General features: G+C 37.2%; 6 protein-coding genes, 1 long non-coding RNA gene and 2 pseudogenes across 26 annotated transcripts; 6 read left to right on the forward strand and 3 right to left on the reverse strand.

Annotated features, from left to right (window-relative positions):
- Positions 1 to 9,066: 9,066 nt before the first annotated feature.
- On the reverse strand, positions 9,067 to 16,361 carry LOC113043438 (uncharacterized). The gene is made up of 16 exons (XM_026202828.1): positions 16,058 to 16,361; positions 15,581 to 15,709; positions 15,286 to 15,408; positions 14,962 to 15,114; positions 14,689 to 14,868; positions 14,433 to 14,610; positions 12,520 to 12,636; positions 12,172 to 12,357; positions 11,944 to 12,081; positions 11,499 to 11,630; positions 10,999 to 11,397; positions 10,653 to 10,868; positions 10,415 to 10,558; positions 9,841 to 10,143; positions 9,607 to 9,747; positions 9,067 to 9,291 (listed from the first exon to the last, which is right to left on the reverse strand). Exons 1-16 carry the CDS (start codon positions 16,256 to 16,258, stop codon positions 9,191 to 9,193), a joined length of 2,841 nt encoding a protein of 946 aa, XP_026058613.1. The 5' UTR covers positions 16,259 to 16,361; the 3' UTR covers positions 9,067 to 9,190.
- A 4,174-nt stretch (positions 16,362 to 20,535) lies between these two features.
- On the forward strand, positions 20,536 to 41,938 carry LOC113043440 (WASP like actin nucleation promoting factor). Of its 2 annotated transcripts, XM_026202834.1 has the most exons (11): positions 20,537 to 20,946; positions 26,579 to 26,713; positions 26,803 to 26,889; positions 27,085 to 27,181; positions 29,603 to 29,626; positions 33,433 to 33,607; positions 34,434 to 34,476; positions 36,645 to 36,798; positions 38,612 to 39,129; positions 40,360 to 40,465; positions 40,823 to 41,938. In XM_026202834.1, the coding sequence occupies exons 1-11, from the start codon at positions 20,842 to 20,844 to the stop codon at positions 40,882 to 40,884; spliced, it is 1,506 nt and encodes a 501-aa protein (XP_026058619.1). In that variant the 5' UTR covers positions 20,537 to 20,841; the 3' UTR covers positions 40,885 to 41,938. The 2 variants fall into 2 exon arrangements, with proteins under 2 accessions (XP_026058620.1, XP_026058619.1); XM_026202835.1 differs by lacking the exon at positions 29,603 to 29,626 and having other exon boundaries at positions 20,536 to 20,946.
- A 229-nt stretch (positions 41,939 to 42,167) lies between these two features.
- On the reverse strand, positions 42,168 to 44,145 carry LOC113043442 (leiomodin-2-like; annotated as a pseudogene).
- On the reverse strand, positions 43,289 to 50,077 carry LOC113043439 (ankyrin repeat and SOCS box protein 15-like). 5 transcript variants are annotated; one of them, XM_026202833.1, is made up of 10 exons: positions 49,997 to 50,077; positions 49,434 to 49,538; positions 49,293 to 49,330; positions 49,022 to 49,153; positions 48,452 to 48,610; positions 48,143 to 48,322; positions 47,860 to 48,031; positions 47,103 to 47,631; positions 46,375 to 46,528; positions 43,289 to 46,274 (listed from the first exon to the last, which is right to left on the reverse strand). In XM_026202833.1, the coding sequence occupies exons 2-10, from the start codon at positions 49,532 to 49,534 to the stop codon at positions 46,102 to 46,104; spliced, it is 1,638 nt and encodes a 545-aa protein (XP_026058618.1). In that variant the 5' UTR covers positions 49,535 to 49,538; positions 49,997 to 50,077; the 3' UTR covers positions 43,289 to 46,101. The 5 variants fall into 5 exon arrangements, with proteins under 5 accessions (XP_026058618.1, XP_026058616.1, XP_026058615.1 ...); XM_026202831.1 differs by having other exon boundaries at positions 47,103 to 47,643; XM_026202830.1 differs by having other exon boundaries at positions 48,452 to 48,625.
- Positions 50,078 to 55,739: 5,662 nt separating this feature from the next.
- LOC113042851 (IQ and ubiquitin-like domain-containing protein) lies at positions 55,740 to 58,730 on the forward strand (annotated as a pseudogene).
- A 5,285-nt stretch (positions 58,731 to 64,015) lies between these two features.
- On the forward strand, positions 64,016 to 70,640 carry LOC113043443 (solute carrier family 13 member 1-like). The gene is made up of 15 exons (XM_026202836.1): positions 64,016 to 64,284; positions 64,636 to 64,764; positions 64,880 to 65,016; positions 65,119 to 65,306; positions 65,411 to 65,450; positions 65,537 to 65,597; positions 65,688 to 65,842; positions 65,980 to 66,099; positions 66,587 to 66,682; positions 67,464 to 67,565; positions 67,696 to 67,790; positions 67,898 to 67,992; positions 68,791 to 68,952; positions 69,391 to 69,528; positions 69,650 to 70,640. The coding sequence occupies exons 1-15, from the start codon at positions 64,186 to 64,188 to the stop codon at positions 69,782 to 69,784; spliced, it is 1,752 nt and encodes a 583-aa protein (XP_026058621.1). The 5' UTR covers positions 64,016 to 64,185; the 3' UTR covers positions 69,785 to 70,640.
- A 1,533-nt stretch (positions 70,641 to 72,173) lies between these two features.
- Positions 72,174 to 195,898, forward strand: cadps2 (Ca++-dependent secretion activator 2). 15 transcript variants are annotated; one of them, XM_026202838.1, is made up of 31 exons: positions 72,176 to 72,882; positions 92,460 to 92,573; positions 117,106 to 117,438; positions 129,824 to 129,904; positions 130,878 to 131,108; positions 131,365 to 131,486; positions 138,896 to 139,007; positions 139,428 to 139,567; positions 143,393 to 143,459; positions 144,051 to 144,159; positions 145,029 to 145,235; positions 148,077 to 148,213; positions 160,103 to 160,290; positions 167,933 to 168,034; positions 169,572 to 169,635; positions 169,744 to 169,867; positions 171,164 to 171,264; positions 172,112 to 172,120; positions 175,261 to 175,417; positions 177,377 to 177,518; positions 179,023 to 179,127; positions 180,885 to 180,914; positions 183,111 to 183,266; positions 183,350 to 183,497; positions 185,447 to 185,461; positions 187,165 to 187,239; positions 187,463 to 187,546; positions 187,663 to 187,695; positions 192,137 to 192,244; positions 194,693 to 194,797; positions 195,059 to 195,898. In XM_026202838.1, exons 1-31 carry the CDS (start codon positions 72,577 to 72,579, stop codon positions 195,227 to 195,229), a joined length of 3,876 nt encoding a protein of 1,291 aa, XP_026058623.1. In that variant the 5' UTR covers positions 72,176 to 72,576; the 3' UTR covers positions 195,230 to 195,898. The 15 variants fall into 15 exon arrangements, with proteins under 15 accessions (XP_026058629.1, XP_026058632.1, XP_026058633.1 ...); XM_026202839.1 differs by having other exon boundaries at positions 187,168 to 187,239; XM_026202844.1 differs by lacking the exon at positions 187,663 to 187,695 and having other exon boundaries at positions 72,174 to 72,882.
- A 2,642-nt stretch (positions 195,899 to 198,540) lies between these two features.
- On the forward strand, positions 198,541 to 201,800 carry LOC113043446 (fez family zinc finger protein 1-like). The gene is made up of 4 exons (XM_026202853.1): positions 198,541 to 199,773; positions 199,853 to 199,987; positions 200,718 to 200,850; positions 201,041 to 201,800. Exons 1-4 carry the CDS (start codon positions 199,018 to 199,020, stop codon positions 201,298 to 201,300), a joined length of 1,284 nt encoding a protein of 427 aa, XP_026058638.1. The 5' UTR covers positions 198,541 to 199,017; the 3' UTR covers positions 201,301 to 201,800.
- A 4,869-nt stretch (positions 201,801 to 206,669) lies between these two features.
- On the forward strand, positions 206,670 to 211,632 carry LOC113043448 (uncharacterized). Its single transcript, XR_003275734.1, has 3 exons — positions 206,670 to 206,862; positions 208,676 to 208,816; positions 210,366 to 211,632. It is a non-coding gene; the product is annotated as an uncharacterized LOC113043448 (long non-coding RNA).
- The last annotated feature ends 33,725 nt before the right edge of the window (positions 211,633 to 245,357 follow it).

Raw genomic sequence — 245,357 nt, forward strand, 5'->3', positions numbered from 1 at the left:
AATGTATAATAATTATATTGTAACAAGGACAGAAACTAAAGTGTAACTAAAACTTTAAGTATATGATTCTTGTACCATTCTTTTACATCTCGTACCAATTTTTCCCCATTCCTCCATGCAGAGTTACAATATATTGATATACACAACATAATTGCATGAAAATTGCTCTAAAGATTTGCTCAAAGGAGCAGTTTTACCCAACTTTGTTGACAATATTTAGATTTATAGGGCCTATATAGACCCTTAAATAGAGCCTTGGATGTTTGGAAACTGTTTTATAATTTTGGTTTGGATAACATGGGAAATCACATTAAATGACAAGTCATAAAGTTTTCATATCACTACTTCAATAATTTACAGCCATTTTGGTATTCTTAATCTTATTTTCCCTCCTCTCTTGATTTGACATTTGAAAATGTCATGTGTATCACATTAAAATTCCTTGCTAATCTCCGTCAAATTCCTCTCACGGTTACAAGTGTGATTGTGTACACTCAGGGGGCCTCGTAAATGAAAGCAGTCCTCAACGTGCCTGTTTCGGCCTATTTATTTTTCAAATAATTGTTTAGATCAAGTTATGTTCACAGAGAAAATCAAGACAAAGAAAACAATCATATCAATTCACCATCTGAAGGGTTTCTTCTTCTCAGATACTTTTTAATGGATAACATCTCTTCCTCGTGGGTTTGTGGGAGTCTTGTTAGATAAAATAAAAGAGATGATGTAGCTTATGTGGAAGATCTGCATTTCCTCTTCCAGTGAGATGGTAGTGAAACTTGTCCATTTTAACCAAGAGCAACAACGTGGTGAAGTCACCAAGTCTTTTCCTAAACCACAACCAACTACAGTGCCCGACCACAAAAAAGACCCCCCCAAAACCCGTCTGAGACATACTGGCACTGCTTTCTCCTCAGACAGACAGTGCTCAAGGGACATGAGAACCAACTGCCTTTTCTTTCTCTTCTTTACAAAATGGACTGATTGAATCCAGATGGCAATGGAGCTGCACATCATGTTGCAGCATTGAACTTGTTTGCCTTTTTATTCATTTAAACTGGAAAGAAAGTTTATAGGGTTTTGAAAAATGTGGGGGGGAAATGATATATAAGTTTTGTGCTTTATCCATTTTTTAATCCATTCTGAAATTATCCAACAACTGAAACCGATTTATGCCTCCAGAGTAAAAAAACAAAAAGCAATGTAATTCCTCTTAACTTGACTCTATATCAAAACATTTTGAATGCTTCTCGTGTAGCTTTATATCACAAAATCTGACCCAAAATCACTACTTCATTTCTCGCAATTGAAATTTTATGCACTATACTGTAACTTTATATCTCACAATGTAACTTATAAATCACTTTTAACTTTCACAATGTTCACTGCTTTTTTTTCACAGTTGTAATATTAAAACTCCTGTTATATTTGAATATATATTTAACTTCATCTCATAATTATAAAAATAAAACTAAAAATCACATTTATGTCCCAAAATGACTGTCAAGTTCTTGTCATACCTGTATTTAATAATCGCTACTTCATTTTTCACAACTGCAGTAACATACCTCTCAACTGTAACTTTATAACTTACAATGTAACTTTGCCTTAAAATTTAAATGGTGAATTTATTGGCCAAAAATTGACTTTATATTTAAAAATGTTTAGATTTGAGATTTTATAGCTCATAATAATATTTTTTTAAAAATCAGGTAACCTCCAAAACATAACATGAATCTTGAAATTTAACTTCATTTCACATTTATGATTTTGTTTCAGATAATTCTGATATTACACAGTTTTTTTTTACTTTATATCTCACAATTTTTACATCTTGTAATAACTATTTCTCATAATCACTTTATTTTCAGCAGTTGCAATATTAAACCTCAGAAAGTTTACTTTATATCTCACAATTGTATTTTTGTCTTATAATTATTTTATATACCACAAAGTGGCTTTATAGCTCAAATTTTAAATGTTTCTCATAATTGTGCCTTTATGTCTCAAAATCTGACTTGTTTCGTAATTACTATCGCACAATTGTTTCTTTATTTCTCAATTGCTATATTATACCTGCAAACTTGTATATTAAAATGTAATTTTATGTCTCACAGTTATTATTGTGACTTTATATCTCACAACTGGACTATAAATCTCAGAAATCTCACAACTTCAACCCTTCTTTACAATAGTGATTTTATTTCTCACAACTGAGACTTTATTTGTCACATTGTGACTTAATATGTGGCACAATGTGTGTTTCTTATAAATACTTTTATTACTCCAAAGCATTCCAAAGTAACCCTTTTCAGTATGAACAGTGCATGCAAAACCTCTTCTCCCTCATACTCTATGATCAAACCAGAACATTTACTTCATATTGTAACCAGCATGCAGCTGGAATAAATACAGTGGTCAGCTGCAATCAGAAGGCCTCATGCTGCAAACCTCCGAATCTTGTGTTCCCTAACTTGAAAAGTAATCTGGAAAAAATACATGTAGACCCAGGCCTCTGCTAAACCTATAAGCTTAGAAACATCAAGCTGCATCTGATAATTGGGAAAAGACTGTAACTGCATTGAGATTTTCCAAGATTATTCTCGTAAAGTTTGCAACCGAATAGTCTTGACGGTAACAAACCCTGGCGTTCCTCTAAACATGAGCTTTTGCGTGAAATGCAGTGTTTAAATGTCACAATACTTTCCAAAACATTTTACAATGGCCTGTGTGGCCTATGAATTTGATATTTCAGAGCCTGTTTGGTGCTGGCACTGGCTTGGTTGATGTGGAATTTGTTACATGGAGGTAAGAATGCCGTTTCGACTGTCTTGCTTTGCAAGGAACAGAAGAAGTGAGTCAGCAATCAGTATTTTACCTGCTGCAGTCTGTATATGGAAATATATGCTTTTATAACTGCTGTTGGTCCAATATACCTTATGAAAAAAGGGCTAATAGGCCAAGTCCAACATCAACATCTTCAAGCAAGGTATTATCTAAATTTGGCATTACTTATTATTTCTTAATTTATTGCAATTGCAATTATAACTATAACTTTATATCTTGCCATTCACATTTGTGAATTTGTTTCTCATAATTGTGATTTCATGTCCCACAATGTAACTTATCTCAAAATTTGACTTACTGTATCTGATAATGACTATATTGCAGTTTTAAACCTCCTAACTGTAACTTTATATCTTGCAATGTATCTTTATATTTAACTATTCTGAAATTATCATAATTGTTGTTTTATATCTCAAAATTTGACTTCTCATAATGACTATCTCTTTATTTCTCACAATTATAATACCTCAAAACATCTCATGTTACGAATGTAACCATGGTTCCCAGAGTAGGGAACGAGACACTGCGTCCTCAAGGGGTATCTATGAGGAACATCTCGTCATGACCGGTGTCTGAAGCATACATTGAAAAAACACCAACGAGTTGGCTGGCAACAGCCTCTGACGTCACTAACGGCGCGACTATAAACAGGCACCGGGAGAACACGTCATCCTCTTCTTCGTCTTCACTGACTGTTCTGTTTGAAGCATGCATCTGAAAGAACTGGTGAGATAGATCTTTCTCTGTCTATCATGGCGACTACTAGCAAGCATTTAGACAATGTGTGCATCCGTGTCTGCATTATTTGACACCATCTTTGCGTCATTTGTTTGGGTGAAGAGCACGCACACGATCTCGAGGCGGCAATCTGCGTGCATTGTGAGCGTTTTTTCTCAATGAAAAAGCTTCGCTCTCGTTCGTCTCTTTTTCCGAGGAAAAAAAGTGAAAAAAAGTCAGCCATCTGCTTCCCGTGGTTCAGGACCTGCCACTGCTGAGGCACAGAGGAGAATGAGCTCCTGAGAATTTCAGATGGATCTGTCTGAATGGTTTAGAGAGGGACTTTTGCCCTCGTAAAGGCGGCGGACGAGAGAGAGCCTCGGGAGGATGATGTTATATCTTTAACACTTTCTGATACTGAGGTTAGTGCTCTGCTGGGTTTAAAAAAGTGGTAAAAAAGTTACATTTTCTCCACAAGACATTGCAAAGAAGTTTATTTTGGACCCTCTCTGTAGCGCACTTGTATCTTTGTGCTGCAAACATGTTCCCATGAGTCATGTCTGAATGACCTGCAAAGTCACATAGATATTTATAGTGCTTTATGTGCTTTGTCCGGAAAAAGTACGTCAGTGAGAGTTTATGTGCTGTCGCTCTACGGTTGGACGGTTCCCATGAAGCAGGTTGTCCTCACAATGAATACACTGGTGTTGCTGAGGGAAGCAGCTACTGAAAGCTTCTCGATTTCGTCCTCCAAGAACATGTCTCTAGTCCAGTCCTAATTAGGAGGAACCTGCTCTACACATACACTCTTTACCACCAAAAAGCTCTTTTCACTTGCTTTGAAAATTGTATTATTTCCGGTCTGTTTCCTTGAGTTTTAATGGCTATTTATTGCACAAAAAATAAGTATCAGATTTAATTTCTGCTTTGTGGCTTTATTCTATTCACTGAGTTTTGAAAACTTCCTTGAAAACTTGATAAAGACAGATTCTTGTCTTTGATTTGGATAAGCACTTCACGCTAACCTCTGGAGTCTGTTTTCAAAGACGAGATTTTCCTCAGCAGCTGCTGGTTCCAGCACTGCTCAGAACATCCAGTGTAATTATCTTGTCTTTGTATTGAATATCCAGCTGAGGCGTTTTGTTTTGTTGTGCTATATGTGTTCAGAGATATCACACTTATCAGGGTTTGCTGTGTGGTTGTTGAGTGGCAATGGTATTGGTGCACTCTTGCTTGGTTAATTGATTTGGCTCCTCCTCATCAAGCTCCCAGATTATCATTCCAAAGCAGTCTGTGGTGCTCCAGGACTACAATAATTCTGAGAGATTTGTGGCATTATTGTAATTAAATGGTTTGGCTTTTGGTGTTTTTGGACTTGATGTTCGTTTATAAGGCCTGATTATATGGTTCAATGATGTATAAGAGTGTCAATTTTAAAGAAAGTGGGAAAAAATCTAGTTTGAAAGATGTCAAGTTGTTTGAAATGTAGTCTTTGTATAAAAAACATTTAAATTGAATGACTGATAAAAAGAAATATAATGAATTGTTAATTTATAGACATAAAAGGTTTTGGGGAAGTGCACAATGGCACCACACAAAATGTTACAATCTGAATTAACCTTGTCTTGGAATAGAGTTTTATTGACCCTGCGGTTTTATGCATGTGTCTGCATGTTGATAGCCTATTGTAGTTAACTAATACTAAAACCATTTAACAAATATTTTAGCTAGTTGCCAGGTTTCTCATTTTCAGTTAGTTTAATTTAATGTTTAAAAATAACTCAAACTGAAATAATAATAAAAAGAAACTATAAAGACATTTAATGAAAAACTAATAAAATGACAAAAATACTCAAACTTTCAAATTAAAACAGAAATGTAAAGTATACAAAATAAAAAATAAATAATAATAATAAAAAATATTGAAAATATCATATTTTCTCAGTGATACTACAAGAACACTGGCACATTGGCAGACAAATGATTTTCAACTGTTAATAAGCAGCAAATCACTTTTGTTTGTTTGTTTAATAAATATATTTATATATATAACATTATGACAAATAACCTTATTCTTAATAAGAAACCATTGTTTAATGTTTTTAATTAGGCTTTTTCTGTAATATATCAGAACAGTTTTACCACCTGACATTTCTGAAATCATGCCTCCCCCAAAAATTATTTAAAAAAATAACAATATTTTTTTACATGATCATCATACATTTGTAAAAATAAGGGTTCTTAAAATCATGCTTTTCACAGTGATGCTAGAAAATAACTTATTTTTTTTCATTCCTCAAACAGGCTTTTTAAAAAAAAAATTCTTAAAATATAATTTTTTCTTAGTCTGAAGAACAAAGCAGGACAGCTCTAAGGAGAGTCCTAATTGTTTCACACTTCTTCCATTAAGGGTAACAGAGACTGCATGCTTCTGTGACCCTTCAATAAAGCAGAATTTTTTTCTGAACCCTTCCAGTGGTTTGATGCAAACCTGTTTCTGAGCTCTACAGGCAGTTATTTTGACCCTCAGGCTTTGTCTTTGCTCTGATATTCATTATTATCTGTTAGACCTTTTATTAAGACATGTTTGCCTTTCCAAATCATGCCCATTCAAGGGAATTTGCCACAGGTTAACTTCACTCAAAGCGTAGTACCATCTACAAGCAAAATGAATACTCCTGGGCTAAATTTTAACTGTTCCAGATGAATACTTATGCAATATATGAATACTTATGCAATGGAATCATTTTTATATTTTAAATACATTTGCAAAGATGTTAAAAAACAGTTTTCTTTTTTTTTTGCTTTACCATTATATGGTGTATGGAGTGCAGATTGATGTGGAAAAAAAGTGATTTAAAGCAGTTTAAAATAAAGCAGGAACATAACAAAACGTGCAAAAAATGAATACTTTTGCAAGGCACACACACACACACACACACACACACACACACACACACACACACACACACACACACACACACACACACACACACACACACACACACACACACACACACACACACATATATATATATATATATAAAACATCCAGACCCCCCCCCCCCCTCAAAAAAAGCGCCTCATATCATTCGTCTAGCCTATAGGCGTCTGTCCTATACAAGCAAAATGTACTGAGAATATGCTGAGCACAGCACCGAGAAAAACACTTGATATTCGTTCTTGTATTTAAACAGTTGTGAAAACACAGTCGTCCTTCTTCCGGGAATGCAATCTGATTGGTGTTCTGGAGAGTAAATCCACTGCAGTTGACAGTTTCTGTAATGTCAGGTGGATTAACGGTTCAGACACAAACGTTTAGACTACATGACAGGTTGAGAGCCCGTATCTCTGGCACTTACACAGGACCACCTGCCAGTTTCTTCCTTTCTTTATTTCACACTTTAAAACACATACCCATTTCATTTCAAATACAATGTTACTTTTTTTCTTTGAAAGGACTTGTTTTGGCATTTCTGAATGTTCAGTGTTGCATTCCTGTCTGTATTTATGTGACTTTGTTACCCACACTGGAGGAAGTCCCCCTTTTCTGCTTGCAAAACATGAAAATGGCATACTTCAACAGTATTTGGACACCACAGACAGATCAAGGACTATGATTAGTTTGCATATTCTTATATAACAGTAGCAGGGGGAGAGCTGCGCTCAGTCAGCAAAGCACAAATACCGTTTGAGGAGGTGTACGGTTACCATAGTATATCCGTAGTCTTACTGTGCATTTAAGAGCTGTGCAGGGAATATATACGTTTGGCCTAGACAATAACCTCCAGGTTTGGCTCCAATCGTGAGCTTGGCCTTCCTCCCGAAGTCTTCGGCCCACCCTGATAGTTTGGAGGCCTGTTCCACAGCTTTATGTCTTGGAAGGGGCAAAAATTGTGATGGCAGAAGATCAGAGATTAATAAAAATAACATGTTTCAGTACATTACTTGATAGAATACAGGAGATTTAAAGGGATAGACCACAAAAAAGAAGCTATTTCATCATATATTTGATTTCTCTTGTAGAACACAAAATGAGATATTTAGTAGAATGTGCACGATGCTCAACTGACCCTTTGCAAGGAATTTGATTGACAGGCAATCTGACCAATCATAACATCAAATGCGCCATTTTGTCCGACGAACAAACCAGGCAAGAGAGAGTAGATTAATGCCCATGGACTCGAACTTGAAAAACTGTGTGTATTGACGTGTGTCCGCTGCTGAAATGTTCATTCATGTTTATTTCATGCTATAAGAGTAAGAGTTGAATGGTTCACATGCCATTTGAAAAACACATTAAAATATATTTGTTTGAATAAAAAAAAAAAAAAAAAGACAACTTTGAAAGCTGAGATTTTGTTTCATACCAAAAGTAACCTGCTCGGTCTTGTCTGTCGACGTGTTATCAGTGTCCTCTAAAACTGATCAGATAAAATAAAATTAACAGTCATATACAGTAAACACTGATTCAGAGTATCAAAACTAATTGCATATAATAATTCTTAAATATCACTGGAAATACACGGGCCTAGAAATGTGATATTCAGTATTAGTTTTATCTTTATAATTATTTTGGTTGTGAAGAACATCCTGACCCAGAGTAGCTTTAACATCCTGCTGGAATAAAACCTTCACTCTCCATCAGTACAGCATCATTCAGACTGTAGCACTTCTTTGACATAGTGTGGTCAGGTCATTAAACAACACTTTATATTGTGTCAAAAAAGCAAGTTTAGGCATTTCATTACACTTAAAACTGTCTGGGCCGGTGCATTGGTGAAAACTGGCCACAATTCAACCCCCTGTTCATGTCACTACTGGGTTTTTGCTGTTTATTGTGAATTATTACCTTACCATTTAAAAGAAAATGTGGACATGAAACACTGATTCGAATAATAGTTTATTTTATTTGCAGAGATGTATACCTCAGTTATACAGTGTAGTACCGGACAGCAGACATTATTTAGAAACACACATGAATATTACAAACACACCGATTTAAATCAAGTATTCCAAAGAGCAACTGTAATACATAAAAATCAATAATGCTTTTTATATCCTCACTGTAGCGGTTTGTAAACATTTGTAAACAGGTTTCAAATTGCACAATCAACCATTCAAGGGCAATATTGATCTAAACGTATAATAATTATACAACTGTTAATAATGTTAGCTCATCTCACAACGAAGCCCTGAAACTGAATCGCAATTCAGTTTGAAGGAATTTCAATATCAGTGGCTTTTGGAGAATGAACGAAGCTTCAGGTTTTTCATTCAACTATTATATTCCATTGATTCGTAATTTTCTTCTGATGTTAAAAGGGTTTAGTTGGTATACCTCTGGTGTATATATATATATATATATATATATATATATATATATATATATATATATATATATATATAATCTTTATTAAACATATACAGTAGTTTCATTTAATGTCATGGCCATTGGTTTAAATTCCAGGGACATTTTAAATTTAATAAATAAATAAATGTACATTTAGGAATGTAAATCTATATTTTTATTGAGACAAAACACAAAACAAAACAACAACACCTTATAATAGATACAACTGCACGCCAGGTTTGACCATCTCCACCAGGACGAGTCAATTTTTCTCAGCTAAAATAAATGTGAACTGTTTTTGTCGTCCAGAAACCTAAACCTGAGCTTGAGCTCCTGAAGCAGCTTCGACTTTGCAGTTTCCCAGCTGTCTTCCCATCCTAGAAATCAAACAACCAACTGTAATATTTAATATTACACACAAATATTTCCACCTTGACAGAAGAGCTGTTTACTCTGATTATTATAAATTGTTTTTGAATTATACTGCCATTATAAAAGTCTGGTGTCAGTAATTTTTTTTTTTAAGTTATGATTTATCTTTTGCAAGACTTGCAGAAACATTCCAAAATCTCACTGACCCCAAACCTTTGAACAGTACAATGCATTATTCCTACATGTATTTATAAATAACATGAAACCTTTATGATGTTGTGTGTGTGTGTGTGTGTGTGTGTGTGTGTGTGTAAGCTCACCGGGACTGCAGCAGGTTAACGGAGCAGAGAAAGTAGCCTTTGCTCCAAGCGCCTCTTCGGTGTCCTCAAACACTGGCTGTTGCAGATTCTGCTTTATGAACCACTCGTCTACAGAGTTCCTCAAAGACGCGCTGTCTGCTTCTGTAAGAGGTTCAGAATGACAATCATTAAATGCTCGTTTTCTAATAATGGACATTAAGGAAGACGAACTGGTTGGTGTTCAGTGGCTCTGACCTGTCTTTACCCCCAGCAGACCCAGTATGCGTCCACTGAGATGTTTTTTAGCTGCTCTCTTCGTGCTTTGACAGATGCACTTCAGCGTGTAGTCACAGAAAGACAGCTGGACAGAAGCCCGTGTCTCAGACTTCAGGTCAATGACGGGCTCTCTCTGACCGGCCCTGTTCAGCATGAGGCTCAGCTGATTCTGAACATCTTCAGGACTATCAGCTCCAGGGAGGGAAGGATAACCAAAGAGAGGTGACAGTAGATGTAAGGCTTTCAGGAGAGCACTTAACTTGGCTTCATCCTCTGAAGATCCTAAAAAAAGGCTGTATTATATTTGAACACAATGGCATTTCTGCATGCTTTTTGTTACACTTCTGTTCCCAGTTAAAGAATATATTGTTTTGAGAAGCATTATGAAATGAAAACAAATGAATAGGATTTATTTTTTTCGTCCTTTAAACACTACAAATAAATTGGTATTAAAATGTTTTAATGCAATGCATTACATTTACATTTAATGCATCCTTGCTGAATAAAAGTATCAAAATCCCCCTTTTTTTTGTCTTCAGATGCTCATACCAACCTTGTCCGTCAAACTTCACAGCATAAGTTATGTTCTTTAGTGAGCAGTGAAATGGCTTTTCAGATTCTTCAATTTCTTCCTGAGGAAGAGGAAGAGACCTACTAGTAAAGTGCTGCTTCACTAGTGCAATGCACATCTTTTCATCTGGAATTAGAGTTTGAGAAAAAAAAGCATTAGTTCAGGAAAATACACCGGTTGGTATATTTTTATATGAATGCATAAATGCACAAATATATACCTGAGCTAGGATCCAAAATTTCCAACGCACGGCCGAATAACAAATAGGCTTTTCGAGTGGCTTCTCTCTTAGAGTCGTAACCTTGTTGTTTGTTTACACAAATATAGTTTTCCAGGTTGACGGTCGCAGTACATTTGAAATTCGGATCATATTTTATGTTCTCCACGTTCACTTGTGGCGGCTTGAGATTATATACATTAAACAGCTCATTGATTTCTGTAAAATACATAAATAGATGAGACCAGAGTTGCAACAAGTACCTTGAAGTGTCACTTTATTTTTTAGCGCCCCCTACTGGTGTTTTTCTGAAATAGCACACCCTCTTTCTTCCTACACGCTCCATTACCTGGACCATCAATCCTGGGCTTTTTCCTCGGTAAGGCTGGAGAGCTGGAGTCTGGAGGGTCCGGCTGCACTTGAACGGGAACAAAGACTGACTTTTGGCCTGATGTGGAGATGCTTTTAGACTCTGAATGAGGTTTCTCTTCGGCCTCACTGATAGAGACTGTAGAAGTTATCAGGTCCGAGCTGATGTCGATGGACATGGGTTCTCCACTGACCTCTGGTTTATCATCGGTGACGTAAACCGGATTTTTTAGACGCAGTGTCTCTAGTCGCTCCTTCAGAACCCCTTTGAAGTTCTTCTCGGCCTCTGATATTGGAGGACAGTTGAGGATCCGGGACAGATGCTGCAGAGCGACTTTAGCTGCCTGTTGCTCCGCCGGTTTCCTCTTGGTAGAACCATCTAAGAAACGCAAATGTCAGCAAACAATAGCTCGGAAATCCTCACAATGCTTTTCTGAAAGGAAGATCAATTATGTTTAATGGAAGACTTAATGCAGTTACCTTTGTCACAAAAAGTAAAAGGTCCGACAAGTTTGAGCTTGCAGATGGTTGTGCTGTCATCAAAGCCTTCTTCTGGTTTTGGGAAGCCATTAGTGTCGAAATATTCCATCATCACTGACCTGTACGTCTGATCTGTTGAAGCAAGAAAGAAAAACTGGTTTATTGAGCTATTCAGTAAAATCAAATAATACATAACATTTAATTAAAACATGTTATTTGAGTCCTGATGTGTTGAAAGTGGCAATAAAGATGCATTTTAGAAAGCATTCTTGCCCATTAAATGGTTAACACTGCACATTTATTGCACAAACCTGAAATGGATTTATTACATGCAAACATGTTTGTATGTATTTTACAGTAATTCAATACAATACGTAAATTGTGCTTATTTTATTAAACTAAGCATTATTTTAAGGCTTAAAATTGCTTAATATTTGTACTTTACCTTTTACTGGAGCACTAATGCAAAAGCTTTCCCATAAAAGCTTATAAGCTGCTTCAATCGCTTCTTCCTTTGTAGAGCATCTATCAGACTCGACTTCTCGACTGAGATCCACAGTCACTCTACCAAAGAAAGTGATTCCTGAAATGTCAAAATATAAAATGTCCTGTATCATACGCTTATCTCAGTGCACTTTTAATTCAACAGTGCAAATGATTAGTCATATTTCACCTGAGGAAGATGAAGAGGAGGCCTCAGGGTGCATGACTGAGCTTGACGGTTCATCTGTGCTTTCTTGCTGTGATTTCAGCTGCTGGAGGGCAATGAAAGCGACCTCCTGATGGGCGGCCTTTTTTTCGTTAAACACCCTTTCGCCAATGAAACGTTGTCCATTTACTGTCACTTTACCTCTGTAACCTGTGAGAAGCATGTGAACTTTATGTGATTAGCTGTTGAATCAAACCTGAACGAGGGAATGTCATACACTTTTCCTGTATGTCTAAACAAATACACGTTCTATTTGTTTCAAAAGGACTTTCATGCCATTTATATTAATCTTACGGAAGATGAATTTGTTACCTTGGGCTTCTTGATCCTCTGTAAAAACAGGAAATTTTTCCTCCGGCCATTTCTTTGCCTGACAATATTCGTAAAGATGGTTTTTGTATCTAAGCGGGTTGCCGGGAAACACTGGATCTGTGGATGAAGAAACACTGGTATGAGACAATCTGAATATAGTTGCACTCGTGTGAACTGACTCAAAAGGAGTTAAACTAGTGTAGTCTAGCTTATTAAATTGTTCTCTGTATTAAAAGCATTACAAAAGGCTACTTAAAGGGTCACTCCACCCCAAAATGTTAATTTTGTCATTAATCACTTTACCTCCATGTCGTTCTAAACCCGTAAAAGATTTGTTCATCTTCGGAACACAATTTAAGATATCTTGGATGAAAACCGTGAGTCTTGTGACTGCCAAGTAAGTTACACTGTCAAAGTCCAGAAAAGTATGAAAAGCATAGTCAGTATAGTCCATCTGCCATCAGTGGTTCAATCATAACGTTATGAAGCCACGAGAATACTTTTTGTACGCGAATAAAACAAAAATAACAACTTTATTCAACAGTTCCTTTGTCAACAGTCTCCTCTGTGTCTCTCACATCACTCAAACTGCCTTCGCTCTTCTGTGTCAGCCGTGCCACAAGGATGCGCTGTTTTCTTTCAAATTCGCTATTTTTTGTTTTATTTGCGTACAAAAAGTATTCTCGTCACTTCATAACGTTACGTTTGAACCACTGATGACAGATGGAGTATTCTAACGATGCTTTTGATACTTTTCTGGACTTTGACAATTTGTGTAATTTACTTGGCAGTCTGTGGGACAGTCACAAGCATCCTGGTTTTTACCCAAAACATCTTTAATTGTGTATTGAAGATGAGCGAAGCTTTTACGGGTTTGGAACGACATGTAGGTAAGTGTGCATTCACACTGACGCCGTCAAGAGCGTCAAAAATCGCTCTGGCCGCACGACTAACAACGCTGCAGATTAGATTATTCCGATATCGTTACTGCACATCAGCAACTCACAAGGAACATGAACAATCTCAGACACCTTGGACCACGTATCATTTTTATTTTATTTTTTTATGTCCCTGTACGCAAACAGGGACACATCATAGATTATTGCAAGCCCGCCACAGCAATAATCAACCTGTCCTCTATTTTGCTTGGGAACTATTGTGGTCGGGGCTCACATTAAAAATGAATGACTTCAGGCCACTTTGACGCTCTTGGCGATGGCAGTGTGAACACAGTAAGTGATTGACAAAATTTTCATTTTGGGATGGAGTATGCCTTTAAGTGTATTGAAAAACTTTTTAAAAAATTCACTTTTTAATTTTATAACATTAAAAGCTTTACTGTAAAGCATATTTTTAAATTATCATGTTTTAATTGTCATACCTTAAAGAAGTCCACTTAATTTGAGGTGCTGATATTTTTAATAGATTAGAACTTTATAACACTGCAACTTCATTATAACAAATGTCAAATTAAAAATGTATTTAAATATATGGCATACGAGTTAAACACTATTTTGATTGTGTTAACTTAAATACATTTTCATTTACAGGTGCTGGTCATATAATTAAAATATAATTATATGAATTATATGATTATGATTAATTATATGACCAGCACCTGTAATTGCAAAAGACAATTAGGTGTCTGATTCCATGATAGTACATTCAGTTCACACTTAAGTATATTCTTTTAAAGTATAATACATTATATTTATAGTAAGCACTATTTTTAGGAATTGACCTCCTCTTAATTTAATCATAATTTCATGTTTTTCAGTTTGTGATTTTCAAGGGATTCAATGTGTGGTTAAACTTTCTCTGCGAGTTCCCTTTTGACCCACAGAACACGTTAGAAGCTAAATCTAAATATTGCTAACCTAACATAAATACTTAAGGTAGTATTTTTTTCTCACCATGTGTCACTTTCTCCAGTGTGTCCACTCTTCCTGTCAGCTGGCTGATCTGCTCCTCGTGTTGATCTACTTTTTCCTGCATCTCTTTAAGTTTGTCCACTTCAGGACCCAGGTTCTCCAGGAGATCTTTGTTTTGGTCCAGGAAGTCCAGGAGGCTCTTCATGTCCTGAGGTTTCTCCTTAACATGAAGTCATGTTTTAGAACAGACATGATGCAGTTCACACAGTTCAGTGTTGAGAGTTTCTACTGTACTTACATTGGCATTTTCATCTCTGTTGCCCTCCAGGCGTGAGATAAAGTCTTCAATCCTATCTTTCATGGCCTGCTGCTCCCGGTCCAGAACATTCTGCCGGTCTTTCACGGTCTGGAGATCTTCCTGTTGGCCATCAACCTCACACGGGCCTTGATTGAAATTCTTGTCCAAGATGTTGTAAAACTACACAGGAATTCGAAAAACATATACATAACACATTTCTACCAAAGAGCAACATTATCCTAATAATAATAAAAGGAAGCATTTTCCATCCACCCGTGTTATCTCCTTTTCCACGTCTCTCATTTCGGGGACATGAGGTTCAAGCTCCTTGGCCAGCTGCAGGAGTGTTTTGTGATGCTTCTTCATATCCTCATTGCTCACTTTGAAGTCAGGTGAATGCATTACATTGTTCCGTACAGTTATTACCTGAATTGTAGATTAAAAACGCGTGTAAACCATGTTATCCAGCACAACATGAGAGTGGACACATGCTAGAACTCGAAACTTTAGAGACGCGTGTAAAAGCTCTGAATGATGTAATGTACATAAATCTATTTTGCAGGGAAATTTAGGTAATTTCCTCCTCGGTATACTTACGTCTCTCACACGCTGTCCTGGGATGTTCTTGAAATGTTTGCAGAAGTTAATTAAGTTTAGGAGGGCAGAAATATCAAACTGGTCAAACTTGCGATGTTTCGTCTGCCCACGTGGCATATGTGCCTGTCAGAAGAAATATGAGAGACATGCCGTCAACAGTGTTGAAGAATGTAATGCACGTAGATTTCTGTTCACTGAAACCAAACATCTAAATATAACTCTCCCCATACGCAACAGGACGCTTTGACAGACAGACAGCAGCACTCCATGCTTATTAAAGATAAAAGCAACTTACTTTGGCAACTTCCCACTTATCTGTGGGCCATAGATGAGGCTGACAGTTGTCCCAGTACATCCGATTATCATTCCCATTATGATTGGCAGAGATTTCTTTCTTCCAGTATTCACACAACCTGCAGAGATGCTTCAGAAAGAAGAAAAACACAGTTTGAGAGACTCTCCCAGAAACTTTAATTGACATTCTTTTGCACTTTTTGGTGTATTGCCATTTTTCAATTTGTGTTGATACACATTTATATTTAATATGGCAATGGTATTACTATTATTCAAAATTACATTCATTCATTACATTACATTCAAGATTACACGGTATTTTTATACATTGTCTAAATATCTTCATTTTACAAATACTGAGTGTAGTCTAATACAAAGGGATCATTTAAAAATATTTTTTATTTATTTAATTTCTTTATTTTATAACTAAAGAAGTCTATTTATATATTGTTTGATTGACGTTACAATTATATTTTACCTTATTTGCACGGTCGCACTTTCGCGGACAGGTCTGTCTATTGAGCTGAGGTTTGTTTCGAAGAGAGTTGTGATAGGTTTCGGTTTCCTTTTCGATGAAGCCCCGAATACGGCTCCTCAGGATGTAAAGACTCTCCGTTGTTTTCAGCCAGTTTTTGTAGTTTTCGTCACTAAAGCGAGTGTAAGATTGTGTGCTGCTCATGATAGCTGATTAAAATCGCAGGGGTCGATCGCTCTTTCGTTAAAGCAGAGCTGCGCTGTGATGTGCCTCCATTGTCCTCAGCAGGTCAGCTGACTCCGGGGGTTGCCAGATACTCTAAAAATCAACATCGTGCATTATTAAAGGGGAGTTAATAACGAATTTGTTGATATTCTAATGGTAACCGCAGTAAAATACGTTAGTATTATATATATGTAAAAAAAAAAATTCTCTCCCATTATTTATGTTTCCAGCGTTAAAATTATATGTCCCAGACCCAGAACTGATCTAAAATTATATTACAAATATTTAATATGAATATTCATTATTACGTTTGTAACCCTAATTATTATCTAAAGAGAGTTACTATTCATTAATCCATTAATTCTTTCTAAAGTTAGTGTTGGCCTACTTGTTTGCAGTTGTGTCAGTGAAAAGACAGTAAATGAAATATGAGACGTGATATTACAAATAAACAAGGAAAAGTCAAGGTAAATGTCACTTGCAAACGAACACAGGAATATGCTTGTATGCAACACTTATCATTGAGGCTATATATAATTTAAGAAAGGAGCGAGAGTTCATAAAGAAACATAAAAGAGCTGTAAGTCCATAGCGCCATCTAGTGGAGATCAGAATGAACTTTTATTGACAGAAATGTGTCTGATAAAAGACGGAATGTTCAAGTACACAGAAAAAAAAAATATATATATATATATATATATATATATATATATATATATATATATATATAATATGTGTGTGTGTGTACCTACTTAACCATGTTTTGGGGACAAATATGTACACAGAAGACAGCTGAACCTGACAAAATCTCCAAAAACCTCCCTTTGGAGACGTCCTCATTTGTAAAACGGGTGTAAAAATAAAGTAAACAAATATAAATATATATTTTTTTAAATTGTAGAAATGCAGAAAGTTTTCTCTAAGAAGATGGTTTAGGGTTGGTGTATAGGGTGATAGAAAATACAGTTTGTACAGTATAAAAACCATTATGCCTATGGAATGAGAACCAGAAGGGCATAGGTGACATGCTGGGTTAAATGGACCCATATACATACACATATAGGGACAATTTAAAATTTTGTGCTTAATGCACTCTACTTGTAAGAAAATAGTGCTGAATTCTAATTCTAATTCTGAATTCTAATTCTAATTCTAATTCTAATTCTAACTAAAGGTATACTCAGAGCCATATAGAGCCATATAGAGCCTCTCTATATGGCTCTGGGTATACTTAAGTATATTTGATTGTGCTAAGATGAAAATATTTCAAGCATACTTCAGGGACACTTGTTATTTAAATACTAATATTATTCAAAGATCATACAATCCTCATCGACAATGACATTAAAACACAGTTTAGGATTAATTCAATTAGTCCAAATGAAGTTTACATATAATTTGTATATCACTACGTCTTGAGAAACATGTCTGTAAAAATGTTAATAGATTTGAATTAGTATGGAAATAAATGTATTTTATATATATTACTTTTTTACTATGGGTGTTATCATGGCAGTAAGTTGCTGTTTAGCCACGAGAGAGAGAATGCAGAGAAGGGGCAGACACACAGAGACAAAGGAGATGACTGGGGAAAAGATACAAGAAAATGTTGACAATATTTTTTTTTACATTATTTGGAGTACTACTTGTGCACAATGCAAATTTTATTGATGAGGATTGTATGACCTTTGAATAATATCAATCTTTAAATATAAGATATTTAAAGTGCACCTAAATTACACTTATAGTTTCACTTTAGCACAATCAAATATACTTCAGTATATCTTTAGTCAGACTTCAGCACTACTTTCTTACAATTAAAGTGCATTAAGTACAAAATTAGTTGTTTCAATTTAGCAAACTTTAAGTATACCAGTTAAGTGATATGTGAATGTAAATGTATTTGTAGTATAGCATGAAATAAATGTATTTCAGATACATTTTTGTATATTTATTTTTTACTAGGGATGTCATCTGTAAAGGCTTTTCAGATTGCTAAGTGGCTGAGATCACTATTTCAGTTAAATTAACTATATTCAATTTAATAATGTGATGTAAGGGCTTTTTATGTGATATTTCATTTGATCACAATTTAGCACAATATTTCTTTTAAACTCATTAATGTACATTTTGATCACATTGTCAGCAGATGTGCCCATGTTTGTATACACAAATTGGTTAAAACAGTGGTGCCAAAGTATCCTGTCATCCACGTGACATCCATTTTTATCACAGAAGATTGAAATCAGTATACAAAATCAGATCAAGCTATGGAAATTGTTTTGTTTTTGCCCTCCTGTAAAGTTGCTGAAATACCACTTACGCCTTTCTGCTTCCCACCTATATATATAACAGACAGTTCAATCATTTTATATATCTAAGATGCTGTAATCTTCAAAGATAGTGTTCTCTTGTATTCTCATGTGTCTTGGACTGCTAAAGTTCTCCTCTTGTCTCAGTATGTGTTGAACAAGCAGTAGCAGAGTTTAACGGGAGGCCAGGTGTCCCCTGGCAGGGCTCCGCTTTCAAACACGATCCTCCATCTGTCTCTTTTTTGCCTCTCCTATCTTCATTCGTTCATCAGTAGGGAAGAACAAGGTGAACTCTGTCCCTGATGCTTTTACATAAGACTGGACGATTAATAATCAGGCATTCTAAATAGGCTAAAAGTATAGCTGTGAAAAGCTTATTTAATAACAATAATCTTAATTGTCTGATGGTAATACAATTGAGGTTTTCATTTCTGGGCTGTGGGCTCCAAAAGTTTTTTGGCTCTATGGGTTGAAGTGTTAGCTCTTAGTAATCTTGCCTTCTTAGTAATTACACTGGGTTATTGTGAAGTTTTTTGCTCTGTAATAACAGTGTAGAATGTGCTGAATCTCTATGGAAAACTGAGGTCATCATTATCTCAGGAGAAAAGACTGTCTAAACATGCAGCAGCCACACAGATATGCCAGTTGTGTGATCACTGTTATCCTCCGAATAGAATATAACTGGTGGTTTCGATAAGTGGCAAAAATGTTAAAATTACTGTTTATAGTGTGGACTGAGGAAAGCCAGACTTTCACCTCATAAAAGATCTCAGGTTGGCACAACTTCCAGGAGCTGGTGATGGGGTTTATTTATTTATACAAATGGTCAAGAATTCTAAAGAATATAACATCCCATACTAGCAGAGATAAATACTAGTAGAGATTCCATACTTGTTAAATTATTCAATATATTATAGATCAAAATTGCATGCTCGCCAAATGTAAGGGCTTTGACAATTATTTTTGGAAAAAATTTGTAAAATAATGTATTTTTGCACACACACACACACACATACACATGAAAATATGTCTGTGTGTGTAGTATATCAAAGCATATAAAATATATCAGTATATCAAATAGTCTTATATTATAATCAGTATTGATATGATGGGATTATAGTGTGTGCAAAAAAAAGTTTTTTATATATTATTTAAAGTCTAAAAAACATTGTTTTAATATTCTTCTATTTTGATAAATTCTTAATTTTTATTCTTATGTTTATATATATATAAATATATATATATATATATATATATATATATATATATATATATATATATATATATATATACAATCGTCTATTTTTCTTAATAATTAATTTTAATGTAAGATCAATATTGCTTAAAAAGCATCTTTTTAAAAACCAATAAATAACATACATAAATAAAATTACAACATTATAAGTTTTATCCTTCCACTGGAAAATATAGTCCCTTATGAAACACTGCTATGTAACAAAACTAATGATCCGCTATACTCTGCGCATATAATGAACAGGTGTTTCTCGTCATACCTAATTCTATATTATGGATTTTAGACTGTATATTTACCATTCAGAAGCCTGAATAGAAATTATCCGCTTTATTAAACAACAACATAGTTATCATTTCTTTAAAACTGAGCATTTAGATGCGTCAAATACTGTAATCAATGACGGCGCTGTGCTCCACCCCCTGCCTCAGAGGCCCCGCCCATCCCGTGCGCATCCCGTTCTCATTCTGCAGAGGCAAGGGAAAACAGGGATAGACCATGCCGAAAAACAAGGGGGGAGGATGTAGTTATTACGTACCACTGTTTTAATTAATATTCACCCACGTTTAGATATTAAAACTCAATGTATGTCATTTTATTTCAAGGTTTTTGTAACTAAACAATAACAAATGGCCTAACCAAAAAACCAACACCTTGCACCGACCGAATTCCGTTCCACCCTTTCCCAAACTGTTCCTTGAATTCTACCGTCCTCCTGCCATGTTGGATTGAAGGAGCGTTATTGCTTTAAGAGTTCGCAATGAAAGTTTATATTATGCGGTCTGTCAAAAGTGAACCAATTAAAGAATAAATAAGCCACGGGAGTAAACGAGTCGCATCTGCATCGCGCGCGCATTGAGGACAACACTACATCGGCTTTACTTGCATGCGGAGCTCCTTACGGGATGAACGGAGCGCAGGCCATGTTGATCTGTGATTGCACATAAAATCATCTAATACGAGACAAACGCTCAAGTTCATCCGCTTCGTCCGTCAACATGAGCGGCCACCCGCCCCAGAGGAGGGTGGCAAACGTGGGCTCTATCCTCCTGACCCCGCAGGAGAACGAGTGTCTGTTCAACTACCTGGGCAGGAAATGCATCGTAAGTTGTGTTTACTCTCACGGCCGACCTGTAGTCTTCACTACACATGCAAACCATATTGCTTTTCAAATATTCAGTGATGTGACGCAGACCAACGGCGGTAGCTTCTGGCGAGGACAGTTATGTTTTAACGCGTGTGTGATGTCCATCAACATCCTCCTCACTGTCAAGGGAATGAGACTCTGTGATTGAAATCACATGATGTAGTAGCCTAACTGTTGTGAGGTATCTAACGTTATATGACTTTGAGTTGGGAATTAAATATTCCTTCTGATTTTAGAGTAAATTGCAATAGGCCTTCTGCTTGAGTGAATGCTGGTTCGACAAAACCTAGTGAGCTGCCTACAAAGACAGCATCATAAGTGCAGTCTGAGTCAGCTAATTGATGCACGTGCAGATGATGCCCAGATATGCTGTCTATGTAGGCAGCTCACTTGCTACTGTCTCAGATGACCCTCAAACTCCACCAGATGTGTCGGTGAACTATCTATCTATCTATCTATCTATCTATCTATCTATCTATCTATCTATCTATCTATCTATCTCTCTATCTATCTATCTATCTATCTCTCTATCTATCTATCTATCTCTCTCTCTCTCTCTCTCTCTCTCTCTATTGCTATGTCTAATTGCATGTCTTTCTATCAGTTATTCTGTGTTTGAATCTATCTACCTCTATCTATTTCTATATCTGTGTCTTATCTGCAAATGTTTAATCTGCTATGATAACTGTATGTAACTGGATTTAGTTCAAATTACAGCACGACCTTTGTTTCTGAGTTCAGTGTCAAGTAGCTAGTTCTCAATTTCGGCTCAAAGTGTTAATACGTTTAATTATATTTAATAACCTGCAGCCATTTCTGGAAAACGTCAAATTTGCAGTAAAAGGAGACTTTGTTAGTTGTCCATGCTAAACGAAAGCTCTATTCTACAGATCTGGTTATTATATCTTATTTGGCTAAATTGTCAGAAGTAAAGATATTTGGTTTTTACGCTATTTATTTGTGATGGTCTTGTCCATCCTACTTGAGGACCCATAGTTATAGTATCTGGACGCTTGCAAATGTTTGAGAATTCAACATTTAACAAAATAAAACCAAATGATATATTTATGAAGTTATTTAATAAAGTTATGCAGTACTTTGGGATCACAACATTTTACAGAGAGAAGTTTCAAAGCTGATAAAACTGTGCATACATTAATGAATTTAAAAGGATAGTTCACCCCAAAAATAAAAAATCACCCCTTGATTTACTCATCCTCAAGCCTTGCTACTTGTATATGATTTTCTTCTTTCAGACGAGTACTTTCAGAGTTAGCTATATTAAAAATCTCTTGGCTCCTCAAAAGCTTTATAGTGGTACCAAATGGTGGTTGAGATTTTGAAGCCCAAAAAAAGTGCATCCATCCATTATTAAAAAGTGCTCCACGTGGCTCCTGGGGTTAATAAAGGCCTTCTGAAGTGATTGAGTTTGTGTAAGGAAGCATTTGTTAGAAAAGTGTCTTCATTTTTCCAAAATTCCTCAAGTGACGAGGCACGTCATGTATTTGGTTCTTAGTAGATTTTTGATCCATGTACAAGATGTTTTTTTTTTTTTTTTGGATCGTTATTCAATTGGATTGTTCAAAAAAAAAAAAAAAAATTAACGAAGTTTTTTTTTTTTTTTTTGACCTATAGAAATGGATGAGGAAGGAATAAGCTTGGCCAAGAAACATCTAGTGTTTCATTTATACATTTTGCAGGAAATCAGATTCAAAAAAATATGGCATTGTTTCCCATCAGACCTACTTAAGTTGCTCGTCCACGTCTAGGTGGAAGTGGGATGAGCGCGAGCGGTGTCAGTCCAGGAACGGCAGCCAAGAGCCGGGCCATAAAGTGGGCTTTCACAGGGAAAGACTAAATATGAGATACGTCGTTGGGGCCAAGATCCAGCAGTCATGGGTTCATTCATCACTGTGTCCCGAACCGGCACCGAAAAACTGAGGGTAGAGGGTGGACGGAATCCAAATGGCACAATAGTGAGAGAGATGGAGAGAAGGGAAAAGATAGGGGTTGGGGGTGGGTTGTGCGTGATCAGCAGTCTTTGAGGACAGGAAGTGAACTGATCTGCCTCCTTTCCATGGAGATTTGAGCTTTAATGAATAGAGCTGCTGAGCCAGTGCTGATCCAGAATCAGGTTCCCAAGCAAACCAAACCAAAGACATGATCCATGTGAAATGTTCATCTTTAATGCGTACTTATGTTCTTGGTGAAGACTTTAGCAGACAGGAATGCTGTAAAAACCTGGCGGATATCCATGAGATGTTGCGTTCAGTGTTTGTTGAGTGCGATTAAACCCAGCCAATCGATCAAAACTATAGGTTAACATGTGAGAACGTTTGGCTGCTTTGAATGCAATGAGTGTACATTGTTTATATCATATGGAAACTAGACTGTTTCTTGAATTTCTGAACTCTGAATACAGTAGTTGAAGGTTCAGCGATGTCCTTGAATCACTCGGCCCACCAAGACCGAACGCGTGCTCGTACTCAAATGCTGAATGTGCAGTCTAGAGCACGAGGAAGCAGTTTTTCATCCGAAGAAATGAAGGGAAGCCTTGTTTCATTGATGCTGCTGTTACTGACGTGGCAGGATCGCAATGAGAGGAATAGTTAACCAGAGTTCTCTTTTTCTGCCTTCCTCTGAATGAAAGTAATTGTGCATTTAGGTTTATTCATTCAAATATTTGCACATGCTGTTGTTAGATGTCGATGTTTTTTGGATTAGTTTTCAGAAGAATGTATTGCTTGAATGGACTTCACTGATGGATGTCTTATTTCTTTAGATAAGCAGGGTGTTTTAATTGGATTATTAAAAGTCAAAGTTTATGAAATGTTTGATATATTTAGACTTTCTATAATTTGTTAATCATTGACGTATTTTTTTTAATCCGATAACTTTGGATAATCAATTCAAATGTTTAATCGTTCGATCATTTACTTGCTATTAAGAGCGTAATTTCTTCAGTTGTTAAATTGTATTCGTTAGAATGCCTTTGAGAAACATTTACCGTTTAATACAGTTACTTTTATTATGTTTCATTGTAAAAGTAAGTTTTCAAAATGAAAAAAAAATTCAAGTTTATCAAATGTTTGATCCATTGGAATATATAATCTCTAAATTTATGAAGTATTTCTTTTAATCGGATTTTTTTTGTCAAATATGTTTCTGAACTATCGAGTAAAGTTGAAGTAATTACAAATTGTACAGTTAATTTTTCTTAATTATTTTAACAATTAAAAATCTGCTCGTTTCAGTTGATCATTGGTTGATTTGTTTTTCTGTTAATCAGTTGATTAGAGATTCTGATTACTGTTTAATTTGTAGATGTATTTCTCCAATGATTCAGTGTGGTTGCAGTCCTGCAGACAGGTGGTTTCTTGAGTTATTGCTCAGTGAAAACACTAGGTCTGTATTGATCAGAGACTTCATTCAAATATTTGTGGTAGTGTTGAATGCTAAAGTGTGCAGTAAACCACAGGACGGGGTTTCCTTGGTCTCCTGTAATTGCTCAGCATTAGCTTGTATGTGTGTGAATGTGTGTGTTACTTGTCCATGGAAAATATTTCATCTTCTGTGAGATCTTGGCTGTCCTCCCTATGACAGTATTGCCAAGACACTGGCCTATTTTTCCCTTCGGTAACCCGTGTCCTGAAAAAGTGTTCGAAATGCTGCTTTCAGTCATGTGCATGGAACGCAGACACTCTTCGAGTAAGAGTCCCTATGGAGAAAGAATAAAAAGCCCCATCAAGTGTGTCTCCAAGTACTTTTCTGCAGTTTATATTACAGCAGTATTTGATATCTGCAGTGGCCGGTGTGTGCAGCGTGCAACATCATGCAGTACTCATACACTGATTTCTGTGCATTTTTTGGTCATGTTTACAGTTTCTGCATGAAATTTAGATGCAGATCTGTCCAGAATGCAACCCTGCTACTGTAAATACAGGTGATGAGAATAACTACATAAGAGTATGCACATGTGCCAGTGTTGGTGCATTGCATTGTTATTTTTATTCTTAACATATTGTTTTATATTTATTTATTTTTACATTTTAGGATTGAAAAATTTGGTTTGGTTCAGATTTTCCATCACATTTCGCAATTATTAATTCTTTATAGTGTTTCTTTATTATCAATGTGTGTTTGTATTATACTTCTACTAAAGTTTGTAGGATTTCACATTTATTTAAATGCTTTGATAGATCAAGTTAATCAAAGGAAAAATTCATCTGAAACGAAAATGTGTAAAAAAAAAATCATTAGCAGGCCATCCGAGATATAGATGAGTTTGTTTCTTCATCAGAACAGATTTGGAGAAATTTAGCATTAGGCTACATCACTTGCTCACCAATGTATCCTCTGCAAGTGAATGGGTGCCGTCAGAATGAGAGTCCAAAGAGCTGAAAATCATCACAATAATCCACAAGAACCCTTCAGTTCATCAACTGAAGGGTAACTATTATGCCCCTTTTTACAAGATTTAATATTGGTCTTGGGTGTCCCCAGAATGTGTCTGTGAAGTTTCAGCTCAAAAGACACAACAGATCATTTATTATAAAAGCTGGAAAGTGTCATTTTTGGGGGTGTCCTCAGCAGCTCAGATGTTGGGAGAAAATGAAGACACTTATGTTCAGTCTTACATCCAAACAAAGAGCACCGGGATAGCTTACGGGACATTATTGAAGTTACAGCTGCTTCATGCAGGACAGCGCACAACTGCTGAGGGCGGAGACTGTAGCAATGCAGGGCTGTCAATCAACCCCTGTGGTCCCTGTGTCAATCACACTGCATGAGAATCCAAACAGCAGGCCTGACTTGGTTTAAAGGGGATTGAGAAATGAGTGGGTGGATTGTTATCATTGTAGCGTGGCTGTTCACACACTGCCAACACACACCTATGTCCCATGTAAAAAAACACAATTCTATAATCCAAAAAATGATTCCTCCAGTGAAAAATGTCCTCTCACATCAATATCCAGCAACATATTTGTTTTGGACTGTTTCTGCTTACAAACAGTACTTGATCTGTCCATAATTCTCTCTTGATTTAAACAAAATGACTTTTCCAGTGGATAAAGGAATGTCATGGATGGAGGGGTAACACTTTATTTTACAGTCCTGTTGTTCATGTACATACCTATACATGTATTATTATAGAAATTACAATAACTAGGTAATAGCTAACTGCTAATCCTAAACCTAGCCCTACCCCATGTAGTTACCTTATAGCACCAGCAAAGTGCAACTGGTAGAGGACTGATTTGAAGTTAAAAACATCTTAATAATGGTTTAGATTTTAAAACCATACAGCTTTTCACTTCACAAGACAATAGATTTACTGGAGTCATTTGGATTACTGGATTATTGTAATATTTTATCAGCTGTTTGGACTCTCAATCTGGCGGCACCCATTCACTTCAGTGGCTCCATTGATGAGCAAGTGATGTAATGCTAAATTTCTTCAAAACTCATCTACACCTCGGATGGGCTGAGGGAAGAGTACATTTTCAGCAAATGACTGAAAATGTGTTTTTGTTTACTCTTAATTTTAGGTTGTTTCATGAAGTTCACGATTGTTTTGGTTTTTGCAGACCTTGTGCTCAGCGGTGGTCCAGGTGTACGGGGCGGACAGGAGCTCGTCCTGGATCAAGAGGTGCTGTGGTGTGGCCTGTTTGGTCAAAGACAACCCTCAGAGGTCTTATTTTATCCGTGTCTTTGATATCAGGGTGAGCTCTCTGAGATCAAATAAACAGCAAAGATATCAGATCTTAGACCTTATAATAATAAAAAAAATGGTCTTTCTCATTTTTTGCAGGATGGAAAAACAAAGTTTGAGCAGGAGCTCTACAATAATTTCAAAATCAGTAGTTTGAGATCCTACTTCATTACCTTCGCCGGAGATGTGAGTGTTTTTTTTTCTTCATATTTCACGTTGTTGACCATTAGCGAGAAAGCAAACAGAGAGAACTAGGAAGAGATGTTCTGTGTAAAAGTTTGTTTGGCGAGTCACTTTCTTGTCGTTCTTGTAAAACTGCTTTTAGCATTAGTGCGGATGTGATTGGGCTTTTTTGGTCATATGGTGTGTTTTGCTCTTTAGTCTTGTCAGATGGGCCTCAACTTTGCCAGTGAAGAGGAAGCCAAACGATTTCGGAGCGCACTCAACGAACTGCTCAACAGACGACAGAGGAAAACTGGTAAATGTGCTGCTTTTAATTACTTTCCTTTTCTTTGAAGGGATGATAGTTCACCAAAAATAAAAATGATGGCATTATTCATTTACTCACCCATATGTTGTTCTAAATCTAATCCACATGACTTCCTTTTTTGATCTCGATTCAGTTTTATTTTTGGATGAACTCCCTATCAACTGATAAGCTTTACATTCAGTAGTAATCAAAAAATATGTCTAAATTAGTGTCTTATTAGTGTCTAAAACATATCCTCCCAAATCTGTGTTTCTCATTATAGTTCACCCAACAATGAGAATTATAGTTATCTTCATATGCTGTTTAATTCAATTGGTTCTGGTTTGGATTCTGATATACCTATAAATACAGACACAGTGCATGAATATAAACTTTTATATTGATAAATGTAAATATGAGTATAAACTAGAGGTCGACCAATTGATTTGTAATGCTGATTAATCTGCGCTGATTAATCTGCACTGATAGTTGATTACAAAGACTATCAGTTATCGGCAAAAATCCATACCTTTAGTACGGGTCAATTTTTATACCATAGAAATCTCATAATTCTTGTCACTAGTGTCAATATCATAAAAAGTAATACTAGCCTAAAAAAAGTGAGAAATGGGTCAAAAAGAGATTTTCTCTCTTTTGTTGTTGGATTAACATGAATGACGGCCAGCAGGAATATTAGACTGCTGTCACTTTAAGAGCTGCCCGGATCCAATATACTGTTACACACCTGTTTTCTATGTCTCTGTCTTGATTACAAAATGTAAATTAAAAAGGATTATATCTTTCAGTATAATGAAAGTTTATGAGAACTGCAGTTAACTAGCTTTAAGATGACTAGAAAAAATGATGATGACTTGTGATTTTATAATAGTTTTGTGTGAGGAACAGACTAAAATATTAATTGTTATTAGTTCAAATCTGTCCACGCAGTCCAGCTCCTGACATTTCATCAGAGAATCCGACATCCCAGTTCACGAAACCATTCTGACTGGTTCAGTTTTTGGATCCAACTCAATTAACTCACTATAAACCTACATTTTAGTTTGTCTGCGACACAAATAAATGGTATGACTTTGAAGATGAATTTAAAAAAAATCATTCATTGTAATGTCATGGAAAAGCGCAACCAAAAAGTTTTTTTAAATATCTCCTTTTGTGTCCCACAAAAGAAAAAGCAAGTCATATGAGTTCATAATGACATGCGGATGAGTTTGTCATTTTTGGGTGAACTTTTCCTTCAACACACTCACTTTTTCTCGTTAACCTGTTATTTCCTGTTGCCGGCTGCTCATTAGTTATGTTCATCTCTCCCCATCTTTCCTACTGTTCCTCTCCATCTGTGGTTGTAATCTCTGTCGTAGTTTAGCAAGTGTGCTGGTTTTCTCTCCATAGCTTGTGTCGTAAAACCTGCACAGTGGCCCTTTTCTCCTCATGTCCCTCTTGTAAACGCAGCAGTCTCTCTCCTCACTTCCTGGCTGGGTTCCAGTACTTCCTGCTCTGTTTTGCATGCTGGGCTTTGAAGTTTAGGCTTCTCTCTGCACTAACTGATTTTTAAAGAGGCCCTGGTGCCTTATACGCCTCCTATGTCTGCCTTGCCTGCCCTCTCTTTACATTTAATGTGGTTGAATTCCGAACAAACATGTTTCATCACTTCTCAGTTGGATTACATTTACGCACAGCGAATTGTTTGCAAACTCTAATGAATCAAATAATAAAAAATAAAAAAAAAATATTAAATAGAGCAAGCCTTCATAGCGTAACGTAAACAGCAAAGATAGCAAGTTTTTTAAAATGAAAACAAAAAGAAATGTAAAATCAAAGTTGCTGTCGGTGACAGGAATTGTTTATTTTTTTCACGCGAATACCAACGTATTCACCGTCTGTGATTTTCTTTTATTTTACTTTAGTGTGAAAACCAAATCTGCCATAATTTCCTCAGTATTCGCGTCATATTTGCCAAGCGCTGCCATGCACAAATGCGACCACCTCAAATAATTAGCACAATCTTAACAAATTTTTCGCAAATACGACTATTTTGGACACGGTCTAAAGCCCTGGTTTTCACAGTAGCAGATTAGAGAAACACTTCACCTTTAAGTTCAAGGTTATATGAACTTATGAACGAACCACAAATGTTGGTGCTAAAAATGTGACGATAAACCTAGGGCTGCCAATTAATAAAGTAAACCCTAAATAAAACTTAATTTATGGAAGTTAGTGTTTTGAGAAAGGGCGAAGAGCTCAGGGCACCTCTGTTTTCCATCTTGTTCCCTAACCTTTCCAAAACTAAAGTAATTTAACCATTCCCTTCTCCTCTGGGTGACCTGCTAACTGTCTCCCTCTCTGTTACTGACCTCACTAGTCTTTTAATTCGGCCTCCACATTTTAACAGTCTTAATTTTGTTTTTGCAGAGAAAAGGCGTGACCCACCAAATGGTATGTGTCCTGGTACTTACATTCACTTATGAATTTACTCCTAATGTAATCAGAGCTCATCGGTTTGCTTGTTTTTGTTGTTGTTTTAAATTCCCTTTTTGACAGAATTATGCTGAAATGCGCACACACGCACATAATGTATCTTCCACAGAAATCAAAACAGATTCTTGAATGAGTGTCGTCAGGCATGAGCGTGATTCACACAAACACAGATCCACATTGTAGATGACCTAGATGAGAGTAGTGTCCAACCGCTGACTGGAAGCCTGAGGTCAGTCTGTGCGCTGGGTGCCGTGTGTATGCCACATGGATCATTCCATGCCACTGCGACTCGCTCCCATTCTGTTACATCACAGAGACCATGTTTCCTCACTTATGTAGTTTATAGGTTTTCTCATGGAGGTTTATGGCACTGGTCTGAGTGAGTGAGTGACGTGACATACAGCCAACTATGGTGACCCATACTCTGAATTCGTACTCTGTGTGTGTGCACTTTGGATGGGTTAAATGCAGAGTATTGAATACACACACACACTGTGAACACACACCCAGAGCAGTGGGCAGCCATTTATTTTGCGGCACCTGGGGAGCAGTTGGGGGTTCGATGCCTTGCTCAAGGGGACCCCAGTCATGGTATTGCTGGCCTGAGACTCGAACCCACAACCCTAGGGTTAGGAGTCAAACTCTCTAACCACTGGGCCAAGACTTCCCACATATATATTTTTGATGTCCCTTAGAAGCTGTAGTTGCAAGTTACTAAATGATCTTGTTAGATTTGTCAGTATCCTGCAGTAGGATATGTGTGATGCTATTTGCAGGCCTATAGTTTTTTTTTTTTTTTTGAAGAATGCTATAGGAAATATCAAACCAAATTAGGTGTTTGTTTATATATTAATTTGAGTATTTGGGGCAGGGCATAAATTATTAATAATTGTTAGTAATTATCTATTTTTTTATATTTTGTAATTTCAAAAATGCATAAAATATAAGTAATAAAATAATATAATAAAAAGTATAATTCATTAAAAATGTGGGCACCCATGCTCCATCAAATATTTGGTTAATTTTCCCAAAAGGTAAAAGACTGTAGATTTAAAATGCTATTGTAAGTTTGATTTCCTGTTGTAATTAAAGGTAAATTGTAATTTTTGCAAGTATAATCCTGAACACTCACTACGTCTGCCATTGGTTGACTAAACAGATAGCCCCGCCCCAAACTCACACCATTGGTTCAGTCAGTGTTGTTTGGTAGCAGTGTTTGTTTTTGATAGCACCACACTATTTACATTTACTTTCCAAGGGATTCAGCCTTTTTTGTTTTCGCATTACCAGCCAATCCGATTCATCTCCAGTCTGAAATGTTATTATCTGTGAAGTCAACATATTTGTTCTAGATTTGATACGGCAGCTCCGGAGGCCAGTTCCATTTTATTCCTCCTCCAATCTGTTCACATTCATAATTTCTAGCTGTTGTTCCAAGCATATTGCGCCCCTGCTTGACTACACAATGAAGAATGAAGTCATTCAAATCAGATTTCTGCGAAGCGTTGTACCATCAAAAAGCAGTTGTAATCTTTCTCCAGCACATTTCCTTCCCCTGAGCTTCCTCATTATTGATATCTGACAGAGTGAGCTCTGATATAGTTTGCTGTTGATGAGTAGAGATGCTAATCACCGATTCGCTGTGAAACATCTGTCAGTCGAAGCCAAGAACACCCTTGTGTATTAGAAAAAGCGTGGCTTTGCCTGCAGTTGAAGACTTGTAATGCTTACAGCTAATTTCACAGATTGAACTGGATCAACAGTTCCTTATGTAATATTCTGCATTGGTAATTCTGGATCTGGTGGACGGTTAGATCACAAAACTCTCTCAACTGGTTTAAAGAGCATCTCTGGAGGCTGCTTAGATTGCTATGTAGCTTCTCGCTACGGTGATATTAGCTAGCTACCGTAGCTTCACACTTTAATGCCGGGCCACAGATGAGATGATGTTCTTCACGACCTTCCTGTCCGAGTGTTTCGAGGCCAGGTGGTAGATCGGTGCTGTCTGGGGATGAACTGAACACGTCTTGACCTCAGCCTCACTTTAACACACTGCTGAAGCTCAGGGGTCGATGGACCCTCAATCTCTACAGAGGACGTCCTCTCGGGTCACGGTGGAGGTCACAGGAAGCTCCTGGCTCTCGCCCGAGGTACAGTAGGGCTTTAACAGCTCTTCTGTGGCTCCTCACGGTTCTAGTGAAGAAGTGAGCGTGTGCTTCTGAACTGAGACGTGGATGTGAGTGAAACATCTCTTGGGGACTTTGGAAATCTGACGTCAGAAGCTTGTAGTGTGAAGATCTTTTGTTTTCACTTTGTGTTACAAAGTTCTGAGAGGGGTCTTTCTTATTTAATTGTTTTTTTTTTTTATGCTTTTGGCACAAATAATTATTAGACTACATAAACAGAATTATTATTATTACTGTAGTCTTTTGGATTGTAGCTTTTGAGATACAGTTGAAAGGGATAAGGTGTTTTAAATGATTTTTAATTTTTAATTAATTTTATTATTTTTATATATTTAAATTCCATAAAAATCTATATAATATATTTGACAGTTTTTTTAAATTAGTTTTATTCATTAATATGGCACAAAATGCATTTTTATTATTATTATTAAACATTTTATGCATTTTTGATACATAAACCGATTAAGACAAATCTAAATATAATGACAAACATAATAACAATGATAATAATTATATTAGTTTTTTTTACTCCGTGAACAAAACTATTTTTATTGTATAATTTTAGAATTATAATATTGAAACCTTTTATTTATACAGTGTTATTTATACTTATTTTATGCAGTTTACATGTACATTTTGATACATTAACAGGATTATTAATCTTTTGATTTAATAATCATAATGTTTAAACATTTTATTCATAAATATTTGCTAAAAAGATTAAGAAAGATTAAGAAAAAATAATTATATTAATCAATTTTAATTATACATTTTCTTGCAGAAACTGAATAATACTATTAATAAAATTATACATCTTATAAAAAAAGGAATGCCATTATATTTTTATTATAAACATTATTATTATTATTATTATAATGCTTAATATACCTAAGGCAGTTTTTTTTTTTACAAGTAAAATTGTTATTATTTAACTGTAATGATACATAGAATTGTTAATATCATTAATAATATTATTCTTTTTTTTTTTTAAGTGTAAAATATAAACTCGTAAGTAGTAAAAAGTGAATAATTAACTTTTCCTTCTTCTTCAACACAGCAATTTAAAGGTGTTACAGTGGTTCATTTATTATTATTATTATCTGTGGATTCCGATCATGACTCTGGGCTTCACACTGAACTCTCTGACTGTCTTGAAAGCAGCTGCTAGCTAATGCTTGTGGTTTGGGGAAAGTTTGACACACAGCCTGTTGTTCAGCAGGGCTCCTTTCTATGAAAGCTGCTTTCTATCGCCCACATTTTGTTGTGATGAGAATCATTATGATGGGGCATATGTGTTTGGCTTGTGGCCGTGCTGGTCAATGCTATATTTGCATAATGCAGTCATGTTTATTTAAATGAAACCTAGCTCACGAAAGGTAGCTGAAATGAATACATACTAACTGAATATTTAAAACAGACATTTATTTTCAATCTTGCTTTAAAATGATCATGTGTGCGATTGATTCCTCTTAGCTTGCGCGGGACAGAATCAGCTGTTGTTGAGACGACTGCTGTCACTCTCACAGGGACGTGTGTGCGACAGCTCAGAGATTCTCTCATGTTTTGTCATGTGCCCAGGACCCTCTCTCCTGATGGCAACGGTGGACATCAAGAACCCCGAGATCAACAACAAACTCAATGTGTCCCACATCAATAACATGGTGCACAGTGGCCTTAACAAGAAGGAGAAGAAGGTCAAGGGCAAGAGGAAGAAGTTAACCAAGGCTGACATCGGGACGCCAAGCAACTTCCAGTGAGTCTTTAACTACAGCAGTTGCTGTACTTCCTGTGTTGGCAGGAAGTGACATCAGTAATGCATAATAAAAATGCAGTCATGTTGCTTCTTGGTTTTTTCATTTTTGTTCTCCTGTCGTTTTCTGTCCATATGCCCAAAAACAATCATTAACTTGAAATTTGTAGTGGTGTTTATTAGTTATGCTTTTAACCCTTTTTCCACAAAGAAAATGCTAATGTTAATAAATTGGACGAAAACTTACACTTGTTAACTTGTTTTTTCACATTTGATATAACAACCTACCAAAAAACTATTTAGAATTTTTGTTATTATTATTATTATTATATATGATTATTTTTTTTATTTTTTTTTATTTTTATTATTATTATTATTTTTTTTTTTTTTTTTTTTTTTTTGCAGTATTGATAATGAATATTGTCAACTTTATTTTATTTTATTTTTTTTACTAATTGATCTGGGCTTATGCCAATGTTATTTGAGAGATTTGTATAGTAAAAAAAAGAAATGTCAGTAAATTAAAATTTTTTATTACTATTAATTGTATCCTTGACTTATGCACCTTAGTTTTTAAGTGAGCATTGCACAAAATGATCCCCAAATATGTTTCCCCACTTTAAACTGAGGCACATAAGCTCAGATCAGCGTGACCTGGAGCCAGTCAGTTCCTAGAGAAATCTAGACTGATCTAGACAAAAAGACTGATTGATTTACAATATAACACACTGAGAGATTTACAAAGAAAGGTTACGTTTTCACCCTTTCCTCATGTTGTATTTGTTGTTGTTTATGCCAGTCTGACTGTGCTTAACGCTATATTTTCCAGGCACATCGGTCATGTAGGATGGGATCCGAACACAGGTTTCGATGTAAGTACACAACAACGACTGGCTCTGTCACACTCGTACGCTCTCCCAGACATATTGAAGAATCTCTGATAGGGAAACAATGCTGACCTGTGTAGTAATGGCATGATGAAATGCCTCAATAGCCTTGTGTTCATGCAGGCTGAAGCATCTGACGCCCACAGCACTACCCAGACTGCATCTGTCTGTCTGTGTATTTGCACTGTGTGCATTTTAAATGGGTTTGTTATGGAAAGATATTACAAAACTGCTGCCTATTTATGAAGCAATAAGAAATTCAAGCTACTGGTGCAATGAAATGAGATGCTGTTGCTGTTAACTAACTGGAAAAATGTGCAAATGCTCTGAAGGTTTGCATTATGCATGCAGCTGGAATGTTAAGCATGACATAATGGATGGATGTAGCTGAGATGGTTACCATTAGCAGTTTGTCCACAAGGTGGCAGGATTGTGCTGTATTTGAGAACAGCATGAATGCTGGGAAATCATGTCTAGTGCTTGCGAGGCAGAATTGCCTTGTAACACTTTCTGTGAAGCCCATATTTATAATACATTATAAGGGTATGAATGCATAATGCTTTATTAAATATGTTCTAATTCATTAACGTATTATAATAGTTACTTACCTGTGGTTATGGTTTTGTTGATACTTTATTTGAGCTTTTAAGAGCTTGGTGATTTGGAACACACAGCGAATAGTTGCAATGGATTATATTTCTGATAGTTATAATCTATTGTAAGTCTCATAACTTCCCATCTTTCTTGTGCTACTTTAACATAAAGCAATCAAAGACCGCTTCTAAGTATATAAATAATAAGAATAATATAGATTTTTTTCTCACACAGCCATAAGATCAGATGTTTAATATGACACATTTGCTTTTTTATTGTGTTATGAGTTTGATTATTTTAATGGTTCCCTTTAGACAGCTGTTGAGAAGTAACTCTGCAACTATGTCAACAAGAAGTTATTGGAGTATTATTAATATTACATAATTACAGTATAACATTCATTGTAATGCCTTAGGTTTGCCCATATAATATATTATAAATATGAGCTTCATAGAAAGTGTTACCAGAATTTCTCTCAAGATTTTAATCATCATTATCTTATCTTAAAAATAAAAGTCACCATTAACTTGCACTTAAAATGCCACTGACTTTTACTTATTTTCGTTTTACTTAATTATTAAAATAATATATAATTTACATTTTGGTAATTGGATCAAGTTTAAAAAAATACTGACTTATTTTTTACTTATTAGTTTTATTTTATTTAAATTTTAGATAAGTTTTTAGTTATCTATATAAAATTAATATAATAAAAAAAAGTGAATCTAATTTATTTTAGACTTCTTTTTATTTTTTATAATCGTTATACTTTTAAAGAAATGTAAGATAAAAATGTGAAAATAACTATGAACTTGGTGTATTTACTAATTTTGTGTTAATTTATTTTAGCCTTAATCTTTCAGATTTTTCATCTTTCTAAACCTCATACCTTCAAAAATAAGATTGAAGTTTGAAAACTGTTAAAGAAATAGTTGACCCAAAAATGAAATTGCCATTATTTACCTAATTTCCTAACCTTTATGGGTTTCTTCCCTCTGTTGAGCACGAAAAAAGATATTTTGAAGAATGTCAGTAACCGGTAGCCATTGACTTCCATAGAATGGAGAATTTTTTTTTTTTAAATACCATGGAAGTCAATGGCTACCGTCAACATTATTCAAAATGTCGTCTTTTATCTCACACTTCAGCATTCAAAAACTAACCTGCAGTGATAATCATATTTGCATAATGAGTTGTGATTCGCTCCTACATCTGTTTGCATACTGGACTGTGATTGGGCCTTTTGATTTTGCACCAATTTACTCATTATCATTAATGTGTATATATAATCTCTCTTCTTTCTTCTTCTATCTATATTTAGTTGTGCTTACTAAGGCAAGCATCACTATTACTATTGCTCATACTTAAGGTTGGTGATCTGAACAAACCCCTAACCATAAATAGAACATTTCGGCAAAAAATGTGCACAACGTTTCTGCTACGGGAATGACACGGGCCAAAAAATCTAGTTTTGCTAAACTTTCTCAATTTTCTTTTGTTGCCTTGCAAGCACTTGTATTTCATTAAAGGATTCTAGTGAATAAGTTTTTATTTTGCAGTTGAATAATTTGGACCCGGAGCTGAAGAACCTGTTTGACATGTGTGGCATCTCTGAGGCCCAGCTCAAAGACAAGGAGACGTCGAAGGTCATCTACGACTTCATTGAGAAGAAGGGCGGCGTAGAGGCTGTGAAGAATGAGCTGAGGAGACAAGGTGAGACTGATCGCTGTCATCTGTGGCCTCATCATATTCATCTGTCTGTCCACCAACCAACCATTTCAGGCCTGAATCAACAAAAATAGCCCAAAACTTCTCCAAGCTAGTTATTTTTGAGTACTTTTTCTGTCTTCTGTGAAAACAAAGTGTTGCATGAAACAGCAAAGCCAATATGTCGTTTCATGACATTAAAATAATGTGGCTGTGATGCATTCCTCTAAGGATTTTATACAGAAGTTGGGTGCATATATTAGCATTTTGTATTTGATCAATATATGTGGTTTTCCTTCAGGTCCTCCCAGGTGGTGCGGTAGGTGGAATGTGTGTGTTTCGTTCTGAGTGAAACCTGCTTAGATTTGCATGTGCTAGAGGTCTGATTCTCTGCATATTGGCATGAGATCTTACCTATATCTAATGTATCTTTATAGAATAGCATTTACATATGGATATGGAACATATGGATATGGAACATATGGATATGGAACATATGGATATGTTCCATGATTCTTCGTGTGGCATTTGTTTACTTATGTTCATCTAAAAAATAGAAAAAAAACATTTGTTGCTGATTGGTGTGGTGCAAAATTTCATTTTTTCCCTCTAGTTTTAAAGACCCCATGAAATTGACTCTGGGGAGAACACTAGACTAAATTTAGCTAACGTTACTGCTCCTTTAGTTTATAAATGGAATCTGGGTAGCTATTTTTAATTGAAAATATGTTATAAATTGTTGTTGTTATAATTAAATATCATGTATTTCAGTAATTTATTGTACTTAGTTATTATCATCATTTTTTATTATTGTTATTTTTATTGTTTATGGAATTAAATGATTACTTTTCACATAAGAGAAAATGTGTTTCACGTACATCTGCTAAAAGTGATTTTTCCTCAGTTAGAATTCCACTCGCATACAGATGCTTCAGAGCTGATGGACAGGAATTTAAAACTCCAATTTTAGTTTCATGGAGTCTTTAAATTATACTAATGATGCCTTCTCCTGGAAAGTTCGTATTTATGAGGTAGGAAGTCATCATTATGATGTGAGATGCGTTCATGTGAGGGCTGGGCGGTTTGGCCAAAAAATGATCGTGAAAATATCAGTCGATTCGAAATGTCAAATCTTTATTTTTTTTTTCAAAACAGATTTTTGTTCCAAAGTGATAGCTGCTGAAACCAGATAGTTTAAGTATTTTTTTTTCGTTCATTTTTTTTATATCATCGGTCTTCCTTGAACCATTATATTCCACACCCATGTGTTCCTGTGGCTCAGTGGTAGAGCGTTGTGTTAGCAGCGCAGGTTGTGGGTTCGATTCCCAGGGAACACGTTAGGTAAAATCTGTTAGCCTATATGCACTGTAAGTTAATTTGGATAAAAGTGTCTGCTAAATGCATACATTTGTTTTTATTTTGGTTTAATATAGTACCTCAATACCATGGTAAAAATATAACTTTATGGTTTTTAGTTATCTTAGTTAATAAAAACCTTCTGAATTGAAGCAGTGTGTTTGTGTAAAAGAAATATCAAAATGTAACAACTTCATAAACCGAAATCTCTAGCTTCCGCTAACCGTCCTATGTAAGTACGTGTGAAAGTGTCATTCCAGCAGATGACGTAGGCGTAGCGCAAGCTTCGGTGAGAAGTGACGAATGCCATATTTTCTCACTGAAACACTTCTAGATGAGAAACTGAAAGTTCAAAGATTCCCACTCATGATTAAGGCTTTGTGGCATTCAGCTCAGAAATATGGAGAGGCTGCATATTTATTTATTTATTTTAACCCTAACAAATCTGTTTCTACTCTTTCAGCACCCCCGCCTCCACCCTCCCGGGGCGGCCCACCACCCCCACCCCCTCCTCACACTTCTGGACCCCCACCTCCACCACCCCCAGTGCGGGGACGAGGAGCCCCACCACCCCCTCCACCTTCAAGGGCCCCCACAACTGCACCCCCTCCGCCGCCTCCATCCCGGCCTAGCATGGGAGCACCTCCACCACCACCACCTCCCAGCAGAGGGCATCCACCTCCCCCTCCACCTGCCCCCGCCTCCATGCCACCTCCCCCGCCACCACCACCTCCATCCGGAGGAGCCGCCCCGCCTCCACCTCCTCCTCCACCGCCTCCTCCTGGACCTCCTCCACCCCCTGATATGGACGGAGGTCACAGCGAATCAACGCCCTCGCCCTTGGGCGGGAAGTCAGCTCTGCTGGAGCAAATCAAGGAGGGCGCTCAGTTAAAGAAAGTGGAGCAGAACAACAGGCCAGTGTCGTCCACAGGACGGGACGCGCTACTCGACCAGATCCGACAGGGCATCCAGCTCAAAACGGTGAGGACTGTAGATGCTAACACATCCTGATGTGTCCCAGACAGCTGCTCACCTGTCACTGTCAGTCATCCAGTGTGTTAAAGGTTTTAAACTGCCAGTTACATGTTCATGTAGCAAATCAGACCTATATATGTTTTTACACGGTTTTATTTTATTTTTAGGTTTATAATTTCATTTTATTTTATATGCGTTTATATATAAATAGATGTGTGTGTGTATATGTGAAACAGTGCTGGTCGCAGCAATATCTTATGCAAAAACACTGTAATACTTTTTGTATAATATAATAAAAAAAAAACAATTATATAATTTTTTATTAATAAAAAATTATTGTATGATATTTGGATGATCATATATATGACCCTGGACTACAAAACCAGTCCGAAGGGTAATTATTATTTTTTTGTTTAAATTGAGATTTATACATTATTTTAAAGCTGAATAAATTAGCTTGTTATGATTTGACAATATTTGGCCGAGATACAACTAATCGAAAAATAGAAAAAATCGATATATTGTGAAAATCACCTTTTAAAGTTGTCCAAATTATCTCCTTCGCATTGAATATTACTAATCAAAAATTACATTTTTGATATAATTATGGTAAGAAATTAACTAAATATCTACACAAAACACGATCTTTACTTAATTATTAAATAATAATAATTTTGACCCATGCAATGTATTTTTGGCTTTTTGACCCATGTTTTTTTTTTGCTACCTATGACTTGTTTTGTACTTCAGAATATATATATAAAATGTATGTTTCACAAGGGACACCTTATGCTCACCAAGGATGGATTTATTTGATCAAAAATACATTACCAAAAAAAAAAAATGGTAATACTGAAAAATATTACTACAATTAATTTGAATGTACGATATTTTAAAATGTAATTTATTTCTGTTATGCAAAGCTGAATTTACAGCAGCCGTCGCATGAAATGTTTCATTTATCCATGTTAAAAACCGTTGTGCTGCTTTATATATATATATAATAGAAAGTTCAAAAGAACAGCATTTATTTAAAATAGACCTCTTTTGTGATGATTTTAATGTTTATAAAAAAATATCAAATTACTGTCGATTTTGATCAATTTAAATGCATCCTTGAATTAAATTATAAAAAAATAAAAAAAACAAGTGTGAGTCCTCAAATACTTTCAGAACTTGTTGTAGGAGGCATTATCTTGGTCTGATTGTCTGACAGCTTTCCTCTTGGATGTTCAGGTATCAGATAATGACTCAGGACCACCCACCCCTGCTCAGTCAGCAGGCATTGTCGGAGCTCTGATGGAGGTGATGCAGAAGAGGAGCAAAGCCATCCACTCCTCGGGTAAGTGCTTGTTTCAGGCTCTCAAAGGTTTGTTCAAAACAGGCCACTCAACTGCTGTTGATCCAGATAAATTGAGTTTGCATACTAAAATATGCTCCATTACGTTTTTAAGATGACATGGCATGTCAAGCCCAATTTAAAAGATTATTTTTGTGATGTGACAGATTATGACTCTTTTCCTCTTCATTCTCAAATCGCAACATTCCCATTTAAATCAATGTTTTTCTGACGTAGATTAATGCTAGTGTCAAGGGCATTATTTCATACTCTAATATCCTTTGAGTTTGTGCGTTAATGGTATTGTCAGTAAATTATGAAATATTTATGGAGGTTATGCATTTTTTTTTTGGTCCTCAGATGAAGATGAGGATGATGAGGATGATGAAGACTTTGAGGATGATGACGAATGGGATGATTAATCCCGCAACACTAACCCCAACCAGTAGACTAAGTGATACTAAATTCTCATTTCCCAAAATTTTACTCCCATTCTGTTTTTTTTTTTTTAAATCGCTGTATATTTTTGTTGCCTTTTTTTGTTTGTTTTTTTTAAATACTCTGTGCAATACCCCTCATGTAATCTGTAAAGTATTGTCATTTATCCTCTGTAAAATAATCTCCTGGAATAACCATGTGATGTTTTATGCCAGGATTCATGATTTGTTGACCTGAATGTTTTTGCTCCCCTGTGAGTGGGGAAAGGGAGATGGACGGGACGCTCGATGTCCTTATTGTTGATTAATGATTTAGATAACACTATTTTCATACCCTACTTTTCTGTACCTTCGATTTTCTTATTCAAATCCTAGTTTAGCATTCTTAGATTTGGTAAGAGGTTCTCCTATCAGAATATGTATGTCCCCTGTATTGTTTCCCTTGTAAATGTACACCAGGCTGATATATTGAGGCTATATATATTTTTGCACGGATAACAAAGACATTTCACTACAGGATGAGAACACATTGGCTGAACACGTTAAATATGATTTCTGTGGTAATCACGATCAGCGTCACACTACATTGCACATCACAGAGTAGACCGTTCGGAGTTTTTGATTTCACTTTATTAACAAGAAAATAATATACGGTAGATTCCAACCGGAAAAATCGTGAGTACAGCTTGCTCCTAAATGTGAAAACCCATCCATTCACAAATACAGAATTTCATTCATGTCAAGAAAAAAAAAACACACACACACACATACAATTCAAACTTCCATTTGTTAGATGCTTTTGCAGGTCAACGCTTGACTGATGACTACATTTAAGGCGATGGAAAAAACATCAACAGCAAACTTTGTGTACAATTAATGCTGGTTTAACAGTATTGTCTGTCTGAACGGATTTTGCTCTCCTTGTCCTGTAAGGATAGTGCTGAAAAAAATGTATAATTGATATCAAATCTTACATGAGGGTTGGAATGTGGAATGAAAACACTAAATTCTATACTTAAATAAATGGTATTATTTACAAACCTGAGATATGGTGCTTTTCTTTTTAGTAACCTGCATTATTTGAAATGCATGTATATTTTAACTTGTAGCTTTACCAACTTGTGTAGATACTGCTTGCATGCCTGTGCATCTTTGATGGCTAAAATTACTGGATCAAACCGGATCAAACTCTGTTAGTTGCATGACCAATACTTTGGATTGAAGTATGGCAGTCAGCTTTAAAAGTAAATCAACTATTCTCTTCTTGTATTTAATTTCTCTCATATTATGTAAGTTAAAAAAGCAGTTGTTGAAGCTACTCGTTGAGCAAAATATTTTGTTGGTGGAAGGAAGTTACAAAAGCACTTGTGTTTGAATAGGTGTATAAATAATGCATTTCAGATTCAATGCCAGATAAGGGAACAAAAGTTTTAATTTCTGTTGTTTGTTTTACAGTTTCATTATATATGAGCCGTTTTATACATCAGGAACGATGGTTATTAATGACCTGCAAAAAAAAAAGAAGGTAACGCTAGTCAATGTAATGTTAAAACTGCCACATATACTGTTTATTGTATGTAGTGTGCATGGCAGAAGCATTAAGTAAAAGCCACAAAGGATACTAATGTCTCAAGATCAAAACCGGAATGTCCACCCACATAGTTGTATGCATGTCAGGTATGAAACGGCATGAGCTTGAGTAAAAAAAAATGTTTTGCATCATCTATCCCTTTAAAATTTGTATTTACTTCTACTGAGAACTTGAAATTTTTAATGCTTTTTGAAGCCCTCAAATAAGAGCATGTTTTCACTCTTGGCAAGTACAACTTAGCGACATCATTGTTAGTGCGTCAAAACTCAAATTACCATCTATTTAATTTGAACTAGAATTTATGCGTTTTCCACTGGATAATGATTTCATGGTAACTTCAGTGTTCTCTATCAAAACAACCACTGAATGAATAATTTGGTTCTTGGTATAAAAAGGTAATTATTGCTTAAAGTCTCTAATCGATTTCCAGGAGACCTGATTTGGCAGGGTTGGTGTTTTTCAAACCCCTGGTTCAGAAGTTCCTGTCTTGTACAGTAATATTGTTTGAGTGAATTACAAATTTGTGCAGTTTTTAAGTCTTAGGTACTTTGCCTTGGACAAATTCTAAATGTCTTGCCCTTCGTAGTGTACCAGTGCTGCTTCTACAAATAGCTGCCAGTAGATCATCACACTTTGACCCCTTGGTGCCTCCCAGACTCTTTCTTTTATCTTCTCTTCTCAAAGGTACTGGTTTTTAATTTTGAAAAATGTTATGGTATGTTTGTCCCCTGAGTTTGTGTCCTTTATTTGCATTAGCCTCAAAACATTCTATTGCTGTTTCTTCTTGTTGCCTGACGATTTTTTTTTTTTTTTTTTTTTAGTTGGAACATTGTTCACAACATTTGGTTGACTGTGAGGATGTTTTAGTAAATGAGAACAGACCAATGGCTGCTCCCCTTGTGTAGCATCTTTTTCTGTTGAAATCTGGAACTGAAGGGACTGTGTATTTTCCACAGTGTCACATGTCTTAGATTGCTCCTCACTTCTTTCTAGATCATCTTGTTCTTTCCTTTGTTGCAGCCGCATTAGCCTCTGGCAGTCCTGGTTGGGGGTTAAAATACCAGTTGCGCTCATCCTTGGACCAGGTAAGTGAAAGTGGTAACCCAGTTTCAACAGGGTGGTGTTGTCCATTAGCAATTTCACCATTTCTATGATGGTGATTTTCACAGATGTGCCTCTGGTTGTGGAATCAGAGCTCCACTAGTGTTGTGTTGTAGTGAGGTGACCCAATCAAAGCCAGAATAGCTTTGCCTGAAATGAAGTTGGAATCAACATAATCTACTTGATCATCTGCGTGGGTGTTGGCAAGGCTGAAAACCTCAACGTCAAGTGTTGCTAATAAATGCATCCGTAAATCTCACCAAAACCTCTTGGAATATGTTCTCAATGTTGTTTAGGTTGACTTCACTCAAAGAGTTGTTGTTACTCAAGAGGTTTTCCAAGATCTTAACAACGTCAGTGGGGTTGGGGTCCTCTTGCAATCTAATCTGGACAAGCTCACAAAATTAGAATTGCTTGACCTTGCTTCTTTCTCCCCATCACCTCGTTCAGAGCCCCCAGTTTTGTTGCTCTCCCTCCTCTTCATTATCCTCAGGCTCTTCACTGCCACATTCCTCTTCACTCTTATCTGTCTGGCACTCACCCATGCTGTCCTGTGTGTCACAATAGAAAGGAAAGCAAGGTTGAGCTCTGGCATACCTCAAGCAATGATGCTTAATTAAGAAAGATATCACCAGCTGAGACAACTGAGACACCAGATGAGCAATAACTGTTCTGTTGAAGCAATGTTGCAGTCTTTGGAACTCTTTTTGAAGAAATAAAAATGTAATTTGATAGTGTTATTTTGTATAAAATTAGGAACTTCTCATGAATTTCAATGTTGCTAGCTAAGCTAACCAAAGCTATCCATAACTTATGGGTAAAAATCTTCAAGCCCTCCAGGTGCTGTGTTTGACATCCTTAATTGTACCCTCAAATAAAGTACATCCAATACTTATGCTACATTCCATTTGTACTGGAAATTCTGAGTTGCCAGTAGGAATTAACTCCCAGTACTTCAGCAGAGCCTCTCGGCTAAAAGTGCCTGTTGGCTGCTTGGCCATCTGGTCCTCTAGCCTTAGCCTAGTGGGTATGTTCATATCGGGTTCGATTACAGCCATAACCTTTTTCCAGATCTTGGATTTCCTTATTAGTCAGGGAGGCCAGAAGTTAATCTACATCGATGTCCTCATACTTGCCAAGCTGTTTATGGTACCCAAAGTTGCTCATACTTGTAACACCATGTCTCCTTTGTGAGTATAAGTTTTAATGCTGCCTCGATACTTGAAAGTGGGATTAGTGGAGGCTTCTGGACGTGTAAGATACACGGTTAGTCATTAGGAAGCTGGTGGAGGAACTTAAGTGGAGGAGGGTGCAGGACAGAGTATCTGCATATGATGTAGTGTTGAGACTTGTCAGCAGCTGTTGGCCAAAAATGACATAAGAAACTGCCCCTTAGGGATACCACTAAAACTAAACTAATTTGTATCAAGTTGGAAGATTCAAGATGCATTAAGAATCTCATGTAACACTGTTTAACCCCTATCAATGCCAACGGTTTTGAAGTTAATAAGTAGATACAAGTAGAGTGACCAAATAGATTGGATTTATTAAACTGCTACCTTTTATGCTTAGCTTGTCCTCTAAAGCAGCTGTGAAGATACCAGAAAACCTCTGGAGCTCTAGAATTGATATTACATATTTGTGCAGTAACTACTTTTACCAGATTCTTTTCAAATACACTTATTGTTGGAAAGTTACTCGCATGTGTGTATAACCTAGCGAACAGTACTCAAACATTACACTGTCATGATATGCTCAGACTTTTTCAAAAGCTATCCATCTGTAACCATCTCTATCAAATTAAATTATCAGATGTACTTGAAAAGGCTCAGATAAGTATACAGTAAACTATAAATGCGTCTAATGTTTCTGAGAGTTTATCACAAGGTTAGGTGGTGAGTTTCTGATAATGCATAAGTCAAAGGTTTCTGCCTGACAGATTGCAGAATATGCTTGATGATGTAAACAGGGCATAAAGCTATAAATAAAGTAGATATGACCTGCTTTAGTTACTTCAACTGTGACGGTGCAGATCATTCTATAACCACAGTTTAGAAGCACCGAGGTGTGTGATGCAATCTTACGTGCATTTTAATAAACACAATAAATACCCCTTGTCTGTGTTGTGCATGTGCTGTATTAAAAGTTAAAATGGAAAACAAATGGAAAATCTTTATTTTACACTAGTAGGTGGTACTTGATGGAAAGCAGTCTGACGTCATAGAACAGGCATCAACATTTTTATTTTTTATCTGATTAAACCATGTTTTTGTCAGCCAGAACATTATTTTATTGCACTAATGGCACCAAGACATTGCTTTGGAGGCAAAGTCCTTTGGAAGTGATGCAAAATTCACATAGTAATGTTCAATGTGAAGTGTTAAAAACACTTAACATTCACACTTTAAGTGTTTTGAACTCATGACGGAAAAATAGCGAAAGCTCTGTTCATGTCAACCTGATGTTAATTTGAATAAAACTCAAAGTGCTTTCTCCTTAACTTTTAGCCATCACTCCTGATACAGGATTCGTCCATACAAATCATGCTCTTTGTACATCAAGTAGCTTTTCAGTCCTGGTGGGAAAGGAGCTGAGTTTATGAACTTTGGATCACCCAGCCTTAGTGGAGTCATCTCTCTCCTGATGGCAAGTCTGCATTGGTGTTGCAGTGAACGAGGATTCCCTGAGAAAGGTTTTTTGTGTTATGTTATCTTATCCAATTACATCCTTATTTTTGTAAGTATAGCTTAAGTGTTCATGCTAGAATTGTTTATGCTACTCACCCAATATTTCTGCAATTTCAGTCCACTCTTTATGCTTCTTTAGAACCATTTTCAGCTTGGAGCAGATAATAACATGATTGACGTAGTCGAGGAGAACCTGCACAGCTCTTCCAGAGAACTGCACTAGCCAAGAGACGCTGATGAAATCACAAAACTACATGCAACAGATGATAAGAACAGAAGTAAAGATACATATACCACACATATATAAAAAAAAAAACACATTTCATTCAGAGTTTAGTAAGCTTAGAATCCATTAGCTCTGTTCCAAAATCTAGTGAGTAACCTTGCTATCTACTGCTTACGATTTTTAACATTTTACTGTTAGCATTTTGCTAAGCTAATGCTACAGCATTTTAGCAAAGAAGTGCAAAGATTGGGTGAAATTTGGAACACTACATAGCAACTGACTGACTTAAAATTGAGCTGGAGACTCTACTCGTGTTTGATTTCAGTAGCGTGTCCTATTAGCATGTTGCTAAGATAAAGCTGTCAAAGTAGAATAAAGTCAGTTAAATTGAATAAAAATACAAATATTGGGTAAAAATTCTAATGTTGGTTGGATACTTTTAAGTACTGAATGATTTCTACATGAATACATTTATCTTGTTTTGTTCGCCATCTTGGGTTTATTATTAATGGAGTTATACATTGGAGAACAAACATCTAGAATGTGTATATATTGACAACTTACTATGTTTTGGGACAGACATTTTGGGTGAACTTACTGGAACCTTCTCACTGGTATGTTCTGAGGAACAACCCCATGTTGAGTCATGAGGACAACAGAAGCATTTCTCTGCATCATAACCACCATTTAACAGCAGTCGCATCATCATCTCATCCCTCAGGCAGTATTGTAAGGCAGTGGGAAACACTGTGTCGTTGACTTCTGTGAAGTAACAGTTCACATCTGCTTGGCTAGCCAGGAGAATCCTGACAATCTCATAACGCCCAGTTCTCACCGCCACTAGGAGGCAGTGCAGGGGATCCATGTCCGTTTTGGCTCCTGCGTTTAACAGCAACTGGACGCCAGTCACATCTCCATTGGAGACCGCAAAGTGCAAAGCAGTCTTCCGCATATCTCCATATTTCTCCGAAACATTTGTGTCAAGAAGAGCGTTGACGTCGAAACCTCTGTCCACCAGGAGTTCCATGCATCGGACATGGCCTCCATCTGCAGCTGTATGAATTGGGCTCTGGCCTGAGAGACGGAGGGCTTTCCTTGTGGTTACTGGGATTAACATTCTTAAGGCGCTGTAAAGAGAACTAGATTTAAACATTTAAAAGAGTGGGACTAGTTACTCCATAACCTTCAATGCAAATATTAGGATTTCGAGGTGAATTCCATTAGATCTGTAGTTTGAAAAGGCAAATCTTGCAAGGCTAATACTGTCGATTTCCAATTCCAAAGTCCAGTTTAATTTTAGCTATAATTCAGAGTGACGAAACTAGCAAAGGTTTAGCATATTTCGTAAAACTTACAGGTAATTCCCTTTGTACGCTGCCCAGTGGATGGGAAGCTGTAAGGAAAGATTAGCGATGTTGGGATCAGCTCCATGTTGAAGTAAAAGTTCAATGCAAACAGGATTGCCAGAGCCAGCAGTATCATATAGCACACTGTCTCCATTTGGCGCTTGAGCATTTACATCGCCACCTGTTGGTGTGGAGGACATCATGGTTTAGTGTTAGTTTAATATAAATATGTAAATGTCTAATGTGAATCTGTATAAAAAAAATTTTTGGAACATTAGTTAAATAGTATTACCATAGTGAATAAGGATGTCCAGTGCCTCTGCTTGTCCATACTCTGCTGCAATCCCCATGGGCGTCACTCCATTCTCTTCCGTCTCCGACACGTTCCCTCCATGTTGCAGCAGCAGTGTAAGAATGTCAGTGCAGCCCACCTTGGCCGCCTCATGAATGGCAGTCCACTTTTTAGGGCAGGCTTGATTCACAAATGCCCCCCATGATATAAGTGTAAAGGCGATTTCAAATGAGTCTGTTCTTACAGCTCAAAAACAGAACACAAGAACTTATTACGAAGGCACTAAAGACAATTTCAAATGAGACCTACCCAGTAATAAAGGAGATTCATTTTTGCTGTTTATTCTGTTGGGTGAAGCTCCGTGCTCAAGCAGAGTCCTAACAATCTCCACCAGCCCAGCTTGAGTCGCCAATATCAATGGCGTCTCTCCATCTGCGGTTTCCTCCTCTAAACTCATCCTGTAGGAACCTTTTCTACCAACCACTGAGTGTTGTATGAATATATAAGACTTGAAACTTGAACTTAACACAGTTCATTTTAGCCATTTTGTTTTGTTCGTTTGGAAAATAAACGAGCGACTGTTCTTTTTAATGAGTCGCTGAATCATTCACTCAACCAATTTGTTCAAAAACCATTTTAATTCAGGAACTTAAACGAGTTACTTTTATCAGTCATTGACTCATTTATGTAAATGATTTTTTTCTGTTTCAATGCATTCAGTGTATTGCTCCGTGGCAATGGTTGATTCTGCTCTGACTTTGTTTGGGAATATTCTAACTGTAGGAGCAAAATAGGTCAAAGTGTCTTGCAATATTGTGTCCAAAATGTATGTTACTCAGAATTTATTTATTATTATTATTTTTTTTTTAAATAGCTCACCATAAAGTACCATCTCCAGCACCTGCACAGATTGCTGGACAGCAGCTCTATGAATTGGGTACCACCCCTTGCTATCCACCTCAGTGAATGCGGCAGGATAGTCCGACAGCTCCTGCAGAGCAAAGAGGTCACCTGTGGGGCCAGATGAAATTACCTTACATTTAGCTAATTATCATCATTGAACAACTTGGTTCAATAAAATAAAATGTGTATTTTTTTTTCTTTAACCTAATTGTTTTACTGCAAACCTAAAATCTCCTGGGAATTTTACCTCGGAAAATTGCATCCAAGATCTTTTGATGTTCCACACTGGATTTATATGCAGGATAGAAAAAGTGGATGTAAAGATTACTAAGATATGTTTGCCTTATTTCAAGATTCCAAAAAGTAACTTCTTATGTGAACATCGTACCTTCCGAGAGAGGCGATGTCTTTAAATGACTCTTGAATGCTCAGTTGGACTGCAGCATCAAAAAGGTCACCATCCTCTTCTAGGTCACCTGATGGATCCATTTTCCTGGAGGTTAATAAAACCTTTTATATGAACACGTGGCGAGCAATAACATGATTTTATTGACATTGTTTGTGATATGCGTTATAAAAGTCATCTTTGATGTCAAGTGTACTGTTTTAACCAAAACCAGATTCTCAGAATAGTTTATTAATATGAGACTTTAGTCATATAACAGAAAGGTTGAAGTGACCACTCAGTTTCTATAAAGACACTTCTGCTGTAGTTAAGAGGAATTCACTTCGCCTGTCTTTCACAGAAGTAGCCGTTTTCACAGAAACACTTACATTTTTACAGTCCTCACAGCTGAACAAGCAGATTTCAACGTAAGCACTGCTGAAAACTGACTTTGCATTAGTTTTAAGGAAATGCTGAACTAGAGCATGCACAACCGACACTTTGTCCACAACTTCCAGTGAATCATTCACACTTCACCGAACGGTAAACAAAGGCTCTAGTCTCACCTTGTGAAGTGCAGTTCCAGTGAAATCACGCGTCTCTCACTGCTGTGCTTTAGCTACTATCAGTCTGAACTTGAGTGCCCCCCCACCCCTTTCCAATGCTCAAAACAGCAACAGACATGCATCTAAATTTGGCGTTCACCTGCTCTGGTCTTTGCCATGCACATCATTAAAGTCAACTGACCACATAATCACTTGATTTTTTTTAATGTGCATTAAAATACATATTTTTACACAGCTAACAAATAAGCATTTGTTATTTGAATTAATAATTTCCAAATTTACCATTGTTTTCACGATAATACAGTACATCAAATAGCAATTACTGCAATACCACCAATTGTCAAGCTTTTTTTTTATAACCTTCTATAAATGTAATTGACCCATACAGTGTGCAGCTACTGATATACTGTGTACAGTGCAGGCATAACGTTGCAGCTGGGGAAATCCCAGAGTCGTTGCATTATACTGTAGCCACCATGTGTTCAGTGAATAACTAGAGAAGACAATCTTGGAAAGTCAAATGCTTCAATTGTCTTAATGTTTAATCTTTTACAAGTATTGGGCAATGTGTTGGATTTCGGCCTACATGGTCAGAAAGGAATGAATAAAAGAATAAAAGGTTGGACTTTACAAGGTTGGATTCTGAAATCATAACTACGAATGTGAGCATAAATACAAATTTGAGTTCAAATTAACAACATGTTTATAAAAATGTTAGGTTTGGTGATTATGAGTGAAGGGTTTAAAAATGTATTTAAAAATGGAGATGAAAGAGTGGGATAATAGACAATGACAAAAATAGAGCTTTGTTCTGACTCTAAACGCATCTAGAAGGAGCTGAAACAGAATAAATGAAAATAAACTGTGGTAATAGCACACTGGCACTATCAAACTGACACATGAATGAAAGTACATTTTATATAATATCCAAGACCATTGCAAAATCATTTTAATCACTGTACTATATAGGATTCGCCATATTGCATGAATACAATTAGCATTATAAAATGTTATTTTTGTTCTAAAACTTAATCCAAACAGTACGAATTTGGTATATAAACAGTTATTGTGTAAAAAAATATATATATATATATATTGTTACATTAATAATTTATATAACTGACAATAATGTACAGTACATAACACAATATGTACCATTCAGTGAAAGAAAATTCAGACAAAATAAAACTTAATTTCATTATGTTTGTACTGATTAATTCAGATCATATTCCTTGTAGAGCAGGTCATTTTTAACCGGAGGTGGAAAAGTATCCATTATAATGGTCTTTTAATGGTCATATGTTTTCTGATTTCCAGATGACAGAGGTGCTTCAGGGATCATGGGCTGTCTGGAGCAAATTCGAAAGCTATTAGTCTATTAGCTATTATTTATTCCCTGAGACTAGAGAAGCATCGATCTGTTGCTAGAGAACAGGTACTCTCTTTACATATGCACTTGGTCATTTTGAGACTGAGCTGTAGTTTGCAGAAGTTTCTTCACTTGACCCAGAATGAGACTTCCAAATGTCATAAAAAGACTGGCTGAAAAGATAAATAATTACATGTGAACCCAGTGAACTCACTCTAGATGGTGTATATCTCTTCCCACTCCTTTTGTTTCTCCAGGATGGATCTCAGACGCGAGCAGAAGGGGATGCAATTTTTTTGGAATCTATTACTAAATAAATAAATGTTTGATTAAAGTATCTTTATTCTGTTCCAAAAGTGGGCTGCAACCATAGACTGTATGGCAGCAACCAGTGATTGCTATATTAAACGAAAAGAGACGAGCTACAGCCACCTGATGTGGGAAACAGTATCGCAAAAGTAACATAATCCATTACTTTCCATAAAAAATAACATAAGTTATTACTTATTTGGGGAGTAACTCGTTATTGTAATGCATTACTTAATTTTGAAATAGTTATTTGATTATAAGACCCTAACCGAAAGTTGTTTATTTCTAATATTGAGGTGGTGCTTGAGGTATTTTGAGTGACGGTGACCAGTAAAAATGCAACAAAGATTTAATTTTATGCAAGTGAGCAGGGACACAGTGACTGCCGACAGGACGAAGGACACTGGAAAAGACATTGTTCATGTCATGCTACTAAGATGCCAAAATATATTATAAAAATGTAAGATATTTTTGATGTAATCCGAGAGCTTTCTGACCCTGCATTGACGGCAACACAACTGACAGGCTCAAGGCCCAGAAAGGTACTGAGGACATTGTTAAAATAGTCCATGTGACAGCAGTGGTTCAAGCTTAATTTTATGAAGTTACGAGTCTGTCTATGCTGCGCGTTTTCGGATTTCATCCAAAATATCTTAATTTGTGTTCTGAAGATGAACGAAGGTCTTGCGGGTTTGGAACGACATGAGGGTGAGTAATGACAATTTTCATTTCTGGGGGGTGAACTGTTCCTTTAGTTAAAGAGCTATCTTTGACCCTGTTTACATGGTATTAAAAAAATGCATTTTTTTGTTAGTCTGATTACGCATGGACAACATTAAATACATGGGTAAACACGGTCAGAATCTACTTCGAAAATCTATTCGAACATCCACATCAGATCATTTCCTCTGCCTACTGATGTAATTCTTAAAAATTACGAGATGTGTTGTTGAAGAGGGCCAATCAGACAGGGTTTAAAGTACGCGTGGAAGTTGGAAGTTGCTTCCAACTTTATTTCAGTATGGTGATGAATTTCCAACTGAAATGGAAAATCGAGAGCAAACTTTGTTCTCGTCCCCTCATCTCTAGCTCACAGCAAACAAACAGTTGAAGAGCGTGGTTAAGCATTTTCTCCCCAATTTGATGTCAAATGGTTGAAAGTAGACAAAAGAGACATTAAAACTGCAGGTGTAAACTGGAATTATGAAGATCTGTTGTACTGGTGATTCGATCAACCAAAATACGTCTTAAAAACCAGGTGTAAACAAGGCCATTCTGTACATTTTCCAGTACTGAATAAAATAGTATATCTACAGTCAGTATAATCAAGTATATTTGCTAGAACCTGTGATCTTCAATTGCATTTTAACTTGGCATAGTGCATTCTGGGACTCATGACGCTTCCTTGGAAATGATCTATGTATGATGCTTCCTTAGTTTATGTATGCATGTCCTTCCAAGAAAAACCTCATCCTGAAATGGGAATTGTGGTGACAATGGAAACGTTTGCCTACATCATATCCATTATTAAGAAGTAATCCCATCATCTCCTCATCCTTCAGGTAGTATTTTAAGGCTGGGAAACAATGTGTCTTTGACCTCTGTGAAGTGACAGTTCACATCTGCTTCGAGTGTCCAAGATAATCAAGGTCTTCATGATTACAGGCAAGTATGTTGGGAAAAGTTGGAGCTAAACTCTGCAGGATGTTAGCCCTTCAGCACCAAGTTTAGGAATCCTAAGGGATCTTCAGAAGGGTCCTGAGGTTCTTCAGGGGGTTCAGCGAGTGTGGCAATCTGAGGAACCTCAAGTATCTTCATGTTTATGGTGATAGAACAGACACAATATATTTGAAGGCATTGATCCTTTACCTGTCTGGACTGCTGCCATTAGTTTCAAATGCTCATCACCGATGAAGCTTCAAGAATATAAATGATGAAAGTTTCCATGAAATAGTCTGGAAAACGTACATATGAAAATAATCAATTTATCAGTCAGATGTTATGTGAACATACCTGTTTTTCAATATTGCAAATGCTTCACAATAAGACTCTTCAGTGCTCATCTTGAATGAGATAATCTGTGAATTCATACTCATCTCGTCCCACTTAACATGCCTATCTAAAATTGTCTCAAATCAAGAAGCATCAGTGACTGAAGCTACTGGAGCTAAGTTCAACAAAATGAGTTCCATTAACCTTTCAGTAAGCATAACTGCAGGCTCACCTGTGTGACTCATCAAGGTCAATTTTCTAACCATCAAGTTACATTCGCTTTTATATCTGACCGTGACCTAATTACTTTGCCAGTGAAATGCCAAGCAATAAATGCCATTCCATTAGATACAGATTGTTTCTATTGTAGTCAGTCACTTTTAGGCAACACACACCTGAATAAAATGTTGTCATACTCTGGAAAGTGATATCACATGAGAGAATTCACTTTTCTATCATTTATTCAATGAAATGCCCTAAAATACCCTAATCTTAATCTAATTAGCATGCTGCAGCATTGTTTGTTTTTCATTATTACTGAGGCATATCAGACACAGCAGGGGACAGGATCAAGTGATTTTTCAGTTGGGAAGTCATAATTCATTTCAGTGAAACGATTCAATAAACTGGTTCGAAAACAAGTGTAAATTATTTGGTCATTTTTTTATGTTTATTGTTAGGTTGGTTGTACGTTACAAATGTTTTATTAAATTATAGGTGTTATTGTTAATTTTGTTAATATGCAATGTTAAAATGTTATTTTTGGACAAGGTAGGTCTACCAGTAGGCTACCATGTTTTTTGAATGTATATTACCGTAGTAGGCTACCACAATAATTCTTTGTAGAACCCATTAAATACCACAGTACAGGGATTATACTACTAATAAGTACGAATATATGAAGGTCAATTTTTAAGGGTAATTAACCAATTAACCATCTTTACAGTTTGTAAATGACAAGAATGCAAAAGCTTTGCTAATCGGTTCGACTGAATCTTTAAAAAGAATCGGCTCAAGAGAATGACTCATTCGCGAATCGGACAGCTCTGTTTACCATAGCAGACATCAAATAATTTCAAGTCAGTGTACACCTAAATAAAACGTTAATTAAAAATGTTGCCATCAAATCTCCTGTAAAAATATCAGATGTAATCGTGTTATTATTGATCTGTTTGTATTAAGCGCTCAGCTGTGAGAAATTTGCCATGTCAGATCCGGAGAGTGAAACTGAGTCCTGAAGCCACTGCGCCACGGAGCAAAGCATGTTATGAAGAATTCATTCAGACGGAGACTGAAGTTCATGAAGACAACGATGATGCTGATGAATCCACGCACGAAATCAAAGTGGACGTCTGTACAGCCACAGACGTGCTTTTACAAGAAGAAAACCTCGCGGAATCAAATAAAGACCAATACGATATATTCCAACAAGGAAGTGAATCTAACCAGACGCTTTCATCCAGTGATGAAGCTCTACAGCAACTGGGGAAACATAATCTAGCCCAGTAATAGAAACTGAAAATATAAAATACTGTGGTATTACCCCGGTTGTTTTGTGCATGGTTTCTTGACAATATCATGTTATCTAGCATCATGTTTGAGTTATGCACTTAATTAAAAAAAAAATTGGTATGCAAGTTACCATGTTAGTACCCTAGTATTCCTTGACATGGCTGGGAGCAGGGTTATAATCGGTAACTAAAATTATTTAAAACATCTTGTTGGTTCTTTTAAAGCAGAAAAGTGTAAATATGACGTAAAAGAATAGGCTACATATGTGACTATTTTAAATAAATGCAAATACATAAAATAAAGAAACAGAAATACTATATATATATATATATATATATATATATATATATATATATATATATATATAATAACTGAAAAACACTAAATGAACTGAAATAACTGAAATTTGAAAAAGAAATGTTAACACAATCTATAATGCTATATGAACGATACCAAAATAAGTACCAAGTAAATTTGAGGGTATAGTATTGTAATCATTCACGACTATAGTTTAAAATAATAATAAATAAAAGGTATTACAATTAATTCCTTTAATATTCCATGGTACCATCTAATCGTTTTTGTAAAAAAAATATATATATATATTCACCACATTCTGTTTTCCATTTAATATTTTGTATATTTGCATGTGGGTTTCTTGTTCCTCCAGTTAAGATCCTGCTGATGCCTGAGAGGCACATGATTACTGTGGCCTTCACATTGCCCTCACAATCCTGGATCTGAAAAAACCCTTCAGCCTCAGAGCTGAGGGTCCCATCAGACAACATACAAATCACTCGCGATGGTGACACAAAACATACTCGAAAGTGTCCTTCACAGGACAAATCGTGGACAAGAAAATCTGACATTTCTGAGAATAAAAGAATACACGCATACCGTAGAGGTGAGTTCAGGTAAATCAGGACAGTTTTTGTCATTAAGATGTCTTGGGAAAAATGCCCCAAATATTATAACGTATAATGTTGGTAATTATCAATATTGATTCTTAGTTATTCATTTTTTGAAAAAAGGGTGGATGATGACCTGACGCTGATGGACATTGGCGTGCAGCCTCATGGAATGGTCCAATTTGAGATGAGCTCGCTAGACCCAGAGACCAATCAAACCACAGCAGGAGTACAACATGCCCCATGTCATCACTGTCAGGCTACAAACAAGGTTACAGCTGACTAGCGTATCATGAGGATAGACAAGCCTTTGTGACAAGTCTCTTGCTTGAAGACACAGACTCGTATCAGGACGTGGTGGTGGAGATCGACAGAGCCACTTCAGGGAAGGAGTCTCTGGGAGGATACCATCATAATGTGACCAAGGCGGAGCATCATCATGCTGCTGTCCAGACGATGCCTAAGAAGAGACCTGACGAGGATGTTGAGATGTTCAGCAGGGATACACAGGTGTGCACGCGCACACAGGCCCTGGTTTGCGCTCTTCAAACTACTGGTATTTGTGCCGTTATTTAACGCTCAAAAAACATGTCTTAAACTATTTTACTCGAGAGTGTGTGGTAAAAGCGAGAGGATTTTGGCCTCGCATATTAATTTATTTGGAATGGCATGAATAACACATCATCAGCCCAGAGACTTACATCACTGCAGGAGAATATCACGGCAAGAGACTGAGAGCTGTTCGTGTGTCTGCAGGGTTGAGAGGAAATTGTGTTCATTCTGGGCTTTCGCCGTTCATTACAAATGCTTGTATGTGTGTTTATTTTCCTCAGGTCATTACACTCCAGTCATATGTCAGGCGCTGGCTAGCCAAGTGTTTCACAGACAGCTTGAGACAGGCTAAAAAGAAAGCATCTGGCATGGCTAGAAAAGGAAAAGGGAAGGAAGAAAGAGGAGAAAGAGCAGCAGATCAGAGATGAATATCACCGCAGGATGAAGGCAGACTTTGATCTGCTTTATAATGGCTTGAGAAGTGAGTAAGTAAGTGTTTGTGGAGTAACTAACTATAGGTAGCAATGCTACTAACTTAAAGGTGACAAGTACATTTTCTACACCAATAAACTTACTGCAGGAACTGAAAAATAATGACTTTATTTTAATAACAGGTCTTCCTGAAAATCTGTGAACCACAGTCCTCAAATGACTTGTATTTGACTCTGCACATAAAGCTGTATTTTATCTTTGAAAAAAAAAAACTGTCAGCTTTAACTACAATTTTAAGTAGGATGTCAATAGATTAGCTGCTCTCATAATAGCTTTTGCAAGCTACTGCTTTTTTGGACTTATTATATGTTTGCGTGCAGCTCAATAGGTGGGTTCAGTCGGTTCATGCAAATGAACTGGATATAATAAATTATTGACTCATCCATTTCAGTCCCTTCACAGACTGACCTCTTTTTCTGAAGTAAAATATATTTTAAATATTGTAGACCGTCATTATACAGTAGTTTGGGACTTAGTTTTTATTTATCTTACTGACTAAACTTTTGAACTTATTGTTTTTGGAATTAATATACCTGTGAAATCCAGTGGCAAATTAAATAAGATAATCTGATATTTATATATTTTTACATTGCTTCGCTGTAGATGACTACATTACAGTTGGTATGATATATTTAGTGAGATGGAGACATGTATGTATTGTAATGTGTGCAGTGATTTGGATATAAGTCAGTATGATGGTTCTCATTCTTTATCTGTGTGTGTCAGAATGGAGGTAGAGGAAGTGGAACACATCAATGTCACTTTATCTGGTGCGGAGAGAAAGGCAGCGCTGTGCGCTCTACTGGAGCAAGAGTCCCAGTTCATCTCCTCCATAGAACAGCACAGAATGTCTGCAGGCATGAGGAACCAGGATAAGGCCATACAAGCCTTCCTCCACAAGGTGTCTTATCTATGCTAATCGGCTGTCTCGGCATGAGCATGCACTATTGCTTAGACAGAAACCTTTGCTTGTTCACAGTGCATAAAAGAGAAATTCTAAGATTAAATTCTGCATTAAAACATCTCAAATGGATTTAAAATGGATTTCAATTTTTATAAATGATAAATCTGCATGGCAGGAGATTGATTTGATTTAGAATTTTGAAGATTGCTGATACATAACTCTTCTCCATTGTGTCCTTCACCTAATGTTGCTCGAGTAGAAATGCCAGTGTAATAAAATACAGTGAACGTCACTTTTATGACAAGGAGCTAATGATAACTAACTGATAATATGCTAGATCAAAAGTCAGAACAGACTTTATGTATTATGTTACCTCCTCTTTAGCAGTGGTTTTTGCATTTAAGTAAACAAAAATGTCCTTGAAATGTATTAATGAATTTAATACATTTAATATTAATATATGAATTTATAAATTAATTGCATAGGTGCATTCTCTATATTATTCTATATATTATTGGGAAGGTGCCACAGATGGACACAAAGTTAACCGTCAGAGGCGAGGAGCTGTGAGACATGTACAGGAGCATCACCCAGGCTCAGTTCACAAAGGACGAACATCTAGATGTGCTTCTCACTTTCAAACACATCCTAACAGTCGGTTCCAAATTTATAGTCCAAACCAAGGTCAAAATGTAAACTCTTTTCTAGAAGCATGTACAGGTGCATCTCAATAAATTATAATGTCGTGGAAAAGTTCATTTATTTCAGTAATTCAACTCAAATTGTGAAACTTGTGTATTAAATGCAGTGCACACAGACTGAAGTAGTTTTAAGTCTTTGGTTCTTTTAATTGTGATGATTTTGGCCCAGATTTCTTTTACAGTGGTCTCCAGCTCATCTGCATTTTTTGGTCTCTTGTTTCTCATCTTCCTCTTGACAATAGCCAATAGACTGGGGTTCAGATCTGGTGAGTTTGCTGGCCAGTCAAGCACACCAACACCATGGTCATTTAACCAACTTTTGGTGCTTTTGGCAGTGTGGGCAGGTGCCAATCTCCTGCTGGAAAATGAAATCAACATCTTCAAAAAGCTGGTCAGCAGAAGGAAGCATGAAGTGCTCCAAGATTTCTTGGTAAATGGGTGCAATGGACCAACACCAGCAGATATAATTGCATCCCAAATCATCACAGACTGTGGAAACTTAACACTGGACTTGAATTGGACTCTAATTAGCTGTTTTGACTACAACACTGAGCTTAACTTCACCCTATACATCAAAATGTGAGTGTGATGTGAGCTGTTAGGTCTGTAAACAACTTCCAGTTGTAAAGACACTTCAAAACAACAAGTTCTGGTTGGTCATCTCACTCTTTGAAACCAACTCCATTATTTACCCTGCTCTCCACAAGTGCCTCGGGATCCTGCGGATCTGAGAAAAGAACATCTGTTTGTGTCTTGGCTGTAATGAGTATCAGTCATCCACTGACTTTGCTTTAAAGACAAATGCATCTTCGGTTGGCCTCTGTTGCTGCAGTATTAAATTTAGACAATGAGGCTCGCCCGAGAGAGGACTTCTCTCTGTACAAGAACATTCTCATGTGCTTGCATGTATCTGAGGCCAAGTGCAGCCCAGAAGCCAAAATCACTTTCCTACTGCAGGTAACGTTTATTCATTCATTATTCATTTCAAGCGTATGGAAAGAGCCATGTCAGTTTTCGCAAAACCTGCCTTTTTTTCTGCACTTGTGACACGTCACATGAAGTGATTCTATATAAACAAATGATACACGTCTTTAAGGGATAGTAAACCACAAAATGAAAATTATTTCATAAATTACTCACCCTCATGTTATTCCAAACTCGTAAGACCTCCGTTCATCTTCAGAACACAAATATACAGTATTTTTGATAAAATCCGAGATCTTTCTGACTCTCCATAGACAGCAACACAACTGACACGTTCAAGGCCCAGAAAGATAGTAAAGACATCATTAAAATAGTCCATGTGACATCAGTGGTTCAAACATGCATTCTCGATATTCTCGAATGTGCATCAAAGTCTGACGGGGAGAGAAGAAATAGTTAAATTAAGTTTTGTTTTTTTGCAAAAAAATGATTGATACTATTGGTCTTGTGATTTTAACATGGCTGCCACCACCAGGATGGACCACGTTAAAGTAGAATAAAATTACTTTTTCTATGTGTTTTGAACAATCTGTCTTTGAGATGTAACTCTATATAACAGTAATACAGCAATATTGTAGTTATATCTTTTTTTACATGTGAAAGCAGCAACAAACAAGAAAAAGAAAAAAACTTTTTTTGAGTCATCGAAAAACTACAGTTGTCTGTTCAATTTAATGCTAGTCTACATTATTTAAACATATCAGTCAAATGTGCTATACATTTTTTGGTGGAGAACTTGGGAATAAAATCGCATAGTCCATCTTTAAGAGGAATAGAACACCAAGTTCTTGCTGTGTTCAAGACATCCCTGTCCTCATCTGTGGTACCTGGTGGATGTGCTGTGGGGGACTCAGTCTGCTTTGAGCGGCTGGAAAGACCTTCATGATTTACTGCTGGTCCAGTGGGAGAAGCATTTGGACTGGAGCCCATGGAACTGCATCCTACTTATAAAGGACGAGGTGGCTGCACATCTCCAACTGGAGAACATCAAGAAGCTCTTGAATGGTTTACTTTACATTGAAATAAATGATTAACCTCAAATATTCAAGCAATATATAATCTAAGTACCAAGTATCAAGAGCTACAGAATAAAATGGCAGAATAAAAAACTTTTGCAGAATAATGTAATATACAGTATGACCAGGCTTTAGTCAACAAATATAAAGGATTACATCTAGCAGAACTTCAAGATCATGTATATCAACTGTACACCTCGCAAATCTAATTTCTAGAGATGGTGTTTACATGTAATGCATTTACAGAACACATTTGTCTCTCCCACACTTGAAAGCACCACCATTCGTTCCACCTCACAAATGTCTGCTGTTAAAAGTATTTTGCTTATCGATGCTTTGTTTTCCATTCTTTAGATTCATTCATTAATGCTAATTACTTATTATTTGGCAGTAATTGAGAAAGAAGTTTTAATTTTATTTTCAACTTCATTGGTATTTTCTAAAATAATAATTGGTAAAAAGAGCATCATAACTACAATCCGGTGAAAAATGCGGCATTACCATGTTATGAGTCTTGAGTACATAGTAAGCTGCATAAAAAAAAAATAGAGATTAGACCGACAAAAAAGTAGATTATCCCTCCGTGATTGCTGCATATAAGAGTGCATTACAAAGTTATTTCCAGGAACACTTCGGGAGCCTGAAAAGCACAAGTTGAAGAGGTTTTAATTAGACCTTTGCAAATGACATATAGCCTAGATCTAATCAGGAGGTGAGCGATCTACGATCTGAAATTATAGGAAAAGGTCAGGAACCTCCTCCTGTGTCTCCTTTCGAACAAATGGGAACGAAACCACCAGCACCACAGGACTCCATTAGGTAAGTTTATAAGCTGTGCTTAATAAAATGGGTTTTATTAGAGATTTGGCTTATCATCATGTTCCTTGGCACAGGCCCTATCACTGTCATTCGGTGATCCCGTAAGAAACAATTAATGACACTTAGTTGAACTTCAAAAATATACTGAACATGATAACAAAAAAGCAGCTAATAGGACGGAGGGCATTTGAAAAACAAGTTATGTTACAAAGGATTAAAAGTTAATTTATTAGGTTTTAATGGTAGTAGAGATGTACATGCTTTTTGTTGAATATAAGAGGAACTTCAGCATTTTTATATCTGAATTTAATAAAAAAAGTGTTTGTGGGTTCCAGGGTCTTTAAAAACGGTAATCACTGCTACTGTAATCCTTTAAATCGTTTTCTGAAATGAAGGTGTTATGAAATACATGGTTATTGTTTGATCTTACTGTTTGTATATGAATAAAGTAGGTCAAAGGTAAGTCAAGATTTTCTCCATTATTGTTCCCACCAGTATTGTGCAATCTTTTGTAATCTTTGGACACTGGAAAATGCTTTGATGTTTATAATGCCCGTATTGATAACTAATTTGTGGAGTTTTATGTAATCTCTGATAGAGCTGTTCAGTTTGTTCCTTGAGGGAACTTGAGGATTGCGATTAATGTGTAATAGAGCAGACAGGTTGAAGCGAGTGTTCTGTCCAAGTTATCCAATGATATTTCAAGGAAACACCATTCTGCAATTCAAATCCTTGGTAATCCTGGCTGTGGAATGATGTTTGTAAAGGGAGGTCATGAAGATATAACTTCAACAGCATCAACTAACCACAGCGCCTTCAGACAGATTTGACATTACAGCCGGTCATAGGCCAGCTCTTTGGGACTTTTTCCATTGGATTCACTCATTTTCCATTGCCTCCTTTTATGATTCACAAAGTTATGGAAGCCTCTTCTGTCTCAGGAAAAAACAGAAGTCACTAGTGAGATACAGATATAAATCAAAAATAGGAAAAAATTAAAAAAAATAAAATAAGAAAAGTAACGATAGTAAGCAATACATTTGTATGTATGGGATAAAGTCACAGGTTTTAAATATAAAGTAGAAATTACAATAAATAAATTAACAGTTTTGTCTAATATATAACGAAGTAAGGTCTAATATTTACTGTAGAAACAATTACAGAAAAAAAATAAAGATGTTTTGAATTAAATAATTATGTGATGTAAAGTTGCAGTAACAATACAGTTAAAATTATGAAATATCAATTTGCAGTTACATTACTGTAGAGTAGTGACAATGTTTTACTATAGTAGATAATACAAGAATTTGTCAGCGCAAAAATGTAAGTCTCAGCTGTGGGATATAAAGTTGCAATTTTAAAATGCAAAGGGACGATTATAAGAAATAATAAAAAAAAAAGTGTTTGGAATTAAATAACAATTGTGATTGCTGTGATTACAAGAGAGTTGCAAATACAAGATATACATTTATAATTATAAACAAAAAAATGGCAGTTGTGGGATGAAATCACTAAGAACTAAATGAGCAATTATGAGAAATAAAGTCACACAAACAAAAATGTCAGAATTGTTTAGAATTGAATATGATGCAAGGTTGTGTAAAAATCATTAGGATATTAAATAAATATAATGTTCTATGAAGCTATTTTGTACATTTTCTACCATAAATGTATTAAAACTTAATTTTTGTTTAGTAATATGCATTACTAAGAACTTAATTTGGACAACTTTAAAGGTGATTGTCTAAGTATCTTTTTAGCACCCTTAGATTCCAGATTTTCAAAATAAATCTTTTTATCTTGGCCAAATATTGTCTTATCATAAGAAATAATACATCAGTGTAATGATTATTTATTCAGCCTTCAGATGATGTGTAAATATCTGACTGTTTTTGTGCTCCTGAGTCACAATTAAGAAAAAAAAAATTGCAGTTGCCAAATTTAAAGTCGCAAATTAAAAATTCAGCATCAAAATTGCGAGATATACCAATTTTTCTTTATTTTGTTTTTCTGCAAGCCTTAAATGGACTTCCATACAAACTTGGGGGCATTACAGTGAAAACATGAAATAATAGTAATTTTTTTGTTTGTTTTCCTTTTTTCCTTTCACATTTCCATAAATATTTCTCGGATCAAATTTTTTGGAAACTAGCTTCAGCACGGATTATCGCCTGCTGTGTGATTTCTGAGAGTTTGTGTTTATGAAGTCTCCCAGGTTGTTGTTTAACAGACCCCTGTGCGGTGCCAGATTAGGGCCCAATAAGGGAAACAGCGATGACGTTAGCTTTTAGGAGAAAAAGGTATGAATTCCAGGTCATTGTCTGTGGAAATGTCTCGTGTCAGTGAGTTTGTTTATGGTGCTCTTGGTTTTATAACCTTGTATGCAAATTTGTTGTTAACTTTTGTCATAAAATGTAAAAAGAATTGGTTAGAAGGGACTTGTATGAGGTATGACTGGTGGGAGTCTAATCTTAAAGATTAATCTCCATGGCCATAAGGCTTTATGACATGCCCGAAATGGACCAGTAACAGTGGATGCGGATGGCACCAGGGCAAAGATTAATCAGCTGCACATTATTTAAAGGCCATCATAAGACAAAGTCCCAGAGTTGACTCTGTTTCAGCCACAGGATGAGGCAGCTTAGATGTTCTTGGAGCTCCTTGAAACCCCTAATCATCTTCATCACACCACTGGCTTTGATACCACTACCACTGCTCATCAGAAAAAAGGTCAGATATTCTATATGGAGCTCTGAATGAAAATAATGTGAAAATGTATTTTCGTTAAGAGTAAAACGAATGTAGTGAAATAAGAGTAAAGTCTTTTCTTTTTGACTATCTAAAATAATTGTACAGTATATTTTCTGAAATACTTGCACATATTTATTGCCTTTGAAATGTCTTTAACAATTATTTTGTCTTTTGCTCTCACTTTATTTTTTTAAAATACATGTTGATAAGCATATTTATGGCCAAGACAGAGACATTATTTCCAAGAAAAAATGAAAAAGATGCTGATTTCAGTTTCTTTAGTCCTTTTTTTGTGTTACTGGATAACAACACTGATATCATTTTCACTAGGAAGCAGAATGTGCATATATCCTAATAGTAATGGCTGTATACTGGATGACGGAGGTCTTGCCTCTGTCTGTGACAGCACTTCTCCCAGCGGTGCTTTTCCCTCTTTTTGGGATCATGAAGTCCTCACAGGTATAATTTCCAGAACTGGTCATTCTACTCTTGGAAATCAATCCTATGGAAATCTGACTGCAGTATTTCTGGACTTCTAAAGTTGGATAGCTACTGACCGACAGTCTTTCTTCAGGTTGCATCTGTATATTTCAAAGACTTCCACTTGTTGCTTCTTGGTGTCATCTGTTTAGCAACATCCATTGAGAAATGGGGTCTTCATCGGAGAATTGCCCTCAGATTGGTGACTGGACTTGGAGTCAATCCTGGCATGTAAGACTGATTTTATTTTTATTAAGATTTATGATGTGTTGTGATGAATCATAGGATGGACCGAATTAAATCTGCTTGTTTACTCTGAAATGTGTTTCACAGGTTGATGCTCGGGTTCATGGTTGGCTGTGCTTTCCTCTCGATGTGGCTGAGCAACACCTCAACTGTGGCGATGGTAATGCCAATCGTGGAGGCAGTGATCCAGCAGGTTTTGAATGCAAGTGAAGAGGCCAGCAAAGACCACAAGGGGGCGTTAAATGGCATCTCCAACCCTGCTCTTCAGCTTGAAGGTAAGCTTGGTACAGCTTTCATTTAACATAAGCAATAAATAATCATTTTAACTTTTAACAATTTAGAGCTGTGCAGCATTCAATTATTAAACATATTTTTTCAGATATTGAGGCCCAGCATGACCAATCTGAGAAGATAAAAAGGTGAACATATATCAAATTTACCAAAAGGTAACTGATTGAACACTATTGATTTTTAAGACTGACTGAGATTTTGTGTGCACTTACAGCATCGAAGCAGGGATTACAGAGCCAGATCAGACAGCTCCGGAAGAACCAGAAACTGTAAAGGTCAGTAAAACATGCACGGTCTCACATTAAAAAGCACAAAATGCTTCTCCTTGCCTTTCCGATAAAATGGGATTTCTCAATATTTGTTAGGCGCCTCCACCATATAATGGAAAGTACAGGACCCGTGAAGATCACATGATGTGCAAAGGCTTGTGTCTTTGCATTGCTTACTCCTCCTCCATTGGGGGGCTGACCACATTATCAGGAACATCCACAAACCTCATTTTTGCTGAATACATCTATCAGTGAGTTTACAACTTGTCTTCAAACAAAGTGTGGAACTAATTGAATATATACTGTTTCTCATTATTTATGCCACTGCATATTAAATAGTTTGGTCGGTCTATCCATCTAAACTGTGCTTTTTGTTATATTTCCTCAGGTACTACCCAGATTGCACCGTCATTAATTTTGGGAACTGGTTCGTGCTTTGTCTTCCCATCTGCATAATTATGCTGATTTTGTCATGGATATTCCTGCACTGGATGTACCTCGGATCCAAGTGAGTGATTGAGATGTCTTCTATTCAATAAGTCATTCACTGACCCCTCTCTGTTCCTCATTTTTACTTTTCGTCTTTGGCTTTCATTTAAATTCATCATTTCAAATCACGCTTCCATTTGCATTTTTCCCACCTCACCACCGCAGCTTCCTCTACATGTCCTCAATCTTCTTCATCCTGCTCTGTCTCGCTCAATCACAAGCTCCCATTCTCATCGCTCTAGTATAATCCTGTTTTATCAAGCAGCCCTCTTCATCTCACGCCGAGATTTTCTTCTTTCCCTGATGAAGAATCACTCACAGAACATGGACACCTGACGTTGTGACAAGAGATGTGATTGTTCTCATGCGTAGTTAGAATGTATTTTTGACATATGCCGGTGTTTCAATCAGTTTGTCTGCTCATCAAAATTAATTACATGTGTGCATTGGCATGACAGTGATTGAACTGAACAATAAAAGTATATCTGCTTTTCATCCATCCCTAGCTTTCGTGCCAGTCTGTGCTCCAGACAGCGATCCGAAAGGGAAAAACACACTGCCAAAGTGCTCCGGGATCAGTACAACTCACTAGGGCCCATAAGGTTGGAATTCTTCTTTTAATTTAAAAGATCTTAAAGCTCTTAAAAATATGAACTGTAGTTATTTTTTTTTTCTGTTGGTCTGAATCCATTCCTCAAACCAATAGCATGATCTTGGTGTAGGGGTTCCTTTTTTTTTTTTTTTTTTTTTTTTTTACAGTCCATGTGAACCGGAAGTTGCTGCCAACATTATTTTAATATTGTGATAAATTACCAACAGAAATGGAATATTACATAGAGGGCAACGATTTATTTTTTTTATTTCATGCAGAATAACATGCATTATGTGTTAACATGTCAAAGTGTGCCATTTTGGCAAGATTAAAAGTATTTCAAGACCTAATCATGACATTATTTTGATTATTATTATTATCAAAGTTTATTTTTACTTACAGCTGGAATACACTAAACTACTTTTTAATTGGAAAAGATTTTTAAAACAATAGGCAAGCCGGCTTCGAAAGAGGTGCAGAGAAAAACTGGCATCATACACTAAAGACTGTGGATCATTTATAAAATAATTTTTAAACACTTGCAAAACTTTTTGCATAAATATGCCCCTGATTGCTTGGAGAAGCATTACAAATAGAAACGATAAGTATTCTAAATTCAGTTACTGTAAAAATATCAAACATGTTTTACCTGTATATCCTCTGACTGGACAGAGCAACTAGTATTGACAGTAAATTAGGGCAAACGTGTATAGTGTATTCCAGTGTTTAGGGGAATGAGATGCATTAATTTCTGATAATTTCTCTGTAACACTGTTTCTCTACTTATCCAGCTGGCAGGAGATTATCACCACGATCATCTTCATTCTGATGGCAATTTTGTGGTTTACAAGAAACCCAGGTTTCATGCCTGGCTGGTCATCATTGTTTCCAGAGTGAGTGTATTCACATTTATCAACTTCTTTTGATGTTGTTATACTACTGCACTACAGAGAGAGTCAACATTCTATTCAATAATTGCCTTTATACTTCTTATTTATCCTTTGTGTTTTGTTATTTCTTCAGTTACCCAGGATACGCTACGGATGCCACTGTAGCGCTGTTGCTGGGTTTCATATTCTTCATCATCCCTGGACACAAACCAAATGCAGAGCGCTATGGTACGGCTTACTCATTTCCTTTGTGCACACTTGAAACCCTTGCACATGATTAGAGCCTCACTATCTGCAATTTTGTTGTTGATTAACATTGTTGATCCATGTAACAGAGGCCTTGATAACGTGGAAGGACTTCCAGGCCTGTATGCCATGGGAGATCAGTCTGCTTGTGGGTGGTGGTTTCGCTTTGGCTGAAGGCACAAAGGTAGGATCATGATTTAATGGAAACCCAACTATATCTGTAAGAGAAGAAAGGACAGAAATGAATAGAAAAGTACAAGGCCACATTAATAGATGAATCAATCAATTTTCCGTTTTACATGCCTGGATTCAATTAAACAGGCCAGTCTAATTCACTAGTGGCTTTAGACAGGCCTGGACAGCTCAATTGCACCCTTTACTCATAATCTTAAACGTTAATTTCCTTTTAAAAGAAATAAATGAAAAGACGGATCCCATCAAAGCCTTGTAACAGCGTGCAGCCCATTAACGTTGCGCAGAGAACAACAATTCCACTGTGTCACTCTCTGTCTGCTTTGACATTCCATTCAAGCTAATTACATGCCTCCATTATAAGACTGGCACTGAAGCACATCATTTCAGCACAACAAATGGCTCCTTCCTCATGTCAGTTGCAAGGGCTGGAAACAAGAGTGTCTACTTCTTAATATTCTCCTGGTGTAGGTAGGCTGGGGTGGGGTCTTATCATCAAGGCTCCAGCCCTGTTTAGACCCAGACACCCAAATGTCATGGCAAGTCCAGTCTTTAAAACCTTCAAAGCAGAAAGGGAGACTACTGTGCCGCTTTCTCCATATGCAACATCAGGCTATTAAGATGCTGTATCTTGACAAACAGCTAAATTACGACTCCGGTCTCTGTTGACAAGCAGACAAAGATAAATTTGTACATTTCTGAAAGTGGGTTTGTTTGGGTTCATGAATAACTTGTCAGGACACTTACCCTCTGTCTTTCTGATGTTTTTTCTTTATTTTTCACCCAACAGATTTCTGGTTTATCGACTTGGGTTGCTGAATTGATGACACCCTTGGGAAGTCTTCCTCCTTTAGCCACTGTCACCATCGCCTGCCTTATTGTCACCTCTATCACAGAGGTGGCCAGCAATGCTGCCACGACGACAATCTTTTTGCCCATACTGGCCCCCTTGGTATGTGTAATTTCAATACGCACCTTATTGCCAAAAGTATTGGGACACCCCATTCTGATGAACAGGTTTGAGTACTTCAGTAATTTCCAAGACTACAAATCTTAATGTTTAAGCATATAATGATATTTTAGGGAATTGTGTGCACACTGACTGAATCCTTAGTTTATTTTTTAACCTTGCCTTATACGCAGAGGCACTGTCATGTTAGAATAGAAAAGAGTCCTGTTCAAACAGTTTTTATAAAATAAGAAGCACACAGTTCGCTAGAATATCATTATATGCTGAAACATTTATATTTATTCTCATGGAAATTATTGAAGTAGTCAAACCTGTCCATTAGAAAGGGGGTGTACCAATACTTTTGGCAATAAAGTGTATGAAGAATAATACTTATACGTCATTTTTTGGGCTGTTCTCATCACAAATTATCTTTATTAGGCTGAGGCAATTGGAGTCAACCCTCTGTACATGCTGATTCCTACGGCCCTATGTGTGTCCTTTTCATTCCTGCTTCCGGTTTCTAATCCTCCAAATGCCATTGTCTTCACATATGGTCACCTAACAAGCATGGACATGGTGAGTCCCTATGATTTTGTTCCTTTGGAAGTCAATTCACATGGACATTTCATAAAATGTCAATGGTAAATCTTATATTGTATAGTAACTGAGCTTTGTATGGTTTTCCTTGTCACTATAGGTAAAGGCAGGTCTGGGCTTAAATGTTATAGGTGTTCTTACAGTCTTATTAGCTCTTACGACATGGGCAACACCTCTTCTCAACCTGGACACCTACCCGGACTGGGCACCGGTTGTAAACAGCACTGGAGTATGACATTTATTACAAATATGGACATTTAGTTTTCAATTTACATGGGACCCCTTAATGTTGGCTGAAGTGTTGACAGTGGAAAGCCCACAATCCACATATATTACTTATTTGGATCACTCGGGAAGGATTGTATGACCAGCTTCGATTAGGCAATATAACAGAACATGTTATATACAAACATGTTTGGTGTACAATTCAATAGTGAAGTTTTTATACAAATTGTATTATATTAAATATATTTCTTTAGCTTTAAGCAGAGTTTGCATGACAGGTTTAGTCCCGTCAGTTAACATAGCACTTAATGTTTTATAGAGTTTATTGTTGTATATTTTTGTTATATGCTAGCCTTTAAATATGTAAAACAAATTTCAACCATGGTTGACAATAAAGATGTATTGTATATACAGATAAGTGAACTGTATGAGCAGAATGTCGAAATTACATTGTGAACAAAGGAGATCTAAAGAGTAAATAACAGACACAATTTTCACGAAAATACACAGTCTAACTTTCAACATTGGTCACAAACCCGCACATAACAGTAGCTAAAAATAATAAATATTGGTTTTAGGCGCGTTACTCAGCTGTTTGTCTTGCAAAAAGTGAGCATTTCTAGCCAATGCTCCTATTGAGCTTAAAAGGCATCAGTCATTTTATATTTTGAATGGAAACTCAATGACAAATTTGGTTGACATCCATTCTTCATTCTGTACAGTATATGCTTAATGTAAAATATTTCTTGTTACGACTAAAACTGTGAGATGGTTACTTTTTGTCTTGTGTGTTCTTTGTGTGTTCCACTGTTTTTGCAAGAATAAAAAAAAAAACATTTAATAAACATCTGGAACCATTTACAGTCTTCATGTTTTAGTGTGAATTCATACTGATTTGCAATCTGTATCGAGTGGATTGTCTCACGTCTAATCACTGAATCTCAAACTTGAATGTTTTGACAAATAGTGTGTCAGACTTATTAAAGAGATTTAAGAGGCAGATTTACTTTGATGAAATGAGGTTACAGAGAAAATTGTCATCTATTTCTGTAATGCACCTACACAGAAAAATGGCTCTGAAAGTATATCTGTCCTAATAATATTTTTTCCTATTTTAATTAGGGCAAAAGATCGCCAAACAAAATGGTATAATAATTCAAATATATGAGACTTTTAAAGCTGATGTAAAACAAAAGAGGCTCTAATATGCCATTTAAATGAGCTTGGGCTAATATTTGTTCTCCAAAGGGAGGCGGTGATAAGAACTAATTCTGTAAACCACCCACGTTATGAAATTTCATGCTCGGATCCTGCAGCCATTGTGATTCAAGGTCACTGTTCAGTTGTGTCTGAGGTAATGACAGGCTGTCTGAAGGGTCTAACCTGATTATGTATTATTTAATACTTCTTATATACTGAATGATTGTGCAAGGACTGATGAGTTTAACAATCAGGCAATAGCTTTTCTGCAAGCCTTATTGTGAGTCACTGCAGTCATTCATGGGTGCACAGGTCAGCAAGCTGAATATGAACAGTGGTTTTCTTTTATTGTTCAAATATTTTTTTACATAAATACATTTCTACAACTTTGCCACTGGGTAAGGTACCTTTTTACTGTTGTGACCTCTGGTTATGATTGAGGCAATCGCCCTCTAGTGACAGTCAAAGTGAACTCTTAATTTATTTGCAGACCTTACATATGCTTGTTGATATCTCCAGTAAAAGAACATTTACTCTCCTTTTAGTGGAGATATTTTTCTGTTCTTCAGAAGAGCATTTCGACAAAAATGGTTGTTGATTCTCATTTTGCTCTCATATTTTAATTGGAGTACATGATTTTGGTTTGGTGGTTGAATACTCCGTGGTCTAAAGGTTAAAAAAAAAAAATTATTATTATTATTATCTATGACTGAAAATGAGCTTGTGGGGGATAAATGGCTTGTAATGCTACTACTAAGCTACTACTAAATATTGTAGAAATGTAATTTTCTGTAAAGTTGCTTTGTAATGATTTGTATCGTAAAAAGCGCTATACAAATAAACTTGAATTTAATTTAATTAATGGATTTTAATGTTTTGCACTCTGCTGTTGATCATTCAGTTGATGGAATATTTAAAAACAGACTGAATATTAAACGCTCATTTGTAGGAAATATAGGCTATGTCTGATTAGGGTTTAATATATCTTAACTTTGCACGGCAAGAACTTTTTGTGCATTATATACTAACTCAACATGTGTATTTTATAAATGCACATAAAAATATACTTTTTTCTTTTAAATCACCATTTTTTGTTTTTATCTTTTCTATCCACACTGCCTGCCAAGGGTCTTTGGTATATAATTGTCTTGTATAGTGCATTGCTTATCTATGTTGCATTGATTGCCATTGGATTTTGATAATAAAAATGAATAGATGCAGAGTTGAATGTAAAACAATGAACACGAAAACAATAGTTTCAAGTTGCATCGGTATCTACAGACTGCACCTTTAAGAAGGGAACCTCCCACGTGTTGCATGTTGTCCATGCCACAGGTTACCTACCTGTCTCGCATAACTCTCCACTAACCTCCTCGCTCACGCTCTTTTCACAAGAGAGAAATAAAGAATGTTGCTCAGTCCAACCTTCTCCGAATCGCTCTCGGATTGACTCCGCCCTCAAAAGTCTCGCGACTGACACATTTGACATTCTCTCAGAAAAAAAACCCCTCCGCTTTTGTGGTCGAGGTAGTCAGAAACCTCTCGGGTTTTCTCCTCTTTTCCCAGAGCTGCGAGGAGAGTGTCGCCTCTTGAGTGTCGACTATGCTGGACCCGTCCTCCAGCGATGAATCTGAGGGCGAACTACCACCTGAGGACGAACTACCCGTTAAACCCGGGAAACCTGTTAAAAAGAGTCCCAAATCTGAAAAGACTTCGGACACACCGCGAACCCAAACCAAGGAACCGGTCCCATCTCCCGCCGATGTGGACAAAATCGAGCAGGAGAGACTTAAGAAAGAAGAAGCCGAGAGGAAAATTAAACTACAAATGTATGTGTTTGTGTTGAGATGTATCGCGTATCCGTTTAACGCCAAACAGCCTACAGATATGGCTCGCCGTCAGCAGAAGGTGAGTGAGTGACCGTTAAACCACAGTTTGGAATATTTCGCGCTTTAAATTAACCCGCGCGTGCGGCGCTCACCTCAATCCCAACCTGTTCACTGAGGTAAACTTTTGTCTTTTACACCCAACGTATTGGCCAGGGGCTCAGTGTTTAGGTTCAGTAGTTGCAAAGAGTACTTTTTACAGGTTTTAAAGAAGATTTGAAACACTTCTTTCTTGCGCATCCCACTTTTAAATGTTTGTTTACTGTACTCATACAGTACCTGCGCTACCTATCAACTATTATCAAGCTAAATTATTTATGTATTGATAAAATAGTGCAAGTAAAGGTTAGCAATGCTATCACACTTATTTTTTTTAGTTATTATGATCAAATGTTTTGGTTTTGTTTTGCAAGAGAGACTTCTAACATTAAATCTTTTAAGACATAATAACATCAAATTGTTAGGCTATATATTTATATTATCCTATTTATATTATTATCTATGTTATCCTAACAGCATAAATAACATTGCATACAAATATGTGAATTATTTATGATATGAGAAAAAAATCAATTAAAATAGCTTTTCTCAATCCAGTTCTTCAGATAAAAATGTGCTACACTGTGCTGCATGTCAGAAAAGGATATTAAAAGAACAGCAGGATGTGTGACCAAGAAAATAAATGTATTGCTTTATGACATCCATTCATATTTAACCTTGCATATTATATGCATCGTGTTTAAAATGTGTACAAAATGGTTTTGTTGCCCTGAGTTATCATAGTGGAACATCACTGTGAATGTACAAAAATATAATTTGTATTATTTCAGGCCCTGTTTGGCGTTGTCAGACTACCACACTGGTAGAACTCTTTGGACAACATCTAGGCACCTATTTGAAAGGGCAGTCCTTTTAAGAACTTGCAACTTCATGCAAGAACTGTATAGATTGTCAACAATTCCCTTAGTAACCTCATCAGGAGGGAAATGCTTTGAGGTGCTTGAAACATATTTTGAACTTCTGTGTGAGTACACAATATTTGAGGCACCTTCAGAAGGGTGCCTAGAGGCTCTCAAGAGGGTTCTGCCAGTGTGGCAGACTGAGGAACCCCAAATGCTGCTTCAAGTCTTTTCATTTTTATGGTTAATGTTGCACCATCTTGCCTCAGGGTAATAACACACTTGTATTCACTTCACAAGTTCTTTCAGATGAGATGGATAATATTAAATGGATGCATTAGGGAAAAATGTTCTTGGTTACACTGCATCATGGTCCTTATAATATAATTTTTTTTTTTTTTTTTTTTTTTATTCTCCAGGATGAAAATGGTCATCATTTGATTACCCTCCTTGTTCCAAACCCACGAGTGCTTTTGTTCATCTTTTGGAATTTAAATTAAAATATTTGGAGTATTCTTTGGAGTGTTCAGATGGTGAATTGAAAGTCTAGCATTTTCAAGCTTTCAATTTGGGGCTTTTAAATGTGAGGGTGTGTAATTGGTAAAAGAATTAAAAAATTTTGGGTGAACTATCCCTTTTAAGTAAATATGAGAACAAGAACTTAAATGGTTAAACCGCAGCTTTGTTGTGAAATTATATCTCTCCTCCTGGTATAAATGTAGAATCACTTATGAGAACAGGCACATATGCTATTTTTACTTGCACACACCCACTACCTCTAACATATACAGCTTTTGGAATCGACCTATTAAGTGATTTTAGTTTCTGTTTCTGCCTAATGCATGTAATCGTACTTCTAAAGCTGGGAATATCCTCAAAGCAATTGTTTAAAAAAGGAATGATAATAACCTGTTATCAACTTTGCACCTGTGGGACATGTAAATTGCATTCCAATTCCAGGTGCTAATCTTAACTTTATTTGTGCTCTAGGAAAGCTTGAAAAATGCTTCAGAATTGTAATTTTGTTCAAAGACTGATAAACATCATGTGGCAAATAAGAAAAAAAAAAGCTTTTCCTCAAAATGATAATGTGTTCATGGAAATTTGTTAAGGATAAATGTATATGAGAAGGCTGTATGTAAGCATTCTCATTCAGACACAGGAAATGATGTCATAACAATGCTGATTGGCTGAGGACAAGTGACTATCCTGAAGGACAGCAGAAAGGTACAAATTGTGTTTCTAATACTTTTAGGAGCCCTACAAAAACAAACTGGCACTGGAAAACATCTACAATATAACAAAATTGTTTATCAAAAAGACAAAGTCTGAAAACACAGACCAAATTGAATGGCAAAAAAATCAAGAAACTTGTGTTGTGTAGTTTTGCATTTACCACCAGCAGTGTTTCTTGGAGTCATGATAACAAGCCAAACCTTGGCCCCTTAGTGGCTGTATTCATAAATACTTTAGTTATTCCAGTTTGTTGATTTGCCATGTATCCTGGTATGGTGGTCTACACCGTTATTTTTATTTTTTCTTTGCTTTTATTTCATAAACAAGCCACATTTGTGTGGATTTCAAGTGCAATGTGCTTTGCAAAAATACCACCTTGTCAGTTTACTTGAATTCTGTTCACATTAAACGAATGTACACTGTAGACAGAAATAGTAAAATAAAAATTACTATATTTGTATACAGTATGTTTAATTCTTTACATAAAATTTGAGAATCTTTACAAGTTCCACAAATTTGAGTGTAAATGATCCTCCAAGTCATACAGTGCAAAAGCTAAAGAAAGCTGAGTTATGTGTGTCCAATAAGATGCAATGACCTCCATTTAATTTAGAATTATGGTTTATTGTTGCATCAGAATGCTTAAGGGCACAACCATGGCCTTGCCATAAAGGTGGACGACAGATTATTGATTTTTCCGTCATGGCTCAGAGGAATATCTTTGCTGCCTAAATGAGAAGGTAACCTTCCCGGCTTCGCAGATCTGATCAGGTGATATTCAAGTATTCCTTGAGGCACTATTTTCCTCCTGGATATGATGCAGGTAGTGAGAGGACTTCTTTACTGCACTGCATGTGATCCACCAGCCTTCACTTTTGATATGCCACTCTACGTGATAGAAGTCAGTCAGTGTAAGTATGCTGCCGGTTACCCTTTTACACACATCTTCTGTCTTTTGAGCTGTCCAAAGTGTCTGAATGACTTTGTGCAAGATCTTACGTGTGTGCTTATGTCGTCTTGAACTTGAAGGCATTGTTATGCATAATTGCAGATACACTGTCAAAGTACCACTGTGCCTTTTAGAATCTGTGCTATCAAAAGGTATCTGATCATAAACAGTCATGCACTAACTAGCATTGTAGTTTTGCCCTTTTTGGATTTAACCTTCTCCTTTGTTATGACTTCTCTTACAGTGTTTTTCTTTCTTCATGAAAAGTAGCTTTGGGCACAAGGAATCCGACATTTTATGTGTTTTTCCCAAAGCCACCATGCTGTCAACCCACTTTTGTGTTATTCAAGTGCATTGCAGAACTTTTATTCGGAGCACATGCTGTTAGACTAAAATACAGTGCAAACGAACAATGGATTTGAATGCAGGCATCTTGAATGTGTTGTGAAGCCTCATTTGGATTAAATCATGCAAAAGTATACCACATACAGTTTAAATGAATGCTTTGATCCTGGATTGGCTAGTATATTAACAGTGTTGGAGTTTTTTTTTTTTTTCTTTTGCATTTTATTATTAATTTATTTTTATTTTATTTTTTTGCAATTTTGGACAAAGTGTGATTGTTATAATTATTTGTATAGTCATATAGTATATTCCAGCCCTTTTTCTCAGTGAGACGAGACAAATGGTAAAGGGGAAAAACACTTCGTAAATGCATTTTTGCATAGAAACAAAGATTTGCTATTATTTTGCTTTATATGGAAAAAGCCTTATGTTTTCGTACAAACATGTGGCAGATGGATATTTCAGTTTAACAGAACTAAGAGTATAATACTTGTTTAAAGAAATTAAATAATACCTGTTTTTCACTGAAAAATTTCACTCTGAGCTGTTTCACAGCAACAAAAAGTGTCCACATTGAATGTCTCGGCTTCCAAAATACAGCAGATTCACTGCTTGCTGACTGTTGCTAAACCCCTTGGAAAAGGTTAGGAATTTTTTTTAAGCAAGTATTTAATTATTTTTTAATTTCTTAATTCCCAGCATGTTTAGTGATGATTACATGCTCCATATATCAGGCTCAGCCAACATAAATTTGAGACAAGTGTAGCAAAAATGCAGCTAAATTATTATATATTATGCATGATTTCTGCCACAGTATTTTTTGCTCAAAAAACCTTTAGGGACCTGAGTGAGCACATAAAGTTTCTAGTCTATTTATTGTGTATGATGCACATTTCAGTTCATTGCTGTGGAATTCTGCCACTTTATTTTGCCCATGATTGACGTGAGCCATTTATTCACTGGACCCTGGCGTCAGTAGATAGATACTGTCCAAAAGTATAGCTGCAGTCTGTTCTCTTTATTTGTATGTAATCCAGATAGCACTCATTATTTGAATGTCATGGCCTTGTATGTTGTTATTGCCACTGGCTAGTTCTGTAACCTGAAATATGGAAGGTGTAATAAAGGTGCCACGATGTGCTTCACCTGTGAATTAAACAGACGTCACTTTAGGCATTATCGCACATTACGGTCTCATGGCAAAAATACACTGTCATTAAAATTCTATTTCAAAGGTAATTAAAATTCGAATATAATGGAGAGGTGAAGGTAATCTGTTGCTAATCAGATTTTGTGTACTCATTCTTAATGGATTACTCGCACGATTTGGAGTCAGAGAACCAGAAAGCTCCTAATGCACCTGTTTACATCATTGTTAGTATGTTTCAAGGATCTCCCAGTGATATGCCAGTGTGGGAAATGTTTCATATTAAACTGTTGTGTGGTATTTCGCCTCAACGATAAACTGAATGATATAGTCAGAATTGTAATGCTACAACATGTTCAATTGTACCAACAAAAACAAAAATCCTTGTGTTAATGCTGTTACAGTTTTGCAGACTTGAGCGATGTGGTTACTAATGTGATATATCCACTATATAGCCATTCAGCTATGTCATATTTGGGAGTTGTGGCCACTAATCAATTTAAGATGCAAACATTTCTTTAAGGTAAAGATTTGGGATTTGATATTCCCATTGCGTAACTCTTGAACCATTTTTGCATGGATTTGATTGAGTGTTTTCAGCCATTGTATTGTTGCAGTCCATACGGTTCAGCTTCAGCCCTTGGAAAGGAGCCCTTACATTGCCCTAAAGTAATGTGAAATTCATGGTTGAATCTTTGACATGCTGACCAGATTCTGAGCCAGACTTTCTTTTTCTTTTTCTTTTTTTTTTGATTTTGGGGTTAAAAAAAATAATTCATGTTCTTGACAGGTTTTGTGAGATCCACCAGTGGAGTCTTATACATTCATCTGCTTTCCAGTATATGAATGAACCCTGCATATCTAGAAGCAAGATACACACACACACACACACACACACACAGTGAGGAGAGAGGGTTATATCAGATTATCTTGGTAATATCAAATTCGATTAAGAAAGCAGGTTAAATCTCAGTTCGGTTAAATTTTAATTGAGGAAGCAAATAGGATGCAGATTTGAAATTGGAATGTAAATGGAAGTAGGTTTGAAATGAAGAAAGGAAATCATGTAACTTTTTAAAATAGAAAGACTATAAGACATAAAAATGTAATGTTTGCATGACAAAGACTTTAAGTGGTTTTACTTGTTCCTCTGCCGTGTCCTCAATCTGGCAACCCGTGGTAGTGGGAGAAACAATATTTTGAATGTGGACTGCAGTAGCCTACCCATTTCAACCACTTGCTGTCAATATTTCATACTGCTCCTTTAATAATTTTTGTGTGGCAATGTGGAAGAATAAGCCATTTACCAGAACGAATTACTTTGGCTTTTGTTGAATTATCATTCAGTAAATTTCTCATCTTGCCATTCCAGTTCATATTCCACTTCAGTTTCCTGTTGGGCATGACCAGTTCATTTCAGATTCAACTGACCAATTGAAAGGGAGCCAATTCTTCATTTTTGAATTTTGCTCAACCCTGCCATTGAGTAGAAAGTGAACAAAATGGAACTCTGGATAGATTTTGGTCTAACCCAGCTTGTAAATTGAAAATATTTAGTCGAGAAACTTGATGTTTTGTGATCCAAAGCATTTTGAAGCATCATCAAGTTTGATTTACGTAGATACAAGTACAGGAATGGCTACTCGTACAGTATGTTTGGACTCTGCTAATATGAGTAGGAGTGTCTGCTGAATAACTAAATCTAAATGTGAATATCTGCCCACTGGGAGACTAATCTCTGTTTATGAGCCAGATTCCCTGCAGATGAGTGCTAGCTTCTGTCCTCGCAAATTGTTTGCTTTCCTTTGCTTTACACTCTGACTGTCAAGTGGGCTGAGGCTTTTCTCTCTAGCTGTCTCACTACATTTCTTTCATACCTTCTTCTCTCTGCATCCCTCCCTCTTAGTCTCTTTTCACCTTCATTTTTTCATCTGTTCATTGTTTCTCAGTTTTCTGAAGAAAAGCCCCATATGTTTGCGCTGATGTGCTCACTATTATGATAGTTTATCCATTTGTTGATGGCGAACAGCAGCCTGGAAATCACACTGATGGATGTCCCACTCATTCCTCCACATATGTCTAATCCCTTGGTACAGTCTTGTGCATAGTTTTCCTCTTGGCTTGTTTTCCTCTTCTGAATAGCTGTGTGATTTAGTTTATGTAAGCAGACTTGCCTCTGTTTCTCCACAGGAGATGAGTCCTTGACTCTGGCGGGGGAGATTGGCAGGCGGATGCCTCGCTGGAGGCAGAGTCCCATCTTCTTTGTCATATTTCCCTTCCCTTGTCAGTTTTGCTCTCCATGAGAAGCATATCTCCACACAGTGTTATGTAAGGCCGTCTCCTTGCAGTGCAACGATAGGAAGTCACAGCGAGGTTCAGCGGGTGCTTACCTCACTTGGCTCTACGAGGCACGTTTAGGGCAAGTGCACCATGTAAAGAAAGTATTCAAACACTGACAGTTTGTGAGCGACTCGCTGTTTGCAAGGAGTCTGCAGGTAGGTTGTGACCTTGCAGAAAAATCAGCTTTGTGCGAATCTTTACAGAACAGCAGGTGCATAATGAGGCAGTGTGGAGCGGCAGCAACTGAAATACAATTGTTGCGCTCGGCGAAATCCCTCGCATTGGGTAATTCCATTACCCACCTACCCACGTAATCTGCCTCCTCCTGAAAAAGGTTCAGGTCTACCAGAAGCCAAGCAGGAACATTGCAGTGTGGCGAAAGTGCAGAGCACATACAATCTATCAGCACTGCAATCTTATCTCTGTGGTGCGCCATTGTCGTCATTAAGGATTTGTTTGTCCGGTATACAATGCTGTCCGGATATCCGTAACTCATCCTCCATCCCTATTAAATTGTGGTCTATTTCTTGAATGGGTTTTGGTCAGTCAGATTCTCTCTCTAATGATGCCCATAGGGTTTTTAACATGCTCGCCAAGCGCTAGGGTGTTGCTTCTTATTTAGTCACAGCCAATGGCAGATTTGTAATTGACAAGCTTTGTGCTTTATCTCAGTGTTAGGGAGTGTTTTATTTAGATTCACTAGAGTTTGGTTGATGCAATGAATATCTGTTGAAGCATCATGCCATTATTTGCTGAAATTCTAAATTTTTCTAAGTTATTTTATAGTTCATATGTTGAAAAAATCATGAATAAACCACTGCAGTGTAGAAGCAAATGTTCATTTAGTAGGGCAAACTGATCTCAGAACATCTATTGTCTCAAAACTGAATCATTCCTACTGGTGGCTACATGATAAGTTCTAGCCCACAGTCCTTTTTTGTGCATTGAATATGACTTGATATGAATGCTGATCTGGAAGATCTGTAATTCTTTATGTACCAAAGGCAATACAAGTATATTTAATTGAACATGCATAACTTACAGCATTAAAACATCATTACAAGCTTCCCAGGCATGTGCTTTGTGTGTGTGTGTGTGTGTGTTTTCACTACTGATATAATAAACTGTGCTTGAAGTAGATCCTTTTATGTGAAATTGGGAATGACACTTTATATTAGTGATCATTCTGACTTTCATGCCTTATCCATCAGCTTGCACTATACGCTGATTCAGTTTTGTGTGTTACAGTATATGTTTTAAACTCTTCCTCAATAAATGGTTGTACCTAAGGGTGTGCGATATGACTATTTTTGATCGTGGATGATAAAAATGTCTCCATGATGTGCTTTAGGAAAACATATCGTAGTATTGTGCTACTGCGCACATTCTATCAGCTGCAGTTCTGGCGCCACCATCATATACTGTATATGTAGTCACTGTCACATTGTCCCAACCCTGTATTAATTTCTTTCTTGTGCTGAACACGAAAGAAGATATTTCGCAGAATGTGGGTAACCAAACAGTTGCTGGTCCACATTGAATTTGATAGCAAAAAAATACTAAGGAAGTCATTGTGGACCAGCAACTGTTTGGTTTTCCACGTTCCTCAAAATAGCATTTATGTTCAGAAGGTTTAAATCCACTTTTGAGTAAGTAAATGGTTATAAAAAATACAAAAACAAACTATGACCGAATTGAACAAATTAATGTTAATAAAACAACAAAACACAAAGAGAAAAAGCACTCACTGGTCTTGACTGAAGAAATTTAATACAGTTGCTTTAGGAATCAGTTCATAGAGTATTTAATTTTTATATTTGTTCATTCAATTTCTTGAATGCTCCTGCAGAATACACACCTATTGTACCTGAAAATAAAGCACTGTTTGTTTTATTTGTATATTTTGTGTAGTTGTAATGTGTATCTTTGTCATTCTTTTATCTTTATTATTAAAAAATAAGAACAACGATTTTTATCTTAGCCCTCTTTGGCCTAAATATCTGCCTTTTTTTTTTTTGTTACCTTGAACAGCTTTGTCTTTATAATAGGGAAATTAGTTTGGTTGTAACCCTCAGACAACTTGCAAAATAGTAAAACCAACATGGCAAAGAATTGTGATAAAATTGTGAATTGTGATATAAAAAAAAATTGTGATCCAAATGTTGCATTTTGCCCACCCCTAGTTGTACCCATAGTTGTTTTATTTTTTTTATTTTAGAAATTGTCAATATTTTATTCAATAACTGGTTAAAATTACTCAAAAGAATGCATTTTTTCAATTTGCCCTCCATTTCAAATCTAGTGCATGCCCATATTCCCAATTTGATCATCCCAAACTGGCCAATGTCAGTAAGATCAGTATTTTATCGGTTCACTGTTTAAATGATTACTCGCCGTTTCCTGTATCCAGCTATTTGTGAGACCACTGAGATAAATATAATTTTAAGTATCAAAGTATCTTTTTCTTGTTCCACCTTCACACCCAATACAGATTTATTTGGTCATTGTAGTGACATGAAGCGGAGAGCCTTGAGTCTGATTAAGTAAAGAGCTAGAAAATCAAGGCTTCAGAGAGGGATTGAGATACGGTATGTGAGAAGAGTGTAGTTCAGGATATTGAGGGGTTGACAAGGCCACTTTGAAGAGTGACAAAAGGTTGAGAGCATGAGGAGGAACAAGGGCTTGTCAGGGGACTTAGGTCAAAAGCACAATTGCAAGTTCCTTATCTGGGTAACTGTTCTCGCATTTGGCAGCATTTTGCCCGAGGATGCACCCGGAAGCTCCCTCTTCCCTCCTGCATCATGTTTTGCGTGACTCAAAATAGTACCAGAGAATGGGGGCCGAAAATGGAAAACGAGGAGGAGTGAAGAGATCGAGGAAGCGGATTCTGTTGAATGAGAGGAGGTGAAAGTGAGCAATCGGCCATAAAGGACATCTGCATGCAGATAAATGCGCCTCAATCACCACCTACGTACCCTTCAGAGACAGCATGCCAATATATCACTTCAACGAGGGACAATCTCTGTTGCCGAGATGCTGGAAATCAATAAGCAGAAATTTGAATGCGGTCCACTCTGAAAAGGAATAGTGTACCCAGCTACAATTATTCCCATTTGATTGCCTAGACATAAACAAATTAAATGTACTGTATTTAAAGGTATCATATGATGCGATTTTCAAGTTTTCCTTTCTCTTTGGAGTGTTACAAGCTGTTTGTGAATAGATAAGATAACTAAAATTGGAAAAATTTAAGTTTCAGACCCAAAGAGATATTCGTTATAACCACGCTCCCCTAAAACTCTTCGTTTAAACGCCCCCACATGTTTACATCACTGTGTGGGAAGATTTGCATAACGACGCCCAAATGTTCACACACAGAAAGAAGGCATTACTTTTATTCTTGCTGTAGTATTGTTGCTGCTACTGTCATGTCGTGAAGGTGCTGTGTGTTTCATTGTGAAAACAAAAATACTTTTGTTTGGCCTTTCAAAAGAGGACACAGCTAGTAATCAGTGGTTTAGTTTTATTTACACTGTTTAAAAAAGTTAAATCCAAATATTTGTATGGTGCTTCTGACGTGACAGCCTGTAAGTATGTTTTCAAATTTAAAGAATTTGCCACTGACGATTAAAAAGCACGTTTTGAGCAGTGTAGAGTGCTTGTTTGTCGTTTCTCCGATCACAAATGCAGACATTGTTTTGTTTATGTGGCATGATAAGCAAAGCAACACATAAAAAGACAGTATATGTCATTATATGTCATTATAATAATAATGCTTTGTTTATGAACTTGTTTCGGAAAGGCGGGGCATAGAGGATGAACAATAATGTACAGTGTAGGGAAAATAATGTGTTTTTTAAACCTTAAACTGCATAAACACATTTCATTAAACCAAATTCACAAAATAATGTTATTTTGTAGCAATATAATATGACCCCTTTAATTTGATTGCAACAAAAAAATGATTAAAAGTCTGATTTGTTGTCTTGAGCTGTGCACACACTGTACAATTTTGGCCACAGTTTGGCCTTCTGAGACAAATTTCTTAATTCCTAAAAGATTCCTTCAGTCATAGGCTAAAATCTGTTATCTTTGTTGGTTTGACATGTTTCTTGACAGCTGATTAATGACTGTTGCCATCAAATTTGACCAGAAGATTGTTTCATAAGATTTTGCACAAAGTCCTGCGGTTTGTCTTCTCCTACAAAAAACGTAAAATTGTCTTCGTTTTTCAAGACAAACCAAGATCAGATTTAATGCTTGATTTTTTTCTCAAAACTCCAGCACTCCCGTCCCCCGCTCATGGAATTCCTATGACATATTGCCTTTTCTATAATAAACACTGGTTGTGCTGACATTAATGAGATCTGAGATCCCACAGTTTGACATGATCATCATGTTTGTACAGTCTGACAAGCAACAGTCGTACAGAACTATTGTAAATGGTGCAGTGTGCATCCAGCTTTAAGGTCCCATCCCATGATTTGTTGTCAACTGGAACTGTTGGCAGAACTTTCAACATCAAGGTACACAACAGTTCAACATATTTTACAGGCTTTACATCTGTTCCTTGACACTGTTTTTTTTTTTTTTTTTAAGTCAGATTGCACCTTTAGAATCATCAATCAAAGAAGAAAGGCCAGAATCAACAAGTCCAGCAGACAAGCACAGAACCTTCAGAAAACCTTGTTCGATTCCCTCAACAAGTTATGTCACATTCTCAAAGCAATGTGAGGGTTCGGAAATAAGCAGGAACAGCTGAAAACATTGTGTGGGCGTGTAAACGTAATACACCACACAGCATGCAGCTCTTTATCAGTGGTGAGCAGAGAGCAGCTTCAGGGCAACGCGAATCGTGACAGACCTGTAGGACAGCAAGATGCACTGTGGTACCTCTCCCCTGCTGTTAGCCACAACACCTTCACTGTGAGTTCCCATGGGAAAGGACCAGCGAAATCCAAACATGACACAAGGAATCAGCGGTTTCTCTTTAGCAGATGGTGGAACACAATAGGAAGGGACAAACACTTTGCATGAAGACTAGACCTTACCTCAAAAGTAAACTTCGCTTTCAGATATTTAAAATTGGTTTGACTTGGTGGCAGACTTATTGATAGTGTTTGGATTTCTGGGGGAGTTTTCAAGCAAGCTTCAGTGCCAGTCTGTCACCACATCATCTCCTGTCCACATCCATGTGTGTCAAACCACTGACAGCACTGTCAGGCTGTTTGTCAAGATAATTAGATATGACATGACACATCATCTTGTGAGCTTTGACTGGTAGTATATATAGTATATACCTACTTAATAATTACTCATGGTGCTGCTTTTGGTACTTTTTTTGTGGTTATCCTCCCACTGCATTCTACCGGTCGAGCTATTTTCAGTCAGGCATTTGTTTGGGATCCTATCATTTGAGGCTATAGTTCTTATTGTTGGCCTGGAGAGCTATTCTGTTTCATGTAGTGTCTCCATCAACTGCAACCTAATTGTGCCACTAGTTAGAAACCCTCTCATCTTTGAAATAATATAGCCATGGGGGAGATGTTTTCCTTTTTTCTTTTCTTTTCCATCTTCAATATCATTCAGCCCATAGCTCGTCTCATCTGAATGTCTTTGTTCCCTGCTGTCTCTTTTTCTCTGTAAATGTCTTCAACTTTCTCTTTGCAAGTCACTCCCACCTATTCTTCTGAGTTCTGTCCTACTTGATTTACGTAAAGTCAATATGAAATCAGATTTGACACTGTTTACTTTTTCATTGTCTTATTGTGCTCTTCTGAGTATTTTATTTTAAAGGAAAACATCTTTGTAATGTTTTATCATAGTACTTCTCTTCTGACAAAACTTTACTTCTGGCATGTTGCCTACATAGTCTGTCTGAAGTTTAAAATCATTGGTTACCCGTAAGCCAATCACATGAAAACAATGATAGGAAATGTCTGCATAAAAAAACAAGCCAAAGAATTTCCTTCCTGACCTGAGGTCACTGGCAGAACATGGGGCTGGTGACATTCACTTAGAAAGCAATCATGCAGACCTTTCAGAAAGTTTGGTTTGTTGTTACCCTCCAATATTGAGGTTTACGAAACTCCAAAACTAAATGTAGGCACCAGTGTTGAGTACTCGAGACTCGGACTCGGTCTTGGACTCGGTCTCGAGACCGTATTTTAATGGTCTCGGTCTTGTCATGGACTCGTGTGCATTTTGACTCGGTATTGACTCGGACTCGAACATATTAGGAATCGGACTTATGCCCGAGTCCACTCGAGTCCCAATCAAAATATTTCATGATTATTACTGTATGTTAATGTTTCTTTAAATTGATGTATGATTGATACATCCAATGACTGGTGATTTTCTGGAGACGTTAGGCCAGCGACACACTGGATGCATGGCGCAAGCGTCTCAGCTGCGTGGCGTGTCTGTTTTTAATTTGGCTCCCATGTTAACAGGTTAGAGCTTGCAGACTGCCTGCGTGAGACGCGCATCCCAGGCGCAGCTCGAGCCGCGCGGAAAATGCGTGCATGCTAGAAATAGAGCCGACGCCTATTTTCACGCGAACACGCGCATGTTGGAAGCGTATCCAGGCAAAATAAACTAGGAAAATATGTTTATATGTCACTTGTGTCATTATGTACACAAATACATATTAATTCATGACATTTTGATATTTTAAAGTCTATAGGTTGGCATAAATTCTGATATAAATGTAATTTAAATAAATAAATAAATAATTATCGATTTTCAAATATTGCACCTGTCAAACATACTCTATTTTGCAAGAGCCTGGTTTTTCGGCGGCCTCTCTCTATATCACCTTTAGCAGAAGCAGCGCACCAGCGCCGCGTCAGACACGCTTCTGGTGTGTAATGACACAGAAAACGCGAAGCAGCCACCACGCTTCTAGCGCGCAGCAGAGACGCCACGCAGCCAGTGTGTCACCGGCCTAAGTTACATCCTGCCATCCGCCTGTAGTGATCCCGCTTTCCAGAAAGCCACATTGCTACATTATTTCTCTCAACTGTGTTATTTTTACAAAGTAGGACAAAATGGTCACAGAAATAAACAAATATTGTTTAATTAAATTATATAATGAATACAGACACAGACTGACTGTCTCAACACTAAACATCTCCCCCCAAAAAAATGTCTGACAGAAGGCATTGAACTTATATGGCATTTCATCCAGCTTTCTTCCCCTGGCACATACACACTTTTGCATGAAATTTTCCTGGACAGTCAGTCGGCTCTTGTGTGGATGCCTTCCGTAACTAAAAAAAACTTTGACTAGTGTGTATTTTACCCTGCATTAAAACGCACCATCCAGGGAAATTAGCATTAGATTATCCATTGTTGTTACAGAAAGTGATGAAATGGTAACTTTTGTCAGTCCCCACTTCCTCTGCACCAATAGAGAGAGTTTTTAGTCTGGGTGGATTGATCATGAGACCACATCGTGCTCGGTTGGGTAGCAGGATGGTCTCCTCACTTATTTTTTTGAAAAGTAATTATGCCCATCTGTAATCTTCACAACATCTAAAGTGCACATAATCCAAGACATTTTCAGGATATTAGCAGTCATTAGTTAAGCTTCAGGGTTAAAAGTTATGTAAAAGCTGTTACAGTTGAACATTTACAGGTATAGTGGTACAGTAATGTTACTTGTACTAGAAGTGTTATGTAGAATTACAATATAGAATCGTACAGTAATGTTACTAGTACTAGAAAGGTTATATGGATGTGTATAGTGGTACAACGATGTTATGTGAAAATGAGCACTTAATATAAGTAACAATTCATAATTCTAATAAAATTACCTTTACACCACATACTATGTGGCCCTTTTAACCTTTATTGTTTCCATCATACATTTTACATACTCTTGAAGATTTCTTTAGGTCTTGTCTCAGACCCAATCTCTCTGGTCTCGGTCTTGACTCGGACTCGACCCTTTCTGAACTCGGTCTTGACTCGGACTCGACCCTTTCTGAACTCGGTCTTGACTCGGACTCGACCCTTTCTGAACTCGGTCTTGACTCGGACTCGACCATCTCTGGGCTCGATCTGGACTCGGACTCGAATGAGCTGGTCTCGACTACAACACTGGTAGGCACACTTTGGTTTGAGTGGCTATTTGATGCCATTTAGCAATGAGTTTCCACTAATGGGCTTGAACAAAGGCTCGTGGCAGAGACAGGAGCAGCCATCAGGGTTGTTAGCTCTACATGTTGTTCTGTGATAAATGTCTGCCGCGTTTCTTCTCCATTAGCTCCCAATGGTGCCGGTGGGAATCACTGTCGTATACTCATACACACGTTCTCTCCTCACTCTTTATTGCTCTCTTTGTTTTTGTCTCTTTCTTTGTTTTTTTGCCAGTTCATCCTTATTGGAATTGCTAGGGATGGATGTTTGTTTAGGAAAAACTCATTCACGGTAGACATGAGCCTATGAGCCTAGCTTCTGATTGAACTAAATCCTTTTTCTTTAACAAAGTCAAATGTAACACTCCTGTGTTGTGAGTCTCTAGTAATTGCTCAGATGGCAGGGTTATAAACTTAAATCCTAGACTGTGTTCAGCATGGCATACTACTATATTACTGTTTTTGATGTATATAATATGTATACTGCACATGGCATGCATTTTATTTTTTTTAATGGGATATCTGGATAATCTCATTTGCATTCACAGTCTAACTTCCTGGATGTAATAATATCTCCTTAATCTAATGTTTGATTGTAGATGGATTTGTTTTGCGAAAGTGTTATCTAATTTCACATACTGGTGTTTCAGTGAAGAGATGCAGTGAGGCATGTTTGTTGAAGGAGAGGCGAGTGTGTGTTTGATTAGTAGGAGGAGTGTATGTTTGTCAAGGCTTGGGACGAGAGTTCCAGGTGACACCTGTTCCCTTACAGTTTTGTGGACCTAGTGATACTTGATATGTTGGAATGAAGGAAAAGTTACCATTATTCATCAGCGATTACTGTACATCATGATAGTCTTTTAGATAGTTCACCTTAAAAATGAAAATTGTTATCGGCTCACTCTCTTGTCGTTTCAAACCTGTATGAGTTTCTTTCTTATGTTGAACACAAAAGAAGATATTTTGCAGAATGTCGGTAATAGAACAGTTGTTGGTCCGCCTTGACTTCCACAGTTGGTGCCCCTTGACTTCCACCAACAACTCTTTGGTACTTCAAAATTCTTCAAAATATCTTCTTTTGTGTTCAACGTAAGAAAGACATGTATACAGGTTTGGAACACCATGAAGATGAGTAAATCATAACCGAATTGTCAAAACTTTTAGCTTCATTCTGTGCATTCTTTCAATACCTTTTGATTTGGTAAAATAGTATATTTTATAGAATTTTGGGTGGCACTTCATTTTACAGTCCTGTTCCTTATGTACATACTATGTACTTATTATAGTAATTCCAATAACTATGTAATAACTAGGTACTTACCCTAGACATACCCCTAAATCTAACCCTACCCCATGTAGTTACCTTGTATTACCAGAACTTTCTTAGATAAGTACACTATAAGTACATGTACTGTAAAATAAAGTGCAACCAAATTTTGACTTGTTAGCTTGAAATACTTCAGACATATTTTTAGTCTAAAAGGTGATCTGAATGTCTGTACTCATCAAGGAAGGGTGGCAGCTGGTATTCATTTCAGGATTGGTGTTTTACCCTTTGCTGCTGATATACAAAAAAAAACAGAAAGTGACTTGCTGCAGCAGCCAGGCAGGTCCTTGGAAGCCACGCAGTGGATGATGTTGCCATGACGATGTGAAAGGGTTGTCATGTTCAGGGAGTGGCAAAAGCAAAACGCCATCAATGGAAGAAAAACAAAAGAAAAATAAATTTTAAGAATAAGAAAATGGAGACTATCTGTATAACAGGTTTGTGATATAATAGCAGAAGAAACAAAAAGAAACTCACACACACACACACACACACTAGAACCCTTTGAGAGCATTAATGATGTTTATTAAGTGCTTTTGTTGTGTTTTTGGGTGGGTGTGTGAACTAGAGTAAACCTGAACTCTAAGGCTAAAATGATTTCGCCCACCACGGTCAGTATTTGAGAGATTTTCCCTTAGTTGATGTTTTTTGCTGTCAGCGCCACAAACCAGTAAACTTTTGATTTCTGTCCTTCTCATGAGAATTACCTCTCCAGCAACCAGGTTGTCCTAGGCTGATTTTACACTTGCTTTGGAAACAAAAATAAGTTTGTTTTTTTACCACAATGTCTGGTTGACAATCCAACACAGTTCTTTTGGCCGTGATAATTGGGTTGTGTACATCTAGTATCTTGATTAGAGGTTGACGATGTATCGGTTTTGCGGATTATTTCTGTAGCTCAATTGGTAGAGCATTGCGATATCAAGCGCAAGGTTGGGGGTTCGATTCTCCGGGAGCACGTGATAGGTAAAAATTGATAGCCTGAATGCACTTTAAGTCACTTTGGATAAAAGCGTCTGCTAAATGCATACATTTAATCAGCATCGATAGTTTTGTAAAAATAGCAGCTATTTAATTGCAACTAAAAGCGAGTTAAATTTTCCATTTTTCACTTTTTCTTTTTTTACATGTTAGTCAATGCTATTTAAGCGTCTTCTTCCTCTGAGACAATTTCTGGTTGTGAGTCTTATCTGACTTATGATTTTCTGATGAAAATTTGACTTCGGAAAGTCCCATAGATTTTCATTGAGGATGTCAAAACTTTCGTACAATAAGACTTATAGAGTGTTCAAACTACAGGAAGACAGTTATTGGCAATTAATTATTTGAAATAACGTAATATCAATATTTATTAGTGCTGTCAAGCGATTAATTGCGATTAAAGTTTTATGTACATGACATGTGTGTGTACTGTGTATTTATGTATATATAAATTCACACATACTGTATATTTAGAAAATATTTACATGTGTATATATTCATATTTATTTAATTTATTATATATGATATATAAGCAACATATTCTTAAACATATACATGCATATGCATTTATATATAGTGTACATAATGAATATGCACAGTACACGCACATTATGTAAACAAACTTTTTTTTTGGATGTGATTAATCGTTTGACAGCACTAATATTTATTTATCAGCAGTACTGATATATTGCAACAGTCTCATCCATACTTTCATCACTTTTTTTCTTTGCCTCTCACTCCATGCAGGTGTGTGGGATATTTAGAGCAACTGAAATGGTTGCATTGCCTTGCAAAGAAGAGAGAGTGAATTGCTGGCTCACAAAGAGACAAGGCCGAATCGATCACAACTGAAAGTGAATAAGCCATCGAAAGCGAGACCACAGCGAGTGCTACATGGAGGAAATGCAAGCACTGTGCTGAAGCTTGGTGCTGATGACATAGACACGTGGTCTATTGCACTTATTACCGACCACCTCTGGTTAAAGCTCTTAAAGATAGCATCTGCAACCAGACACATATTCCCAACATTGTAAACAAGTCTCGCTACAGTATGTGTTTGAATCTGCATGGGATCTGTTTGTATTTGGAAACGGATGTGCACTAGAATGCTAATTCAAAGACTTCATGAGGCATAGCTTCAGATGTTCGACAGATTCATGCCATCAAATTAAGGATATCCCGTAGGTTGCAACAAATTGGTGGGAATTTTAGAATTTAATGTCTGTAACATACAACTTGTGTCTTTTGATAGTGTGAAACATACAAATGTAAATGCATTTTATATTTTAATATATTTTAAAATATATCAAGAATTTCCAGCATCATTACTCCAGTCTTCAGTGTCACGTGATCCTTCGGAAATCATTTTAATATGCTGACTTGAGAACGCAATAAGCATTTCTAATTATCAGTGTTTAAAACAATTGTGCTGCTTATTATTATTGTGGGAACCATAAAACCGCTACATGCGTGTTTGTGTTGTTGCTCAGTTACCCAACGGTTTCTTCTGTTTCCAACTCAAGACAAAATCTCTGCCAATGCCGTTTTCAAAATGGCTATCCTGGATGTCAATTTATGATGAGTCATAACTATGATTATGGCTAAGAAAAGCAGTTAACAGTCTTGATTTTTTAAGCAGCCTCCTTTCATGCTCCCTGTGGGTAAATTTGATTAGAAATAACCCCCTCCAAACAACATCAAAGGCTATGACTAATGTTTTTTCTGTCTTTTTTTTCTCAAGCAAAATGTATCTTTTTCTGAAGAAAAATATTGCTATTTTAAAATAAAGATGTTTTTCCTCTAAAACATTATCGATGCATTTGTTCTGTAGTTCCTGCTGGTTTTACATCAGCTTTGGAAGCACATTAAAGGATGGGAAAATAATTGTGTTTTTCCACTTGTTATTCATTACCAAAACATCAATAACGCACCGCGAAAACAACATTTATGAATACAAACAAGTAAAATGAGGATATTTGTACTCAAGGAAAGACATTTTCATGTGCTTTAGAAGTGAACTGCAGTTAAAGAATAACAGAATAATTTAACAGAACATGCCATTTTTATATTGACACATGCTTAACAGAATCGTGTTGCATATTTGGTGTTGCCAGAAGAGGTGCAACAGTGAGCATTATCATAAACTCTGATTTCCTATAATTAGTTATTTGTGCTAAAGAAAATGAGATTCCACTGATAGAACTCTTGTTTTTTTTTCTCTTTTCTGCTTTTAGCTGAACAAGCAGCAGCTGCAGGTGGTGAAGGAGCGTTTCCAGGCCTTCTTGAAAGGAGAGACGCAGATCGTCGCAGATGAGGCTTTCTGCAACGCTGTTCGCAGTTACTATGAGGCAAGACTCTGCGTTTCATTTCTATTTCAAATAGACTTTCAAAGCCTTTGGCCGTTAGGATGTGACCAAAATGTTTACAGATGGAGTTTTCATGAGGAACGAACTTCACAACCATTAAAAATGTGTTTTATATACACTATATAACATTTTCGAAGTTGTAAATAAAACAAAGACTATTGATATGTTTTACAAAAAAAACAAAAAAACATTTAACTTAAATTCTACATTAAAGTGTTGTTCTCACTTGAGGAACTTTTTAGAAGTAGTAGGTCCTCCAGGTACTTTTCTCCAACTATTGAATGCTATGAATTCTGACAGACTAGTCTTTTCAAAATACTGTTTGTGCCTACTACTCTATATAGTAAGGGCCTAGGCATATTCAGACATTTATCAGTTGGACTGCTTATATGTGTGCAAGAAGTGTGGGAAATAAACAGTTAGCAGATGCATCTGTATTTACAGCATAGCTGACTGGCTGTCCTCTTTGCGCTTGAATTTTCAGCCTAACCCAAAGATATATCTCTGCCAAATCTCTTGCTCAAATCCGGTGAAGGAAATTTGCTTTTTAAGTGCCTTTTTTTTTTTGGTTTTGGGGATATTGTCTGAAAGCAAGTGTGACTTAAGGCTGGAATACACCACATGATGATTTTTATGATGATTTGAACACATTAGGCATCATGCAGTTGCTGAATTTGTAAACGCTTACAGAGAAAACTGGCATCATACACTAAATGACTGAGAATCGCACACAACCAGATTGTCAAAGCATTCTGTACATGACAAACCCATGCAGAAGCACGTCTTGCTGTTAGATGCATGACAAGTGAAAAAAACAAACAAACAAACAAACAAAATATATATATCCCAGATCCAAGAAGAGAGTTCTTTTTTTTTTTTTTTTTTTTTTAACCTACAGGATAAATGCCTGGAGCTTTGTGCTTTGGTCAGCTGATAAATTATTGAAAATTGATTGGCTGAATTCTGTATGCGGAGTGCTTTTCTTCAATCGATTTACCTACCTCCAAGCTGTTTTTTTTTCTTCTTTCAGACAGTCACTTTTTATCTTTATTCATGTCTTTCATATTCATTTAATGGTATGATAAGGCATGTGATGTTTCCAGAGAATGATGAACAGGCACAACAGATGGTCCGTGTTTTCAGACCTCATCAATGTACAGTATATATTTCATCAAACAAGCCTTTGGAATCAGTGCTTTTACCGTTCATATCTTACATAGTCAACTTTCTTGCTTTCATCACTTTCTCATAATTTCTTTTTCTTTTAGAACAGGACATGCCTATCATGTCCTAATAGGATCATCATATCATATCAGTTGACTCTCCGAGGCTCTATTAATTGCTCTGGATGGGAAGCAGCTCTTTGAAGTTGGGGCTCATAGTCGCAGACTCTGGGTTTGCTGATCAAAGTTCCCTATTGTCATTCACTGGCCATCTAGCTCATATCAAAGCATCTCTTTGGGTTCTGTAGGCCATTTTTGTAGCATGCGCCAAAGTGTGCCACCAGGGACTTGTGGACACCGTAGGAGTTTAATTGTTGCTCTATAGTGAACATTGTTTAGAAGATGAAGAGGAGCAAGAAATGACTGACAGGGGTTGCACTAGTAGTTAACTGCTTGGTTAGTTTATCACTAGTTTTATTGCATTCTAATTTTGTCACATTGCAACACTTTGTGCAGAGAGTAAAAATGGGATTGGATAAGTGTCTGCACATGTATTTTTTTCCCCAAAAGGATTTTTAAAAAGTCTTTGTAAATGAGTAATAACCTGTTAATCAAATCAGCCAGCTACCACGTGAGACACAACATTTGAAGCAAAACATTTATTTAAAAATTGGACAAAACACAAAAGGTAGAGGACTGTTTACATAATGGTTTTAATGAGGGGAAAGAACTACAATCCCATGATGCTTTGCAAACGATATTATCAAAATATTTACAAATAATTAAGTAGTTTAAAAGCGTAGGGAAGATTCTATTACATGATTTACAGTGTTGCACTGAACTAAACTGTTCTTTTGATGTATCTTTTGTTTTTATTGATTGGTGGAGATTTCTCTGCAGTTATGGTTAGTTATCTTTTATTTATTTATTTTTTTTATCACCAGGAACCCGTTAAAAAGTGAAAAAGAAAGTGCCGTGACATACAGCCAATTATGGTGACCCCTACTCAGAATTCGTGCTCTGCATTTAACCCATCCAAAGTGCACACACACAGCAATGAAAACACAAACACACACCATGAACACACACCCGGAGTAGCGGGCAGCAGTGATGCGTGGGTCAATGTATGAACTACCCGCACCCGACCGACGATTTCAACTAACCCGCCCGCAACTCGGACCGCAAAAAAAGAAAAAGAAAATATTGTACCCGACCTGCTTCCTGACCCGCATTTTTTAAAAGTAGAAAATGCTTATCGTAGCATCATTGGGCCATAGACGTATAGGAACTAGGCAAGAAAAAACAAACAAACAAACAAAAACCTTAATATATTCTAATTTTGTCAAGAATCGTCAATAAGCTCATAATTTGTACTTAAACCAGGTTTTTTCTGATCAGAGCTCGTGAGCGGATCTCCATATATCCCGCTCCGCTCACTCATTCCGTGGGGTCTCGCTCAACCCAGAATGGCCTGCTGGTTTGAAAATATGCAAGGAGACATTTAATTGTTAAGTAATAAACTGGTGTTTTCTGTGTCGCTGCAAAGATGAAGTTGACGATGCGGACTCGCCATGAATCCTATATTTCTCAAATCTGTGAGGCACAAGCTGAGTTTCGTTGCCCTCCAGTTCACATGCAATTCAAGTGATCGTGTTTTATTACATTGTCTACTATATAGTTGCTTATTATTTATTAAATACGGGCAATTGATTGATAAAACATTGATCAAAATTAAGATACAATTTATATAAAACGAAAATCTTTTAAAAAGAGTTTTCTATTAAATAAAACTTAATGAAGTCGTCAAAATCATGTTTTACCAAAAACAGCGCCTTCATCTTTTCTCTTGCCATCTCCATCTCTATGTGCAGACTGAGCTTGTGCGTCATCTTCGCGCCAGTTATTCAGCCAATAAAGTGCAGGCCTATGTATTTCAAAATTGTGTCTAGTACTATTGTGACGAGTGGGGTGGGGCCGAGGGACGTGGGAACGAGGAGTGAGGCCGGTGGAGTGATTGGAGATGAGCTACACCTGCGCCCCACCGCCGGTATCGAGTCCCACGTAGGAGATGGAACGATATAAAACTGGAGCGACGACAGTGAAGGACGAGAGAGGACCAGGCCTGGGCTTTATTTTATGTTTTGCTTTTGCTTTTTATTTGCTTTTTATTCGCCTCTGTGCCTCCTACTTCCATCCAGCACGTCTATCTTTTTAAAGGTTAATAAGTTATTCTTAAAAATCAATTGCCTATTGAGAATATTTTTTTTCCTCAGAACTTGACTGTTAAAATCTATTGTGTGAGGAACTCATTAAATCAAACGTCCTAAAAGCTGTTTATACTTTCAAGTGGTGCATTTCTAGGTACAGAAACATTAGAGAGAACAAAAGGATGTGCATCTAAATTGTTTATTATTTTTATGATACAGAGCTTCAGTGCCACACTTTGCACTCTATGACATTTGATTCATGTTCTTGTTCCTTGATTCATTTTCTTGTTCCTTGTGTACAATTTTGACATCCAGGATGTAGGCGGCTACATAAATTAAAGATTCATTTTGAACTAATTCATATTTTGCCAGTGATTGGCGCATACATTTCACACCTAGACTGAAATATTTTTTATCCTTCTGAAACATAGTCATGCAGAATAAATTTGAGTGCTTTATTATCTGCAGTAAAGTAAATGTAGACCATCTGAACATCTTCTCCCACTTCTCACCTCAGTTCTACAGAGTTTCGCTTTGACCTTTGAAGGAAAGGGTTTAAATCATCGGTCCAATTTTCCATTGTTTATCCATCATCTTTCCAATAATTTTTTGGTTTTATGTGTGTGTTTTTTTTTTTTTTTAAGAATTAAGAAGAATTGTTTAAGAATTTAATATATTAAAATGCATTTTTTTTGTAAAACTTTATTGCTGTATATATTTCCTAAATAAGAATGTGCATGTATGATTCTAAAATAAATATTTAAATATAATTTTGTATTAAATTGTAAATATAGCAAATGTTTAAATGTAAACGTTAATGTATCATAAATATTAACTTAAATATTAAATATATATATATATATATATATATATATATATATATATATATATATATATATATATATATATAAGGATTTAATGTTTACTTAAAAATTATAACTTTTGGACAAATAAATAATATAAGAAATAATGGAGATCAAACTATTGTCATTCATAAGATAAATTAAGTATTAACACATTAAAAATTTGTTACAATGTTACATTTTAATATTATAAATATTACAAATATTTAAGTGTAAATGTATCGTAAATATAAAATATAAGAATGTTATATAGTCTTAAGTCGCTGGGGTATATTTTGAGCTATATATATATATATATATATATATATATATATATATATATTTTTTTTTTTTTTTTTTTTTTTTTTTTTTTTTTTTTACACTATTTCAAATGTAATTTAAGTTTTTTTTTAAGTGGTATTTTGAATCAAATTTTTCCTCGTAAAAATAAAAAGTTGATCTCAAAGTTAAGAATTAATTCATTTGAATATACATTAAACCAAAGATTATCATAACATCTTAGTTTATAATTCAGTATACTTTATTTTTGACAAAACACCCCATGTTTCGGGGGTGACAGCACATTTTCGGTAGTGACAGTAACCACATCACATTACAGAATTTTAGCTCATACTAAAACATGACTTAAATTGCATAACTGTACTAAAAATGTGTTTATTTGCACCAAATATGAGGATTATGTGTTCCCTTTTGCCCAATGGAAAAAATACACAAATTAATTCAATATCATTTTCATAAGTTGAAATTCAGGGGTTAGAGTTCAGGACAGCCACCTCCCAATTGAAGTACCCAATAAATGATGATTACATGTATACATTAAGCTTACTAATGTTTTAAAGTTTATTGTGGGTTTCAATAGAAAATAGAAGGATCTTAATAAACCTCTAAGATTTGAATATGTTATTTGTGACCGTAAATAGTTACGTTGGAAAAGACGTTTAGTTACCACTTTAAGTGAAACTTAGATTCCATGACATCTACAAGATGGATTAAAATGCTAATAAAGACATGAAAAGATGAGAAATAATCACATGACAGTACGACTGAAATGTCAAAGTGATGAAAAATGTTTTTAATTAAACACGTTAATTCTGTGGCACCTAGAAAAAAATCATTTAATGCCTAATTTTGTTTCTTACAGGAGCCAATGGCTCCTAAATTTATTTGTTTTTGTTATTTTTGCCTGGAGCCCTGGTATGGGTGTAAACAATAGCAAATAAACAGTTTCAGCTTATCAGATCGTTGATATTTAATCAACATTTAATAACTGTATAAGCAAATGCATAATGTTGCCATTAGTTTAAATATTGAGCTACGATTATATTATTCCTGCTTTCACCTCATTTCCTTCTACGTTTAATATTTTAATAGGCACTACTTCAGTGTGAGTGGACGGGGCTCAAATTAAAGCATTTAGTTATTCTTTAACTCTGCTCTCTGAAAATGCTTTTGTGAACTTTACTGATGCAGCAGAATACAGCACTCATTCACAGTCAATTAGCGTAACCCCTGTCTATTGCCAAGCAGGACTGAGGTCATCTCTGAAGATCTCATACATCACACACAGACACACAGTACAGCTTTTTATGAGGACAGGCCAGGTTACCAAGCAGCCTGTTGTATCTCAGAGCTTTCACACAAACGTGTCTTTAAATATGAGAGTGATTCCCCTAAATTATCGTTTCAAAGGTGTATGGAAAACTGGAGTCACTTCGGGGTTTTTTTTTTTTTTTTTTTGCAAAGTGAGACTGGATCATAAAGGGTCATGGACTTTGTGTGGTGACCAGAAATGAAAAACCCTAATAAAAAATACTCAAAAGAGAATCTATGCTCTTTCTTAAGAGTGATAAAATGATGTTTCTGACACAAAAAATAGCTCTCATCTTCACGGTGTACTCATAACTCTCATTAGCACATCAGTCAAGCAGGAGCTGCCTGCCACCACTTTCTTTGATTATGACAGAATGTGCTGTGAATTAAAGATGTAGGATTAGTCCCCGCAGATCCCCTCCCCTCCTCTCCTTTCTGCTGAGATATTTTTAGTGGGTTTGCAGGACGTGGGAGCATCCCACCGATGCTGAAGCCAAGAGGAACTACAGGCCTGAGAGGATTCAGGGCCTTTGGTAGTGAGACTGGTAAGCAAGACAAGTTTACCTAATTATCCTACAAGAGACAGAAATGCAGTGATTAAATAGAAAAAAAAACTAAAATAAATGTGGCAATATTTACATACAGATATACAATGTGGGAATAAATGAATATAAAAATAAATGAACACACGAATCAGTTATTATAAAAAAAAAATGAACGGACACGTAAATAAAAATAAATCAAAATTAATAGAAATAAGAAATATATGTAAATTAATACAAAAATAAATGTTGAACTATATATATTTTAGAATTATTTTTTATTTATTTTTTTCTCAATAATTCCTTTTACTGTTATCACATTAATATATGGATTTATTTGCTTATATACTATGATCAAAAATTGGAAGTTTATTTTTCTTTTCTGTTTATTTATTTATTTATTTTAGACTGATACACGTGACAAAAATGTAAGATTTCTTTTATTAATAAATGCAACAATTAATTATTAGTACAAAAATAAAAAAAAGGATAGAAGTAAAAATAAAATTAATAAAAAATAATGTTTAAAAAATTAAAAAAGTAATTCAAAAGTAAATTTAGGACTGAATAAAAAAAATTAATCCATGATTACATGGATTTATGTATTTATTTACTATGATAAAAATTTGGGCTGATAGCTAAAATTGTAAATGTTGTTTTTTTTTGTATATTTATACATTTCTTTTTCAGTCTTGTCTGTTGGAATTCAGGTTTGAGAAATTCAGGTTTCTTTTATTTATTCATCAATTTTTATTTTCCAGTTGTCTAGCATATTTCCTCCAACCTGTTTATTTCCCACAATCTTCTATCTCCTCTAATAACCTGCATTTGCAGATGCTGCGTGTTGTTTGTGTTTGATAAAGGACTTATTTTTCCAAGTTAAGCCGCTCTGTACTGCACTAAGCTCAGAAACGCAGTGATTCAGAACACACTTCCTTTTATAACACTCTGAGGACCTGTCAGATAATCTTCAATTATAATAATAGCGTTATTGTGTGTAAACCGATGAGCTCCTCCTCTGTCCTCAGCCTTTGCCATTTATTGACTGTGGCTGCTTGTCATTGTGCATGGCATCAATATGTTGCCATAGACTTATTTTGATCAATAATGACATCAACCTTCCCATTACGGCCTAATAAAATGTAAAAGTCATGATATGGCACCATATGGGTGGTGGAAGCCTGATTGTATAACTTCAGGGTTGGTCATTATAGGTGAGATTTCTGACTTGTGAATTGGAAAGTAAAAAAAAAATGTTGTGCCCTTTGGTGAGACATTTGACCTCAGGTCATTCCTCAGAACAATATTGATTAAATTTGTTTTGGAGATTCAGACAAAGCCTTAAACCTAATCTAAGCTTTTTAGGGCATATTGAAACATTTTAGGGCATCTCTCATTGCTGCTCCATTGATGCTTCAGACAAGAATGATACATCAAATCATACAGTTTGTTGAAGAAAGGTGTGCTATTACTTTCCTCCTTTGTGGAGAAGTGTGCTATTTTCTTTTGATAATATAACATTTATTTTTACTGGCTGTCAGACTGATACATGACAAGTAGCCAAGTTTTATTGACTTGGATGCTTGTTGGAAAGAACATTTGCTGGGGGAAATTTGTTAGAAAAGAGCTGGTTGAGTTTTTGTGTCATTCATGTCACTGGTTTCGATAATGTGCTCTTCTCAGAAATTATTTGGGCGATAAGAGCCCTTGTGTCTTGATGGAATCACTTTCACATAATGAAAATAATGTTGAAGTAATCTTCAGTTCACAAACACAGTTCAGTCCAAATGGATTTAGAGATTCAAACAGCGTTCTCGGCTCTAAGAAGAAGCTCTAAACCATGATTAATGTTTACAGCCTGGTAGAAAATGTGGTTTTGGTCTATAAAGCTAACTCAGCCCTTCATAACAACTTTGAGGGGGTGATTTTTTTTTATAACTTGTCCATTTAAATTATATTAAGCCTTAAAGTTCTGCATAATTAAGGGCGTGGACACTTGAGTGACAGGTAGATTGGTGCTGCTTTCACCAACGTCAGCTAGATGGGTGTGGTTTCAGGATTTAGCATCCACCTCTTTGCCCATTTTTGATTACCTGGGAATGACGCGTGGTGTCGCGCTACCAAGATTGCGATGGCTTCAGAAATCTACGGGTGATATCACCGACAGTACGTCCATGTTATTATACAGTCTATGATTTTAACATATAGAGACAGAATACCAAACACAAAATCCAGAAAAAAACACATTATATAAAGGTTAGACATTGATTTGCATTTCATGATGCGTCTGCAAACAGCGATTACAGCAGAACAGTTATGAGGTCTTATGTATGTGTGTGTGTGTGGGTGTGTGTGGGTGTGTTAGAGATATGATGGTATCAAATGTTCCTGTCGTAGTTAATTGCTAATGCTTTTATCACGATATATGGTATTATCACAGTGGTCATAATTCAGTATAACAGGTTAAATAACTTTTTTCTTATATCAAAAATAATTGAACATTTAAGTAAGCAATACAGAAACATATATAAAGTTAAAAGTTTTTCACATATTAACACCAATCTGTATAGCTAACCTAACCACCAATTTTACACCAATCGATATAACTTTACAAGAAGTTGAGTTATAGCTACATTTGCTACACAAGTTATTAATCTTTGTTAAAAATTCTTAGTTCATGTCAGCTCATTAACACAGCTGCAACTTTCGATTTTAACAATGTGTTATTAAATATTGGAATACGTAAGATTAATAAATGTTCAGAAGAATTTTTCTTTGGCAGTTTATGTTAACTAATGAAGCCCTAATGTAAAGTGTGAATGAACAATAAAGAATCAAAGCACTTTCAAACAATATCTAGGGCATGTTGTGGTACAGATTAGAATGAAAAAAAGTTGGAAAATAAATAGCCTATTTAGTCTAAATATTTAAGTATTTGGCACTGTGATGAACACCATAGCAAATTCACAAAATCCAAACGGCTATTTAAAATTATTTAAATATGTTTTAGAAAGTAGTGCAGCTGCTTTATTTATGGGGTTTACAGGAAGAGGGCTGCATTTTCTGCAATTTAGCGCCATCTGCTGTCAGAGAGTGAATGTGCTTTCATACATTGTGAATATAATAAAGACATCAGTGGAAAGTTTGTATTTCGGTAGGATATGTCAAAAGCAAGAAAGCAAAACAGTGAACAAGTTACTAAATTTATTTGACAGTAACGAGAGCAAGAGATGCGTGAGAGAGAGAGAGAGAGAGAGAGAGAGAGAGATAGAAAGTCAGAGAGCGCGCACTTCTGTTGATCTTGATTGCTGTTTGCTCAAATAGTGCATGCATTTGGATTAACACTAAATAGTAAATATAATACAAACAAAAATTATAGGGGCATTTACTTTAACATTTATTTAAACATCAAGCATACACTATTAAAGCAAAAGTGAAACTATAGCAGACTGCGAGAAAATGCGCTAGGCTATATGTGTCCCTCTCTTTCTCCACCAATGCAAACATGTTCGCGCTGCGCATGTTTAGCTTGCTTTAAAATTATAATTTTTATTCGTATGCGAGGGTCCTTGTACAGTACACCTCACACAAATTACATCACCAAAATATTATGCACATACTCATATACTGTATAAATCCCTGCAGTATTTTAGGAAAAGGTTTTGTGATTACAGTATTGAGCTGCTGCAATGGAGCAGCTCTAATGCGACATTAAAATGAACAGTGAAAGTAACAAAAGCTTTTACTAGGGGTGCCCAAACTCAGTCCTGGAGGGCAAATGTCCTGCAGAGTTTAGCTTCAATCTTCCTCAACACACCTGCCTGGAGGTTTCTAGTATGCCTAGTAAGAGCTTGATTAGCTTGATTAGTGTGTTTAGTTGGGCATGGATCTAAACTATGCAGGACACCGGCCCTTCAGGACCGAGTTTGGGTACTCCTGGATTATACAATACATTTTAACTGGTATAATTAAGTATGGAGGTAACTGAAGGAAACATCTGTTTGCTAAGTGAAGCCAACTAACTTGATTCTTCTTTCGTCGTCATCGTCGTCGTCTTCTTCTTATTTCATCTCTGTACCCAATATTTGTCAATTATACTGTAATGTTGAATGGCTATAGTCAATGGTTAAATATTAGGGGAAAAAATTACATTTCCTAGAGACATCAGGAGTATATACTCTCCTTCATTCATAAAAAAAAGATGCCATAAAGCAAATATAAAAAATATTCTGTCTTTTATGTTGTTTCTAGCAGATTTTTTTATCAGATTTTAGCTTTCCAGTTCTTAGAAGTACATTCCAGTTCAGTTTTGTATTCAACTGGCCAGCGGATGGACTGTGAGACTAGCTCGTGACTACATGCTGGACATGGCTGAAATACACACACCTAAAACATTTCACAGCATCCTCTGCAGCTTTGCGTGATGAGAAAGCCATTGTGGAATTAGAAGGATATCCGAAAGGTCAGGAGAAACTGGGGGCCAGATATGGATAAAGGGGTGAGAATCAAATCGATCCTGGGGTGCATTACTCACCGTATGACCTTTTACTTTAATTTTACCAAGAGTCGTGCAGTTTTGCATAAGTTAAAAGTAAGACGCCCGTATTCTTCAGGCGCCCCAGTACTGTTTAATTGGCATTCCTAAATAGTTTGCTTAATTGTGTTTTCTCTAATTTCACTCCTGAAGCATTGATTTAAATTTAAATTAGACATGGTAATCACATAATTAAAAACTAACCTAAAATTACCATGGCTTTGAAAAAGAAATTGTAACAAATACATTTGAACACTTCTTCAAAGAATAAAGGTTCCTTCAGTTCACTGTGCACTTTATTTTTAATGCTTCTGGGTCCATTCATGCTAACACGTCCACTTCAGAGCCCACCGCCAACAGTAATAAAATGCCTTCATAAGTTCAACCTTCAGCCTCTCTCTATTGTTAAGGAAAAAATAGCCAATCATGCCGAGCAGAAGCTGTGTTCAGGTCCCCGCAGGTTAGATCACTTATTTTCTCAGTGCTGTTTATGAAAATGATTTCAGCTCTGCTCGACGAGGGCAGACGGGGCAGGAAATTAGTGTTGAGAGGCTTTAGGATTTGCTGTATTAGGTAATGAAGTCAGCCCTCTTGCCATATAGAAGGGCTGTCTGAGTCACCTGAAGGCCATAACTGGTAGTTATGAGTTGTTATGATAAAATAAGACCCATTTTATGGATGGCTGATTGTGTAATGCAGCACAGTAGTCTGTAATGTTTGTGCTTGTGGCGTGAAGAAGTCCTGTGCCTCTTGGCCCGAATGTATAATTAATAAAAAAATTATCCCTTGAGTATGAAGGGTTGTTAGTTCATGTTATCTACTGCATTAACTAATGTTAACGTATTGAACCTTATTATTTATAAAGTGTAAAATTGTGCCTAAACTATTAATAATAATATATTTTTTGAGAATTTAAAGGGATGGGCCCGCCAAAAATGAAAATTCTGTCATTTAATTACTGTCCTTCATGTCGGTTCAAACCATGGACTGTATAAAAACATGGATGTAGTGACCGTGACGTCACCCATAGGCTTCGAAGAGGGATTTTGTAGCTTAAAGTGGGCGGAGGCGGCCGTCGCCATCTTGGCAGCACGTCACGTGCGTCATTCCCGGAAAATCGAAAATGGGCAAAGAGGCGGGAGCACATCTCAACGGGGGTGACCGCAGCGGCAATCCACCTGTCACTCAAGTGAATTACAGTTAAAAGGTGACATATCATGAAATCTGACTTTTCCAGGTTTTAGGCGCTATAATCAGGTCCCCGGTGCATCTACCAACCTTTTAGTAAATATAGTAAAAAGGGGCATAATATGTCACCTTTAAGTCACTTCCTTGTTGGCCTCACAAGAGCAAATGGGAGTTGCTGCTTTGTCCAAACCCATAAGACCTTTGTTCATTCTCAGAACACAAATTAAGATATTTTTGATGAAATCCAAGTGCTTTCTGACCCTGCATTGACAGCAATGCAACTGACACGCTCAAAGCCCAGAAAATGAAATTGTTGACTAAAGTCATTATTTTTGTTTTCTTTTCAGACAAAAAGTATTATTGTAGCATTACGGTTGAACCACTTATCTCACATGGACTATTTGAATGATGTCCTAAAGTCCTTAGCAATGCATATTACTAATCAGAAATTAAGTTTTGATATATTTACGGTTATGATTATTTACTGTAAATTACAAAATTTTCAAAACATCTTCATGGAACATGATCTTTATTTAATTTCCTAATGATTTTTATCATAAAAGAAATATCAATAATTTTGACCCATACAATGTTTTATTGGCTATTTCTACAAATATACATGTGCTACTTTAGACTGGTTTTGTGGTCCAGTGTCACATCGTAATTTGTGTTCCACAGATGAACAAAGGTCTTACAGGTTTGAAACGACACAAGGGTGAGTAATTAATGACAGAATTTTCATTTTTGAACATCATTTGATTTGAACACGGTAAATATGCCCACACCTTAATTAATAAAAAAAATGAATGTGTATGCCATTATGTTTACCGTGGCAATGAAAAGTAGTGAATCGTTTTGAGTGCAGAATGAAACACCAACATGAAGCACTTCTATGGTTGATTTATCATCGTGTCTGGGTTGTGCGACCCTCACATTTTGACCAGTCCCTCTGCTTCTGACTTTTTCATCATTGACTTACAAGGGTGTCTTGAGGAATCAACCAGGCTTTTCCTTTAAACACATTCCTAACACAAACATGCAACACAATAGACAAGAGTCCCGATATGTTTGTTTTGTTCAGAGTTGTTTGCCCTTTAGCCAGGGCATTTCTCTACACATTCAGTCTGAGGTTGTAGTGATCTGCTGGGATTTTTTTTCCCTTTGCCCCTCCACATTCTCCCTCTCTCTCTCTCTATCTCACATTTGTTTCTTACTCTTTTTCCCATGTGTTTACCACCCTGTGGTTCTCAATTGGATTACTGTTTGACAGCATTGCAAACAGAATAGCTGCAGGCGCTGACTTTGAAGCCTGTCAGAGTCATAAGTATAGGTTTTTGGCCCTCTTTCTCTCTCAATCCCATTCTACATTTCCTTCTAATGCTCATTTGCACCGTTGCTCTGCTTTTGTCCTCCAAAACTAATGGAAAAACTCCCTATACCCACTACTTTTCTGCCTTTCTCTTTTTGGTTCTAGTTGTATACTTAACTCCACACTTTCTTTGCATTTAAAAGATTCTCCAGACAAACTTAATATTCAGTGGGATCTCATGATGATTCATATGTATTTGATGTAAAAATATGGTTTTGACAAAACGTATGTTTACTTACACATTTCAGAATTTAAATGTAAATGCAGACATATTTTAAGCATTTAAGTGTACAATACTGACGTATTGACGACACCTAAATACAAATTATTTGCGTTTGAACTTTACATGCTTTAAATGTATTATTATTGTATTCAGTTGTCATATCAATGGCAATATTTTTTTCAATTGCATTATTAAATGGTTAAACTTTAGTTTATAACAAATTATAACATTTAATTCCGTTCTGTTTGATTTTGGCTGTCAATTTATTTTCAAAGATTACACAATGTTCCACAAGGCTACACTTTAAATCCTTAAATTGAATAACATTTCTGCAATCGTTTAACGATTGCTTATCATGTAATATTTACTTTGTTTGCCGTGGGACACAAATGGTGTTTTTTCCGACATGCTGTGACTGACAATAGAACCATAAAATACAGCAAAAACGCATGACTACAAAAGTAATCCATTTTATTTGTGCGCTCTAATCCAAATTGTCAGAATCCATTCGACTGTGAGAAAAACGAACAAACTCAAGCCTTTATTTAGGGATCTTCGTCTCCGACCTCAGCAGCCACCATAAGCATCAAATCCTTCACTTATGCGTGTTTTTTGTAAGCTGTGTTTGAATTCGAAATGCGCACCTTCACGGATTGGATTTGGATAATAGTCTAGATAATATTTTCAGTGATTAACAACTTAAATGATTGTGATTGCACTTATCCGTCTGTTGTGCTTTGATACAAATATCCTAATGATACAATAGATTTGTAAATATGTAACATTTTTTTAGCTGTTTTTTTTTTTTTTAGATATTTTTATGTTTTAAATATTCAATCAACACAAACTTAGCACACCTGAAAAAATTATAGGTGCGTAGGAAAAATAGTCTGTCATGCCTGTAAACGTTGTGTACTAATACCTACATATAAACAATGAGACCAGGCTGGAATATACTGTAGTTCTGTATTTTGGGGTTTGACTAGAGAGGATAGTTGACTCTGACTGGTCATATGTCCAGACATGATCCTGTTTTGCTCTTTACCTCCAGTCCCTTATTTCTCTGCTTTTTCAAATCTAAACTTTCCTGAGTGGTATACTGTGTCTTGCCAAACTGTTTGGTCATTAGGTCCCTTTCTGTTGCCAATGGAAACTTACACCGTACGTCTTCGAAACTGCATCAACGGTGCACGAAATATTTCCTCCTCAGGTTTGAGGTGATTCCCCATCAGTTTTTTTTTCTCAAAGAACGATTGAGGTTGGAAAAGAAGCACAGATTTCCATTCAGATGTGAATAATCGGACTGCCAGGAGCGAGTCCGAGAGCAGAGCTTGAGTTCACAGGAAACCTGATAAGAGGAAACGCTTGAGCGAATTTGTGAAAAGGGACAAACACAATAGATATATAAATGGAGCAGGTTTTTGGGCAGTGGAAGATGTGACTCAACATTTGTATTCATATAAATACACATGTAAGGGGATAGCTTATCGTTCAAGAGATCAAACAAAAGAGTTTAGCTCATGATGAGCAACTCATTTATTTTCTCAAGGTCTGGAGCTATGAGCCATCCTATAGTTGCTGATTGTGTCACTCCATCTAGATTAAAAAAAGGAGTGAGAAAGCAAGGGAGAAAAAGCTTTAAATGTTCTCAATGTTTCACACTGCCCAGTACGAATAACATTTATGTTTTATTCATGAGGAAGCGTATAATACGGTCTGCTGCACTCAGTCTTTTCCAGACCTTATGAGACAGCTTTATAAACAATCTTTAACTTTTGACTATTGAAGAGTCTGGTATATCAGTAGTGAATCGCAGCCCCCAGGCTTAGTTTGGTTGGCTTCGTATTTGTTCAAATTTGATACCAAACAAACCGTTTCACCTCGCTACACACTTTGTACATTTGTGTTTTGGCATGGGAGTGTTGTTGTTAGTCATCCATATCCTGTGTTAGAGATCAAGATTCTTACATAAGCTCATTTTAAGTCTAGTGAGTTGCCTTGCTGTCGAATGAATGTATAGGTGAAGGAACCTGTAAATGGTTGATTTGTAGCATTCCGTTTAGGCGGCAAATTAAACTTAAATACAGTAGCACCTAAATCAACATATTAGACAGATTTCTGAAGGATCATGAACAGACACTGAAGGATCTGAAGGACACTGAAGACTGGAGTAATGACTGCTGGGAAATTCAGCTTTGCATCACAGGAATAAATTATATTTTTTAATATATTAAAATGGAAAACAGTTATTTAAAATTTTAATAATTTTGTACAGTTTTGCTGGTTCCTATATTTTTGATCAAATAAATGCAGCCTTGGTAAACATAAGTCATTTCTCTGAATTTTATTTTTGAAAACTTTCAAACTGAAGCATATATATGTTATAACAATGTTTTAATTCATTTTAAAATGTTCATTTTAATATTATTATTTTTTTTTTTATCATTTATTTTGAAAGTGTATTTAGTATCTTTAAATTACATACCCTATCGCCTTCTCGCGGCTGTAGATGGTAATGTTTTCTCTTGGTGTGAAATTATTTCGGATGCCGCTGCGAATATGGGCGGGAGCAAGATATAACGGTTTCTCCTCACTTATCACATCATGGATTAATCTGTGCTTGTACTGTGTCTTTTGCGACTTCGTCGAAAGCGTCTTATTATATTGTACTCGCATACAGTCCTCAGTTTCTGCTCGATGTCGGCAGAACCACATTTTTAGAGTTAAACTCTGCGCTGGCCAAAGAGCTGCAGGATCTCTGTCTGCTTCTGAAGCCTACACCATCACCAGCCCCCAATATTGCATTTCTCCCACAGCAGAGGCGCCACAAGCGGCGTGAGAGGAAGCAGAAGAGGGGTAAGCACGGAGGTATCTGGGCTAAGCTAACGGCTAACCCAAACAAGCCAGCTATCCCCACAATGGTACTGGCTAATGTACTCTCTTTGGACAATAAACATCTGACTACTAAACAGAGGACTATAAAAGACTGTTGTGTTTTTGTGTTCACGGGAAACATGTCTCAGCAACAGTGTTCCGGACTTCTCGATCAGTTGACATGCTATAGAGCAGACCAGGTTCTTGTCGAAGGAGGTAAGACCCGCGGCAGCGAGCTTTGTGTTTACATCAATGATGCCTGGTGCTGCGATGTTGTTGTGGTCTGCAAACACTTCTCACCCCTGGTGGAGTTTATGATTATTAAGTGCCAGCGATTCTATCTACCGAGGGAATACACAGCCATACTGCTCATTGCTGTATACATCCCTCCCAGCTCCAGCAACAGCAACAGGAGCGAGGCACTAAATGAACTGTACCAGCACATCAGTGACCAGCATACAGCCCAACCCCTTAGCTGGGGATTTCAGCCACGCAGACTTAAAGAGTGTTTTCTCAAAAATACACAAACACACCCCAAAACAGCACTCTGGACTTTTTTTTTAACCAACCAGATAGGAGCTTACAAGGCCTTCCCCCTCCCCCACCTTGGTGCCTCAGACCAAATAATTGTCATGCTAATGCCTGCATACAGACCGCTCATTAAAGTCGGCAAACCAGTTCACAAACAAATACAAGTGTGGCAGAAGGGTCGTCAGAGGCTCTTCAAGAGGCTCTTCAAGTGGTTTTGACACCACTGACTGGAATATGTTTAAGCAGTCTGCCACACACAATAACACCACAGACCTCCAAGAGTACTCTGAGACTGTCACTGCCTACATCACCAAGTGTACAGATGATTTAACAGTCACAAAGACTATAACTGTTCGGGCCAACCAGAAGCCGTGGATGACGGGGAGGTCTACAGACTCCTGAAGGCTTGGAACACTGCCTTCAGAGCTGGAGATGAGGTGGGCCTGAAGACAGCTGGGTCCAACCTATCCCACAGCATCAGAGAGGCTGAGAGACCGTACTCCAGGAGGAAAGCCCATCGATTCAGCGACAGCAGAGACACTCTGAGCCTGTTTCAGGGGATATAGATGATTAGGACTACAAGGCTCCACCACGGACCTGTAACAGCACCATCTCCCTGCTGAACGAGCTGAACAACCTTTTTCATTGCTTTTAGAAAACAAAACAGACCACTGCACAGAAGGCTCAACCTCCTCCCAGTGACCAGGTGATGAAACTTTCGGCAGCAACTAAACACTGGGGCCCCCCTTGGATGTGTGCTGAGCCCCCTCTCCTCTTCACTCTGCTGACCCACGACTGCTCACCATCACACAACTCCAACCCCTTCTTTAAGTTTGCTGATGACACAAGTGTTGTGGGTCTCATTAGCAACAGAGTTGAGACCAACTACAGGAGCGAGGTAAGGTGTCTGGCCGGGTGTTGCAGTGACAATAATCGCTCTCTGAATGTGGAGAAGATGAAGGAGATTGTTGTTGACTTAATGAGAGTGCACACTCAACATGTTCCTCTGACCATCAATGGTGCGACTGTGGAGAGAGTGAGCAGCACACTGGGTGTGCAGGAAACTGATCTCCCTCCCGACCTTGCTCCCCTCCCCGCTTCTGCCCCAGGCATGACTGAACTCTGAACCCCCTCCCCTCTTTTGCCCCCTACCCCGAGCTCCCACATCCCTAGGTCCTTTCACTCCCCCCTCCCACTAACAAACTGCGGCATTGGTCTGCTCACTACCTCATTCAACTACCTCTTCAGTCAATTTAAATAAAGAACTGTTCTCTGAGCTTTATTTATATAGCTTTATTTTGTTTTAGTTTTTTTACATGCCCTTATTAGAATAGTTGAATTCTATATTTAATCTGTATCTATCTGTATTTTTATGCTCTGTTAGTGTTATCTGTATGCACCAAGGGTCTGAAATTAATGCAGTTTCAATTCTCTGTATGTGTGTTCTGTACATATGGAAGAATTGACAATAAAGCAGACTAGTGTACCAAAATTTCAGTATTCGGTGCCGTGTGAATACCAGTGAAAATCCATAGTTCTCAGTACCAGTGTTGGGTATAGTTACTTTGGAAAGTAGTTAGTTAGGTTACAACGTTACCATCAATTAAAAGTAATCAGTTATGATACAGCGTTACCTATTCATAAAAGTAACGCGTTAGAGTACTCATGCGTTACCAAAAATTAAAAGCAGTTCTCAGCGGCTCACACATGACAGACACAGCCCCCGGCCCCTTTAAATGCACCTAGAAGTCGTGACTCCCGACAATGAATAACGTCAGTCATCCGACTAAATTAACACTGAAGGATAACAATAACAGGAAAGACAGTCAGCAATAGGCTATTCCACATGGCGTTTTATTTATTTATTATCACAGAACATATTATTAATCAAAATTCGCACCTACCCAGCCCGGGTAGCCTAGGCTACTGTATATTATGAGCACCACAAGATAACTCCTGATTTTTCTTTAACTTTAAATAATGCAGTTATCAAAGTACAAGTATGCTTACTTGTAAACACAACCTTAAACAGGATTGCAGATTTAAATCCATTTAGAAATGATGAACAACCAGCCAGCCAACGATCTAACAGAAATTAACAGCTGCCTGTCAAACAAAAATCATAACAAACCGACCGAATTAAATCCTTCACTGCCACACAGGCAAATGACAAATAGCTTAATAGCCGAACTAATTATTATTAAAGTGTCACTCACAGAGTGTGCATTTTACCGTTATGTTCTTTTCTTTTTCGTTGACAAATTGAAAATAATGTGCGTACTTCCATAAACCAAACGCTGTCCTCTCTGCCATCTAGACGGGAGTTCGAAAAAAAAAAAAAAAAACACACACACACACACAAGGTCAGGCGCAGGGCACAGACGCATCACAGCCATTGACTTTACGATCACAGAGCTTCGGCTCCGCTGATACATCCGCAGGTGGCACAGTAGACCTAGGACTACTGTCTGACAAAAAGCAGGCTGCAGTCGGGATTTTCCTTTCCTTAAAATAACGGATTTTTTTATTTAAAAAATAACGAAGTTACTGATTTCTTCCGCACGAAACTAACGCGTTAAGTTACACATTTCAGGAAAAAAGTAATTAGAGTACTCTAACGCGTTACTTTGTACCCACAACACTGCTCAGTACCAATTTAAGTACCAAAGCAAAACACAAAAATATGCTAATTAAAAATAAACTTCTTATCACTAAAAATAAAACCAATGTCATTCTTTATACCTATAAACAATTGTGTTTAAAGTTTTTCTACATGTAATATAATTTTGAAAAACATTATACAAGTTTTACCCAAATTTAATTTGTCTTTTAATTAATGAAATTTAAACACATTTTATTTTTTGGTAAATAAAAGGGATTTGCTATTAAAATTAAAACATGGAAGAAATATTGTGTGATTTATTTCTTAAAAAAAGTTTTATACATTTGTTCAACAGTAGTAGCAGTATCATATACATTCTACTAAATAATAGTAATATTTCTAGCATAAAAAAAATAAAATATTTCTATGTAAAAATGAACTTTTGTTTTGACGGGTTACCGTTAATACCTTTAAATTTACACTGGTTTTACTCAAAGGAAAGGTTAAATGAAGTGACGTTCTGAAGTGACTCAGAACAGTTCTGATGATGTTGTTTATGTATTTATGTCCTCATTGAGACTACAGATGCTGAAATTACAGCAAGCGTCACACGCTTCAGTCTATGTAGTAAACAAACCCGCACGTTTCTGCCATTCATTCATTCACACAGAGACGTGCAGAACATGCAGGATTTATATTTCAACCAACTTTTGTGGCTTAACATTTACAGATACTGGTCCATATAGAGATTTGATTTGATTAATTTATTCTAACTTTGACAAATTCCGTGACTGTCAATATTTAAATGTAAGTTTCATTTTCATGACTGGATTTTGACATTCCGTCCGTGTTTTCAGTTTCATGGAAATCATAGCGCTGTATGCGTCAAGAACCGGGTTGAACGGGAACTAAACCTTTTCTGATTATTAATCATCACCCTCCAGACTTTTTGTCTCTCACATGCTCATAATATCTCCCTAGTGTCTATCGCAGACATGCCGCCCCCTATGAAGTCAAATACGCCAATTTAATCTCACAGTCATCCTTAATAACTTGCTCCTACTGTTAGCATGGCAGCTCGACCGGGATTCCTGTCCTAATCTACAATCTTTCTTACGATGTTCTCCCACATTCTTCTGCCAGGATTAATTCCTCATATTAGCTTTAATTACACAAATGGCTCTGTATCTTATTAATCTCTTCACTGCAGACGGAGCACAGCGCTGCACACTGTTGGTTATAAATAATTGAATGAGATTTTAAACCACCAATTAAGTCAAGCAGCAGGGAGAGAGGAAATCCCTTGGTGGCCGATTCATTAGTAATAATGTTTGACATTTTCACCACCACAAAATGGAGGCATTGGACACCATTGTGTAGTTGCAACTGTCTGTAGAGGCGTATATTATATAAGCTCTCGCAGTCTTCTGTAGAAATAATACAGGTGGTACAGGTTGGACAGCTGCATATGAGGAGGTTAAGGAAATAAAACTGTCTGAAGCACTGAGTTTGCTGTCTTGATTTAATGCATTTAAAGTAGCATTCGGTCCTTTTTAAGTTTTGCCTGTCAGTCAACTTGAATTTAGCATTTATTTTCTCTGCAAAACAGTAAATAGGGAATTTATTTGGTTTCAATGTAGCCCATACTGAAGTTAGGGGACTTGAAATGCCTTGGGTTTCTTATTGTTTTAATAAAAATGCTTACATGTTTTAATATTATAAACATATTTATTTTTTAAATATTCAAATAATAAATAGTAAAAAAGAAAATGTTTTAAGTATTGTGTTTTTTCATACCCATAAAGGATTCATAATAAAAATTAATCACTTTTGAAATAGGCAAATAAGTAACCAAATATAAAAGTTTATTTAATTCACCTTTTAAATTGTTATCATTATATTTACTTCATTCTCAATATTTTGACTTTATACTCATATCGCTATGACTTTCTAATAATTCTCAATAATTTTTCTCAAAACATTTCTCAAGACTTCAATCTCATAATATTAGAATTCTTTTTTTAACGTGGTACAAAAACACCGTCATATTTAGCTGATTAGAAACTCTACTGTTTACTGTATTTGTCAATTTAATATGTAGTTCAATTATTAGATTTGTTATATTTAAATTAATAATTTCATTAATGTTGCCAATTCCTCGATGTGGTGCCTCAAATTAAACAAAGATTGTGACTGACATCATGACTTAACATATTGTGCACTTTATCACAACTCGAACTCCGTATTGACCAATCGGCATTTCTAGAGAATCAACACTGAAACATATGTAAAATAATATGTCCTAGTACAGGACATGCTGTCTGATTCTCATTGATTACTTTTATATATATATATATATATATATATATATATATATATATATATATATATATATATATATATATATATAAAGAGATAAGTGAATTAATTGCATAAATGATGGCTTTATAACAGAGATTTCTTTAAAGAAACTGAATTACATCTGTTTCTAGCTGTATCAGAATAGTTTTCCTGCATTGAGTTTTTGACTGCTTCAGAGAAAACGAGCAGGCCCGTTTCCTCTCAGCATGGCCGCCTGTCTGTCACTTCACCTGCATGTCCTTTTTGAGGCCGGAGAAGCTATTAATTTTCTCTACGGGAAAGTAAGCCACTTATTCACTGACTCATTCAAGTACTAAGAAGCACTGCAAGATATCCAATATCATTGTTTTTATCACCGTTTGAATGGGCTTTTAATGGAACCAATGAACTGTTCATGGACAAACAAGCAAGTGCTTTTTGCATTTCCAATAAGGAATTTCAAAGCTTTTGTCTGTATTGTATTCACCAAGCAGAGTTAAATATCTTCGTATTGCATGTATCCTGTTTGTATTTCTGTTTCACTTAACGTCGAATGTAGATTTTATGTTTAAAATCATGTTTTAAAATGAACACATTCCTCAAATCTGACAGAAAAATATGATCTTTGTAGTCTCTACAGGTGTCCAAGTACGTAAAAGCAATTTGAGTGGAGCTTCCCTCTTTATGAGAACTGCCTCCTGTTGCGCTCCGATCTCTGTCGTCTTACTCGATCGCAGCGGTTTCGACACCCTATATTCCCCCGCCTTTTTGAGACGAGGCAGCTGAAGTGTCTTTGTTCTGCTCCATTACTCGCGGTTAGGAGCGGCGATTCATCTCCATCTGCCGCTTACATCGCACCTCACCAGCTTCTGTTTCCCCCAGGCACGGTCACCGAATAAAAAAATAAATAAAATTACTGAAAAGTGGTGAAGTGTTTTTGTGGTCTTCTGTGCAGATTTGAAGCTCTCGCAGTGGGGCATTTCCTCTCTCATATGAATCATTGTGTTTTCTGAAAGTGCACTGCTCTGCCGCTTTGAAGATTGCAACGAATTTTGGCTTATGTCAATTCGTTCCTAGTGTATCTTTGGTTTCTAATGATGAATGCATGGAAACACTTGTTGAGTGAGAGACCCCATTTGTGAAGTAATTATGTCCTTAAAAAGAGCAAATTTATGCAAAACCAGTACAGTGAGCTTTATTAAAGGTGCTGTAAATGATGTTAGCTGTCCAGGAAAAACCCTTTGTACAAAGATGCTGTTGAGATCTAGTGTAGAATGCATCTGCCAAGTTCTTAGGAACTTCCATATTGGTTTCATATGGTTTTGAAAGATTTTACACCATTTTTGACTTTAGGGTAATAAAACGTAATGGGCTGTAACCACTGTGGGAACGTTACTTTAAAAAAGTAATTAGTTATAGTTACTCACTACTTGTTCCAAAAAGTAACTGAATTACTCTATAATAAAAGTAACTCGTTACCAGGGAAAGTAACTATTTGCATTACTGTAAAAAAACAAAAAACAAAGTTGCTGTATGTCAAAGAATTTGTTTTTGTTTTTTGTTGCAGTTTTCACAAGTCAGTTGAAAAGAGTAGAACAGACAGGTGTTCAAACATAACTTTCGATATTTATTGCACGTCAACAGAGTTTTATCCTGCACTTCAAGTATTATCTTTGTAAGAAAAGTGTTTGTGGCCACTAGCTTTGTAGATGCGTGTCACCCATTACATGTACACATTACATGCACGTTCTTGGTTTTGACCACAATGAATTTGAAGTAGCGCTTATATCTCCACCTTGAAAATGCCAACTTTTCATCGGATTTCTCCTGACTCGCCATTTCTGCTGCTGCGGTGCATCTCTGTGTAGCTGTTGCGTTTGTGTGTGTGTGTGTGTGTTTGGCGCCGCTGGCACGTGTGCCGGCATGTGTGTAAAAACACTGGCTCTGATTGGCTACCATGAAACACATGACTCTGCCTTAGCCAATCATAATTGCTTATCTCGTTATTAACCTTACTGTCTGTGTTATTAACCAACCTGCTCACTCGCTGTGTGAGCCAGGGGTGTGTTCGGATTACATAGTTTATTAAATCAATGCATAGTAACGCACCGCATTTAACTTTCAGTAATGGTAACGCCGTTGTAACGACGAGGAAAGTAATTAGTTAGATTACCCCGTTACTGAAAAAATAATGTCGTTACTCTTTTAAATGCCGTTATTCCAAACACTGGGTGTAACCATCCATTACTATTTTATTTTCAGATTTTTATTTTTATTCATTAAGTCATTCATTCGTTCATTCAAATAACCATCAATTAAATATTCATTCAGAAATGAAAAACACTTTCTTCATATAAATTATTGAAGTGCATTCATTTTATGTATAAACTGAATTTCTAATGTAATGCGTAAAAGACAATAAAAATCAAACTTCCTTGTGTTAATGAGTGTACCGATGGATTGACCCTGTCATGGTTTCTTTCCTCAGGGCTTCTTGAAAAGCGAGCGAGTGGCGCGCATGGTACAGAGTGGAGGCTGTTCTGCCAGTGACTTCCGCGAGATCTTCAAGAAGAACATCGAGCGTCGAGTGCGCAGCCTGCCCGAGATCGACGGCCTGAGCAAAGAGACTGTCCTCAGCTCCTGGATCACTAAATACGACGCCATCTACAAAGGAGAAGAGGACCAGCGGCGGCCACAGGGACGCATGCCCTTCAGCGCTGTATCCGAACTCATCCTCAGCAAAGAACAGCTGTACGACATGTTCCAGCAGATCCTGGGAATCAAGAAGTTTGAACATCAGCTGCTCTACAATGCCCTGCAGGTCAGTGCTAGCTAAGCTTAAAAGTAACTGATGCTATAATTTAGGGCTGAATGAGTTATCGAAATCATCCGAAATCAGATTCCTACCTACTAAATAGTAGATGAAAAACAGTATGTGACAAAAGAAGTATGTCCGAATTCATAGTACACATAAAAGAGTAGGCAATTAGATTAGATTACTTCCGGCAAGATTCTGAAGTGTGCATACGATGAACACTTTACTATCCCATGAGGCCACAGGATAGGATTTATGAATGGCAGTGGACGCGATGCCGGTCACATGTTGTCAAAATGGCGAATGTAGTTCATCCACATTACATTCATACTACACACACTCATACAATATAGAACATACTCCTTGTGGTCGCGAAGTAATTACTTATTCAAAAAAATACCTCCCCAACAGAGTATGAGATTTTGGATGCTGCCAAAATCACAATATGGCACGGTGTGGTTTTTCCTCCATTAAATAAATATGCAGGGATGCACTGCATGTTTCAGAGTGTAGTGTGGCACTGCATTTTTACACGTGAGCAGCTCATTAGCCACCGATTTTCAGCTTCTCGGAGCAGCTTGGTTTACAACAAATTAAAAGCCCTACAACAAATGTTAAGGTGCATTTAGGAATGCAAAATTCACCAAACATTTTCCTTTACTTGTATTGAGAAGCGCTCATTAACAAAAGAGAAGCTTTAGGGTTCCCTTGTGATTTTACACTAGAACATTTAAAATCTAAGAAATGAAGAGAGCCATAAATGCTAGTATTTATAATATTTATAATATTATTTATTTTATGTTATTTATTCTATAATACATTTTTATTTTGTGTATTTAAATAATAATAATAAATGTTTGTTTGTTTATTTAAAGAAATATTGCTATTCTATTTTTTTTTCTTTTTTTATTATTAGAGGGACCACTTCTATATTTATTTTCTAGAGGATGTTTGTTTTTTGTGAATTTCACTGAGACCATATATGCCAGAGTTTTATCTCTGGTTTTCAGAGATAGCAAATGTATAGGGGTTTGGCCATGACAGCTTCATCTCTGTGGCTTTTAACAATGGCTGTTTACACAATTTATGACACATTTGATTAATATTATTCTATTCAGTTGTGTTTTATTTCCACCATCCTTAATTTCTCAGGAAAGATTTTAAAGCCGCGTATGATTTTCTTTCATAAGAAACAAATAGTTTTTTCTGTGTTCTCTGACATGTGGACATGCGTGGTCTCAACAATTGCCCAAAAACCTTGAAAGTCCTCAGAGGGACATTTACAAACAAAAATGAATTGCTGGGTCCCAGATTCCTTGAGCAGATGATTTGGATGAACGCTTTTGTTCCCAAAACGTTTTAGTCCCAGCAGACCTTCTTCAGTCTTGCATTTATAAAAGGTCCTAACAATTTCTTTGTTTTTGTTCATGTACTTTAATTTGCACATATTTGCATCTAAGAGAAACATTTCTAAGTGTATTATCTTTTTTTTTCTTCTAAATGGTGAGTTGAGTTGCAACTTTTCTATTTTTAATAGAATAATCGGTCACACTTTATTTTAGGGTCCAATTCTCACTATTAACTAACCATTAATTATGACTTTTGCCTCAATTAACTCCTTATTTGCTGCTTATTAATAGTTTATAAGGTAGTTGTTAAGTTTAGGGTATTGGGTAGGATTATGGATGTCATGCATTATATGTACTTTATAAGCACTAATAAACAGCCAATATGTAAATAATAGACATGCTAATAAGCAAGTAGTTATAAGTGTGAATTGGACCCTATACTAAAGTGTTACCGAATAATCTTCTGCAAGCATGTCATACATAATTGATTTAAGGTGCAAGATCTCCTTAATATAGAAAAAAATAACATTTTTGAGGAGAATCTGTACAATTCTGCAGAAATAACAATACCTTAATTCCCTAAAAATGAGATGCACCTGACTATAAGTCGCACAGTGTCAAAAAAAGGCCAATTATATAATAAAATTCAGGAATAATGTAAAATACTAGTAAATGAAACCGAACATTACAACCATGTATGTTAATTCCAGTCACTGAGCAACAAATCCTTTATGTATAATGGCATTTAGTACAGAATAGAAGTAGAAAAGTATCAAATAAACATAAATTACTGCTATTCATTAAATGCATTCCTTAAATTTATGTAAAGTAATATCGCCATTTGGGACATTTGCTGTATAAATGAACTTGAGCTCATGTACTTCTCTCATTCAGCATAAATCTAAATGCCACTTTGGTATGTAAGTTGCAACACATTTCAGATGATAAAAAGTGATTTATGTTCAAGAAAATATGGTACTTTGTATATATTTGTCAGAATTTGCTCAAGACTACATACTACTTGCCTCTGCATTTTGTATCCCATAAGTCACTTATGATATTTCTCAACTTAATGGCTTCCAAATGACAAACAACCCAGGGCTTTTCTTTTGGAATTTAATGAGACTTTCTTTTTTAACAATTACACGTTGTGTTGCGTGTTTCTCCTAATCGAGGTACGCAGTTTATTGCCTTTAATCCTTTGCCCTTTACCGTAATCTCCTGAGCACAGGTGGCTTCAGTCCGTCATCAGAGGCTTTGAAGACATTGCAGAAAGGTCAGGGGTTGATGGGAAATTGGCCAACTGGCTTGCCCTCGTGTTATCTGTCACTAGGCTTTCCCCAGGGGACAGGAGGAGTAAAAGAGATGTGGTGGGTGGTCTTCACGGACGGCCCTTTTCATCGTTATTGCCGTTAGCAGATTAGTGCAATTAGGCGGCTTGAGCCCAACATTAATTGGCACATTTGGCATCTAACTGAGATCTTATGGTGGAGTAAAATCAGGGAACTGAAGATTATGCTTAAAGCAGCGATATGTACCTATTTCTGTATTGTATGTAATGAGCGAAAACATCATGAATTCATCTTCAAAACCAGATTTTTGTCTTATCCTGAATAGTCACTAGGGTTGGGTATCGATTGGGTTTTATAAGATATCGGTGTCATTTCGATACTTTTAAAATGATACCTAAACGGTGCCTGAACCGATACTTTAAAAAATATATTTTTAAATAAATAAATAAATAAAGCCTAAAAGGGATAGCATTACAGAACATTTAAAATAAATCCATAGCATTCACACGCTCCTTGGATGCTCTCATTTCCCAAGCTTCCCTTACTCTAAGGCTAATAAATGATTTCACGATCTGGGTCATTATTTAATACAAAACCACACATAATGTTTCTACTGTATCTCTGTCAATCTCTCTGATATTTAGTTCAGATGAGTGCTGTCTGGCACTGTCTTTAATCAGTTCAGTGAATTACTGTATGCTCATTCTTTATAAACTAGCAACAATGTCGTTTGTAAAGTACAGTCTTAGGCACATAGTATTTTCACCCCACAAAAAGGGTTTTAAGTTAGTTATTTATATCTTTTGCTGTAGTATGTCAGTAGGAAATGTCAGTTTACATTTCCAAACATTCATTTTGCCATTCATTTTAATAATGATCTAGTGAGATTGTTGAATGCACAAGCAGAAGTCTGACAACAGACAACAAGACTTTTGCAGAATAGGGTATGTATAAAGTGTGTTTAATAAAATTAAGTAAATTTAAATAAGTATAACTAAAGTATGTGTTCATATGTGTTAAGGGTTAGATTTTCGCCAGAGGAAACAGTGTGATGAGCGGTGAACGGAGCGAAAACTTTACAGTAGATGAGAAACCGATTGCTCCCTCGTGACCTTTTGTAAACTTTATTTATGACAAAGAACTGCACAGATACGGATATTCTAACAATCTGTCGATAAACACAGACCTCATGTCCTCTGTTTCTGTTTGAGTCTGCTCGCGCTTCTCCGCCGCGGTCTGCAGATTGAAGAGCGCGGTGAAAGATGGAGAGGAGACCGGTCTGACGCCGGTTTCATATGAAACTTAAGGGGGCTGACTCTGAGGCGATCGCAAATTTGTGTACAGTTTATGGAGCTAAATGCTATAGTCCCACTAAAAAAGCCTAGCGACATCATGCTTCTGGTGTGCATTTCGGAGAACCAGGACAAATATTTCAATCGATCGCCCAGGCATTTTAGAGGCACTGAAATGAGGCACCATACTGGCACCGGGTTTCTGTACCCAACCCTAGTTGTCACTAACACATACCTGTGTGAATCGCCATACACCTAAACATAGAGAAGTGGCTCTGGTTAGAGTGTTCTTCTGCGGGATGCGTGCAGTTCTGTTTATTAACCCCGTGTGCCAAAAAGTACATAGTGCTGCTTCAAGATGTTGTCTTCAGTTTATCCACATGTCTTTGTAAAGTTTAAGTACTTTTTTTTATTATGTATTTTATGTAGTTATTTATTTTTATAGATTCAAATTTAATTATTTATTTTATTTTTTATTTTATTTTTGTCGTTAGATCATTTTTAAAAGTTCTTTAAAAGTACACATTTCATGTCTCTCAGATAAAAATGTATGTGATTTTATGGTTTGATAAATTATCTTCAATTCCTTATACAGTTATTTATTTTGATTGTTTATTTATTTATTTTTAATGTACTTACATTTTTTTGTTTGTTATAATTAAATTTATATTAACGCATGCAATGTTAAAGTATTGAGGCAATAGTATCAAAACAGTGTGTATTTTAATGTGGTTCAGTTAGACCTCCATTGAAAATGCGTTATTGTAAACAATTTTGTAAGCTTTTACAAACTAAGGGATGAATTGAACTTCTTTTATGTAGTATTTAAGAGCAGCAACAGTAACATTTCTTAAAATAAAGAAAAGTGAGATTTCTTTCTTTCGGTTTAATATAATGTTAATTTGTTTTTGTTCAGGCTTCATTTCATCTGCGTATATCAGATCTGTTGCCATTAAGCACAGCATTGCTTTTTAAACTGCACATCTACGACCCAGAAGGCGGCATGTTGTTTTCTGAATACTTGAATCTATTGTATTACGGTTTGAAGAGATCACATGTTCGTTTCCTTTTGTAGCTGTACGTTGTTGTCGACTAATGAGGTGAAGTTGCACCAAGGTTCCAATCAAATCAGGCTTGAACTACTGGTGCTAATCTCTCTCGGTGCTTATTAAGAGTTTACGCACCTGTGTGCGTTTTATGGATCCGTGTCCGCTGACATTTAAAAATTTGTTTGCTTTGCATGTTAGATTCAGCATTAGCTGGTGGCTCAGCATTCGATAAATCACTCATGTGCGTGTGTTTAAAGGGCAAAGAAGTGTGAATTTATGAGTGGTGTAGTAAAAAATACAAGGAATACTGTACAGCAAAGCAAATAGACTGGGAGTTAATGACAGGGACTGAACTAGAGGTGTGTTTTCAGATCGAAGTAGCATAAAAATGCTAAAATATGTATGGCAAAATGTTAGAAAAAAAATGTCTAAGTGTCTTAAAATGTATTTTTGGATTTGATAACTTGTTTTTTTATGCACTGCTGCATAGAAACAAAAAAGGTCTACATGAACTCCAAAGTCAATCTCACTAATCGACCTGTCACCCATCCTGACCCCTTCTGATTTTTAACCTTGAGCTGTCAAGAAATGTGATGACACAGAGGAAGCGATGCAGATGCAGACAAATATAAAAAGGAGAAATGAGAGGATATGGGAAAAGGGGGGAGGGGGGGTTAGAGAGCTATTCTTGGATTTTTCCATTCTCGGTCGTTTCCTTCATTGATTATTATCTTCCACTCCTGCACACTGACTCACCAGCTTGCTGTTCATTTTCTACCTTCAGACTTACTCGTGTGTGTGAGTGTATGTCAGTGTATGTCCATTTAGAGAGCATGGAGCCAAGCACATGACATGCCAGAAAATAAATTCAAACATTTTTGACCCTAGTTTTAGTAAATCTTTGGCTTGTTTGGATTAAATCAATTAGTACATCATGGGCATGATTTGTAATGGATTAAGTTAAGGGAACGAATTCTAAACTGTGGCCAGAATTTAACTAAAATGAGGAATGGATTGTAAATCATTTCTACAATGTATCTTAAATTAGGGGACAAATTATTAAATCTAGGGAATAAATTGTGGTCATTAAGTATATTTCTGCGCACATGTCATGTGGGATTCTGCGAAAGAGGTACAAAGTTTTAGCATTTATAAGGCTGAATATGAGTAATTGATGCATAACTTTTTTATTAATTATTTTATTTATTAAGGGGAAAGTGTGTAAATATATATATGTATATGTGTGTAATATTTTTTCTTTAGTAGTTAAATTTTAATAGGTGTGGCATTTTAATCCTAAATGTGTCAAAAATATGGGGGGGGGGGGGTTATGTCGTAACTCCTACTTTTCATCCTTCCGATCTCCTCCGTGGGACTCGAGACCAGTTAGTGGAGCAAGTGTCGCTCATTTCCAATCACTCCACTGGCCTTGACCCATTCCCATTCCGTTCACACAGCGCGTGCGATCCGAGAATGCGGTTGTGAAACGTGAAAATGTACTGGTGCGAGTTCGGTTGTAGAATGCCGTTTGTCACGCACATAAATAACCGTATTCTGTGTGAACGTAACCGTATTAAGGACTCGGAAGCAGAACATGAACCCATCGTATCTTTCTCTTTGCTACTTGAGTACGAAATAAACAATTCAATGTGGAAACCGTGTAAAGCTTGTGAACAATGCCACGTAACATTTACCTTAGAATAAGCTCATAAGTCAGCTAGAATAAATAACTACAAAGTTGATCATTTTGCTAAATTTATGTGCTGCAGTACTTAATTTTACTTAACCTGTTATCTACATGAAAAAAAAGCAAGGAGCTAAAGATACTGTAAAATTCAACACCTCCTATAAAATTGCATGATACTAATGAAGAAAAACAGACTGGACATATGAAAGACGTACTGTATAACAACATTTATAGGATGCGTCGAGGAGGAGCCCAAACTACACTCAGTGGCCAAGTGATGCTGACAGTTATGGTCCATGATATTGGTACAGATTCTGTGTAATAAACAACTCTTTGTGATCGTACATAACTACTCCTATATTAGAGTTTTATGTTGACATACCTGTCCTTAAAGCTACATTCCCTTTGAGAAATCACACGTTTTTTTCCTGCCAAATACTATACAAGTAACACGGAGTCCGTTGTTCATTTTGCTTTTCCTGGCTAGATCCGTCTTGCTTTAAACGAGAAGTATTTTTCTCTGATAGCTGCTCCACCCGGTGTCATATTCCATTACGGGGTGAATGCTGCGGGAAGAGAATGAGGGAAACCGAAAGAGACGGTAAGCTTGACAATTGAAATGTCAGTAAGTGGAGGGTGTCACACAGAGGAAGAGGAAAATCTATAACAGGGCTAGGAGGCAGCGACAGATGAGTGCAGGGAAGTGACAGACTGAGAAAGAAAGACTGATGCGTCTGAGTAAAGGAGGATGAAGACAGACGAGATCCAAGAAACAACAGAGAACAATAACAGAAAGAAATGAACCGGATAAAATGAGATTGACTGGGTACTGTAGATACAAACAGAGACAAACTGAAGGGAATGAGAGGGAAAGACACACAATAGTAGTTTATAGAATGTGTTTTTTTTATATATATTATTATTAACCCTTAAAAGAATGTTCCTGGTTACAGAAACTCTTTTTTTAAATCTCATGGTCAAGCATAGATGAGGTGACCCCATTAAATCAGTCAGAATAATAAATCAGCGCCTGTGAGGTGTGGAACATCTGGTTGGGCGGACAGGCAGGCGGGTCGCGTCTCAGGTGGACACACTGAGAAATCCAGCTGTGCCCTTCTGATCAGAGAGGCCAGTCGCTGTTCTCCTCTCAGCACCTGTCATCCTCTTCCTAATGAACACATTCAGCCTCGCCTCGCGCTCTCGCCACCCTGTCATCTCTCGTTAGCGCGCCGCGCCGGGGCCGGAGGACGCGCTGCGCAGGTGAGCCACGGTGAAGCAGTAATGAATTACCACCTCTGATGGTGCAGCGATACTCATATCTGTCTGACAGGGTCAGGGCGGACCATCTAAAGCAGAGGCGACACTTACTGGCTTACGGCTAAAAAATATTGAGTTACAAAGGGTTTTGCTTCCTTTATTTTATGTTTTTTTTTTATTACAAAAAAATGGAATGTTAATTTCTTATTTATTTATTTTGAATAGCTAGCCATTTTTTGCACTGATGATATTTAAATTAATTTAATTTTTTAAATTTATATGTATAGTGTTCCTGTAGCTCAACTGGTAGAGCACTGCTTTATCAAGCGCAAGGTTGGGGGTTCGATTCCCCGGGAACACATGATATGATATGATATGTAAAAACTGATAGCCTGAATGCACTGTAAGTCGCTTTGGATAAAAGAGTCTGCTTAATGCATAAATGTAATTTAATTTAATACTCAAAACAGAATACAAAGTATTAAAGAAGATCTGGTAACACTTGAATGCTTCATATATGAAGTATTTTAATGCATTGATTATGCTTTGTAAAACACCTTATAATGATTTTAAGATCACAATAATTGCAACCTCAGTTCATTAATTCTAATATTCATTATAATACTTAACTACTGTATTAATTGTCAGACAATTTTTTTATTTAGTTATTTACTGTTATTTATGAAAATATAGCATTACAATATACATTATTAATAAATTAATTATGCATTATATATAACAATGTTTACTTAGACATTTTAATATGTCAAATCAAACTCCTTTTCCTCAATTTTGAATGATGACAAATCTTTAACAGTGTTTTGAAATGAATCATTACAGATTCAACTGATTCATGTACAGTTCACAGAAATGAATCAAAATGAGACATGGTGAGTAATATTTTAAACCGTTTTGAGTGATCCAGATTAAACTATGAGTTGAGTTTAAATCGCATTCATTGCAGCTTGAACTGATTCAAAACAGTTCACAGAAATGAAAGAAATTACCCAACTCTGTACAAGTTTTATTGCATAAATGAAATAACAAATATATATTTTTATACAAATATTTTTTTATAAAAAATATTTTTTTTTAAATTATATTTTTATCCAATTATAATCATTCTTAGTCTCAATATGACCGACTGATAATTCAGATTAATCACTGAATCAAAGTAGGGCTGCCATGATATCATATTTTTACTAGGCAATTATCCTGGCCAAAAGAATTTATGATCATCATAATATCGTCTGTAGAATTGGTTTGGTTATTCATTATCACATGTGTAGTATTAACATTTATATAAGTATTTCTCATCATGGTTATCGTCAATAACAGTATAAGGTATACAGTATAAGTCCGAGTCTGTTGGAGGTTCATTTAAATAAACTGATTCACAGAACTTGGCTTTTGTTGATTGTCTAATTGGTGTTAAAGCTTAAATGAAAGCTGCTGTTAAAAAACAAGTATTAAAGACCAAATAAAAAGCTAATTAAAATCATTCCAATATTCTTTGATCTTGTATGGCCAGATAAAGCATCATTAATTTACTGTGAATATTCACCAAAGCACCTGGGCTTAGTATAGAAAGACAACCATACCTTCTTTTTTATTCTTTCAGTTCCGTGCAAGAATAAAGCTGGTGGCTGCCTTTTAATTGGTTTGCTAATTTAGATGAGGGGGGTGAAGAAAGCTGAGGAAGATTAGAGCGTGACTGCAGCATGCTTTTCTCCAGGCTGGTGACGTCTCTCATTAGGGCGCTCCTAAGGCTTGTTGTCATAGAAATTGTTGCCAAACTAACCAAAATAGAGCAGCTAAAGAAAAGCTAACAAGTTGGTAACACGGCAACAGAAAAGAATCTGGTGTGCATATGTGTGTGGCTCTGGGGAGGTGTTTGACCATGTTCTCCTCAAAGAAAGCCACAATCAAGCCATTTTAATGCATTATGAGCAAAATACCTCTGTACGGCTGGAATATTTCATTGGGATGTCCACGCCGCTGCCTGTGTTTTGGCAGTTTTATTATTCTCTATTCAGCCACTGTTTGCGTCATTGTGCTGGGAAACGGCTGACATGGTCATTCTGACTGTCAAAACCAGCAATTCATGACATCTCTAACTTTCCGTCTGCCAATCAAGATTTCCAAAGCTTGCTGTATAAAAACAAGAGAAACTTTTTTGACATCTAAAAAAAACTGACATTTTCAGAGGATTGCAAGGCTGAATAAGTTACTGTAAGTAAAACATATATTATATTATATTATATTATATTATATTATATTATATTATATTATATTATATTATATTATATTATATTATATTATACTACTAATCCTTTCTTTGCATAAGTTTTAAATTAAGTTGATTACAAATATTTAAATAAAAAAAGCAATTAAAACGATAAAATTACAAAAATTTCTATCAATATATATATTTTGGATTATTATATTATCTAATCCAAAATCATTATTATCATTGTTATTATTATTATTATAATCATAATTAATAAATTAATTACATTGTATTTTTGTATTATTCAATTAATATATTTTAAATGTAGTGTTTCACAATTTTACAAATGTTTATTAATAATAACAATAATAATAATAATAAAGTTGATGTTATTATAATAAAATTATTGACATTTATAACTGTCATAATCATTATTATATTAAATTGTTTATCCAATCCAAAATTATTATTTTAAATAATAATAATGATTTTATTTGTGTTGTTGTTGTTGTTGTGAATAATTAGAATCAGGATTATTTTAATTACACTATGTTTTTTATAATATTTAATATCATACATTTTATATATGAGAATATTAATTTAGCTGTTTTCACAAAAATATTTTAAAGTATCTGGAAAAAAACAACAACAACATGTTTTTGAACCCCACAGGATGGAAGGTTTGTAGTAGCTCAAATGAATATTCCTGCACGTCCATTAAGAGCAACTCATTAAGAAAATGAATTGCATTAGGACACCTTGCAAATGATTAGGATATTAAATGTATCTTGTGCGCTTCTCTGAGAATAACAGATGGGTGATTTCGGCAGAACTTTTTGTAATTCACAGGTGCAGCAAGTGAAGCTGAAGCACGATCTGACTGGCCCTGATCCTGACTACAGGTCCAACCTTATCTTAATTAAATGTCACCGTTCTTGGGGCATGCATTCAGACGTATAGCGCACAGTCTAAATAGCAGGCTGACAGCAAACACAAGAGTTATTAGACGTTAATTAGTTATAAATAAGCTATCAATGTTGCTGATTATCTGCTTTTGCACAAGCCTTAATTACCTGTCAGAAACTGAAGTAGATGGCACCTTTAATTCTTAATTAGTGGCCTTTATCGTAATGCATGTTTCATTCACTTCCCAATGCTCTTCTAATTTTCCGTTTATGCATATATTGCTCATGAAATGAAAAATATTCCTTCAACCGAACAGATTTGAAGACCAATGCTGTGAAGTAGAGATGTTATTCGCGTGATCGTTTTGATCACATCCCGCCCTGACCTTGCCCTGCTGTTGTTGCTGGGGTCATTAGGTCTGTTATTAGTGGAGTTTACCAGTGGTTTTCATCCCTGTGATGCTCTCATTACTTCACTCCTAACACACCGATCGGCCTCTTTCCATCTGCCTAGACGTGGCTAGCGGCATCATTAAGGCCTCCCACATATGACCAGACCCGCGCCGGGCTGACAAGAGGCCACACGCTCCCACACGCTCCTTCTGTGAGGTTTTGAGGCGTTTGTGGATTTGCATATGTTAATCGAATGAGTCGCTAATGAAGGTTGATGTGATGGGAGCATGTGACGGCAGCTCAGTAAAGCATGGCAGACATTAGCCGGCCTTGTTACGGACACCAGCACTCAGTCTTCACATGTTCTTCTGCGGTTTACAGCATCACTTTACACAGCAGACCGAGAAAGAAACTTTGGGTGAGCTAGTGTGGTGCAGCAATAGTGCAGTGTGGAATGGGAGCGGAGTCCATCCCACTGCTGCCAAAGGGAGAAAAGCTTATCAAGTGGAAACAGTACTCCGGTGGGGGTGGTGTGTGTGTGAGATACAGAGAGATTTCCCACTCGTGGAGAGGAATCCCTGTGTTGTCAACATGCCAGCAGTGCTGTGTGGGCGTGTTTGTGTGTCACTTTTGTGTGTGTGTGTGTGTTTCACGCTCCTAAAACGCTTCATTTGAGGGCATGCCAGAGCCGCTCAGCGAACGGATAAAGACATTAAACGTTTTTATGATCTCATGTCTCCTCGGTATGGCACGGCCAAGTACCACCGCTGCTTCACGAGGCTCTAAAGAGATTACACGTCGAATCATGGTGGTAATTAAGCCTATCTTGCACATCTTTTGACCATGGTCAGCTCTGATCTATCTAGATCTACCTGTGGGTAATGGGTTCAGTAAGCCGTGTCAGACAGATATGCTTTCTCCCGTGTTCTCCGTGCAGCTGGACAATGTGGACGAGCAGGCAGCGCAGATCCGCAGAGAGCTGGATGGGAGACTGCAGCAGGCCGAGAAAATAGCCAGAGTAAGACAACTTCAGCTGCTTCTCTCTTTTGGTAAAAAAAAAATACAAAAACTACACAATTGCTGATTAAAATGGAATCAAATAAGACAAGTTTGTTTTCTTACAGTTTTAAAGGTGCATTAAGTGTGTTATCAAATGAGTGCATTTCAGTGTTTCAGACACAAGACTCTTACGAATAAATTCTTTATGAGTTTGGTGAAAAAAATTGTAAAGGTCTCAAACTGTTTTGAATTTAACTCAGATCCATTACAGTGTAAATAATATAAAATAACAGCAACAACAAAAACTACAATATATATATATATATATATATATATATATATATATATATATATATATATATATATATATATATATATATATATATATATATATATATACACACACTGTATGTGTGTAATTTTTTTACTTATATGATCATTCATGCTATTTTTTTATAATTCAATAAATAAATGTCATTTAAAAAATCTGACTAATTATTTAGCAAAAAATATTATTGGTTTGGCTATTTTTAGCATATTGTGGATTGAGCCAGTCATATTGTGGACTCATTCAGAGCTGTTAAATAAATGTGAAACACTTTGAACTTTTGAAATAGCTTTTTATTATTAAATATTAGTAGTTGCGCCATTTATACAACACATTGTGGACTAATCAGTTACATTGGGAACTCGTTCAGTGAATTATTCATAGCCATTATTGAGTTAATAATATTAAATAATATAAAATGTGAAACATTTAAAAAACTAAATAAGTAAAGCTAAATAATTGTAGTGTATTGTTGATTATTCATTCATGTTGCATGAGTAAATGTAAATTGATATTAATAAACAACAATAAAAATAAAAATTCCCCCCAAATATTAATTGTTAATCTTTTATGTAATCCATTTTTGACTAATGGTAAGTTGGAATCAACTGTACGGGTGTCTTAAAGTCGCAGTGTTCATCCTGTTTCCTGCTGCGTCCAATAGGAGAGGAAGTTTCCAAAGTTTATTTCCAAAGACATGGAGATGATGTACGTGGAGGAGCTCAGGTCGTCCGTTAACCTGCTGATGGCAAACCTGGAGAGCCAACCTGTGGCCAAAGACTTCAAGCCCAAAATCAAGCCCAAACTCACACCCATGAACAGCTTCCTGGACATCGGCGATGAGAGCGACTTGCCCCTCTCCAAATCTGATGTAGTGCTCTCGTTTTCTTTGGAGGTAGATATTTGATGCCAAAGATGCCATCGTTGCTTTACAATCACCTTGCTGCTTGTGATGATTACAGCTACAAAGCACTTGAATGGTTCAATAAAAACATTAATTCCACTTGAGTAAAGTGTTTGAACAAGGAATTGTCAAAATTACATTTTTAGTGATTGGATTGTATAAACAGCTAATTGCCAAAAAGCACTCTTTGGTTGTGTTTCAATTGTCATGTGAAGGCTAATCGTGTGGTCTTGTTTCTTTCACTCAGATTGTGATCATTGAGGTGCAGGGGCTGAAATCGGTTGCTCCTAACCGGATCGTGTACTGCACCATGGAGGTGGAGGGAGGAGAGAAGCTCCAGACGGATCAAGCCGAGGCCTCCAGACCACAGTGAGTAAGATTTTATTTAAAGAAATCAATACTTTTATTCAGCAAGGACACATTAAACTAATCAAAGGTGACAGTAAAGACATCTGAATGTCTGAATATTATAGTCAAATTTCTAATAAATTTCAAACTTTCCATTCATCAAAGAATTATGAAAAGGAAAAATGTATCATGGTTTCCATTAAAATATTAAGCCACACAACAGTAGTAAATCAACATAATCAGAAGGATTTCTGAAGGATTATGTGACACTGAAAACGTAAAAAAAAAAAAAAATACCAGACTAATCTTACCAACTCCAAACTTTTTAAAGTATGGTAAACTGGAAGGTAACATTAGTAAATCCAAACAAAGGTCAGTTCTCAAACAGGGTCATGCAAGGTCAACGAAAGAGTCAAAAATCCAATATCATATCCAGTTTTATACCATAAATGAAAAATAAAGGTCAAAAACAACTACATGAAGATAGGCAGCTTTATAGCTCTCAGTGACATAGTTGTGGCATTATTTCTGATAATTGTATTTTTTTCTTGTAAATGTCACTTTATATCTCACAATGTGAGATGTATTTCTTATTTATAAACTTCATCTCACCATCAACTGTTTTATATTTTACTCTGAAGTGGAAAAAGGATGAAACGACATTTTAGAGTCTGGTGAGGGCTCCCCCTGGTGGTTAGGGGTTATTTTTATTTTTTTTATTAAAAACAGATGCAAATCCAGGTGCCAGCTAACTTTTTTAAATAAATAACACCTTTATATAGAATGTTTTTTTGTTTGTCATTCATATATATGCTATTTTTAAGACAAAAAAAACATTAAGGTTAAGGTTAACAGCATGTTCAGTTATGTTAATTCAAAGTGTTTTTTATTCAGTCCTTATTTTATTTTTTTTATTTAGAAATGCACACAATGAGCCAATCTCTTTGACCTTTTTAAGGTCACTGCTCTATTTTCATTCTATAGTACGCTGACATACAAATCCGCTGGGAACATCTCACACTTGCTTTTTATCTTCAAACCTTGAGCATGAAATCGCTCTTATCTCATCAGCTCCCCATTAGTGTAGTGACTTGTTTTGACGCTGTAGACACGTTGAAAATATGCCTGCTGCGCTGCTCTGAAGTGCAAATGTGGCTCTGTCACACTGCTGGACCCAGAATGACACTCTTTATGTATGAGACACAGAATTGTGAAGCGGTCATCACTGGCAGCAGTGTTTTGTGTAATCGTTCAATGAATCTCTGGGTCCCTTTGAGTCGATAGCATATCTGTACTAATGATGCATCTGACCTGAACTGACTAGCATGTCAAAGCTGTAATATGTTTAAAGAGGACAGTGAGCTTGGAAATATGATAATTGGAATCGTAATCATCTAGAATCGCGTTTGTGGAGGTTTTCTGCTTGTGTATATTATTCTTATTATATCTGCTTTATTATTATTATTATTATTAAAAATTCCCTCCCTTGCCAGTGTACTAACTAGAAGCTGAATGATACACAGCCCACAAGAAACTGGATTGCGTGGATTGGTTATTCCAGGCACATAGACACTTGGGCTGTCCTCGACTAAGGATTTTTCAGGTCGACTATTTTTTCTGGTCGTTCATTTTAAGCATTAGTCGACTAATTGTACGTTTATTAATAAACCTTTTAAATCATAATAATGAGCCTTTAATTGCCTACATAGCCTAATAAGCACTCAAGCACACGCATAAAGCCTTCCACAGCGCAACAGCAGAACTAATGATTATGAATGTCAGGGAAAAACAGTAAGGAGAGTGCATTAACATTTTAATAACTGGTGCTTTCAATAGTTTTCGGTTTAAGATATGAAGTCGATGACACTGACTCATCATCTGTGCAGTAGTGATGCGCCTGTGTACATGTTTCATATGGATTACATAATCAGAGAATATTTGTTTTGATTTGAATTAGTCAATTTGCAAGTAGACATTTCACTCTCTATAGATATATTTGTCGGTAAGGCAAAGATATACACGGAGTTTCACGCTCGAATTCACAGAGACCAAGACGGCAGAAAGCACATCCTGTTTGCTTTTTCTTTATTTTACAAAAGCGCAATGTTTTGTTGTTATTGTGAGTGCCCACAAATAAAAGTAGAGTCTTATGTATTAATCTTATCTGTATGAACAAGTAGCCTATTTTAAGAGCAAGTTAGCACTCCAGTGCCTCCATCTCTCTTACAGTTAGCATGCTTCAACACTTACAGATACCTAAACAGTGCACATTTTTCGAGGTTAACGTCAGATTGAGCGCCATTAAAGCTGTAAATACTTACACATTTCAGATGATAATCCATATTTGAGGTCGATGAATGAAAGGTGAGCGTTTGGATGTCCTGCCTGATGTACTGTATTACTACAAAGACCAGCTGTTAACGATCTGTCCGTCACAGACTGCTGATTCTTTATTTAGTTTTTCTGCAACTAAGTGAAAATAAAATGTTGGTTGACCAAGCCTCTTCTGGTCGACTAACACGTAGTCGACTATTAGGGGGGCAGTCATAATAGACTCTCAATACATCTGCCTCCCATTTCTGGATTTCATATTGGTTTCCATTGATCAGGTTCCATATTTGTTGTTTGTTGAGGAGTTGTATATTTATAGTAGTTAATATCAGTAACTTTCGTACTCTTTTAGTTCACTTTGACTGTGGACTTGAACAGGTAAATGCAGGGTCTCTTTTCTCAGAGAGCTCCTGATCAATCTTACCTCCAAGCGTTCCAGTATGGGCGCGATATGACAAGGAGGAGGAATTCATCAAGCCTAGATGAGCTTCCTCGCTCTCTGAGAAATGCATGTGGCCTTTAAGAGTGTTGTGTTTCGTTGAATAGAAAGATGACTCGGATCACACTCATTTGCCCAGCCATTTAGCAATATATGCTTAACGGATGCAAATAATGTAAAGTCTGGAAGTAATATCCTATCTGTCTGTCTGTTTGTCTTATTTAACTGCTTTTCATGATCATTTTAGCACAACTTTTCTTTGACCCAGCTCTGTTTTTTGTTACTGTGCCATTAAGAAATAGATCCAATGGATGATCTTTTTGGACTGGATTGTTTTTGCTGAAAGTTACAGTATGGTTTCATTGTACACAAATAGATGATATTACTCAAAGACCAGCGAAAATTTGCTTCCTCCTGTTATGACCTCTGTAAAACACAACTACAACCTAGCAACTTTGTGTTGTGCACTTAAATTAAAGATGCCATTTATTGTGGTTTTGCCCCCTCTTATATTACATTTCTAAGACCGCTATTATTCCCTTTTTTCTCCTGCAGACACTGGAAATTGAAATGTCACTTGTAATCTCATCAAGGTGAATCAGTGGCGTGTGAGATGATTTCCGTGTGTTTATTATTCCGTCACCTGCTGGAGTCATGTGGTTCAACCCGATAACGCTCACATTTGACCTCGCAGTATGATGTTAATTAGCACAGAGAGGAACCACATCTGGATGCGGATCCCAAGATTCATGCATGTGACCATTTTTGGTTAAAGGGGTCTGTCATGAAACATTTCTCAAAATTGTGTAAAATTATTTTTAATCATTTAAAACTAAATTATAAAATTGACTGAAATGATAAAGGAGGAATAATATCATTTATTTTTATAAAAAAAAATGTATAAGACCACTTCTGTAATATAATGGGTGTTGCAAGTGAAATTTCCTACTATCAAATAAATGTCAGACATATGTGATTATATTATACCGGAATTAAATTAGAATTACATTTCAGTTTGGCCTGTGATGTAATTTCCTATAAATGTGGTTACAGAGAAGGCATTAGACATTTATTATTAGTCTTTTATTGGCTTTGTGAACATTACCTACAAATGAAAGCATAATGAAACCCATTTTTTTAAGGTGTTTATAACTGTATTTATTTTATTCTTTTACGTATTTCCTTGCAGAAGTACTCTTAGATTAAACTCTCCCCTGCAAATCTCCTGAGACCATTTAAGGATGATTATTATTCCCAAATAATGTCAGTGTCTGGTTCTGTCAACATGAGTATATTGCAAACAAATGCAACTAAATTTAGAAAGTAATATTCTATGTGAATGAGGTATTGCATTAGTGTACTGGTTTGATTAGACGTGCAAAGATGTGTTGTTTTGTTGCCTAGGCGGCATTTTAGCTTAATGAATAATCCTCCTTACTTGTTTTAAGGGCTTCAGTTTTAGACCTGTAACATCAACAGAACTCCCAAAATATCCATCCACTGGTGAAGCTCCCCAAGTTTGGGGGGTTTGGGCTCTAGACAATGTCAATCAGAGTGAAAACTGAAGGATCTTGTCTGTCATTGGCAACTACTGAAATCCAATTTGAAATGAATAAGGAGCAATAAAAAAAATGGCATTTATTTATTAAGACTGATTTTATTTGTCATGCACAACATGGAGTGATGCACACTAGAGGTGTGCTGTTTAGATCGAGTTTGTGTTGAAGATCTGCAAGTTATTTATTCACGTTCTCTCATTTAAAATGCAAATAAGTGTAAATGTCAGCATTGTCATGTCTAAAGAATGGAAGCTTGTCAGGTGAAACATGAGATCATTGATGCATTTCAGTCAGTTTGCTATTTCATGCCAGACGTTAATCCTGCTCTGAGGCTTTCTTAAATATTTATTTTTATGTAGACTTACATTTTAACAAAATGTAAAGGTGCAATGAAAAAAAAACAATATAGTAGTGTGTAAATTTTAACTTATTCCCCCGTACACATTGCAACAAAGCCAAGTTGTAACTTATGCCCTGGGAAAGTTACCTAAAGGCTGCCACAAACTGACAGTCAGACATTAGTGAACATTGGTCCATTGTTGAAAATCCACTTTTTGTGGTGTTGATTATGTCGGCACTAGTTGGGGGCTTCTTTTAGGCTGTCTTCGCATGTTGAATCAGCGGCAGGCAGTCGTGAGATAGATCACTCTTATTGGCTGATCAGCTTAGCGAATCAGTTCACAAGAGAAAAAAAAGTGAGGTGTTGAAAACGAGAAAATTACAAAGTCTAGAAGACACACAGAAAGCTGTTCTAATTTTACGCCATCTTCCTTGAGCATCTAATACATATTCAAAATGGTAAGCAAATGCTGCTTCGTTTATGGTTTTTAGTTCCGCGGTCTTGATTTGGGTATCTCTTTTTGAATAATGAATATAGACTATTGCCACCTGCTGATATATTCAGTTATAGGGATATTTCTCCAAAAAATGCGAATTCAGTCATTAATTACTCACCCTCATGTTGTTCCAAACCCGTAAAAGTTTTGTTAATCTTAGGAACATTTTTGACTCTATGATGATAGGACTGTTTAGAGTTGACAGGAAGCAAAAGGGTCTGTGATTCGAACTCGGGACACCCGAGTGCGCTATGCAATGGCGCTGTATGTTGACACGCTGCCCACAAGGCTATCGACGCCGACCACATGGATTGTTTTAGCAATTTCTTTACTACCTTCCTGGGCCTTTCAGGTTTGAAATGACAGGAGGGTCAGTAATCAATGCAAATTAGTCACAACACAGTTGGCTTTTGTCACTTCTAGTGTTTAATTGTCAGATTGGTTTGTCACAACATTAAGAGAGAAAGATTTTTAGCTTTAGCCCACCTGTTGGTTGATCCTGTAACTGTGGCTGCGGAGAGCATCTTTCTCCGTTGTCTGACTAAAGCCCATTGAGTTGAATGGGAATGCTACCAGATCATCAGATATTGCGCACCTCCTTACTAACATCATGAGGCCGACAGACACCCAGCCTGGATTCACGCAGAGGCTTAGACACCATAGACTGTATAATCAGACAGTGATTCAGCAGTATGACTCAGTTTTTGTTGTAGACAGACTAGATTAGCTGTGAAAAGATGTGCGAGTGTGTATGTGTGCTGAATCATGATTAAGGATTTGAATGCTTTATATGATACAAGCGATTCATTGGTCCGCCATTTGTTCTGCTGAAGCATGCACTTTCTTTATCAGTATATAGGCTAAAGATCTCATATGTTAGCTCAACCAAATGTACATACTGAACAGTTCGTTCACATTCAAAACACTGTCTGGGGGCTTTACTGTTTTAGAAAGCAGAAGAACTGAATTAGATGTGGGAGTCGACTCCTACAGTCAATTTGCCACAAGCAACTGTTGGCCCGCCTGAGAGAAAGAGTTCATTTGATTATGCTGTTGTGTGTTTGCACAGCTATAGATATACAATATTTCTGTATTTTTCTTAGAGATCTTATCTCAGAAACTCACACACAGACATGTTCTGATAGACTGATATGCAAGCATGCTATACATAAAGATGACTCTCAGTCACGCTCTGCCAGCTTTCCTAACAGACTGGCGTTTAGAGTCAATATTTGTTTTTATGGCTTCCTTTTGGAGTTAAGTTATGTTTTTAGAGTCAAGCTTTTGGAGTTAAATTGTTTCTTCAAGTCTTGTTTTTAGTTTTGCTTTTGGAGTCAATTCTTGTTTTTTGTTTAGTCAAAACTCAAGTCTTAATGTAAGTCTTGTGATTGGAGTCATTTGTTTTTTTTTAAGTCAAGTCTTGTTTTTATGACTTGTGTTTAGAGCCATTTCTTGTTTTTGAAGGCGTCTTGTTTTTAAATCTTGTGTTTGGAGTCTTTTGTTTTTTTTAAATCTTGTTTAAAATCTTCTTTTTGGAGTCATTATTTATTTTTATTTTTTTAAGTCAAGTCTTGTTTTAAGTCTTGTCTTTGGAGTAATTTGTTGTTTTGGGTTTATTTTATTTATTTTAAGTCAAGTCTTGTTTTATGTCTCTTCTTTGGAGTAATTTGTTGTTTTGGGTTTATTTTATTTATTTATTTATTTTTAAGTCAAGTCATGTTTTATGTCTTGTGTTTAGAGTCATTTCTTGTTTTTGAAGTCAAGTCTTGTTTTTAAATCTTATATTTGGAGTCATTTGTTTTTTTTAAGTCAAGTCTTGTTTTAAGTCTTGTCTTTGGAGTAATTACTTGTTTTCAGAGGTAAATTTTGTTTTCAGTCTTGCTTTTTGAATTAAGTTTTATTTTATGTATTGTCTTTATTTTCTGTTTTTTGGAGTTAAATTTAAAAGTTTTAAGTCTTGCTTTTTGAGTCAACATATTTTTAATGTCTTGATGTCAACATCTATCTCAAATGCAAACAGACACAATGTTTGGTGTGTTTAATTTGATATTTCTTATTAGTGGGAAAAAATAAAAATAAAACACTGAATATATATATATAAATTACAAAAGCTAAGTTTTACAAAAACAAATAGACACTTTACCATCCCACATACTAATTTGATCAAACAAAGACAGGAAATATTCAGCAGACACTTCTGGAGAAGTGGTGAATACAAAATGAAGTCTCCTATTGTGACGGCTGATTTGTTTTCTTCTTCTACAGGTGGGGCACACAAGGAGATTTCACCACCACACACCCCCTGCCCGCGGTCAAAGTCAAACTCTTCACCGAAAGCACTGGAGTCCTGGCTCTGGAGGACAAGGAGCTGGGCAGGGTGAGACCAGACTCTGTCCTTCCATCCACCGCTAAAGTTTACATCCAGCTACTTCTGTGTTCGATCTGGACAACATGCTCAATTATTGGCTGATGTTGTGGGAACAGATGTTCTGCACACAGTGTGGGCATGTGTGTTTGTATGAGTGTGAGGGGAAAGTGAGCTACAGGCGAGGAAATCTCTTGTGATTAGGGCTCATGCTCCTGGAGTAACAGATGGAGACTTCCCGTTAGAGACTCGCACCAAACAGACTGCACCTCTTCCATCCATTTTCTCCTGCTGTCTCTCTCTGTTCATCAGTCTAACCCTCTTTTTCTCTCCTCTCCCATCCTCCCTTTCACACCTATCTCTCCAGCTGCCTGTCCAGGTGTATCTGTCCTAACAACGTTTTTCTCTCTTGCTTTCTCTCATTTTGTGCAGGTGGTCCTTCACCCCACTACAAACGGGCCCAAAACGGCAGAGCTGCACAAGATGGTAGTGCCTAAGAACAGCCAAGACGTGGATCTGAAAATCAAACTGGCGGTCCGCATGGACAAACCCCCCAACATGAAGCACAGCGGGTACGTCTGTGATGACGCTCAGTCCTGACCCCCAGGATCTGAATACGTCCTCATGTGCTATTATAGAAGCCACGAGAAGAGAAGAAACAATGCACAGATGAAAACTACAAATAGAAAATCCATGGATAAATAAGTTTTATTCTCACAGTTAGGAAATAATCAGCATTATATCAGCATAAATATAGAATAAATATGTTAGTCTTAAAGCAAACTTGTAATGACGGTAATGGTATTTGTCAGTATGTGTGTGTGTGTGTGTGTGTTTTAGCATTTGACTGAAGGGGAAAAAACTAACAGCATTCAGCTGCAAGCAAGTTTATATGAATTAGGTGCTTTGGACAAAATGTGGTTATAGTGCCACCTTGTGAGCATTTATTATTCGTGTGAGTCTCCTCTTGTTCTCCTCTTGTTACACAGAACGTGTATTAGAATAAGAATTCAGATTTGGTATTTTTCAAAGCAACACAATTGCAAGGGAGGAGAAAAAACGACGGATCCTTCTGTCTGTCTGTATTTACTCATCCAGACTGGGCTCTGTCAGTTAATACCACAGTTCTCAAAAGTGAGTAGCTATAGTGAAGATGTGCAGGACCAGCTGCTGGGGTCCTTCCCTCAGCAGGACGGGGTCAGGGGTCAGATCACTGCTAATTGCACAGAGGCCCTGTGTGCTTCCTCTAAAGAGCGGCTCCCTGAGAGGCCTGCTCTAATTGGCAGAAACCTCTTCAACCTGCAATTACCTTTTTAACAGACCGCACAAGACATCGCAGAGGACCACTTCACACAGATATACCATTCTCACACAGATACTGTGCTGAGAATCACATTCACATCAATTGTGACATTTTATTTTGATTTGATCTAAAATAAAAATTCAAATTTTATTTACTCCCCCTCTTTCCATTAGACGCTTCAGACAATATTTTTAAATAAACTATACTAGAAAATAGTATTTTGGTGCATTCAAGTCAGAAAGACCACATTTAGAAATTGAAGGTACATGAACGCCACAACTCTAAACTTTCTTTTCTTTCGATGTACACTCTTTATTCGTCATTTTGTAAAAGTAGTGTTTAAATACTTTGTTGTTGTTGTTGTTGTTGTTTTGTAGAAATGTTAGACTGCCATCTTTCTCTGACCAAAGTGACTTGAACACATTTGACGTCATAATTACGACTTCCCATCTCGTAAATACGAACTTCCCAGGAGGACTTGAACACAGCATTTGACTCCTCCAGCATAATCCAAATCTTATAAAGCCACATTTGTGTGAGGAACAGGCTAAATTCATGATGCTTTTTGGTCGCATTTGAGATTTGTAAGACCAAAATCGTACCGTTTCAGTCTTAGGTTTTGTCCAATTACTCATTACAAACACCTGATGACTGTCCCAGTGCATGGGAAGAGAGAGAGAGTGATCGGTGGGGAGATTTTCAGGTTGAGTGCACCCCATTAAAAGAAGCCATCTGTTTATCAGCAGAGCGACTGAAGAATTGGGAGCCATTCAGTTTTGTGGAGTGACCCCACTGTGGCCCTGAGAGAGAGCCAGTCTGATCAGTCTGTCTCGGTCTCACTTATGCTCACTGCCTCTTTCTTTCTCTCCCATGCTCCTTTTTTACTTCTTTTTGTATGCCTTTAAAACCATCTTTGCCCTCTTTCGTTTGAGGGCCAGGGCACACATTAAAGCCCTTTTTACACGTTTGCATTTTTCTCTCATAAAATCTCTTTTAACCTTACCCTTCGGTTACAGCCGCACATCGCATTTATGACTCACTGATTTGTTATATTGCATGTCATATTTTATACTACCTATGCTAAAAGTTTAATACGCTCTTTTAGTATTATTTCTATACCGTAATAGTATTTAGCAATATTTTTACATTTTGTTATGTTTTTGTCATTTATTTATTCATTCATTCATTGTTTGTTTGTAAAGTTTTCTCGCCTCGCCTCGCCTCGTTTTTTTTTTTTTTTTTTTTTTTTTTTTGCAGTTTTTTTTTTTTTTTTGCAGTTGTAGTTTTAGTAATTTTAGTACATAACAACAAAAAAAATTTAAATTTCTTTCTTGTTGTTGCCAAGGCACCATTTCTATTTTTTCCTACAGGTCCCAGACCAGAAATATTCACTAATATTTTTTTTTATTTTTTTTTTTATATGTAATTTCAGTTAAGTGCAAAGAATGAAGGAACAATGTACTGAGAGCTAAAGTTATGTATTTCTATGCAAATCATTCATGATTCAGTTTTTAGATTTATTTTTACGGCTGGTTTAAGTTTTATTAATTTGTCTTCCAAAGTATATTTTAGTTAGTTGCCGTTTGCAGCATTTCTAATTTATTCTAATTTATTTAAATGTAAATTTTATTTAATTACTTTTTTTATTATTTAGTTTTAGATAACATTAACAACACTGGTTCAAAAGCAAAGAAACAATGTCCTGACAATTACAAGAACGCATTCCTATGCAAATCATTATTTAAAAAAATTGAACATATATTAAGTCACTAAACTAAATGCCAGATTATTTAATAATGCCTTTTGAGTTCGGAGTTCCAAATCAGTTCAGTTTGTGTTTCACGAATGAGGCCCAATTAAAAACCAGTGTTTTCTGCAATACTGCCATTAAACCACATGGGGGCACTACAACCGTTATAAAAACCACTCACATCTGACATGTAATGCCTCTTTTTTCTCATAAAGACTATTTCCTCAGTGTTTAATAGGACTTTTCACAGTCATATTGACATAAATTGTGAGGTTAACATTTGTATCACGTTTAAAAACTCATAACTTGCATTGTGCAATTTATCCGAGTGATAAAACCTATAGACTTTTTTCGGATGTTAATGAACGATGAGAAGAACAGATTATTTGTAAATTAAGTCTTTTAGCAAACAAGTTGAGTGCTTCCTTTTGAGTAGGTTAGAACAAATAATAAATCATATCAGCTTAAAAGGATGAATCTGGCTCAATTTCAGTTTTATTTAGCCAGTGTTGTAATTTAAACTGATTTGTATTAATTTTTTTTACGATTCTTTTTGTGAAATCAAATATTCCTTGTATTTCTGAATGAATCACGTCGAACAGTTAAAATGCTATTAATCCAACTCTTCAGTTTTTGCATTTGCTGACTGGTTTCTACCTAAGCTACCTGCACTACTTGCAATGTTTTGTATCTTCAGAAGATTGTCATCATTATTATTATTATTATTACTATTATTGTTCAGATTGAGCTGAAGTTGGCTGGAAAGTGCCTGCGGCGCGCCCGTTCACCCGGAGGTCGTCTCGCCCGCCGTTATCCGGCCATTGTTGCCATCTAATTGGGATCATGTGTATCAGAAAGGTGTCGGAGAGTGAGCTGAAAATCACTTTCACAAGTGGATGATTACCTCTGCCACATGTTAACCCAGACTGGCCCGCTTCCATGCACTCACTGCTCCCTCAACCTTGACTGGAGCTTTCCCCCCACAGGCGCTGTGTGTCCATTTCTGAAGAATTGATTTCACCTCACCCATATTTCTGCACACATCCTTCTGTTTTGTCACAGTTCTGAGAATGTGCGCTTAATCAATAGCCGATGTTTTTTCCCCTCTGTCATTGAGTGAACCGGACAGAATTCAGGCGTTTGGGGAATTAATGAACGACTGCAAGTAAACTCTCTAAACTTTCTATAAGGGTTTTTAACCTGGGCTTAATCGATATGATGTTATATTTTAACATGATGATTTTTTTTTTATCATGTTCGTGAATGAAAATATCGTGGGACGTTTCTGCTGTCGATCTGATGAATCCATGACACTCGTCGTAATATATCTTTATTTCTCTGTAGGTATCTTTACGCTTTAGGCCAGAGAGTCTGGAAGCGATGGAAGAGGAGATATTTTGTGCTTGTCCAGGTGGGCAGATTTCCTGATTAAAGCTTTATATATACATTTAATTCATCTGCTGAAAAAAAAAAAAAAGGTTTTCAAATGATTTTATGAAGTTTTTCTTCCCCCCAGCAAATTAATTTTTGAATGTCTCACGCATTTTGTTTTTACAAATGTAGTTCTTGTTGTTTTTCTGAAGGAAACTATTTTTTTTGTGTGTGTAAAAGAGTGCTGCATCATCATTGATTTAATAAAAAAAAATAAAATAAAAAATGCGATAATCAGATGAAAGAATCAGCAGGTTCTGTTGTTGAATTTGATGTGTAACACACACACACACACATAAAAATAATAACAATAACACGGCTGACCTGTCAGAGAACATTGTGACATCATCATTATTTTTAATTGGTCCATTTGAGTAAAATACCACAATAAATTCTTGCAAAAAAAATTATAATGCTTTACCTGCATTTGTGACATAACACAATTTTGATATAAATTCAACATTTTTTAAGCTCTCTGTACTGTACAAATATAATAATATAGTTTTACAATTTAGGATGAAGAAAAAAAAGGATTGTGTTAAGATGTTTTCCTGTGTGTTGTGTTGTTCAGGTGAGTCAGTACACATTTGCTATGTGCAGTTACCGGGAGAAGAAGTCCGAGCCGCATGAGCTGATGCAGTTGGACGGGTATACGGTAGATTACTCTGATCCGCAGCCAGGTACACGCACGCTTCAACACTAATGCTCGTGTGGGCGTTTAGATTTTACTTCAAAATTGGATGAATAATCATGGTTAAAATGAATTTCAGGGACCTCTGTCTTAAAATTGCTGCTTTCGAAAGAGATTCACATTATGAGCTTAAATGAAGCGGGGACGACTTGTAGAAAACCAGAATATAGTTAATTACACGGAGTGAAATGAGGTGGAAATGACATGTAAGGAATTAGAAATGTTTTGAAATGTTATTTTTATATAGATTTTTATACACAAATGAGTATTAAATGTTTAATGAATATCTGTATTATGTTGAAAGTTGTATATCTGTGTTTATAATCATTTCATAATATATTTTATCAAAATATAAATATCTATCAAATGTGTGTGTGTGTGTGTGTTGTTTTTTAATGTTTATTAGAATCCAAAGCAACTTTATGTTGAGATTATTTTGGTAGCACTTTAGTATAGGGACTAATTCTCACTAATAACTAGCTTAATAGCATGCCTATTATTAACATATCGGCTGTTTATTAGCATTTATAAAGCACATATTATTAATTGTGACCATATTCTACATCTCTAACCCTACCGAAATACCTAAACGTGTCAACTGCCTTACCAACTATCAATAAGCAGCAAATTATGAGTTTATTGAAGCAAAAGTCATAGTTAATGGTTTGTTAATAGCAAGAACTGAACCTTACAATAAAGTGTGAGCATTATTTTTTAGCATCAGCTGCATGAAACACATTATTGTTGATGTGTAGATGCCTAAATAGAGCAAGAGAAACACTCATGAGCGTATTTGTCAGTGAAGTGTTCTTGAAAGAAAAAAAATGACATATTAATTGCTAAAACCAATTTCTGCAGGTCTTCAGGGAGGCAGAGCTTTCTTCAGTGCTGTCCGAGAAGGGGATCTGGTGGTGTTCGCCAGCAATGACGATCAGGATCGCGCTCTTTGGGTCCAGGCCATGTACCGTGCCACAGGTCAATCCTATAAACCAGTAGCGCCCGCCCAGAACCAGCAGAACTGCAGAGGAGGGAATGCCCAAAAAGATGCCCCCGTGTCCTTACTCAGTATGTTATATGAAGTGTTTTAAATATGTGTTTTTTAGATTGTGATTTTCTTGATTTCAGACCGTTTTTTGAAACCCTCAAACCTAAAATAAGGTGGGCTCTTTTCTGCCACCTTCAGCCGTCTCCTCCTGAAAGGACTTTGAAATCGGAGGTTGTGGTGGCCAGCCATCGATCCATCGGGCCGCAGCACAGACACAGTCTAAACAAATGTCAGCGGGGGGCTTGAATAACCCAAACACTGCTGCTGAGTGAAAGGAGGAGCACTTACACAACTCAAATGCTACAGTTTGCTCACTTTCAACAAACGGAGAGTGAGCCGAATGAGGTTTATATCATTATCGCCTCTGAAGAAGCGTTCTGTGTGCTCCAGGGCATTCATTTAACGTAAAAAAAGCTAAGGAACATGGCTTAAAACTAGCATTTTGCTCATAAATCTGCTATATAATCACTATAAAGCTTGCTTTTTGAGCACTGATGGGGATTGTGAACATGAAAACGGGCTTTTATGAGTTAATAATGTGCATGCGCTGGCACTCGACTTCCCAAGCGCCGCCGTTTGACTCCCATAAAATGTTTTTCAAGGTCTCTTCATTCTTGTCTTACTGGACTTCATACACATCTTTTCATGCCTCCAAGGTTCAATGCAAAAGCCGAAGCGAATGATGGCGAATTGTTTGATTAAAAAGAACATTGAAAATTTCCTCGGATCGCCAAAATGAAATGATTGCCCGGAAATCATCACAGTCAGTGATAACCAAAGTATTCGGCGAGTTAAAAGGTCATGCATTTTTTCAGAAATACTTCTTACAGATTGAATTTTATCACTAAATGAAAGCGAATGCCCTTAAAATCCAGTTCCATTTGACGCCCGTTAACAAAATCCGCCACGTTTCAGCGAGTCGATGAAGTTATTAACTCGTCCTGACATTGGATTTCCTATCATGGATTGATTCGCAGAGATCTGTCTCGCCACCTTACGCTCAACACTACCCGGAGTCCTCTCATAGCCAGATCGCTGTTTCATATCTGAAGGAACGCCGATGTCTTGTCCTGCCTCATTAGTCTTTCTGACTCCAGCTGGATTCACTTGAAGCGACCCGCCGAGCCGTACCTGCGATATCGCCCCTGCTGCCATGTTGATACCTGTCATAAAGCTCCTGTCCGCCTTGTGGAGAGATGTCAGATGGATGTGACTGCTGGCCTGAGTGCCTGGACCGGGCCCCTTCAGCTGGGATTAAAGACGACGCACCCCCTCCGCACTGACTCCATCCACTTGTCCACGGATAATAGCGGTAACTTGAAGTTGACACGGATCAATGTGCTGCTCCTGTCAAACCCCATCCGTCACACTCTCGACGTGGATCAATAACATGCTCCTCATTTGTCTCTTCTTTTTCTCGATGTAAGGAACATAAAATGACCTACATCGAATTAAAAGAACAGACAATGGGCCTATGGTTTTCGATCGGGAGATCGTACTTCTGAGCACCCAACAAGTGATGTTTTGGGGGGCACCAACAAATGCCAACACTGCTTCCAGGCAAGAACGGGGCTTTTCACCGTCAATACCAAGTCGTTGGCATGCCAGAAATGGCAGCTTTAATAAAAGCAATCACTAATGCTCGTCTCAAGAAGGTGCCGCTGGCCATGGAGGCGTCAGGAGACGTGTCTCAAAAGCCTTGGTCTTTTGTGGTCCTCGAGAAGCGAAGGCCCTCGCTCCGCATATGTGGGCTCTCAACACGCCGCCAGCGAGTGTTAGGCTTTTCACGGACCTCCCATTAGCCCGTTTTGAGGACGTTTCGTGAAAGGACTGGAAATGAACTTGGGCACACTTTTAGTGCTTTCTCCTGCTTTTTCTGCCTTGCTTCTTTCTCTCGGCTCCTTCTTTTCCTGACCCCTCGGCCCCTTCGCAACATTTTTTTTTTTCGCTCCTGCATTCAATCCCCCCCCACCCCCTTTCCTCTCTGCCTAAGCCGTGTCAGGAAGTCTGAATGCGTACGTTGGCGAACGTGCGCCTGCGTTCGTCCTAATTACAGCGCTCTCATAAAGGTGCGCTCCTTTTACTCAAGGTCGAGACTCAATCAGAATGAGTGACATCACTTTTATACAACTCGCCTGTCTTCACCAGTCGCCCAAAAATCGCTTTAAGTGCTTTGAAGTCACACGTTTTTGTTTATATTCTGTTTCCACACAGCGGCGTTTTAAGCGTTTAATGCGTTAAAGATCAGAACGTTCAGCCCGTCGCAGCTTAGCGAAGGCTACAGGGTGGTTTTTTGGCCAGACTTGGCCTTTATTTTAAAAAGGCTGAAGGCTGGTTTGAATGCAAGAGGTGTTCGATTGATAAATTAGAGCACTTTGGGGTTGATATTTATGTGGGCTTGTGGACAAAGTGCTAATATTTTACAGCAGTTTACAGCCACGCTTCGGTAACGTTTCAGAGCGCCTGCCAGCTGAAATGTGGAAAACTGCGTTTCACAGTGTAGCTTTGGCCAAAAGAGGTGAAATGCAAACACTCAGGCTGTGTACGGAGATGGAGAGTGTGTAACCAAACACAGATTTCAGGCTTTTACACAGCGCTTCAATGTGTGAACCACACTTGTGTTCCACTACGGTGGCTTCCTTTGAATAGCAGTACATATAAAATTGTTTGCAAGATTTATTTGGCCTTTTATATAATGCTAATGTTTGTTTCCTTTGCCCTAATGGACGTCTTTATGCATTTACAGCACAAACAGGCATTAACTGGCCATCTCTCGTGGTGGGGATGGGATTTTCAGCACAAAACGGTGCCGTATGCCAGCGTGTGCCAGATTTGTGACTGTGTGTGTGTTTCTGGCGCAGGTTTGGAGAAGACTCAGAGACAGGGAGTGGAGGAGCTCATCTCTGCCATGCCATGCAACTTCGACCACGCCAGCCTGTTCTTCATCCTGCAGAAACACACACTCATACACCGCATGAACGACTCATTTTCCTGCCTGGTGAGAGCACAAAAGTGTGTTGCGATGGAGATGATGTGTTATACTTTCAAGAAATATTTGGTAAAGACAGTAAAGATATAATTTAGGTAATAAGTAGTGCTGTCAAATGATTAATCGCGATGAATCACATTCAAAATAAAAGTTTTTGCATACATATTATATGTGTGTGTACTGTGTTAATTACTATGTATATATACATAATATTTTGAAAATATTTACATGCGTTTCCATGTATATATTAATATACATATAATTTACATTATATATAAATATATTTAATATATAAACAACATATTTTTCTTAAATATATACATGCACGTGTATGTATTTATATATACATAATAAATATACACAGTACACGCACACATTATCTGAACAACAACTTTTATTTTGGAAGCGATTAATCGCGATTAATGATATGACAGCACTAGAAATAAGTAAGCGCAACATCATTTGTACGAATGTATGTGTTTGACTTGTAAAGAATAGTTTGTGTGGGAATCATATTGTTTTTTTGTTTTTTTTTCTATATGGGTTTGACTCACTAATAAGAAATTATTTATAAGTATCATTCATTTATGAATCTTTTGGACTAAATTGTGGTGTTAAGTGGTTTTATATACAGTTGAAAAAACGGCTAATTCAGGAGTAGTTTGGACTACACTGGTTGCGCTACGTTTTTAATAACTCGCGAATTGGTTGAACTACATTGGTTGCGCTATATGGTTTGACTCACTAATAAGAAATTATTTAGAAGTATCATTCATTTATGAATCATCCATTCAGGAATAGTTTGGACTACACTGGTTGCGCTACGTTTTTAATAACTCGCGAATTGATTGAACTACATATATATGGTTTTGACTCACTAATAAGAAGTGACTCATAAGAATCATTTATTTGGAAATCAGCTGGACTACACTAATCATTCTGCATGTTTTTTACTTAATAAAAAGATGGCTCATAAGCATCATCCCGTTCAGGACTACATTAATCATAAGGAAATGATTCACTTCTTCGGGTATCATCTGAACTACATTGGTTGTGCTAGATGGGTTTGATTCACAAGAACTGGATAATAAAAATGACCATCATCATGTGCTAACTGCCCTATGGTTTTGATTTAATGAGAATAACTGATTTGTGGGAATCAATTGCTTAGCAGTTGATTTGACTACAGTGTAAACACTTGTGTATTTTTTGATTCTTTAAAGAGAACCGACTCATAAGAATCATTTGGGAATCACTGTTTTTTCTGAATCGTTTGTTCAGGAACTGGTTGGGCTACATTCGTTGCGCTATATGGTTATAAATTACTGAAAATCATTTATTCAGTTGTTCAATTTAATTGTTTTGGTGACACTGGTTGCACAGTATGTTTTCGATTCACTAAAAAGAACCAGATCATTTGTTCTGGAATCGGTTGGACTACACTGGTCATGTGAATGGTTTTGATTCTTCCAGCATAGAAGAATCATTCTCTCAGGAATGGTGTAGACTGCACAGGCCGTGCTGCATGGTTTTGATTTATTTCATTAAAATGATTCATTTGTTTGGGAATCATTAGGCTCTGTATGTTTTACACTCATTCCCAGAATTAGCATAAAAAGTCTGTTGATAACATTCAGGTCTTGTCCTAAGTGAGTGTGTGTTGTGTAGTGAAAGTATTAGATATGGAAGGGGTTTCTATGACTGGAGGGGAGGGTTGTAGCCCTCCGGCTGAGTCAGGGCTCACAGTTAAGACGGGGATAAACACTTTCAATCAATACAACCCAAATAGGAAAACCATCCGCTTGCATCCCGTCTTCTCCATTTACTGCCTTGAACACAAGATCCCTGCTGAGGACTGAGTATGTATGTTTATGTCTGTGCGTGCTATAAAATTGGACCAGTCGTGGGGCACATATAAGCATGAATTGTCCCCAATAGACTACAAGTTTGGTGGAGGTACCAAACACAGCTAATGGTGCAAATTCAATGCTAGTTTTTGTATGTATAACTCAGTACACAGTGTATAGTAATATGCAGTTGTCATTTTCCCCCCATTTGGTGTTAACACACTCATTGTGGCTCCGTACCTGCTCTGAGTGAGCACCTTCTGCTATCCATTCAGCTTCTGAATGACTCCGTCTGCGTTTGGCTCTTTTTGAAGGCTCTACAGCCTTTGTTCAAACTTCTGTGTTCGGCAAAAAGAGAGCCACAAAAGCCACCTGAATGTGCTGCTTTTCCCATGCCTTCTGGGATGTGACATCTGTGGGGAGTGGGCCTGTTTTCAGGCAAGTGAACAGGGGGGGAATGGGATTTTTCGGTAAACCACATGCATACTATGGTTGCCTACTTAATGTATCTTGTAGATTATGGGTCGCTAGTGCAATTTTTGCACTAAAATGCAATAGAAATCTTCAGATGTTCCAAGAAAAAACATTCTCAAGCATTCACCTCTGTTAACCTGCTAGTTTCATAATATGTGGTTGTTGTAACTTTACATGAAGTTACATGCTTGTTTAAAAAAATTTTACATTAAAATTCCATCTCACACCCCCCAACCACACACACAAAAACAAAAAAACTATTATTATTATTATTATTATTATTATTATTATTATTATTATTATTATTATTATTATTATTATTATTATTATTATTATTTAAAATCAGATTTGAAATTCGGGATCATACTGATATTTTTCATGTGTGTTCAAACCGAACTAATTTGAGTCATATACTGATTTTAATAATACATAGATGTAAATAAATATACAAAAACAGATGTAAAAATACAGCATGTGTATGCATAATGTATAAAGGTGCTGCTTTTAGTATAAATTCTCATACATAAATATGATTAAAATAAATTATTTTAATATAAATTCTTATATAATAACTTACTCCATGACAGTAATACTTTCATAAACATTGAAAATCTTATAATTTATTAATGTAATGCAATAAATATAAATTTATTTATTCCCCTATATTTACACACACACACACACACACACAAACACACACACATACACACACACACACACACATATATATATGTATATTTACATACAACAACAAAAAAAATGTTTACTAGTTAATGTACAATTTGTATAATACAGCAAATGCAATTTCTGGACAAAGCCTTCAAGTCTCAGATTTTCAAGCTCATTCCAGAACTCCCAATCAATACATGTAGCCTCAAGGAAAATCAATAAGTGGTGCTGTTGTAAAGCAGAACTTTTTTTTCTTTTCTTTTTTGCGTCAGCTGTTGTTTGATACAGGGATTAGGCTCAGTGAGCTGTTGGTGATTCAAAGACCAATATTTGGGTTTTTCTCCCTTGACTACAGGGAATGTGTACACTGGATTCATTGGCCTGCATGTGCATCTTCGGAAGCGAATAAAAAAAAAAAATTTGCAATCAAAAAGTTCAGGCTGTGAACATGTCTTCAGATTAGGGGCAGTGATGACCAGTCATGCTCCAACCTTAATGTAATTACTAACATCCCCTTCACCCTCCATCCCATAATCACACATTCTCCCTGGGACACACTCCTCCACATTCACTCTTATAAACAACGTAATGGCCTCTAGATGGGACATGAAAAGCTTTCTATTACCATCAGTTACTGCTGGAAATAAAGTGATTCATGACTTGACCACACAAGAGACATGTATGAAACTAAAATTATTTGAAAAAAAACCAAAAACAAATACATACACTTTGTGTGTATTTAATTTGTTTATATCTTTTATGTTTCATACATGTCTTATGTGTGATCAAGTACTGAAACACTTTATATGTGTGTGTGTGTGTGTGTGTGTGTGTGTGTCTGAGTGTGTATTTTTTTAGATATGTTTACTTATTTACTTACTCTGACAACAGTAAATGCCTAAAGTATGTATAGAAATATAATACGTATTAATATATATTCCTATTAGAAATATTAATAAATAATATATAAATAATCTGTATTTTCTTTCTTTTACCATGCATGTTTGTTTCTCTCAGTAAACTTTCTTTGTATAATATGTGTTAAGCCAAAAAACTAAATTGGTTTTGTCGTCCACAAGCAAGGTTTTGTCGTCAGTCTCTCCTTCTGTGTGTGTGTGTGTGTGAGAGAGATTTTTTATTTTTTTTCCCCTGACAAGGAGAGCCAGACTGGGCCGTGTTGGTTAGGATGATGCTGCTGCCGTCTCAGTCGGTCGTTAGCGGTTAATTGAGCGCTAGGAGCCAAGACACGAGCAGGCCATCTGTTTGCCAGAGTGGAACATCTTGTGGCACTCAGCTCGGCGCTGGGCCACCGTGCCTCAGCCCTGAATGGTGCAATATTAATAGATCTGACCAAGACGGACTGTGACAAAGAAGAAAGTTGCAGGGAAAAAGTGGAAAGATGGGCTGTAGCTCAGGCCTATTTTTTTTATTTTTATTTATTTTTTGCTGGGCCAGTTGGGGAATGAGTTGAGATTTGCACTTGCCCTTGCAATATTTCTACTGGCTCCAAAAAAATTATAATTGTTTATTTAGCATTTAAATATTTTGAGAACTCATTATATATTTTTTGCATGTCACAAAGAAATATTAAAATATTAATAATAAATAGTAATATAATAAATATGAAAAACTAAAAGAAGAGCACAGCAACATATTAGGGTTTTAAGCAATAATATCTTGAAATTATGTTTATTTCCCTCCATGAGACGAAAATTTTAAAGATTTTAAGTAGGGATGGGCATTTTGTGCAAATATCACATTCAAATATATGAGCTCACAAGAAATGAATATTTGAATATTCGTTTAATTAAATTAAGTTTAATGAGACAGACCTTATTTTTCAGCAACATTTATTGTGTCCGTCATTTTGAACAAGCTTACACACAATAAGCTTGAACATTACACATCGTGTTTTGTAGCTGAAAACCTTTAACAATGCGTGTGGCGAGTGGGGCGGGGCCGAGGGACGTGGGAACGAGGAGTGAGGCCAGGTGTAGTGATTGGAGATGAGCTACACCTGCGCCCCACCGCCGGTCTTGAGTCCCACGTAGGAGACGGAAGGATATAAAACTGGAGCGACGACAGTGAAGGACGAGAGAGGACCAGGCCTGGACAATTTTTTATGTTTTGGCTTTTATTTGTGCGCGTCAGTCGCCGTGAGGGGCTGACGCGCTGTTTTGTGTTTATTTTTGAATATTAAAGTGTTTTTGATTGTGCGCCGGTTCCCGCCTCCTTCTTCCCGATGAATAGGAAGTTTTTTATCGTTTACAGCGTGCAAACAAACAAAAGTACAGATTAAAAGCAAAAAAAAAAAAAGTGAACAAAGAAAAAACGTAAAGCAGGCTGCAGCAATTAATACTACTGTAGAACGTAGCCTACACTTAACTTTGAAACTTTTAAACTGTAAGCAAATCTTTTTTGCTTTTTTTCTATTGTTTATGTTCTTGTTAAGAAATACGGGCATGTAAACATGATCGGGGGAAGTCGGCTACGTAGTCTGTTAACAATAAGACGTTGGCGGGACTCACAAATAACGGTGTGCTAAGTGAATAAGTTTTGTGAATCGCTTCATGTTTTGGTTTCAACACTAAATGGGATCTTCATCTGGTGGAATACATTGCTCCAGCAAGAACTGTTCACACTCGTCTCGGCTGGACTCTGTAATCATCGCTGAAGAACTGGCTCAGCCTTTTCAGACGAGCGGGCATTGCATCCTCTTCATCGTTGGTGGCGGCTGCTGCATCCGCACCACTCGCATCAAGGAAAATGTTCTGATAATGTTCAAAAAAAAAAATTTTTTCTTACTTCTCTCATGTTATCATCTAGAAACCTGAGATGTTTGTGCCGAGGGTCTAGGGCAGACGCGAGAAGAGGAGTTTTCACTGCATTCTCCAAGTTAGCGGTGTTTATTTGTTGCTTGAGAGATGCTGCAACAATGTTCTTGAATTCGGTCACTTTCTGTGATTCTCCATGGCATATTTGAAGTACTGTAGGAAACCGCAGTTATAAGTCATTCATTAATAATTTTTTGCTTGCATACATCTTCAAATATGCCGTGGAGAATTATTATTTTTATTTGTATTTTTTTTGTGAAATTCGAATATTATCTTTATTTATCGAATAATTAGAGCAGAACGAATATTAGAATGTTCGACTATCCGTGCACACCCCTAATTTTAAGAGTTAAAAAATTATTACTTTTAATAATAGTATTTGTTCGTAATTAACTTGTCACTAGTTATAGAAGCCCTGTGGACATCAGAAGCAAGTGCCCAAATTTAAATTAATTTTAATGTTTTTTCCCCCTCATTTTCATTTAAATGCTTAAACTGTAAAAAAAAAAATATATATATATATGTATATATATATATATATATATATATATATATATATATATATATATATATATATATATATATATATATATATATATATATATGCCGTTTACTCCCCCAATATACTTTTTTAAGATAATTGGATTATAGAACCATTTCAAGAAATAGCAAATAGTATTGTCACACACCTGGACTCATTTAGTGTGTTTTTGCCCGTGACCCAGTTTGTGTCTTCGGTGTTTAGTTTGATTAGTTCCCAGGTGTGTCTATTATCTTCCTCATGTGTTCCATGTCCCTGTTAATTTAATGATTCCATCCACCTGTGTTTCCCCAATTATCTGTTGTACATAAGCCTTGTCCTTCAGTTCTGTTTTGTCGGGTCTTCTCACTTGTGCTCACTTGCTACTTACGTGTGTCTACCTCTGTGCTCCATGTTGGATATCCCCTGTGTTGGATATATTAAAAACCTTATTCCGTTTATCCTCGACTCCGTATTCCTTCAGGCAGCGTAAAACCGTGACAGAAGACCCGACCTGAAAGAGAAAATAGAAAACTGCGTGTTCTTCCCTCCGTTTTGCTTTTGTTTTTTCACAGACCTTTCTTTTCTTAGTGTCTATGGATCCCCTCTATCGTCCCGAATTCCTCATCCTCCTGCTGAAGCAGGAAGGGCGTTCTCTCGAGGACCATACCAGACAGTTTTTCCTATTAGCTAATGCCACCAGCTACCCGGACGGCGCGCTCTGCACCTTCTACAACACCAGCCTGAACTCCAAATGCAGAGCGTTGTCGTCCGAAGATGGTCCTCGAGAGGATTTCGCCGCATATGTGGAGTGGACTCTGGCGAGAAATGGGTCACCTCTCACCGTCTGCCCCATAGAGGACCTCGCCAGCCCCACTCCCGACCCAGAGACCAGCCAGCCACCATCACGCCGCACGGAGCCAGAGCCCACCGCAGCCGCAGAGCCCGAGCCATCCACTGACAGGGAGCCGGAACTCGAGAGCGCGACTGACCAGGTGTGTGAGCCGGCAACACCGTGCATCGTGGGAGTCCTCGTGGAGATCGAGGGCGTGGAGGAAAGCCCTGCCCACACTCCTGCGACTGAGGGTGAGCTGTATACAGTCTCTGAAGGTCATAAGGAGCAAGCTCTGGATCTGATGGACTGGTCTATGGAGGTAATCCCTAATTTTCCTGTTTCCCCGCTGGTTCCGTCCAGCCCTGATTCCCCTGTAAACCCTCTCAGTCTCCCACTCCTACCTCCTCCAGTCATTTCCTCTGCTCCATTTCCGCTGGTTCCGCCCAGCCCTGAGTTTTCTGTTTCTCCGCTGGTTCCGCCCAGCCCTGAGTTTTCTGTTTCTCCGCTGGTTACGCCCAGCCCTGAGTTTTCTGTTTCTCCGCTGGTTACGCCCAGCCCTGAGTTTTCTGTTTCTCCGCTGGTTACGCCCAGCCCTGAGTTTTCTGTTTCTCCGCTGGTTCCGCCCAGCCCTGAGTTTCCTGTATCTCCGCTGGTTCCGCCCAGCTCTGAATCTTCTGTTTCTCCGCTGGTTCCGCCCAGCCCTGAGTTTTCTGTTTCTCCGCTGGTTCCGCCCAGCCCTGAGTTTTCTGTTTCTCCGCTGGTTCCGCCCAGCCCTGAATTTTCTGTTTCTCCGCTGGTTCCGCCCAGCCCTGAGTTTTCTGTTTCTCCGCTGGTTCCGCCCAGCCCTGAGTCTCCTGTGTCTCCGCTGGTTCCGCCCAGCCCTGAGTTTTCTGTTTCTCCGCTGGTTCCGCCCAGCCCTGAATCTTCTGTTTCTCCGCTGGTTCCGCCCTGCCCTGAATCTTCTGTGTGTCCGCTGGTTCCGCCCAGCCCTGAATCTTCTGTGTGTCCGCTGGTTCCGCCCAGCTCTGAATCTTCTGTGTGTCCGCTGGTTCCGCCCAGCTCTGAATCTTCTGTGTTTCCTGTATTCCCTCCCAGCCTCCCTCTCCCGCCTCCTCCCAAACCTGCTGGTCCCTCTACTCCTCTTTCGCTGGTTCCGTCCAGTCCTGATCCTCCTGTCCTTCCTCCCATCCTTCTCCTCTCTCCTCCTCCTAGACCAGCCAGTTCCTCGTCATCCCTGCTGGTGCCAGCCAGTCCCGCAGCTCACCCTCAGTCCGCGCCATCGGGGCGCGGTGGTTCGCCGCTGGACTGCCAGTCTCCAGCTCCGCCTTGGCGTGTTAAGGCCCTGTCTCCGCCTCCAGCCTCCGAGCCCTGGACTCCTCCTCGGTCCTTCGACCCAGCGGCTCCGCCTTGGCTCTTAGCTCCCTCGTCTCCACCGTGGCCTGTCATCCCACCTGCTCCACCGGGCTCCCTCGTCCCTCCGGCTCCACCTTGGTCAGTCGTCGACCATCCGCCGCCTCGGGACTCCACTCCTCTGGTTCCACCTCGTCACTCCATCCCTCCGGCTCTGTCAGGCTCCTCCTTCCCTCCGGTTCCACCTCCATCCTCGGTCACTCCGGCTCCACAGCGGTCTGCCAGGACCCCGCCTCCACCTTGGTCGCCTGAGCCTTCAGCTCCACCTAGGCCCTCCGGATCCTCGTCGTCACCCTGGCTCTGCGGCTGTGCTGCTCCATCTTGGGCTCCTCACCCACCGGTGCAGTCTCCGCCTGTCGGCCCCCTGGTGTCGTTGACCGTTCCCTCACCATGGCTCCTCCCGCCGTCGACTCCACCTTGGATCTCAGTCCTGGCTGGTCTCTGGTGGACCATCTGGCTCCTCCTGCTCCTGTCTCCTCCCTGGCTCCTTCCTCCGTCTCCTCCCTGGCTCCTCCTTCTGTGGTCCCTGTCTGCTGGCCCCCTCCTGGGAGTCCGTCCTCCACCGGAACCTCCTCCCAAGTTCCCACCCACGCCTCCCCCTGTTGTTTCTACGGTGCGAGGACGCACCTACCGGGAGGGGGGAGTACTGTCACACACCTGGACTCATTTAGTGTGTTTTTGCCCGTGACCCAGTTTGTGTCTTCGGTGTTTAGTTTGATTAGTTCCCAGGTGTGTCTATTATCTTCCTCATGTGTTCCATGTCCCTGTTAATTTAATGATTCCATCCACCTGTGTTTCCCCAATTATCTGTTGTACATAAGCCTTGTCCTTCAGTTCTGTTTTGTCGGGTCTTCTCACTTGTGCTCACTTGCTACTTACGTGTGTCTACCTCTGTGCTCCATGTTGGATATCCCCTGTGTTGGATATATTAAAAACCTTATTCCGTTTATCCTCGACTCCGTATTCCTTCAGGCAGCGTAAAACCGTGACAAGTATGTTTTCTGAAATAGATTTTTTTATTATTATTATTTTCGAAAACAAATACAATTTCAGTTTTTCTACTTTAAAATTTCACATTTAGTCACATTTATTTATATATATGAACAAATGTGAAATGTGAAATTTCTGAGTGAAAATAGTTTCTACACCCAACTTTTTTCAGCATAGAAATACTCACCACATGGAGTTCTGGAGGGGAAAAAAGCTTTCGACATCTTTGTTAAACTCTTGATGATAAATGTTCCACAGAGGTAGAACTTGTTATAAAACTCGACTGCTGTTTTCTTCAGTCGATGGTTTGTATGTCTAAAAGGTGACCAGCCAACTGGTGAGTAACTCCTTTTATTTACTCCCCCAAGCCAATTTTTCCTCAAAGTTGAGAGTTTATCTTGAACCCCTCCGTGTGAGTGTGAGAAACTTGCTTTGAGATCGCTAGGTTGGATGCTCTTTGTGTAACACATCATACTCGTATTCATATAGCATCAGTAAAAAATAAAGAGCTGTAATATAAGCACTTAACCAGAATTTAGAGTAATATAGATGGCAATAGAACAAGTTTGCGTAGGTCAGGCAGACCTTTATGAAGGAAGGGCCATGGAAGAGGTGACAGAGACACTTAGAGTAGATATCATAAAATACACGGCGCAGCAGCTTTGTTCATTGAACTATAATGAAGCTTTCCGTCTTTGCTCCTGCACGAAGGTCGCGGGGTCTCTGTATCTCGACTGCTGCTCAGTGCTGTTAGCACCGGTCCCTCGTGACGGTCGGTCTCCTGCGAGCATCTGAGACGCATCTCAGTTCTCCTGATTCATGGCCCTCCGCACCGTCGTGGGCGAGCGGCCCCCTCAAAGTGTTAATTTGCTATCGTTCCTTCAGAGAAGGCGTCTTAATTAAGTTTGTAAGATTCATGGCTAATTTAGTTATTATGTGAGGGATGAATGGGCTAATGAATGCAACAGGAGCCTCGCGGCGATCTCCACCCGCCCGCATTATGTGTGACTTTTCTGCCTATGAATTAATTGTTTGCACTTAACCTTGCACTCGTTTGTTTAAATGTTGGAAATAGACGGGGTGTTTTTAACAATATTTTTTGGAAGAGCTCGTCTCGCACGCTGCGGTTGAGTTTTTTTGTGTGTCTTGGCGTGAAATGAGAGGCGTGCTGAAATGAGACACTTCGTGTTTAATTAGCGTAGCAGTGTTGTTTAGGAGAAACTACAGTAGGTATGCCCAGCGGATGTGGGGACTTTTTAGAGGTTCTGCAGGGGTCGATCATAGGCATTTTTGCTTTTGGCCTTCGGATACATGATGTGTATGTTTTATGCCTTTATTAAGTGACATATATTCAAGGTTCAAAATACAAGTGATGAGCAAATCAAAGACATACTGTACAAACATTTTTTTTTTACATGAGTAAACATTATACAGCTGGATATCTATGAGTCTCTGAGAGAAGGAACCGATTTGAGCTCGTATTTTTGTGGGGAAAAGTATCTAAAGGTAACTACATACTCAATTACTTTTTTACTACTGTAAGGATTTTGAGTATATTTAGAATTTATTACTTATGTACAGTTACTTGTAATAACTTTGTTGAGGTAACTTAAATATCCAACTTAAAGTTAACTAAACTTATGATTTCAAGCATCAACACTTAATTTGTTGCAACAACAAATTACTTATAATGTTGAATTGTAAGTTGTAATAACTAATTGCAACAATTTAGCATTTTACAGTGTAGTAGTCTGTGTGTCTTTCTGTTCGTCTGTTTGAGTGCACGCACACACACACATGTTAGTTTTTGTGAAAAGTGGGGACATCCCATAGGCGTAATGGTTTTTATACTGTACAAACTGTATATTCTATGGCCCTACAACAACCCTACACCTAACCCTAACCTTCACAGGAAACTTTGTGCATTTTTACTTTCTCAAAAAAACTCATTCTGTATGATTTATAAGTTTTTTGAAAAATGGGGACATGGGTTATGTCCTCATAAGTTACCCTCTCCTTGTAATACCTGTGTCATACCCATGTCATTATACAGAGTTGTGTCCTGATATGTCACAAAAACATGTCCATATTCTGTATACACTACAATAGATTTTTACAATAACGTTTTTTTTGTTATTTAGTCTCTTATACTCACAAAGGCTGCATTTATTTAATCAAAAATACTGTATTCTATCAGAGTATAGTATAATATGATGTGATATAGTTCAGTATAAATGGTCCAGAGAGGCAGAGATGTACTCTGGTCAGGAAAGGCTTGTTTCCAGTAAATGTGTTTTACTCTGATCTGTTGTGTTTCAGGGTTGGTTCAGCCCAGGCCAGGTGTTTGTTCTGGACGAGTACTGCGCTCGATACGGGGTGAGGGGCTGTCATCGTCACCTCTGCTACCTGAAAGACCTGATGGACTTCTCTGATAACAACGCCCTGGTGGACCCGACCCTGCTCCACTACAGCTATGCCTTCTGTGCCTCACACGTCCACGGAAACAGGTATTACAGTAGCTTCCCGAACACTGGCTTATTTTGTACAACTTTATATTATATTTTAATATTATATTTTAATATATTAATAAATATAAACTTTAACTTTATATTACATTATATTTAAATTTTTGCAAAGTAACTTCCATGCTATTCATGGGAATCGAACCCATGACCTTGGCAATGCTAGTGCTGTTTTCTGCTGTTTAAGCTACAGACAGGATGTCCAGACAGAATTAAATTCATATAAAAGACTAAATCAGTTTTATTAATAGTGTCACGTATTTACAAATATTTACGTATATACAAGTATTACAAGTTACGTAATATCTGTAATTATTTGTATAAAATAATCTGTAAATATCTGTAAGTAATGCAAGTGACTTTATTTTACCGTTAATTCACTCCTGTCCCAATGTTATATATATATATATATATATATATATATATATATATATATATATATATATATATATATATATATATATACATACATGTGGTCAGGTGCTTAAAATAATGTAAGCACCTGACCACATGTAAAAAAGATGTTCTTTTATAATTGCTATATAAAAATAAGCACTTTAGCAATGCCCTACAGCCCTTTCAAACGGCAAGGAACATTTGTTTCCCATGGAGGTTGTGCATTTTGAATTCTCACGTATTAAGTGTTTGAAATCAAGGATTTCATTTGTGTTGGACAAATGAGAAGTCCCACATGTTCGATAGATCACAAAAAGAAAAAGCAAAAAACACTTTGAATGGCTTTTGTCCGCACATAATGTGTGGGCATACAAAAGGAACGACAAGACAGAAGAATTTCTTTAATCACTCGGGGGGCACTCAGCGTGGCAGCCATGTTCAAACACAGACTGAGAGCGTCTGCTTGGCAAATTAATTAATGGCTCCCCATTATCTCAAAACGCAAAGCAATTAAACCATAATTACGGAGTCCATTTGTGCAGTTTCTACATTTTAATAATTCTTCTTTCATGAGACCTCCGAGGATCAGAATTTCATATAACAGGCTTGTTTTCTGTAATTGATTGTGTGAATTATTGACTGTTCAAGACGGAAATGCGCTTTACGTTAGCAGTGAAAGGAAAGCGAAAGCGGCTCGGGTATGAGCAATGTCTCTTGTCCACTTGTTGGCGAAGTCCTTTGTGTTTAGCGAACACTGGAAGCCGTTGGTTTTCCACTTACCTCCAATCAGCCGTCAATTGACTTATTAGATGTTAAATACACACGGATGTGCTCCCTGTCTTTGATGGCTTATTTTGTCAATTAGGAACAGTAATGATTAGCCTCTCTAGCTAATCACCAGTTACAAACGAGGAAAATTGGCATGAGTCGCTTTTAGTCGGAGGAGGTGTCATTTGAATAATGAGAGTTCAGCTGTGAAGCCCTCAGAGAGTGTTCATGGGAAATTCAGAAAGTAAATAAAAAGAATGAACTCTTTACAGCATGATATCCATTGTAGTGCACAGATCTTCCTAAGACACTTTTACCCGATCTTGATGTTACCATTGTATTATATATATAAATATATATATATATATATATATATATATATATATATATATATATATGTGTGTGTGTGTTATATTTCAAAGCCTATTAAATGTTAAAGATAGTCACTTGTATAACAACATATTGAATGGCTATAATTAATGAAGAAAATTGAGGAAAAAATGCATTTAATAGAAATATCAGTAGCATTATTAGTATGATTGATGCTGGCCTTCATTAATAATAGGCTACTTAGTAAAAATATGCCATTAATATTTAAAATGCACCATCTTTGTTGTTGCTACATTAATTTGAAGATTCAGTGTGAATGAATGTGTTTATTAATATGTGATTAATTAGATTGATTGACAGTAATATACATGTGCAATAATAACTAGAATTGTGAAATATGAATTCAGAATTCTGACTTTTTTCTCGCAATTCTGAGTTTATATTTCACAATTTCGTATTTTTATTCCTCTGAATTCTGAGTTTCCATTACGCAATTCCGTTTTTGTTTTGGCTTCCATGGAAGAAAAAAAAAAAGGTATCTGCAACATTTTATTCTTGCACATGTTCGGTATAATTCACAGTTTTGGCTTTTCTTCACATAATTGTGAGAAAAAAATCTGAATTGTGAGTTAAAAACTCTTAAATACCCTTTATTTTATTTTTTTAAATCCTGTGGTGGAATCACGTTTTTGTTTAAAAATGCATTATATATATAAAAAATTATCTTGTTTGATACAATTTTAATAAAATTTTCCTCCCTATTTTACATTATAATACTACAACTAATGTTGTTTTGGGAAATACCAAAAGCCATAATCAGCAAAAACTGGTAATAAGAGAAGCTAAAGTCCACAAATGAGATCATTTTTATCTAATGTGATGAGCTTCAAGGCTTTTTAACTCGTGCACAGCTAGAAAATAACTGGTCCAGATAACCTCGAATCTTCAGTTCAGATGAGAACTAATCTAACACATCAGTCAATAACTCAAAGAGCACTAGTGACAGTGCAGCCTTGCTCACAGTGAGTGTGCAGCTTCGAACCTGGGGAGAAAATCTCTTTGTTTATCTTCATTTCATGACGGCTTTATTTCTGATCTTCCACCCACTGACTCTAGTAGATTACAATAGAGGCCACACACTTTCTGCTGCAGGCTTGCTTCCAGGAATTCATTTTCTTCATAGTGATTTCAAAAAATGTGTGCACGGTGTATTTCAGGGTTGCTCAATGGGTGAGCTTCGAGAGAAAAATGTTTGGCCCGCGCTAATTTCAAATAATGTGGCATGGAAATTCAAACGCAGCATTAGATAGCCACATTAACTTACATTGTGTCTACAGCGGACGTGTGCATTTGAATAAACATTTATAATTTCGAAAATATATATATATATATATATATATGTATAATTTATAACATTAATAAATATAATACTTATAATAATATAAAATAGTTTCTGTAAATGTCTTTCTAGCATTCCGAGTTCTGATTTAGGTGACAATGGAACGGTTTGTAAAGGGTGAAGTGTGTTCTTTCAGACATGTTTGTCAGTGCAGACATCCTCGTGGCACACTTCAGGCAGCGTGGCCTACACTTGACTGACAGATGCACCCTGAGCTCGGCGAGGCTTGAGACTGAAGAGCAAGTACGCGAGAGGAAGCGGACAGGTGAGGCTTCATGTGTGAGATGAAGTGGCCAGGACGGACTGACAGCGAGTGACAGGAATCACAATCTAACCTCTTTCTCACCTGTCAGTCTCTCGCCTGTCCATCATGCTCGGCTGCTCCGTGTATTCACCGGTCTGCACACTCACTTACTCACTGTAAACATGTCATACATCCTTTGGATTGTCACTTCTGTCTCATCCGTGAGGTCTTGATATGATCGGATACACACCAACCACATCTGTCATAGAGGGTGGAGCGCGTCGTTTCCCTTGTAGACGCACAGCTCTGTACCTCACAACCATCTTCCTGGACTGTTCAGCACGGCCAGACTTTCCCGAGACTCCGTCAGTGTTTAATCCTCGTTGACTGGCCCATGTTTCACACTCGCTTCATCAGACACAAACAATAAGTCAGACCCCCAACAGGCCGCCACACTGCACCCGTTCCCAAAGGGCCAGCACTGCGTGAGGTGGAGGAAACCACACTTTGCAAGATTGTTCTGTACATTTGAGTTACTGCTGTTGGGCTGGTTGGGATTGTGTACTTACTGTCTGACTCTTTTTGCATTGTGTTTATGGTTTTGCAGACACATTCATACCAAAACAACTTATCATTAGCATTGTGAATAACAAGCACAACTAAATTTTTTGTTTTGTTTTTATGTAATGTTTTGTTTTTAAGGAATTATGCTATTTGCCCGTCTAAAAGCTAGGTAGTTGCTTACTGGCCAAACTCTTTAATTTAGTTTAGTTTAGTCATTTTAAAGTATCTTTTTAAGGTTTTATTTATTATGTATTATGTTTTTTTTATTTATTATTATTTACTTTCAAGTATTTGTTATTGTTTATTTTTAAGTATATAATTATAAATGTATTTTTGCAAAAAAAAATTAAGTTAATTATTATATTTCATTATAGTTTTTATATCATGCAAAAATACTTTTTGTTTATAAAGAATATGCATTTACTTTTGCGATATAACAATATAACTTATAAACAATATTATAAAATAGTATAATAGATTTTAAGTTTACTATTTATTTTGCATTTTAAATTTTATGTTTTATAATATATAAAATAATTTACTATATCAAAAATATATTAAAAAAAATACTTTGATTATTTCATGTTTGTTTTAATGGTTCTATTTTATATATGTCATAATATAACAATTATTTGTCATGGTGGTGATGGTAGTAGTAGTATAATAATATGTGCTGGTATAATAATATACTACAACAACCAATAATTGTTTTATTTTTTATTTTTTTATTATTGTTTATAATTTGACAATTTGAAATATAATATTACAGTGATATTATGGTGATATATACATATATATATTCTGTACTATTTTCTTTTAAGAATAGCTGAAAACGATATAGGTATAAATATAGGCATTTCCTTTCATCTGCCAATTGTTGTGAATTGACAGAATCAGCAGAATTTACAACCAAATGTAGCCGAAAATGTAAAGTGTTTTGTTTTTAAAGGCAAGAAACCACATGCACATGATCAACAAATGTAACATACAGCGATGTTCAATCATCTGGCCCCAAACTCACTCACACTGGCCCCTTGCCAACAGGTCGTCCTTACTGTAAATCCTAGAATAGTGATAGCAAAAGTCATGCCTTCCTTAGCAAACACCATTAATAATGTAGTGTTTATTGAATGTGTTTCGAGTTTTGAAGGATTCGTTTAGCATTAGTCAAGTCAATGGGAGGATGTGTGAATTGTGGGAGACTTAATTACTGACTAAAGTCGTAAGGCTTTGCTAGTGGTAGTTTTGCTGATGTACCTGGAGCCACAAACGAGGCTAGACTCGACGCTGTAGAGTGATTCTCCCTCATGCTAACAGTTCAATTCCCAGGCCTCTTGTTAGAAGCAGTTAAACTAAGAGGCCTTCCTTCAGAACTAATGAGCCTACACAGAACCACAGACAAAGACACCGAGATTAAAGGGTCGATGTCGAGTTTATACACTCCTTCACCTTTACCATAATGCAGAAAGGAGATTTTTTCTTTTCATTTGCAGGCTCTGAACTCTCTCTCTCCCGCTCGCTCGCTCATACATACACGTCTTGTGCCGCTCTTCACACCCCCTCTTTGTGTTCTCTCTCAGGATTAGCTGGCTCTTGTCAAAAAGAAAAGGCGGATTTTATTTAATGGAGAGAGGGATTTGAAGAACAGGCAGGTTTACAAGTTGCCTTTACCTCTGCGTGTATGGAAAGCTCTCTCTACAGCGCTAAGCTGTGTCATTCAGAAAGTGTGCAGGGTTTGGATAGCGAGGCACAATGGCTTCTAACTAAACTGCCCATTGTCGACGGTTAAAAACGAACTTTAGAATGAATACTTTAGCTCTTAAAGTGCAATTGTGCAAAGCTTAGTGCTTGAACATATGCTGGCTACGTTTGATTGTTGTACTGTAGTTATATGGTAATGAGAGAAGCTGTAGTTTAAATCTGTGGCCATTTTATTTTGTAGATAGATAGAAAGATTTACTGTTAACTGGTAATATACATTTTTATCAGAGATTAGACATTATTATTATAATTTTTAGTTGTCCCATAGACTGCCAAGTAGGGATGTGCCGGTATCAAATTTTCCTGTTGCGGTTAATTGATAATGCTTTTATAACGATATACGGTATTATCACGGTATTGGAATTTTGTTTTTAAAAAGTGGTCATAATACAGTTTAACAGGTTCAATAACTTTTTCTTATAACAAAAATAACTTAACATTTAAAACAATAAAGCAATACAGAAAAATATATAAAAGTTAAATGTTTTACACATTAAAGTGCAAAAGAACTATAAAAACCAATAGGTATCACTTTACAATAAGACCTCATTAGTTGACCATAGGTAATGCATTAACATTCAAGGCAAGGCAAGGCAAGTTTATTTATATAATACATTTCGTACAAAATGGTAATTCAAAGTGCTTTACATAAAAGTAAAAAAAAAAAGTAATGAAGAAAAATAATCACAAAAATAAAACAAGAAATGAAAATGATTTAAAAATTGACTCAAAATGAATTTAAGACAGTTTAAAAATAGAAAATGATTTTACATAAAATACAGTGCAATACATAAAATATAGTGTAATCAGTTCGGACATCGCATAGTGCTCATTCAATAAATGCACAGCTAAACAAAGGAGCAATAGCTACATTTACTATAGAAGTTATTAATCTTTGTTAAAAAAAAAGTTCATGTTAGCTCATTAAAAAACACTTTCAAAAAATATCTAGGGCATTTGTAGTGGATGAATGAAAAAATGAATGTTTGAGGATAAATAGCCTATTAAGTCTAAATATTTCAGTAGTTGGCTCTGTAATAAACACCATAGGGAATACACAAATCTGAATGGTTATTTAAGATTATTTAAATATGTTTTAGAAAGGAACAGCTGCATTTACAGGGTTTACAGGGTAAGGGCTGCATTTGGCGCCATCTGCTGTCAGAGAGTGAATGTGCTATCATTCAGCCCGTCTCTCGCGTGTTCCTCCATGTGCTTCTCATGCGCGCTTGTTCACATCAGAGCGCACGAGCTCTTTCAAGCAGCATACAGCGATGTTGTGCATTTTAAGCAGCTGATGGGAATACTATTCTTTAAAAAAAATTTTACGTATATTTATTCACGGTATTTAGAAGTGCCCACGATAACAATATCGTGCATATTAATCACAGCAATATATCAAATGTGAAGTCTACTGCCAAGTAAATAACAGTGTCAAGGTCCAGAAAAGGTATGAAAAGTTGTCGTCAGAATACTCCATCTGCCATCAGACGTGCAATATGAGTTATATGAAGCGCCAGGAACACTTTTTGTAAGCGAAGAAAGCAAAAATAACTTTTTTCAGTAAATCCTTTGTCAACGGTCTCCTCTGTATTTCTTCATATCAGCGTGCTGCGTATGCTCTTCTGAGCATATTTAATAGTATTTTTAATTTAGTTCTAGTTCTTTTATTTATAAATTTATATATAAATTTAATAAAAGTAACATCATAATATGAATAGGCCTAATGAAAATAAGAATGTAACAGGCCTATGTTAATTGGAAATTCCAAATACTTTCAATGTTGCCAAACTTTAATGTTTTTGACAATATCTCTGGCTATCGCTGATTCAAAATTATTGTCTTTCAACGCACCCCAACAAGAGGGGGTTATCTGAACACCCATTATATATATATATATATACTGTATGTTATGTGTGTGTGTTTATATATATATATATATATATATATATATATATATATATATATATATATATATATATATAATTGAATGTGAGTCAAAGCATTGTTCAGTTCTGCGGAAATATTGTGAAACTTGACAGTTATCTTTGAGAAATCTCTTGATTATGAGGTTGAAGCACAGGATTCAAGGGCAGCTGGAATTAGTGAACAGGTGTTGTAAAGAATTAAGAAGAACATTGAATGTTTGTGTGTTTTTTTGGCAGGCCGGACGGCATGGGCACAGTGACAGAACAGGAGAAGGAGGAGTTTGAGGAGATCAGGAGCAGACTGCTGACTTTACTGGAGAAGCAGATCACACATTTCAGGTAGAACAAACTCCCACGTCCACTTCTGTGCTGAAATAGAGGCATAGCAATGGAAAAATCACTGAACAAATATTAAAAATAGCTAACTATATAATCAAGTCAAGGCGCATTCTAGAGTTTTATACAATATATATGATTTCAAAGCTGCTTCTTGACATTGTCATTATCCAGCCCAGTTCAGTTCAGCTTCTCATCCAATAGTGTTCTTGCAGCCAGTTTGATAATATTAATGAATATTAAAGGAATAGATACATATACAGATGAGTTTGTTTCTTGATGTGAACAGATGTGGAGAAATGTCGCATTAACACTTGCTCACTAATGGAGTGAATGGGTGCCGTCAGAACGAGAGTCCAAACTGCTGATAAAAACTGCATCACCCACCACTCCAGTCCATCAGTTAATATATTGTGCAGTGAAATAATATTGCTTTCTCCAGTGAAAAAGTGTTTTGTCTCAATCAGGAGAGAAGCATGCACAGATGAACCGCCGTTTACAAGCCAAAACATTTCCAAACAAAAATGCCGGTGGATTTTGATGTGAGACGACAGAAGCAGATGACTTTTATCACTGAAGGAAGCATTATTATAGATTATGGACTATTATTTTGGCCAGAATCTATTGTTGAAAGTCTGAAAAGTTTAACGATAGATTGGTTTCTTACAAACACCTCAGCTTTTCACGTCACAAGATGTTAATTGATGGACTGGAGTGGTGTGGATTATTGTGATGTTTTTATCAGCTGTTTGGACTCATTATGACGGCACCCATTCACTACAGAGGATCCATTGGTGAGCAAGAGATGTAAAGCTAAAGTTCTCAAAATCTGTTACGATGAACAAACAAACACTTTGTATTAAACCATCAATCTTGTAATTACAATGTAATAACAATGTAATACCTGGTTCCTGTAGCCAAATCAGTTGATAACCCCTGTATAACATCTCAGTGTACCATTTACTCATTTAACACACCCCCTCCTCACGGGTCCTCATGGGTTTTGAAGCGTACTGTAGCGCACTGGAAGCACTAGTAAAGAGGGTTTTAGTCTTTGGGTGCAGCGACACTGAATAACCAGCTAAAACCACTCAAACAAAAGCTACGAACAACATCTTGGATTATGCAAATGGACAAGGCTGGCGTGGGGCATGCTGGGGATTAAGCGTGGTGTCCAGCCCAAGCTGATTAGAGCTTGTTGAGTCACTTGGTAAGTGTGCCTCTTGCCCCGTACACACGAAAAAAACCCGCTGAGGGCCGTTCAGGGAGGATTTCACACCTGTGGTGTGAGGCCTCCATGAGAAGCACTTCCCTTTGGCCTTCATTCATCCCGCCTGGCATTGTCCGTGCGCACGCTGACACCTGTCCCTCCTCGACAGGCTTTGGAAAACATCTCTATTTAAGAGATGCAATTATTGTCCCATGATAGCTGAGAAACAGCAGTCTGTGTCTGACTCCTTCAGTTTGTGCTCCGTTTTCTTTCTCTTTAAGCCGTCAGTTAATTACCACTCGAGTGTTACCTTTGTCTTGTTGCCTGTAGGTACTGTTTCCCCTTCGGGCGACCGGAGGGGGCTCTTAAAGCCACGCTCTCTCTTCTGGAACGGGTGAGTGTCGGTCAATTAACTGTGCATGCTTTGCATCTTATATCAGTGTCTTGTGTGTGGAAGCTTGTGATAAGAAACTTAAAGCTTAATGAGTAAGTCATTTTGTAGGTTCTGATGAAAGACATCTCCACACCGGTCCCACCTGAGGAGATGTGTAAGATAGTTCAGAAGTGCCTGGAAAAAGCTGCACTCATCAATTACTCCCAGCTGACTGAATACGCCAAGATCGAAGGTTTCTCACTGAATACTTTTCAGGGCTTAACAGTAAGGTGTTTTTTGTTATTTTTGCTGGTCCTGTCAGATTTGAAAATCCAGAACACCTGCCAGCGTTGTCAGACGCTCCAGCACAAAAACATACACTAATGTTCAAAAGAAATCAATGCTTTTATACAGCAAGGATTAAAGAAATATACTAAAAGTGAAAACAAAAAATATTTACCATAATGTTACAAAAAAAAAGCTGTTATTTTGAACTTTATATTCATCAAAGAATATAATACTTTTTTTCCTCAAGTTTGACTCAATTTTTTTATGAAAATTTGTATATTATAAGAAATATTTAAAATATTATTTAAAATATTTTTGACATTTATTCCACATGGATACAATAATACAATATTACAATTATATTAAAAATAATATATATATATTAGTGCAGTCAAATGATTAATCGTGATTAATCCTATACAGAATAAAAGTTTTTGTTTGCATAATATGCGTTTGTTCCGTGTATATTTATTATGAATATATAAAGAGACACACATACCATATTTAAAATGTTTGTTTATATTCATAAATTTTTATTATAAATAAATGTATTTAATATATAAACATAACATATTTTTCTGAAATATATACATATACATGTACGTGTAGGTGTATTTATATATACTTAATAAATATAAACAGCATACATGCATGTACTTTGTAAACAAAAACGAAAAACGTTTATTATAGATACAATTAATCATGATTAATCATTTGACAGCACTAATATATATATATATATATATATATATATATATATATGTATATATATATATATATATATATATATATATATACACATTATAATAAATATTTAAAATATTATTAAATATGTTACTGATCATTTTGTGCAAAAAATGTGAAAATGAGCGATAATAGCTGTGATTTATACAGTTAATATAATGTAATATAATATAATATAAAACTCAGCAACTCAGAGAGAGCAGTTAATACATAAACATTAACATAGCAAAACATATTGCCAAGAATATGACAAATAAACTTCATGAAGTGTACGTGCCGCCTCAAAATGTGAAGTTTAGTCAACTTGAAATCTTCAGTTGTCTTAACCCGACAGCACGTTGAATCCAGGGACGGTTTGAACGTAAACTTAAAATTGTGATCGTTTTTTTCTTTAAGAGTAGCTGACAGAGTCCTTATTGTTGAGCCTTTAGATACATTGCTTTATGATCTCAAGCTATAAACATGTTTGGAGTGGTTGACAACAAGTGTGACCGTTGTGATGTGTGTATGTGAGCAGACAGCAGTCAGGCGTCTCCAGAGAAAAGGCTGGAGGACATGATCAGACTAGGAGAGCTGTGTATGGAAGTGTTACAGCAGAACGACGAGCATCACTCGGAGGTAAAACCCACAGCACATCTCTTCATAAAGACGTCTTGTCTCAGTCCAAACTAGTTCCTGCTGAGAACGCCTTCAGTTAGTCTCTGTATCAGTGCTTTTTCTTCCTTGTTTATTATATTCAATATCCAGCGCGTTATTCCGCACCAGCAGCACTGATCTTATGACGTCTCTTTACAACATATGTTCAAAGAAGCCTTCAGTCACGTAGACAGAGAATCAATCTTTGTTTATCATCAGGCCTTTTGGTGTTGCATGTTGCTCCAGAAGGTTTTGCATGATCATTTCAGAGCAGACTCGTGATCATTTACCGTCTCGCTGTCCATTTTCCTTGCCGCGTTGCCATAACAGCTGTTAGCGAGTGACAGCTTACCCGTCCAATGCCAGCTCATAGTAGCGGTGCAGGAAAACAACGCCCACGGCCCATCTGCACACAACACTCTCACATCAACATTCAAAACATACAAGATCGGAGGAAACCCATCAGTCCTAGGTGTTCAGGCTTCACTGACAGAGATGTGATTTTTTTGCTAAATAAAAATGTGAATGTAGACATCTGCTCGCCGGCTATTTTTAGTCCCCAAGCTTCCAACAGCTGTCACAGAAAACAGATACAATGAGGACAAAACGCTTGTGCCTAACAAGACAAGGACACATCTCACATCTACATTAGTGAGATTATGTTCACTTGCAATTTGTACAGGGAAAGCAAGGAGTGAAACATTGTCTGGTACAGTGTGTACTGCGTTTTCAGTGTCCGAATGCATACTGTATGTTAAATGGATAGAAGACGACAAAATGTTTCTCTACCTGATATTTCTCTCTCTTTCTCTCTTTGTAAATGCATTAGGGAAGAGAGGTAAGAATCTTATATTTCGCTCTTGTGTTGTGTTGTGCTGTCACTAGCAAGAAATACACTGTTTTTGTTTCTTTATCCTAAAATTTATATATTTTTTATTTCAGTTATTCAGCAAGGATGCATTAAATTAAGTAAAGACATTCACAATGTAAAAAAAAAAAATTTTTAACCCCAAACTTTTGAAAAGTAGTATGGGTTTGTGTGTGCATGTGACATTTGTTTGTTTTGTTGCTGTTGTTTTTTTTTCTCAGAAATTCAGTTATTTTATAGTTAAATAGAATACATATATATAGAATACATAAAACGTGTTATGTTTATATTAATAGGTTATGCATTAACGCATTTTTTATTTTTCGTATAGATATTTAATTATTTTATATTTTCAAAATAATTTATATTAATGTGACGCAATGTTTATATTTAATATAAATAATACTCATTTGTATAAAAATGCACACACAAAAACTCACATGCAATCCAGGCTGAGGTTGTAAGGAAATCCTTTATATGAAGATGGTTTGGTGGTGTGTTATGCTAATTATTAACTGCGGATTTTATACCATGAGTAAGAACAAATATATATAAAGTTTGTGTGAGAACCTTTCTGCAAATATAAGTTTGAACTTATATTACACAATTATTACTGAATGTCTGTCTTTTTTAATTTTTTTATTGTATCTTCATGAAAGGACTTCTTGAGGTAACCGTGTCAATAACAAAATTAGCGAAGTAAAACAGAAAAGCTGAAATGTGCGTAAAAAATATGCGAGTCTAGTTATTAAAAATATTTGTTTCTGATAGAGCAGTGAACGAATCGTTTTTCTGTATGTCAGCTCTACGCTATACAAAACCTGTCTCTGAAAGCCCTGAAGACAAGCTCCCTCAAGGCCAGCGACTGTAAAACGTCAAGTCAGACAAGAGTGACGATCACACACACACACACACACACACACACATGAATATCCGTACACAATAGCACCCTTCAATAAGTCAGCATTCTCCTCTCCACCGTATTATTCTTCTCTTTGACTGATTGAACTTTTATCCCCATTGCTCGACGCCAATCGCTTTGGATTGAAAGTTCTTGGCTCACGCGCCGATACAGGATACAGACAACATGGACAGGCTTTCTTTGACGCTCTCAATTAAGTTCGCTGCAGCCGTCCCGAGGAATCAGCCTGTGGAAGAATGCAAAGAGAGAAATGCATTGATAGACTTGGATCTTTTCAGAAGGGCCTTCAATGCACACACTGGCAGACAATTAAGAGCTCGACATAATGTAGGAGGACGCTGCAGAATTTTTCCCTTTTCTCAGGAGAATTCAGCAGGATTTATGGGCTCTGGTCTGCTGCAGTCCACAATAAAAGACACGTGGCTAATTGTGCTTTTTTGAACGTAACCTTTTCGATAGCAGTATTCGGCTACTTTCTAATATGGTGCCCTTTTCCAGATGTGGAACGGTTTATTCCTGATGTGCATGCGATTGTTACTTTCCACATCTAAATACATTGAATGTTTATTTATGTAAAAGAGGCTGAATTTGATAGTCAAACTACACTGGGTGGAAAATGGCGTTTGTGAAACACTGATTTATAGCAAATCGTAAACACATTTTAGAAATATACTACTTTTAGTACTAGCACAACTTTCCTCCAGAAGCTTTATGATTAGTTTTTTTCATATAGCACAAATAATGCTTGATGAGATCAAAGTGTAATAATTAAAGTTAGAGGTTTGAATAACTATGAACATAACATGGTGTTTAGAGGGAACACTTTACAAAACCAAGCAAGCATGCAGGCACTGAAGCAACCCTCCGTTCTCTCTGTGTTGATCTCCATCTTTGTGTGCTTCTTTTCAAGGTCTCATCGTTGTATGCATTATCTTTGTTGTCAGTATCAAAGTGTTTTGTACCATGCTTAGCTCTCAGTGTTGTCTCTCTGTTGTTATACTTTGCCGTTTGGCATTATTGTTTCTGACTGTGTGTTTGCACTTGTATAGAATATGTAGCATATTTCTAGTATTTTACATGTTAATGGGTGATTCTGTTCTTATTGGGGGAAACTTTATGTCCCTTAAAAATGCATTTATAAAAACATCTCAGTTTTGATAGATAGATAGATAGATCTTCTTTTATAAATTAATAAAAAGTGAGAGCTTAAATATATTTTAATTAATTGTGTTTGTGTATAATTTGATTGTCCCCAATAGAACATTTTAATTGAGAAACTTTTTTTTATAGAAAGTTAATTGATAGCTGTCTCTCATGTTGTTTTCACAAGTCAAAGACTTCCTAGGTTTGTGTGAAAATCTGAAAAAAATAAAATAATCATAATAAATAATCATTTTAAAAAAGGACTTATCAAGGCAAGGATCAGATCTTTGTTCCAGGGAGGATTATCATCATTTACTGAAACTATAACCATTAAAAAAAATGTGACTTTGAAATAAACATTGAAACAACTTAAACTGTAATAAAATAAATAAATTACAAAATAAACAATTCTTTTTTTCAGCTAGTTGCCAAGGTAGCATTTCTCATTTTCATTTAATTTAACACAAAGTACTAAAATAACTCAAACTAATTAATAAATATCAATAAATCAAAGAAAAATGTTTACGTTCAATGAAAATTACAAAATGTTAATTACAAAAAATGACTGAAACCTCATCTAAAATTTCTGTCACCATTTCCACAGAAATATTCAACAGCGCAATAGTTTTCAACACTGATAATAATAATAAATGTTTCTTGAGCACCAAATCAGCTTATTAGATTGATTTCTGAAGGATCATGTGACATTTTCTGACAACAGAATGTATGAAAATACAATCAATACAAATTACTAACTATAATAATAAACCTATAACAGCACACCAATGAAAATCAAATAACCTGATAAGTGCTTAACAGACAAAACAAGTCAAAAGTGTCCCTGACTGAAGAGTCACCCTAAAAAAAAACAGGTCTTCCATTCTTTTTTCTTAGTGTGCAGAACATTTTAATAGTCTAAAGAACCGTTTTTCACTGTAAAGAACCTTTTGTGGAATGAGAAAGTTCCATGGAGGGTAAAGGTTCTTTATGGAAGCATCGGTGCCAATAAAGAACTTTTTAAGTAGTGTATGTCTGTTTTTGGCAGGCCTTCTCCTGGTGGCCAGAGGTGATGGGGGAGCACGCCGAGACCTTCCTGTCTCTGTACACCGTGGACATGGACGCAGCGTTGGCCGTCCAGCCGCAGGACTCCTGGGACAGTTTCCCCCTCTTTCAGCTGCTCAACAACTTCCTCCGAACTGACCGTGTGTAGTGTTTACCTTCCTTTCTCATTCCTTCTCCCGTCTGTCCAAAGTTCTGCTCGCATGTTCTCACCATTAAGCGCACTAATTAGCACCAGTATCGCTCTGGAAAACAATACTTGTTAGGTGAGCAGGTTAACATGCTGTGCTATGTTATCATCAACATGCTAATTAGATATACAGTGTGAATGCATAGTGACACTGGAGGGTAAATTATCTCCATGTCAACTGAATTCTGGACGTTTTTGCGAATCCCAGAGTGCCCGACATATCCTAAGTAAAAGTATCTCTCTTAATCAACAAGAAATTTCTCATGAAACAGTTTTGAGTACTTCACAACATGAAGTTAATTGTAAGAGGAGCTTTTGGTCTATTGAAAGAACAGCATCTAGAGCCAAGTTGAAGTTATAAAGATTGTTTTTCATGACTGGGACATTTGCGGCGGTGATAGAGAGACTTGCTTTACTGTTTCGTTCGAACAGTAGTTGATTTGGAATAGATACAGTCGGGTATCTAGAGAGCATGACAATGGAAATGGCAGCCTCTAATAACACAGACAGTTGGCAAAAAGATATAGGGAACTCCCACACTCTTTCATATATGAACTTACTTGTAGAAGATCCAGTCGTACTGCTTTGCTCTGCCCCGTTCTCACTAAATCAGTCTCTTTTATTCTTAAAGGTAGAATTATAATGTGTGAAGCCTGTTGGCGAACGTATGGAAAATTTCAGTGGAACTAGTGGCAGATTTAAGGGAATAATTCACCCAGAAATCAATATTTTGTCATTTACTCAACTATCAACCACTCTACTGTTTGATTTAATTAATACATTTATTCAGCAATGATTGCGTTAAATTCTGAAATGATTAAAAGTGATGGTAAATAAATTTATGTCACAAAGTAAACGCTGTTCTTTTGGACTGTTCTTTTTGAAAATCACAGAAATCTTAAATGGCTCAGTTGTTTAAAAAGAAATGTTTCTACAGTGTCATTATCAGGAGAATGTTTAATAATTGTTCATGAAGTACATGACTGAAAAATTTGACAAGTTAAATATGCTCATTGAGCAATATAAAAAGGAATTAAATTTTCTACAAACATTTTAGAACAAATTCAAATCGTCTAAATAATATGGTATTATTTGGGACAATTAAAATAGTTGCACAAAAATTGTAATGCTACTTTGAAACATAACTTTTCTTGACAATTCCATCATTTAGAGTATATTCTGTACATCTTAATTTGGCTCTGAATGAATCGGATGTTATGCCATAGAGCAACCAAATGAGAGTCGTAGGCAGCAGAGGACACCGTAGCATATTACAAATTAAATCTCTAATCTTCCTGATTTCGGACAAGGATTAGTTTCATTTCATTTGTGCGTGCTTTTTACAGTTTTGAGTGCGTGCACATGACTAAAAAATTTGTTGTGACATTGACACTAAATGCTCAAATGATTATTAAATGGTTGGGAAATGAGCTCAAACACCCACGAGAGGAAAAAGGCTAGTGTTAATGATGAAGAACAGAGAGATGGGAATTACACTTAATGATGCCTGAGGAGACATGAATCTCTCTCTCTTTCTCTCGCTCTCTGTCAGACGTGCTTTATGTAATGATTGAGGTGGATCAGACACATGGGTATTTGTCATATTTAACAAATAGTGGACAGTACCCTTCCCCAAAAAGCAAAACGTGGTAGGGAGAACCAGGCCTCTGGTTACCCTGGTATCAAAGACTCACATCAAGATAAGATTGTTTTACAAGATTGAGTTTATATTGAGTTTTCACTTTAAAAAACAGACCAATATACTATTGTAGTGCACAGTCCCTCTAGATAAAACCATTCTAGATATATTTCCACTGTAGAGTAGCATTGCTCACAGTATTTGATAATATACAGTAAGTTGCACATCGGTCAATATTGTTGCAAAGCCTTCATTCATCCCTCATGTTTCCAGCTCACCTGTGCAATGGGACGTTCCATAAGCACCTCCAGGACCTGTACATCCCTCTGGTGGTGCGCTACATTGACCTGATGGAGTCGTCGATAGCTCAGTCCATTCATCGAGGCTTTGAGCAGGAGACGTGGCAGTCTGTGAAGTAAGAGCCAAGCCATTAGTGTCCAGTGTGATTTTATGCATGTATGTTTTCTTATTGATTCTCTTTGCATTTAGGCGAATACAGTGCCGTGTTTGTTTGGCCGTGTTGGACTATTTCTAGCAAACCTATCAACTTGTTCATGTTTCAGAGATGATTGGAGAGAGGTTAAAGAATAGAGCCTCAAAGATTGTCCTCATCCTTTTCCATTAATGCTTTGTACTTTTCTGATTTACTTTACAGTTTCTTGTTTGTTCTCACTATATTTAATTTGATGGGACTGAACACAAGGCTGTGAGGTTCAGATGTGAAGTCGGTTGTATACATGAGGCATGATCATACGCTTGACCAAACAATTTCCTGTGAATGCAAAACTAAAGAAAACATTGGCGGTGAAAATTAGATCTTACATAAGACCATACGCTCATGTTCTGATGAGAATGACTTTACTGTTTTTACTGAGTGCCAATGACCCCTGTGTTGTACGTCAAAATAGCAAAAATCATAAAAAAGTAATTTCCCTTTAAGTTCCTCTGTCATAATCAAATCACTTCTTCTTATCTTTATAATAATTATAATAATAGCAATTACCTATTTATTATTATTATTATTATTAAGAATATATATATATATATATATATATATATATATATATATATATATATATATAATATTATTTGTAATATTCAGTAAATAAACTGAAACGAAAACTATTATTATTACAGTTTTTACATTTAATAAATACTAATGTAAATAAATAACAATTTATTATTATTACTACAAATTGTATTAATATTTATATTTTAATAATAATAATAATTTCTAATCAAAATAATTAAATACATATTTATTAATGATTGTTTTTAGTAGAAGTAGTAAATTATAATGTAAAATATTTCTTATTAATTACCTATGTAATTAAATAATAATAATTACAACTAATAATAATAATAAGAGTTGTTGTTGTTGTTAATTACTATATATTATTTATTATTTCTGAAGCTTTAACTCTTTTATAATCATTTGTAAGCAATTAATATAATTGTTATTTATAATAATTTGCCTTACATTTCCTGTGATATAATAAACTAACTTAGTATTTTTGCCTATTGTTGTTATTAATTATTATATATAATTTGTTGTTTTTGAAGTGTTAACTCTTTTATAATCATTTGTAAGCACTTAAAATAATAATCAATCAATCAATCAATCATCATAATAATAATAGTTGTTGTTATTATTATTATTACTGTTACTGTTATGCATTCTAGCTATATTTTTACACATTTAAAAAAAAAAGAAAAAAAAAAGCTATTTTATATCTGGGTTCTCTATATCTGGTGAATCCAGAACTGAACATGACGGTTAAAACAATATGGCATTGAACAGACTGTTATGTCTCATTAAACGCCTGTGCATTTCTTGACTCTCAGTAAGCTTCTGATGAACTCTTATGGTCGGCCTCCTCTCAGGGCTTTCTGCTCTTTTACTCTCTGATCTCTGGCAGGACTATCACCAACAATCTGCCCAGGGTACCCAACCTGCCTCTTAACCTCCCTCAGATGCCCAGCTTCTCAGCCCCTTCCTGGATGGGGCCGCTGTGTGACAGCAAGTGTGTATGGGCCAGCTGGTTGTCATCACTGTTTACTGCTCTTGACATATGCTTATTATAGCCACAAAGCAAGTGCGAAGCGAGTCTTCAGGCCTTAAAACCATTCAAATATATTTAAATCACGGGAAAGAGATTGTGACATATGCATTTGTAATGTGGTAAATACGTAAAATTACGTTTTTTTCTAGTTGTTGGTTTGATGAAGGTCAGTTATTGCTATAATAAGCATTTGCATGGTAAATGCAGTACATAATTTTTTTTTTTAGCACTATGAATTAGACTTCCAATATTAGTACCCATACAGTGCATCCTAGATTGCATGACTGTGTGAGTGTTATGATTTGTTTTGTCTGTCGGCTTGGGATGGGAATCAAGAAGCTGTTTTTTTTCCTGAACTGGTTCCATTATTTAAAACAATACTTATTCTTGTCAAAAATGTCTGCAAATGTGGATCAAATAAAGGGCTGCAGTGATTGTATTTTTGTAGGCCAACCCATAAGTTAGCATCACCCTGGTACCCTAGCCAAAACAATAATTATAATTTTCCATTTGTTTTTGTGTTACTGCAGAAAATAAGTGACCAACAAAGATGAATGATTCTTACACATCTTAATCATCATGATACTCTTCACAACTTTTATATTTTTGAAGCCTAAATACAGTCGCCAGATGTAAAAAGCTAAATGCAGGTGCTAATTTATACAGTAAAATACAGTTATAAACTTTTGTTTGTGATTCTTACCAGTTCTTTTTAATGAATTGTCTAAAAAGTAATGTTAAGTTTAAACCAAGTGTGCGATGTGTATGAATCAATCTACCGACTCACTTGAATCTTGACTTATTGAATCACTTGCGGTTGTTAAAAGAACCACATGACAGAATTACTACTTGTTTTACCTAATTTCTACTCTAGCTTTTTTTGTTGTATTAAGTGCTTAAAATGATACTTGAATATCAAAAATAATGTTATTATTAATTATATGGCTAAGACCATTTACAAGATATTGGGCTATCATAAGGAATCATTCATGAGCCCAATCATCACCCCGATTCCCATCACTGTTGCCATCAGTATAAAGATCCGTGCTGGGTGGGGGGGGGGGTTGGGGGGGCTGTTATTGATTACAAATTACATGTTGAAAATTGTAGTCAGTAAGATAATCAACATTACTCTTACTCATGATTACTAATGTATTCTGGTTACTTTTAGATTACTTTTGGATTACTTTTAGATTACTTTTGGATTACTTTTGGCAACTTGGTTATAGATGTAAAATGGATTATTGTTATAAAAAAAGAGAAATATGACCATTACCAACATCAGAAAGCATGCCAATTTGTTGTTAAATTACTAAAATGTGAACTTTTAATCTCGGGGACTTCAAGGAAATACTTTAGGTCCAAAAGTTTGGGATTCGCTGCATCACATTAATAAAAATGTCAAACGAGAAAAAGAATTAGGGAGAATCAATAAATTATTAATCATTTGTAATCGTGTAATCCATAAAAAGTAACTGTAATCTAATCTCCAATCGTGATATAATCTAATTGCAAGTAGGGTAATGTAATCAGTTACTACCCAGCACTGGTACAGATCCTGTTTGTGATGTGACTGCTTGAAAACATTGGTGTTGTGCTGTTCATTTTTGTGCGTTTTGTGCAATAGTGTCTTGGTAACTTGGTAAGCTGTTGTGTTGTGTGGCTTTTTGTGTGATTTCATCGGCTAAATTTAACACAGTTATGCATTTGGTTTACAGTGGACAAGGAATGAATTTGCCAGATATTTTGTGAGTACCAGTGATATCATCAGGTTTTGTTTGCTGTCTGTAAGGTGTTGTGTTTTTAGGAGGACAAACCACAAAATCACAGAAACCTCTGTATGAGATGATTCACATGGGCAGCCGAGTCTCCATAAACACGCGGAGCGCCCCGGTATCATCGGTTCAATCTGCGAGCGCTTAAACCTGCTGTGAGCATGTAACGATAAACGTCAACACTATTTTCTCTCAACCATCAGGGGTTATCAGGGTAATACTATAGTATAGTAAACTCGTACTCTTTTATCCTGGCCAAGATGTAAACCGCTTCGCTCTACAGGAGAACTTCCGACAGCTACATGAGCCTAAATCATGTCGGAAAGTTCAATTACATCCGTCTCAGTTAGCCTAAAGAGTGTGAACTGCAAAAGCACACCAGCTTCCAGGCCTGAAACAGTGTCTGTAGTGGGTGTCTGTGGTTAGCTGCTCGTTAGATTCGGCGAGAACTTTGTGTTCTCCCCCGGGGGCGTCTGTTCGTCAGGCGAGAAACTCGTCCATTTGTTCTCCCTGCCTCTTTCCTCCAGGCGGAGGCGCGGACCCCCGAGGGGGCCCTTACGGACCGTACCGCCGCTAATTAATCGAGTGGGAGCTTGTGCTCGCCCCTTTTAATTGCACAGCGGACTTTGCCAAACAATTTATTTTCCCGGACCGCCACTTGTGAAGGTAACAGTCTTTTAACTGAAAGTGGAACGAGTGGCCTTTTTTACGCGCCGCTGTGTCGACTGCGGTTGAAATGGATGTGATGCTCCATCTGTCTCAATTGGGACTGGAGATCTCTTGAGCCCGAGTCGCACACAACATCGGTGGAAAAGACTGTTGATCTCATCTTCTTGCACTGCAGTCAGCTGACTTTTATAGTAACCCTTTCGCTTGATTAGTCGTTTGAAAATGGAAGGTGTTCTCACATTTGAGTCCTTGGCCTCTGAACCCTTTAAGTGCATTGCATTCATTTATCAGATTTCTGTATGCAAGTGAGAAATATGTGTAGGGGTTACAGTACTGTGAGAAGTGCTATAATGACATGCGAGATCATTTCACCATTAAAGCAAATGAAAAAGAACAGATTTATCTCTCATTGATACTATATTCCTAATATATTAATTGTAATATATTAGTATTTCTGATATAATGCTGTAATATAGAATATATTCAATTTAATATAAATATATTATTTAAAAATAATATAAAAAAGTAATATAATATTAGAATACAATATTAATGTTCTTATTATATAATTATAATAATGTTATACATAAAGAATATGTCATATTAATAGTTTAATTAAAAGGTCAATATTAATAATTATCACATAAAAATAATAATTAAATATTTCAGTATGATAGAATATAATGCTATAATATAAAATATATAAAATGTATTATGAATGTCATTTAAAATCTGTATTAATAAATGTATAATACAATATATAATTGTTATTATATTATATAATATTATTATTAGAATATAATATTGCTATAAAATAATAATTATAAAATGTTATACTATTATAATAATAAATCTTAAGATTAATGTTCCATGCCAGCTATAATTCTTTACACTGTTTTTCCAATTTTTTTATATTTAGCACTTTTGTTTCAATATAGGTTTAAATATATATTTTTATCATTAGATAGATTAGATAGATTAACATTTAATTTTAAGTATCATGGTTATGTGCTTTTAATATATTGTTTAATTAATATTTTAACTTTTAAATATTTGTAACTTATATTTAGCATTTTTATTAATAATTAATAATCAATAATATTTTTAATTTTGATTAATTTGCATATTTTCATTTAATTTCCAAAGCAAAATTTTCGCAATTAATTTTTTGATGATTTTTTACACTAGTTGCAGTCATGTACGAGAACACAAGCATTATGTGAAACAATGCATTAAATCATTAGTTCATGGGAATTCAAATAGTTAAAAAATGCCACAAAATTCTGATAATTTCATATGTTCATGGACATCAAGGACTGGTCTGTTTTGCATGACAATGTCTGTTTACTTACCCCTGGCATTCATACCTTGATTTTACATGGTTCATTTTTTCATCTATCCTTTTTAGTCTTGTAATGTATATTGCTGTGAAAAGAAATTGACATTTCTGGCTTTACGATCAAGCTTGAGCTAACGTGTGACTGTTTTGGTCTTCCTCAGTAATGGCTCGGCCACATCAGAAGATCTGTTCTGGAAGCTGGATGCTCTCCAGATGTTTGTGATGGACCTGCACTGGCCAGAGCCGGAGTTCGCCAAACATCTGGAGCAGAGGCTCAAACTGATGGCTAGTGATATGATGGAGGCCTGTGTCAAAAGGTCAGCTATTTTCTGACTAATAATGGCATTCCTTTTAAAGACAGGGGCTTCATGTAACCAATTTCTCCATCTCTGATTTCTAGGACCAAAGCTGCCTTTGACGCTAAAATGCAAAAGTCTTGCAGGTCGACTGATTTCCGCGTCCCCTTGTCTGTGTGCACAATGTTCAATGTTCTCATGGATGCCAAGAAGCAGTGCTCCAAGCTCTGTGTTCTTGACCAAGGCCAGGAGGTACGTCACAATCCTTTCAGGGTCTCTCTGAACGGAAAAGTTCATTTTCATCTTAGAAGATGTTTTCTATGGGACTTCAGGTGTTCATAAAATCATCCCGTCTCAGTGTTCAGTTGACAGTTGGGAGGAGAAAACAAGATTAGGACCATTGGATTGCGTGACTCTAATCGGTCATTTGAATAGCTGTCAAACTGGCAAAGATCCATTTATCAGTTTCTCCTTTTATACTGCAAACTTGCTTTTGAGTTGAACTAGCGCAGGTGTTATCGGTTGGTGTGAAGTGTTTTGTGCTTCCTTTCAGTGGGCGATATTATTACCTCCTCTTCTTCTGCCTAGAGATAAGTCTCGACCAGAAAGTCCTTATGCTCCAGAGGCCTTGAACAAACCACAGCCAAACTCGACACCCAGAGCTGCCATTTTAATTTCAAACAAGCCAAATCATTATACTGGCTTCTCATTTTCATGACAACCACGAATCCACTTAATCTAGATATCTAATTTCCTGTTTTTGTGTGAACATTTCACATAGAGGTTCATTAAAGAGTAGTTTCTTTCATTTAAAAAATAGTAATTTACCCCAGCTTAATGTGCAGAAACTACTTAAAGGCAGCCATTCAGTCATCACTAAAGTGAAATGACTTCAGTAAGATTGTACATCTTTCAAAACATTGTTCAAAACACAGCTTCTGACTGGAGAGCAAAAGATGTTCAGATTGTCCTTGAAAGCTTTAAATTGGATTATTATGATTCAGAGTAGAGTCACTTTACTGTGTTCACACTAGAGACAAAACCAAACTTGTTTTTGAATCCAAATGAAATGTCACAGGTCATTACAAGGTAAAAATATGAGAATTCAGACACCGTTATAGATATTGCATGTTTTATATGACATGACACTCACCATGTAATGAACAATGAAGAAAACAAAATTACATTTCGGATTCACTTAAACTGTGTTCACACTAGAGACAGATCAAATTGGTTTTTAAATCCGAATTAAATGTAGTAATTATAGATATTGGACATTTTATATTATTTTACATGCACCACGTAATGAACAATGAAGAAAACTAAATTACAGTTTGGATTCACTTAAGCTGTGTTCACACTAGAGACAAATCAAATTGGTTTTTAAATCCGAATTAAATTTAGTAATTATAGATATTGGACATTTTATATTATTTTACATGCACCACGTAATGAACAATGAAGAAAACTAAATTACAGTTTGGATTCACTTAAGCTGTGTTCACACTAGAGACAGATCAAATTGGTTTTTAAATCCGAATTAAATGTAGTAATTATAGATATTGGAAATTTTATATTATTTTACATGCACCACGTAATGCACAATGAAGAAAACTAAATTTAATCCAAATTGGCCATTCACACTGAGACATGTAAGATCTGATTTTAATCTGATTTCAAACTTCATTTTCAAATTGCCAATGTGGTTTAGATTGTTTAATATCTATCTATCTATCTATCTATCTATCTATCTATCTATCTATCTATCTATCTATCTATCTATCTATCTATCTATCTATCTATCTATCTATCTATCTATCTATCTATCCAGGCTACAAATAATTTTTTCTCTGAATAAAGTTTACATTTGTGTACTTTATACTTTACATTTGAGTGCAAGGTTTCAAATTTCGTTAAGTTCGTTTTTTTGTTTTTTTCTTAAATGACTGTAAATCACATTTCATATTCTTACTTTAGAAATTAGCAAGTTTGTTAGATTTTGTGTTGTGTTTATTACCTAGTTTAATTTTAGCTAATTAATGATCAAAATTATACCTAAGATGAGTTTTATTTATCAGTCGCCTGTCCGTTAACCAGCTCAGAAATTAGTTTTCATTCAATATGTTTTTTTTTTTCTTTTTGTTTGTTGTCTTTCTTTGACTCATCCCTGCATGTCCTGCACGTTATTGCATGAACCCAAGGTTGAGCAGCAGTGGGTAAGTGTCCCCTCTACCATCTCCTGTCCATGTGCAATTAACTCTTAAAAGGATAGTTCAACTTAAAATGAAAATTCTGTCATCATTTACTCATGTTGTTCCAAAATTGTATGACTTTCTTTCTTCTGTGGAGCACAAAAGAAGTTATTTTGAAGAATGTTGGGAATCAAATAACATTGGCTTCCATTGTATGGGACAAAAACTCACTAAAAAAAATTCAAAATATCAAAAATTAGTGGAATCTTTTGTAAACACACTAGTATAATTTGAATTTAAAAATGACTTCCTCAAATTTGACCACTGGCATATTTCTTTCTCCCCTTAATATTAATGCACATTTTGAAAGCTTCTGAAATAGAAGCAAACTATTTGTTTTTGTAGTTGAGATCTCACTCTCTCTCTCTCTCTCTCTCTCTTCTGAATTGTGCAGTCTTGGTCGATATTACTCTTTTCCAGTCCTAACAAAAAAACAGGTGCTAACTTCACGAACACGCACAAAAAAAGAAGAATTTTCTTCAACAGTGACACCTAAAGAATGTGGCCTTGTAAGGCGAGATAGTCGCACGGCTGCGAGAAACGCCATTTACGTCTTAGTATTGGGTTAAAAGGTATTTCTCAACGCTCAACTGATTTTCCTTCACACAGGATTGAATGTAATGGCCATCAGTGCGTGTCAGCGTATTTGTGAAAGACTTTCTTTAAAAACAAAGACAATATTCTTTTTCCCTGAGTTTGCCTGCCGCTTTATCTAGAAATACAAGGTTACGCTTTTATAAGCCGCCATCTCGCTGAAGTGACTCTGAAGTGGATGGCTACCAGATAAATGTTTTCAAAAGAAATTATTGTTCTTTTAGTTTTCACACACACGGCAAAGACCTCCCTATTTAATCGGCGCTAATGCAAAAAAGAGCCCTCGCCGTTTAGCCGTATATAAAGCAAACATGGAAGTGTTAATTGAGGTAAAAAGTCCTCAAGATTCTCCTATAATGCCATTTATGAAAAAACTGCCATTTTACGCGCAGAAAAAAAAGAGGGAGAAACGAAAATTAGGGCTGCTGACAGTGACCTCTTAGCACCCTCAATTTGTCACCGATCTGCACGCATTGTTGATTGAAATTTTTAATTTGGGTGTCCTTTAGATTCGCCATGAATAGCCATTGTTGGCGGAGATGAACTCCTGCTTGCAGCACATGCAGCAAAGGCATCTATTCAGCGCGGCCAAATGGATGCGCGCTCTCTCTCTCTCTCTCTCTCTCTCTCTCTCTCTCTCACACACACACACACACACACCCCCGAGCCCTCGCGTTCTCCTTCTTCCTCTCCCTCTCGCCTTTTCTCCCCCCACAAAATAGGTGAATAAGACTTATCAGACATGAAATGGCGGATTAATTGAATGTAGTGTGAGCCTTTGCTCGCCGCAGCTGGACGGGTTCTTTAGAAAAACACAAGGCTGCCCTAATTGTGGCCCGCACAAAAAGTATCCTTCAAATTCCTTTGCCCTAAACGAGAGCAGGAATGCCATTCACGGGCATAATGGGCCTAATAGCTGCTTAACTCAGCCCTATCGCACGGGGAGGATTTTTCCCTCTGCTGAAATATGTCTTTGTGAGCCTGTTGTTCTTTTAGGATGCCTCGCGATTTGTGCCTTTCCCTTCGCGCCTATTGTGTTTGTTGATGTTTCTCCTCCACTTCTTGTTCAACAGCAGCAGTACCACTCAAAAATCGATGTCCTGATCGATGAGGCCTTTAAGGAAATGATCTCCTCCTTGGTCTCAAAGGTACTCCCAACAGAAATGGTCTTGGCTTCTTTTGGAGCCGCCACATTTCACAACATTGAGATTTGGCTTTGCCCATTCTTTTCAGCTGGCTTTCACGCCTGGCCTTCATGGGAAACATTATATCCGTTGTATCATTTAATGTGACTTTGTCCTAAATTGTTAATTGTTGCTTGTGCTAAAGGCGTATGCGCCTGTCACGCAAACATGCTTTTTGCTTTCACAGTTTGCAGCTGTTCTGGATGGGGTGTTGTCCAAACTCTCACGATACGACGAGGGAACATTCTTCTCCTCCATCCTGTCTTTCACAGTGAGTATTTTTTTACGTTCATCCCGCCCACACACCCCTTTCCGGGATCTCATTTCGTACTGAACATTTTATACGCCAGAGATATTCAGCAGGTACTTTTTTGTTTTTTTTTAAAGGTAAAAGCTGCGGCCAAATATGTGGATGTTCCAGTAAGTGTCATTTTGGACGTATAAATGCGCATTATGCCGGCATGCCCTGTGTGGATATTTTTTTTTTTGCATGCTGCTTTGCATTTGTGTGTGTGTTTTATTATTTACTTAGGGAAACAGATTCTCTATTCAGCTTTGCCAAGCGTTTCCATCTTGCTTTGTTTTTAATATTTAAAAAGGCTTAATGTGTATTATTTCATCATTACTTAACGCAATTATATGTTTTTTTTTTAATCATTTGCGGTTCATGGCCAAATGAAAGCAGGACTGGAGCGTCTATCAGAGTTGGCTGAGCAAGACTAATTAGCAACCCGATTGGCTTAAAATCAGTCTCACGATCTGCCACAGTGTTGACAATGGGCCGTCACAAGCAGAAAAAGATGCTAGTGAATCACCAGGAACCAGGACTGTTCAGAGCGCAGACAGTGAGCAAGCAGAAAGAAACTAACACGGGGTGAGGGAAAGACTGAGTGGTCACATGACCTCCTGATCACAGAAGGGCTTTCTGAATAAAAACATGAACAACAACTCATTCCAGTTAGTTCTGTGACTAATATCAGAGTAGAGTTTGTGATCATACATAGAGTATGCCACCAAACAAAAATTTCAGTAAGTAGTCAGTAAGGATGCATTTCTTTCTGCATTTCTTTAGCGTTCATTTGAAATATAATTTTTTTGTACAATACAAATGTGACTTTTGTGCAATTTAATGCATCCTTTCTGAATGAAAGTGTTAATATCTTTCCAAACATTATACTGACATCACATGATAGTAGATAATGATATACAGTGGCTCTAAAAAGTATTTGAAGACTTATCTCACACTTAAAAATATAGAAATGTAATTTCATTAGATGATCATTAGATGATCAAGCTAAAATCTAAAAACGCATGTATAAGAAACCTTTTCTCAAAACTAGCTCTTTTTGTCTGTTTTAACAAGATTTAAATTTGCAGACATTTTTCCGTGCTGATTGTAGGGGGGAATCTGTGGAATGAAATTGAAACATTGTAAAATGTTCAACAGGGCTGTGAGAACTACACTTTTTTTGGCAGATGAAAGCATTATCAAATTAGCCAAAATATTTAATATACAAACACACAAGGGCCGGGGAATGTTTGGATTTCTACAGAATTGGAACACCCGTTATTAACAGTTCTTCTGTGGCATTTTGTGAAAGCAGAGTCCATGTGGGCATAAGTTTCATCAAAGAGTGATTTTAGTGGATGTGTGTAGTCAGTTTGCACAGGTGTTCGTCACATTAACTACCAACATGATCCACTAATACTTGGACCACCAAAAACTGTTCAAATGGTTTTTTGACTATTTGAACAGTTTATCTGCTGTTTTACTTAAACTTAAAAATGTAAAACACTTACTTTACAAGTGCTATATTTTGCGCTAAATTATTATTTTTTTTAAATGCATTTAATTTGACATTTGATCTAATGCAAAAACATTAATACATATTTACAAGTCACTTACGTAAGTGTCTAAATACATTTTGTCTTGATTTTAAAGTTTGTTTTGTTTTTAAACTTAAACTACTTCATAAGTGTGCTTGTGCTATGTTTCTTTAAATGTATACATATAATGCGATAACATGTTTATGTGTGACTTCAATTCGATTTATCTTAATTTTTGACGTAATTGTTTTGTTTGTTTTAAACGATGCCTTAATGCGAAATATTTTGCGTAAACTACGCTTGTGCTATCTTTCTTTCAGATAACATTTCTCGCTGTGATATTTTGAATACATTGGTTTTTAGGCACAACTTGAGCGTCCAGATACTTTTTGGGGCCACTGTAAAAAGCACACCAACAAGATCAGAAAAGTCAGTCAGTTCCTACACATCCAGATCCCGTGGCTCCATCCGAGCTCTTGGCATTGGCTCCCCGAGGTGTGCAGCGGGCGAACACCCCATCTCCCCCTCAAATTATAACATCACCTCCACCTTGTGCTTTTATGCAGAAGAACGCTGCTCCATGTAAGCCTCTTTCAACGCTCCCGCTGAAGCCGGAGAGGGAGGGAAGAACATGGCTGTGGTGTGGCCTTTGGCACTGAACATTTCTGGGCTCTTGTCATGAAAGGTTAAGCTCCTCTGCTCCTTTGTGAAGGCTGCCATTCAAGCGCTGGGGCTTTCTGGCGAGACGCCCTCCCGATAGCGCTCTGTTAACACACTCGTTCACACATTCACACCCACGGCTAGAATCTGCACTCGCATTAGCGCTACCACAACAAAGTATTTACTCAAAACTTGCACAAACGCACTTCACACGCTCTCTGCTTCGACACCACACACACACACACACACACACCTGCACCTGGACAGTGAATGAGGCAGTGGCAGGAAGCCAGGCTAGCAGCTCTGTGTAATTACTGCACATTTCGTCTCCCCTTCCCTTTCTCCTCTGTTTCCCATCCACGCAGCTTAACCAGTCATTAACCTGGCCTTAATCGCACCATCCCACACCTCTCCACTTATTCATTCACACACGGCCCACACCCAACCGTCGTGGCATTGTCTAGCCTGACGGATCGGGCCTGTACCTCGGTCCTCCGGTTGGATTTCGTACGAGAAGATCGGATTTTGGTTTGCTTATCGGTCCATCGCAGGCTTTGTCGTTCCTGTCAGAGAGATGGAAGGAAGGGCGTTGGGTTAAAAAGACCCCGTCTTGCTTCCACCCAAGTGCATTTTATGGAGTCGCAGGTGACTGCAATGATAAGTCAGAGATATTAAATACTTGGTTCTGCACAGGAAGTGGCCATTTTCTTTCTTTCTTGATAACATAATCTATATTTGTGAAGACCTCTTCCTCAACACGAAATGAAGACCCATTGAGATTGAGATCCCAGTCATATTTGATCAACTGCTATTTGTCTGGATATCGGCCGACTGTAACTATGGTCAGGAGGTTGCTGGTCCAGTATTAGGAAATTGCTAACTTTAATATAACATAACTTGTTTCAGCAGGCATTTTTTTTAGATAGATGCCTGTTAAATTGTGAGTAAGTTGTTGTTTGGAGAACCAGAGCTTCAGTGCTGTCAATGACCAGCACACAAACTCACAGGAAGAGAGGCCTGACAAGAACAGGAGGTTGATGTTCGGGTGTCTCTTTGCTCTCTAATAAAAAGGGGGTTTTCCTACCTCGGTGCTTGTGTCATGGGTGGGAAACGTGTCACAGCAATTACAGCACTATTACGACATTTCTTTTCCCTGTTTTAACAGCCCCAGTGTGAATAGAAATGTTTTTTCACAAGTAAAAGCATTGCTTTTAACAGGGTATAAGTGTCGCAGGTGCTTAAGTAAGTTTACATGTGTTTTTATTTTTTTAAGCATTTTCTCGAACATCATTCAGCAGGCAGAGATAGTGGTGGTGGCTGTCAGTGTTTTGGTTTTTGTGTTTTATCTCGGTTCCAATAGATATTCCAAAATCCAATATTTGCTGGCCTTGGTATGCAAAGAAACTTCTTGAAATAAAGGTGTACTAAGTGTTTTTAGTTTATTTGATACGATTGATAAAACTGCACAAACTTCATACTATCACAATTGGCATGAATGCAGAATCACATAAAAGCAAATAATTTTAGTTAACAGTGTCATTGTAGAATTACCAGCTTGTATTTATTAATAATCTTTTAACATATTTCTTTTTGGTTAATTCACCAAGAGTTAAGTTTACAGCAAAAGCCCATTCACACCAAGAAGGATAAATATAATAGCATTGATATTATGAGCAAATGCTGAAGTTTTTGGTACAATAATGAAGTACTAGAATAAACTGGTCATGTGATTTCAAAATGGCTGCCACCATGAGGTGGACCCGCTCTTATGTAAAATTAAACAACTTGTACCCGGCACCGATTTGACTGAGGTTTTGTCAAAAATATTGTACATTTCTTTAGGTGCAAAAAGTTTTACTTAGTCCACCTTTAAGAAAATGGTTTGAATAACTCCGTATTAATCATCAGCATGTTTGAGTTGCATTAGTACTGTCAAATCGATTTATCGCGAATAATCATGATTAGTTTTGCTTCCAAAATAAGTTTGTTTACATATGTGTATTGTGATTTTTTTGTACATATTAATATACACAAATACATGTATAAATATTTAAGACATATATGTAATATATATATATGTGTGTGTGTGTGTGTGTGTGTGTGTGTGTGTGTGATATAAATCATATAGAAATACGAATATATATATATATATATATATATATATATATATATATATATATATACCTACATGTGTGTGTGTGTAATTATTTAAATATACACAGTACATGCATATGTTATGTAAAAACTTTTATCTTTTATTTTGGATGCTATTGATCATGATAAATCAATTTGACAGCATTGCTTTGCATAAAAATTAATTAAATTACTCAAAGTGAATAAATCTTATGACCAAATTGACTTTGAATCTCAACAGAAACCTGGTATGGATCTAGCAGACACCTACATCACCTTTGTACGACAGAACCAGGATATTCTGCGTGACCGTGTGAACGACGAGATGTACGCTGAGAAAATCTTTGACGTAAGTTCCTACCAGTCAATGAATCAGATTCAGTTTCACTCCACTGCTTTCAGACACTGTAGCTAAAGAAATCGTTCCTAATAAGTCTATAGATCGATGCAAAGCCAGCAGATTTACTTCAAGCAAGTGTCATTTGTGCAGTGTATGTGAATGGACTTCCAACGTCTCATTCTATTCATTTTTTTTAAATCTGTCTCAGTTCTTTTCCAACCGCGTTCCCACCACATTTCATCAGCTGTGGGTATTGTAAAGCCGAGGCCAAGGGAGGTGAGAAGGGGTGGGGAAAGTTTTTGTAGGAAGAGGCAATGAGGCCTCACCAAGAGCACTCATCAGCCCACTGTGACCACTTCCAGTGCCTGAGCACTCACCCAGGGCTCCTGTTGACCTGTTTACTCTCAGACAACGTTGAGAGAGAGAGAGGTAGAAGGCACAAACGTGTACATCTCGCTCCTTAATTTTGTTTAGAACACATTGCTCATCCTTCCGAGCTGCTTCCAGAGACGGAACGGCACAAACACTCGAGAGGATGTACACAACCCTCCCGCCCTATAAATCCTGAGCAGATTGCCTTCGAAAGCGTTCTATTCCGAGCCAGATTGGAGAGAAGCAGTGTTTGATGTCTTCTCTTGATTTATTAGAGCTTTGCCGAGGCCGCCGATGAAGACAGGCAGGCAGGATAGAGGTAATGTGTGTCACATGCTCACAGTCATGCACTGAGAGCGAGCTGAGAGAAGGGTCGCCGCGTGTCACCGCAGAAACTACCCCATCAAGCAGCCTCAAGTCTTACGAATCCGTCTGTTTGTCCATTTGATCGAATTTGCATCTCTGGACAGCTAAAAGTTTGTGCGTGAATATTTTTGAGTGTTTCTTCTTAAGAACGAGTGGCTGTACCAATCAGTGCTGTGTTGCGAAGGTGTTTAAGGAAATAAGGAAAATCAGTCTCTGCATGCCCTTGCAGGCTGCGGTCTGTTTGTCCAGGGCACTAAATCACTGTGATTAGCGGAGCGATGAGGTTTGCACGGCGAGGGGCCGCGGCCCTCAGCCTGGCCACAGGTGCGGAGGCTGCCCTCCCCTGCCTCCATAATGAACCAGAGAAGTGGACACTTAAGTGTGTGATTACCGACGGAGATTCGACTGATATGAAGAAATGTGTTGCCATTCTTTCACCTCCAACAATTAGGGCACAGTCATCTGTTTCCCAACCAGCCTAAGTGCTTCAATTAAGTGGCATCTCATCTTTCTGTTTTGCCCGCTTTTTGTTAATGGCAGGAGCGGACTTCACTGATTATTGGTGTGCTGTTTGGATTCATTTTGCTACCTTTTGCAAATTTGTGAGCCTGATGTTAAATTGCATGGGAAGCTCAACGAAAACAATCCTAAGTGATGTATTTCGCCAGTAAACACGATGCTGCAGTCTTGCTTGTGCGTGAAATCATATTCTAAGCGCCTGGACAATCTCAGTCTTTTGACATGAGCTAATAATTTCCGAAATGAAATTACCCGGCTGATTGCAAACACAAGCTGGTGTCAGAGGTTCTCATGCGAAACCGATTCACAGTCTGATCGCTGCTGATTAAAGAACCGACTTCTTTCATAAAAAAAGACTGGTAATTATATAAGGTGTCCTCGCATGAATTAATATGTGAACCGAAGGTGTCTGGAGTGCAAGGTGACCCCTTTTTCGCAGATTCAAGTGTTAGCCCTGTAATTAGAAGGTTCGGTATCTTTAAGATTGTTATTATGTGCAAACGCGACCTCAAATGATACTTGGGGCACGGGAAGATACTTGCTTTTAAGTTCAGTAATGAGAAATGAAGTAATGACTCTTAATGAATATTTAATATGTTAAATAGGTAATCAACAGTTTCTTGGTGGTTCTTTGGATAAAAAAAAAAGATTTTATGTGAAGCTTGAGGTGTAATAAATTTATTTTCGAGGACCGCAAAAGTCAGAGTATGGATGTGAAATTTTCAAGGCGCAATCAAAAGGAGAAAAACACATAAAGGGAACTTATAACATTAACCAAAAGCAGCTTTTTCAACGCTATCTCATGACCAATTCGTACGTATTTTACGAGGTGGCTTATTCGTACGAATTTGTACGACCTCACTCGTACGATTTTATACGACCCCGGTGATGGTTAGGTTTAGGGGTGGGGTTAGGTGTAGGTCATTCGTACAAATTCATACGAATTGTGCAAATCGTAAAATACGTACAATTTGGCAACAATCGTATGAATTTGTACGAGTGTGGTCGTACACATTCGTAAGAATAAGCCACCTTGTGAAAAATGTACGAATTGCCGTGAGATCGGGTTGGCTTTTTCCTTCATGCTACATCTCAGGTCACATCTTTTTATCTGCTTAAATACTGAGTTTTTTGGGGAGGTTTTTTGCACAACATTTATGTCCTCTTCAAGGTTTATCTCTGTCTTTCTCACATGCACAGCAATGGTACAACTCTTTGATGAAGGCGGTGTGCGCCTGGCTGACGGACAGACTTGACCAGCAGCTGCATGTTTACCAACTCAAAACTCTCATCAAGATTGTCAAGGTAAAAAAAAAAAAAAAGAATACAGCGTGAAGAAGTTTTTGTTCAAAACTCTGTTGATGCTAATTGACCATGACAAGAGTGTCAAGTTCAGCTTGGCTGCACAACGAATTCCATTACCATGAGAATAAGAGATTATTTAGTACACGAGTGCGGTTTCAGCCGAATCCTGATGAAAGAGAAGTCAAAAAGTAAAATCGACTTGTCCTTAAACTATGTCATTGTCCTTCATGCTTGTTTTGGTTCTGTATTTTTGTCATGCAGAAGTCGTACCGTGACTTCCGGCTGCAGGGTGTGTTGGACGGCACGTTAAACAACAAGAGCTATGAGACCGTTTACAACCGGCTCACTATCGAGGAAGCCACGGTGGCCGTGTCGGCCGCGGACGGTCTGCAGGGCATTACCATGAGAGACAGTGATGAAGAAGAGGGTTAACGTCCCACCTACTGGACATCATAAACTTGAAAACTAAGAGGTCTGGTTCCAGCTCTCCTGACTGGAGCTCACGCTTCATGCTCCCTAGCCAGTGCTGCACTGCCCTCTTGTCTAAGCCAGTGTCACCATGCTTGTATAAAACTCTCATTGGCCACTTACAGACAGCTAAAGTGTCTCTGTCGTTTTGTATTTGATGTGCAGTGATACGGTGGCTCATCACAAGGCAAGCTCGGGAAGCATTTGTAGGCACAAATTTACCCACAAAGAAGCAGCCGTTGATTTGTAAGTGTATCATAGACACGGTGTACTGGAGTGAAAACTAGAAATACAGAGCATGAGGGAAGTAGCATCTGCTTATGTGCTGTTTTTTATTTATTTTTTTGCATCAGCTTCGGATCCTCAGGCCAAAGCTGATGATGGATGAAATGCTAGTTGTTCACTGTTTATTCGATGGAGTCGTGACACTGTTCAACTCAATAGCTATGAATTCACATTCAGATTCTTCTGTACAAGTGTATCATGTATAGTATGCTGTCAATGTCCAACTATGTTTCAGATGAAAGAAAATGTCACTGGATTTTAACAAGAGCTGTATATTTCTATTGTCTTCGTGCACCTGAGATTGCCCAGGTGTCTTAAGTGTTACAAATAAAGTGTTTGTAATGTCAATTCTCTGGTTTTTTATGGTTTGCATGAAATTATATGACACTCAGTAGCCAATAAATGAAATATTTATAAAATCTTTAACAACGAGCATTAAAAGAGATATATAAAATTTATATTTCTATACGTTTTAAAATATTTATCACATGCTAGATTAGTAGATTTTAGGTAAGTATAAACAAAAATCTTTAAATGCAATTTTAGTTTGTTTATTTAAAACACTATATTAAAAAACGTATTAATGCTTGAATGTGATGACATAGTCAACATTTTTATTTTATTTAGATTTCGTTTCAGCCACTATTAAAAAGTGTGTCATTTGCTGGTCTCGGTATCAAACCCATTCAGCGTGTATGTTCTTTTCAGCATCACTTTAAATGGCCTTTATCTTTATTGTGCATCATATTTAACAAACAAAGAAATGGAATTCTATTCATAGGAACACATCACTAGAATAGCTTGCCATACAACGGCGTTAACTCCATTATTTCTAGACGTCTACACTAATAAGACTTGGGTTTAAGTTATTTTTCCTTTCTAATTTTGCTAAATAAAACATCGAATAAAATATAAGAAATATAGCTAATGTTACCTCTGAAACATGGCATTTAACATGTAAATGTACCATTTGTTGTCTGATTGCCTATATAAGGCGACGTTTTATTTATACTGTAAATTATTTCATAGAGACCTTGAAGAGATTGTCTACTATTATTATTTGTTCACCTAAATATGAGGTTAAGAAATTGTCAAGGCTTAAATCGTGACTGTGGCGATTTCTTTCTTCGAATCATGTCATTATATTTCTAAATGAAATGCACTTTTCACTAAAATACAGCGAAAATAGACTGGAAATGATGGCCTATGCATGTCAGAATTATTATTTACAAAATCATATCAGATAATATAATAAATGGACTGTAAAAGCGGTCGAATTAAGCACTCAAACCTGATATATGTGTATCATGTTCAGATTACCGCTAGATTGAGCGACATTCTTGAAATACAAACATTCAGCAAAACGAAACAAATAATAAGATGCATTTGTGCCGTGATATCATTACAGAGGATTTTTGTTTTCGTCTTGCCTTCGCCCAGCTGAAGAAATCCGAGGAGCAGCATATGACAACAGAGAGGAGACTGCTTATTATGTGAAAAAGCTCCAAATTGCTGGTTATTCGACACCCATCTGCTTCCAATTGAACAGCAGTCAAAATTAGCAATGTTCTAAAGTCGCCCTGAAAACACAAACATTATCATTTCAACGCATTTATCTTACTGCTGAGCGTCAACAGCCATTAAATAAAAATAAAAAGCGAAAAGCTATAACAAAGTAGCCTATGTAGGCCTATATTTGAGAATAAGTAGACTAATAAACATAGGCTACAAATATTTTAAAGCCAAGATATGTCATCGACGCGCATTTTCCAAGTATGTTACCTTTAAAACCGAATAATCCTTCACGAAAAAAAATATCTTCGCACCGAGACAGTGTCAATTGTATTTCACACCGAGCTGCACTTTTCATTTCTGCTTTAGCTCGCGGACTGACTGTAACGCGCGCGACTCTCTCTCTCGCTCTCTCATGGCATGATCTCAGCTCCTTGGAGGCGTTTTGCTGTTAAAACCTCTCGTTTGGCGCACAATTCCCAGATGAATGTCCTCACGAGTTTAGCGTTTGGAAACGAAGGTTGTCTGATGCGAAATATAACTTTTCATAATCGTTTTATCTGTGCGCGTAATGGGAAAAAAACGTGGAAGTTTCACTAATGAGACGCGAAAAGATAACAAATAATTATTTTATTATATTTCACATTAAATTGTATGTAGACAAAATAGTAAAATTAAGATAATATGTGACCAACAGCCCCCTGAGGCGACATTATAAGACTTAAATATGTTAATAGCTACAGACAAAAAAAAAAAAAAGAAAGAAATGAACAGGACAATATGAAATTTGTCTGTGGGTTTAAAACATACATAGTTTACTGTTTAGGCTAGTTTACTTTAATACTATTGTGGTTTTAGAGTTACATGCATTTGTTTCGATTTTTTTATTTGCTTTTTCGAATTGAAATATATCCTACCTATATATTTTATATTTTGAATTAAAATGTGTTTACCAAGCAGATTTTATTACAGCTATATAGTCGTGCACAAAATGTCATATTTTTTTCCTGGTATAAATTTATAGTTTGTAAAAGCAGTTTAGGGAAAATTAGATTTGTAAACAAATTTGTAGCAGATAAATATTCTATTAAATTTTATTTTATAGCGATTTTCATCGATACAAATCGTTGCAAATTATCTTTACAGAAAAGTTTCCGTTTTAGAGTTTCTACATTAGGCTATATTTAGGCCTATATCTGTAGCTTATCAGTGGTGAATTATGTAAAGTTGGTGTCCATATGGCAGAAATGTTCTGTAAAATTCATGAGGCTTAAATTAAAACAGTTACAACCGTTTAATCAAAACTTCTAAACAAAATATAAAAACAAATATGATGTCCGTACAGAGTTTAAGATCTTAATTTCTGTTCGCTTTACCTCAGACAAAACGTTTCACTCATGAGTCTAAATAAAGTTGTTATAAAGTATCCTTCCGCTCCGACAAAAAAAAAATAAAAAAACGCGCGAGAAAGCGGGTTCAAATCAGGTAATTCAGGAGTTTTCATATGTCAAATGTTGACAAGCCTGATGCATGCGCGCGCGAGTTGCAATGATGTCACAGCGAGGCGCGAAAGGACCAGAGATTCGTCCAGCTCTTTACAGTGCTAATAAAGAGCACCTTCTTGAGTTAGTCACCCACAGCAGTGAGTAGGACAAGCGCAGGGAGAGAGAGAGGGGGGAAAGCCGCTGTAGTGATTGATATAACTAAATCGAGCATCTGGGAGGCTTTACGCGTCTTTGACGTGCGCGCGCGGTGAGCCCTGAGTTGCGCTATTGACAAAACACTCTTTATTGAGCAATCCGGGGCGGACATAAGTGCTGACTGTCCGCAATTGACAAGCAGTGGAGCAGCCAGGGGGGGCTTGGCGCTTGATGATGTCTTTTCTTGCGGGTCACTGAGAGGAATCAAACTTATCTACAAAAGGAGGACGCAGGTACAGGTGCTGCGCTCGAGTCATGGACGGCGCGCTGTACCACTCACAGGGAATAATCGGCGCCCCTTCGGCTTCGACGGGAGCGAGCATGATGGCGAGCACCAAACCTCTCGCGTTTTCGATCGAAAGGATTATGGCCAGGACGCCCGAGCCAAAGTCGATACCGTTCCCCAACTTGTTCCACGCTCCCGCGGGGAAAGCGGAGCCCAAGCAGTCTCCCGCGCCGCTGCACTGCATGATCCCCCTCGTGCCCCTCGCCTGCGAGCCGCCTCATAAACTTCACGTCAATGGATTAGACCACCCTGACGCGTTTTCCTACAACGCCAACGAGCTGCTGAGCATCGGCATGAATTACAAGAATGAGCAGCCAGGCGCGACGCCATCGGCCATAGGACAGTACAAACTCTTCCGGCCGCGCGTGGTCAACCAGGCGTCGTTCCACGCCATGGGCGCCGCCGTCTGTTACCTGAACTGCGGGGAAAGCGCGTGTCCGCCTCACGCGGGTTTTGTGAACCTGCACCCCATGGCGTCGTACCTCCTTAACGCGCCGCTGCACGCGCGCCAGAAGAGCCTGTTCTCCTCGGAGAAGAGCAAACCGGACAGGTGTGCTCCTCCCGGCGCGTCTTTTAAGGAGCTTTCTCACTCTCACCTGCACCATTACATGAAGGAGAGCGCGCACATCTTGTCGGAGAAGCTGTTCAAGAACTCCGCGGCCAAATTAAACAGCGGCTCGGCTCAAACCAAACCAAAAGTGTTCACCTGTGAAGTTTGTGGCAAGGTGAGACGAGCGAGATCGATCTTCTATTTTAACACAGATTGCATCCTGCACTTTTTTTAATGCGATTTGCAATTTTCAGGTGTTCAACGCGCACTATAATTTAACGCGTCACATGCCGGTTCACACGGGCGCCAGACCGTTCGTTTGCAAAGTGTGCGGCAAAGGATTCAGACAAGCGAGCACTCTGTGTCGCCATAAAATCATCCACACTCAGGTAATCAGGATTTTACAATTAACTTTTAAAATCATATTACTGCTGCTGGTGTAATATCTTAATTTATTAACCTACACTGAAAAAGCTGTGGAGAAACATTTTTCATTTGCTGATAAATTGGTTACAAAGAAACATCAAGTAACACATTTAATCAAATGTGAAATTTTGAAGTAGAAAAAAAACTGCCATTGTATTTTCTTGTCAAACGTAGAATATTCTAGTAATATTTGTTTCATTTACATCTTTGAAAAATCATTTTTACAGTGTACTACTATTTTATTGGTATAGATACAGTATAGTCATATAGCCTATTTAACGCATTAATTATGTTTATTTGTTTTAATCCAAAGAAAATAAGAAAATAGAAATCAGAACTTATGTCTGTTTTATGCAATTTTCAAGTAGGCCTAAAATATAATAAAATCATGAAATAAAAGCATGCTTGTATATTTTCTTTGTCTGTAACTATTAAAATATTTATTTCTTAATACGTTTTAGATTTTTATTCATGACGAGATAATGGTTTACATTTAAAAATCTATATGAAGGTTAAAATAAAAATAGAACGGAAAAATCTGCAATCCCTATTTATCAAATTTTCAATAATAATAATAATGAAATATAATTTCGGAGTCATTTCCGTTTAACAGTATTCCGTTTTATTTCAGTCAATAATAGCTTTAGCTTTATTGTGTGTGTGTGACAACGTTTCTTCTCCATTTGTTTGCAGGAAAAACCTCATAAATGCAACCAATGTGGCAAAGCTTTCAACCGAAGTTCAACTCTCAACACTCACACGCGAATCCACGCGGGATACAAACCCTTCATCTGTGAGTTCTGCGGCAAAGGATTCCACCAGAAAGGTAGCTGTTCGAAAAGGGATTTGATATTTTATAATCGTCGTGTATATTAAACAACAAGATAGATAGATAGATAGATAGATAGATAGATAGATAGATAGATAGATAGATAGATAGATAGATAGATAGATAGATAGATATTATTGTTTTTGTGGCATGTGGATTTGCTTCTCACAGTTTTTTTTCTCTCCAGGAAACTACAAGAACCACAAACTGACCCACAGCGGAGAAAAACAGTTCAAGTGCAATATCTGCAACAAAGCCTTCCACCAGGTGTACAACCTCACGTTTCACATGCACACGCACAACGACAAGAAGCCTTTCACCTGTCCGACATGCGGCAAGGGTTTCTGCAGGAACTTTGACCTTAAGAAACACATTAGGAAACTGCACGACAATTCCCCAGGACCCCGCTCCCCATCGACACCCCCCGCGAGCCTGGAGGCGCACTGAACCTCCTCTGCGTCCCGGGGAAAACAAATATTATTATTAATAATGATATTCGCGCATGCAACGTTTTAATATTTTTTTAAATGTATTTTTGTAATTATTTGTATGATTTTGAGCGACCGTCATCTTTGGTTAAGCTCGTCTGTGACTGGTAGATTATTACATGATTCTTTTTGCTCTCAGGGTAACGACAGTCTTATTTATTTGAAACGGTACTGTTGTCATTAACTTAAAGAGAGTAATCGAAACCCGTGTATAGAACATTAATTCTCGTGACCGCTGTGTATTTTAAACCCCATTTTATATGTTTATTATTTATACAGTTCTTTGTATTAGCTATACTGTTTGCCAACTGTAAACGTTTTGTTAGATCAATGTGAATATATATATATATGCAAGGTTTGCTGTAAATTTCCAATGACATTTGAGCTGTCAAAAAGATTATAAAACATATGATAAAGGGGGTGAGGAATCAAAATAAATAAAACATATCTTATGCTATATATATATATATATTTTTTTTTTTTTTTTTTCTTTGTGAATACAAGCAGACTGCGTTTTTATAAGACGCATGTTATTAAAAAAAAGACTCATGGGAATAATAGATCATATCTGAGAGATGAGACAATATAAATATGCATATCCATTAGGGTCTATGCACTGACGTTTATTTCATATTTCAGTTTAACTAAATAAAATCTTAATGACATAATCAGTATCATAATTCTAGTGCTCTTTTCTTGCACTAATAGAATTGCAGAAATTAGGCTCTCTTTAAAAATGCTGTTTGCACATTATGAAGAGAAAAGGCCCCCTCTGGTGGGCGAAACAAAACGGGCACATATTTAGTGTATTTAGGGAGATATATATATATATTAGTATTTCTAACCAGTCAATTTATATTTCCTGTATGGGAAAGAGCCAACTGCAATCATAATGGTACTAAACAGGTGCTGAGATTATGGCCAAAAGTTGCCAAAGCTCAGTGGATCAGATTTAAAAAGGTCGCATGTAAAATTATTTTATATTTAATGTATTGATATCTCTTATGTTTTTAAGAGATTATAATAGTGGTTTGTATTAGGATTTATAGGAATATAGATGCCAGTGATTTGGTTTAAATCGTTAATAAATAGATCTCGAGGGATTGTGGTGATGGCCCCACCCATAAACTACTTCAGCACCACAGGACTGAACAGCTCCCGATATTATATTAACTAAATATTCTCTAAATGCAAAAACTATATCCCAAAAATGCCTGTAACGTGAGCGACTTGCAAGGCAACACAGTCCTGATATTCATCTTTGTATTCTTCTTTTACAAGTTTCTGCACATGCACATTTTAATTCAATTCAACCTTTTTGTAAATTTGTGTAAAGCTTCAATTTCTATTATTACTATTATTATGGGTTAGACTATTTAATGAAAGCTCCCGCACCAAATGCATATTTACTGGCATAGCCTATGAATATTGATTTGTCGTAAACTTATTTCTGTTTCCTACATCTATTCTCGGTGTCGTGTTACGTATTTTGATTCTCTTTCACAGCCGACAGAAAACGACTGTACAAATAGTTTTTACACCAAACAAAAGTATAAAACTTTAAGAATATTAGGGAAACTGATTTGTTGGTATTTGCTCCCTGTCAAATCTGTTTAACACGAATAATCTGTTGTGGTTTTAATAATAACATCGCAAGATATTTTATGAACTCGAAGAACGAAGAAACAAACAAAACTGAAAAAACAGATTTTACCTCGTCGCTCCTTGCGACACAGTTTTTGGACTAGGAGAGCGCGAAAGGGGCGGGGCCTGTTTCCTCCCGCTATCAGTTTAAAAAGCAGCGACGCGACGTCGAGGGCACGCGAGGAGGCAGATCCGCGTTCTGGGACGGGATTGGTGGGAACTAATCCAGGGCTCAGACTGCTTCACTGAAACTGAGATGCATTCCCAGCAGAAAAAAATATATGTGCTGTAATCTACACCGCATGGATAGGTCTGGTTAGCGCCACATTATTTGCCTGAAGTCTTGAGACAGGTCAATCCCGTCGCGTTATTCTTCCGTCGTTTACGTTCACGGGACTCATAAGAGATGCGGAGAGAGTTTATATATAAACCTCCTGTGCATTTTATGCTACATTAATCTGATTATTCATCCAGTGCCACGTTATAGGTGTAACTGCCTAAATCTAAAGGTACAGGTATAAAACCCGGCATGCAGTCAGGAGTGTTGAGCAGTTAGTTACTAGTAACTTGATTATTGCAATAATATTCGTTTTTGCAGTAATTAGTAGTGTAACTAATTACTAATAATTTTTCAGTAATAATATTAAAGTTACCATTCATAAAACAGCTTAGTTAGTTACTTTTATGCCTCAACCCAGCGGATTGGAGATCCAACAATCGCATAATTCCTAGATTTATTTTCATAATTTTTAGGTTACACGCATGCGATGTCCCCAGTGCAGGAGGCAAGCTTGGAACATGGAAAAGCTTGTATTCAGCAGATAGAAACATCGAATTTTATTGATTTTGAGAGGTAGAAAGATGATCTGAACATTGATTTGTAAATTGTGGCTTTTCTCTGACATCTTCAAGCATGACAATTAATGAGACACTTCTACTTGAATGTTACTATCAATCACTATTGTGTGTTGGTAATAACTTCCGACCAGGCACGTGCACACATAGACATCAAAGGGGGCTTGAGCACCTGCCCTTTTTATTCCTGGAGAGAAAGTGCCCTTTTTTCTGGGGTGCATTTTTTTTTTTTTTTTTTTTTGGAAAAAATAATATATATTCCTGTTTGCGCACAGCTTCCCTGTCAAACAAATATATTTATTGAAGAATAGTATATCTAAATATCAGGTCAGGAGTTCTGAAGCGCTCATTGAGCTGATGATACTGCGCATGTGTGATTCAGTGTGAAGCAGACTGACTCACAGCTCGTCTGAACCGAACTGATTCTTTTGGTGATTGATTCTGAACTGATTCTGTGCTTATGTTATAAGCGCGGGTAAACTGAAGGCTTGAATTAAGGGCAGTCATCGCTAATGACATTACATCGAGCGCAAAAGAACCGGTCAACCGTTTTTTTTCCAACTGGTTTATTTGATCGAATTGTCCGAAAGAACCGGTTCACTTGAGCACCTGCTCCTTTGCCACAAAAGTGCCCTTTTGTCAAAGCAAAATTTCCTCGAATTTTTTTTTTTTTTTTTGTAATAACATACCCTTTTGTCAACGCCCAATCATAATATTATTACAATTTATTAATAATAATTTAGTCGTAAATAAAATGACCAATATGTTGACCTTTCACCTGACCGGGAAAATTCCTCAGGCCGCACGCGCATTTTTAAGCTGGTAAGTGGTGTTTCATTCTCAGCGAAGTGATTTTGATGTTTATATACTTATTATTATTTTACCAGAACGATGTGATGTGAGAACATGCAGATATGTTGCTGTGTGTAGCCTGTAGTAGTAACAGTAGCGTGCTGTTTGAGGGAGAAAAGTTTCACAGGCATCGAAGGGTCTGGTCTTTTTTATGTTACTTGACTAAACTTTTATTATATTACAGTACTTATTTATTTTTTAACACGTTGAGTGCCTTAAAAATAATTATCACAACACTGGTTAGGGTTATTCAGGTTTTCTCATTCTCTGAATTATCATTATAAAAATAAAAACAATTCAGGAATTAATTATATAATTATATTTTAAATGTGACGCAAATATATATTTTTTCTACAATAGCAACAGTGCTTTCAACAGCAAGACCACTTTAGCCTGTAAACTCAATAATATCTCTCTGGAAATAAATGTAAAAATATCAGTGTCAATAAAAAATTCATAATATACCTGACATCAAAGTGCAGTGTGAAGGAGATGAATAACAAATGTAGCCTGTCATTTGTTTACATTGCAAAGGTGTTCAATTTTAGACAATAACAACTACAACAGTAATAATAATATTAATCACTATATTCCAGTGGATCAGTTTTTTTATGTTTTGTATCAATATTTAAGGTGGACTTATTGATTAGGTGCAAGAGTAGTAGTGATGGTTAAAATAATAGATTAATGCTGAAACAGAGAAGAAAAAGCCATCAGGTTGGGACAATTTAAGACATTTCAGTTTCTAATCCCAGAACTATTATTATTTTAAACTTAAAATTGTCTTCTCTATTGTTTCTTTGCATCAAAGCATTTGCTGCTGTATCAATACATAACCATCCATATCGATACGTGAATCCGCAAGGAATGCATCACAATATATTGCTGTATTGATATTTTGAACAGCGCCATTTAAAGCCTTGTTCCATGTGCCCCTTTTATACTTTGAGCACCTGCCCCTCCAAAGGCCTCTGCACGGCCCTGCTTCTGACTGCGATCCAATGTGGATTTTGGTCAGATGAAGAGACAGAAATATGATGTTAGTAAAATCCTTGAAGCATTTTATGTGGAAGATACACAATTACCACTTCTTTAGGGCGTGAAGAAAAAGTAATGCAACAGTGTAACTAATTACTGTTGCAAGAAAGTAATATGTAAATTAACAATAGTAACTAGTAATGAGTAATATATTACATTCTTTGTGTAAGTCCAAAACTGGCAGTCAGTCACTTGTTGCTAATAAGCAGCAGGAAGTCAACCGTACAGGGCTGTTTCTGTTTTGAGGCGAATGTCTGCGTGTTTATTTCTCAGTGGTTTTCTATGTTGGTTTCAAACTAAAGGACATTTTTTATTGAAAGGTTCATAGTATTTTTCATGAATATCACGTTGGGGTAAGTTGTCACATGTGGTTTATGTTTTTGGTTTCATTAAATTGTTTTATGTTATTTAAATAGCCTTCTAAATATTTCTTTTTAATACCAGATTTTGAATGCATTTATTTTGGATATATATATTTGGATATATCCTAAAATGGTATTCTTCTTCTCATAAGTGTGACAACATGCCCCACTGGCTAATAACCGTCGAAATGTTCAAGCTGCTTTTTATTTAATTATTCATTTTTTTTAGACTTGCAGTTCAGTGTCTGACTCTTAAAAAGGTCATACTTTAAAAAAAATATCCTTCCTCTGAGAAATATTCACTCAAGTAAAAAGTGTGACAACTAGCCCTGGTTTTCTGTATATACATGCATTCAACATTAAAGTGATCCATTGTTTTACTGACAGCTTAGTGTGCAATGCATTACAGTCATTTTTTCCTAAAGAATGCAAACCACATTCCAGGCGCTGTCTGTTTATTGCAGCTTAAATGTGATCATATGACATATGCTACTCTTTGAACTGAGTTTTGAAAGAGCATAATGACATCATGTACAGAAATGGTGCATTAGTTGTTGCTAACTGAACAGCAGGATGTGATTAAGGGTTTCAGGGATGTTTGCTGTCAGCGGAGGTTTCAGCATCACCAGCAGAATCCCAAGAGCATCATAGCCATCCACCGCGAGGATGTCAACGTGTGGGAGAGACGTGCTCCTCTGGCACCATGACACGCCAGTGAGATCACAGCAGCTGGGCACAAGGTCTCCAACAGACGAGGCATCCACGACAGAGTGAGTGACTGAATAATTGTCTGTTTATGGAGTAGTTATTGCATTACATATTATTAGTTGTTGGTGAGATGCATTAAAGGGGAAATGACACACAGTTTCACCAAATCTCATGTTAATCTTGAGTACTTATAGAGTAGTATTGCTTCCTTCATATCTGAAGAAATGCCCATACATGTCATAAAAGGCTATTTTTCTGAAACTTTGGCCATGTTTAGCATGAGAATACAACACGTTAACCAGATAAATAGCTCAGAATGCATGAAATAGCCTTTAAATTGATTAAAAGTGTATGTAAGAACATTTATATCTTTCAAAAGAGTTCTACTTCAGATAAATGCCGTTCTTTTGAACTTTTTATCTAAGAATGATAATAAAAAAAGAATCTGTTTTGAACATTGATAATAATACTAAATGTTGATTTACAATAAATCAGCATATCAGAATGATTTCTGAAGAATATTGAGACACCGAAGACTAGAGTAATAATGCTGAAAATTCAGCTGTGATCGCAAGAAAAAGTTGTAATTTCAGTTATATTCGAATATCGACTTTAAAGATATAAAAATATTGTTTTTACTGTTTTTTTTATCAAATAAACGTATCCTTGGTGAGCATAAGATAATTTTTTCAAAAACATAAAAAAATTATTAACAACCCCAAACTTTAATGTCTTTATAATACATATCTTTACTTAATATTAGTGCTGTCAAATGATTAAATGCAATCAAAATAAAAGTTTTGGTTTACATAACATATGTGTGTGCACTGTGTATATACACACATGAATGTATATATTTAAGAAAAATGTTATGTGCAAATAGGCATGTAAATACATGTAAGTACATATTTTTCAATATATTCTGTATGTATGTCTTTATATATTCATAATAAATATACACAGTACACACATATTATGTAAACAAAAACATTTATTTTGAATGCGGTTAAACACAATTAATTGTTTGACAGCACTAATTAATTTACATATTTAAATTTTCAATAATTTGTCACATATCTTTTAGTTCTTCAGTGTTGTTGTGAATATATAAATCATATTTTATTTTTCTTTGTCAGTGTCACAATTGATCAAATTCATGCATTGATCTGTGTTACTCAGGGCCGCTGCTGGCCAAATGTGTGCCCTAAGCAGGATTGTATTGTTGTGCCCCCCTTCCTTAAATATGATGATGAAAAAAAAACAATTACTATGGGGTGAAAATAGAACTTTAATCAAATAAAAAAGTAAATGAATAAATTGTTTTATTTACAAATTAGAATTGTAGCCCTCGACATTTACCTTTGGCTATAACTTTATTATGACTCTAATTTATTTTATAGTCTCAAGCATTAAGAAATCATGCAAAAGGAAATTAAGCATTGATTTATAATTTATTTTATATATATTAAAAATGTATAAGGTGTGTATTGGTGTATAGCTGACACCAAAATGAACACATTACAATTGTTTTGTGACTGCAAGTCTTTCTCCTCAAATGCTATTGAGCTTAAAATTTCATGTTTGAGCCCATGTGAAAAAGTAGCATAATTTACATATGGTTTACAGTTTATTTTAATAAATATCAAACATTCAATTCAATTGTGCATTATAGCTGACACCTAGATGAACAATTACAGTTGTTTTGATGACTTAAATAAATGATACAAATAAAATAAATAAATACAAATGGTTACTGCTGTTATACATTCCTTTGATGTTCCCCCACTTTTTGGGTCTCTTAGTGTGTCCTTCCCCACTTGATATTTCTGGTAGTTGCATGAATGAATATCTCGTTTCATATTTGTAATTTGACAGCACATGGTACACAACTACAGAAATGTCAGCCAGGCCATCCAGGCAATGAGGGATTGTGGGTATGAAATATCCTTAGGTCTGAAGCCCAAGTCTATTGGACCTCTCACATTTGTGTTCACTGGCACCGGCAATGTGTCCAAGGTAAGTGTGCATCTATTGTTCTGTAAATTAGTTTATGAACTGCTCAGACATGTCAGCGTAGCACGTTTACACTGAAAAACAGAGAAGGAATGCTTAGTATTATAAAAATGAAAATGCATCCTCTCCGGGCGCCCAAGACATTTTTATTGAACTCCCCAGTCCAAATAGCTGATAAAAACATCACAATAATATACAAGTAATTCACATGACTCCAGTCCATCAGTTAATGTTTTGTGAAGCAGAAAAAAATAATGTTTGTAATAAACAAATTCATCATAAAGATGTCTTTAACTTTAACCCTTTAACTGTTGCTTACAGCAAACATGTGAGTCTTCTATCCAATATTGCTTTCTTCATTGAAATTTTTTTTTTTTAAACTGAATCCGTAGTGAAATGTGCACAAAACAAAACACCGTTTATAAGCGAAAAACGGTCCGAAAAAAGTGATGGCGTAAAGTTAAAATCCTTTGATGAATTTGTTTCTTACAAACTTGCAGCTTTTCTTTTTTTTAATTTAAAAGTTGTAGGTATTTGAAGGATATCAAGTACCTGTTGAGCATGTGTTGACCGTGTGTGTATGTGTGGCTGGGCTCCAGAATTCAGTAATGAGGTGGCATTGAGATAATTTCAACCGCTAGAGGAGATGTGAGTGTATTAAGAGATTTTTTTTGAGGGAGATGTGTGGTCGTGCACTTCTGCACAAAATGCTGCACAGAAGGACGACTCAGAAATGTGTGGAAAAACTTGAATCAGAGCTAAATGGGCGGCGTTTCAACTGGAGTCCGTCCACACGTCCATTGATTTTCAGTATGGAACTAAAGCGGAGAAATCGGAAATACACATTTCTGTTTACTCTGAGGTAAGGGCAGTGGCTTAGATCAGTACAGAGTTAGAAAGTTCATAGCAGCACTGAATGGAATTGCAATCCACACATACTGTTCAAAAGTTTGTGAAAGAAGTCTCTTTTGCTCACCAAGGCATTTTTGGAATAGAAATCTTTATAGGTGTCTTTTACTGTCACTTTTGATCAATTTAATCCATCTATGCTAAATAAGTGTCTTAATGATTCCAGACTTTTGAACAGTGCAAAATTGTGTTATCTCAAGAAATAAAGGCAGAGAAATACAATAAATATATTTAATAATTGTGTAGAAAAAAAGAGTGTTTAAAAAATAAATGGCTTGATAATGAAATTGACTGTTTGCATTGGATACATATTCTTTTAAATGTGTGTTTCTTGCGATATGAAAGACTTCAGGACAAACAACCATAATTTGTAATTTGACTTGAATTCAGCTTCAAATGCTATTCTGCACTCTGTTTGCTCCACTGATTCAAGTTCAGAAGTGAATTGAATGTTAATGTAAAAATCTCCGTTCAGTTCTGATTGGTTCATAACCTTACACCATATTCATGTGGCTTGGTATTTCAGAATATACCATGGTGCATATCAAAATGCAATACCATGGTGCTTTTTTGTTAGCATGATCTATCTGGTGCCATTGCAGTAATATTATTTGTATTGCATGCATTGTTTTCCTCAATCTAGGCTGTAATTACCTCCAATGGGAAGATGACTTATTCTGAAGATTTCTTCAAAGGTTGAAAGACCGGTAAAAACATTGCCACATCCCAGAGCTCAACAACCTGTAGTCTTGATATGCTCTCTTCTCGCTATAGATCAAACTGCTTTAAGTTAAACACCCCAATTCCTCTTGAAAATGTCAGAAACTACACACGTATTGGTGCTTTTGAATGATAATGTAAATGTTTCTGTATTATTTGAGACAGATTTGTCCTAATGAAACCTGTGCAAAACAAAGCCTGTTTAGCTCAGTTTTGTGAAGCTAATGAATTTCCCTGGATGAGTTTGAAACATTAGACCTTAGTGAGTTCATACACTGGAAACGTAAAGAGAAAACAAGTTGCTGACCGTGTTTGTTTTGTTCAGACACCGGTTGTGTGCCTCCTTGTGCACTGCCTTAACACCTTGCTTGGCTAGAGAACACGTCCGCTGAGTGCGTTCAACTCTCATGGGTAGACAATCTTACTCTTTCACTGCAGCCGCAGTCTCTCCCACTCGCTCTTTTTCTTGGATTCTTCTGCATGCCAGGAAAAGAAATCAATGCACCAGTTCTTTTTTAGTTTAAGTTTAATTATTCTCCAAGGTAAGCTTGTTTTGCATGAGCCAATTCATGGCCATTAATTGATTATATCACGTTTTTGAATCATTTTCATTAAATGGAATAGCTCATTCCTTTCATTTTTTTTCTTATTCAAGACATAATCAAAGCTTCTTTCCGCAGTCAACATGTCTTTCTCAAAACACTCTCTTTTGCGCTGTCTCGGTCTCATTCAGTGGTGAAGAACCAGGTGGACAAAACATTGCACTGAATTTGCAAGTCTGTTTGTATCCATTGTGGCCTAAACTTAAAGGAGCCGCCCACAAGCCAACATTGATCTCTTTTTAATCAAAGGAAAACACCATTTGACTGTTTTGATTTACTTGTGTTCTTGTCCTGTCTAAGAACTGTGGCAAACAATAGAATCTGTTCTACGACATTGATTAAGCGTAAATTTAGCGCAAAACTAGCCCAAAAATGAGTTCCTTACCGCATTATCAAGCAGCTGGGTCCGTTGAACTATCAAATAGCCCTTTAAGACACTGGAGAAGATGTACGTACAGCACATGTTTGCAAAATATAAAAATGTGTTATCCAACGCAGGCAGAACTGGAGATACAAGAAAAGAAAAAACTCCTGGATATATTTCAAGAATCCTCTGATGACGAAGATTTTCTAGGATTTTAGTCTGCATTTTCTCTCTCCTAAACAACTATAGCTTGTTTTCTTCTGGGGGGGGGGGGTGTGGAGTGTGGCAAACAAAAGAATCTGTTCTACGACATTGATTACTTTCACCTCCATGTGCTCCGGTGTTCTACCATACCCCCACTCCACTCAGCCCTGTTCATCCTGGAACCCCTGTGCACATGTCCTCTCCTGCTCTGGCTGGGAGCACTCCAGTACAAACTCTCACCTGGGCAACACAAGTGGATAACATACAACTTTGCACCTCTTCTGAAGGCGGAACTCCTTCGTCAGTGGCACAACATGACCTGCCCAACATTCTACCAACTCCTGGAAGGGAAATACAAGAAGTCACTGCCCGGGTACAAGTGAACTGGGATACCTTCTTTGACTTAATGGCAGGACAAGAAAGAAGAGTGAATGAACTTATCCAGGAAGTGAAAGATACCTCTTCTCAGCACCAGAGCCAGATTGCTGATCTTGCTGCAAAAGTGGAGGATAACAAAAATCAAGTTTTAACCCTGTTTACTACCACTAAGCAACATGAGGAAACTGAAGCAGATAACCTGACTAAAGCGATGAAGTTAATGATCACGGAAGAACTCCAGAAGGGGGAATCTACCTTGGTGTCCGAACTACAATTCATGGTTGATCAACTTCAAGCAGAGGTTCAGCAGGACATCAAAGCTGTTCAAAACACTTTCCAAACAAGCCATAATAAGATAACTTCACAACTCCAACAATGTGTTTCTCAAACTGATCAATGTCTCACCGGTTTCAAAGAGTTGAAAAGTGAAGTGGAGAAAGGATTTCAAAGTGTTTAAAAAAGTGCAGATCAACAAAAGTTAAGTGTATTGACACCACCAGATCCCAGCACTACCAGTATTTCATCCCAGCCATCTCCTTCTGCTACAGTGACTCCTTCAACTTCTTCAACCCTTCCGTTAACATCTGTGGTTAAAAGTGTCCATATTAAATTAACTTTCCCCACATTTGTAAGGCCTTCAGACTATGCAGACCCCCTATTGTACCTAACCAAATGTCAGGATTTTTTGGCTGTACATCCCCTGACAGATGCAGACATCCTGGCTGCCTTCCATACTGTTTTTACGGGACAGCACGAGACTGGTGGGAAGTCAGACGGTCCACCATAACCACTTGGAATGAGTTTGAGACTGCATTTTTATCTGCTTTCCTTTCTGAGGATTATGAGGATGAACTGGCTGAACGTGTCCGTACTAGGATTCAAAGAGACACAAAATCCATTAGAGACTTAGCGTTTTCTTACAGAGCTCTCTGTAAAAGATGGAGGGCAGATTTTACAGAGGGTGAGATTGTGAAGATGATACTTAAGAATATCAAGCCGTACCTTGCCAGCCAATTGCGTAGGTGAGTAAATACTGTGGAAGACCTGGTAAAATTAGGACATCAACTGGAAAGAGATTATGAGCAACAGCTTCGTTATGATTGTGGTCGAATGGGCCCTAAGCATCAAACCACATCACAAAGACCCTACTCAAATCAACCTACTGAGAAAATCCCAGTTCAGTGCTGGAGATGTAGAGGACAGCATCCACCTGGAAAATGTCCACACTATACCTCTCCATTGCAAATTTAACACCCGGACGGTATTGATGAAAAGACATTGATAAAAAATGCTGTGGACGCTGCTCATTTACCCTTTGATGAAAAGCTACAGTTACTCCAAATCCTGAACGAAAGCCCTCAGGTGTGTACTCTCCGTACTGGACGTACTGAGGTTCTCCAACACAGCATCTATGCCAGCCAAGTTCCCATTAAACAACAGCAATACCGTTTGTCTCCCCTCAAGCAATTTGCCCTGGGGGAGCAACTTGATGAGATGTTGAGGCAAGGAATAGTTGAACCATCCCACTATGCTTGGGCATCACCGCTGGTCTTAGTACCCAAAAAAGACGGCAAATTTAGATTCTGTGTGGATTACAGAAAGGTTAATTCTGTAACAGAAAGTGACGCCTACCCTCTTCCCAACATCACAGCAATTCTGGAATCCCTCTCTGGGGCAGCCATCTTCTCTACTATTGATCTAAACAGTGGATATTGGCAGGTGACCATGGACCCCAACAGCAAAACCAAGACAGCCTTCATCACTCCTGCAGGTCTCTATCAATTTAATGTTATGCCATTTGGCCTCAAAAATGCTCCCGGAACTTTTCAGAGGCTCATGGAGACAGTTCTGGGAGAACTAAGGAGAAAAATATGCTTTGTGTACATCGATGACATCATTGTGTACTCGCCTTCAATAAGTCAGCATTTCCGCGACCTCCAGACTGTCCTCCATAGACTCTATCCAGATCTTCGGTTACCCCAGGATGTAACTTGAACACCAGCGGAAAAGACCCAGCACTGCCTGTGTCAGATGTTGTCCTGTATGACGAACAGCACAAAGACCCCAAAGTTACAAAATTATTGCAACGGTTGCAGATAATTGTGCAAGAACGAAATAATTGAGGACAAATTATATCACAAAGCATACCTGACAAATAACCAACTGCATTACAGAATCTACATTCCCAGCAGTCTCAGATCCACCCTTCTCCAGTACTATCACTCCACTCCCATCTGTGGCCATGGAGGAATCTACAAGACCTATAAGCGACTTCAGGAAGTAGCATTTTGGCCAGGCATGTGGTCAGTGGGGACCTGTGTTAAATGTCTTTGCCTGGTCTTTGTTGATTATTATTCTCGATGGGTGGAGTTGTTCCCCATTCCGAGTGCCACAGCGAAGAATGTTGCCTCCATCTTCAGAAAAGACATCCTGACATGTTGGGGCATACCAGACTTCGTTCTCTCAGACAGAGGCACTCAGTTTGTTTCATCTGTTTTCAGAGAGTTATGTGAGAACTGGAGTGTTATTCCCAAAATAACTACAGCCTATCATCCCCAAACCAACATGACCGAAAGAGTTAATCGAAATCTCAAGAGCATGATGGCAGCCTATGTGGACGACAAACATCAGAGGTGGGACCAGTTCTTACCAGAATTCAGATTCGCCCTTAATTCAGCCGTTCAAGAGACCACTGGATTAACCCCAGCCAAACTCCAGCTGGGTAGGAAACTCCAAAGTCTAATGGATAAAAAACTCTCTGGGCCTAATCCAACACCAGACACTGCCTCGTATGATGTAGTTCATCATCTTCATCATCTGCAAACTCAAGCGAAAGAAAACAGCAAGAGAGCCAAAATGAGACAATTGAGGAACTATAACAAAAATAGGAGAGATGTAACATTCAAAAGCAAGGGTCGAGTATGGTTGCGTAACTTTCCACAGTCTAATGTACAGCGTAAATTTAGCACAAAACTAGCCCAAAAATGAGTTCCTTACCGCATTATCAAGCAGCTGGGTCCGTTGAACTATCAAATAGCCCTTGAAGACACTGGAGAAGATGTACGTACAGCACATGTTTGCAAAATAAAAAAAATGTGTTATCCAACGGAGGCAGAACTGGAGATACAAGAAAAGAAAAAACTCCTGGATATATTTCAAGAATCCTTTGATGACGAAGATTTTCTAGGATTTTAGTCTGCATTTTCTCTCTCCTAAACAACCATAGCTTGTTTTCTTCTGGGGGGAGAGTGTGGCAAACAAAATAATCTGTTCTACGACATTGATTACTTTCACTTTTATTTTAGCTTGATTTTGGGTTGAGTGTGTCAATTAACGGCGGAAGGGAGTTGTATTTAATGGGGGAGCGTGTCATACCTGAATCAGAAGCGTGATCCGTTTGTTTGCACATGAGGGTCGCCCGTATGAGTGGTGGTTTACGGTGGAAAGACCGCTGCATGTCAATCAGTTGTTTCATGGGTATGATATCTGGTGCGTGACTGAAGCATTGCACTTCCAGACTGTCATGAGCGGTCCTGAAGACAAGGCAAAAAACGCTTATCCACCTTCTTCTCTTCTCTTGGTGTCTGGTGACCCGCGATACTCATTGGTGCCTTCAATACCTGCAAACGTGGTCAGTACCTTTGCGCCGCCATTACACACACTGAAACACACGCACGCACCCACTCGCATAGCTTTCATATTACCACATTCTGTGTGCTTAGTGTTTTGTTTATAATTGTTGTTGCCCGTTAAAATTATTGATGCTGTTGATTTATTGTGGGTGATTTACAGAGTTGGGTATAACGCGTCACAAAGTACAAACTAATTACTTTTTGTGACAACACAGTAATGTAACTCATTACATTTAAAATAAATGTAATTTGATTACAGTTACTGATGTCAATAAAATTAAGTTACTTCCATTACAAATATATTGGTAAGAAAAAAATATTAAAGTGTAGCAGAAATGAGTCAAACCAGACAAATCAAAGAGTCTATCAGAGCTGTGTGCATTGAAACGAGAGCCGAACTCCTCAGGAAGTCATAAATCAGTTCTAGTGCCACAAGAACCAAGCAAGATAACCAACCAACCAACTTGTTCACACAACAGCTTTCAACATTAACACCAATAGAACAATTATTAACAATTTTAATTCGAAGAAGAGATTGTCAAATTTATTGTTCGTGATTGAAATGCAACGCTGGACATCACATGTAAACCCAGGAGATCATGTTAAATACTTGCACTGACTTCCCCCACCTAGCAGAACCAGACTGAAATTCCTAAGGGGGAAGGGCTTTAAACCTTTGTCTTCACAGAAAAGTCCCTTTGCCAGAGAATGGCAAAGAAACTGCTTGTTGTACATTATATATGGACCAGAATGAACTCAAAAAGACTTATAAATGAATCGTTCCATTGCTTAACTCCATATTCATCTATGTGTAACCCACACATTTGACTATCATGTATAATCACTTATTGTGTATGTCTTTTGATAACTATAGGATACATAGTCATGTCTAGTATTGACATAATCGAATTTTCTTGCTTGATATTGTCCTGACAATCATTTATTTGTAAAATTTATCATAATTGTGTTATAGGAATCATGTCCAAAATTAGATCCTGTGAGGCAAGAACCACATGCTTGGTAAGATAAACAAATGATTTATGACCCCAGACCCAAGACCATATCTAATGGGTCAAGGCAACATTTGAGGGGTGGCCAACAAGGAAGTTTAAATACTTTGGAAACGATGTAATTTCGCTTTTAGTCTAGCATTGCTTGTGCTATCAGTCATGCGGGCTTTTAGTCTGCTTTTAGTTCCAGCCTTGCTCGTGCTATCAGTCATGCTATTAGTCATGCCTGCTCTTAGCTTTTAGCTTGTAGCTTTGCTACCTAGCTTTAGCTTGTAGCATCTAGCCATGCGGTTAGTCATCATTGTTCTTTGAGCGCGGTTCCAGCGTGCGTGCCTGCTGCTACTATGCCACAATGAGAAGGAACACAACCTAGTCTCGTCAAACTTTATTTCTTTTCTTTTCCGTTTGAGAGTTTCGTGTTCTGAGTTAAGTTTTGTAACTTCGACCTCGTCTGCGCGTTTGAACTCCAACCAGCCACACAACTCCAGCTTCAGCCAACGCCCAAGCACGGGCTCCCCAATAGGGATGTGTCGTTCTTGAACGATTCGTTCATTTTGAACGAATCTTTAATGTGACTCGGGAAGAACGAGTCGTCTCGGGGAGTGATTCGTTCAGTCGTGCATGCGCATTATTCTATGGGTTTTGTTCTAGTAGTAGTAATTCACCTGTCAGTCAATGCAGTCTTGAGCCGGAAAGAGAATTGATTAGTTCATAGTTCGGGTCTATCGGGTTTTTGACTCGTTCCTCGATGACGTGACAGCCCCATACGCTTACCCAATGCAGTCTGAGCCGGAAAGAGAATTGATTAGTTCATAGTTCGGGTCTATCGGGTTTTTGACTCGTTCCTCAATCACGTGACAGCCCAATACGTTAAACCCAATGCAGCATGAGCCGGAAAGAGAATTGATTAGTTCATAGTTCGAGTCTATCTGGTTTTTGACTCGTTCCTCAATCACGTGACAGCCCAATACGTTAAACCCAATGCAATATGAGCCGGAAAGAGAATTGATTAGTTCATCTCATGAGTCTTCGGGTCGAGTCGTTCCTTAATCACGTGACAGACCCATACGCTAAAACCATAGACAGTAAAAGAATGCAGAGAATTTAATAGTTCATCTTTCGGTTCTTCGGGTTTTTCGTTCTTTTGTACTGTGATGTGACAACATTGGCTAGAGTAATTAGTTCATTTACAACTTTCCTTACAAAATGGGTGCGTAGTACTTATTTATTATTAGTATTATTTACTCTTACAGTAACGTGATGCATTTCTGGTTTCAAATTGTTGTTTTTAATTTCTGTCATGGTGGTACTTTTCCATAACACTGAATGTGGAAATAAAGAGTTGGGTATGCTTAAAATGTTGATCTTTTTTTCTGTCTGTTTGTTTGTTTTTGTTTAGTTGTGCAGTTATTAAATCAGATTGTCTGTGTAAACCATACTTTTGTAACATATGACACTTTATAAACATTAAAAACACTGTACATACTTTTGAATAGTTGTTTATTGTTTATTACAGAAAAGCTTTGTAACAGAGGACAACTATTCCAAAATAAATTAAAATAGTGTTTTTTTACCGATAGACAGTCAAGAAGACAAATTAATCAAAATTTTATTTATAACAGGGTTTTATTTATTTATAAAATAATAACAAACCACAGATCCTCAACAAACAGTAACAAAAACACAGTGACAGAAATAGTGCATGGGGCTGTCACGTGATTAAGGAACGAGTCAAACTCGACCCGAAAGACTCATGAGATGAACTAATCAATTCTCTTTCCGGCTCAAGACTGTGTTAGTTTTGCGCATGGGTCTGTCACGTGATTAAGGAACGAGTCAAACTCGACCCGAGACTCATGAGATGAACTAATCAATTCTCTTTCCGGCTCAAGACTGCGTTAGTTTTGCGTATGGGGCTGTCACGTGATTAAGGAACGAGTCAAACTCGACCCGAAAGACTCATGAGATTAACTAATCAATTCTCTTTCCGGCTCGAGACCGCGTTGGTTTCGCGTATGGGGCTGTCACGTGATTAAGGAACGAGTCAAACTCGACCCGAGACCCGAAAGACTCATGAGATGAACTAATCAATTCTCTTTCCGGCTCGAGACCGCGTTAGTTTTGCGTATGGGGCTGTCACGTGATTAAGGAACGAGTCAAACTCGACCCGAAAGACTCATGAGATGAACTAATCAATTCTCTTTCCGGCTCAAGACCGCGTTGGTTTTGCGTATCGGTCTGTCACGTGATTAAGGAATGACTTGAACCCGAAGACTTCGTCAGATAAGAGGTGAGATGAGCTAATCACAGACTGAAGACCCAGGTAAAGAATGAGTATTTTTTTCTTTATCTCATAGCATTTTAGTTTTGTATTGTTTGTAGTGTGATCAACTTTTGCGTAAGTACTAGATGTGTTGGGGAGGTAGCACTTAATATTTTAATAACATTTTGCTAAAATGAACGAAATGACTCGAAAAAAGATTCGTTCATTTTGCTGAACGAGACTCAAAAGTCCGAGTCGGTAAAATGATCCGAACTTCCCATCACTACTAAATTGAAATTTAATTGAAACATTAAATTTATTTTGAATCATTTAAAATTTCCCTCTCAGATCATTTCATATGATCTTTTATTTCTAGTATTCTCTTTTGGGCCTAGTTATTTTAGGAATGAATGAGCCTTGAACTTTGGAAGTTAAGTAAACTTATTAGGGGCCAAGCACCGAAGGTGCGAAGGCACCTATTGTGTTTGTTGGCGTTATTATTAGGGGCCAAGCACCGAAGGTGCGAGGCACCTATTGTTTTTGTTCCGGTTCTTATTATTATTATTATTATTATTATTATTCTTCCGACTGGGAGTCTATGGCAGCCCATAGAACCGAATGCGGGAAAGTTGTTTTGGTTTGACATTCTGATAGAGGACAGTGCCAACATTTAGTACACCAATTTTGGTGTGTCTAAGACATTCCCTCTAGCGCCACCAACTGTCCGAAATTTCACTTTAATTTTGTTAATAACTTTTTAACCGTAAGTCCAATCAACAAAATTCTTTTTTCCTCTGATTTCTGAGCTCATGCCGATTCGATTGCACCCTATGCCGTCATTTTCCGTCATAGAAATATGGCCGCCATTTTGAATTCTTTGAAAAACCTACTTTTTCGAACTCGTCCTAGACGGTTTGTCCGATTCACACGAAAATTGAACCAGATCATCTTCAGGCAGTGCTGACCAAAAGTTATGCAAATCAAATTGATTCGTCAAACCGTTTTCGAAAAACGCTCAAACAAATTTTACGAAACGCTTAGAAAAACAGTCGTAAGGCTGTATCTCTGCAACGATTTATCGTATTCAGACCAAACCTGGTACATGTCATAACAAGCATGACCTGAGGCTACTTGCTGCGTTTCGGCGCAGCGCCACCTACTGGTCCGGAGATATGAAAAATTGCTATTTTTGCTTATAACTTCTAAACAGTTTGTCCAAAAATCATAACATTGGTCTTGTTAGATTCAGGGCAACATGCCGAGTCGACTGATATCAAATTTTACCATTTCGGCCATTTTGTCTGTCGGCCATTTTGAATTTTGTGCTAAAATGCTGTATTTTCAGAACGCATCAACGGATTGTTACGAAACATGGTATGGGTCATCAGCACAATGTCCTGAAGGAGCGTGAGAAGTTTCGAAACAGCGCCACCTAGTGGTGATCATCCTTTTTTAAATGCTTATAACCTTGGGTGTGGTCGACTTATTTTCTCGAGACTCACCAAATTAGACTCCTGAAACCTTACAGAGTCCTACGATACCAAACATGCTAGGTTTCGCCTTACGGTTTGTGTAGCGTTGTGATTTAGCGCTTAAAAAACATCTGGCTATATCTTCGAAACCACTTGTCTGATCGAGACGAAACCACCGTCAGAAGTTCGAAAACATAGGTCGATAGCTAAACGCCAATGCCCAAATGCCTAAATATTGATGGTAAGGTGTAGTAATATTCAATCAAAGTCAAGAGTCAGTCATTTTTTATGTGCTTTTTCATATAAATGTCTATAACTCTGAAGTGGATTGAGATATTTTCACCAAAATTGACACACATATGTATGGGCTCACTCTGAGCACACATAAAAAGAAATGGTGGGACTGAGCCTCTTGGTGGCGCTATAATAGAACAAAATAAGAAATTATCATTGACTTCAATACAGTTTTGTGAAATAAAATGCAATACTAAACAAATGCATTGATGTAATATTACGAAACTCAGAATGTGCCAACAACACCATCCCCTGAAGGTACTCAAAATATTTTGAAACACCGCCACCTAGTGGTCAACAGTTATAACTCAATTTAAATAAAGGCTAATAACTTTTGAATAAATCTGGCTATTGACATGACGCTGGTCTTTTTAGATTCCTTGGGTCAAGTCGAGAACATAGATACAAAGTTTTCCTTATTTGGCTGAACTTCCTGTCCGCCATTTTGATTAATGTTGAAAACTTACTTTTTCGAACTCCTCCTAGACCGTTAGTCAGATTTTCACCAAATTTGACGTGGATCATCTTCAGACCATGCTGGCAAAATGTTATGGATTTCGTTTCGATATACGAAACTGTTCTCATTTAACATCAACGAAGCTGCTGGAAGGGTTCCAAAATGCATTTGAGGCTGTATCTCAGCAAAGCTTTGACATATTTGCACCAAACTTTGTATGTGTCATCGTCACCTCACACTGACCATTCCAAACTAATTTGGTAACAGCGCCACCTATTGGTTACACGTGATAAGCAAATAAATCCTATTACTAGTTGTTGTGTTTATTGTTTTCAAGCCATTTTGCCTAAAATAATCTTAAAACTTTCTTAATTACTCATTCCTGCCGTTCGTCTGAAGCTTGCTTCTGTAGTGCTTGGCCCCGTTATTGCTGCTTGCAGCTATATTTATTATTCTTCCTCTTCTTCTTCCACCCCAAGTCTATGGTAGCCCATAGAACCGATTGCGGGAAAGTTGTATAATTTGGCACACTAATAGAGGACTGTCTGAACATTAACCGTAGCAAATTTGAAGTCTCTAACTCAAACTCTCTAGCGCCACCAATTGTCTAAACTTTCAAAAACTTGATGCTAATAACTCTTGAACCGTAAGCCACAAAGTGAAAATTCTTTTTTCCTGTGATTCCTTGGCTCATGCCGAGTCGAATGGACACCGAAATTCAAAAATCGCAAGGCTTAGTTTTTTCGCTATCGTCAATTGTTCGTAAAACCTACTTTTTCGAACTCGTCCTAGGCCGTTGCACCGATTGTCACGAAAATTGTATCAGATAATCTTCAGACCATGCTGGCAAAAAGTTATGGAATTCAAGTTGATTTCTCAAACCGTTTCCGAATAGCTCATGAACGAATTCTTCGAAAAGCACGCAAATGTGAACGTGAGGCTATATCTCCGCAACGGTTTGGCCTATTGAGACCAATCTTGGTGGGTCTTATAACAACCATTCCCTGGGACTACCTGCAGTGTTTCGGCGCTGTGCCCCCTAGTGGTCAGGAGATATGAAAAATGCATGTTTTTGCTCATAACTTCTGAACGGTTTTGCCAAAAATCACAAAAGTGGTGTCTTTAGATTCAGTGCATCATTCCGAGTCGAATGATACCGAATTTTCCCAATTTGGCCATTTTGGGCGTCGGCCATTTTGAATTTAGTTGTAAATTGCTGTATCTTAAGAATGAAGTTCCGTATCGTTTCGCAAATAATTACAAAAATGTCCGGCTCCATGCCCTGAATGTACACAAAAAAATTGGGGGCAGCGCCACCTTGTGGTCAATAGTTATAACGATTTTTCGAAAAATGCTAATAACTTTTGCATACATTAGCCTATTGTAACAAAACTGATGTTGATAGATTCCTTGGGTCATGCCGAGAACACCAATACCCCATTTGTCAATTTTGGCAAAATTTCCTGTCCGCCATTTTGATTCATGTTGAAAACCTACTTTTTCGAACTCCTCCTAGACCGTTGCTCAGATTTTCACCAAATTTGATTTGGATCATCTTCAGACCATGCTGGCAAAAAGTTATGGAATTTGTGTCGATATACGTAACCGTTTTCAATTAGCGTACCAACGAATTTGCTGGAAAGATGCCAAACTGCATCTGAGGCTGTATCTCTGCAAAGGTTGGAGATATTTACACAAAACTTAATATGTGACATTGTCACATCACATTGACCACGCCACATCATTTTGGTCACAGCGCCACCTATTGGTCAAGAGTAATAAACCAATCAATAACCGCTAATTATTACATTTCCAATAATGCTAATAACTTTTGATTGCATTAGCCTATTATCATGAAACATGTCTCAAAATGTTCCTTGGGACATGCCGACAACATACATACCAATTATGTCATATTAAGCAAAACTTCCTGTCCGCCATTTTGATTCATGTTGAAAACCTTTTTTTTTAAACTCATCCTCAACCGTTTGTCTGATTTTCACCAAAATTGAATCAGATCATCTTCAGACCGTGCTGACAAAAAGTTATGGATTTCGTGTCAATAGACGAAACCGTTTTTGTACAGCGCTGCTTCAGATGTCAGGCATCTTCACAAAATGAGTCTGAGGCTATATCTCTGCAAAGCTTTGTTGTAATTAAGCCAAACTTGTGTGTGCCATTGTCTAACATGGAGAATAGGCTCACAGACACTCACACACAGAAATGAAATGGTTCAACTATTATATGAATAATCAATAAGCATGATTACACACACACACACACACACACACACACACACACACACAGAGAAGTACATGCCCACACATTTTGTTGTATGTAGATATTTGAAATAAATTATAGGTGACACACAACTCACAGAAAGACTTCTTTTCTTACATTTCTATGTCAGGTTTCATTGCATTCATATTCTGACATAATAGTAAACATTTCATATACATGTATGAATAAATTGTTGAACTTTCACTCAATGTGATCTTAAATGCTTGAACAGTAATATTAAATAATAGTAATATATATTTTTCTAGATGAATCAATCATCGAGACAATGAACTGTAATGTTTTAGTCTTTAGTGAGCCCATTAGTGGTCTTCCAGTGACATCTAGTGGTCGTAAATGCAATTTATCATACAACACTGTCTCTTTAACCTTTATAACTGTTATATGTTGTCTTAATTTCATTCCAAAGAAGCATACGCAATTTATGTATAATTTCACAGTCTAGACAATAGTACTGCACTGATTTTAAATAACCTAGATATGGCTGACAGTAAAAGAATAGAACAGAATTACAGACACACACAAACATGAAATGTTTAAACTACTATATTAATACTCAATAAGCATGCTTAAACCCACACACAGATGCACACATTTTGTTATATATATAGATAATTAAAATAAATGATGGGTGATAAAACCTATTGCAAGTCTTCTGTTTTATGGGCTTCTATGTCATTTTTCAGGTTTCATTGCAATCATAATCTGGCATAATTATAAACATTGGATATATCTGTATGAATAAATTGGTAAACTTTGACTCAATGTGATCTGAAATGCTTGAACAGTAATATTAAATAATAGTAATATACATTTTTTCTAGATGAATCCCTCAACAAGCCCATAAACTGTAATGTTTTAGTCTTTAGTGAGCTCATTAGTGGTCTTCCGGTGACATCTAGTGGTTATAATTGCAATTTTTTATTCAACACTGGGTTTTGAAGCTTTATAAATATTACAGTGTTCTTTTTTACCTAATATCTGTTAAATTTTGCATGATTGTTTAGAAAAAATACAGATCTAATGCATGTGTGATTATATTACCCCTTTTTTTTGCACTTTAATGCCATTCACAACAGAAATCTTTAGTTTTTTAGGCCATTTTAACTGTTATAGCACCAGCTATTTTCTGATCTTAATGAAACTTTGCATGCTTGGTGGGTCATCTTTCACATGTTATAACCAAGTTTCATAAAGTTTTGAGTTTTTGTTTCAGTTTTATAGGCTTTAGGTTACATGTGGCCACGGCCCTTTCCTAAATGACCTCTTATAGCTAACCAAAGGACAAAATGCAACATATTTTTGAAAATTATTGATCTAGAGAGTCCAGAGAATATTATTGCAGTGGTTTGATCAAGACTGAACAAAAAACCAGGTGACCCAAAACATTCAAATTCGTGGACCAATTTTACAAAAAAGGCTATAACTCGGGAACAAAATGAGATTTCTTCACCAAACTCAGAACTCATATGCATGAACAAAAACTTTAGTCAAATTATTTTTTTTTCCATATCTGCCACTTGGTGGCGCTACAGGATGAAAAAAAATCAAATGGCTATAACTAAGCAACCGTTGATCCAATCAACTTGAAAATTGATATGGCCCAATGTGGCACAAGTGCTCTATGAGGAATTTCACTTATCTTAAAAAACATGGCCGCCATTGGCCAAACAACTTTAAGCACCTATTTGACAAGGTTAATGGAAGTCGATCGGAACGAAACTCGGTGGGCATGTTCGACTCATTGCCCTAAAGGTCTGTAAGTACTTTGAAAGAAATTGCCCACAACATTGTCACCTCCCACAGAACACAACAAAGCGATTTGATTACAGCGCCACCTATTTTCCAAAAATGATAATGCATCATTTTACTGGAGTTTTACTGGCTGTTTCAATTACACTCTTCCAATAATTGCTTTTCTTACTCGTTGCATTTGGTCTGATGCTCCATGCCATGCTTAGCTCCTCGCTGTGGAACTTTTATTAACGATTTTCAGCCATTTCAATTACAATCATGCAATTATTAATTTCATTATTCATTGTTGCATTTGGTCCAATGCTACATATGCTTAGCTCCTGATGTTGCCGCTGGAATGCTTGGCCCCGTGATTGCTGCTTGCAGCTATATTTCTTCCTAATTTATTTATTACCCATCTGAATATATGCTATTCAGACCTTTACTTATTTTAATGCGTTTTACCCCTCTTCCTATTTTGGTTATACACTTAACCACTATTGTTTTACTTATTGATTTCCTCTTTTTAATTTCATTTTTGCATAGTTTGCCTATTTATTAATTTTTTTAATTTTCCTATTTCTTACCATTTCTTTTGTGTATCCTAGCCTGGGAACGACAAACCTGAGCCCTAAAAGGATACATTGTTATCCCTCACTACGAGTTCAAATAAATTAGAAAGACAACTAACTCTCACTTAAAGTTTATTTTGTTTGATTAGTTGTGCAGCAACTAACACAACGCTCTCCTTGTAGTTGAGATAACCGCTACTGAGACTTACCATCTCCGTCCTCTCTCTCCTTTACTTTCCTCTTCTCTTTTTACATTTGTAGGACATGTAAGAACCATCAATCAATTCTAAGTGAAGTAAATACACAATCGTGCCAAAGACGACGAATCATTCTTATGAATTTGATTGTAATCATCCTCTCATTTGTTCTTCCTAACCTCCCTACATTTGGAAATGCAATCCAAGTTTTAGCATCTCATCCAACGTTTAGATCAATTTAATAGAGATACGTGTTGAGCAACTGTCGCCTTCGCTGACTCCCTGGTGAGCGGTCCAACTGAAAGGTGTACGGTGTCAATCCTGTCAGACTAAGAAAAAAGATATCAGAATTATTATTGTATTCTTTTGTCCAAAGCAAGAAATATAATAATATTGTTTACGTTTTTGATAACATTTAATTGGAAAAAATAATTTTCCTCATTTGAAAAACAGAAATTTTGCTTGTCATTTGAATTTGTTTTTCACCTCTGTCTCTCTTTTCCTCTTCCTCATTAGAGTGACAAAGTCTTCGCATCTCTAGTCTACTTAGACACCCTGAGACCAACACAGTCATCACCACATTTCACTAGTGGTTCACAATCACTGATACAACACTTAGTTGTCCCACCACACATAGGCTTTTACTCCACACAGATCTGTGTCAGTCTCTCTTCTCCCCAGCGTGCCAACATGCCGCAGACTGCAGACCCCATTTCCCATGGGGAAGATGTGAACATGTGGCTGAGAGGCATGACAGACAGCCTCACTCCAAAGACATTTGAACTCTTATTATTTTTAATAATAATCCTAATCCTGAGAAGATTCCTGACACCAGATTCAAGCCAGAACAACAACCACGAGGAGCTAGTCAAGATCACGAGCTCACTAAGCTATGCCTTCACTACCCAGCTGAAACTGAGCGACAAGCACATCACCCACCTTCAAGAGGAGCTGACACGTGCTCAACGTCGCATAGACAAGCTGGAAGTGAAAGTTCAAAATCAACTCAAAGCACCCAGCGAGAGGGAGCAGGATACAACAGAACAAGTTATGAAGCTCCTAGCAGCCCTGGCAGCAGCTCAGCTCGACCAGCAACATGCAACGGCTGCTCAGAAAGACCTGGTAAACAGACTCCAGTATGCCGAACAGCTACTGGAGAAAGTCAAGATAGACATCAGAAACAAGAATTCTGAAATCAGTGCTTTGAAAGACCACCTTGATAGGTACAGAACTGAAATGGACAATCTGACCCAACAACTAGATGATACCAACGATGAGCTCTACATGGTCAGAAAAGAACTCCAAAATGCTTACAAGCACAAACTAGAGCCAAGAAAAGAGAAACATCTCTTAGCCTCATCACTGCTGAGCAGAGCAGAGTCCCACGTCCAAGAACTGGCATATGACGAAAGGAGCGAAGGGCCACAACCCAAAACCTCACCTGCCTTCGCCACACAACCCTTTCCTGCCAACGAAAGAAAACCTCCCGTCCAAGGCCTTGAAGCTGCACACGGGATGACAATCAAAGACCTCAACAAGCTGTCTGAAAACATCAGCAGGTTCAACCCGGACTCCACAGAGAGCCCCGACATCCAAGCTTACCTGCGAGATATCGAATTTCAACTGGAAGTGAGACCTCATGTGACTGACAGAGACTGGTTATACCTCCTTAGAGCCACGTCCAGCTCCAAGGTACGAAACTTTCTAGATCGACAGCCCAGTCAAACAAAGTCAAACTACCAGCGACTTTGTGAGGTCCTGATTAAAGAGTTTACAGACCCAGAGTCTGAACATGGACTGTTAACTGCCTTGGAAACCAAACAAGGTCGTCAAGAGACTCCACAAGCTTATTACAACCGACCTCGACAAGCCTACTTTGGTGCACACAACAGCCCTGACCTTGAAGAGGATGTGAACTTCAAAAGCCTCTTCCTAAGAAATCTGCACCCTGGAGTCAGTCACCATCTAGGTGTCATGGCCTGTCCGAACTCCATGACCATCCAACAGTTGCGTGACCTAACACAGAAGGCCTATAACAAGCAGAAGGTGGCCTCAAAGAAAGGTAACAAAACATCCACACTCTTGAACTCTGTCAACAAAGACTCAAGCCTTGCACTGGACGACACCCAGTGGCATCACAACCCCAGAGTCTTCCATCAAGAGCACAGAGAACGTGACGCCCATATCCACGACCGCTTTCAGCCCAACTGCTGGAAAAATTCATGGGACCAGCCACGCTTCTCAAGAAACCAAAAGGATAAGAACATCTGGAAACCTAACCAGATATCCAAAGGTAATCAGCTGACTCATCCAAGAGCAACTCGTGTGGGTAAGCGACAACAAAACCCACCTCAGCACAACTCAGACATGCACAGTGCTGAGTATGCACAAGAACATAACCGCTTACCATTAGAAGACCCGGAACAAGTCATGGAACAACTAAGAGAGTTCCTTCAAGACAATTTACATGCAGGTGACCACAAATTTGAGTCATGCTCGCTGTGACCAGCGACAGAACGGAAGGCCGGTGATCACCTGGTGCAACACATCAGAGATGACAAGCACCTGTTCAACAACAACCCAGAATGAACAAGTCTTTAACGGCCAACTGTTGATGAAAAATCTGAGGTACTAAAGGACATCACCTCAGTCACTAACAAACTGTCAAATGAACTCCAACTCCAAGTTCCAAATTCCCTGTCTGTGCAACAGCAACCACCAGAGCACAGAAGGTCAGAAAGTCTGCTACAGCCAGAAGGCATCACAAGAAGAATGCAACATAGGAGACAAGTTTTGCAACTCAGCTTCACACAGCCATGCCAAACTGCCTCCGACTGTCTGCCAAAGAACTTCCTGCCTTGCTGGACTGACCCCTCATTAGACCAATGACACGCCCTCATCCAAGCCAAGGATGCAGAGAGCCAGTCTTCAGTGACATGCTAGAAAAAGGGGGAGACAACACAGACTTGAACAGATCTGACCACACATGCACTACACCAGTAACACACAACATTACCTACACCCAGAGGTAAACACATCTACTGATAACACAGTCAACAAACATATTCTTCACACAGGTAGAATATCCAACTTTTAGTGTAACAAAGTTACACATACTCACCATGAAGAAACGTGCAGCCATCCTCACAATAGGTAGAACACCTGACACTAAGTTAAGGTTCACGACACACTAGCTGCACCTGACATCCTAGCTCAATAGTAGTTGTAACCCATGCTAGGAAAACCCACAGCAGCCTGGTTTTGTTTTGTTCTTCTTTTACCTATCCTTCTCCTTCCCCTCTTTCCTGAGTAGGTGAAATGCCTAGACACCCTGCGAGGGTCGAAGGTCTGATATTAGGATTGACTCGCAACACCTAATATCCGCCAGCCACTCTAAACTGAATGGAAGCCAGAGAGCTCCATGCATGATAGGTCAATTCATTGAATTGAAAATTAAATTACTAGAAAACTAACGGTAAATGTGTAAAGTAAGACAACCTAGAAGAACCAAACAAAGTTAACCACAAATTTGATTGATGAATCAAAATAAAACAACAATTTCCAAAACGATCTAAACTATCCTCAATGTGCTAAACTACATTGACTAATTGAACTTAACCACGTGTACCTAAATAACCTGATGCCTGCACCAGTACAGTAACTGTCATGGAGGTGTTGTCTTGCTGTTTGCTGTGTTTGTCTGCTTCTTCTGCCTTTGTTTCTCCAGCGATCGACGATGTCTTCACCTAAACACCTCGCCGATCGAAAGGGGGATATATGTAGCAGAAATGAGTCAAACCAGACAAATCAAAGAGTCTATCAGAGCTGTGTGCATTGAAACGAGAGCCGAACTCCTCAGGAAGTCATAAATCAGTTCTAGTGCCACAAGAACCAAGCAAGATAACCAACCAACCAACTTGTTCACACAACAGCTTTCAACATTAACACCAATAGAACAATTATTAACAATTTTAAAATCGAAGAAGAGATTGTCAAATGTATTGTTCGTGATTGAAATGCAACGCTGGACATCACATGTAAACCCAGGAGATCATGTTAAATACTTGCACTGACTTCCCCCATCAGGCAGAACCAGACTGAAATTCCTAAGGGGGAAGGGCTTTAAACCTTTGTCTTCACAGAAAAGTCCCTTTGCCAGAGAATGGCAAAGAAACTGCTTGTTGTACATTATATATGGACCAGAATGAACTCAAAAAGACTTATAAATGAATCGTTCCATTGCTTAACTCCATATTCATTTATGTGTAACCCACACATTTGACTATCATGTATAATCACTTATTGTGTATGTCTTTTGATAACTATAGGATACATAGTCATGTCTAGTATTGACATAATCGAATTTTCTTGCTTGATATTGTCCTGACAATCATTTATTTGTAAAATATACAGTAGTGTCAAAAGTATTGGCATTCATTACTCAAGTAGAAGTATAGATACTAGGGTTTAAAAAGACTTTTGTAGAAGTTGAAGTATCAACTCAAGCTTTTTACTCAAGTAAAAGTGTAAAAGTACTGGTTTAAAAAACTACTTAAAGTATAAAAGTAAAAGTAATGTAAGAAAAAATGCCATTAAGAACAAAAGCTTGGGCCGTGCCAGAGGGGCCTATTGTGCACTACCCCACCTCTCAAAAAAAAAAAAAAATTTTTCTAAAGGCCATAATGACTATAATGTTATATTAAAATGTTCATGTTGAAAAATTTGTGATGCACTAGGGCTAGGCTACCTTTTTTCAGCCGCATATATGCCCACTGAAAATGAACGCATTTTAGTACAATGCAAATACATTAAAGAGCTTGAGATATGATGACTAGTTGCCAATAACTATTGTTATGGTGCAAAAAGTCAAACTTCAGAGGCATGTCATCAATAACCTTTAATGGAATGTAAATGTACATCCAAGCTTAGCTGCAGGAATCTGCGAAGGCAATGGACAAGAGTTATGTCCAGTGTTCGGGGTTACAAAGTTGGTAAAGCCTAGTTATCACAAAATTGTCAATCGCGTCGTCATTCGCAAACGATAATTTATTAAAACGTCTCGCTACCGAACTAGCTACAGCTTAATTTGTGGAGGATGAAGAGAAAGCCCCCATTTGGTAAATGAGCCAGTGAGAAATAATAACTTTTAAGAAGGGTCCAGTGCCTTTTTTCATACTTTTAAAACGGTACCGGCGCCTAAACGGTGCCTTAAACGATACTTAAAAAAAAAATAACCTAAAAAAACTATGGATAACATTAGAGAATATTATAAATATTTAAAATAAATCCATAGCTTTCACCTTGGATGCTCTCATTTCCCAAGTTGTGCTTCCCTTAATAAGGCTAATAAATGTATTTCACAATCTGGGTCATTATTTAATACAAAAGCACACATAATGTTTCTACTGTATCTCTGTCAATCACTCTGATATTTAGTTAAGATGAGTGCTGTCTGTCACTGTCTTTTATCAGTTCTGTGAATTACTGTATGGTCATTCTTTATTAAGTAGCAACAATGTCGTTTTTAAAATACAGTACTGTGCAAAAGTTTTATGGAAAAGAAAATATAGTATTTTCACCCCAAAAAGAGTGTTTTAAGTCAGTTATTTATATATTTTGCTGTAGTGTGTCCTTAGGAAAAATCAGTTTGACATTAATTTTAATAATAATCTAGTGCGATTTTGAATGCACAAGCAGTTTGACGACGGCAAAATGGATGTTTGGAAATATAAACTGATATTTTATACTGACACACCATCATGACGAACACCATTCTTTTAAGTGAAAATACTAACGTGCCTAAGATTTTTGCACAGTAGTGTATTAAGTATATTTAAATAAGAGTAATTAAAGTATGCGTTCGTTCATATGTGTTAAGGGCTAGATTTTCGCTGGAGGAAACGGCTGTGATGAGCGCGCGGTGACAAGCGAAAACTTTATACTAGATGAGAAACCGACTGCTCACTCGTGACCTTTTGTAAACTGTATTTATGACAAAGAACTGCACGGATACAGATATTCTAACAATCTATCGAGAAACACACACCTTGTGTCCTCTGTCTCTGTTTGAGCTCGCATTGAATCACTGTTTCATGGCTGATCACTGAGCTCGGATTGCAGAGCGCGCTGAAAGACAGAGAGGAGACCGCGGTCTGACGCCGGTTTCATATGAAATTTAAGGGGACTGACTCTGAGGCGATCGGAAGCCAGTTCCACCCTACTTTTAAGAAATATAATTTTTGATAAACGAACCCAAAACCGGCTATGTCCTGGCTGGACTGTGATGTGATTTGTGTCATGTGCAGGTGCGATGGATCGCCTACAGACCAATAGGGTGGGTGTCGGAATGGTATATGTTTATACTTCTCATCCAACCACAATCAAATTCACTCCATCCGGATGGCGCGATTTATCTGGTTATTTTTTTCTCAATTATGACAAGCCAGAATGAAAACAAGCCGAAATAAAATAGCAGTAACGAAGCTATTTTTAAAATGTAAGGAGTAGAAAGTACAGATACTTGCGTGAAAATGTAAGGAGTAGAAGTAAAAAGTCGGCTGAAAAATAATTACTCAGGTAAAGTATAGATACCCCAAATTTCTACTTAAGTACAGTAACGAAGTATTTGTACTTCGTTACTTGACACCTCTGAAAATATATCATAATTGTGTTATAGGAATCATGTCCAAAATTAGATCCTGTGAGGCAAGAACCACATGCTTGGTAAGATAAACAAATGATTTATGACCCCAGACCCAAGACCATATCTGATTGGTCAAGGCAACATTTGAGGGGTGGCCAACAAGGAAGTTTAAATACTTTGGAAACGATGTAATTTCGCTTTTAGTCTAGCATTGCTTGTGCTATCAGTCATGCGGGCTTTTAGTCTGCTTTTAGTTCCAGCCTTGCTCGTGCTATCAGTCATGCTATTAGTCATGCCTGCTCTTAGCTTTTAGCTTGTAGCTTTGCTACCTAGCTTTAGCTTGTAGCATCTAGCCATGCGGTTAGTCATCATTGTTCTTTGAGCGCGGTTCCAGCGTGCCTGCCTGCTGCTACTATGCCACAATGAGAAGGAACACAACCTAGTCTCGTCAAACTTTATTTCTTTTCTTTTCCGTTTGAGAGTTTCGTGTTCTGAGTTAAGTTTTGTAATGTCGACCTCGTCTGCGCGTTTGAACTCCAACCAGCCACACAACTCCAGCTTCAGCCAACGCCCAAGCACGGGCTCCCCAAGACGTCACTTCAGCCAACTGAACTTCCAGCCAATCAGCGACACCGGGATACCCCTTTCAACGGGAGTCCCTTTCACAGCAAACGAAGGCAACATATTCCCAGATATTTGTTGTGCTGGTGTATCTAATATAATTTTAACCCCATTGAGGAACTCAGTGCGAGCGCTAATTACGTGATTGATGGTTGTTCGTGTCTATGCAATTTAAGGTATTGCTGTAAACTTGGGATTCTATATTTCCATTCTCTTAAACTCATCTTTCCCTAACTTTCGATCTTCCTGCAACTTGTGTGCGTGCGTTTATGTGTTAGATTAGTTTATATGTCTTAGATTTATCTTATAAAGCCTTATTCATATTGAAAAGAGAAGTATCTTGTGTTTTGTGCTTACAAGTTAATGTCTAAAACTGCCGATCTTGTTACTGTGCTAATTAATAGTGTTTCACTATAGTTTGGATATTAGTATTCAGCGCAGATTTGATGTTAAACGGCTAGTTCACTGAATCGCAGGGCGTCTCCGTGAACAGCCGTGAAACAGTGATTCTGTTCAAATTCCCTTTAAAATCTTAAATGATTCCCTTTGAGCTAAATTGACCTGTTTCCCTTACAAAAGTAAATAAATTAAAATGCATTTCTAATCACGTTTTAGGGCGGCTGCGTCAGTTATTGAGCATGCGCTTTAATGAATTACTGGAGAACTCGTGCTGTTAAAATGGACGGAGACAACAAGTGTGGTGGTTGTTTCTTCAAGTGGAAATATAAACATTATTTTGAGTTTTGTAATCGTAAAAACCAAAATATAACTGTTAAATGCAAACTGTGCGCAATTTCTAAAGAACTTTCTACCACTGTTAACTCGACCAGCAATTTGTTGAAGCACTTGAACAGAGTGCATTCTACAACAAAACTCGTCGCCAAGTAGGATAATGTTACCCACGCCCGCGACGAGAGCGGTGCAACCTCGTCTAAACAAGCTAGATTGAATTTTGTTCAAGATCGGGAGGGAAGGTAACTTCTGGACAGGTGAAGAGAGCTGTAGAAGCGTCTGTGGTGGAGGAAATGCTGCCCTTGTCGACTGTGGAATCGCAGTCATTTAGAGACTTGCTTACGACGATACCCGTGACGGACAGCTCTGTACCCTTGCAGGACCGAAAGACATTTGCAAGGTATCTAGATAAATGCTATGCGGATATGGAGTATGAACTTAATATGAACTTAGTATGTCTTTAATGCACACAAACACAGTTAGTACAGGCTAGCACACACATACAGTGCATGTTGCACGCAGCAAGGAATGTTGTAGTTAAGACATACTGTAGATACATTTAAAAAGACTACAGTTTTCATTGTTACGCAAGTTTATGTTAAGAATGTTAAGTTATGGAAATGCATTGGATCTTTAAGTCAAGTTGCTGTTTTCATATTTCTGTAATATTTTTCAGTCAATATTAAATTACGGAAAGAACTGAGTTTCACTTTGTTTGAAGTGTTTTCTTGTAGGTTTAATCGGTTTTCAAAGTAACTTGAAAGCAAAGTAATTAGTAATCTGATTACTTTTTACATGTAGTAATCAGTAATGTAATCAAATTAAAATTTTAGAGCAGTAATTAGTCATTTGTAGTGGATTACTTTTTTGAGTAACTTACCCCACACTGGTGATTTACCACAAACTTAAGGGTGCCATCTGTAATATTTGGAAAAAATAAAATCATACTCCACATTCCATACCAGATGGGGGCAGTATGCCTCAATAAAGTTAATTGGTCTACTCTAGAGTAACAAACGAGAAACGGCATAGTCTCTATGCTCCGCCCCTACTTTCAACGTAACGTAGATCGAATGCTTATTTTGTATTTAAAGCGGCCGCAAAGCAAACAAGCTTGTTGATCTCGTGCAGACTAACCACAAAGAGTTAACCTCATTAAATATTGTTGTGGACGAAATATTAGGATCCTTTACTTAAAATGAACAATCTCAGACATCTTGGTCCTCGTATCACTTTTAATTTATTTTTTATGTCCCTGTACGCAAACAGGGACACATCATAGATTAATACAAACGCTAAACAGCAATAATCAACATGTCCTCTATGTGCCAACTCTCAAGCATTCACCGTGAGACACACGCAATTGACTCTTTTCACAAGCTTTCACGCCACACATACATTTTTCACGCACAGAAAAACCACGAAGCAAACAGGACACGGAGACCAACAGACTAGACAGAGCAGGAGAGGGGGTTCAGCGAAAAATCGGCAGCTGTCAGCAGGAAGTGGCTGTCACTGGCAGCAGGAAGTGGTTGCCAATAAAACCGGATGGCAGCTATCGCTAATACCCGGAAATTGGAGGAGGCTGCCGGCGGAAACAAGACAAATAAATAATTAAATACACTTATGATTATGTTTAATACTTTTTTAAATAAGTATAAAGGTCAGTATTGTATATTATTTGGTTTAAAATATTGATCAAATATAAACAAAGAAATAAGATCACTTTGCTAAACGTTCATTTCCAGCTGAATGTTTATGCATGCATGTATCATTGTTTGTGTGAAATAAAACAATTTATATTTATATACGAGAGTGGCACTTACTGGGTGCATGTTGTATATTTATTATAGGCTATATACACAAATGACTGAAAAGAGAGAAGTCTCAGAGACCTTTATTTAAAATCATAATTTGCGGTTATATTTGTAGTATTTCAAGAAACAACTATATATATAGTATAAAGTAGCTGTTAAAATTTGTAACTGGGTTAGTAAGTTGTCAAAGTCAGTGCTTTACAATGTAAACCGCATAAAATATATCCAGTAAGCAAGCAGACTAAAATATCAATCAGAATCACTAACAACAATCCGGAGGTATTTTCAAGACTCTTAGATCAGAACTGATGAGGTATACAGAGTTACTTCTCCAGCATCTTGCACCAATCACTGTAAAACCCAGGGTGGATGCGCATCTCTCCTCATTTTCCTCTTGCAACATGGTCAAGTCAAGCATCGTTTATTTATATAGTGCTTTTAATAATACAGATCAAAGCAAAGCAACTTTACAGTATTAAATAGGAAAATAGTGTCAGTCAATAATGCAGAAGGACATTAGTAAACTCAGTTTGTAGTCAGTTTATCATTCAATTCAGTGATGTCATCCTTCAGCTCGGGTTAAGTTTAAATAGTATCTGTGGAATCATTTGCAATCATGTCAATGATATCACTGTAAATGAAGTGACCACAACGAAGCAAGCCAGAGGCTACAAGGAACCAAAACTCCACCGGTGACAAAATGGAGAAAAAACAAGGTCTTTACAGGGGATCTGTATCTGGGGCTCTAGTTGTCCTGGTCTCCGCTGTCTTTCAGGGCTGTAGAGGTCCTTTCTAGGTGCGATCCACCATCTGGTCTGAATACGTACTCGATCCGGGTGACTGCAGTGACCTTCGAATAAGAAAGAAACAGATTAATATAATTGAAGATGTTAATATCTATACGATGTTTGATAGGGAGCCAGTAAAGGGTTTACAGAACTGGGCTAATCCGGTCATACTTCCTGATTCTAGGAAGAACTCTAGCTGCTGCATTTTATTATTCATAAGAAAATGGTGACTTTAATACCTAAATTGCTTTATTAACAGTAGACATGCATGCACAGCCATATAAATGATTATTCCCATTGAATCTTGTCATCATGTACAAAGCAGTTGTAACCCAGGCTCAAAAACCTTTGTAGTCTAAATTAGATTTAAACACAGTCATCTGAATAGCTAGATACTGTTAGAGGAAGAAATATGGAACAAATACTAAATGTATATATATGTATATATAAATATTTTCCATTTGAAATGGGTTACTTGTTAGGTAAACTAAATAGTTGAAATGTAACTTTAATTTTGATTGAGCTCTAGATCTGTGCAGGTGAGCAGCCAATCGAGCGTAATTAGGTCAAGCTGACTCCGCCCACCGAGAGATGCGGCATTAGAGAGAGAGAAAAAACTTGAGAAACAACGTGAATTAGAAGCTGCGTAAGATCTTGATTTATTTCATTTTGAGAGAGAACGCATGTGAAAACCAAACATTTGGAGTAGGCCATCATTGCGTCATCCGAGAGAAACCTGGAAAAAAACAGAGAAATATCATTAATACACGAGGGAATCGGCCAGTTTTGTTATTTTAGAAATCTAGAATCTGGATTTATTTCAATTCATGAAGATGGCGAGCCAACCGTAAATCGATCAGAAACAACTATCCTTTGTCTTTTTGGACATCTGTATCACTTCACTTTCGGCAGGACATCGCGTCGGATTTTTTTCTTTTGAGGTTTGAAACATCTGACATTTTCATTTTTCCTTTTGAGCATTGGATCACTGATTTAAAGGAACTGAGGAGACAATATCATTCTTTATTGTTCAGACTGACATTTTGTTTGAACTGTGCATTCAAGAATTACTGATACTGCATTGATACGCATTCATTTAGACTTTGTTTCGTATAAACAAGTGTTTACAGTGGACATTTGTACGTGTGACTAAACACAAGTCCTGACATTCGTGTTTATTTTATATTTACTGATCTTGAGTATACATTTGAGTTGTGTACATAAAAAAGGAGATCAGAAATTGAATGTTTATTACAATTTAATTTGCATTGGAGAGAAGAATTTTCTATGTCAAGGGTTAAATTTCAAATTCATTTAGCTTAATTGGTAAAAAGTAATATTTAAAGCAGATTTAATATTTCTTTTTTTTGGTTTTATTTTTTTTTTTTTGTTTGTTCTTGTTATTTTTGCCCTTTATGCAGTGTCATTGATATTTTTTTTTCCCAACCAGTGTATCCTATCAATCGCGCTTACAAGTCAATTTTATCCAATATAAAGGTGCGCATTTACATCTATGTGTGTGTGTGTGTGTCTTGCCTCTTACGAGTTTCAGTCTCTTCTGATTTGATCCTGATTTGCGAATTACAGTTTACCTACAATAACTGTTAAACCTTAGTGAGTTATTGTTTTCCCTAATATATGAGTTAACCCCTCTGTTTCATTTTACAAGACAAGGGTTACACTCATTTGTGGCGAGCCAGCCCAGGAGACGAGGCAAAGGGAACCACACACACATAATTACTATAATTCACTTATAGTTCCTGTCTTGGAAAAAAAAAAGGGTAACCGTTTTCAGTGGTTGTAGATATAGCGAAGTGAACAAATAGAACAAAATGGAGGTTGTAGAAAAAGAGTGCGTGAAAGTCCCAAATGCTATTTTAATTAATGGCATAACCGGAACCGAAACAGATGAGGAAATATTGGACTATGTGAAGCGGTACGGGTCAATAAATAGAACAATCCTAGTAAGCGATCCTAGCTTAGAGACAGAGAAGTCTTTAATAGTTGAATTCAACTCAGGACTAGCAGTGCAAACCCTACGGGCAGAGCTTCCCTACGTCCAACAAGCCCAAAATGATCCTGATGTCTCTTTCTGTGTTACAGCCCTGTCAGATACTTATGTTCAGAAGCTGGGAAAGACCACAACCCAGACTTACCTCAGTGAGTTGGAAACTTTGGCGAGACATAGTGGGGAAAGTTTTGAGGATGTTCTGAGGGGCATGTTAGTCTATATTCAAGAGGCAGTTGTGCCAAAACCATGTGCTGAGCCCACCCTTGTCGAAAATGATGACACTTTACGTCCCCACTCGGCAGATCCACCTCAAACTGATTCCACTCCTAGGCAGTCCAGAGTGCCAGCAAGTGCTGCACGACCTCACACAGTTCCAGCAGTAGCTGCAGCGCCATGCTCAGAATCTCCACCACTCACGGTCACTGATTTAAATCCACCTGCAGTACAAAAAGTTGTAGTGGAGCATCTGGTGCGCACTAGTGACCTTGCGATATCTGGGAACTCACCTTTGCGACTCCGTGCATTCTCCGGGCGAACTCCCAGCCCACCGAATGAGGTTAACTATGAAACCTGGCGTACCAGTGCTGAACTTCTCCTTCAAGACCCAATGGTCTCAGATTTACACCGAGTACGCAGAATCTGTGAGAGTCTTCTATCTCCAGCAGCAGACATTGTAAAATCCCTCGGTTCTACAGCATCACCTTCAGCTTACATTCAGCTTCTTGATTCTGCCTTTGCACCCATCGAAGATGGTGACGAATTATTTGCCCAATTTCTGAACACATTTCAGAACCCTGGTGAAAAGCCATCCGCTTATTTACAGCGATTACACGTGGCCTTACAGACCACCATGCGACGTGGTGGAGTGCTTAGCTCAGAGATCAATAGGCATTTGCTTAAACAGTTTTGTCGAGGATGCTGGGAAAGCTCCCTGCTTTTAGAGTTGCAATTAGAGCAGAAAAAGAACTCGCCACCATCCTTTGCCGAGCTAATGACAATGTTACGTGTTGAGGAAAACAAACACGCTTCAAAAAGTGTGCGGATGAAACAGCAATTGGGAACTTCTAAGCAACGTGTAGTAGTACAATCTCAGACAGCTATCGGAGATGACGTGACTCAGTTACATTCTATCACTGCTCAATTGGCAAGTCAAATAACACATCTCCAGAAGCAGCTTGCAGTACTAACTTCAAAACAGTCTAAGGACAAATCAAGTCCTAAGGCGAGTGCTGTCAAGTCCGTGAGTAAACAAAACATAAGTAGTCCTAAAGGAAAAGACAGAGTTTCGGACAAATCGCAGCCAGCTAGACCCAAACCGGGCTACTGTTTTAGATGTGGAGAGGAAGGGCACATAGCCAGCTCCTGTTCAAATGATCCAAATCCCACATTAGTGACAGAAAAAAGAAACCAACTCACGAAGCGGCAAAATGAATGGGATTTGCAGTATGGCAGCTCCAAGCCACAGTTAAACTAGCAGCAGTTCCTGCTACGGGGCAAGCGGGAACTGAAACCAATTTAGAGTGTCCCAAACCACATAAAGTGTTGATGTCACAAGCACAGGTGAACTCACGGCAGTCATTTGTTCCCAGAGGGTTAATTGGGACTAGATGCACCGCCCAAGTTGACATAGCCGGAATGACATGTGACTGTTTGCTTGACACAGGCTCACAAGTCAGCACCATCACACAGTCCTTCTACAACAGAAATCTCAGTGACCAACAAATTCACCCCTTAGACAATTTGCTTGAAGTCGAGAGTGCAAATGGTCAAAACGTTCCCTACCTTGGATACGTTGAAATAACTCTTACCTTTCCCAGAGAATTTGTTGGGGTCAGCATGGAGGTGCCTACCTTAGCTCTTGTTGTCCCTGATCTTCCTTCTGCCTTTCAGCCATCTATATTGATTGGCACAAACACCTTGGATGAGCTGTATAAGGACTTTTCGCAACAAAAACCCTGTTACTTTTCACCCTCTTACGGGTATAGGCAGGTTCTTAAGATTTTAGAGTTACGTCAAAAACAAGGAGTGGAGGGAAACGTTGGGCTAGTGCGTTTACCTGAGAAGCAATCGCAAACAATTCCAGCTGGTCAAACCACAGTTCTTTGTGGGACAGCTTGTGTACAAGGAGTGTACCCTGACAAATGGGTAGTACTCGAACATCCATCCTTTTCTTCCCTACCTGGTGGCTTGATTGTTAAGACCTCTGTAGTTACCCTTGGGGACACTAAATCCTGTCGCTTACCTGTAGTAATCTCCAATCCCACCGCTCACAACATAACAATTCATCCTAGATGTGTTATAGCTGAGTTAAAAGCCGTCCAGTCTGTGATCTCAAATAAACAGTCCAGCAAAGAGGATGAAGTGGAGCCCATTCCAAATTCCTCCCTTGAGTTCAACTTTGGAAATTCGCCCATCCCACCTAGGTGGAAAGACAGGCTTACTGGACAGTTAAGGGAGATGCCAGAAGTCTTTTCCTTACATCCCCAAGATTTCGGGCGCACTGATAAGGTTAAACATAAAATTAACCTTGTGGACGAGACACCATTCAAACATCGGCCAAGGCCTATACATCCGGAAGACATGGAGGCCGTAAAGAAACATCTGCAGGAATTGCTTGATGCAGGAGTCATACGAGAATCAATGTCCCCCTATTCCTCACCAATTGTTGTCGTGAAGAAAAAAAGTGGTGACATTAGATTATGTATAGATTACCGGAAACTAAACCAACGAACTATAAAAGATGCCTATGCACTACCAAAATTAGAGGACACTTTTATGGCTTTGGTAGGATCCAAATGGTTCTCAGTACTTGACTTGAGGTCTGGTTTCTACCAAATTGAAGTGGAGGAGAAAGATAAAGCGAAGACTGCATTTGTGTGTCCTGTGGGGTTCTACGAATTTAACCGTATGCCTCAAGGTGTTACTAACGCGCCCAGCACCTTTCAGAGGATCATGGAGAAGTGTATGGCAGATATCAATCTCCGTGAAGTTCTTGTCTTTATAGATGACATAATTGTGTTTTCCAAGGATTTGGAGGAACATGAAGAAAGGTTGCTGAGGGTCTTAAAGAGGCTCAAGGAATACGGTTTGAAACTTGCCCCAGAAAAATGCATCTTCGCACAGACCTCGGTCAGGTATCTTGGACATATAGTGTCAGACAAGGGAGTGCAGACAGATCCTGACAAAGTAACAGCAGTCAAAACCTGGCCGGTTCCCAGAAATTTAAAAGAGCTTCGGTCCTTCCTAGGATTCGTTGGTTACTATCGTCGCTTCGTTAAAGATTTTTCAAAAAAGATCAAGCCTTTGAACGACTTAACTACGGGGTATCCTCCTTTGCGTCAGGGCAGTAAGCAGAAAGGCAATGGACATTATCGAAATCCAAAGGATTTCTTCAACACTAGGTGGACAACAGCTTGCCAAAGTGCATTTGATCAAATCATCGAGGAACTTACCACCGCCCCCATATTAGCCTTTGCTGACCCCAAACTACCATATATCCTGCACACAGACGCAAGCACCTTAGGGTTAGGTGCCGCCCTATACCAAGAGCAGGATGGACAAGCAAGAGTTATCGCTTATGCAAGTCGGGGACTTTCGTCTAGCGAATCCAGGTACCCTGCCCATAAACTAGAATTTCTAGCGTTAAAGTGGGCAGTCACTGAAAAGTTCCACGACTTCCTTTACGGTAGTACCTTTACAGTAGTGACAGATAGCAACCCCTTAACCTATGTTCTTTCCACTGCTAAGCTTGATGCAGTTGGGTATAGGTGGTTAGCAGCACTTTCCACTTATAATTTCAAGCTCCAGTACAGGTGTGGGAAACAGAATGTCGATGCTGACGGGTTGTCTCGGCGACCTTATCCAGAACTCTTTGTAGAGGACACTTCTTGCAATGAGGAAAACCAAATTCTTGACTTTGCTGAACGGCTCACTGCAGAAGCTGAAAAGGAAGAAATCAGCAGTGAGGTAGTAAGAGCCATTTGTGACAGTCGTCTTACTCAATGGTCTGAGTTTTCATGTGACTCACCTGCTGCTTTCATCAGTTCCCTGACAATGCAGACAGCCGCAGTGCCTGATGTTTATTTGCAAGAAGATCAGTGTGGAGGACTACCAACCATCGCTCACCTATCTCCTTCAGAAATCCAAAAGGCACAACTGGCCGATCCCTGTATTAGAGAAGTCATTACCCAAATCCAGACTGGTGAGACTCCATCAAGAACTGTCCGTAATGCTCTTCCTAGACTACCTTTCCTTCTTAGGGAACGAGAACGTCTGGAGTTCCAAGACGGAGTCCTTTATCGAAGGAGAAGTGTGGCTGATAAAGTTATGTATCAATTGGTTTTACCTGAAGAATACCAGTCTGATGTGTTGAAGCATCTGCACGATGACCTTGGTCACATGGGCATCGATCGTACTTTGGACTTGGTGCGGAATAGATTCTATTGGCCCAAAATGGCTTCAGACATAGAGCATAAGATAAGAACTTGTGGGAGATGTATACGGAGGAAAGTCCTACCTGAAAAAGCAGCACCACTCGTGAACATTGCAACCAACCGCCCTTTGCAATTGGTATGCATGGACTTTCTCACTCTTGAGCCGGACCGTAGTAATACAAAGGATGTGCTAGTAATAACAGATCATTTTACTAAGTACGCCCTTGCTATTCCAACCCCAAATCAGAAAGCCAAGACTGTCGCGAAGTGTCTGTGGGAGCAGTTCATATGTCATTATGGCTATCCCGAACGCCTTCACAGCGATCAAGGCCCCGATTTTGAATCGCACTTGATCAAAGAATTGTGCGATATCGCTGGGGTGCGTAAAGTAAGAACAACCCCATACCATCCGAGGGGAAATCCTGTTGAAAGGTTCAATAGAACCTTGTTAAATATGCTTGGAACCCTGGAGACCAAGAAGAAAAGCTGCTGGAAGGAGTACGTAAAGCCACTTGTACACGCATACAACTGCACCAGAAATGAAACCACTGGATTTAGCCCCTACGAGTTAATGTTCGGACGACAACCCAGGCTCCCAGTAGATCTAGCGTTTGGATTACCTCTCAGAGATAAGGCAAATACGACACACTCCCAGTATGTAAAGAACCTAAAGTCAAGTCTTGAGGAGAGTTTCCGGATTGCAGTTGAAAACTCCAAAAGGATGGCTGAGAAAAATAAGACTCGGTTCGACAAACGTGTGACGGCATCTGAGTTGGACAAAGGCGACAGAGTTCTTGTGAGGAGTGTTAGACTGAGAGGAAAGAATAAACTTGCAGACAAATGGGAGGAAACCATCTATGTAGTGGTAGACCGTTATGGCGATTTACCTGTTTACAAAATATGTCCTGAGTTTCAAACTGGACCAACTCGAACACTACACCGTGACTTGTTGCTTCCCTGCGGAACACTTTCCTCTGACGTGAGTGAACTTGAAACGCCAAGCCCAGTTCCCAGATGCAAAACACGCAGTAAAGCGAATGGTGAAAGTCCTGAAGAAGATATTTTTGATTTGGAAGAGGAAGTTTATCATTCAGTGCCCCAACTGGAGTTTGTAGGCGAATCTTTCACAGTTCATACTTCCAAAGAAATTCAACCTGGAAAGGAGGACATTGCCCAATCCTTGGGAACAGGGTTACTGAAAGAAACGCCAGAATTAGAGGAGGAGAACCTACCTGTAAACCCTGAGGAGAACTTACCTGTAAACCCTGAGGAGAACTTACCTGTAAACCCTGAGGAGAACTTACCTGTAAATTTTGAAGTTCAATCTGAAAGAGAAGAAATTGCTGATTCAACTCATGTAACTGGCTTGGAAGCACAAAGCCCAAGTTTCAATAGGGAATCTTCTGTGCCAAGGTTCAGTTCGGTTGAAGAGGAATTAAATGATGCTGAAAATATGGAAACCGACATGGAAGCCATCGAATCAGTACATTCAAGAAATGAGTTAAGGAGGTCTGTTCGGACAAAAGAGAAACCCAAAATCTTGACTTACCCCAAATTGGGAAACCCTTTGATAACCATAGTTCAGTCCCTTCTTCAAGGCCTAAATGAAGCCTTTTCAGAGTCCCTGCAAGAGTGTCCCCGTACGAGCTGTTCTGCAGCACAGGATTATACTGGCAATATGCAAAGGGACTTGCATGGTTCTATGGGGGGAGGGTGTAACTTTAATTTTGATTGAGCTCTAGATCTGTGCAGGTGAGCAGCCAATCGAGCGTAATTAGGTCAAGCTGACTCCGCCCACCGAGAGATGCGGCATTAGAGAGAGAGAAAAAACTTGAGAAACAACGTGAATTAGAAGCTGCGTAAGATCTTGATTTATTTCATTTTGAGAGAGAACGCATGTGAAAACCAAACATTTGGAGTAGGCCATCATTGCGTCATCCGAGAGAAACCTGGAAAAAAACAGAGAAATATCATTAATACACAAGGGAATCGGCCAGTTTTGTTATTTTAGAAATCTAGAATCTGGATTTTTTTCAATTCATGAAGATGGCGAGCCAACCGTAAATCGATCAGAAACAACTATCCTTTGTCTTTTTGGACATCTGTATCACTTCACTTTCGGCAGGACATCGCGTCGGATTTTTTTCTTTTGAGGTTTGAAACATCTGACATTTTCATTTTTCCTTTTGAGCATTGGATCACTGATTTAAAGGAACTGAGGAGACAATATCATTCTTTATTGTTCAGACTGACATTTTGTTTGAACTGTGCATTCAAGAATTACTGATACTGCATTGATACGCATTCATTTAGACTTTGTTTCGTATAAACAAGTGTTTACAGTGGACATTTGTACGTGTGACTAAACACAAGTCCTGACATTCGTGTTTATT

Source organism: Carassius auratus, chromosome 25, assembly GCF_003368295.1.
Source record: "Carassius auratus strain Wakin chromosome 25, ASM336829v1, whole genome shotgun sequence".
In the NCBI taxonomy this organism is placed as follows: domain Eukaryota; kingdom Metazoa; phylum Chordata; class Actinopteri; order Cypriniformes; family Cyprinidae; genus Carassius; species Carassius auratus.

Bases quoted from the DNA above. Each gene is read 5' to 3' on its own strand.
- LOC113043439 (XM_026202829.1), bottom strand. From the start codon at position 49,534: ATGGATCCATCAGGTGACCTAGAAGAGGATGGTGACCTTTTTGATGCT. The intron at 49,331-49,433 runs GTACGATGTTCA...ATATAAATCCAG, and splicing joins GACATCGCCTCTCTCGGAAG to TGTGGAACATCAAAAGATCT. The intron at 46,529-47,102 runs GTAAGTTCACCC...TGTTGCATGTAG, and splicing joins ATACCAGTGAGAAGGTTCCA to TTTTGTGATTTCATCAGCGT.
- LOC113043446 (XM_026202853.1), top strand. From the start codon at position 199,018: ATGGACGGCGCGCTGTACCACTCACAGGGAATAATCGGCGCCCCTTCG. The intron at 199,774-199,852 runs GTGAGACGAGCG...TGCAATTTTCAG, and splicing joins CCTGTGAAGTTTGTGGCAAG to GTGTTCAACGCGCACTATAA. The intron at 199,988-200,717 runs GTAATCAGGATT...ATTTGTTTGCAG, and splicing joins ATAAAATCATCCACACTCAG to GAAAAACCTCATAAATGCAA.
- LOC113043443 (XM_026202836.1), top strand. From the start codon at position 64,186: ATGAGGCAGCTTAGATGTTCTTGGAGCTCCTTGAAACCCCTAATCATC. The intron at 65,017-65,118 runs GTAAGACTGATT...TGTGTTTCACAG, and splicing joins CTTGGAGTCAATCCTGGCAT to GTTGATGCTCGGGTTCATGG. The intron at 67,566-67,695 runs GTGAGTGTATTC...TTATTTCTTCAG, and splicing joins TGGTCATCATTGTTTCCAGA to TTACCCAGGATACGCTACGG.
- cadps2 (XM_026202838.1), top strand. From the start codon at position 72,577: ATGCTGGACCCGTCCTCCAGCGATGAATCTGAGGGCGAACTACCACCT. The intron at 139,008-139,427 runs GTGAGACCAGAC...CATTTTGTGCAG, and splicing joins AGGACAAGGAGCTGGGCAGG to GTGGTCCTTCACCCCACTAC. The intron at 175,418-177,376 runs GTGTGTAGTGTT...TCATGTTTCCAG, and splicing joins CAACTTCCTCCGAACTGACC to CTCACCTGTGCAATGGGACG.
- LOC113043438 (XM_026202828.1), bottom strand. From the start codon at position 16,258: ATGAGCAGCACACAATCTTACACTCGCTTTAGTGACGAAAACTACAAA. The intron at 12,082-12,171 runs GTGAAATATGAC...TTGACATTTCAG, and splicing joins CTCCTCTTCATCTTCCTCAG to GAATCACTTTCTTTGGTAGA. The intron at 9,748-9,840 runs GTCAGAGCCACT...AACCTCTTACAG, and splicing joins TCTGCTGGGGGTAAAGACAG to AAGCAGACAGCGCGTCTTTG.
- LOC113043440 (XM_026202834.1), top strand. From the start codon at position 20,842: ATGAGCGGCCACCCGCCCCAGAGGAGGGTGGCAAACGTGGGCTCTATC. The intron at 26,714-26,802 runs GTGAGCTCTCTG...CATTTTTTGCAG, and splicing joins TCCGTGTCTTTGATATCAGG to GATGGAAAAACAAAGTTTGA. The intron at 40,466-40,822 runs GTAAGTGCTTGT...TTTGGTCCTCAG, and splicing joins CAAAGCCATCCACTCCTCGG to ATGAAGATGAGGATGATGAG.